The sequence below is a fragment of the Scleropages formosus genome, chromosome 9 (assembly GCF_900964775.1).
Source record: "Scleropages formosus chromosome 9, fSclFor1.1, whole genome shotgun sequence".
Classification (NCBI taxonomy): Eukaryota; Metazoa; Chordata; class Actinopteri; order Osteoglossiformes; family Osteoglossidae; genus Scleropages; species Scleropages formosus.
The window spans coordinates 26,920,986-27,165,093 of NC_041814.1; the positions used below are offsets into that span (position 1 = coordinate 26,920,986).

At 44.0% G+C, this 244,108-nt stretch overlaps 10 protein-coding genes and 2 non-coding genes across 19 annotated transcripts; 8 read left to right on the top strand and 4 right to left on the bottom strand.

The window, feature by feature from the left end:
• Positions 1-18,898: 18,898 nt before the first annotated feature.
• On the top strand, positions 18,899-18,971 carry trnar-ccg (transfer RNA arginine (anticodon CCG)). The gene has a single exon. It is a non-coding gene; the product is annotated as a tRNA-Arg (tRNA).
• A 6,078-nt stretch (positions 18,972-25,049) lies between these two features.
• Positions 25,050-31,860, bottom strand: adcyap1b (adenylate cyclase activating polypeptide 1b). Of its 3 annotated transcripts, XM_029254545.1 has the most exons (7): positions 31,488-31,860; positions 30,772-30,876; positions 29,418-29,552; positions 28,840-28,944; positions 28,013-28,147; positions 27,405-27,525; positions 25,050-25,171 (listed from the first exon to the last, which is right to left on the bottom strand). In XM_029254545.1, the coding sequence occupies exons 2-7, from the start codon at positions 30,873-30,875 to the stop codon at positions 25,163-25,165; spliced, it is 609 nt and encodes a 202-aa protein (XP_029110378.1). In that variant the 5' UTR covers position 30,876; positions 31,488-31,860; the 3' UTR covers positions 25,050-25,162. The 3 variants fall into 3 exon arrangements, with proteins under 3 accessions (XP_029110378.1, XP_029110379.1, XP_029110380.1); XM_029254546.1 differs by lacking the exon at positions 28,840-28,944; XM_029254547.1 differs by lacking the exons at positions 25,050-25,171; positions 27,405-27,525; positions 28,840-28,944 and having other exon boundaries at positions 27,532-28,147.
• Positions 31,861-41,393: 9,533 nt separating this feature from the next.
• yes1 (YES proto-oncogene 1, Src family tyrosine kinase) lies at positions 41,394-75,376 on the top strand. The gene is made up of 12 exons (XM_018756845.2): positions 41,394-42,043; positions 58,153-58,413; positions 61,856-61,955; positions 62,481-62,579; positions 65,015-65,118; positions 66,303-66,452; positions 67,209-67,364; positions 68,477-68,656; positions 69,904-69,980; positions 70,562-70,715; positions 71,952-72,083; positions 74,606-75,376. Exons 2-12 carry the CDS (start codon positions 58,161-58,163, stop codon positions 74,812-74,814), a joined length of 1,614 nt encoding a protein of 537 aa, XP_018612361.1. The 5' UTR covers positions 41,394-42,043; positions 58,153-58,160; the 3' UTR covers positions 74,815-75,376.
• Positions 75,377-77,728: 2,352 nt separating this feature from the next.
• enosf1 (enolase superfamily member 1) lies at positions 77,729-88,805 on the top strand. 4 transcript variants are annotated; one of them, XM_029254493.1, is made up of 16 exons: positions 77,737-78,158; positions 78,213-78,315; positions 79,547-79,662; positions 81,002-81,088; positions 82,653-82,679; positions 82,782-82,854; positions 82,977-83,015; positions 83,410-83,492; positions 84,801-84,835; positions 85,293-85,380; positions 85,922-86,056; positions 86,195-86,236; positions 86,919-87,048; positions 87,694-87,793; positions 88,058-88,139; positions 88,491-88,805. In XM_029254493.1, exons 1-16 carry the CDS (start codon positions 77,928-77,930, stop codon positions 88,596-88,598), a joined length of 1,479 nt encoding a protein of 492 aa, XP_029110326.1. In that variant the 5' UTR covers positions 77,737-77,927; the 3' UTR covers positions 88,599-88,805. The 4 variants fall into 4 exon arrangements, with proteins under 4 accessions (XP_029110325.1, XP_029110324.1, XP_029110326.1 ...); XM_029254490.1 differs by having other exon boundaries at positions 77,740-78,014; XM_029254491.1 differs by lacking the exon at positions 88,491-88,805 and having other exon boundaries at positions 77,733-78,014; positions 85,922-86,093; positions 88,058-88,138.
• Positions 88,806-89,947: 1,142 nt separating this feature from the next.
• Positions 89,948-96,932, bottom strand: tyms (thymidylate synthetase). Its single transcript, XM_018756817.2, has 7 exons — positions 96,017-96,932; positions 94,086-94,159; positions 93,631-93,805; positions 92,814-92,915; positions 92,418-92,593; positions 91,700-91,771; positions 89,948-90,265 (listed from the first exon to the last, which is right to left on the bottom strand). The coding sequence occupies exons 1-7, from the start codon at positions 96,237-96,239 to the stop codon at positions 90,128-90,130; spliced, it is 960 nt and encodes a 319-aa protein (XP_018612333.1). The 5' UTR covers positions 96,240-96,932; the 3' UTR covers positions 89,948-90,127.
• Positions 96,933-97,007: 75 nt separating this feature from the next.
• clul1 (clusterin-like 1 (retinal)) lies at positions 97,008-102,332 on the bottom strand. The gene is made up of 7 exons (XM_029254952.1): positions 101,987-102,332; positions 101,483-101,631; positions 100,586-100,756; positions 99,701-100,121; positions 99,181-99,309; positions 98,383-98,597; positions 97,008-97,564 (listed from the first exon to the last, which is right to left on the bottom strand). The coding sequence occupies exons 1-7, from the start codon at positions 102,087-102,089 to the stop codon at positions 97,382-97,384; spliced, it is 1,371 nt and encodes a 456-aa protein (XP_029110785.1). The 5' UTR covers positions 102,090-102,332; the 3' UTR covers positions 97,008-97,381.
• Positions 102,333-109,324: 6,992 nt separating this feature from the next.
• colec12 (collectin sub-family member 12) lies at positions 109,325-169,171 on the top strand. Of its 2 annotated transcripts, XM_018756864.2 has the most exons (11): positions 109,325-109,594; positions 109,701-109,845; positions 117,683-117,733; positions 151,843-151,965; positions 161,400-161,486; positions 162,132-163,175; positions 163,371-163,856; positions 164,117-164,256; positions 164,497-164,606; positions 164,997-165,142; positions 167,570-169,171. In XM_018756864.2, the coding sequence occupies exons 2-11, from the start codon at positions 109,839-109,841 to the stop codon at positions 167,587-167,589; spliced, it is 2,214 nt and encodes a 737-aa protein (XP_018612380.1). In that variant the 5' UTR covers positions 109,325-109,594; positions 109,701-109,838; the 3' UTR covers positions 167,590-169,171. The 2 variants fall into 2 exon arrangements, with proteins under 2 accessions (XP_018612380.1, XP_029110745.1); XM_029254912.1 differs by lacking the exons at positions 109,325-109,594; positions 109,701-109,845 and having other exon boundaries at positions 117,673-117,733.
• A 1,576-nt stretch (positions 169,172-170,747) lies between these two features.
• On the bottom strand, positions 170,748-185,268 carry hacd1 (3-hydroxyacyl-CoA dehydratase 1). The gene is made up of 7 exons (XM_029255000.1): positions 184,888-185,268; positions 178,258-178,375; positions 177,025-177,043; positions 176,813-176,901; positions 176,111-176,232; positions 172,468-172,646; positions 170,748-172,271 (listed from the first exon to the last, which is right to left on the bottom strand). The coding sequence occupies exons 1-7, from the start codon at positions 185,004-185,006 to the stop codon at positions 172,189-172,191; spliced, it is 729 nt and encodes a 242-aa protein (XP_029110833.1). The 5' UTR covers positions 185,007-185,268; the 3' UTR covers positions 170,748-172,188.
• trnar-ccg (transfer RNA arginine (anticodon CCG)) lies at positions 179,533-179,605 on the top strand. Its single transcript has one exon. It is a non-coding gene; the product is annotated as a tRNA-Arg (tRNA).
• A 2,853-nt stretch (positions 185,269-188,121) lies between the features above and the next one.
• Positions 188,122-204,821, top strand: stam (signal transducing adaptor molecule (SH3 domain and ITAM motif) 1). Its single transcript, XM_029255160.1, has 14 exons — positions 188,122-188,512; positions 193,000-193,084; positions 198,233-198,308; positions 198,608-198,703; positions 198,874-199,020; positions 199,217-199,307; positions 199,520-199,712; positions 199,938-200,032; positions 200,132-200,220; positions 200,328-200,415; positions 200,544-200,598; positions 200,837-200,981; positions 201,781-201,929; positions 202,092-204,821. Exons 1-14 carry the CDS (start codon positions 188,473-188,475, stop codon positions 202,315-202,317), a joined length of 1,575 nt encoding a protein of 524 aa, XP_029110993.1. The 5' UTR covers positions 188,122-188,472; the 3' UTR covers positions 202,318-204,821.
• A 1,406-nt stretch (positions 204,822-206,227) lies between these two features.
• On the top strand, positions 206,228-214,866 carry LOC108937046 (transmembrane protein 236-like). The gene is made up of 4 exons (XM_029255028.1): positions 206,228-206,499; positions 209,746-209,818; positions 212,336-212,459; positions 213,818-214,866. The coding sequence occupies exons 1-4, from the start codon at positions 206,228-206,230 to the stop codon at positions 214,531-214,533; spliced, it is 1,185 nt and encodes a 394-aa protein (XP_029110861.1). The 3' UTR covers positions 214,534-214,866.
• A 912-nt stretch (positions 214,867-215,778) lies between these two features.
• Positions 215,779-240,014, top strand: LOC108937096 (macrophage mannose receptor 1-like). Of its 2 annotated transcripts, none has more exons than XM_018756860.2 (30): positions 215,779-215,985; positions 217,948-218,349; positions 218,821-218,994; positions 219,238-219,393; positions 221,756-221,869; positions 222,333-222,476; positions 222,619-222,801; positions 222,971-223,128; positions 223,463-223,576; positions 223,916-224,031; positions 224,132-224,280; positions 224,502-224,701; positions 226,383-226,534; positions 226,803-226,884; positions 227,208-227,352; positions 229,359-229,397; positions 229,511-229,674; positions 229,999-230,063; positions 230,276-230,376; positions 231,129-231,271; positions 231,402-231,516; positions 231,734-231,921; positions 232,823-232,949; positions 233,691-233,923; positions 234,155-234,320; positions 234,682-234,834; positions 235,606-235,722; positions 237,711-237,878; positions 238,565-238,624; positions 238,737-240,014. In XM_018756860.2, exons 1-30 carry the CDS (start codon positions 215,916-215,918, stop codon positions 238,976-238,978), a joined length of 4,440 nt encoding a protein of 1,479 aa, XP_018612376.2. In that variant the 5' UTR covers positions 215,779-215,915; the 3' UTR covers positions 238,979-240,014. The 2 variants fall into 2 exon arrangements, with proteins under 2 accessions (XP_018612376.2, XP_029110941.1); XM_029255108.1 differs by having other exon boundaries at positions 237,711-237,848.
• Positions 240,015-244,108: the final 4,094 nt, after the last annotated feature.

Below are 244,108 nucleotides of genomic sequence, written 5' to 3' on the forward strand. Positions count from 1 at the left end.
TCGGGAACTTCTACAGAAGTAGCTCTATATACCGACAAATTAATAAATTGTTTCCACTGTATCTTTTATTTATCCACTTTTAAATTCATTCAGCTGTACATTTTCAGGTTGTACTTCGGGCTGCAGGTGGTGTAGTGGTTAAAGCTGCTGCTGATTTTTAGGTCCCAGGTTTGCATTCCAAAATCTGCTGTATTACGCTTGAGCAAGACTGCTGCAGGTTTGGCTGGGTCTCGCTCTCTGGCATGTCTGGGGTTCGAGCCATGCTTAGGTTGCCTTGCGATGGACTGGCGTCCCGTCCTGGGTGTTTCCCCTCCCCCTCCAGCCTTGTGCCCTGTGTTGCCAAGTTAGGCTTGCCACAACTCCGCTTGGGACAATCAGTTTCAGACTCTGTGTGTGTGTGTGTGTGTGTGTGTGTGTGTGTGTGAGTGAGACTTTTGGGAAAAGTTACTAAGTTAATGTAATTAGAGATGCCACTGGGGATCCAGCTGTTTTAATTTTTTAGATTTGAAGAATACCCTTCTCTTCCGCAATTATAACAAAAAACCTGTTACATGAAAAAAAATATTTACAAATATTAGTAGCCCTCTAATGAGAGACGTGTTGACGTGATGCTTATTACGAAGCTTGCAGGGGCCTAATATCACCCCACTGTGCATGTCATGAAACACTACCATTATGCATATTTCACTAAAATATGAACTCCATAGATTATTTCCACAGCCTTATACACACAACAGCATGTGCAAAACTATAACTGAAGAGTTAATAACGTCTACAGTCTGTTTTATGTCTTTACAAAAAAGGTTTGAAGTAATCAATCTTATATGCTGCAGAACATCTCGTATGAAATAGTAATTACTTCAAAGGTGTAAAATACTGGTATAGCTTGTTTCCATGGCAACTTGAGCATCAAATTGTTTAAGTATTGATAGATACCTTTCCTTACATGCTGCTCTCCTCAGGACAAATGCAACACAGCCAAATCAATGCCTTTCACTGGAGGTGGCGTTTCAGGAAACTATTACAAAAAAGCCATCACAACATACCTTTCACATTTTCCATGAGCAACATCCACATTGTTGACTGAAAGTTGACCCAGTGAAAGGGTCCAAACACTACATTCAGACAGCAGGGATTCTCACCTGTGTTGTATTCTATTAAGGCATGACTGATCAATAAAAAGTTATACAGCAATTATTGCAGTTACTTATTTTCTGGTCCTTTTTTGTGCTGTCCCGCCATTTCCCTACTCTAGATGAGTTGAATCCAAACATCGTCTTGGGGACCCCCAACCGTTCCATGTATTGGTTCTATTCTACCATCAGCACATCTGGTTCAGCTGATTAAGCCTTCCATTACAACAATGAATTGTGTTTTCGGTTGGATGGAAGTACACAGAAAGCTCCCCAACTAGACTTTTGGCTCTGATTTCTTTAAATTATTTGAACATGATATCATTTTTCTTAATAACTAAAGGACATTGCATTTATAAATAACTTAAATTGCATTTGCAAGCATGGTTTGGCATACACTTAAAGTATGTAGGTGACATGGGTACTGCATGCAGTCAAGCACTTTAAATAAGAGTATAGATCGATAGATAGATAGATAGATAGATTCCTTTTATTTTAATCCCCTCCATTTCTGAACAGGAGATGGTCCAGGACTGCTCTGCATCAGCCTACGAAAATTCAAAGAAATAAAGTTGCGATGAGATATAAAAAAAATCCACTCATTTATTCATAGCATTATTACATAAATGTGTGGGGTTAATATCCTTGGGAAGTCATTGCTATTCAGTGGATTTGAAGATCACGTTATCCATAACAACTTATTCAGTTTTTTGACCTCCCCTATCACACAGTAAGATACTGAATTGCAAAGTTCAGGTTAGGTCTTAAGGGTACAATATCTTTGCTGTTCCTGGGACCTTCTGGGAATAAGCCCACACTGCTGCTGGCCCATAGTCCTCCCCTGCATTAATCATTATTATTAGATGACAATAAGTTCACCAACTCACGTAATAGTTTGTGACAGCTCTAAAACTTTTGCTTCTTATGTATCATCTATCTGTCCTTAATTGAATCATTTTTCTTTCATCACCTACTTGTTTTTTTCACACTGAGTCAGATCATTTTTTTTTATCAAGTTTTCCACATGATTGCTTTCTTACATCTCTCCCTAAGGTCCAAGTTTCCAGCAGGAAAACATGAGCTATATAGCCAAAGCCTTAGTCACAGCAAGGGGGGAAATGAAACCTTATTAAATTAAAAATAACAAATATTGAGGTGGAAGGCAGATGCACCCGTTGCCGTGGTCAAAGAGCCTGCAATACGCTTGAAATTTGCCTTAACGCCACATCGGCGAGTTTAGGATGTCGACAAACAAACCATGGTGACAGGCTAAACATCCAAATAGTCCTTCTCGAGCGGAAAACAGCATGTGAAAAAAGGCCCAAAAAAACAAGAACAAGCCATGACAACTGAAAAGGTTAATCGATACGACTGGCGTGTGTCCTGCTGAGGGTATCGGCTTTACAACGTCGAGAAGAGTTCACGTGACCTGCGAGGGTGAACGCTGGAGCAGAGGGCCTCGGACATTCAGAAATTCTCATCGCTTGTATTTGCTTTGGCTCGGCTTGGATAGCCCTGCTGAGACAAGTAACATTGATTATAAGCAAAATCTAATTACCAAAAAAATCCGATTCCAGGCAACAATTTCCATCTTATTGCCGCTATTCCTGCAGCATCTCTATGGCCTGGGCTGTAGTTAGACATATTTCCCTGCCCTGAGTCATTCTTTATGAATAAATTCTACTTCTGGGGGGCATGATGTGTCAATTTATTCATTTGTATTTCCACTGATGTCTTGCACTGCATTGAATCCCCATACTGGCAATGGAGGTGAATGAGAAAAACTATTTGTTTCCAGGATAGACCCTTCCAGGACAAACAGTGATTGATAAAGAATAAATATATAAAAGAATCAGTCAATGAATGCATACATACATATGTATATCCACAAGAGGTTTTAAAGAAAATAATTAAGAAATACACACACACACTCTGAAACCGCTTGTTCCGAACAGGGGTCACAGCGAGCCGGAGCCTATCCCAGCAACACAGGGCATAAGGCTGGAGGGGAAGGGGACGCACCCAGGACGGGACGCCAGTCTGTCACAAAGCACCCCAAGCGGGACTCAAACTCCAGAGCCACCGGAGAGCAGGACCTGGCCAAACCCGCTGCACCACTGCACCCCCCAATTAATAGATATATTATATATACATACACACACACACACACATTTTCAGAACCGCTTGTCCCATACAGGGTCGCGGGGAACCGGAGCCTACCCGGTAACACAGGGCATAAGGCCGGAGGGGGAGGGAACACACCCAGGACAGGACGCCAGTCCATCACAAGGCACCCCAAGCGGGACTCAAACCCCAGACCCACCGGAGAGCAGGACCCAGTCCAACCCACTGCGCCACCGCACCCTCAAGAGATATATATATATATAAAATCTAAATTTTAAAAAATAATGTAATATATGCAGACCTGTTTTTATCTGAATAAAATAAAATTTTGTATGTATGTGTATATATATATATGTATATGTACTATTTTTTGGCATGTTAAGATTAAGTGTTACCTCCTTTGGACTCTCAGGTTGCGAGTTCAAATCCCACCTCCTGCTCTAATACCCTTGAGCAAGGTACAGTAAAAATTACCAAGCTATATGAATGAGTGAATTGTTGCAAGTAGCTTCACATTGTGAGTTGATTTGGAGAACAGCATCTTCTAAACTGAGATTATCCACTGAATTTTGAGGTTTATGAACTTTTGGCTAGTCATCGAAAAGAGCCTATATGACTGAATATCCTGCCTTTTGGAAAAAAATTAAAATTTGACATTAATTGCTTTGTCTCCCTAAGATCGCTGGCAGCTGTGAGACAGAAGGATGAACAGACATCGCCAGAACGTTACGAAACATTTGTCGCATAACCGCCACTGTTATACCTATAATCCCTAAATCCCATACTCTTGTAAATGCTACGGCGTTACAGATGAGGTTGTGCTAAGGTATTCCTTCCGTGGCACTGTAGTATCTTAAATTACCGTAGTGTCTTCCTTCATCGCTTTGGTGCGTGTTTTCCACACCGTTGAAATTCGCCTTCTGCCGCAGGCTCCGACTGAGCATCTACGGTTGCGTCTTCTTCGAGCGTGGTCTCCCGTTCCCACACGTGGTGCGAGCCCGAGAATAGCAGCATGTTAAAAGAAGTAACTGCACTGGGTTCAAAGGAAGCATCGGCGCAGCGCGGCGCAGGTTGGCCAGATCGCCTTCGAATCCACATACAAATGGTTGTCGGGTCCATGCGTCCGACCATTGGCAGGAGAAGGTAGGCACTCAGGGTGTGGATGAAAGACAGAGCAGAGGTCTTGTTTTTTATGGAAGACTCCTGTCCCGGCCTTGTATGTGCACCCTGGTGGACAATGATGCTCCGAGACCTTTGGAAGGACCGACTGCCTGGGGTTCGGTGCGTGTGTGCATGTACTGCCAAATCGCCACAGCATGTTTGATCCCGTTCTTTCCGAGACACTTCAGCTTCCTGCCAGCCGAGGGACGCCTCCTTGCGCTCTGTAGCTCACCGCTCCCGAAATAATAGAAACGTCTCCCTTGACTGCCCCCAATTCCCCAGCGGGGAATCCTAAAGCCTGCAAACATGGCCTCGGGCAGGGTTCTTCCGTTCCAGAGGGAAAACCCCAGACATACAAGAGGGGGTGCATTTGGCTCCTCCCCTTTGGCAGAGCAGATACCCCGGCGGGGAGCACACTTGTCAGGGGCCTAACGAATCGTGCTAATCGTGCGCCCTTCATCTGGGGATGACAAAGTAGCAATACAGCATCCCGTTGACATGGCAACCTCTCCCTTGGGCCATGAAGAAACATTCTGTTCATCTATAGTTAACACATACTGTATGTTTTTTTTCAAGGTGTTCTGCGACATCTTTTAGAAGTTATTCAACGGCAGTCGCAGCTTGCAAGCATTCATTACAACCTACGGTTTCTTGCCGTTATACATTGTTCTTTGCCGCAGGCAGGAAGAACGAGCCGAAGATTTTTACCAATTCCTGACAACAAGTCTACTCAAGCTTGCAAAAACGTGGCCCGTCTTGAGTTCCTGGAAAATTGTTTTTGGTTGCGTATCCAGGTCCTTATCCTTACGCTGCTGTCAGTGCTGATGTCAGCGCTGATGTCTCTTTTCAAACTTCAGTCGATTTGTTTTGCAGCATGTGCTCGTACGACACTTAGCTTTGTGATGAGACGTAGTCGTCCGTTGAACAGAACGAACAGTCCTCAGAGGGGTTTGAAGTCAAATGAATCTGCGCTTCTCACTGGCTGTGCAGTAATAAATAACAAGCAAAAGCGGGACACCTCTGGGATTGCAGGACATTAGTGTCCTCCAGGTCTAGACACTGTAACGTCCCCAGTTAATGACTGCGTTAACCATGTTCCAACTCTGGCTGACCATGAGAAATCATAAGACATAAGACCACCAAAAAATGCTTCCCTAATGCCTTCATTCCCAAGAAATGTGTATGGCAAAATTATTTTGACTACCTCAGCTTTGTGCCACCGTAATGAGGCGCAGCTGTTAAGTCAGCGAATGATACAATTGCAGTTAGCAAATAAGTCACACGGGATAAGATGGTGCCGGAAACATAGAGGGATGTTTTTTTTTTTTTTATCTAAAAGAATCAACTCAGGCATTTCTACAAATGTCTAGCAGTCATATAATTCTGACAGGAGCCTGCTACTTTCATAACGCTGACTAATCCATCATAGGATCATTTGTATTTTCATAATGAGCACTGCAACGTCAGAAAGATTTTCTCCCCGCACTGCATTAAGAAGTCATCTCCACGCCACCTGGGCCCCTGTCTGAAAGGTTCCAACATTAATGTCTTAGAAAGCAGAAGGCGATCTGCGGCCGTGGGTGATTTTCTGCGGCTGCCAGGCTGTAACTTAATGCCTCGCTAATTTAATTTGCCTCCTGTTGCAATTTTGTCAGATCGCAGCCCGCGGCAGCCTGCTGTGGAACGCCGCCGCAGGTAGTTATCCATACCAAGATTATCCCGGAAACCTTTAAACCGCTGCATACCCACAGACGGAAATGTCACGGCTACTGCAACTGCATACTGACCAAAAAGTTATTGATGAATGAATTTACTATAGAGAACAAGACTGAGAAGCAGAAAGCTGCAGATCACATTTACTTAACAGACACTTCTCTAGGAAACAACTTTCAATGAACTCTGTGTAGTGTTACCAGCCCACACACCTCATTTACCATGGTGACTTACACTGCTGGATACACTACTTACACTGGGTCACTCATCCTTACATCAGTGGAACACACACACACATTGTCTCTGAGACTCACACACTATGTGGAACCTGAACAGCAGCTCTTTGGACTGTGGGAGGAAACCAGAGCACCCAGAGGAAACCCACACAGACACAGGGAGAACATGCTAACTCCACACAGACTGAGCAGGGACTGAAGTCACATCCACTTGCACACTGTGAGACAGCAGCGCTGCTCGTTGTGCCACTGTGCGACCCAGCTTAATATAGATGTAACAACTGAGGGACCTGGGGAATGTGTCCCCTCCATGTTCCTGCAAGCTTTATGTTTTCCCTGCAATGTGTGTGTAACTCCATTATTTTTGGGTCTCCCAGCACCTAAGTTATTACATTCAGATTTACATATACATCTCCATTTTTTTCATTTCGCAGACACCTTTTTCAGAAGTGATGACGTACAACTCAATGAACAAAAACGCATTTCACAGCAGACACAGTTATAGATACAGATACGCAATTATCAAAGCAGTTAGTTAGTTAGATACCGACATTTCTTTACGTTTTTCACGATACCTGAATACAGAACTGAGAGGAAACAGAGAGGTGCAGAAAGAGAATAAGTTTCCGAAGCTACCAGATCAAGCAAAGTGAGTAAGGAGATGGGTTTTGATATTCCAAAAACATGTTTTAGGGGAAGAAGAGCTGTGGCAGGTGGTGTAGTGGTTAGAGCCACTCCCTCACACCTGAAGATTCTAGGTTTGAAGCCCACCTCCTGTTGTGGTGTCTTTCACTAAGAGACTTACTTTTCAATGTGCCTAAAAAATTTCCGCACTGTATAAATAGGTAAGTCATTGTAAGTATCGGACCCTTGTCAGTCACCCTGGAAAAAACTGCCTTAAAAAAATAATGAACTTTTTACAAGCTGCAGCTGTGGCCTCGGTGGACGATCCTCCCGCCGGATCTCAGACCTACATCATTGCACCTACACATTGCCTTTAGCTGGAGATATTTAAACTCACTTCTCCTTCTCCTTGGGTCTCTTTCTCCCCACTGTACTGACTGGAACAATGAATCCTCCCTGTGTCCCCCGCCCACCCCGTGCTTCTGGGACCCCTCGGCAGCTCTAGTTAGCAGGCTGGAAACGGGTCCCATCTGTTCGGGGGTCTCCAGGGGTGCGGGATTAACCAGTGACACCCAGAGCTCATTAATGACGAGAGCTGACAGAACACGCCCCGGATCGGCGCGTTCCACCAGCTGCTCCCCATCTCCTCCCCTTTTATTTTTGGTGGGGGGGCCGGGGGGCAAAGGAGCGCATCTGGTCAGAGTGTGCCAAACAAAGGCAGGCCTCCTCAGAGGGAAGGGGAAAAAATGTCATTTTGTATGATTATGTCATATTAGGCGTGAGGATGCTGGTCGTCATGGAGACGGTGATGATCTTGAAACAACATTCAGATGGTTTGCTGCTTTTCATTGCTGTTAGTGTTGGCTGCTTTCTTTTGGCAGGAGTGACTGTTGATGCCTTACTGTAAAAAAGATATTCAAGGTCTAGAAAACATACAGTGTGGAGCAAATGGACCTGTTCCAAGTCTGGCAGAAATTGCTGACAAAGAAATACTGAGGACGTTTAGCCTTCTTAAATATCCTCCAAACGAAATTGACAAGGGTCCGATTGAAGTATTTATAATCTCTGGAGGAATTTGGAAAGCAGATCACACACAGGGTCCGAGTTCTACGATCACAAGGTGGAGAAGCACAGCAATTTATTTGGTTAAAACACAAGGGGAAAAAACCCAAAAGCCCCAGTTCTGCACCTACAGCCATAAAAACTATTTCCTTATACAACCGGGAAGAGAAAGAAGAAGCACAATGAAAACTATTTCAGTAGTTAAGATGTGGCCTCCACCTTTCAGAAGGGAACCAAAGTGGGATGCATCGAATTGTTTGACAGTTTCTTTCGAAGGCCAGGCTGGATGCTAATTACCCTCAGACAGAGCGGTAAGTGCAGTCCCAGGACACTTCAGTTACCTGTCAGACAGACAGCTGAGGGAACATCAGCACATGTAGCCTTGCATTGTGACGGTGTTGTGTTTGTCTCTCCTCTTCCTTTTGCCAATTCGTTCACATTTAAGGAGCTGTTGTTTTTGGGACATCTGAGATTTGCTACTGAGTTACTGAGATTACCTGTGGACTCGACCCCCTGGAACTCCAGACTAGAGTTACATTTATTCATTTATTCATTTAGCAGACGCTTTTCCCCAAAGCAGTGTTCAATGATTATTGACTAGAGGATAACTGATGCCCTTGTCCAAAGTGTTTTACAATGCAAGAGACATTACACTGCACCCCCTACAAGCAGAACAATGGAGCAAATAGGAACAACCAATTAATTCTAGCAAGAAAAAAAAAATCTAAAGGAAGTGCTTCTGCTCTCAGCCAGTCAAACAAAGCAAGTCAAAAAAGGGGCAATTTCTGCCAAACTTGGAACAAGTCCATTTGCTCCACACTGTACATTTTCCAGACCTTGAACATCTATTTTTTTTACAGCGGGGCATCAACAGCTACTCCTGCCAAAAGAAAGCAGCCAACACTAAGAGCAATGAAAAGCAGCAAACCATCTGAAAGTAGTTTCATTGATTCCTTTTCAAGAAAACTCTGTAAACCAACCAACAACCACTTGTTCTGAGTGGGGTCGCAGCAAGCCAGTGCCTATCCTGGAAAGACAGGTTGCAAGGCTTAAGGGGTAGGGGACAAATCCTGGCTGGGACACAAGTCAATCACAAGGCGCCTGGAGCAGGACTCGCAGCCCAGCACTGCCACACAGCAGGCAAAGCCAAAGCCGCTGTGCCACCACACCCCCCTACGCTGTGCAGTAATGCACCACAAAGATGATGGAGTGAACGTGAACTTATAAGAAAGGGGTCTGAGTGAGATTGCACTGTCGGGATCCTAGGCCATTGGATGTCTTTCTCAGCATCAGGTTGACAGTGAGCAACAATGTCAGGGTGGAGAGCTTGGCTGGAGGTAAAAAGAAGTTCCACACAGAGCAATTCTTCAAGAAACCAGGGCAGGGAATCCAAGTAGTGGGATGAGCTGAGCGATGCTCAGCAGAAGAATGGGGAGCATTCCTTTCGTACATCTTACACAAGGGCTGCGTACGCTATGACAGCTGTGGTTCGGGGCCCATCACTTAGGCCGACCCAGAGAAGGAGATGGCATGGTAAGCAGTCAATAGCACACTGCTTACTAAGGATGCTGCTCATTCTGTGTCCTTCGTGGACTCTGGACTGCAGAAGTAAACACCACGATGAATCAGAGCAGCTTGTCAAATTTGTTCTATATTGCTATGGATGGCTTGAGGTCTGATGGAGTCATGGAGAATCAATCGATATGTACATTCATTCATAAGTGCTGCTTGGGAAAACCTGTACTTCGACCTTCTCCAACCTTGCGTCGGCCTGGATGTAAGAAGGAAAAGCCTTTGTTTGATTTCGGTTCCAAAGATGTGCCTTTGAGGTAGGTATCTTATTTGGCGGCACCCCGGTTTTTCGATTAGCGGGCACATATTTGCCGAGGGACTCGGTAACTTTGTTTATGAGCCTTGTGAATCTTGCAAAAGCTGAGGTTAATTAAAAATCCAATGTGAATCATGACGTGCATGCCAATACCGAAGGGTGCAAAATAAGAAAAAAAAACTTGCATTAGAAAGGAGAAAGAAGGAAGAGTTATTTCTAAAATAATATGAAACAGATCATCTTTGATCAATCAGCTTGCCCCCCCCCCCCCGCCACCACAAAGTGAAATCTTCAGGAGTTCTTCCATCCTCCCACATCCATTTTATTATTATCATTCATTTTATTCCACCGCAGAGGCCCAAATGTACAGAAAACTTTTGAGATAACTTTCCAGTTTCTTGGTTTTTCGCATCATACAGTATAGGATTTATGAAAATAATGCAGTAATGCCCTCTACCTCATCTTCATTTGCCCCCGTCTTTAATACCTGCTGGCCCATTCCAGTGTAGACTATTGTTACTGGTCATCATCTTGTCGTCTTAATGCCGCTTTGACAATACGAAGCAGCAGCCAGGTGACAGGAGCTTTCCCATCATCCCTTGCTGCTTCACATGTTTGTATTTTAAGTCTGTTTGCTAGTTGATTGTAAATGTCAAGTTTATAGTGTTTGTGATTATATTAGGCTGCACTCAGTGGATGGGATGTCTCGTACTGTAGATTTTCTTGTGCCAACCCTGCATGTCTGTGCTATTTACATTTATTCATTTAGCGGACACTTTCTTTTCCCCCAGCAGAGGTTAGAATGTTAATCTACCTGCAATTATTTACCAATTTATACAGCTGGGTAAAATTACCAGAGCAGTTTAGGGCAAGTACCTTACTCAAGGGTACAACACTTGTGTCCTTCAGGTCCAAAGGCATCACTTCTAACCACAACCCTACAAGCTGTCCCAGGTGTAAATGCTATAATATTTTAGACATTTGTAAACCTTTTGATAGTTCCAGAAGCAGTTTCGGTCTTGCATCTTGGTAAGACTATACTAGGAAAGGCTCTTTTATCACATATTCTGTACTTTATCCTCTAGGTGTGTAATTTTCCCTGTCCTGATATGGCACTATGTTGCATAAATATTCAGCCTTCAAAGTTAGTGCAACATTTCAGTGACAAATAAGTACCAGTGCAGCCAAAACAGCTGCTCAGTTGTAAGACAGAGCATTCATTGCTGTATAATTAAATCCAAATTAATTGTTTTGATTTTATTATGTTCCAGTGCTTCTTTGGATCTTGTCGAAGTGCGGTTAATATGTCTGAGGTTACTCACCATGGCATGATTGATTCTCATTTTGTAGTTATGCCCTCAAAATATACAAAGTGCAATGCCAAAATTCTCCAAAAAACTTTCTTGGTTATTTCCATAGAAGCAGTGTCCAAAAAATCCAAAAAGCCCAGAAAGCAATGAGGCTCAGTGCAGGTTTATTGCACCAGCTGAACATTTATGCATAGCTGGACTTGCCAAGGGCTGGAGGACAAGGAGATGTTTCTAAACCTGGAGCAGTTGGATCATGCACTTCGCACTTCACAGTTTGTCACGAACTGACCGCAAGTGACTCAAACCCAGCTGGTCATGCTGTTGAAATCTGCGTGCATGTATGTGTGAGCACGACTCTCCTGTCCGCGTGCCTTTGTCTCTCTGTTTGTGTACCTTCTGCATTTTGCTACCCGTTCACATTCTCTCAGGGGACGGGCTCTGCAAACCCAGCTTGTGGGGGATCTTCTTCCACCGGTGGTACGTGCGACTCGATCTGTTTGCTTTAGGCGTTAACCCGTCACCGCTGGGTTTCGCTAACTACACTGTTCCGTGCTTCATCTCCAGCTCGTTCCCCCTGGCTGGTTTCTGCCGAGCGAGCAGATGTTCAGTCTAGCGGCTTCTAACAAGTCGGATGGGGCCAGTGACAGCACCCACCTCTTCAAAACTGCTGCCACCTCATGGAGGACCCGGAGTTCACCTCAAGGCCACCTGAGAACCGAAGAAGTGAAAGCTCAGGGTTTTCACACCGTGCTTTCCAGTATCTCAGTTATCTAATTTAACCCTTTCAGATGTTTCTTTGGATTTTTCTGGAATGCTTCTTGAGAATGGCAAAGCGAGGGCCGAAGTGAAGGGTAATGGGTGCTCCCATTCCCAGCTTACCTTGCCGCCTCACTTCCCTGTTTGTTTTTACACGTTGTGAGGCCTTAACCCGGTGCCCTGCTCTCCCTATCCACTGTAATGCCATGATGATCTCCATCTTCCCATCTTTCATCCCACTTCCAATCTAGATCCGTCTTCTTTCTTCATCCAGAGCTCCACCAGCAAAAGGCTACTGAAGCTTTCCAGCATCTAGAGGCCATGAGGTGTCAGTTCACACTCATAATGCACTTTCTGGCAAGAAATAAAGCATGAGCGAAGTCCTTCTCGTTCATTAACGCGGCTCCGCACTCCCTTCTATTATTTATAGGGATATTCGTGCATCTTTGTAACTGGTTAAGTTGACTTTTAGCTCGGCATGGGGGCACTGAGCAAGAGCGGATTGAAGTCACTGTTGTTCCACCATGCAGGCAGACAAAATGTGGATGTCTGGGCCCCTTTTCCATCGCTCTCAGAGGCGTTCTGAAATAGGAGGGGGGCTTTATTTAAAGAGTGATAAGAATAGGCACAGTCAAGCATGTGCGGAGCTGCTATTTTTCCGTGCAGAAAAAGGTGCAAATTGGTTTCACGTGGGCGTGGGTGGCATTCTAGCTTCCAGCGTAATTCACGTGCTCCTCCATTCATTACCCAGAAGTAGAGATGCGTGTGGGCTGAAGGAGTCGGGACCTTTGGAAAATGCGGCTCCGGAGGTCACGTCCGTGGGCCACCGAGGGTCAACAGGAGGTACGAACAGTTTGGGAACGATCGTCAAATTTGGAGGCAGAAGTAACTCATCATCTATCACTTGGCCCCACCTATTACCTCGCCGGGATGGTAGGAGTCTGTCTCCTGAGGTTGCATATATTATCACCGCCTACACACTCAGTCGTGACACCGTGTCTTTTCTGCTCGTTTTTGTTCGGCGCTGCCGATCCCTGTAGGAAACATGGCAGGGCTGAATGCAATGAAATCCACTTCACCTCCCTGATAACATTGTGCCCAGTCACTGATATCGATTCAATAAATGGGATCAGCTCTAATCTCTTCTGCAGCGTTTTAGCGCTTTTTGTGAATGGCTTCTTAGCAGAGCGCTCTGCCATTCTGACGCACTGTAACAGATAAGCGGCCAGGCTCGTCTGCTGGCTCGTAATAGCCGAGCCCATTTCCAGCGGGTTAGAATGTCCCCAGGAGCCGGACATGACTTTATCACTGTCCCTTGCCATTGTGGCATTTCGGTGCACTTAAGCACAATGCATTCTTTCATTCAGTGCCATTATCTCATTAAGTAAAGTGCATGAATGTGTGTGGTCATGTGGGGCGGAATGGGACGTGGGGAGGAGCGAGGGTGGGGAATTGTCTAATAAGGGTTTCTATTGGTTTCCTTGGTGTAGTGGGTGGAAATAGATGCCATTTCTGCTCAGAAATAGCTTCTCTTATGGAACCGGCGATTCAAAGCACACATTTTTACTTTTTCTCCCCTCCGCATATCCAAAGATAGAAACTCACCGCAGTACGGAAGGCCTGTTTTTTTTCTTTCCGTCAATCTGTTCACCTCACAGAAATACCCTAAAACACGAAAGCCAGGCACAACACGGAAATATGTCAAGACAAGTTTACGGCAGGCCCGAACGCATCCAAACTGTGAAAACTAACATATGATGAAAAAGCATCGACGTTAACAAGGACTGTCTTCCGTGCCACCTGCCAAGCTGCTTTCAAACAAAAACAGTTCTTAATATGGCAGAATAATTTATCTTTAATATGAAATGCACCCTAAATTATTTATTTGCCTAAATCTTAGGTCCGTGCCTGTCTGTTGAAGCCGTTATATAGGGCACAACAGTAGTCCGTGAGAGTGAATCAGTAGACATTAATAGAAATATAGTTATGTAAATAATGAACAGTCTTACAGCGTGAATCTTATTAGTCGTGTTTTCTTATAAACCTATTTTAAACAATGTATTAGATACGCATTATACGATATGAATTATGCATTATACAGCTTGAATTCTATATTTAAAAGTATTTGACATAACATCTATTTCTGGCCTGCAGGTGGTGTAGTGGTTAGTGTCAATCTGAAGGTCCCTGGTTTGAATCCCTGCTGCGGAGGAAAACCCAGGAGTTACTGTGATGTTCTGTACGAGCTCAGATATTATACTGTCAATAAAAAGAACTTCAAAATTCACAAATTAATATCTGCATTTTTTTATGCTTTGGAATCATCTTTGGCCTTGAAACTCCAAGCCTCCTGCTAATATTTCACATATTTTTCGTCCACCTGTCCAGCTATTACAATATTCCTGTTTCTTATTTATTACTCCTTATTATTCCTTAGTTTTTTATTGCTGATATCATCTTCAAATTTTAATTTAAAGTATGCACACCCTTTCTGGGTTCCCTGCACACGTCTTGATATCAATGTCTCATTAATTGTGCAACATAATTCAACTCAATTATTTAAAAGCTCATTAAAACCAGGGAAATGAAATAATGTGAAGGCTGCATTACAAACAGGGGAAACATAATTCCGCATTTTTTTAAAAACAGCCTTACAAAGGCGTAATTCTCATTTTTTAATCCCATTAAATAAGCGCAAACTCAATCAAAAGGACCAGTTAATGAGATACAGAATCAGTGACCCTGAGAGTAATTATTGGACAACCATATGCTTGTCCAGCAGCCTAGAAAAAGTCTTTGTTTTTTGAATCAGGGGTTTCCCCATCTGGATCAGAATCTTTAGCCAAATAATGTGGTGTTTAAAAACTGACATATATACATAAAACACGGAATAAATTAAAAGAACAAGTGGGGGAAAGGCCTCTTTTTTCCCTTGTGAATAAACAGTGGAATTATTTATCACCCCCCAGATTTTCCTTGTCAGCGGTGCGGTGACTTGGGACGGCCCCGAATATTTCCGAATGAAACAGGAACATATTCCACGACAATGTCTGAGCTGTCAAGCGGAACAAAGTGGGAGACGGAGGGGGGGGTGCGGGGTGGTAATCTGGGAAGTGGTGTGACTGGTACCCTCTCCTCCCAGGGGAAGCCAGTCCTCCAGCGGGGGCAGAGGGACCCAGATGGTCGCCCTCAATGACTGACACGCCGGGGATGACTCCAATGCGCTGACGGGGGTCTCCAGAGGGAAGGGGGAGAGACAGGACGGGGTGGGGGAACCACCCACCAAGTAAGGCACGCTTCCTTTGTCCTCTATGGCACATTTGATGAAGAGGGAGGTCAGAATGGCTGGCAGTGTGAGAAAAGCCCTCAGTTCCAGTCTCCTATTCAAGGCCCAACCTGGGCCAACCTGTACAAGATGGGTACATTGGGGAGGGGGGTGGAGCCACAGGACAGGTGAGCTGACTTCTTCCTCTCCATTTACAGTACATTTACACGCATTCGTTTATTTACATTTACATTTATTAATTTAGCAGACGCTTTTCTCCAAAGCGATGTACATCTCATAGAAAATACAATTTGTACATTAGCTTGGGAGAAAGAGACATAGCTGCAGATGTGTGACTCTTAAGTACAGTTAGTTTGTTTCCGTCACCATGTGAACCAACGTTCATCACACAAGTAGCTCCACAAAACTTTACCGGAATATCGCCGATTCCTAATCACCTTTCTATTTTTTTTTTTTTTCTTGAGATACATATAAACATTTACGTTACATTGTAGGAGTGGCTCTTTAAAGGACTGATCCGAGCATGATGATGAACATTTATACCTTACATGAACTTAAGAGATCATGGGCGAAGTGAGTCTGGAAGAGACGAGTCTTAAGACCCTTTTTTTAATCTGACTCTTTTCTCCAAAGTGACTTACAATGTTAATCTATCTACAATTATTTATCCATTCCTATAGCTGGGTAATTTTTACTGGACCACTTTAGGGTAAGTACCTTGCTCAAGGGTACTACAGCCGGAGGGAGGCTGCAGTTCCCTCCTTTGGACTGAGTGAAAGTGTCCTAAATATCGTTAAAAGCGTCAACTACAAGACGAATGGAAGGGATTGTGGGAAGCACCTCATCTCCTTGGCCAATGGTTAAGGACAGGGCAGTAATGTCAAGTTATGTTCACATCATTATTAATCATTATTTATCTGACACTTTTCTCCTGCAGTCTTTCAGTTGTTAGATATGTTCCAAGCTGCTGACGACTTCTCACCCATAACAAACATTTATATTCCTGGAGAGTTGGTGACTGTTTCTGGCTCTCAATGTATACGTGTGTCAGAGAATGACCCACTCGCGTGTGATTGCTCTGTTGTATAAATGGGTATTTTAGGTTAGTATGGCATATGTAAAGGTGGCATGGTGGTGCAGCAAGTTTGACCGGGTCCTGCTCTCTGTAGGGTCTGGGGTTCGAGTCCTTATTTGGGGTGCCTTGTGATGGATGGGTGTCTTGTCCTTGGTGTGTCCCAGCCTTGTGCCCTGTGTTGCCAGGTTAGGCTCTGCTTTGCTCTGACCCCACTTGGGACAAGTGGCTTCAGACTGTGTGTGTGTGGTATATGTAACATTGTAAGTATACCCACCACCCCAAAATCATGGATGGTGCATTAATTATTCTCATGAAGGAGCTACCGGGAGTTTTACCTGTTTATGGAGGGCAGAACTTCAGCAGATGAAGTTGGTTTGAGAGAACACCCACGGGAGGTAAATTTTAAACACACACAAACATTGTCGTGTGGGAAATATTACCTAGTAACAGAAGCGGAAGTAGTTTCAAACAGTGTGTTTTTCTTAGGGAGCGCAGAACAGGAAATAAAGTGCTGATTGAGGCGAGAGTCCCTGAGGCCAGAATTTCTTCCAGAGAAAAAAAAAATCCATACTGTAGTTATATTACTTTATATGACTTTATATGAAATCATATAAAGCAACGGATCACATAGTCATCCCCCGAGATGCGAGCATTTGGTTTACAAGAACTCAGGGTTACATTTAATACCCTTACTTCAATTTGCCGAGCGTTGCTTCACATTTCCAAGGATCGAATTTGGATTTCCCCCGAATCCTGATATATCTGAGCTGCGTGAGATCAGAGGCACCAAAGAGTCTCCTTCAGAATTCAGGTTCAACTCATAACGTGTTATCTTCTCAACGTCCATTAGCCCTTGTCTACTAGTTCCACCTGTTATAATCTCAACAACCATGGTCTCATTTGGGCGATAAAAACCATAGCTTGTGTGGTGAGTGTGAATTCATTTGAGTTGTTTCCATTAATTTCTGTCAGTCTCTTGTCTGTTTTTTAATTATTAAAGGTTGGATTAATACATGAAAACAAATATTATAGGTATGTATGTTTTGTTTGTGAATATTTAAGTGTTCGGTACATTTTAAACGGATTTTGTGATATTTTCAATATAAATGGGTGTCGCTTTGTGGGCTCAGGACTGCATAACAATATTTGCCATTTAAGCAAATGGAAATTATGTATTTAAGTTGACTATTCACCTTATGATGGGTTTTTTAGGAGCAAATTACCTTTGTAAGGTGAGGAAAGAGTGTGTGAAACTTATGTGACTTCAAGGTAATGGGAAAAGAGGGAAGGGAGAGCCGTGGAATTATATGTTCAGCCATACTAAAAAAAAATGTTTTCACTAGTCTGGATCAAAAGTTATAAAAGTCAGAAATGCTGTACACTGAAATCTCAGGAGGGCAACTGCCATCATACTCAACCTGAAATACTTTGGTAAATATTCAACTGTATAATATTATAAGGTGCGTGAGCCACAGTCTGCAGGAAGCGAGTACAAAATGATGCATTTTTCACATCCATCATAGATCTGATGAACATGTGGGTGTGTCAAACTGTTTCGAAAGCAGAGCTTCAAGCGGGTTAAGTTCATCAAGACACAACTTTCTGCTGCAACATCATTTTGAACTTGAAATGCTTCTGCGAGTGCTTTCTATCGAGCGAGGACTTTTCTCCAAAGTATTGTAGAACGTTGAGCTGCTTATAATGATTGTCCCTTTTATATAGCTGCCTTTTTATATAACTTTTATCATATGAAGAGAGGGTAAGTACCTTGCTCAAGGGTGCTACAACTGGAGGAAGGATTCAAAAGCGGGTCCTTCAAATGCAAGGCAGCAGCTCTGACCATCACACCACCTGCTGTTATAGCATTCATTGGATCCTTTTTTCATTTTTACCTCTGCTCCTTTGGAACATGGTTTGAGAGCGCCCTATGAAAAGTCCTATTTGAAAGACGTAAAAAGTGAAAATTATGAGCTATAACAAGAAGGTCCCACAAAAACACAGCTCCCGGTGACAGGACCTGGCTGCCTGGCCATCAGAGTGGGGGGTGGGAGGGGGCGACAAAATCTCCTGCCTGCACAGATGCTCCGACGCCAGACACCTTTAATGATGTGTGGAGGGGCTTTCCTGTGGGTCACCTGACATCTGGGTAATGAGAACATGATTCAGGCCCGGGGTGGAGGCAGGTCCCTGCCCTGACCGCAATGACGTTGTGCTTTAATTGGACTGGGCTGAGACATTTCGCTCAGACATCCTCATCGCTCCTCAGGTCAAAGGAGCACTCCGAGGTGACGCACTCATCGGACGCAGACTCACACCTGCGTGTGCTCACCTGACAACCGTGTCCACTAACCAACATGCAGCAGATAAACAGATCTCCTTCATATACTGGGACCCTTTGAATCCCTTGGCTGCATTCAAACCTCCATATCAGTTTATGAAAATATAAACAGTACATATTTTTCACACAGTTCATGAGATGTATACAGTTTAATTTTGTGCAAAAGCACTTTTTATCCTGTAACCTGGTAAATGTACATCAAGAAGTGAAGTGTTTGAGGCGTCTTTCATAGAATCAGGAAGCAGTCAGACAGGCCCAGTGGCCTAATGGATAAGGCATCAGCCTCCGGAGCTGGGGATTGTGGGTTCGAGTCCCACCTGGGTCAGACTTGAGTTCTGGTTGCAGCTTTTACACTTAAGGAGGTGTGATATGTAACATAAACCATTTAGGTTGTGTAGTGGTCTGGATCATTGTACTTTACAGGTTCCTGGTTTAAAGCCCATTCCTTATTCAGGTGCCTACCTTGAATGAATACAGTAAATAAACCCCATTTTGTCAACTGGTAAGTCTCTTTACTCCACATTGCATGTAAGTTTCATCTAATTAGTAAATATAACAAAAAAAATTAAAAAAAGAAACATTTTTGGAGGGTCAGGTGGTTGGGATTCTCCCCCATTCATTGCTCAGGTGAACAGCTACAGGTCTGTGGACAGAACTGGGTGAAAACGACTCTGGTCCAAGCATGTTATCCAGTGGAGAAGTGGATCGTCCGAGCACAAAGAGAAGAGCGCACGGCTCAGAGTATTCACATCAGTGGAAGTTGGTGGGTATGATGTGCCACTGTCTTGGAGGCCTAAGAACTGGGTAATTGGCTACCACAGGATGACACAGAAAGGGATAAAACACAGTAAAAATAATAAGCAGAGTGTCTGACTGATTTCTGCGAACCTTAAACAAACACACGGCCCAAAGGCCAGAGTACGTTGGCTCTCTGGGCCACTCGACTGCAGATGTCTATTTAGGGGCTGTCCGGGGCACAGGAGGAAGCACCCTGCTGGCACAACTCTGACTCATGGTCCAGCTGCTCACCTGCATCATCTCCACCTGGCACCTCGAGGAGACGCATGATCTCGGGGAGCAAAACAGCCACTCGCCGTGCCAGGCTGAGGTCGGGGCAGGACAGCAGGGCCACAAAGGGAAAGGAGAAGGAATAGCATAAGTTAACAAAGGATACCTCCCTGAAAACGGAATTCTATTCTGTCCACTCCAGAGGACATGTAGTTTTAAATTTATCGCCCAGACTGTCCAAGATACAGTGCTGGCTCCAAATGCACCTTAGGGTTGGAAATGTATCCAGATCCTTCTTTGCTGAGAGTCAGGAGGATATAAAAAGGCGGGACGGAATATCAGAGAAAAGCCGAAGAAGGGAAGAGGGAAGAAATGGAAGGATAGGGTACGAGGGTGAAGGAGATGAGTGGAAAGTGAAACAAAAGGTCAGAGGAAAACAGAGCAACGAGAAGAGGCTTTAAAAAAGATGGGAAAGGAGAAAAGAAAAAGCAGGAAAGTGAATGGGTATGAGTGGAGAGAAAGGATCCTTCAAAGGACCAGTAGCTCATACCTTACCAGTGATAGCAAAGGGAAAAACGGGAAAGGGGTGGGAACTGATGAAACGGGAGAGAAGACCAGTCCGACCCCAGAAGCATTTGTCACTGGAGCCTCCTGTATCCATCACAACCAGTTAAACGGAGCGGTGGCGGCAGTGAAAGTGACATCCCAGTGAAATATGGTCAGAGTGTTCGTCCAGAACCTGAGGATGTCCACTGCGGTGCTGGCCCTTCTTGCATCCGCACCAGTTGCCAGGCAACGCCCCCCCGATTAGGTTACCTGGATGAAGGGGGGACGCGGCCCGGGCCAGCGAGATGAGATCACAGCCATTGATCATGGGCTTTTCCGCTCTGCTGTCACGCCACAGCGTGGAACCAGAGCTATGGCCGGGAAATGAAAGCCTTCAAGGTCACAAGGGTGGGCCGGGGGGGCCGGGGTACCGGGCACTCGTCGGACCTCTTTTAAAAGTGACACCTCGAGCGCTTGTGTCAGATCAGGTCTCAGGTCTCAGGTCTGCTCCACCCACTCAGTATCACTACAAAGGCCGCATCTGATGAACTGGCCGCAGGCAGGAACTTGAGGAGCAAATCCAAAATTCTGGTGGGGTTGCTTCCACCAGAACCTTCAGAGCCTGTAAATGTGCTCGCAAGAAGCAACAAGGGAAAAAAAATCAGTCCGAATTTCACCCTAAACAGATGCAACAGTGTGTGTTTTGAAGGGGTATGACCCCAGGGGGTCGTTACGCCTGGGAAAGGTTATGCCCCCGTGGCCTTGCATTTGAGCTCATTAACTGTAATCCCGGCTGACGTGCATTAAAAGGTTTCCTCGGTGCCACGGGATGAGGCGCTGTGTCGTGTTGCCTTTGAACCCTTCTGCCCGCCGCGGCTCCGTCCATCTGATCTCCCCGGGAGCTCCGTCGGCTCGTCCAACAGAGGCCATGGAGCAGCCGCTGATTAGCAACACCGGCGCCACAGATGCCAAGCAAATACTCGCTGTTGAGGGCCAGAGCAGAAACTGACATAAAAAATATTAAGTCCAGACAAACACCAAACAGCGAGCACTGGAAACAGTGCCTATGAGTTCAGGCAAACAGAAAATATCAGACTTGTGAGCTCAGACATGAAGTTTTCCACTGGCGCTATCAAGTAAAGAATTGTGAATGAGCTACTTGCAAGAATTTACTCATCTGAACTCATGGTTCAAACCCCATGATCAAGGACACTGGGATACAGACTCGGACGCTTTGATTACAAACCACTAACCACCTACACAGGTGAGTAGAAACAAACGCTAAGCCCCCTGAAAAGTAACACAAAGAAATAAGAGACATTATAAATGATATACAATGAAGTTGAGTTTTTACCAGCGAAAATATCACATGGAACAATGAGTATGAGAAGAGCACTCACTTGCACCATGAGGGGAGGAGGAGCTCAAGCAAATACTTGATTCGCTCCAGACAAACACTGGACCCACTTCGACTGAGTGGCGGCAATAGTGGGTGGCCGAGTCCCGTCAAACACAAACCCACCAAATCCCTCGCATTGAAGCCGCTAAACACAATGCAGCGGTTTCTAGACAGAAAGAGTGAACCCAGTGCCTGACAGCGCTGGTATCTCCAGGTGGCTCCAGACAAAAACAGTAAACTCTTGTTCCTGATGCCAGCGGTGGCTCCAGACAAAACAGTAAATCCTGGCTGCTGACAGTACTATGGTGGTCCTACTGCATCCGCTGAGGGTAAGTACTTACATGAAAGGCTGGGTTTCAAACCAGAAACCGTCACTAATCAATATGCTCCCCACTGACTGTGACATTTTTCCTCTTTGCAAACACACTTGTTGAACAGGTGAAATCATTGTCACGCCGAACACGTGCCGCTCGGTTTCTACCACAAAGCGCAGTTCACGTGAGGTGCGCTACCCGTTGGGGGGAAGAGCGGAGAAGAGTAGCTAAGTGGCTCAGCAAGAGGAGCGTGGACCCGGGGCCAACCGAGTTCCAAAACTACACCCTTCTCGGCAGCCTTAGTTACAGGTGGGATGGAACATCCATCACACTGGCTGGAGCTGAAATGCGGGTATCCTTAGAAACGGCTGCCGTGGAGACACGACATTCATAGAGCTTCTGTGTGAGTTTGTGGCTGGCAGGTGACCGATGGAACGAGCCAGCGGAGGAGCCCGTGGGGGGCCGTGGGAGATGTTTGCTGAGGGACGGAGTGGCTGGTTCGCTATGCGATGTAGACCTCCACCGCAAAGAGACACAACAGACACCCAAGCTGAGGCGTCGCTGCTGGCGAGCAAATCGCCTTCGGCATTAGAGGAGCCGGAGATTTCAGTTGCACCGACGTTAACCTTGCATGAGCAAGCGTGGTGTCAGAGGTGCACGGAGCCCATTAGAAGTGTACTTTTGCTCGCTTCCAGTCTCGGTTACTGACCGCAGGCGACCGACCGTCTTTCCCGACGCGTCCACTGGCCCGTCCAGCGAGAGCACACACTTTGCTATCGCACGCTCGCCATTGAATGCCGAAGTTCTAGGTCTTTTCCGATCTTTCGAACTTTCATGTGATCGACTACAACCTTGGGTGATATAAAATTTGCACAGAAGAGGTTTCTTTTAAAAAAATTTCTTAATATTTTCAGCTATTAGGAACACTTTATAGTGCTCTCTATGAACCGCAGTGTTTTAAAACATGGTGTTTATGAGGATGTTGTATTATATGTATCTGTGCATTTTCTACATTTCTGATACATTTTTCTTTGGAGATAATTATTGTAAGCAGCTTAACACTGTAAGTCACTTTGGAGAAGAGCATCGGCTAAAGAAATGTAAGTGTAAATGTATAAATAATATACACTAGCTGTGTTACCTTTGCCAGACTCTTCAAATAACATATCAGAAGTGATATTTATGGGTATTTAAAAGCATTGCGGCAGATAAGGACTTGTATCGCTTTGGCTTTTTTTTTTTCTGGATGAGGTCAGCACACAAAATTGTCCATCCAGCAACTGAAAATTGAAATATTGCACTAATAATAAAAACATGGTTCATTTCGTGTGCAAGTCAGCACCGAACAAGGCGTCTAGCGCACCGGCGTTCGAGGAACACAGCCTTGGGAGGAAGGACTTGGAAACGAAACAGCAAAAACACTTCACGTTTGACTTTATTCCCAAATTTTGAAAAACTCAACACCTGTTTGTTTTTGTGACACTGGAGACAGGCGGTTGTTTCTAACCATCAAAGCCAAGGAGGCAAGACGTACAAGCTGTAGAAGATGTACAAGGCCATGAAGCACAGTGGGGACATACACAGAAAGGAGGAGCGGCACACAGCAACGCAGCCAACAGCGGACCGCCACGAGCATTTGCGATTACACTTTAAAAGACGTTAAACCCAAATTAAAATTTCAGCAGGTAATCACATTTTGCGCCGTGAATGAGAAGTGTAGACAGCACTTGAAACAAAACCGAAAAAAACAAACGGCGGCTTAAATTTAGAAGGAGAAAAGTATGAAAACGACGTGTGGCCGAGACGGAATTAATCCAGCGTAGCGTGGGGCGTCACGACGATCATCTATCGCGGCGTCGAAGCCGCGCTTCGCAGTACTGCACGTTTCTCGCCAAGCGTTTTATTCGAGGAGCACAGGTGCGAGTCGACGGCGCGCCGCCCCGGGGGCCCCGGCGTGAGCTCGCGTGTCCGTCTCCGCGGTGACTCAGCGAAGACTCTCTCCCGGAGGTTGCTGGGATACACCACCAGCAGCGCTCATGTGACACCAAGCAAAAACCTCGAACGGGCTCCTTATTCGGGCCCCTGTGTAGCCGGGAGCCCATTTATGGCGGCGTCACGTCCATCTATAACAAGCGTGACGCTGAGGTGCTGGAAAAGCAGCAGGAAGAAAACGCTTGAGCGTCCGGGGCTTCCTTAGAGCGTCCGTTTCATATTAGATATAGTTACGATTTATTTTCTTCTTCACTTTATTTTATGTAAAAGGTGCAGTGGTATTTCAGTGGGAGTGTATTTAGAGGCTATTTCAGAACTCGTATGGACTGACTGAGCGTGCGGTGGCGTATCCACGCTTTCCGAAGCCGGATGGTCGGCACCAAACCCTGCTGATGCCTCAAGATGAATGGGAAGACCTGCAACAACCGAGCAGAAGTTTCCAGAACCGACTAGTGTCCTTCAAAGCTCTGGGCAGGTTGAGCAGCATCTCCTGGGGCGAGTCCTGCAGCACAAGCCAGAGAGAGGCAACCTACCCTCACCCCCACCCTCAAGCCCCCTTAGACCGCCTACCGACTGGAAACCGGTCAAGGTCAAAGGTCGCCGGATGTGTCGACCGCACCGGGTACCCCCGTACGGGCAACGCAACTTCGGCGCCCTTGGTGGAAGCATCTATGGTAGCTTGGGGTTTTCAAAGATTAGACGAAATTGTGTTGTTTACAAAAATTTATTCATACAAATCTTACAACACCTTTTTTTTTAGACATTTCTCAACGTTTACCCCTGTGGGGTGCTGTGTGTAATTATAACGAGGTTAATGGCTAGTATTAATTTTCCACACAATAAATATATATGTATATATCTATATTTTTTTAAGTTTAATCTTCACGTTTTGTAAGGCTTTTGGAGCGTTCAAAAAATGACACACATTAGGCTTTAAGGAGAGGGTACCATGATGCTTGCAATTAGCTCACAAAATGTCTAGTCTACTTGTCATAAACAGATGCAAAATAAAAGGAATCATAATAATAATAATAATAATAATTGAAGAAGAGAAGCGTTCTCTACACCTACTCCTGGTACTAGGGATCCAATGAGACGTTTTAGCGCAGCACACAAAAATTAAGAAGGACAAAAGAACCAAGGATTGGAATGTAAGCTGGGGGTTTGCAGCATTGTAGGGCCACTAAATTGCCATCTGTGGCTGGTGGCGATTTTAAAGTCGAAGCAAGGCACCGAAGCCGCATGCTGCCTCCTGCGTCACAAAGCCTGGGGGAGAATGCAGAATTAAAGAAAGATTGATTTCATGTACAGAGGACTCAGAGGCACAGATCGAATCACTTTCAGCTCCCAGTGCTTACAACCCAAAGGCTCAACTGGTGACTGTGTGTGAACGCCCCGCTTCCTTCGCAAGGTGAGTTCTTTTTTTCATTCATTTAAATGTCTCCCTCTGGAAGACGTCACCTTTCAACAAGAGTTAGGGGTGGCGGTCATGTCTCAGAGCTGGTCTGCGTCTCGGTTTTGCGAAGACCTAACCCGACACGCTCTGTTCCTCCCTCCTCTTTAGCATTAGCAGTGGTTAAAGATCACTTTTCTTTGTTCCCCGAATGTCCAAGCACTGGATTATTAGGACGGGTCAAGAGGATTTGTTTAGGCATTCAGGCTCGATGAACCTGAACTTTGTCAAGGGGGGGGGTGTGTGTGTAAGGGGGGGGGGGGGGGGGGGGGGGTGTCTTAGAAAGAGGCAAGCATGGTAATGAGGTGTAACCACCCCCTCGCCTGGGCCTACCCTTTCACTGACATAGTCAGGCTTCTCCCAGAAGCCCCCCTCCAGCCCGCCCTGGCTTTTTCTGCCTCCCGGCTGATATAGCGCAGTTCACATACAGCAGCCTGCTCTCTCTCTCTCTCTCTCTCTCTCTCTCTCTCTCACACTCAACCTCATATACTCCAAAGCACCCAAACACTGCATATTCTCTACACCCTTTGGACTAATTTACAAAATACAAATGTGCATATATTCGAGAAGCAGTTTAAAAAAAAAAAAAAAAAAAAAACAAAACAAACAAACAAAAAAAAAAAAGAACAGCATAGACAATGAGGATGCAGCCCTTTTGGGCGTGGCTTTCAGGAAGCCTCCATCATCTATGAATGAAACCTCTTTTAAGATGATGCTAGAGCTCCAGCATTCTAAAAAGAAATATATATATATGTATATATTGTTAAAGAAATCAATGGAATAAGCATCTCTGAACTTCCAGGCATCACCTTTGCATTGAAACATAGAACATAGTATAATTTACATCTATTGAGTATAACTATGTAAAAACATCATCCCATGTGAAAGACATTCCTTCAATCTGCCCAACAGTGGAACCCTCAACTTTTTTTCCTGATCTACCTGCATGCCCACCTGTGGATAGGGGATTTAAGTCACATTTAACATTGAGTCATAAAGTGGTCAAAACAGCACAAAGGAACATACATTTACCACAGTAAACAGAGAGAAATACAGCATCAGAATCAGTGAGCAAAGAACGTGAGAGTGTTTTAGGCTGCACGTATTCAAAGGCTATCACAATTACTTTAATAATCCGCTCTAGCTTTACATTTGCTTCACATGACAATAAATTGAGGCACAATAAAGAGACCAGGAGGATTGAACACAAAGAAAAGGTGCTAAAACTGGTGAAATCTGTGAGATTTTTTCTTTTATGGTAAAATAACAAAATAATACAACTCAAACTGAGCCAAATAAAAAGTACCATGTGTCTTTTCTTTTTTTAATAACTTTCTTCCGTGCTCTTGACAAGAAGAGAGAAAGGACACGTTGCTCGAAGCTTCCTGCCGTACTCGGAGTCGTGCGAAATCGACCATGGCACTTTTTATGTGGAGTGACATGAAAACCCTAAGATGCTCTCAAGGTTTTGCTTAAGCTTCCTTGAAAAGAAAAAGAGCACTAGAGAGGAACACATGATACTTTGTGCGAGGTTTAGGCACTGAATCTCACTCTTCCTCTTAGGAGGAGTGGTCAGTGAACAGCCACCCCGGAAGGAGCTGAATTTTGCTAAATTCCCTACGGTTTGGCAAGTTTCCCTCACAGGAATATGCGTTATGGGAGAGCTTGCAAGGCATGTCCGAAAAGAGATTTTTTTTTTTTTTGAATTTCTGCTACCAGCTGTTCCAGCGGCATGGATCCATGATACTAATGTCTTTAAAATGACCTCAGAGTCGCTATATCAACATAGCCCATGACTGAAAAAGAAAGATACCAAAGAGGATCTGACCATACATATACATACACACATACATATACATACAAATATGTATGCATGTATTTCTATGTATTTTGTCAGGAAACAGAAAACACAGAATCAGGAAAGAAGGAGATCGGACTGTATATTCGGAGTGGGAAATAACAGGGTATAGCTGAGGTGAGGAGAGAGGGAGGGACAGCAGGGCCCCCCCACGAATAGGCTTCGGGAAAAGGAGCCTCGGAACTCACCGGAAATTCGGGAGAGAACTGTTTCAGCCAGTCTCCCAAAATAGCCTCAAACTCATCCCCATCCGGGAGGGCATCAAAGTCTATGTCTTGTAGAATATGGTGAAAATTAAAGTCTTCAGGGCTGTTGTAAATAAAAACACTAGGCTCTTAATTTCAGTTATAAAAAATAAAGGTAACATTCAGTTCATTGATTGTCTTTTTAACTCTATTTATTTCATGTATAGTTATATATGTATATACTTATATATTCAAAAGACAGGTTTCAGGTGCATACTGACCATGTGCACATTGATTTTTAACTCTTCCTCTTTTATTACAGGGCTAAATAAATATATAGCTATAGGTAAACTAATTGGTCCACAAAGTAGATCTGTGTGGTCTCAAGTGCTTTTGTACAAAAGAAAAACAATATTATTATCAAAATATTCATTTTAATGGCTTTACTTCATACATAAATACATGTTTAGAGAACACAGGAGCGATCCACTGATTGTTCAGATATCTCAAAATGACTTGATCTCAGGGCTGTACACAGAGGACAGTTTGGTGTTTGTCAACGCTACAAATAGGATAGCCGGCGTCCTTTGTTTCTAAATCTCTGTCTATACCTTTTCCCCAGGACAGCCGCCAGATATTTCTTGACAGCCATTTGCTTTCGGTAGCGGCTGTAGCTGTCTGTGAAGATCCCATCAGAATGCCTTTTGGACAAAGGCTCCGAGTCATCTTCCATATTGCTGCCACCACTGCAAAGCAGAACAAAACGAGGGTGTTGTCCAACTGCGTGAGACAGTGCCCCTTACCAGGGGACTGCAGATGAAGCAGCCTGCTTTATATTTGCTGCTAAAGACATCCCACTCACAGTTATTAAAATACCACATGGAGCACATCTTAACTTTTCATATAATTACGCAGAAATTATTTTTATTTCCTCTGGCCGCAGGGATACCTGCAGTTATGGCATATTTATCTTTGACCCCAGAGATGGTAAGAATATAAATTATTCATACTGAAAATGAAATGTATTCATCCACGTGGATTCCAGGCAAGTGTTTCTTAAAGGTACAACAGCAGTGTTGGAATATTGGCAGCTCTTTAACCAAAAAAGAAAAACCTCAAAAGCAGAGTTCGGCACAAATTTGGATTTCACAGCCTCACTGCAATAAATACTATTCGTTTTCTGGCCATCAGGACTGGGTTAACCGTCCACATGTAAAACATACATTAAAAAAAATCACACGTGCGCACACACACACAAAACATTATGTGGTTTGTGAACTGTGGGGAGGGAAAGGGAAAGCAAAAGAACACAGATGAAATGCTGTCAAATATTTAAAATGAAATAAAAGAAAAAAAAAAAGCAAATAAGTGGATAAATAAATAAACAAATAAATGGCGACCAAAACCATACAATGGACTTAAAAGGAAATCTCCTTACCCTACACGCTTTGCCATCAGAGAGTGCAGATATTTCCTGGCTGATAACTGACCCAGCACCTTCCTGTAGGCTTTATTAAATATCCCATCTGCATGCCTCTCCGTTCTGGGACAATAAGATGCCAAACACATAGATCATCAGTCACCCAGCGGAGAGGCAACATCTCAAAGTCAAAACCTGCCATTTAGGGGCCCGAACAGAGGCGCCACACTCAGTTCCTTGTCCTATCACGTTGATGGACTTGATTATTTGTGATACAGAGAAATATATATTTACTCCTCAGTGGGGCGAATATTTGTTTTCTGTACCAGAACCCAAAAAAGAATCAATCAATCATTCATTCATTCAATCAATCAATCAATTAGGAATGAGGAAGGGGGGAGATTTAGTGTCTGACTCCAGCAAAAAAAAAAAAAAAAAACAAAAGAAATGAGTCAAGGACAGAACATTTAGACGAAAAAAAAAAGGAAAACATTTAAAAGACATAAGAACAGAAAAGGAAAAGGTTGACGAGAAAATAATATCCCACTAATGAAATGTCCAGAGTGGAGAGCAGGAGGATGAAGGGAGAGAATCACCTCTTCTCGGGGGGGTAGTACAAAGTGTACAGGTCATCAGTGAGGGTGGGGAGGCTCCGCACAGAGATCTGATCAGCATCAAAAGACACGTCGGGTAAAGAATTCCCGTCCTCGTCATAAACCTCATTCTCAAGTCTGCAACGAGAAACACATGTTAATATCTGCGCCTTTTGCCGCCCTTTTCATTATTACCCTCATTATGTTTATTATACAAGCTTTCACCGCGGAGACGCAACATTGTGGACAGCAGGGTGGAAAACTAAGGTGCGAAAATTATTCGGGAGGAATAAAAAGGGTTTGGAAATTGAATGGAAAATAGTGGAAAATATTTGACAGGACAGCATCGTCTGTCCTTCTTCAACTGGTACTGATTGAACGAACGCAAGGTGGAGAATAAAACCCGAACGAAACGTGATTTAAAAACACGTTTTTTTAAATTTGGGGGGTATAGGAAATGACGCTTTTCTTGGAGTCTTTGGCCTTTTACGACGTAAATCAGATGGTTTGGTTAAAGAAAAAAAAAAGTGATTCCATTTGCGTTGTCATATAGCAACACAGAGATATGTATATATTATCGAAAATGGGCACAGTATAATAAACTAAATTGACACCCGCTCTTAACATTGAAAAAGAAAATGCTCGTTTGTTTCGTTATTATTTTTTTTTAAACTGTTTTAATTCATCTGCGCGAAGTACAACGGAATTTTTGTACCCAAACGAATTCCAGCCCGTGACGACGGTATATATGATTAAAAATTAATGTAATTCGAAGGAAACACGCGCAGCCTCGAGAAGCGCCGTTCCTATCATTAATCTCGCAGATTTATAATATTTCGCGTTCGGTAAAACAGAGCAGCGTCCCGATCGCGACACACCCCTCTCGCGCTGCCCTCAAATTCCCACAAAGCGCCTATTTCCCGTGTTTTCGCGCATCCCTTTGTTACGTGTGCGCGTGCACTCCTTACCGCGGTACACAGCTTTCATTCGTACGCTAATAAATATCGGCTCGAGCAAAAGTATCCACCCGATCTTCTGCAACACAGATTTTCTTAACAACTCTGCGGTAATAGAGACAGGAAAAAAACTGCAGCGCACGTGCCACGCAGCCGACATGAAAGGAGAACCGCGAAGGCGAACAAAATGAACCGCTCAGTCAGTGCAGCGAACATTTTCACTGTTTCCCCACCAGCATTTGCACACTTTCTCTTTTGTGACTCTTAAATGCGATTCTGTTCGTTGAAAGGAACTCGGTACTTTTAAATAAATAAATAAATAAATAGATAAATTACGCAAAGGCGTCGATCGCGGTTTCGGCGCGTGCACGGCGGGTACGGGTACGGGTACGGGTACGTACCTAACGCTGGGGTAACTAAGTCCGATGGGAGAGGCGTGCACGCTGCAGTGCGTTACGATTCCGTAGATGAGCAGTGCTATAGTGGCTTTACTGCACAGAGCCATTCTGAGGAGGAAACACAGCAAAGTTACAGCTCTCACACAGCAGCAGGTGCGCGGCTTCCCCTTCTGACCCAAACAGTAACTAATAAAAATAATTCTCATCATAATAATGATCATCATAATCATAAAATGTTAAGAAGAATAATCTGCTGCAACGCAGCAAAAGGCGGACAGCGAAACAGTATCTTGTCCCGAGTAGCATTGATTTAATGTACAGTTGCTACAATATATCAGAAATATTCATTTATTTCCCCCCGAAGGAAACTTTTTAAAAGAATGCATGCAGTAGGTGCAGGAGCATCCGTTTGGGTCTAAAGTGCAAAATGAAAACCCAAAGGAATGCATATAATAATAATAATAATAATAATAATAATAATAATAATAATAATAATAATAATGAACAAAAATGACACAGATTCCTGCACTTCTTTGCGCTCTTTTTCTGGTTAATTTCTTTCTTTCTTTCTTTCTTTCTTTCTTTCTTTCTTTCTTTCTTTCCGAAATCCTCCAAAAAAAGCTCTCCGGACCGGAGTGTCGTCCTCGGACTGTCCCCCCTGTGCCCGTGCCACGGGTCTCGCGCCCTGCGGCGGCCACGCGGGTGGCTCGGTCACGTACCTAGCGCGGGACGCGGCGTGGAAAGCGGACGCGGCTGCGGGCGCGGTGACGGCGAGCGCGGATCTCGACCCACGGCACTTCACTTCACTTCACTTCTCCTCCTCCGAAAGTGTCCAGCCCTCCACGCGCTGCTTCTCTTGTCTCGCGCTAATTTTATCGTTCCTTATTTATTTATTTATTTCTTTGAAAATTTATAAGCAACGCGCACCGGTCGGGTTTCTGCTCAGTCGAAGTGTAAACATTTGCCTACATATCATCTCTCTCGAGCGAAACTTTTTTCGTCCCGCGATCTCATTCCCCCCGTCCGGATTTTTATGCGCGGCTCGCGTGGCTTTCGCCTTTTTCATGAGGCGCGAGGAGGATGCCGCCGACGTCATCGAGCCTTCCTCCCCAGCAGAGCACTTTTGCATCCTCATCGGCGACCTGCCCGCCTGCTGCCACGAACCTTCAGCGCGTGTTTAGATTAGAGAGAGAGAAAGAGAGGGGTGGGGGGGGGAGCCATTAATGCGTGTTAAATTAATTTTCGGACAAAGGATGTCAATGTTTGTCTATGTGTCACGCACCGCCACCACGAGACCGTCCTGCGTGGGCAGGTCCGCTCTTATCTCGCTCATTCACTTCGAACCACGCTCATTTAAACATGATATTCCATTTCAGTGTGGCGATAATAATAATAATAAGAAGAAGAAGAAGAAGAAGAAGAAGAAGAAGAATGTTAAATGAATGGACACTGGTGCGGGACAGTGGGAGGAGGACGAAGAGGGGGGGTTAACAATAGACTGGGGGGATTTCGGTCTTAAATGTGGTAAAATCCCAAGGCACCGAACTTCCCTGAAGACTTGAAATAAAAAATAAGAGAAAGAAAACCGGAGTGGAGTAGGGAAGTCAGGAATGAGTCGTAAAATTATTTAATTTTTACATGGGATAGCTGGAACTCGAAGTGCACCTTCGCCACAAAGCAGAAACATATGACTGTCATATTTTTACTGTCCCTCAGCTTCAACCACACTGTTCCCTGGTATATAAATCAAACCTCGACCACTCATCAAAATCAGCGTTTTCCTGCAATTTCTTCCTACAATTCCGCCAAACTGCCGTCACGGTGTCACGAATACAAACATTTTAAATTTAATTTTTACATCTCTTCTCCTTTAAACAAGTAATTATTAATAAATCTCTTTGACATTCATTAAGTTTAATTGTATGATTCTAAGTCACGTCGCCACTATTTCTGTCTCCCGCACTTTAAAGCTTTTGATTTATGTAACTCAATGAAATTAAATTATTACTGGAAAAAAAGACCAGTAATAATACTGTAGATATTATTAAATGGAATATACGGATATTCATAGAAGTTTGGAGATATTTTATTCATTTATAGGTATGTGTTACATACATAGAAAACAGATACATTTATATATATATATATAAATGTATATAGATGTGTGTATATATACATATACGTATATACACATATATACATACACACAGAAAAAAATTTAAAAATTATATATATATATATATATATATATATATATATATATATATATATATACATATATTTATATATGTGTGTATGTATATTTTTATATATATATATATATATATATATATATAGATAAATTTTTTATTTTTTTTCCTTGGGTGATTCACACCAGTCCGTTCTGACGTCATGTGACGAACAGCAAAACTTTTCTCTTTTTTTTTCTCTTTTTTTCTGATTGGAAAATGACGCAGGGGTCCGTTCTTACATAAAGCTGCTTTCCGAAGGGCTGAGCAAAGACTGCCATCAAGTGGATGTTGCCTGGGGTTTGTGTTCGTGTGCGCGCTGCGTGCGTGCGTGCGTGCGTGTGTGTGTGAGTGTGTGTGTGTGCGCGCGTGCGTGCGTGTCTGCGCGCGCGTCACATATTACACACTTTGACCTAAGCGCGGAACGAAACCGACCGACTGCGCTCACCTGCGTCTTTTTACGTGGAACTGGAAGTTCGCTCGCAGACACCGGCAGTAAACTTTTTGGAAAGAAGATAAAATTTCAATTATGATTATATTATATTGAGTATAGCAATGATGATAATAATTAATAACTAAAATAAATAGTTTTAAATAACTAATATATTATATATGTACATACGATTTATATCTCTATATTATATTATATAAATCGTACGGTGGGCTTTCACAGTGAAACTAATGAGTTAGTTCAGCGTTTCTTTCTGCTAGAGAACCATGTTTTATCCAAATTTCCGATAAAGATTAACATTAAAAAGGAGACCTTCTCAATGTAAAACTAAATCCCTTGCTACGTTCCACGAACGAGTTTTTTCCTAATTAAACGACATCCGCGCGTTTCCATTCAATCATATATTTCAGAGAAGAAAGCGCTTCAAGGACCGTAACTTTTAAAAATCACAATAAAATCTCGATTGTTGATAGAGTGCCATTTTCTCATTTCTTGAACACACATTGAAAAAAAGCAATCAGATATTTCTTCAGTAATGAAATCACGTTTATATTGCCGGCCTGCTTTATTCACACGAGCCCACATTTGCCTGTATCTAGGACATATTTACCGTATTTAATACACATTGTTTACACTTGTATGACTCCTTTATTGGAGGTGTAAAACCTAACCGAGGCAGAACTCGTTCCTTCTCATTTATGATCATTTATGATCCCCCCCCAAGCACATCCCAAAACCCCATCTGTTTAGCAGCAAAACCCTCGCAATATCCATAATGACTACATATAATATCATACAATATAATATCCGGCTCTCTGCCCTGTCTGATCTTTTCTGTTGTCCTTCTAATCAGTGGAAAAAATGGAATTGATGTATACATAAAACATACTATATTAATACCGTCTTCCGCTACACAGCTCTTCATATTGCTTTATGGCAGGGATCTAACTTTGATTTAAAGTGTATGCAAAGGGGGGGGGGGGGGGGGGGCATATAACACAGGCACCCAGCAGCTGTCTCACAGGAGCAATTAAAGCCTGTGTTCGAAAAAGTACCTTGGACATGTCCACATGGTCCTTGATGTAGAAACCTGAACTTTATTCTAGAAGACAGGCCTTTGTGACCACATAGACATTCTAGAATGTTCTATTCACCACTTCGTGTGCATAGCCTTGCGGGGTTTGTCCATAATCCCTGTGATGTGATGTGAGTCTATCCATGTTGCTGCTCATCCTCTTCTTTTGTTTTTTTTTTTTTTTTTTTAGTCTTGCAGTCATCTCCGTCTTTTCAAGAGAATCCAGTCTTCTCATGGTGTGTCCAAAGTTTGATAACCTTCACCTCGCCATTTGTGCTTCTCCTGAGGTTCTGGCCTGACTCGATCTACCACCGATTTGTTCATTTTCCTCTCTGTCCACAGTGTCCTCAAGTCACTTCTAGCAGCACAGTCCAAAGTAGTCCATGTGTTCTTGTTCTGCACCTTCAGCATCCAGCTTCTACATCCATACTGTGTCAATATACACTGATTTACCAGCCAGTACTTTTCAACCATGTAGGGGGGTAAGGTGGCACAGCGGGCTTGGCTAGGTTCTGATCTCTGGATGGTCTGGGGTTTGAGTCCCACCTGGGGTGGCCTGCAGCAGGCTGACATCCTGTCCTGGGTGCGTCCGCCCCCCTCCAGCCTTACGTCCTGTGTTGCCGGGTTAGGCTCTGGCTTGCCATGACCCTACTTGGGACAAGCGGTTTCAGACTGTGTGTGTGTGTGTGTGTGTGTGTGTGTGTACAACCTTGCACTAAGTCCAAACCCGACTTTCATACCCTGTCCTCCTCATGGTGCAACACAAGGATGGCTCAAGTCTCCTTCTAAGGATATTTAATGTTTTAAATACTCATAAAGTCACATGGGTTCAAATGAGGACAAATGTTCAATCTTATTGTTATACTCTGCTCATTACCTTTTTCACTCTCAAAAATATATTGTATTTTCCAGTAGTTACTCTCTGTACAAGGGGGTGCAGCGGCGCAGTGGGTTGGACCGGGTCCTGCTTTCCGGTGGGTCTGGGGTTTGAGTCCCGCTTCGGGTGCCTTGTGACGGACTGGTGTCCTATCCTGGGTGTGTCCCCTCCCCCTCCGGCCTTACGCCCTGAGTTGCCGGGTTAGGCTCCGGTTCCCTGCGACCCCGTATGGGACAAGCGGTTCAGAGAATGTGTGTGTGTGTGTACTGTCTGTACACCTGTCTTTGTTTATCTGTCTCTTTGTCTAAAAGTATCACCAAGACATCTAGGATTTGCACACACACACACATTGACTGAAACCGCTTCTCCCAAGCGGGGTCACAGCGAACCGGAGCCTAACCCGGCAACACAGGGCACAAGGCTGGAGGGGGAGGGGACGCACCCAGGACTGGACGCCAGTCCATCACAAGGCACCCCAGCAGGACTCAAACCCCAGACCCACCAGAGAGCAGGCACAGGCCAAGCCCGCTGCACCACCACACCCCGCTCTAGGATTTCCAGGCTGCTGTAAAACTTTCTTACTGTCAAATGATACCTTTTGTAGAAACTCCAGAGTATAAAACAATTTAAGATTAACTCTTTTATATTGGAGGGGGGCGCGGTGGCGCAGTGGCGCAGTGGGTTGGACCATGTCCTGCTCTCTGGTGGGTCTGGGGTTTGAGTCCCGCTTGGGGTGCCTTGCGACGGACTGGCGTCCCGTTCTGGGTGTGTCCCCTCCCCCTCCGGCCCTACGCTCTGTGTTACCGGGTAGGCTCCGGTTCCCCCGTGACCCCGTATGGGACAAGCGGTTCTGAAAATGTGTGTGTGTGTGTGTGTGTGTGTGTGTGTGTGTGTGTGTGTATTTTATATTGGGGGAGCACAGTGGCATGACAGCACAGCTGCGCAGGGGGTTTAGCCTGTGCCTGCTTTCGGGTGGGTCTGGGGTTCGAGTCCCACTTGGGGTGCCTTGTGACGGACTGGCACCGTCATAGGTGCGTCCCTTACGCCCTCTGTTTCCAGGTTAGGCTCCGGTTCGCCACGACCCTGCTTGGGACAAGCGGTTTCAGTGTGTGTGTATTTTATATTGGTTCTCCTTTACCTTTTTTACAGTGCAGTTCCAAACACATGTTAAATTACTCTGAATTTTGAATTTTATATTGTTGTTGTTATTTATTTTGAAAATCACAGAAATCATGTTATGAATTTGAAAAATTGAATTGGTTCAGGATTTCAGTGCCTCAGCATAAACTATTATTTTTGTATTTCCAAAGCTGTTTGTTGCGTGGTTGTAACCTTTGTCCTTCCAAATATATTATTTTAATGTTAGTATTTGATCACTCATCTGACACCTTTGTCCAAGGACACTTTCAGTGTGAGATTCGATTTTATATTCTTAGTTTCTTCAGGCGGTATTTTTATCATCCCAGTTCAGGCTAAGTACCTTAAATCAAGGGTAGAGCAACAGGAGGTAGGATTCGAACCCGGGTGCTTCGACTGCAAGGCAAGGACTAGCATACTCCAAACCGACCTAGGTGGGACTTGAACCAACAAGCCCCAAGTTGAACCAGAGAGGTCTTAGGCTACTGGATAATTTACCCTTAAATAGCCACGTTAATTAATCCCACTCTGATACAAAATACATTTACATCAGAAAATGGAATGTGAAAAAATGGAAATATCCTACATTTTTTTCTTAAAAATATACGCCTGTCTCCCCAAGAGTATTTTGGGTAATTTTTTCATATTTACACATAGTCCAAAATACATTTTGAAATGATTGCTATGGAAGACATAGTTCCAGATTTATCTTTAGTCGTAGTGAAGAACATGAGAATCACTGCTCTTCATTAACGCTTTGGTGAGTCATTCCATTAAACGCAGAGCTCTGCTTGTCATCGGTGATGTCGGCCAAGCTCTACATCATCAGCTACCTGGAACGGGGTGAACGGTAAGACGGGAAAGACACAGAAAACACAACAAACATGCAGCAGAGACAGCAAGTACACAACAAAGACAGGAAACACACAGAGTACGCAGCAAAACGGCAAACGGCAGAGATGACAAACACACAACAAAGAGAAATTTATTAGTTTTATTATTGAAGAAGCAGAAAGAAGTGTTTAAAGTGCATGAAAAGAACTTGATATATTAGTTCATTCAGGTCTGTATTCCATTCACGACGAGAGCTGCAGTCTGTGATGGTGTGTGTGTATCCTGAATCCCAAATGAGGCCAAGACTAACACACTAGTGTAATACTGTGTGTGTGTGAACTGTGTTCACACTAATATTTATAGAGACATTATTAATAAAGGAATAGTGGATGGTAACGGAGGTAACACACACTGTGCATCTTACATACAGGTGCAATGTTGTGTGTACATTTGGAATGTGGACCTCCTGTGTAAGGCAGTAAAGCTGAGTGATGTACCCCAGTTGGCCCTGCTGGGTGTACACGTAACACACAAAAAAAGCCAATCTCTGTCACACGCACACGAGAAGTCTGCAAGAGGAACAATCCTGCTAAACAAAAAGTATTAATGTTTACTTCTTACATGGAATGTGCTTCAAAAAGCCTTAATAGGAGTCATTCAGCATCAGCAATTTTCCTGAAAGGACCTCCAAGTGAATTTTGCAAAAGGCATAAGATGAAAAACAGGACAGTAAGTGAAACAAGACATAAGAAATAAGGTTCAAGGTGTAACATTTGTTACATCACTGGAGTTTATTAAACTGTGGGAGAAACATCTATTAGGTAATCAAATAATGCAGTAATAAAAAAATCCAAACAGTTTTCAAAATATTATGTAAGTGTGGACAAACACACACACACACACATTTTCAGAACCGCTTGTCCCATACGGGGTCACGGGGAACCGGAGCCTACGCGGCAACACAGGGCGTAAGGCCGGAGGGGGAAGGGGACACACCCAGGACGGGACGTCAGTCCGCCGCAAGGCACCCCAAGCGGGACTCGAACCCCAGACCCACTAGAGAGCAGGACCCGGTCCAACCCACTGCGCCACCACACCCCCTTGTGGACAAACAAATGACATGAATTAACAAAATATTTTGACAGTATGATAACCCCTTGTATTGTGCTACCAGAAAAAAATCGTCACACTCAACTTACACACACACAGACACACACACACACACACATACTTTCCGAACTGCTTGTCTCATATGGGGTCGCGGGGAACCAGAGCCTAACCCAGCAACTCAGGGCGTAAGGCTTGAGGGGGAGGGGACACACCCAGGACGGAACGCCAGTCCGTCGCAAGGCACCGCAAGTGGGACTCAAACCCCAGACCCACTGGAGAGCAAGACCCAGTCCAACCCACTGCGCCACTGCGCCCCCCTCTACACTTAACTCATGTTTTGGAAAATATTATGTGAAACATACAGTAAACTGCACCAGGGATGCTGCAAATATTGATCCTTGAGGCTCTAAAGGCAGATTTCTTTGATTCACTGATTGATGCATAATAACGACATATTCACTGTTGTTGTTGTTGTTGTTGTTGTTGTTGTTGTTGTTGTTGTTGTTGTTGTTGTTGTTGTTGTTGTTGTTGTTGTTGTTTTGGGGCAACTGGTAGCTCAGTGGTTGAAGCTGCTGTCTTTGGACAGAAAGGTTGCAGGTTTGACTCTCACCTCCAGCTGTAGTACCCTTGAGCAAGGATTGCTACAGTAAAAATTACCCAGCTGTATAAATGGGTAATTTTAAGTAGCTCAACACTGTAAGTTGCTCTGGAGAAAAGCATCAGCTAAATGAATAAATGTAAAGTATTATTATTAATAATAATATTCAACATCATCACCAGGACTCAGAGAGGTTAGAGTTTAAATTGCTTCTCCTGTGTTGTGTTTACACTATTTTTACAGTAGGTGGCAGCTCCTGACTATCACTGTGATCTTTCTGGAAGCTTGTACTCTGATTTCCACCTTTAAATCCTCTTCCTCTAATTATCAGGTCAAAAACTAATTAATTACTGTATATATCACCATGCTTTCAATATGTCCACTCAAGGGAGGCATTAAACCTTTCTCCAGAATTGATGAGTAGGCTGTTGTCTAATAGGATTTGAAACTAATGCACCAAAATTCTTCATCTAGGTAGGTCCTCATAACATGATATCGCCGTCAAGAAGTTCAAAAGGAATATGTGGGTGTTTTGCAGATAAATCCTAATCAGTGCCGTGGAATGCAGTAGTTTTCATCTCAACATTGTTTGCTGTCATGGCATCCTTATCTGCTCAGCATCTCCTCTCCTTTCCCTGCTCACGGTGTCCTGGTGGAGACGACTGTCAACAAACTCTCCCGCATGTCCAGGTCCAGCTTCTCCAGAATTCTGCAGGTCAAAGACAAACTTTCCCACATTTAAATTTACATTTATTCATTTTGCATGTGCTTTCCTCCAAAGGGACGTACAACTCATAATTAAAAAATGTGCATCCACAAAAGATGGAGGTGCAGACACAGTTCTCAAAGTTCAGCCACTTAGTCCAATAGCACTTCTTAAAAAGCACACATCACACGAGTAGCTGCGTACGGAGTTGATAGGGATCTTTTTTACAGGTATTGCAGTAAAGGTTGATGGAGCAGATAGGAAATCAGGAGAGGAATGGGACTAAAAGAGATGTGCTTTATTTTCTTGAATTCTGAGTGGGATTCAGTAGTTCCGAGGGGCAGAGGGTGATCATTACCCCCACATTGGAGCGGCTAGAGGTGGAGGCGCATAGCAGTGTGGTTGGAGTATAGTGAGTATTCAGGTCCTGTAGACATCAGGGAGCAGATCCGTTGACGGTCCCGTAGGTCGTAATCACAGCGCTGAACTTGATTCGAGCAGCTACAGGAAACAAGTGCAGAGAGACAAGGAAGGGAGATACATAGGAACACTTTGGTAGGAAAAACAGAACTCATGCAGCAACATATTGTATTTCATACATTCCTTATGGAACCGAGTTCACTTTACATGTACTTAGCTGTTAAATGTGGTAACCAAAGGTTTTTTCTTTTGTCGGTCTGCCGCCTCAAAAGGTTGGGTGCAAAAATTATTTTAACTGTCTATTTTTCATAAAGAAAATTGTGTGTTTTTAATAAACAGTTCAAGTAAAAAGTTTGAGTACACCTAGGCAACCTGGACAGCATCTGTATGGGAGGAACTGGACAGAAGAGTGATTGTTCTCTGGTGGCTCTGCAATATCTGGACACTGTAAATCTCCTTGTACAAAAAGATCAGATAAATTGTTATTTTCCTTGTTATCTAAATGGTTGTAACAGGAGTAGCCAGTATATAATAATAATAATAATAAGAAGAAGAAGAAGAAGACATATTCTGAAATAAAAACATTTAAAATTTATAGCTGCATTTTCATCACTTTTCTATTTTGTAAAATGTGTTTGTTGCATACCCTGCCTCACACCCTATGTGTCCAGCATAGGCTCTGGACACTGTGACAAGCAGTTTTTGATCACTGAGGGACAGAAGTGGTACAGTTTTATAACAGCTGTGTCGTATGTTTTTTTTTATAGTGTCTAACCTGTTAATAAGTGCAAAGAAATATGCGTTGCTTAGCTTTTATTGATTGTAACTTAGTGAAAAAGTGACTTTAGAGTTACGAACAAACCGAGTTTCAAACATACTTCGATGTCAACTATGCTCGTTAATAATAATAATAAAAATAATAATAATAATAATAACAATAACAACGGCGTAAAGTATCTTTCTCTCTCTCTTTCTTATAGGTGGCGATATGCTGTGCTCTTGGGACCTGCATTTTTCAGTGCTGTGGACTTAAATCCGTGTTTTGAAACCACAACACAGCACCCGAGGCAGCGTGACCGCGCATTGACTCGTGTCCGGTCGAGCTCTAGTCGCTCACTCCTCTGTTTATTATTATCGTTATTATTACTTTGTCGAGGTTCCCTTCAGTGAAACTAGAGGGCAGCAAATCATTTTACAACATAAACGCGAGAAATTGCTTTAATGAGCGGCGGAGCGCAGTTTTAACACGTCTGGAACGTCTCTCGCCGTGATTTACTTTTTATTATTTATTAGTTGCGATTTATTTAATTTTTTTTTTTGCAGGGACCCGAAAGCTGGAGAGCGGGGTGGCCGCTCCACCTGCGAGCTGCTATCGCTTCTCCTGCCCCCGTCTCCAGCTGTTCTTTCCCCCTGGAAGGCAGGAAGGCGGGCGGCCATGTTGTCGGACGGCTCCTAAGTTCGGGGGCGAGGACGCGCACGGGGTGGACGCGCACAGGAACTGGGAGTCATTTTCGCCTTTTGTTGTGCGGGCTCAGCTTTTCTCCCCCATGCCGGGCTATTGTTAGTGGCGCTCTTATTTCGTTGACATTTTTGTTTCCATTGTGTAGCCCGCCCCGGGCCGGTGCTCTTCATCGGCCCACTTTGTGCGCCCCGGCGCGGTGTTTTGTTCTACCGGACTTCGCCGACATGGCAGAGACTGTGATTCCAAGTTGGAAATAACGACCGCGGCGCCACCAGCTTACCGAGGCCGAGAAGTAGTACCGCCGCGTGAGGGGAGAGAGAGCAGCAGGCGCGCAGGAGGGAGCGGCGCGTGCAGCTGAGGACGGGGGTCTTCCACAGGTAAAGTTGACACAGTTACAACAGTAATATAAATTGTGATTGTTATTTTCCTAATTGGAGAGTGCTTTACTGCGGATTGTAAAATCGTAAAAGTGTGGAACTGTTGGGGTTCGGAGGGCCTGTGCGCGGAGCCCGAATCGGGGGCGCGTGCGGTGTTGTAACGCCGTAGCGGTTTGAAAACGTCTTTCGCGTGCGCTCTCTTAAGTCGCGAGGTTGCTCGCGGACGTCCCACAGCACGCGCCTGGGTGGCCGTTCCCGAGAGGATCGCCTCGTTTAGCTCGAATGCTATTATCTTGGCGTAACATTTACGCTGAGGAATTTTTTTTTTTTTTTTTTTAAAAAACCGTCAACTTACTGTTTACGGCAATAAGTAAGTTATTAAAGGCGATAATTGCCACATATTGAGGCTTATTCCTTCGAGGCACGCGCTAAGGGGCTGCAAGCTTCCCGCGCTGCTGCTCGGTGCGCTCCTCGTGCCGTGGGGAAGCAGCTGTTCGGGGAGCCTTTCATCTCCTGGAAAAAAAAAATGTACCTCCTCCACCAAAAAGCGATGAAGCTGAAGGACCTCGAATCTTTTGCTCTTATTTCGGTGTGAATTACCCAAACATTTCAAAATGTCACCCTGGTTGGTCTCATTTCCGACATTTCCATTTTAAATTTAGTTTACTTTTGAGACATCTCCTAACATGATGATTATCTGTTTCTACGGTTCTCCTTCAACTTCTCGTCCGATTTTTTTAGGTGACACCCCCCCACCCCAATTCCTCTAAGAAGTTCTGTGAGTTTGGGCCACAGAACTCCACACGGGACCTGAGCCAAACATGCTCTATAAGACAAGAAGCCTGCTTGTTCATCACGTTTCCTCATTCAGTTCAATTCCTCATGTTTGTCCCATCTTCTCCGAGTTCAGGCGCATCAGGCTTGACGAAGAGGTCAGATCTGCAGTGTCTTTCCTGTGAAGAACGCAGGAGAGTTTTAAGATTCCAGAGGGCTGTAAATAATTTGCTTTGGCTTTTCTTTGTCCACTACCAGAATAAGGTGTGAGATGTCAGTGCCTAAATGGCAGTGCTTGCTCCTTAGATGTTCAGGTGGCCGTCAACAGTAGATGCTGGGTAAGGTATGAGAAGAGCGTGCCGGGAAAGTAAACGCCCAAGGCATGGCTGATATGTCACGGTGGCTTGAAGCTTTATGGGTTTCCTTCTTCCTCTCATAGCTGTGAGATGAAGGGAAACCCTACCCTGTAGAAGTGATTGTAGCGGTTGAGTAAACTAAGAAAGTCAGCAGGGGTTCCAGGAAGAGGTTCCATTTAATGGATGTAGGTCGAGAGATCTCACTAAGACTTAAGGTTGAGTAAGATGGCTTGTCTTCGTTTTCGTCTAGTATTTGGTGTTAGTTTATAGAAATGTTTGAATGAAGGAGCTTTCTCTCATGACTTTCTCTAACAGTTACATTTTTAAATGTAGAAAGTGACCCCCTCACTGACATGCATTGATCATCCACTACTTATCACATAACTTGGTCCAAGGACTAGTGAGCAGTTCACAATTCAAATCCTCAGCGATGCTTCTACCAGTGTCATTTTGTAACTTCCTTTTTAGTTGTGCTATTTGGGACATGGATGTGGTTTATTTACACCTTTTATACCTAGTAGAAGGAAAGTGAGGACAATACGTGGGCAGTACCACCCTTCTTTGTCAGTGTTATTAGAAACTCTAAAGCCTTGGTCCAGTGTTTTAAGGCTTTATAGTAACATGGACCTTAAGGTGTTCTACGTGGTTCAGGTCTACTGGCTCCCACGTTTGTCCTTGAGTTTCTGGTTTATCAACTGTCCTTGCAGCCAACAGGTTGTGCTTCTGGAATCCTGCTAAGGTGGATGTTAAGTTGTAACATGGAGAAAGACTCTTAATGTAAGTGAGCTTTTGCAAGTCATTTGAATGAATGTGCCTGATAAGCAAGTCAGGTGAAATTGTGCAACTGGTTGACTGCAGGTGGGAGGAATCAGAATGGAGGCAGGAAACATGATTCATGCAGCCATTTATTGCATACAGGTTTAGATTTTAAGATATGCCTAAATAATGACACACCTGAAAATTAATGAAATCTTTTTAATTTGTTTTATTTAGATCTGTCGCAGGTGCTTTTTATGAAGTCTCCAGGACAGCGTGTTTGTACTGTTGTCTGTTCAGCATACCGTAAGTCAGATTTGTCCTTGCATCTGAACTGGCAACCGTTTGTTCCCTAACGAGTCTACCATTTGGTACCAGATTGGAGGTGTTTGCATTTGGCTCGGCCACCTTGCTTGAGTCCTAACTTTTCAAAAGGTTTTAACAGGGACAAGGAGAAAAGGATCCAGATATTTATACCGTGACTCGAACGACCACGTGGTCTCCTGCTTTCGGTGTACCGCCACGTTCTACAGGGCACGCTGCAGGAGGGAGAAACGTTGAGGCTTGCCCTTAAGCAGACTTGTTCAGTAAACTGATGCAACTTCAGGCTGTGCCAGAGCAGAGGAGTGACCTGGTGATGTTCCAGCACTGTGTGTGGGTGGCACATTGAGTGTGGGAGGGACTTTGCCGTTGTGCCCTACAGCATTGTACTTAACCTGAAGTAATTTACTACAATTTGACAGCAGTATGATTTAAATATGAAAATAAAGTATAAATAAAACTTACAGCAGTGTGAAAAGAGACACATTGGTGTCAGCTTGTTCTGCAAAGTTAAGACATTTTCCTATTTGTCTTCAGAGGGGTGTCTGCGACCCCCTTGGGTTGGTACATGGGCCAGCTTGCCAGCTGTGTGCATGTGTGTCTGGGACGTTATCTGCACGTCAATGGATGACGGCAGTGGTTAAGCTACGTGTCCTGTGCAATGATGCTTCCTCTGGTGCGCTAATCCTGCCGTAGTGAGAGGACGCTAACAGCTTGGCGATTAGCACTGCCAGAGTCTGTGGGGGCTGGGCCAGCTCCAGCTTTTTGTGAGGGCTTCTAATACTGTCGATGGTTTCAAAATGCCCCGTCGATGGTCCCCGCTCTTCTTAGGCTGTTTTTTTGTTACAGCAGCTCGAAAACGTACGATTAAAATACAAAATCAGGAACCTGGTTTGGAAAAGATGCGGGGCCGATGGATGTGGGTATCTGTTAGTGAAGGTTCAAGCAAGGATATGATGTTGGAATTAGATGTAAATGTTTCCAGAGCGAAAATGTATGGTTTATTAGTCCATTGAATATCTTGAAGAGAGCTGAACCAAGAAAAGCAGTGAAGGAGGGTGTTGACTACTTATATATAATTTATTAGGGGCAGCTGGGACCGTAGTCTTTAGCGTGATTATAGTATATTATACTACTTGTAGTTATACCTGTACAGGACCTGTAGTCAATGCAGGGAGCAAAACTGGGAGTAATATTACTATTTTTCTTGAGTCGTTGACAGTCTCGGATGCTGCATTTTCGACTAGTTAAAGGAGGGAGGTGGTGCAGGGTTAAATGAGACAAGGGAACTGAACTCTGATTTTTGTGTGTAGATCTTTCTCATAAGGTGGTACGAAATGGACACTGAAGCCAGGTTGAATGCCTTATGGTTTATTTCTGTAGGCTGCATCCACCTTTTTGTTTTATTACAGGTTTTTATGACTTAATACATCTTTTGGCACAAATATGCAACCTTAGCATGCAGTCAAGTTTTGTTGATGAACTCAAGAAAAAGGGAGAATGTCTGTCCCTCTGGTGTTTGACTCTCAGGTTTCAAAGGCAACATGTCTTTTGTGTCCTGGGTCAATGTGTAATGTGTCACGTAGCCAGTGTAGAACCTTCATCTTTCTCTTTCCCTTTTTCTAGCTTTGGGTAGCTCCGGCAGGCGGTTCCCCAAAGTCCATGGGATGGGGAGACCACTGATGGCATGGGTTTGTTACACCTTTTGTTTTGTGATGAATGTGGGTATTTTTGGAGATATCCTGCCATTTTTTTTGGTCTTTCGCTAAAGAAAAAAAGGACTGCTTGTCAAAACTTGAAATTCCAGGTTTTTCACTGCTTTTCTTTAAGTTCAGATTTATTGTTCCATTATGTACTCTGAGTTTTCCGAGTCTTTTTAGATTAAAATCATTTTTCACTTCTAATTCATGTTGTATTTTTTGTAAAATTAGTTTTGTTTTTGGTTTCTGGAAATGTTGGTTGTGCAAAGTGTGGAACATCTGTGTAAATAAAGGGATATGTCGAGTAAGGGTCTTTTCCTTTTGTTCAAATGTAGATATTAAACGCATTCAAGTTCAACTTTAATCGGCACATGCGAAATTGAAACCATTTATGAGCCTCAAACTTGTGAGCCTGAACACTAAAAATGGCAATGACACAAGTTATTACATTGACTTTGCTGTTCTTCATTCAGTCATTGTGCTTTTTTAAATATATAACTTTAATTTGGTTACAGGTGGTTGTACAGTTGGAACTCGTACACTAACTTGGGCTAATTGATCTTCCCACAAAGAACTTTCTTTATAATTCACCAGACAGTGGCACTTAGTTCTGATGAGAAACATAAATGTGAAGTGTTGGAATTCTGTTGCACCAAGTTTGTGATCTGGCTGATATTTAAGTAGGTACCTTTTATCAATCCATATTTTCTTTTGTCGAAATGATGAATGAAAGGCATTTTAAATTTTCCTTCAACGCTCCAAAAAATCAGTAAATTACTGTTAATTTTCAGGAAATTGAAACCATGAGAGGGGCTTTCCTGATCCAGAAAAGAAACCTGCAGTTTTTACTCATTCAGTTTTTGTAGCTGGGAGGTTGCGAGAGGGGTTAAATATATATTCCTCTACATGCTCACAAAATTCTAAGAACTGGGTTAAGCACACAGAAAAAAAATCAGTTTTCTGTACTAATAAAAGCGTTTGTTTCCCTGTAAAGTTAAAGTTCACTTCTTTATGGTTTGGTTTTGCCATGTTTTGTTTTTCCTGGATGAGTGGAGTTTCTTCCTTCCTCACTGAAACAGACATGCTCAGTGGAAAAAGAACAGCGGGTGGGGGGTGTGCACAGGCTTATTTCCATGTATGCTGTGAAGGGGTGAACCTTGGCAGCAGTTCATGTAGTATCCCAGAAAGCTCTTTTTTTTTTTCTTTTTTTTTTTGTGCAGAGCAACGATATTCATTTTTGTCATTTATGTTTCCTGTGTTGGGAAGGAAACTCGGAAGTAGCATGGGTGAATGTGGATGAGGCAGCTGTTAAGTCATACATATCTAACAAACTTGTTTTTCACTGCCATTTTTACTGATTTATTGATTTAGGTAGCTAATTTTCCCTGTCTGGCTTAGAGTAGTACTTTGGTTGGGGGGGAGATAGCTTCTCTCAATGATTTATCTACTTATACAGTACTGTATTTTTGAGCAACTTTAGAGTGCATACCTTCATCAAGGATATTACAGCAGGAGATTCTGAACCCGAGTCTTTCAATTGCAAAGTGGACAGGTACACCACCTGCTGCTCCATGTACATGCAGCTGATTTTAAGTATTTGTTTGCTTACCTTTCACAAAGGAGAAATGACAGGATCACTTTTGAGACTTCAAACCAACAGCCTTTCTTGTCATGTGCTTAACTTTCACCATTGTTGTTCTGGTTGCTACTTCTGCATGAACAAGACCAGCTTTGGTATTTGGTGAGTCCATGAAAAAGAGCAGAGAGGTAAAGTATAAAGTGCCTACTTGTTATCTGATGGACTCAGATTTGATGGTATCTTTACCCATGCCAACTATTAGATCTAGGTACACCTCATGAACTTGTCCAAGTCTTGTCTTTGTTGTACAGATGTCCCTCAATTTACAAACTTGTTCACAGTTTTGGTATACCAGCTCTTGACTTTTGATAACCCATTTTTCATTTCCAGAACAAAAAATCAGTGTAGGGAAATTTTATCTGAACTGCTACATAAATAAAAATTTTAAAAAATTTGAGAGTGAAGCGGAAGTGCAGTAATATACTGTAGTTGGCACTAGTGTACCATCAGCATTTTCCTGTTGGTTTCCTGTCTCATTTACTTTGTATTGATGCTTTGTGTTTGTGCAGTGGCAGTGCAAGAATGACTGCCAAGCTTCGTCCAGCCAGCACAACTCAAAATGAACTGTTCTTCTTTGGGAGAGTATAGTATCGGTTCACTGCTTATTTTAAGCAGTTTCTTTTAAACGTGAATTTCATTACTGAATGTTTGTTGTTGTCTGCTGGATGTAAGGAATGTAGAATTCGTTTCCAAAATCTGCACCTTAAAAAGATGCACATTAATAACCCCAAGTGTGTGTTTGTTAGGTAATTTAAGTATTCTGTAACGTGCTGACATAAGTTTATAGTTAAGTGTTTTAGTGACATTTTGGGGGAAATTGGTTTGGAATTTTCAGATTTGAACACATTGACTGGGAAAACATTACTTATCCCATTTAAAGTAGGGAAATAGGCCTTTGGTATAAAATGTTGGTATCCAGACCGTTTTCAGGAACAGATTAATTTCATAAATTGAGGGATTGCTGTATTTTGGTATTTTATATTTTTGTTTGATCAGTTTCAGTGCCTTTTCACTGTTAGTCTCCATTTAGCTTATTCTCTTTTTTGTCTACTTGAATTGGTTTTTCATTGCAAAAAGATATGATTTGTGATGTCATTTTCCAGTGCAGTACTTTGGGCAGGTCTTCACTTGAAATAAGAAGTGGTGAAGTTAGCCAGAAAGTGGTGGAGACAAGTCACTGCAAGCACTGACATTTTTACAGGGAGAAAATACACAATTGAATATACTAATGGATTGCTCGCTGAAGAAAGTGTAATGAAAATTTAGTTCACATACATCTTTGGAGCTCCATTACTGGACTGTAGGTTGAGCCAGATGAAGAGGTTCCAGGGAGTCATTGCCTCGGAGATCCATTTTATTTATTCATAACTTTTTATTGTTTATGACAAGAAAGCACACTTTTAATTTTGTCAGAATACATTTAGCTGGAAACTATTTGTTTTGTCCAAATCTAATCTACTATGTAGTCTTGAACTCATGTAGGAGAATACAAGGGAAGTGGTAGCCGAAACCTTCCAGTTGAAAGGCTCAGATTCAAATCCCACTAGGGCTGTAATGCCCTTGGCCAAAGTACTTACCCTGAATTGCTACAGTAAAATTTGTCCAGCTGTATAAATGGGTAAAGGACCTGGTGTAGTAGCGTCACCTTTGGAAGGACCCCAATGAACTCATTCAGTTTACCCCTCTCTTCCTGAAATGTTAGTGCTTACCCTGAATTGCTTCAGCAAAAATTACCCTTCTTTACAAGTGGGCAAGTCACTCCAATGCATTTAAAATTCTAAGGTGCTTTGTAGAAAAGCTTCAGCCAAAAAGTAGACACCCGGTATCATAGTGGTTCCAGCTCCCACGTGTGCACTCAGAGGTCGTAGGTTTGAGTCCCACCTCCTTCTCCAGCACCCTTGTTCAAGGTACTCAACCCTGAATTGCTTCATTAAAACATTACTTAGCTGTATAAGTTTGTGAATAGTTGTAAGTAACCGAAAGCTGCGTCAGCTAAATTATGAAAAGTAAATTATAGCTTACTGTGTTAACCAAACTTGCCTTTGACAAAGGTATAGAGAAGTGAATAAATTTAAATAACACTAAAATCCTAAAAAGCTGTGTTCTCAGCATTACATTATGGTCAGCCTGAAGTGGGGTGTTGGGTGGGATCAAATCCGAGGCCGTAGCTCCGATGTGTCCGGCTCCGCTGTGCGCCGTTCTGTGCCGCTCTGCGCCGCTAGGCCTTGCGTTTAGGTGGGAGAACCAGCTCCCAAGCGCAAAGGTCACAGCGCCATCGTAGTGGAGGAAGTGCAGAAGGTAAGTTCCAGTTCCTTTTGTTCCTAGGGTGTGTCAGGTCAAGGGTCATCCGGGATGCGTCTTTGTGCCTTTGGCAGAGAGGGAGAAACTCCACTTGGGGAATGTCACCGGCGCAGGCTTCGGCCTCTGTTGCCTCGATGCTAATCCGTTTCCTTGGAGCAGACGGAAATTGGGCCGGTGCCTGTTGTTGTGCCATAAAACAATGGCGAAAGTACACCGGAGCCTGGGCGTGTTGCTTCTGTTTACCCACGAGTCCCTGTGCGTTCAACACAACTGAAGTCAGGCACAGAGAGAGGAAGTCCCACTGTTTGCTTAAAGGCAAAATCCTTCGGCTAAATTGCGTCTGCAAAGCTCCTGCTGGATTTTGCCTCTTTGTAAAGTACCATAATGGGATGCAACTGATCATAGCCTGGATGGGAGCTCGGACCCCGTGCAGCGATCCAGACGCGATCCCAACTCTCAGGGTGACCTCTGTGCTGTGAGGCTGTGCTCTGGAATGAGTAGTAGAGCTGGGGATTGAGTTTAGCATTTACATTACTACTTTCAGCTGTCGCTTTTCCCCAAAGCTACTTACAATTATTTATCCATTTATACAGCTGGGTAATTTTTACTGGAGCAATTTAGGGTAAGTACCTTGCTCATGGGTACTATAGCTGGAGGTGAGACTCAAACCTGCAACTTTTGGGTCTAAAGGCAACAGCTCTAAGCACTGTGCTATGCTGTCGCTATATAGTATTTATATATAAGTTCTTCACTGTTCATTTCAGCTTTTCCCTTCACATTTAGTACCAGTAAGCTTGATTGGGTTTACGCAGTTTAATTAAATTCTGCTGCCTATTTTTTTTGCGTTGTAATAAACCAGATTATATTTGTAAAAAGCCTTTAATATTTGCGTGCCGTTTGAGACCATCTGTTTCAAGATGTCGAGTGTCTGTTAATTAGCTGACCCAGTAAAAATTAGGGGTAAAACGCATTTCCTGCCGTACAGCAGTGATGAAGCCTTAAAGCAGAAGGCTTCCTTGTCTTTTCAAAGCTTCTCCCTTAGGCAGTCCATTGTTTGCACTTTGTGTGCAAACAGAGCTGCATGGAAACTTTTTTTTAAAGTGTAGATGCTGATAAGTTGGACACATCCCACAGATAGACTTGATCTGGGCAAATGTGTAGGTATCGCTCCTCCCCTTTTTTATGGAGGAGTCCGTGTTGTGCTGTGAAATCTGTATACCTTTAGCTGGGTAACTTCTTTTTTCTGTTTTTTTTTTTTTAATTAATCTGACCATTTAGGTATGTTGTTCAAGAGCAGGGATTTGAATCCAGATTTTTTGATTGCAAGGGCAGATTATGAAATGGGACAGCTGGTAGCACAGTGGTTAGAGCCGCTGCCTTTGGACCCAAAGGTTGCAGGTTTGAATCCTACCTCCAGCTGTAATACTCTTGAGCAAGGTACTTACCCTAAATCATTCCAGTAAAATTACTCAGCTGTATAAATAACTGTCAAGTACCTTAACATTGTAAGTCGCTTTGGAGAAAAGTATCAGCTAAGCGAATAAATGTAAATGAAATACTCGTATATTAAGACATTAAGGGTATATTTGAAAACGATCCTTGAGGCTTTATCTTAATCCTTCTTGGCATTCCTCCGAGTATTGTATAAAATAACAGCTGCACAGTAAACCGGTCTACCTTACTGGGACCTGGAAGCTGGAGTTGCTTTAGGGATTTCCAGCGTCTCCCTGTTGTCTTGTCCGGCCTTGATCTCAAACTGCCCTCAGCGATTTCACTCCAATGCGACATCAGAACCTGATGGAAGGATCTAAGTGGTACTTCGGCAGGCCTTACAGCAGCACTATGTTCCACATACTTGTGCTGTCATCATGGTTACTTGGCTCTGCTCGCTTACCACATCGCTGACAGGGGCTGCGCTACGAGTGCGGCTGCTTTGGCAGGGTGGGAATTTCTTAGCGCACGTGTGTATGTCAGTAAAGGGGAATTTAAACTGACGTGTTTTGGCTCACGTCGTCGAAATGCACTCCCTTGACCGCACGGTGAATTACCGTTTCTTAGCTGGCGTGATTTTTGCGATATGTAGATTCTGCTTGCTCATACATAATCAGTGTGCCTGTGTGTGTCTGTTGGGGAGAGTTGGTTTTTTTTTTTTTTTTTTTTCCCCCCCTCCAGGTCCTCGGAGCAAAGCGTATCATTATGCCATCTGCAAGCTGATGCCTTGCATTTGGAATGTCGTGGGCGAAGGACTCTTCCAGCACTTTTACCATCTGACATGTGCCAAACGTTCGTCTGTCGCTACCGGAAGGGACATTGCTCACATACCCATGTCAGCTCCTCTTTGGCTACTGCCATTCGACAGTCAACGTGACAACTTGTTCCACAGCACCTCTGCAAAGGGTGCTGCGACTTCAGAGTCCGTGACGGGGACTCCGTGCGGGGAAGCGTGACCCAGTTTGGTGTAGGGAAATCCTGCGAGGCGCTGAGGGAAGAGTGATGGCCGCAGTACGTTGTACCTCTGGCTCAGGCTGCTGCAGGTTGTGAGTCTTTGCTGCCAGATCACCATCGCTTTATAATAACAGAAAAGAGCAGAACAGATTTTGTATGCAAAACAGACCTTCATATATCCATCCATCTGTTGGCAGTAATGCCACACCTCCCTTATTCAGGGCTGCCGTGCTCCAGAGGCCATTCTAGAAGTCCAGTGTGAGGCAGGGTAGATCCTGGACACGCCACGCATTTCATCGCAGAGCCGTCACTCACTCATCCACATTCGGTAATTTGGAGACGCCGGTTAACGCAAAACGTGTCGTCGGGTTGTGGGAGGAAACCGGAGCATCTGGTTTGAGATGCTCATTCGTAGTAAAGTACCTTCCTCCCTGGCAGCCGGTACGCGCATAGCGGTTGTTGCTGGGTTTTTGCAGTCCTACGGGGTTTTTGGTGGTCCATGAGGTGCCCCTCTCCAATGAGTGTTGTAGCGAGGGGCACGTGGGTAAGTCCAGTGACATTTGGCTTCCTCCGCTTGACCCATGCGGGCCTTCCTCTGCAAGTCATGGGGTGGGGATTTGCACGGGCCTTTCTGTCTAGGGAGAGGATTACGATATCCCTTGCTTGACCTCTGGGATCGGAACCGCATACCTTCGGAGGCTTCGCTCGATAGGCGTCGCGCTGCAGGCTCTCGAGTGGTGAGGAGCAGCGTGGGACTAAACGCGGTGCTGAGCGCAGGGGCAGAGGAAAGGGGTGTTACGGAAGATTGGCCGGCACGGTTTGCGGTTTTCTGCGGAGCATTACCCACAGCCTGAGAGATTAGAGCCGGTGTTGACGGTTTTTGGGACGGAGGCCAACGAAGAGCTGTTGTGATGAAAATTGCGCTCTATCAATATGGTCCATATCTGCTCTTTAGCAGGCCCATGCAGTGCCGTCGCCCTCCTCCCTCGTGTCTCCCGGTGCAGTCGCTCGTCTCTTGGCACAGCAAGCGCAAACCCGCCGCTCACAGTTCCGAATTTTCTAATCGCTGGAACTGCGGCTCTGGCACCGCTCCCGTTGCGCCGCCGCCGCCGTTCTGGGTTTTTGTTCTCCGCGGATGCTCTTCCGAGAAGGGAGAGCAAGTTCTGGCGCTCTGGCCTTCTCCCCCTCCTCCAGCTAAGTACCGAGTATAAAAACTGAGTTTGTCTCAATTTTTAAAAGGTAAAATACGCTCGCTTCTCAAATTAAGGACATGGAAGAAGTCATAACTCATTTGTTACTCTTAATTTTTGCCACGATTATAATCAGTAAAAGCTTAAAACAGGTGTTCCTCGGTTCATTTGCTGGTTATATTTTCTAAATCTTGGATATACGCATGTTCAGTTAAACATATAGACTCTTTACTTTTCTATTAACGTTCGGTTACTGTCAGACTGGTTTAAAGTGACTGAGAATGAAAATGTTTTCTCGTCAGACTCCTGTTCGATCCAAATTGTTGACCGATTCGCTCCATAAACACATGCGTAAATTCTCATTTCCCGACTGATCACCGAAACTCGCCAAGCCCAAGACACAAGCTGTAAGCACAGTAAATAAGTGGAATTACCGCAGTCCCGCACTATTGGTTGTGTACTTTACTGGCACCAGTTGACCGGGTACATAAATACAGGTGCCATCCACAGCTTTAAAATAGTTTGTTAAAATGTAATAAAGTGGAATATGTTTGTATCGACGACACAATGTTCATAACTTTAACGGAGCTTCATTCAAAGATTGTGTGTTAAAATCCAAGAAGCCTTGGTACTTTATTACCGTTTAGCGTTTAGAAGGGTGTGTGTACAAGGTATATTTGTATGTGTAATGCTTCTTTAGGGTTGATGGTACTTGTAACATTGAAAAAGCAGATGGTAACACACACACACACACACACACACACACACACACACACAAACCCTAAGGCTCCAGAGAAGGGTGCAGGCCTTTCCGCTGTCTTCGATTGTGTGCTCCAGGAGAACAGGTGTGTGTGTGTGTGGGTGGGTGGGACTGGCTGGGCAGAGCGAAAAAGGAAAATCAATCCGGTTTCCTGCCTGCTGTTCATCCAGATGTTTGGGGGAATGATTCAGGGGTTGGGGCGAAGCTGGATCCGTGCCATCGGGGGCAACGACAGTCCGTCTGCATCTCATCAATGAGCTGCTTGCTCGGTTTGCACCGCAGCCCCAAGTGCCTCTTTGGCTGCTACCTCACTGTATGTGTGAACGGCTGCTGGGAGCGGTAGGCCTCCATGTCCGTCCTGTCCCCCCCCCCCCCCAATGCGGGAGCCTAGGGAGAGGTATGAGAACGTAACAGTAATAATACAGGTGTCCCTCAATTTTACTGTTTACCCTCTAATTTTTTTAAAAAAAGTGGTAGGGTTTTAACATCGGTATTAATTTCGATCTACGTTGAAATTAAATTGAATTTCATATGACATAAAAAAAAAAAAAGACCTTTTCTCTGCTGCATCTTTCAGTTGGGGGTAAAGTAACATGAATGTGTTTTCACTTATTTTATGTTTTTTTTTTTACCCTGATCTTTCAACTCCGTCTTAGTGTTGTCAGATGCTTGACTTGCATAGAGCTGCTTTCAGGTGATTTATGGACGGGTGGAGAAGCCGTTGACGTCGTCTCGCTCGCATCTCAGAGGCCACTGTCTTTCTCGAGCTTTAATTTTAATCCTTTTTTTTTTTTTTTTTTTTAATTGAAACGACAAGGCAGCTTGCCGTCAAACAGCTTTTGTTCAGCATCCTTCAGATGACCAAGGCCAACGTAGCAATGGAAGCACCGCACCCCTCCTCACCTTCTCCGAAATTACATCCAAACACTTGCATGACCCCCCCCCCCTTTGCCCATCAGAGGGACAGACAGGGCTTGAATGAGCTCAGCCTCCTGCCTCATTAGTGCCATTATCCCCTCTGAAGAGGATTACATCAGTCACCCCCCCCCGGTGCCGGCATTTACTGTAAGTGGGGCAACCCCCTGGCTCACTGTGTGTGTGTGTGTGTGTGTGTGTGTGTGTGTGTGTGTGTGAGAGGGAAGGATAAGAGCCTTTTCTCCACGCTACACTGCTCTCGCATAGGTGACTAGTGCCATTGAGGCCCTCTTTGTTCCCACCGCTCTCCTGCACATTCAAGGCTCAACTCTGGGGTCAAACAAGGTCAAGTCTGGACCGGCAAGGTCTGCTCATTACACTTAAGTGAAATCGTCTTTACACCCACATTTCCCTTGTAAGACACAAGAGGAAGTTATTACATTCTCACACACACACACACAAATCAGAGTTTCTTCCGATGTGTACGTCTACTTTCTGAGTAACTTTAAGCTTTAATAATTAATCAGCCTCATCTTTAATGATTTGCCATTTGAAAAGCCTTCACAGCTTACACACATGAAATACATTGCATCTCATCCTGACACGTCTGGTCTGTTTAGTAACAAGAATGTGGTTAAAGGTTTTGCGAAGAACAGGATGTGGGTTTGGTTGGTGATGACTGGAGCTGTCTAGAAGAGGCATCGCAGTACCTTTAAATCAGTGCTTGATTTGATGCGTTTCGCTTCCTCCGTGTACCAGTGTCCTTACCCGACACTTTCAAGTTGGTTTCCGCTCTTCTTCCTCATCTCAAGCCAAGTCGGCATGAGAACATTGAAATAACTGCAACTTGTGTTCTGTAGGGGGCGGCGCATCGGGTTGGACTGGTGCCTCCCCGCTTCAGATGTGCGTTTTGATCTGGCTCGGAGTCTGCGTGTTCTCTTCACGTTCGCATGAATTTTCTCCATGCGCTCTGGTTTCCTCCCACAGTCTTAACAGTTGTGTTTCAGGTGGATCTGTGACTTTCATACACACATTAAGGTGCAATTTAATGAGGGAACAATTGCGTTGCACAGACATGTTCAGTTCAGACTGTGGTCCTGTGCCCACCATCCACAGTGTACCCTCCCTCACACCCATGTTTCCAGGCTGTACTCCAGACCACCATGACCCTGCACTGAACAAGCTGCTACTAATAAATGATCTTTCAGTCCCATATTAGACCATTTAGTCGTTACATCAGTCTTAAGGGTGAGAATCTCCTGAGGTGTTCCATAAGGAAACTGACAGGTCGAGGGAGCTGTTGCCATGACGTTCCCTAGTCTGTATGTAATTCTCTCCTCCCATCAGTTTCTCTCCTGTTCCCTGTGTTTTAGCCCATCTTAATGTTGGGAGTCAGATGGGCATCACCATGCCAACACATGAATTGCAACCGTCCGGCAAGAGCCAGGGGCCCCTCGTTGACCTCTCACCTCCTCTCGGCTGACATTCTTTAAAACGCAGAAAGGGAGAGAAAGACGTTCGGCGTCAGTAGGGCAGCGCACCCGTGGTGCTTAGGTCCACCGCTTGCAAAGTGAAACTTCTCAGTTTCAATCTCACTCCGCTCTAGTGCCCTTTAGCGAGGTACTTACTGTGAATTAGTCCGGTAAAATGACCATGCTCAACACACCCCCCCCCCAGACATACATCCTGAGTAGCTCTTTGAAAGGAGGGCTGTAGAGAAGCAGAACTGCCCTCACCCTTCTGCTGATGGAAGAATTCGATTCTGTTTGACGGGGACGTGTTTATCTTTTGATGCGCTCACCCTGACGTCAAGCGTTTGAACAGTGCCCGATGCAGAACTCGACGCAAACATCTCCACTGAAGTCTGATCTGACTTCAAACCCACCAGTACCCATCAGCCTCCGTCCGCAGCTACTGTGTGGTCAGCAAAGCTCACTGGGTTCGAAGGTCAGTCAGACATCCTGTGTTGGACCGGATGACAGATTATTTTCCAACATGCTCATAACACTCTTAACCCCCCCCCCCCCCCCCCCCCGGTCTTAACCTCATTCCTTGTTCCCTTAGAAGCACATCCATAATGTCTTGCGAAGGACCTGATCACCTTCAGAAATGGGTTGTTGTTTCGCAATGCAGCGAGAGGCTGTTCCTCATCATAGCTCACAGTCTTCAACATCACATGTCCGTGTACAAGTGGGGATTAAATACAGTTCATCTGAGATTTCCCATGAGCCTTCACTGGAGAGCATGCCTTTATGGAGTTTTTTTTCCCCCCTCCTCCCTCAAATCTTGGTTAAACCGCTGCTTTAATATGCGGGAAACACCATAATTCAGATTGACCGAGATACTTGTGGTTCCTTTCGGGAGGTATGACCTTACATATAGTCTGAAGCTGCACGGTTCACCATGGAAACCTCTGCTTTGGTTCACCGTTGACTCGTGTGCCGCCTTTACGCAGCTTGTGACGTCCTCTTGTTAGCGCCGGGAAAATATGGAAGTCATTGGCAGGCAGCAATTTTCTCAAAGTGCCCAGCGGGTTCAAAGAAATTAGGTTTTTTCGTCTTTAAACTGCACACATGCTGCTTAAATATCACAGAATAGAAGGGTGAATCGTGTTCAGCTGCACGTTTTCTTCAGCAGGTAGTTCCAAAGCACCGGCTCGGACTGTAAACTAGAATCTGAGGATGTAGGTGAATCTCGACGTCTTGAAAGGAGAGAAGCTTGGTTTTGTGCTGAGGGGGGGCAAACGAAGGAGCTGAAAGCGAACTGGCGAGTGCGGTTTCCCGTGATCACCGTGGGTGACTTTGTACCGTTTTCCGTGTGGTTGGTTGCTTTTGCCGTCCACCGTCGCGCCAGATGCCCATCCGGTCCAGCCCTTCAGCGGTTGTTCTGGCCAAAGGTCTTGGCGCCACTCCAGGGCCGTATGATGCGATTGTTTCTGTCGATCTTCCTCAGACGCGAAGATGGGCTGCATCAAGAGCAAGGAGGACAAGGGGCCGGCGATGAAGTACAGACCAGAGAACACGGCGGACTCGGTGAGCGGCCACGTGGGCCACTATGGACCCGAGCCCACGCAGCTGGACCCGACTCCAGCAGTGGGCTACAACAGCCACTCGGTCACGCCCTTCGGGGGCTCCTCCATCATAGCACCTTTCGGCGGGGCATCATCCTCCTTTTCCGCATCGGCGACCAGCACGTTCCCAGGCTCCGTCTCAGGTGGGTGGTGGTACGCCGTACGTCAGAATCGAGCTTGATTTCCAGCCCCTAAACTCCACAGCCAGCACCGATCGTGCTTCTCGCAACGGGTGCCTGTTTTTTCCCCCTCTTAAACCTTATGCACCTTTCTGTTCTCCACCAGAAATCCACACACATCCAGTGTGTTGTAGTGTTAAAGCACTTTAATATTTGGTTAATACATGTTTTTTTCCTTAAATTCTAGAAATTGAGTGCTTAAGTGCTTAATTACATCCTCTTCAAGTACTTGACACATTGAAAGATTATTTTTTTTGTTACTTAGTACCTTGAGTGACTTGCTGTGTTTGACTCATTCATACAGCTGAGTATTTTACTGCAGCAATTCAGGGTAAGTACTTTGCTTGAGCTGTAGAAGGGAATGGGGCTCAAATCGGCAACCTTCAGGTTAGAACACCGTTTATTTAATTCCCGCACTGCGTTACCTACTGCCCTGCGGTTTACAACAATAGATCTTTAAATAAAGGGTTTTTTTTTTGGCTTGAATTGCTCTTCCTTTTGAGAAGAGCATAAAAATTGAGTTGTCGGAAGTAGGCATTTAATTTTGAACCTCTTATGCTGGATAGACAATTTGATGCGCTGACAAGCTACCGAAGTGTGAAAAATAGGTGCCATCAACATTTGTCTTTGCTTAGTCATTTATTGTGTCTTGCTTTGCTTAAAAATGTTTATCTTTTACTTCTTTTAGATGTTTTATTGTAATTTCAGGTGAGGTCCCTGGGTCTGAAGTCCCCGGGCTTTGTCTTGGGGTTTGTCCTGCGCACGAGCCGTTAGTTCCTCATACATGGCTGGAATGACCTCTGTACCAATGACTTCTAGATCTAGTTGCTGCTTCAGAAAGGATATTTGTATTTGTTCATTTAGCTGGTGCTTTTTTCCAAAGCAGTTTACACTGTTAAGCTCCTTACAATTATTTATTCATTTATACAGTTGGGTACTTTTACTGGAGCAGTTTGGGGTAAGTACTTTGATCAGGGGTACTACAGCTGGACGTGGGACTCGAACATGCGACCTTTGTGTCCAAAGGCAGCAGCTCTGATCACTACCACTTGCCAGTATGTGGGTTGTCTCCATCTCCTGTGTCCCGTTCCACACTCCAGCTGCTCCTGTCCTGGTCCTGCTGTCCCAGAGCAACCATACAGTTACTCTCCCTACAGTTCGAGAACTGCTGGAACTGTGCTGAAAGAGTCAAGCATGGGACAGCTGGTAGCGTAGTGGTTAGAGCCGCTGCCTTTGGACCCGAAGGTCACACACACAGACCGAACCCGCTTGTCCCAAGCGGGGTTGCGGCGACTCTGTGCATAACCCGGCAACACAGGGCACGAGGCTGGAGGGGGTGGGGACACACCCGGGACGGGATACCAGTCCGTCGCAAGGCACCCCAAGCAGGACTCAAACCCCCAGGCCCACCAGAGAGCAGGACCCGGCCAAACTGCTGTGCCGCCACGCCCCTCCCAGGACTCAAAGGTCGCAGGTTTGAATCTCAGCTCCAGCTATAGTAAGGTACTTACCCTGAAATTGCCTAGCTTTATAAATGGGTAAATAGTTGTAAATAAATTAACATCGGAAGTCACTTTGGAGAAGAAGCATCAGCTGAATGAATAAATGTGAAATGTCAAACCGGAGACGTCATTGAAAGAGTGTCAGCTGTGGTGTGGTTTTTTTTTTTTTTTTGGGGGGGGGCTTCCAGAGCAGTACTGTCATGGCGCCAGGATGACGGGGCCCCACGGTCCACGTGCAGTTTGTCCACCAGCGAAAGAGTCAAGCAGCTGCTACTCAAGCGATCCGAGGCCACGTAGCGCGTGGCTGTGGAATGGCCAGACTCGGTTGTCCCATGTGTCACGCAGCTGTCATCCCGCTGCATGCCCCCCTCCTCCAGCGGTCCCCCTGAAGTGCTCTCGAGTGCCGTGACGCTGAGCATAGTACTCTCTGGCGTTCAGCTTGTATGAATTGGCACGTTCAGTGCTGTGTGTCGGAGCCATTGAGTTCGCTTCCTTATTACTGGACAACTCTGAATCCATTTCATGCAATAACTTAAGAGGTTTGAGGCTTTTTGTGGCCCTCCGCGTCACAGCGGAATTGTTCTGGGATGTTTTCCTGCGCTGCTGGCTTGAAAAATGTTCTCCAACTTGGGCTGCTTTCAGAGGCACTTCAGGGTTTTTTTTTTTTTTTTTTTTTTTTTCTCCTCCCCCCATCTCTCCCCCTCTAAAAAAAAAATCCTCCCAGCATTCCCTGGGGCTTGCAGCATCCCCTTTCATGCTCTACCAAAGTGCAATCACACACTTATCGCTGCAAAGAGAATTTTTTAGCAAAACCGACCTCAATGATGGGTTGTTGCTGGCAGTAAGTGATGTTTAAACACATCAGAGCAAATTTGGAGCAGCAAGATAGAAGGGACACCTGGTAGCGTAGTAGTTGGAGCTGCTGCCTACATATAGTAAGCTGCACCAGGGATTCTGTAAATATTGATCCTTGAGGCTCTAAAAGGCAGATTTCTTTGATTCACTGATTGATGTGTAATAATGGCATATTTGCTGCTGGTGCTGTTATTTTTGGGCAACTGGTAATGTAGTAGTTGAAGCTGCTGTCTTTGAACCCAGAGGTTTCAGGTTTGATTCCTACCTTTGACTGTTAGTACCCTTGAGCAAGGTACTTACTCTAAATTGTTCCAGTGAAATTAACCAGCTGTATAAATGGATAAATAATTGTAAGTTGCTTTGGAGAAACTGAACAGCTAAATGAACAAATGTTATATGTTGAAAACCTCATGTGTGATGTCCGGAGCGGAGTGTACGTTACAAAACTTTCGCTGGGAGTTATGGCATCATTTCTACATGGGGGGGTCACCAGTCCAGTTTGGATCTGATTTGTCACCCTATTGCTTTGGTGTGATCCTCTCATGTCATGTTTCACATCAATACAGCACCAAAAAACTCTGGAGGAGGAGGAATGTTCAAGCAGCCAGTTGCCCTGTGTAGCTTAGCCTCCGTTTGCGATCTGTTTGCTGAAGCCACCATATGGACTGACTGCATCCATTCATTACTGCTAATTACAGGCCCCTTGAAATCGATTAAGCCACTCCGTTGAATTTGCCTCACGTTAAAGTCAAGCGCTGGAGGGGAGCCCGGCAGACCAAACGACCCACGTTGACGCCATCCGAAAGCCGTAAAGCTCCATCGCAAATAGGCCTGACCCACCCCTGCCCGGACCTGCCCGTAGTTTGATTTCTCATGTTTGGTTCCTCTTTTCTACCAAGTTCTACTTTTCACTGCCTGTTTGTAACAGCAGGGAAGAATTAATTGATGATAACAATGTGTGCTTCCTGAAACCAGATCGCTCGTATCACTCTCACTTTGGTTATGCGACAGCAGGAGCTCTGACCTCTTCGTTTACTGCCCTTTTTTAGGTGGGGTTACGTTTTTCGTGGCCTTGTATGACTATGAAGCCAGAACATCTGATGACCTCTCGTTCAAAAAAGGGGACAGGTTTCAGATCATTAACAACACGTAAGTCTTCCTGCAATCCCTAATCCCTCTGCTGTGCCCCCCCTTTTCTCATTACAGGGGCTTGGAGCACCAAGCTCGTCTTAAGGAGACAGGGGTCTTAGCAGCATGGGTGGGCTGATCTCTGGGAATTAAATGTTCAGACCGAGCACCTTTTATTAATTGTACTTTGTTCAGATTTTTTTCACAAACCCTTGTTTCCCCAGGATCATCTCCCCCCCCCTTTTTGGCTGATTAGTCTATCCCATAATTAATAGTCAGCACTATTCATCGATGCTTTCCCAAAATATTTCCCGTAGTATCACTTGGGTTGGTTGTTTTTGTTATAAATGAGGCAATGACAGCAAAGGAACATGGTTGGAGTGTTCACGTGCTTCAGGTAGATGAGCTGGAAACGCGCAGATAAATGCTCACTGTCAAATTAAGTTTGACAGCAATTTTCTGGACACCCCATTTCTGCAAGGTTCCACTCAGATTCGGTCCAGCCCAAACTGGAGTTCACCAAGGGCTCTCTCTGTCTTCTTGCAGGGAGGGGGACTGGTGGGAAGCTCGTTCCATCAACACGGGGAAGAAAGGATACATTCCCAGCAACTACGTGGCCCCCGCGGACTCGATTCAGGCTGAGGAGTATGGCCAGTTTCTGTTGCCTGCACTTATCCCCCCGCAGTTTGGAGAGCATCACCAATTCATTATACACATCCACATGCACACTTTCTGAAAAGATCTTGACATTCTGTTCTCTCGGTGTGGATTCTGTCCATTTTCGCTCCAGTTTGCTGCTGTCGCTCACATGGAAGACATGAAGATCCTCCTCTTTGCTCTTGCCAATCTGTTATAGCTTCTGTTGGTCTGACATAATATACGGATTTCTTCCCTTCTACTGCGTACAAGGGGGAGATCCCTGATCTCTCCTTGATTGCGGTTCCTCAAACATAAAGAGGATAAGAACAGATACTTACATAAAGAAGAGTAGTAATGTAGTTATGCCGTTTTTGACCCTCTTTGCATTAATGTCCCGTCCTGGGTGTTGTCCCTCCCCCCTTCAGCCTTATACCCTGTGTTGCCGGGTTAGGCTCCGAGTTGCCACGACCCCGCTTGGGACAAGCGGTTTCAGCCAGTGTGTGTGTGCATTAATGTGAGATTTTGAAGCAACACATCTAAGAAGGTAAAGAATGATCCCAAAGAAAAAGTGCCCCGGTTTCTAGCATTGTACTTGTACAATGTAGCCATCTGCTCAATAAACAAGCATCATGTTGCTCTGAGTAAACAAAAGTGCAGCAGAAAAATGGCATTAGATACAGACTTGAATATTAAATTGACTTGTTTGTTCAGTACCACCGTTTTGTTTCTAAACACCATTCATGAAGGTGTATATAGAAGTGAGTTGGACAGGAAATGTATACATAGTCATAGCGGAAGGTGCTAGACTAATTTATGTTGCTATTAGGGAGAGAAGTGTATCCAAAAGGTGTATTTTGAGACCCCTTTTGAATTCTGATAGGGATTCAGCAGTTCTGAAGAACAGAGGGAATTCTTTCCTCCGGACTGCAGCAAAAATTGAAAACCCAACTTTCGACATCGTGCCACTTCTGAGTGCGACAGTAACTTTCCTTTTGTTATTCTTGTTCCCTAAATGTGTGTCTGGGCTTCGTGGAGACCACACATTCCCAAATTTTGGGAGTTTTAAAAAAAAAAAAAAAAGGTTCGGTTTCTGACGTGAATTTTAATGAGTGTAGAGGACAGCTTTTGTGCTTCTGAGTACAAAAATGTGTCTTTTGTAGAGGAACATGCTAGAATGCCCAGCCTCTTACCCTGTATGGCTTGTGTGCAATGTAATTGCTGTTTATTGTAACACACGACAAGGCTGCTGCACAAACATCGCTTTAGTGATCTGAGTTAAGTGAACTTACACGGGCCAGGCTGATGTCCACCATCTGTGCATTCATCTCTCTCCGACTAGCCCTTTCCCCACATGCGACGCTCTGGGTCGTTGCATGGATTAAAACACAGAGAGGAAACGTCCAAACATCCACATGTATTACATCAGTAAATAGCGATCAGACTTGTTTGTGCCTTAAATTGTTGTGTTTTTTTTCTTTTATAGCTGTAGCAAAATAGTCCTTTTATGAAGGCTCGCCATCGGTTTGTGTACTCCCCACCCCGTATCCCGAAAAGTGGCGTGAAAGATGAGCGATTACTTGGCTGGTTAGTTGGTTGAAGGGACACAGCATTCGCTTTGTTTGCCAGAGTACTGTACAGAGTGGCAACAGGTAATTCCAAATCGGACCCGTTTTCGTTTATTTCATTGGCCATCCATATTTGCAAGTGATCATCGCATGGAGCGAACTTGGACAGATGTTGCTGGTGTCTCTGAGACTGACTGCAGACTGACGCAGAATTGCTCAAAATTACATTTAGATGGGTAGCTGGAGTCTTGCGGCTGAACAGAGCCCCGCTTTACTGTCGTCTACGTTTATTCATTTAGGAGGGCGACTTTCAGTGAATACAGTAGTCGTATTGAGTGCACACCTTCTCACCCAGGGTCATGTACAATGCTGTATGTACTTTTATATTTACATTTATTTATTTAGCAGATGCTTTTTTCAAAAGTGACTTCCAGTGAACTCTATGTAGTGTTACCAGCCCACACACCTTATTCACCAAGGTCACTTACACTGCTAGATACACTACTTACACTGGGTCACTCATCATACTATGGTACACTGCATATCCTCATTTGCACACCAGTGAAACACTCTCTCACACACACACATCCACGCAGACACGGGAAAACATGCAAACCCCACACAGACTAACTGGCGATCGAACCCACGTCCTCTCACTCGCCGCGCTATCATGGCATCCCTGTCACACTCATAATTTTTAACACCCTTCGACATTATTCATAAAAAAAAAATTTTTGCGCGCAGCGGTTTGCATCGATATGGTTAGTACTTGGTACTAAGTGACGTAGAACACAACTGTGACTAATACTATGGATTAATATTAATATCTCTGTGCAAATTATCTTACTGTTTGTTTTTTTTGTTTCCTCTCACCAGATGGTACTTTGGTAAAATGGGACGCAAGGATGCTGAGCGGCTTCTCCTGAACCCCGGGAACCATCGAGGCACCTACCTGGTTCGAGAAAGTGAAACTACTAAGGGTGAGGCCCACCTGCTCCCCTCCACTGTGTTTTCACCACGCAAAACGACTGTAAACGGAGATCTGAACTGAGAAATAGGAGCAGTCTCAAAATGCGGGCTGATAGGGAAGCCACAGTAATTGTGAGCACATGGGGGTTCTTTTTTAAAAAGAAATGTTTCTCAAAGCCTCAAGGACACCGTTGTTATGACAACAGTTATCGTCCACGTTTCCCAGCCCTCTGTCCTATTTCCGTTCTTTCAAAGCATAAGTGAGAGCGCTTTGCTCACTGTGACGTGTCCTGTCAGCACCGCGTATAAAGTCCAGTCTCGTGTTTAATTGGGGTCGGATGGCGTGACTGTAACTTTGGAATGGCCTGAGCTCTTTGGCCTGTGAACCCTCTCGTCGGTTACCGAGCAACACGCATACGGGCTGAGCTCCGAGGGACGACTTCCACACGACTGTTGTTGGATCGGTTTTCCTTCTGTTCCCCCATTTCCTGTTTGCTTGATAACACATTTTAATTTACATTTATTCATTTAGTTGATGCGTTTTGCCAAAGCAACTTACAGTATGAGACTACTAACAATTATTTACCCATTTATACAACTGGGCTGTTTTTAACTAGATCAGTTTAGGGTAAGTGCCTTGCTCAAGGGTACTACAGCTTGAGGGGGATTTGAACCGATGACCTTTGGGTCCAAAGGCAGCAGCTCTCACCATCGTGCTATCTGCTGGCTCTGTGTTAAATGTAGCGGTAGCAGGTTGAAGCTGTCACCTCGCAATAGAAGGGGCCAGGTTTGAACGAGCGACCCTGTTGTCAAACCTTTAATCAAGGTACCTTACCCTGAATTTGTACAGTAAGAATTACTCAGATGGATGATCAGTAAATCACTAAGTATCTTGGTGTACAAACCTAACGTAGTAAAATGCCTTGGAGAAATGCAGCAGCTGAATAATAGTTAACAATAAAAACGGTATATTGGATAAGAACCGGCGTGGTAGAGCAGTTGCGGTTTCCTTCGAGCTCCGCTTCGATGCTTCCCTTCTTTAAGGCTTACTGGTGCAACACTGTTCGGCGCAAGGCCCCGCAGGCAATCCCCGACGGCACCGGCGCCGTCATCTGTGATTCCAGCCCCCTCCCCAATCCCGTCCACCTGCTGCCGCACCTGTTCCTCAGCTCTGTGAACCCCCCCCCTCCCACAGGCGCCTACTCCCTGTCTATCCGGGACTGGGACGACGCAAAGGGAGACAATGTGAAGCACTACAAAATTCGGAAACTTGACAACGGCGGCTATTACATCACGACGCGGGCGCAGTTTGAGACGCTGCAGAAGCTGGTGAAACACTACACAGGTATGTGCTCCGTTATTTAACCACCCACACACCCCACCCACCCGAAGCTGAATGCTGCTTTTTGATCTCTTCCTAGTGGAAAAGTCTAGCTTTAACCCCTCACCCCCCAATCAACAACTCCTCTCAGCCTCCTTCCTAGAGACTGCCTTATTAAAAATGTTAAGTGGCCCTCCAGCTCTCACCGGAGCCAGTCCCAAGGCGGACTCCCCCCCCCCCCCCCAGTTTGTTGACCCAGGAACACATTCCTCAGTTACCTGTAATGACTTCCTCAGAAGCTGCTGTTTCACCTGGAGCTGCAGCAAGATCTTTGGGAGCTGTGTGGCATTTCCTGGCTCGGGGGGGAACGTAAGACACTGACAGCACAAATGAAATAGAACTGTGGTTAAGGACCCGAACTGGCCAGACCCCAAGGAAGGGGTTCTGCTCTCATACTGTAAGGTACACTTATGGTACATGATATACATTGTATAAATGGTGGATTAAAGGCAAAAATCGCTGTGGCGAAATGTGCTTGCGAAGCCACAACATTAATATTGGCAGCACTAAATATGGGTTTCCTTCCCCTGCCAGCGCATGCTGTGACTTTGTGACCATCCCGAAGGGAAGGTTTTCCTGCCAACGCTGATATGAATGAACGAGCCATCACGGCGACTCGGTTGCTTGACCCAGATTCCTCGATTTCAGTTGGAGAGCTCCTAATGTCGGAAGAAGGGGCTTCTGCGCCAAAGTGAATGCCCTCCTGTTTCTCTCGAGCAGAGCATGCCGATGGCCTGTGCTACCGGCTCACTGCCGTGTGCCCCACTGTGAAGCCGCAGACGCAGGGCCTGGCCAAGGACGCCTGGGAGATCCCGCGCGAGTCCCTGCGCCTGGAGGTGAAGCTCGGTCAAGGCTGCTTCGGAGAGGTCTGGATGGGTAAGCGGGCCACCTATCGCAAGTCCTGGCTTGCCTGGTTTCGCACCAGGGCTCCTCTGGTATCCCTCTTGTGTTTCGCTACCATTTGCCAGGGGCGGGAGTGCACTATTTCATTGGAGGTTACACGAGATCTATGTAAAGTCCCATTATCCCCATTATCGAGGGGGCATCTGTAGCATAGTAGTTAGAGCTGCTGCCTTTCGACCCAAAGGTTGCGGGTTCAGATCCCGCCTCCAACTGTAGTACCCCTGAGCAAGGTAAGCCTAAGTTGCTCCATTAAATCTACCCAGTTGTATAAATGGGTAAATAACTGAGTACTCTCATGTTGTAAATCACTTTGGAGAAAGTGTCATTGAAAAAAATAAATGTAAATCTATGCGATGTAATCTCTTGCTGAAGTGGATGCCTTGGCAGAGAAGCATGAGATGAGATGTGTGATACCAGTGTGATAGTTTCCTTTTTACAAGCAAATCTGACTTTATCAGAACTTCATCTTCTGACATTTACTGTTTTTTTTAATTTTCCATATGATTTAAAATGACTGGAAATTAAAAAAAAAAAAAAAAATTGTCTCGGTGCTAGTTGTTGAACAATTTATCCCATAACGTTCCTCATGTTCTAGAACCGGACAGGAGCTGTAAACACTGTGGAAGTGGGTTGAATTAAGGCAGCGCCAAACTCCCAGTTCTGTTTGGGTGCTCTTTATTGCCCCCTTCAGTACACACACACACATTATTAGAACCGCTTGTCCCTTACGGGGTCACGGGGAACCGGAGCCTACCCGGCAACACAGGGCGTAAGGCCAGAGGGGGAAGGGGACACACCCAGGACGGGACGCCAGTCCGCCGCAAGGCACCCCAAGCAGGACTTGAACCCCAGACCCACCGGAGAGCAGGACTGCAGTCCAACCCACTGCGCCACCGCACCCCCCGCCCCCTTCAGTAAATGAACACAAATCATGTTCATTCCAACAGAAATTTTGGGAAATACAGGACAAGAAAATACAATTACAAATAAGTAAATTTGTTTGCGTCTTCAAGATCAGTGAGTTGACTATACGGTCTTACTAGCATTCTGATGTCTGAAGGAATCCCCCCCTTTCCGCATCACAGGCACCTGGAACGGGACCACCAAGGTGGCCATCAAGACGCTGAAGCCAGGCACCATGTCGCCTGAAGCCTTCCTGCAAGAGGCGCAGATCATGAAAAAGCTTCGCCACGACAAGCTGGTGCCGCTGTATGCCGTGGTGTCCGAGGAGCCCATCTACATCGTCACGGAGTACATGGCCAAAGGTCAGGGTCGCAACCCCGCCTACCTCGAGTGCATCGCCAAGGGTAGAACGGTGCGACTTTACTGGCGGAAACTGAACGAAATCTACACACTTGAAAGTGCAGTGTTACGCATCGCGCGAAAAGTAATTTTAGAGGAATGCTGTTGCTCCTCAACCTTTATACATTGTGTCTTTTGTCAAAATCCAATTATTTTACTTTTGCTGACTTAAATCCAGTCGCGGCCGGTCTTTGCCAGCCCATTGATTCCGGGCAGGAAATGCCCACAGCCTTAATATTTGCTTTTGAAACAGTTTTTTTTTTTTTTTAAAAAGCACAACTCATTCCATGAGGGTTTTAAGAAACGCCACACACTGTACTGCACGTTTGAGGATGCATATATGCCACCTCCGCTGTGAAGGTTACTTAGGTATTGTTATAAAATGTAAAATTCACACTTTAATTCATATGTATTCCCTGAATTCAAAAATGGAAGTACCCCTGAATACCTACAGATTTACCCCACAAATGCCTCCCTTACAGCACATGTGAGCCCCATGTGCAGTTGCTTCGAAGCAACAAAAATGCGTCTTGACGGAGAACTTTGTTTCCTGCCTGACCACTTTTGAAAATGTGCTTTTGCCCTTTTTTAATTAAACATTTCAGTTTAATTAAAATGCTGTACACTTGAGAAGTTGCTGAATCCCAAGTGTTCCTGTAGAATTTTTTTCTGGCCCTAAAGGAGGAAATTTTAATTGGGTAACGATGAATTTTTAATGCTCAAGCAGTCTCCTCGCGACAAGTGTGTGGATGTGCGTGCGTGTGCTCGTGCGCATGTCAGTGGGCGCATTTGTGTGGCTGTGGGTCTGGGAGTTTGTGTAGTGGGAACGTAGGATTTCATCAAGCGCTTGCACATTGCCCAACCTCTGGCGGAGATGTCCTCATCATAGCTGCTTGTCGCTTGCCAGCGGCTGGCGGGAGCGTCTCGACACAACATGCGACGCTCCCCCAGCCTCGGCAGCCTCGGCAGCCTCATGCTTCCATGCGACTTTGTGTGTGACATCCGCAGACGGACAAAGGGAGACTCTCATTGCCGCGTGTCCCCGACGGGAGTTGCACTGGTGTCACCTGAGACCAGGCTGCGGAAACCATGGGCTCTTAGCTGTTGTCACAGGCTTCAGTTAACGAGCACCGCTTGGGATATTTATCTGAACCCCACTCCTAACGGTCCGCTCACACTGCTTCTGACTGCCTCCCTTTATTTTTTCTAGGAAGTTTGTTGGATTTCCTGAAGGAAGGAGACGGCAAGTTCCTAAAACTGCCCCAGCTTGTTGATATGGCTGCTCAGGTGAGAAAAGACGGCCCGTCGAGCGGTGCGGGTGGCACAGCGAGTAGTCTTGCAGTCTCACAACGCATGGGTGGTGCGAGAGGATATGGGTTCAGTCCCCGCTCGGTCTTTGAGTTTACATGTTCTTGTATCTGTGTGGGTTTTCTCCGGGTGCTCTGGTTTCCTCCCGCAGTCCAAAGACGTACCGTTCAGGTGGATTCGTGACTAAGTCACCTGTAGTTTGCGAGTGACAGAGACAGTGTGTGTCACTGGTGTACGGAGTGACTCGTTGTAAGTAGTTGTAACTAACCAGCAGTGTAAGTCACCTTACTACTCAGAGTTCGTTGGGAGTCGCTTTGGAGAACGTCTGCTAAATGAATAAATGTAAATCGTGCTTTGAATCTGTCTGGCTGTGAAATCAGCCCAGTGACCGTTTTACCACATTGTACAGATGCAGAAAACCTTTTAGGTGAAGTCGTGGCGCTCGGATTTGCCACGTGATAAGCACGTGCTTTAAAGACCAGTCTTTATGGTGGAAACCTCAGACCGTGTGTGTTTTCCCGGCCCATTTAAGGACACGTCCCCGTTTCTATCATTTTCAGATAGCGGATGGAATGGCCTTCATCGAGCGCATGAACTACATCCACAGAGACCTGCGGGCAGCCAACATCCTCGTCGGCGACAACCTGGTGTGCAAGATTGCCGACTTCGGCCTGGCCCGCCTCATAGAGGACAATGAATACACCGCGAGACAAGGCGAGTCGGCCGGTGTCAGCGCGTGACAGGTGGAACCTGGATGGAATCGGCAGCGATTTCTTCTTCTTACGTAGATCCGTGAGCAGGAGGAGGACTGGACCGAGGCCTTTGGCCCTGTTAGCTCCACATTGTCTCCATCGATAGATTTGTACGGTGACGCTGTGCACAGAAAGTGTATAACTGGACCGCAGGGGAACGCTTTCCTTGCTGGAGTAAAAAAAAAATATATATATATAATTCCAATGTTACGTTTGAGTACAGAAAAGGAAACAAAATTCAGTTCTGATGTAACAAGTATTTTAATTGCACAGTTTTCCTGTGGATAATTTGGATACGACAAAAAGAATTAATAGAGGAGCCCTGTATGGCTTTACTGGTACCATTTGGGAATAACGGAGTCTCGTACACAAAATGCAATTTCTGAAGATTTTGAGGCAATTAAATTTAATTGTAGCGTAGTACATCCAGTGATAAGAGAGTAAAGAAGTGCTTTAGCGGTCCAAATGGTTATCGGAAAAGAGATGACTCTAGAACAGAAGAGGGAAGTTATAAAGGCCTTTGAAAGAGAGTCTTTGTTTTACATGCATTATTTATATGCAGTAGATTGTGGGCCAGCCCAAAGGTTGCAGGTTTGATCCCCACCTCAGGCTGTAGTACCCTTGAGCAAGGTACTTACCCTAAATTGCTCCAGTAAAATTACTCAGCTGTGTAAATGGGTGAATAACTGTGAATATCTTAACATTGTAAGTCGCTTTGGGAAAAAAGCATCAGCTACATGTAGATGGATTTTTGTTGGTTTTGTATCATTTTATAACTTTAGGTGTACTGTCAGTTTTTTTGTTGGTGCTGAATCCTCTTTTATATGGGCTCTGCCCCGACTCCTTGTTTTCTTTTGATTCTTGTTTTATATTTTTGTTAGTGTTGGACAGGAAGACGACAGTGTCATAATGGCAGAACCGACCGTATTTGACACGACAAAGGAATTAGCCATTGAGTTGCTGCAGGGAGACGGGAGAAAACGAGAAACCGTTTACGTCATTAAGAGCTGTAATCTGAAGCTTCGCAAACTGTGCTCTCAAGGGAAAGGAATAGAGGATCGACTGGGACAAGTAGTGGTTCTGCAGCCGCGGTGGCGCAGTCAGGATATTCAGGCTCTCTAGCGACACCTAGCGAGGTCAGATGGTAGGACACGCGCTTCGCTAAACACGCCACGTTTGTCCCCTCTGCCGCACACAGGAGCCAAGTTCCCCATCAAGTGGACGGCACCCGAAGCCGCCCTGTACGGCCGCTTCACCATCAAATCGGACGTGTGGTCCTTTGGCATCCTGTTGACGGAGCTGGTCACCAAGGGCCGGGTGCCCTATCCAGGTGAGTGTGGGTGGGGTCGGGAGCAGAGTTTTTTTTTTTTAATCTTACGGTCAGGGGCGGAGTTACAGAGGGGAAGGTGGGACAAAGGAAATAATGGCACGTCTCTCTTTGGCAGCCAGCCTGCTGCCTGTAGTGGAGGAAGTACTGCCCTGACGGTGGGGAGGTGGTGTTGGATCTGTACATTACAAACTTGGCATGTGGTCATCGTGGTTTGTTTATTGCCCCATCGCCCTGAGTTCGCGGTGAGGCTGAGTCATAGCGTGTACTTTGAGACGATAGACCGGTGCGAGTCATACCTTGAGGAGTGTGTGGAGCATCACGCGTTCTATTTTTTGCACACGGTACATCACTGTCAATCTCCTTCAGTTTAATTCCTTAACCGATATTTATGTTAAGGGCCATTATTGTGTTCATCACCCTTTTATTTATTTTAAAAAACAACTTAACACCAGTATCCCTTACATAAAAATAACCAAAGTGATGGGAAATGTTTGGGATAGTTGTCCACTCGCGCACGCACACACACACACAGCAGCTCCAGTCCTGTGACGCCATTTACAACGTGAGAGAATCTGATCTCTCCAACCCCAGGAGGATACAAGGAAGGATGTGGTTATTCCATTGTCTCACTCTCACGCCTCATTTCCTTAACTTATTTATTTATACGTACATACATACTGTCATCTTTCTGCAGTGTTTGTTACAAAGGGGCTGTTTTACTTTTAAACGGACAGTCAGTATTTCATGTACAGTGTTTGAGAAAAGCTCTCGCTAAAGAGAGCTCTACACACTGGTAATGTAGTAATTAGTAATGTACTCCTGTAGTTGAACTGGACGTCTTTTTTTAATTTTAACTCTTTCATTTAGCTGTTTTTTCTCTAGATCAGCTTGTGACGTTAAGTTGCTCACAGTGGTTTATGCAGTTAGGATTTCCCTTTTTTTTTTAAAAAAAAAAAAAAAAAAACTCCCAGCTCAGCTTAAGGTACTTTAAGGTACTGGAGCTGGAGTGTGATCTGAACCAGTCCTCATTGTGAAATGGCAGTTCTTCCACCTGCGGCACTTCGGTGTAAATCCGAAGTTTTTGTCTTCTTGCCAAAATGTTAAAAGTTATATGTGCTTGGCACAGCTGGTAGTGTAGTGGTTAGAGCTGCTGCCTTTGGACCTCAAGGTTGCAGGTTTGAATCCCACCTCCAGCTGCAGTACTCTTGAGGAAAGGTACTTACCCTAAACTACTCCAGTAAAAGTACCTGGCTGTATAAATGGGTAAATAACTTAGCAAGTTGCTTTGGAGAAAAGTGTGAGAGAAATATGATATTGTCACCAGTGCTAAAGGACTGATGTGTGTGGTTTTGCGAAGGATACTTCTGTACCTTTAGATGAAATCTAACATGATGACATTATCTTAACGGCTCCTCTGTCAGGAGCGGGAAGGGATGTAGGTGGAAGCCGAAATCGGAATACTCGCCTAAGGCAGTCCAAAGAGCAGTGAACTCCAAACGCTGACAGCTCACAGGACCGAGGTTCAAAACCGCTGACGTTTTTAGTTGGCGTCGTGCTTCTCGAAACAAAGCCCATTAATGTGGATGGCTTAATGGCATGGAAGCTGCATGTTATTGGAAACCCGGTTACCATGGTTGCCCACTTGCCTTTGAGCTTCCAGGGTGAGGGTTTGGTGGACGGATTTTTAAATGACCCAGCAACTGCGCTGTAGAAATGTCATTGCCGTATGTGACTCCGCCCATCTCGGTGCTCTGACACAGGCTTGACTTTGTCCCGAACCCCCCGCCTTGTTTATTTTTAATGATCGAAAACCAGCTGACGTTTTGGCGAACACAATGTCAGTCAGACCAAAAGGAGTTCCATAACTGCTCGTTTTTCCTGCTGCTTTAAATGTATAGCAGCTCATGCTTATTGTTTAAAAAAAAAAGGGATTCTGTGAATTTATTGCTCCATACAGGACTCTTTGTTCAGCAGACGTCAGTGCAAGCAACCACTGCACCATGTTGTGGAGTAGCCCTTGCGGGTCAGCGGGTCAACTGGTAACACAGTGGTTAAAGCTACTGCCTTCGGACCAAAATGTTGCTGGTTCAATTCCCACCTCCAGCTTCTGTACCCTTGATCAATGTACTTGTGCTCCAGTAAAATTACCCAGCTGTATAAATGGGGAAATAACTGTAGGTAGCTTAACATTGCAAATGGCTTTGGAGAAGAGCATCAGCTAAATATGTAAATGTAGATCCTTTGAGATCTTTGTCATTAAATAGGGAGGGTTCAGAACATTTAGCAGTGCTGAGTTGGCCATGAAGGTAAACTAAGATGCGCATAAAGTTACTCTTAAAGAGAAAAGCCGTGCTCTTTGAAACAAACGTCGGTGCCGTTAGTGCTCGCTGTCAAATCCACAGAAGCTCAGGCTCCTCACCTTGCAGCTAATGATGTTCAACTGCCGCTCCGCACCATTGTCCGGTGCCAGGGATCTTGTGTGTAACCCCCACCCCCCCCCATCCTTGCTCTCTCACCGGCAGGCATGGTGAACCGCGAGGTGCTGGAGCAGGTGGAGCGGGGTTACCGCATGCCCTGCCCCCAGGGTTGCCCCGAGTCGCTCCACGAGATGATGAAGCAAATGTGGAAGAAGGACCCAGATGAGCGGCCTACCTTCGAGTACATCCAGTCCTTCCTGGAGGATTACTTCACGGCCACGGAGCCGCAGTACCAGCCGGGAGACAACTTGTAGAGCCACGACCCCCGCTGCGTGCCGTCCCGCCGCCTCCTCGCCTCGCCCCGGGCCGTTCAGGAAAGGCGCGCTCTGAGAGACGAACAGGGACAGGGGCGCAGCGGCCGGACAACCCGAGAGCGTCAAGCCACAAGTCGTGGGCTGTGAAAAGGCAAACTGGAAACTTGACTGGTGCACAAACCACTGCTCTTTTTTCATTTCATAGACCTTTCGATTTCATTAGTTTAATTTTCAGTTTAATTTCCCAGTTATATGTGTCATGTCGCTAATCCCGGACACATCGCCAACGGTTATTTCAAGTAGACGTTCTTCGTTCGATGGACAATTTTATTATTTTTTTTCCTTTTTGTTTTTACCTTGGCTCAACTGTACATTTCAAAGTGACCAATTTTAGTGTATAATGTTTAAATCCTGTAAAATCACGAACGTGTTGCTCCGTACTGTGAACTGACCGAGAGGGCAGCTGCGTGAAGCTGTTCAGAATGCGCATTAAGATGCTGATTAAGTAAAAGGTGCAGCGAGGAACTGGGGAAGAGAGAATAAAAGCAGTGCTTTTGGCACACATGCCTTCTGCCGGCAGGTCCATTTCCTCTGCCCTTTGTGTGCGAGACAGATCTGGTCAGCAGACATTGCCATGTGGACTAGTTCCTCCCTTTGTGTGAATGTATAAACGCAGAGCCGCGTTCCGATTAGACCGTCGACCCCGTCGCGAATCTTCAAAATCTTCAAAACGTCGACAGGATCATTTGTGTGACACTACAGGATCGTTCCAGAAGTTTCCGTAGTCCGGTGAGGGTCGCCCTTCCTCGTCCTTTATGCCAAATGTCGGGTGGACGCATCTCTGATCTACCACTTGAAGCAAGGGCTTCACCTCAATGGCTGATCTGGCCAAAGTTTGTGTGTGTGCATTTAATTTTGCAAATGTTCATTTGCAAAGACTTGTCCCACATTTCATTTTTTTTTTTAACTATAGGTTTGTTAAATCTATATACAATCTGTAAGTCGGGCAGGATATTGAATAGTGCTTAAAAACCTGGATTTGTAAACCTGAATGTTGCAGGTTTGAGTCCTGAGAGAGAGACTCTGCTGTTCGACTCTTAATCAATGAAATATCCTGTAGCAATGGAGAAAAAGTGCAAGGATAAAGGAACGAGTGAGATGAAACGGAAGAAAAATGAGCCGAAGGAATTCCAGGGGACATGCGCTGCAGCGATGTGATGGGAGGGCTAATGGTGCGACCGTGGGTTCGAGCGACAGGCTGTTCGATCAGGCAGTGTCACGCATATCCTACAAGTTCATTTTTAAGCTTTGCATTTTTAATGTGTGGAATTTTCATAATGTTCCAGTAATTTTACACGACGTGGGGTCCGCCATCGATGGCGTGCTGCGAGCTGCAACCTTTTCCCAAGAAATCATACCTGTTCTCATCCACATGTCAGCAGGTTTCTGTGTTCGTCTTTCTTTTTCCACTCAAACCCTCAGACAAGTGATGTGTTTTCTGAGTGTCCTGCTCCCTTCAGTCGGGGCACGGATTTTTACAAGGGCTTTGTACAGTTATGAAAACCTTTTTTTTTTTTTTTTTTTTTCTCCCCCCCTCCTCTTTTCTAAGGAAAAGTTTTAAATAAGAGGGCACAAAACTATGGGTTTCAATGACTGGTAAGAGTAATAATAAAAGGTTATTGCAATGTTTCATTTACTAACCTGAAAAAATTGTACAGTGGGGAAAACAAAATAAAACATTTCATGCTTTTACCTTGTTGGGTAGCATTTTTAATACTATAAAGCTTTAATTTGTTAAATCCACAGCAGACTTTCCTCCTCCTATTGGTAATTGTAGTTACTTTTCTATGAGCAAAACCTGTAAAAAAAAAAAAGAATTTCCCTGATGAACTGTAAATATTTTCTCTATTCATTATTTTGCAGCAAATAATTCATTACTACTCTGTTGAAACAAGTGAGAAGCATCACAATCTTGTGAATACAAAGGAATCCATCCTCAGTTACATGGGTGCGGTGGCGCAGCGGGTTTGACCGGGTCCTGCTCTCTGGTGGGTCTGGGGTTCGAGTCGCGCTTGGGGTGCCTTGCGATGGATTGGCGTCCCATCCTGTGTGTGTGTGTCCGTCTGTCTGTCTGTCCGTCCGTCCCCCAGCCTTGCGTTGCTGGGTTAGGCTCCGGCTCCCCGCACGGGACAAAGGGTTTCAGACAATGTGTGTGTGGTAAAAGTTATTGTATTGTGTGGGGAAGGTTGTGTGTATATACACACCTACTAATCTTGTGCTCACCTGCAGTGTATTGTTCAGGAATACCTGGTGTCTTGTTAAACATGGAGTAATTTTTTGGGGGGGAAGGAAGGTTTGTCTCCGATAATTGTCAAGAATGTGGGTACGGAGTAATGTGAGGCTTGTTGGTTTGAGTCCCCCACTCTCGCTGCCGCTGTTCCCCTTGTGAAGGTACTTAACCCTGAATTGATACAGTAGGAATAACCAGCTCTGTAAATAACGGTCACTTGGTTAAATGCTGTGATTTTTCCACTACTGCTAATCACCTATTCTAAGGCAGGGTCACAGTGCTCTGGAGCCTATCCTGGATCCATAAGGTGGGACGGCGGTCCATCACAGGGCAATTTCTTTCTCTCTCTCTCTCACACACACACACACACACACACACACACACACACACACACACACACACACACACACTCACTCACACTCTCTCACACTCTCTCTCTAAGGCCAACTTGGAGTGACCAACCCATGGAAAAGCACGTCTTTGCACTGTGGGAGGAAACCCACGCGAGCACAAGGAGAACATGTAGACCCCACGCACACTGAGCTGGATTTCGACCCACGTCCGAATCCACCGGCCTCTACCTGCTCTAATTCCATAGACTGGATCGCAATCCGTACCCTGAGGTACCACGGTCCAGCTGGCAGCGCGCTGCCCTCACGCGGAGGCCACGCGCGCGCGCTCGAGGGGCGGACGACCCCGGCCAATCGCGGCGAGCAGGAGGCGGCGCAGAAACGGCGAAGAACGAGGAGGAGCAGCGGAAGCGCGAACGGGCGGCGGCGGCGCGAGGACTAGTGCGTCTCGCGGCTCCCCGACGCAAGCCGACATGGCGGGGGCGACCACGATCGTGCAGCTGCGCGTGAGCGACGTGAGGTTCCCCACGTCGCTGGAGCAGCACGGCTCGGACGCGATGGTGAGCGCGCGTCTTCCGCTCGCTTTTCAACCGGAGCTTCCCGCGATTTACTTGTTCTGCGAGGCCGCGCTCGATCCGCTTACGCTTAGTGTGCAGATCGCATCCACTTGTTCTACGGATCCACACTTTGCACGCGATCCGCTTGTTCTGCAGATCCACACTTTGCGTTGCGCTGCGATCACGTGACTCGCCGTGTAGCACACAGAGCCGGACTACTCCGTGGCTTATGTGGTCATCGAGACGGACGGGGGGCACGAGGGCTATGGACTGACCTTCACCCTGGGCAAAGGCACAGAAGTAGGTAAGAACTCCGTGAGTCTCCGGTGCTCCTTTCATGTCATGTGAACAAAAGGCAGCTGGGGTACACTATATACACAATTCATGTGTACTCTCTGGCGCCCTCTGCTGGTATTAATCCCCCCCAACTTACTTTTGAAATAAAGAATAAAGTAGCATTTAAAACACATCGAACACCGGAGAACCCAAATGGAACATTTCCTATGAAAAATCCTATTAAACTCATTAAAAGCGAGATACTGAAGGGGAAGGAAACCAAAGTGTCACATTTCTGTCATAAGTGTCACATGCCCACAGTTGTACCACAGGTCACAGAGACATTCAGCTGATCATCACAATATATTGTGGCGTGCAGCGCCATAGGTTTGGATGGGGCGAAGAAGGACGCGGAGGCAGCCTTCGTAACAAACGATTTATTCGAACACCGGCACAAGGGAAATGATGCTCTCGGTCCGAGGACCCCGTATCCTCCAGGACCTGCGCTTACAGCCCGCCTTCCTAGCCTACCTAGGGCCTCCAGGCTCTCTCTATAAAACACTGGCGGCCACAGTTAACTCACCATTTCTTCCTGAAGTGCCCCCAGTGGTTACACTCACATTTAACATTATTTCCCATAATGCAACTATTTACATTAAGCACACACTCCCTCCTAAAACAATAACGTGGGGTCGTTACAATATGAACGCATCCGGTAGCCTGCAGCTCAGGATCTGTCCGCTCCTTTATCATCGTTTCAAAACGTCGACCGACCGATGGACCGGTCGTACATAATTTAAATTAATCAAAACACTTCAGTACAGTGTAAAAAGCTATTAAATATCAAAAATTTTAAGATCCTCTCGAAATCAGGCTCTTTTCCTCCCCATCTGCCCCATTGGATGCTCTGGTTTCCTCCCACACTCCAAAGATGTGTGTTTCAGGTGAACTGGTGACTCTCAGCTGCCCTGGGGGAGGGGGTATAAATGAGTGTATATGTGTGTGATTCCATTTGTCATTCCTCACATGTAGATGATGACAAAAGTGCCCACTATCCTTTTTCTCCTTTTTGTAATGTGGCAGTAAAGTAACGCAGTGTGTCCTTACAGCTTCCGTTTCTTTGCTTGGGATTGCAAAAAAAAAAAAACAAACAGGCTCCACTTTAACCAGGTTTAGAGTTTGTTTTCTTTGTGCTCCCCGCACTGCCCACATTACATTGCAAAAATTATGAGTGTTTCTGCTTTGAACTCCCGCTGCAGTTGTGTGTGCGGTCGAGGCCCTGTCCGCGTTCGTGGTCGGCAGGACCCTGCAGGAGATCGTGGGCGATTTCCGCGCCTTCTACCGCCTCCTGACCAGCGACGGACAGATGAGATGGGTGAGAGCCGCACTCCTCCCGCAGCGCGTGGCCGGAAGGGGATGGACGCCCTAGCCCTTCCTGCCCTTTGCTCATTAGAAAATGTGGTGATGGATAGCAGGTGGCACAGTGGTTGGGGGGGTCACCTTGTGTTCTGAAAGCTTCTGCTTCATATTTGTGCTCCTGCTCTTTTATTATATACATTTTTACATTTACATGTGTTCATTTAGCAGGCACTTATTTCCATACAACATATAGCTCGGTGAAAGAGTTGTCGTCATTATTATTATTGTTATTATTAGTAGTAATATTATTATTAGTAATATTAGTATTATCTGTAGTATGTGTCCTGCCTTCCGTTGTAGTACCAGTGATCAAGGTACTAGATATCATGACAAGTTGCAACCAGTAAAAATGGGTAAATCACTGTAAAATTATCTGCCAGTTTAGAAAGTAAAAAGTTAATAATATTGTGAGCTGTACAGTGAGTAAAAAAATTGAGTTGCAGCCAGAAAGGTGTCAGTTCAAGTCCCTAGATGGGAGCTGCTGTTATGTGGGGCAGCTGGTAGTAAAGCAGTTAGAGGTTTCAGCTGCTGTCTTTGGACCCCAAGGTCGCAGGTTCAAATCCCACCTACAGCTGTAGTACCCTTGAGCAAGGTACTTACTGTAAAAATTGCTCCAGTAACATTACCCAGCTGTATAAATGTGTAAATAATCATAAGTAGCTTAATGTTGTGGAGAAAAATAATAATAAATGAATAAATATATTTGCAGCTCAGTCAAAGTGGGTCAGTAAAATATGTAGATGTGTATGAAAGTGTTTAAAAGCTGTGTCTCGTAAAGCTATTTAACTTTGAATAAAAAAAATTGTATTTATGTATTTGTTCATTTAGCTGACCCAATTCTTCAAAGGCATTTACATGGTTTGGTTTGTATACTAAGCACTGATTTACCCATTTAGACAGCTGGGTGATTTAACTGGAGCAATTCAGGGTAAGCACCTTGGTCAAGGGTACCACAGCGGTAGGCGTGACACAAACCAACATCGTTTGATTGCACGGCGACAAGTACAACCACCTGCTGCCCCATATAAAATGGTAATTATTATTAAAAATAATAGTTTTGGTTAATGTTATTTGACCCAGGACGAAGCGGCTGGGATTTGGACGTTCTTTTTATAAAGCGTTGGTTATAGGTTCTTTGCCGCGTGGATTAAAGAGAGAATGTTAGCAGATCTCCTGAACCCGGGTGAAGACCTCTTGGGTTCAGATGAGTTCCAGCGTCCACTGGGACAGGGCAGACCCTTCGGCGGAGTGGACCCGTGTTGGGCTGATCTGTGCTGCGATGTCCCCTTGGACAGATAGGTCCCGAGAAGGGCGTCATCCAGCTGGCGACGGCCGCCGTCCTCAACGCCGTCTGGGATCTCTGGGCCAGGGTGGAGGGCAAGGTAAGTCTCATCCATCACGTGACCCTTTCCTGCACGCATTCCCCAGGCCTGACGCTGCTGGGACAAAGGTTCTCCTGCATGTAGATGTCAAATGTCAAAACGATGTGCAGAAAAAGAGTCCGAAGTCCAGAGGGTTGGACATTTCGTTCTTCAGCCCTTGCTGCTTCTTTATGTATTCATCAGCCGCTATGGGCTTAAACAAACAAATGTGAATATCTGGTCCGTGTGCGTTGCGTTCGTTCGTTTTTTGATTAGAAATTGAAAAACAAAATGTGAATTCCGATGCCTTCGTTAGTTTTTTGTTTTCAAAATGTAAAACAAATGACGAATTAGCTATGTTTAAAAAGCGTTTTTTTGCTCAAAATGTAAAATATTTCAAATGTGCCTCATTTGTAGTTTCGTGCCGTCCTGTTTTCTGACTTTGAGTTATTTCGTTTCGTGGTATTCTTGAACAACCCGGGCGTAAAGTAATTGAAACGGCGCGTAATTCCATCGTTGGCTTCGTCGAACATGCTGCCTTCGCTCTGAGTTATTTGTAAATCAATATGGATCACTAGGTGCTTTTCAAAAGCAGCAAGAGAGTGACAGTAAGAGAGGATTACGTGTCCACCGAGGAAATCGGCAGGATTTTTCGGGTGCTACTTAAGAATCTTATTAGTAATTAAGCGCAGCAGTTAAAAGCAACGTGAAGTTCTAGGTTAAGCTACTTGTCAGATGGGAAATATAGTGCACTTTAGGGCATTCATCATATTTGGTATTGTGAGATTTTGATTTCTACACTTCGTACGATTAAACGAAAAGAGAAAATGAATAAACGAGTCCTTTTCGTTTGTGTTTGTGCTCAGAAGCTATAAAAAGCCAATTTTCTCATTTTCCTGCTTTCGATATTAAATGGAAAATCGAATGAAGGCAATGTACGCGGACCATATTTGTTACATCTCTAAAGCAACTTACAGTGTAAAGCTAATGTAAGAAACAATTGTAACTTAAATGGAATCAAGAGGGAAACATGCTGTAAAGAAAACAACGTTTCTGTAATTAAAATGCAAATCGCCGATAGATTCGCTGAATCGGTACGAAACGCGGTGCGTTGCACCCGGTCGATGTTATCGTACAGCAGATGGAGTTGTCGTCGTCAGACGTTACAGCCAAAACTCGAGACCCAAAAATATTATAAGGTTAACGGAATGGTCATCGTAAATCCGGCTCATCGTAATTCTGTACGTTTTAAGTTCAGAACTAGCTGTGAATTGTTCTGTTTTATTCTTATGCTTAAAAGTATTTTATATTTTTATATTATGCTTTTTGGGGGGCGCAGTGGGTTGGGCCGGGTCCTGCTCTCCGGTGGGTCTGGGGTTCGAGTCCCGCTCGGGGTGCCTTGCGACGGACTGGCGTCCCGTCCTGGGTGTGTCCCCTCCCCCTCCGGCCTTACGCCTTGTGTTGCCGGGTTCGGCTCCGGTTCCCTGCGACCCCGTATGGGACAAGCGGTTCAGATGATGATGTGATGCATTATGCTTTTTGCAAATGCGTCACTGTTTTGCTTCTGTCTTTCCATTGTCTTCAGCCGCTTTGGAAGCTGCTCGTGGACATGGTGAGTGAGTCCGCTGAATGTCGCCACGTTCAGATGTCTGCCTTTTTTTCTTACGCCACCAGGGCAGCCGTACAAACCTTCACGGGTGTCTCCTCTTGCCAGGAACCGAGGAAGCTTGTATCGTGCATCGACTTCAGATACATCACGGACGCCCTGACGGAGGAGGAGGCCCTGGGTGGGTGTTTCTCCAGCCACGTCATCGCCCGTTTCTCCTCGTTCGCTTCCTTGTGCGTGACTCCCTCGCTTCGCAGTCCTTCATGTCAAGATCATCATCTCTGCCTTTTGATGTCCCCCTAGATATTCTTGTGAAGGCTCAGGAGGGCAAATGCCAGAGAGGTATGTAAGCATGCAAGAAGCATGTAAGCACTTGTGACCATGAACGTACTTGCGCAGTAGTGTTGAGGTTGCATCTCATACTTTTGAGTGGTAGAGTTCTTGCTTTGTTTACTCCTGCTTATTTTTCCTCACCACTTTTTGCAGTTTGACTGTAATGGCTACGTTAACTGCTCCAGTTCACTACCTCTGATGAATTATTAAATGTTAAAGTAAGATGTACTGCTAAGATTTTTCAGTTTGCTGTTTTTCTGACCCTCTTGTACTTGGACTGGACTTGCACACATTGCACGGCACTTAGACGTGCCTTTCTCATATCGCCCGTGCCCTGATTTGAATGAATCTGGATAATGTAATTGAGAATCTCATGTGGGATGTCTCTTCCGTTGAACCTTAGAGGAGGAAATGCTGAGGGACGGCTACCCTGCCTACACAACGTCCTGCGCTTGGATTGGCTACTCGGACCAGCAGCTCAAGGAGGTTTCTGTCACACTCTTACACCCGTTTCCCTACATTACACATAACCAACCCCCGTTTTCAAGGATTTCAAGAGGTTCCAGCAGAACATTTAATTTCAACTTCACTTTAACTCTCCAGTTAGCTACAATACCAGTGAAAAGTTTTGAGTACACTTTGTGGAGACTGGTTTTTCCCAGGTCATCAGTTTCCATTGCCTCTCACTTTCCTTCTTCTCCAGATAGTTCTTGCACAACTCTGAGTTGTGTTTCAGGTTGGTGTCATGGTGAGGAATGAAGGCCTGGCCAACTACCCGTAACCCTGATGGCACATCATGTGTCTGAAGTATGTGTGCTGTAGTCATGCTGATTGAGATCCCCAAAGATGACCAATTGCATTGCCAGCAAAGTAGCCCCACAGCATCACACTGCCACCGCCATGCGGGACAGTGGGAACCACTCATGCGGTCACCCTGTCTGAGTCTTACAAACACTCGCTGCTTGGATCCAGATATTTCACGTTTTGATTCACTGGTCCGTAAGACCAACATTATTCCGTAAACATCCAGTTTTTTTTTTTTTTGCTATTGCCAATCTGAGTTAAAGCGGCTGTACTCAGATTTTTTACTATTAGTGTACTTCAGTAGAAAGTTAAATAGCTTAGGTTGAGTGAAAACCAGTGTACCCGCTGATCTTCAAGGATCATATTTTTCTAGGTCCTTGGAGGGTCAGTGTAAGCATAAATTTTCACTCTGCCTGACTCTCGATTTACTTCTCTTAGCTTTCTCTCCTCCTCTTGAGTATTTGAAGATACCTAGAAAACATGCACAAACTGAGAACGTCCAGCTCTGGAGACCTCTGCTGAAAGAAGGGAACACCAACGGCCAAACAACCATTCTCTTGGGGCGCTGGAAATGTTTCTGTCCTTTTTTCCTACTCCAAACCATAATTATTAATTTCACTTAATCTACTATAGGAAATTACTGCAGTTTCTGGTGTTTGGACCAGGAATGCACACCTCTGCTTCTTGAGGTCTCCGGGGTGTGCTGGTCTTCGCTGAGCCTCGGCTCCTAATTGCTGTATGATGGTACTTGACTGGATGTATGTCACCAGACCTGGTGTTTCAGGTGTCACCGAGACACATGAAAATGTCAACTCTTAAACACCCAATATTGTGGCCCTTGATAACGAGCAGTCCAGCTTTAGAAGATGTTCTGTGAACACCAGGTTATATGGAGGTGTAGCCAGGAGCAGTTGCTGCTCATTCTTGTCGTGAAGTTTATTTTCCCAGCTTGTGCCTGAAGGTGACTTTTGTGTTCCTCTGCCTCCGTAGCTCTGCACCAAGGCGCTCAGCCACGACTGGACCAGGTGAGAGCATCTTGTTCTTTCCTATCTTCCCAGTTCATATCCTGGTATCGAACTCATCTGGCATTTTAGAATGAACGTCCCGAACGCATCGCGTTCCTGCTGCAGTGCGGCAACGTCGACCAATTGGCACGTGACACCCGCCCATCAGAGGGGCGTGTTTGCCGCCTCCTAGTAATTACTTTCTGCTGCTCAGTGCGGAGGAAAGTTACAATTTTGCACTTACTGCATTTAAGCCCCATAAATCGTGGTCGATTAGTGTCTCTCTGCCAAATGAATGTACATGGAGCTGTGAGGGTGGGGGTGTAATTAATAAAGAGAGTCACCCAGTTTCTTCCCACCCTACTCCTAGTGTAGGCGCCCTGGCCCCGGTGGTTAAAGTGTCACCTCTTCTGAGAGACGTGTTGAGGACATTACGGGCCGTGACGGTGGGGGTTACAGTGCCTGTTCCTCTCTGCAGGTTTAAGGTGAAGGTGGGGGCCGATCTACAGGACGACGTTCGCCGCTGCAGGCTTGTTCGACAGATGATTGGACCCGACAACACCCTGGTACGGATTTCCCACGGGTCCCCTTTGCTCGCATCCCCCTCCTCGATTGGCTTCTAAATTAATCAATTTAAATATAACACAATGTAACTTAGTGTTGAGCTATTGATGATTTAACCATTTATACAGATGGGCAATTTTTACCATGTCAGTTCAAGGTAAGTACCTTGACAAAGTACTACGGTAAGAGGTGGGATTCAAACCTGAGTCCTTTGCATCCTTTGAGTCGAGGTGGCGGCTCTGACCACTACGCCACCTGCTGATCAGACCGTTGTCTCAGGGTGCGGACAGCAAAAGTCCAGACTAAAGAAAGGAGGCAGATGCAGGTGGTTGAGATGCACGGAAACTTCTGCTGTACCTTCTGTTGCAGTCAGTCACCGTACTTACCCCGAATTGCTACGGTAAAAATTGCCCAGGTGTATAAATGAGTAAATTGGTGTAAGTACAGTTGCTCAGCACTATAGATGACTTTGGAGAGAAGTGTCAGATAAATGAATTAATGCAAAGGATCCTTTCTTGGGCTCTCATCTCCCATCTGTTCCAGATGATTGATGCCAACCAGAGGTGGGATGTTCAGGAAGCCATAACCTGGGTGTCCCACCTGGCAGAGTTCAAACCGCTGTGGATCGAGGAGCCCACGTCCCCAGACGACATCCTCGGTCACGCCGTCATCTCCAAGGTGTGGCCCGGCAGGGTGGAGGAGGGCCTGGATCTGGGTACGGGTCATACATTAAGGAGCCCAGCATGTCATCCCCAGAGTTCAGGGTTTGAGCTGTTTGTGTGTGTGTGTGTGTGTGTGTGTGTGTGTGTGTTCCAGGCCCTGGCACCGTTGGGCATCGGTGTGGCCACCGGGGAGCAGGTGAGTCACATGACACGGAACCTCTCACATGGGTGGAGCAGCAGTCAAGGGGCTGATCTGAGCTCTCTAGGGGTACAAATGAGCTTATGTGCCACAGTCAGGAAATATTCAGCTGTGTGAATAAGCAGCCTCGTAAATATAATAGTGTGTAACAGCAGGGGGTGTAGTGGTTAGAGCTGCATGCTGCAGCCAAAGGACCTGAGTTCAAATCCCTGCTCCAGTACCCTTGAGCAAAATGCTCATCCTGAATTTATACAGTAAAATTTACCATGCTGTATCAATGGTAAATCTCTATAAGTAGCTTAGTGTACAACCTCACATCCGAAGTCACTTGGGAGAAGGGTGTCAGATAAATGATGCTGCTTCTTCTTCTTATTATTATTATTATTATTAATAATAATAGTAATGATAATAATGATGATGATACTTGCTGCATGTCAGTGGTGTATCTGTACCATGGGGAGAGGGGGTGTTTCATGTAGGTTAGCTGCAAAATTCCAACCCAGTGAAAAAAATTCTGTGCATATTAGTGTTATGCAGCTCTATTCTCACTCATTATAATTCAGCATGAATAATTATACATCAGATGTATGCATTGAGTAACTAATCTTTGCGTACTGGTGAATGAGACCATATGCGGTACGGTGTCCCCGACCTTTGACCTCCCGACCCCCTCACCCAGTGCCACAACCGCGTGATGTTCAAGCAGCTGCTGCAGGCCTCCGCACTGCAGTTCGTGCAGATCGACAGCTGTCGCCTGGGCAGCGTCAACGAGAACCTGGCCGTGATTCTGATGGCCTGCAAATTCCATGGTGAGCGATGCCCCCCCCCCCCCTCCCCCATTCACTCTCGGGCTTCCAGCTCCGTTTTAACACCCCGCCGAAGAAGAGGAGGCTCGGCGCGGCACTGAAATCTATAAGACGCCATCAATGAGTCAATCAATTACTCAGTGAGTTCCTTAAAGGTTTCTGGATTATGACCAACTGCTCTGTGTATTTCCCATAAAACTTTAACGGTGGCGATGCCTCCGAGCGAGATTTGAAGTGGTCCTGCACATGTTTGGAAAACTTTGATTTAAAATAGTGCCAATGTACGGTTGAAGTATTATTTACACAGAATCCGTGTCTTTGCGTTTCAGAACAGTGACTGACGTACAGCACGCCTGATTATTGGGAAAAATGGCTCATGCGAGGGGCAAAAATCCATCTCCATTGAGCCAAAGGCTTTGGCGCAAGCTAAAGCGCCTCTGTTTTCCTATATCGTTACTGTATCCGATTTTCATCGTGCGGGACGTGTTCTGCGGGGCGCCTTTACGGCCACGTGACTGTTTATTATATTTTACTGTTGAAGTCTAAGCTATGTGCATCGTCTGAGGGGGGAATCCCAGCTCATCGCACCAACCCGTGAACTCGTACCATGGTAACGTGGTTGAGAGTGCGGTAACGTTCTCCCGCCAGTGCCCGTGTGCCCCCATGCCGGCGGCGTCGGGCTCTGCGAGCTGGTCCGGCACCTGATCCTCTTTGACTACATCTCTGTGTCGGCCAGCCTCCAGAACAGGTGAGTGTCCGGGTGTAGGGTAGGGTCACACCTCGGGTAATACACTTCACCACGAGGCAAAAAAAAACAAAACAAAAAACAGGTGAGTGTCCGGGTGTAGGACGTGATCCTACACTCGGACACACACCTGTTATTTATTTATTTATTTATTTATTTAAAAAAAAAAAAAACACTTTTCATGGGCTCCATTTCTCACCTGTGGTTTACCTGTGTCGCACGGCTCACGCCTTATAGTAGGATATTACCAGGCTGACCTTTCCGCAGGATGTGCGAGTACGTGGACCATCTCCACGAGCACTTCAAAAGCCCCGTCGTGATCCGCAACGCCTGCTACGTGCCGCCCAAGGTGAGATATCGAACCGGACCAGGCCCTTTTCCGTCATTTTGAATGCCTTCACGTGTCCATGTAGTTTGGACTGGCGCTGTAGTTCCATTGAGTGAGACGGTGAACCCAGATTATTCACCAAAATGATCCAACTGTGTAGATTTTTTTTTTTTAATTTAAAAGTTGTCATCTAAGTACAATGGGATAAATTAATCTAAGCAACTAAATGAATTAACGGTGTTGGTGTATCTATGCTGCTGTAGCCTGGTGCAGTTTCCTTGGGGATCAGTAAAATTTTCTCGATTTATATGATGAAGGCTCCTAACAAAGAACTCGTTTAATTGCGTCGAACGTTGTGTTTGTGTCCAACAGGACCCTGGATACTCCACGGAGATGCGGGAGGAATCTGTGAGAAGATACCAATACCCTCAGGGTGAGGTGTGGCAAACCCTCCAGGCCACCAGGGGGCACCGGACCTGAGCCGAACCCATAAAGTGTCTCCAGGCTGCTGAGCCATTCGGAATATTAACTTTATCGACTTTAATCACTGATCCTCTTCTTAAATATAATTACGAGAAATGCTTCTTTTTATTCGCTGTCGCATTTTAAGTTAGCTGACAGAATTGTACATTTACTCATTTAGCTGACATTCTTCTCCAAAGCAGCTTACAATGTTAGCATTATTACAAGCTTACAGTTATTTACCCATTTATACAGCTGGGTAATTTTACTGGAACAATTTAGGGTACCTAACTTGCTCAAGGGTACTACAGCCAGAGGTGGGGCTCAAACCTGTGACCTTTGGGTCCAAAGGCAGCCACTATAACCACTACGCTACCAGCTGTCCCAGTCCTGGCTGTACACCTGTGTCGCATCACACAATGAATTCGTTCCACGAAATTGTCCAGTTAAAAAAATTACTGATGGAACAGGATTGAATGAATTCTTTTTATGAACAAAAACTAGTTGACACATGAAAAATGTCTCCTAAAATTAATTAGAAAACCAAACATAAAAGGTATTTTTCTGATTGGGGAACACATGGCCATTCCCAGACCTTCACCTTGTCCCTCCTTCCTTGGAACTCGCAGGACCCAGGTTCGAATGCCTCCCCCTGCGGGAGTGCCCTTGATCAAGGTACTTACCTTGAACAGACAGTCAAAATTACACAGCTCTGTAAATGATTGGCGGTATAGAAAAGTGTCGGCTAAATGAATTAATATAATAAAAATGATTCTACTCTTTCAGTTGTGCCATTAGACTGACAGTCAGTGGTTGTGATTGGCTGGAATTGTCAGTGTTATAAGACCTCATTCTTCCATGTTGCCTTATATCAGTAGATAAACTGCTTCATTACAATCTCATTTTAAATGTTTCATGAGTATTTATTCCATGTGGGGGGCGTGGTGGGTTCAGCCGGTGCCTGCTGTGTCGGGTCTGGGGTTCAAGTCCTGCTTGGGGTGCCTTGTGATGGACTGGCGTCCCGTCCTGGGTGTGTCCCTTCCCCCTTCTGCCTTGCACCCTCTGTTGCTGGGTTAGGCTCCAGTTTGCCCCGACCCCACTTGGGACAAGCAGTTGTGGACAATGGATGGATGTTTATTCCATGTTTACTTTGTTGCTGTTGTGTTGAATGACTGCGCAGAACTAAACGCCAACTGGGGAGGGGAGTCGTGCTTTTCAGAATTATCTAGGTATGGGCTCGAGTGCATGAGTGTGTGCTTGTATGGCACGTTTCACTTTTTTAGGATCATCCAAAGCACCTTTATGGTGGTAGAATAATGGGCAAAATATACTGATTGTATAAGTATGAAAAAATGTATATGTAGACGTATTTTCACAGGCTGTTATTGCAGTTTCTCACTGTACAGGATCCTGTTATGTGAGGGGTGGGTGTAATTTATTACTTCCACAAGTCATACTTTTCTATTATTCTATTTTATTACAAATGAAAAATACACATACAGGACTATTTACATATTTTTTCTGGGGGGAAAAAAAAAAAAAAAACTTCAGACAGCCATCTGCATTTTAATGGTAGGGTGAGGGTTGTAGTCGCAGATTTCGAAGTCTTCGGCACGGAAATCATCGACGCGCTCGACCTTGCGCAGGATCCGCAGTTTGGGGAAAGGTCGCGGCTCCCTCTCCAGCTGGAAGGCAACACAGAAGAATAGTGTTAAGAGCATCAGTGTCAACACCAGCGTGTTGCCAGTTCGAGACCCAGAGCAGAGGGAACAGCAGCTGAGGATTTGCTTTCATAAACAGAGAGCTTAATAAAGCAGCAAGACTGTATGCAGTGAAAGTGGGTTATCATGAAAACAAAGTAAATAATGAAACGTTGACAAAGGGGAGGCCCTTAAATACTTTGCTTCCAGAGCTGATTCCTCACAGCTGAGGGACACAGTTACAGCCTCTGTGATCAAGCAGAAAAAAACCAGTTCGGTGAACGTGTCTGAAATTGCATCATAGTTTCATTATGGAAATGTCTGACGAAACTTTTTGGTCAGGTCACAAATTCTTTAAATAAAATTAACTGATTTAAACTCAGTGTGAAATATTTTGTGTGGAAGAAAATACACTTATACTATACTACGAAAATCGTATGACTGAATACCGTACAATAGGGGCGCGGTGGCGCAGCGGGTTTGGCCGGGTCTTGCTTTCTGGCAGGTCTGGGGTTCGAGTCCTGCTTAGGGTGCCTTGCGACATACTGGCATTCTGTCCTGGGTGTGTCCCCTCCCCCTCCAGGTTTATGCCCTGTGTTGCCGGGTTGGGCTCTGGCTCGCTGCGACCCCGCTTGGGACAAGCAGCTTCAGCCCATGTGTGTGTGTAAATACTGTACAAACCCATTGTTTACCTGTTGCCGTAAGTACTATTTTTCCACTCTTTTACTTATTTGAGCAGATATTACTTTAAGAACTGCACAGACACCTCATTTTACAAACTGCAAAATTGTGGACTTTTGAAGGCAAACTTTTTTTCATTTTATTTCCATTTTCTTTGTTTTCTGAAATGTTTGCCTACAGAGGAGTGAATTTAGCATAGGTTTACTCAGTGAGCCAATAGATGGCAGTTAAGCACAAAAACGGGAGCATGGAACCACTTTCATTCAACTCACTTCCACAGTGTTTACAGCTACAGACTGGTGTTCATGAGTGTCATTGATCAATGACAACATAAGGAACACTGAATATGTTTTTGGGATGGATGGGTTAACAGCTAGCATTGATATTACTCAGTATTTGGATGCAACTTTTTTGGTCATTTTAAAAGTGTTTTGATTTTAAGAAATTAAAAACAAAGTCTCACTGAAGAAATGCAATAAAGTAGTTTTACTTAATGTCAGATTTTCACATAACCTAACCTGTAAAACTGAAAACTTATTAAAGCATCTTGTATCGATTGTAATTTAGATGTAAGAGGGACTTTAGGGTTACGAACAAAACCAGTTACAGACTTCCAGTGCTAATTGTATTCGTAACCTGAGGAGCCGATAGATGTTTGTAGTTGGGGTTCTTCCGTAAGACCGATTCCTCACCCAATAACACTTAAGAGAGGCAGGCACCTCCGGGTCAGCTACCTACCTGCACCTTGAGGGCCTCAATGTGGTTGACATAGATGTGGGCGTCACCCAGAGTGTGCACAAACTCGCCGGGCTGAAACAAAGTAGCGCCGCATGGGTGAGTAGCTTGGAAAGCACTACGGATTTCCTAAAATCAAAACTCCACCTACAGCCGTTCTGAGGTCCTGAACTCGATTTCCCCGCTGCTTAACGGTTATATTTGCATATTATGTACTCATTCCTGGAATCAGCTGCACTCTTAAGTTGTACTGAGTCCGCCCGTTCCATTTGGAATCCATGGGTCCGAGATTAAAAATTAATGCCTTGTATGAACTGACATTTATTCATTTAGCTGACGCTTTTTATCAAAACGACTTACATGTTAAGGTTACAATTATCTACCCATTTATAAAGCTGGGTAATTTTACTGGAGCAATTTAGGATAAGTACCTTGCTCAAGGGTACTACAGTTGGAGATCGAAACCGGTGACCTTTGGATCCCAAGGCAGTAGTTCTAACCACTACGCTACCAGCTGTCCCTGATGCACTTCTGGAGAAAAAAAAAAATTTTGAGGATATAAACTAGTAAGAATTAAAACAGTTATTAGAATAAGAAGAACAATTAGAATAAGAATTTAGAGGTCATAAACTAATAAGAACTGGACCACCTCTCTGTTCACCCACTCATCAGAGAGCATGGTTTTTGGAGAACACACTGAGACCATCTTGGCTGCTCATACCTTCAGCCCTGCAATGTGGGCAATCATGTAGGTGAGCAGGGCGTAGCTGGCGATGTTGAAGGGTACGCCGAGGCCCATGTCTGCCGACCGCTGGTACAGCTGGCAGGACAGCTCCCCGTCGCTCACGTAGAACTGGCACAGAGCGTGGCAGGGGGGCAAAGCCATCAGGGGAAGGTCTGCGGATGGAGCAACATGGAGAGCAAGGGCACAAAAACACACTCAGAGTCTTCTCGCTGTTTCAGTTGTGTTTCCACCAACTGGAACCCAAAACCTTCTGGCCACAAATGCACAACCGCTAAGAGAATCAGACCAGCGTTGCACGTGCCATAACTACGTGTCACTAACACAAGGGCATGGCCTGATCGGGGACCCGGCTTCTGAGATGGCAGCCGATACCTTTTGGGTTCCAGGCACACATGATAATCCTGCGGTCATTCGGGTTTGACTTTATGGTGTCGATGACGTTCTGTAGCTGATCCACTCCTTGTCCCGAGTAATCTGCCAGGAGAGAGCAGAGGACTCTGGTCAAAGGGCTCATCTTAAGCGGAAGTTTGACTGAGAGCACCGATGGCTGATGGTTTCCCGAACCTGCACGCTGACGTGCATCTGATAATGCGTTACATTTCCACTTCAGAAATATGAACATTTTCAGATCTCAACATGGAACTTGAGGAGGACATTTATAGGTTGTGCTGGAGTGTTCCAGTGAATACAGTCATCGCCCAGTTACTGTCAGGGTTGGGGAACAAAGCTTGGCACGTAACCACAGGTCAAATACCTATGCAATTGGGTTAAATGCCCCTTATGAGATCATATTCAAACATTTGGGGAAACGATAGTAAATAGCTACTTTAGTTTAAGTGCTGAAATAACATTACAAATAAGCACCAGGGTTTCAAAATTAATGAAAACCTTAGTGAACATGGTCTACAAATGATACTAGTGTAAAAGTATGTCATCATTGACAGCATATGATGTTAACAGGGCAGTGACTGTAAATAAATATCCATGTTAATTGACAAGAAAAGACATGCTTTTCCTCCTATTTTCATCCATAACAACTTTTCCCCCTATTTCAAAGTTTTCTTACTGGAGGATTCTTCCTGAGAGTCGAACCAGAAACCTTCCGTTTGCAATCTATAATCTTCAGTTTTTGCAAACCACACCGGAAAAAGGAAATGGGGAGCAGACAGAGGACTCCTGGAGAATTTACCTGTGTGCATGTCTTTGTATTCTGCTCCAAAGTGGCGCCACTGGAAACCGTAGACAGGCCCCAGGTCACCCTCCTCTCTGGACGTGAACCCATTCTTGTCCAGGAATTCACGAGACCCATTGGCATCCCAGATCTTGACGCCCTTCTCAGAAAGCTCCTTGGCATTGGTGGAGCCCTGCCGAAGCAACAGGAGAGGTGGTCAGTTGTCTCCACAGCCAAATGTTATTAAAGACACCTTTTTCGGGGGTCAGCCAAGGTAAGCATCTGACTGAGAATCATCAATATGCTGAGCTACAATCAGTATATATGAGCAAATTATACATTTCAGGTATGAAAGGTAACTGAAAATCATGTATTTACAACAAAATTTATGACAAAACTAGTATATATTAGCCTTGTAAACTGACCTTGTAAGTACAGTATAAGTGTTATATTCATTACTGTCATCATCTTACCTTGATAAACCAGAGCAGCTCCTCCAAGATGCCTTTCCAGAAGACTCGTTTCGTAGTCAGGAGGGGAAACTGATCTGCAAAGAACCAGCCAATTTTCTTTTGTTCAAAATTAACTGAATAGTATTTTTTTTTTTTTTTTTTTTGCTACTGGCCAGGAAATCCATACATGCTGCCAAAGACAGAACTAGTACTTTACACTGACTATGTGCCAAAAATTTTCCAATTTTTTCATTTATGAATACCTTTTTTTCACTTGCCTGTTTTCTAAAATTTCTGTCCGTTGCAGAGTAAATGCAACCTGTGTTCACCCACCAAGGTGATAAATGGCAGTAAAGAGTTCTCCCAAATAGGAGTTGGCGAGCACCTAATTCAACTCGCCTCCACAGTGTTTACAGCTCCTGTCTGGTGTTCCTGAGTGTTGGTGATCAATAACAAGATGAGGAATGTCATACAAGGGATGAGTTGTTCACAGCAGCAGGCAGTGAGTAGCAGTTTGTGGAGATATTTTGATTTTCAGCAATTTAAAATCAGTTCTCATTTTCATGCAGTTGAAAATTAATAAAAATGTTAAAAATAAAGTCCACAAGTGTTTTCAGTTATTATACCTATATCCATGACTTTTACAGGACCTCACCTAGGAATATACAGGAGATATATGTTACTGACTTGATTGTGACTTAGTGTTAAAATGACTGTTTATTTCTAAACAAAAAGAGTTCCAAACAGACTTCAAGGTCCAATTGTTATTATTAAGTTAAGGAGCAAATGTTCTAGTGGTGCAGAAAAGAAAAAAACTAAAGATTTAGAAATTAAAGTGGAAAATAAAAGTTCAGCATCAAAAACTAATACTGTCATCTATTATTATTATTCTTACTATTATTTAAACATGAATAACGTGTGAAATTAGCAAACAAACAAAGCCCCACCAACAGCTGATAGCATAGTGCTTAAAACTGCTGCATTTGCGCCAAAAGTTGTTAGTTCAAATCCCACCTCCAGCTGTAGTACCCTGGATCAAGGTACTTACCCTAAATTTCTCCAGTAAAATTACCCAGCTGTATAACTGGGTAAATAGTTCTAAGTAGTCTAAAACTGTAAGTCATGTTTGGAAGAAAGCTCAGCATGATGAATAAATATAAATGTTGAAGGGGGGTGGGAATTTCGATCAAAAGTGAAATAAGCAGTGTGGCATAAAAACAGGAAATAAAGCTACACTGTGTATTATTATGCATTAGTAGTATTTTGCCATTATTCTTGTGCAAAATTTGTGAAAAACATAAATCAGTAGAACGCAGCAAACACATGATGTATGTTTTAATTTTTCTGTAATTTTATTTACAGAGCACTTTTCTCTGTGACGCACAGAGCTGAATAAGGATCTGGAGACATAATACAAATAAAAGGTTGGCTGTACTGTACATTAATATATATATATATATATATATATATATATATATATATACACACACACATACACACATCGCTATAAATAAAAAAAAAAAAAAAAAAAAAATCAACTGGGGGTCCAGCGGCTACCCACCCGTCCTTTAGTCAATTGTTTACTTATCTTTACTATTGTTTACATAGTTTCAAAGACATTGTTTACATATCTCACAGTCGAACGGAACTCCGCCCTAAAGGCCCATCGCTACAGTATTTCCTTTAGTGTCGTCACTTCCGGTCAACTGGAGCGGAAACTAAAGCGACACAGAGGAGCATAGCGGGAGCTCGACACAGAACCCCAGAGCTGCATAACACAGCGGAAGTAAACGCAACAGTCCAAGAGACTGAAATTAGCTACTGACATTCTCGGACATCGTGAAAAAGCTTAATAGCTCAGCTGTGTTGCTCATAAAATCATCATGCATTTGATTTAATACACCTTGTGGTAACGGTGTCCAGCAGTAGCCTGCGTGCTGCCGGGGACTCACCTCGGAGGCTGTACCTGGCTTGTAGGCCGAACACCGACACTGTCCCGGTGCCGGTTCGGTCCTCCCGGCGAGCCCCGTGCTGCAGAATGCGCGCCACCGCATCCAAGTAGCCGCGCTCGTCGCAGAACTGGGAGAGCGCGCAGCTCTGTGCCCGCGCGTCCTCGGCGGTCTTCTTCGGCGTGCATGTCTCGTCCGCGTGGTGGATTTCAGAAGTAGCGGGCATTGCGTTTTTATGGATCCTAAGCAGTGTTTAAGCTGCTAAGAAGTATCGGCTCGGCGACGACTGGCTCCGACGCCTGCCCGCTGCAAATTGCACGGGCTGAGCTTGAGAAGCGCACGACTTCCACCGCCGTCCTCGCGCTCTGTGAGGTGTGCGCCAATGAGGAGTCGGGGAAGGCGCGCGCACGCGCTCGAGCGCTTCCCGCGCTGTTTCGTTTGAAATTAGTGGACGTGCGGCGTGTGGCGTTTTTGCGCCAAAAAAGGGGCACTTGGCGCCAAGTGGGCAAATCGTGAAACGCATGAAACTTTACCATGCGCGAATATATATGTATATATGTGTGTGTGTGTATATTTTATATGTATATGTATGTATAGAAAACACAAACCTGACGACACGTGCACAGAGAACGAAATGTCCAGAGGTTCAGACTTGAGTCATAGTTTATTGACAGTGTTGTTGTTCCACAGCAGATGCTGTCAGTGTCAGCGTTCAGGAACTAACAAATTCTTTGTTTTGCGAATACACATTCACATGACAAAAGCAGGACTTTTAAGTACTGGATGTTTGATTTTCTCTTTCACATTTAAGTCTGTAGGTGAACAACACAGGACACAAAGGTAAATATTCCACTTATTTTTTGTGACACCTTTCTGTAAAGCAACACACACTGTTAAGCTACTTAATTATTTACTCATTTATACAGCTGGGTAATTGTACTTTATGATTTCAGGGTAAGTACCTTGATCAAGGGTACAGGTGGTGGGGCTTTAACCTGGGTCCTTCGAGCCCGCAGCAGCTCTAACCACTACGCCACCTGCTGCAGGGATTTAATGATTTCTAAGCAGGTATTTAAGTCTGTACAGTGGGCTTCCGACCTGCGAAGCTGGTCTGGTGTGTCACTTTGCCCCAGCAAGGTTTCTCATGCCAGATCATTCCTGTAAGAACAATATAGATCAGAAAGAACCTCTCGCGGCTCTCGGGTTTCATAAAGAACAACAACAATTTAAACTTGTGACAATGATTTCACCGAAGGTCAACGAGGTCATCAGCAGGACCGCTGAGCCTGTGGTTAAATGGGGGCAGTTTGTTCAACACAGTAAAACTCACGCAGCCAGCTCATCTAGGAGGCTTCTGACACACCCATCTCACCTTGCCATCTGCTTGTACAAGCCCAGAGCCTCCTGGGCCACGTACTGAATGAATGCAGGGTCCTGAACTTCAAGCTCTGCGGGGACGCTCAGGGTGAACGTGGGAGAGTTCAGGACGTTGAGCTCCACCGTGGTGTCCGCCACAGGGCTTCCGTCTCCTTCCTCTTTGTGTGGCACCACCTATGGAATAAGGACAATCACTGTAATTCCCTGAAGTCCTCATCTCATATCATCTTTACCTTCATCACCTAAACATCTGGGTACAGTAGAGGTTACATTCCAGTACACTATTATACTATTAGTATATTGCTATTATTACAGTCTCATGTTATACTCCATTAAGTAAGGGTAAACTGGAAACCTCTCTCTGACATCTCAGAGTTGATATTATCATCTAATTTAAACAAGAAATTTGTCTTGAGAACGACTACTATGCAATTACATAAAAGGGTAGCTGACATAAAATGTACAACCCATCAGGAGTGCTATGCTCTTCCACATCTGGCTGCTTAGTGGGCCCACTTACAAATGGCCTAAAACTGATGACCTATAGACTGATGGTTTTGTTACCAACATGGTAGAATGAGCTCCCTCTGTCCCTCAGAGCTGCCGAATCCGTTACGGAATTCAAGAAGGGTCTCCAAACCAATGTCTACTAGGCTTGTATCCCTTCCAAACTCCTGGCAGCTTTAAAATTTAGCTCTTCACCTTCTGTTCCATTTACGCATTTTGCTGTTCATATGTTATGTTTGTAGGTAGATGGTTAAAAGCAAACTCTACTTTAATAATCTGTCATTTGTGCCTAAGCCCTCTCGCTTTCTGAATTCACTTTTATTTAGTCTGAGCAGCGTGTTGGTTTGGATAAATGCATAAGGGAAAACGCAGTGTATCCTGTAGGCCCTTAGGCCTGGATGTGCCAACCACTATAAAAAAGCTGAGGTGTCACTTTGAATCCCATGCAGCGGAAAGATATTAGGGCAGGAGGAAAATGTTCTTACAGCAGCGATGCTGAAGATGCCCTTAGTGTCCGTGCTGTTGTTGACCAGCTGAGCCACCCAGCTGAACCTGGAGGCCATGTCGCTGAGCCAGGTGATGGTATCATCCGTGTGGTGCTGGACGATCTGCAGAACCTCCTCGTACTGCTGCCGCGACACGTTCAGCAGCTGGGAGACCTCGGTGAGCTCCATGTACAGCTCCCTCACGTTGGGGCACTCTGCCATGGACCAAGGGGTGGCGCTGTTTTAGTGAGAATGTACACTACAGCCTCCGGGAAACAACTGGTTTGAATGAGTTTGGCAGTGCTCAAGGTTAGCTATTCTTCATAAAATATTGTGCATTTCTTCTACTTAAATTTAAAAAAAAATGTATTTGGTCCATCTTTGTTGTTAACCATTTGTCCAAGCTAGGCTTTTGGTATATTACTATTTTTATATTTTATTTAATACATTTGGTTTATTATTATTATTATTATTATTATTATTATTATTAGTATAGCTATACTTTTATTTATAATAAATATAAAACATATACTAATATAAATGAAATAATAATGATTGCATAATAATAACGGTCATAATCATAATAATACTACTATTATTAGTACTTCTAAAACACTGGGACTTCTGCAGTGGATTTTCTTTTGTTGCTTCTGTCAACATATCTTGTTAAAGCTGGATAAAAGCATGTAAACATGACTCAGGTTATCAGGCAGTGTAATATTTGTGCATGCATGGTGCAATGCTGCATATAACAAGGATATTTCTGAACGTGCTTTAGTCGCCCCTCTGCGCTCCTACCTTGGGATAGCGCCCCCTGGCAGGACTCACACTGACCCTGCAGCTGCCAGCATTCGGACGTCTGTCTGCGCAGGTTCTTGCAGAGCTGCCTGTCCTGGGACGGAACCCAGCGAGGGAACAGTTCTCTTTCTGGAGGAGGAAGTGCCCTGTTACCATGTTGGCAAATCAGGATGTATGGGGATTCCTTAATCGTTACCCTGATAGCTGAGTCTACAGGGGGTTCCAGTCCCACCTCCTTTTAAGGGTCTGATTGAATCCAACGGCTGTCTAGTTGGACAGATTTAGACTTCTTCCTCACTACTAAGGTTGATGGTTAGTTATGGAAAGCCCGGGCATTTAGTGGCCTCCCAAGATTCAAATTTGGCTTTTGAAGTGACATCTGAAAGTTTGAGAATGATTTCCAAATCAAGATTGCATGAAATTATGCAGAATTGTGTTGAAATTAGGCTTAGTGTGACACAGAAAACATCAACGTGGTACAAAAGCGAAGGATTAAATGCTTTATGGGAAAACGGAGCACCTGTCTTTCGGCCAGACTCCATGTCAGAAGGTTCCTGAGGGTCATCGAAGGCCTCTGTGATCACAGAGCTGAATTCTTCAATTACGCTCCTGCCAAAGTCAAAGAAGGAGTCCAGCACATCATCCAGCCTGATGCCCTGGAAGAAGCCCGTCTCCCGGACCTCCCAGTCCACGGATAAGGGTTTCGGTTTTGGTTCAGAGATGAAAGCAGCCTGGAAGGCCTGGTCGAACTCTTGGTGCATCCTGGAGACCAGAGCGACACCTTTGTCGTAGAGGGACAGAACCTTGTTCCGCAGCCTCGAGAAGGAGTCCTCCACCAGCTCCACGTCCACGTCTGTGCCCTCGGCGCTCTCGCTGTAGACCAGGTCCTCGCTGTCCGAAGACTGGAACTGGGAGGACATCTTACGGAAGAACTCCTCCACCTGAGAGTAGGCGAAAGCTAAGAATTGGAGCCATGATATGGCCAAGGACCCACAAAATGCTAAATGACGTTTTATACAAGTTTGAGGAGATGCAGATACTGACAGATGCCGCTAACTGGCCTTCATAAAAGAGTCCACATTTTGGACGTGTTGACACGTATCTTGACCAAGGGTAATGTAGTAAATGGGATTTGAACCGACAACCTCCAGTACAAGATGCACTGGTTCTGACCACCACTTGCTTTGCTACACTAAATCTGTTTTTATATAGTCCTCTTTTCAGCAAGTATATCATTCAGCATATGAAGTATACATTTGCAGATATTAAAAATGTGTATGGAAGATTTTAGAATGTTAACTCTTTTTTAGATAGACGGAGACTGGATGCATGAAGAAAAAAGAGTAATCAAAGCTCTGTACAGCCCAGCAGAGAGTGGAGGAGGTGGGCGGCAGCCTGTCCTAACCTTGGAGGAGAAGGAGGAGAAGCCGCGGCGGCAGGTGGAGGTGTAGAACGTCTTGCACGCGTCCTCCAGGCACGGCCGACACTCCTCCCAGGAAGCCTGCAGGGAGCCCCGGCACTGTTGCTCCGCCTCCCCCAGCTTCTGCTCCACCTCCTTTGCCAACTGCTCCGCCCCCTGAGGGGAAAGAGGGCGGAGAGCAGTTTAGAACATGCCCCCTTCGTCTTCATGACTGCTGATACAATGTGTCCAGGCCTTTCAGGTCAACTTGACATATGTTTAATTGACCAGTTATTGCTTTTTTGTCATGCAGTTTTTTTTACTGTTTGAGTAACTGTATTCTTACTATGTTAAATTATTCTTAAAATAATTCTCAAAACAGGAAAATATCAAACTTTTATTAATCACACTAAAATAACATGGCAATCTTGTAGTTCCAGTTGTTTAGGGAATGTGTTTTTACCCTCTCAGGAAGGGAACTTTCTGATTAATATTTATTTATTGTGACACAATGTCATGTCCTGTTTTTTGGCATTATTATTATGAGAATGTGGTGGTGCAGTGGGTTGGACCAGGTCCTTCTCTCTGGTGGGTCTGGGGTTTGAGTCCCGCTTGGGGTGCCTTGCGATGGACTGGCGTCCTGTCCTGGGTGTGTCCCCCTTATGCCCTGAGTTGCTGGGTGTGTGTGTGTGTGTGTGTGTGTGTGTGTGTGTGTGTGTGTGTGTGTGTGTGTGTGTTATGAGAATATTATTACCCTGATCTAGGATAGATGGTTATAATGTTGAAAAGCTTGTCAGGACATTGTGTGAGTGTTGCAATGACATGATGAGATGTTGGTTTGAACTGAGCGGTTGGAAGACCGAAGGTGATTCAGAACTACAGGCGTCGCGTGGCTTTACTGACCTTCTTCTTCTCTCTGCTGTGCTTCAAGGAGTTCATGAGGTGCTCGTGCTTCTCCTCATTCCTCTCCATCACCTCCTTCATCCTCTTCACCCCAAAGAGCGCGCTCTTCATCTCTTCATCCACATACTTCTCCCCATCCTGGGACAGCTCTGAGACAAGGGATGGGGGAACATTGGGATGGGGTCAATAGGGATGTCACTGTCCTCTTTCACAGCCTCCTTTGCAAGTGGAAATGTTTAGATCAAAACCTGCTGCAGCCTTACAGGAGTTCTCAACAGGTTCTTGTGAAATTTTCCTGCTAATCCTGAAAGTGGGGAAAGGATGCTGAGCGTTGGACAGATCACAAGGTGACTTTTGGGTTTGGATTACAGTAACATGGGAATGTAATAGAGGTACGGTCACTGTGGCTGGTGAGCAGGGTTAAGGTTTTGGTGGGGAAGGGGTGTTCTTTCATCAAAAGCTCAAAAATGTGTATGTAGTTGAGGGTTAAGGATCCCAACTCACTCCTGAGGGTCTCCTCAGAAAGCCCCCTCTTCACGGTGCTGGCAGAGCATCGCAGGATGCCGAGAGTTGAAAGGAGAACCATAAAGACCAGCAAGGCTCTCATTTCTGCCGGTGCTCAGTGACGGCCACCAAGCAAATGCCCTGGAACGTGAAATCAGCATTAGATGGTCAAAGTCCCGCAAGGAATATTGGGATACTTCTTAATTAATGTATTTCACAGTGACATACATCACACAGTCTTCTTATATTAAAGGCCGAAAATTGCAAAAGCTCTCATTGGATGATAAGATTTAGCATATACTCCTTTTATCAGTGTTTCACAGTTCAGGATATAATAATATTTTTTGCCCCTAAACGTTAGAGGAAAACATAGTAATGTAATTTGCTTTAAAAACTCGAGGAGGGTGAGTTTCAAGGATGTGATCACATTGTTTATAACAGCTGCTTGCAATGTGTGTGTGTGGCTCGTGTCATTAAGGTATTTCCTCTGACATATTGGCTGTTTTGAAACGCGGCCAAGCCTCCGGTTTGCCTCTCCGTCCTTATCTAATTCATCCTTTGCGGCTAAGGAGATTTGAACTTGACTAATGACGGAAGACACCAGAACTCGGAGCGTTCCAGATCGACTAGCCAAGACCAGCAGAGAGCACCAGATCTCCAAAAGCGGCTGAGGGCCTTAGGAATGCAGCTGTTAGGACCCACAGGGATTGTTCATTTATTCTACTTAAAATTCTCTTGCGTTGCACGCAAGCCTCAAAAATTCTCTATCAATGTAAGTCACCTTGGACAAAAGCATCAGGTAAATAAAGAGTAATAATAAAAGTAACAATAATCTTCATTATAGCTTTTCTTAGCAATAATATAGCAATAAATGCACATTGCTAATAATTTATTTAATATGGTGTTCTGTAAATGCATACCTATGGGGAATGTACCCTCTACAAGTAACCTTTACTGGCCCAAAGTTATAGAAAGTACATTTTTAAATGATATCATTTAAGTTATTGTAAATTAATTTTATTTATATCACTTTATATAAACTTATTGTCTGTTTTTCGCAAAAGAATTCTCAGAATGAATATATCAGTTCTCAGCAATATATATGAAAACAGATAATATGCTCACCTCCAAAAAATTACATTTAAAGATGCCCATAAGGGCCAATTTATCGCATGTTACACATTCTTGACATGTTGTAACATTTCAATTACAATTCTTTAACCAAGAGTCCTTATGTTACTTTTTAAACAACATATTTTGGAATATTACTGTTTGTTGATGCACAAAATGTTTCTTTACATACACATTAGTGTTCATATACTATTTAAATTATTCCTATGGACATGTTTATTCGTGTATTTGCAAATTTTCGTTCCCTCAGTGAACATTCTGCATATGAAACTGAAAATGCAGTTCTGTTCACAGTAAATGTTACTTTGGATAAGAGCCTTTGGCACAGAAACTTTACTCTGAAAGTACTCTGCATTTTGTTACTATATTGGTAAGTGGTGATGAGCTAAAGCCACGTCTTGGCCTCTGTGTGTGACTTGCACCCCCGTCCAAGTCCACACGTCCGACACGCCGGCGTGACAAGACAGCTCGGATTCCGGGTTCGAGCTCCGGGTCAAAACAAGGGGCCCCTGCGGTCGTCGCGGACTCGGAACCGGGCACCGCCGGCGGCCGTTACGGCATGCGTGTCATACAAGTCCGCATCCCACACGTGTCCCGCATACGTAAACGGGTCTAAACGAAACGAGGACGTCTCTCTCCAGACCGTCTCCTCCCCACTGCCCATTCAGCAGGTCATCCCTCTGTACACTGGAGCACCAGACTCTATTAATCATCACTTTAACTGGGCCAATGTCGTTAAAACATAACCTTGCATTAGAATAAAGAAAGGAATATAGTCTGCATCTTAGACTCTCGGTTGGATTACTGTCTTCCGATGACTTTTAAGAGACATAACCAATTGCGGATGGATTACAGTTATAAGTCAGAGGTAATATACCGGTCTTCGTACGGCACATTCCAGCTACTGCACTACTGTCTATGCTACAGACACGGGGTTGCCGTTGAGGTCAGCGCTACTTTCTGATGACCAAACACCAGAAGCTTACGGAAGAATATGAATATATCCACCGTTTTTACCGTACCTGAAGATCTCCAAAGACCTGCCTCCCTTCGCCGTGTGGATTATCGCAAACAGCGGCGAAGACGATCTATGTGCCTATTTATACGCGGCCGCTTAGCCGAGATCCTATTAGTGTAATTAGAGAGATGGAACAGAGTAATCCAGAAAACAACGCTTTGGAGCAAGAGCCGGCCCTGTTGTTGTGCGTCTGAAGTAAACAAAATGGGAAATCTCCGTCTGATCTTTATTGACAGGTCCATGAAATGTTGGTCTTTGACAAGGAGTCTGACCAGGGCTCTCCGTCTCATCGTTCTTGCTGCTTTCAGGCAGCTGCCCCTGGGGTTAATTTTACCACCCGCTGACTTCAATACACCTACCCCTAATCCCACATCCCATTTAGGGAATTTCTTAAAATGTAATACTTATGTAAACCGTGTTTTTTTTTATACAGCTCAGAGGTGCCCTCTGAGTACAAGCAAGTCCACATTGTCCTATCTCAGATGATGTTTTAAATATGAAACCGGTGCCAACAGCCCCCAGTAGTTCATTTGAAATATAGCTGCACCACACAGGAAATACTGCATACGTGTGGAAAATATTGCCAATTGATTGAATATAAATTGCATTATATAAAACACATGTTCGTATAACTGTATGTGCTTGAATGTGTTATAATATACAGGTATAATCTGTTTGATTGCCTGTAAATTAATTGTTTATTAAGAGTATGTGCTAGAAAGTGCTGTAAGAAATATTTAATTGCATGTAAATTTCTTCATATTATGAAAAAGTGAGTAAACCCCAGACTGGTGTACCCTTGACTAGCCCTGTGCTTCCAGAATAGACTCTGGACCACCGGAACCCTGACTTGGACAAGCGGTTCACAAAAGTGAGAGAGTTTATTGTTTCAATGTAAAATTACTTGAGTTTCCATTTAAAATAATTCCTGGGAATCTCAATATGATTAAAAGTATCAAAAATTTAAATATTCTTAAACTAAATGGAAAATCGGTCTGATCAACACGTATAAGGAGCTGCATTAGCTTTACTTCTTTAACCTTTGATAACTCAACAGTAATATTTTGCTGTTGTGCTCTGTACCTGATGCTCCCTCTGTAAAAACTGTAATTGGGTGACAAATGATTCATTTTTTTCTGCTAGGAAAAATGAACATTTGATCTGTATAATAATGCATATGAATTCCGGTGGACTCCTTGGACAACGATACTTAATCACACTTTTGAAATACTGCATTTTTTCCCTTGCTTTATGTAGATGTATTTCAAAAGTGGAACAGGTAGTGCAGTAGTTAGAGTTGTTCGGAACTGAAGGTTGCTGGTGTGAATCCCACCTCCTGCTGGGGGGGGCACACACACCCAGGATGGGATGCCAGTCCATCGCAAGGCACCCCAAGCGCGACTTAAACCCCAGACCCACCGGACAGCAGGACCCGGTCCAACCCACTGCGCCACCGCACCCCCTGCTTGATGAAGGTTCTTACCCTAAATTGCTCCAGTCAAAACTACCGAGCTGTAAAAATGGGTAAATAATTACAGGTGGCATAATGCTGTAAATCTTTTTGGACAAAAGTCTCCATTAAATAAAACAAAGTAAATGGTTCAGTGACTCAGTACGGAGAGTGAATGAATTAAACTCAATATTCAGCTACACATGAGCGTGATCTACAGTGCAAGAAATCCCTTACGGATCCTCATCCCTCGTAGTACTTGTTGAGATTTTGCGTTAACTGGAATATTTTGGACTACTTCCTGAGGTCTCTTTCTCCCCGATGTCCTGCACAGAAGCGACTCCTCCTCACTTAGCAAGAGACCCGGCACCATGCGCACCCTAACGGTGCCCTCATTACAGGAGCGCTCCGGGGCCGCGCGCTCGGGCTGCGTCACAGCCGCGTCCGTCCGGGTCACTGGAAATGTGAGAGACGCTGGCACCGGGCATCAGGACATGTCCTGCTCTTTTAATCACCCTTCCGTAGCCTTGCCAGCCAGGGGCTTTCGACTGCCTCGCTGCTCTAATCTGATGCCAAAGAAATGCTCAGCTACATGTGGTCCTTTGAATCACCACTTTTTCTAAAGGGGATTAAAATGCTTAGCAGCTTGTTAGAGACGTTCTGCTGAACAGCTGACTGAAGCTGATTGTTTGCCTAACAGCTTCGAGACGCTCTCTCTGGCAGACTGATTTGTGCAGAATTTACCATTTGTACTTCATTGATACACCATCTGGCTGCTCATGATGGATGCACTCAGTAACGGCTCACCAGGGATACACTCTCTTGACAGATCACTATAGATACATTAACTGGTTATTTACCATGGATTCACTGACTGGTCGTCGTAGATAAGACGCACTGGCAGCTCAACGTTGATATATTATCTGCGAGGTGGTTGAAAGCGCACTGGTCAGTGACTCAGCAGACATTTGACTGGCAGTTTACCACAAATTCACTGTATTGCAGCTCAATGAAAATAACAATTTAAGCTTTTTAAAAAATCTGAATTCTGCCACATACGTTCAGCACTGATTCCAGCCTATAAAACAGTCAAAGGGTTTGACCGCTTCCGACATTCCAACAAAACTCGTCCATTTCCGGCCGCTTGGTGGTTCCGTTCATGAAGGCTCCAAAATGAAAAGTCCGCCGGTTCTCAGTTTTGGCCCCGACGTGGTAGAATGAATATCCTCTGTACCTCGGAGCTGCTGAATCCCTCCCAGCACACAAGAATGGTTTCAAAACCCATCTGTTTCAAACCCACTTCTCTCCTGAGCTATTAACAGCTTTATAATTCAGCTTGTCAGCATCTTATCATCACCTTCATATTGTGCTGTTCGCATCATTAGCTACTCATAAATGTGCCAGGAAAGGGTGGCATCTAACAAACCAGCTGTACTTTGTTTAATTGTGCGCGTGTACTCAAGCTCTTGGTTTGTTCAGGATTCCTCTCTAGTTTAATCTATGTTGTATGCTGGTTTGGAGAAAGGCATCTGCCCAATACAGAAACGTGGATATGAATAACTGTTAGATATATACCTACAATATCTTACTACTTAACCTCTCTTTTCCTTCCTGTCATGTTGTCTTAGGATGTGTGTGCAGGGGAGGCTGTTATACAAAGTTCTCCTTCAGTTTCTAATTTGTAACATAGACCCCCATTAATATGTACCCTCCACTGAAAGCTCTGACCCTGCAAATGGGGTCGTGACCCTTAAATTAGAAGCAGCGACAGCCATGTGCCAGAGATTACCCGGGACCCAGCTGCTCCGTGCGATTCCAGGGCGACCCTTGTCATCGACGCCTCGTAGTGGCCTTCAGCTCCGGTTACATCAGGCAACAGGAGCAGCACTGGTGTGGATGGCGGTAAGAGGGAAAAGTGATGCAATGAATTCCCTCACAGGGCCTCCGAACCTCACACCCACCCAAGGGCGAAATAAAGAAAGCCTTGAAAGGTGAACCAGGTGTAAAGCACCTTATGGAGGGAAATATAGACGTTGGGAAATAGATTATTTATTTCTTTTAGATGACCTTAAAGCCACAGGGATTTCAAACCATTTGACACTGGAGACTTATTCACCATCCCTTGTCCTTTCTTCTGAATCTCAGTTGCTTGGTTAGGGCTGAAGGGTGGTCGACACACACCCGGTCTTCTATGATTTGAATGGCAAATTAATACTGCGCTTCATTTAGTGCAAGGCTGGTCTAACGGACATGCAGTATGACTTTGTGTTCTGAGGGTGCAGTGGAAGGTATACCCTTGAAAAATTACGAACTCACAATATTTGGGCCCATGGTTTAATTCCCACCTGGCCTGCATTCTGTGAGGAGTTTGCAAACTTGGCCCTTATTCCTGATGCTCTGGTTTCCTCTCACTCTAAAGCATGTCTGTGCATGTAAGTCCTGAGTTCGTTGGTTCCTCCCTTGTGCCTGATATTGACAGGATAAGATTATTTTCAGCTCCTCGTGGTCCTATACTGGAGAATATGAGATAAGAAATGGATGAATGAATAATTCAATGCATGTTAAGGAAATATTTGTATTATTAAGATGGAGCAAAGTCAGATGAACTGGAACATTTTATTTGTATTCTGAAGCTGTGTTTTCTCAATGATGCAGTTCAGGAAAAAGAGAAATACCACTGAAAAAACCCCAGGATTATTATTTAGGCACTACATTTGCTCTGTAATCAATATCTGAATATTAGTGATGCTTTCTTTTAATAATCATTAATTTGTCCATTGTTAAGGATTTGTCCATTGTTAAGGATGGCATATTGGTGCAGATTAAGAAAATGTTCTTTGCATTAACAAAACTAATGAAGTGTTGACAGAAGTCAAAGTTTCTGTGTGTGAAGAAGAAATGTGTACATGAAAAAGAGAGTTGTACACAAGGACAGATTTTATTGTATTGGTGCTTTTGACATCTTCATGAACCCAACCATGGTTATAAAAACTTTTCTGTATTTTTTTTTTTTTTTTTTTTTTTGTGAAATTGGTAAGATTTATTTTCATAATCATGTTCAGCAGTTAGTGAGGTGTTCAGGACTGTTGCCTTGGAATGTGAAAAGCCCTGATTTCATTCCAACCTCCTGCTGTAACACCCATAAGCAGGGTACTTATTCTGAATCAATACAGTGCTGTACTAATAGAAAAGAAAATCATTGTAAAGTTAATAAACGGTGTAAGTCACATTGAAAGGAGGAGTGAAATAAATGTTCATAGTTTTACTATTTAACACTGAACAAAGTTTAAATGGAACTAGAGAGGAAAGCGTTTGGTACAGAAGCCACACAGACATGTAAATTAGATTTTTTTGTTTTTCTGGTGGTGAAACTGCTTTCATCTTTTATGATTCAAAAATGCTGTGAACAACTAAACACCTAAAAGAAGAAATGCTGCTTCCAAAGAGTATGCCTTTGACATGGGGATATAGGAAACAAAACAAACATTTCACTGTGTATTTCAAAGATCTGCAATGTAGATTGAATGCAGAGATGTTAAGAAATGCATTCCTCATATTTTAGATATTTTCACATAAAGATTTTTCTTTAGTGAGAGGTGGACGGTGTTGATCCCCCCCCCCCAGTGCCGAAGCTCCTGATGAAACCCAGATTGTCCTCCACCCCAAAGGAGGAGGAGGACTTCATGCAGCCCACAATCCAACCCCTCCTCCGGCCCCCATCCCTGGACGTCCTGGTCTTTGAGCTCACAGATTCTTCACCTTCTCGTCTTTAAGAACCCGGGACGAGGGGTGGGGGGGATCAAACAGATGTGGAGAAACACGTGGTGCTGCAGACCCCTGACTCCCTCTCCTGTTTGACATTTTTGTGGTTTTCTGATCGTAGCCAGTGCAGGGAAGGCGTGACATCAAGAGCTCAAGATCTTTGTTTTCCACCACGGGCTTGGTGAGCTGCAGAAGACCGGAGATACTGTCACCCAAAGGTCCGACAATTTAAAGACAACCAAGAAAGGTTTGTGCACGCATTTTCTGAGATTTTTGTGGAAGGGTCAGTTTGTGGAAGGATGCTCCCGATGAAGATCTGACCCACGGAGGTCGTCTTCGTCTTCTCCTTCCAGTCCTTGGAAGTTCTCAGCTCCACCTGGTCCACCTTCTCCGCTCTCCACCGGTTTTGCTCCAAGGGAGCTCCCCTGAGCAAATGTCGAACGAATTATAAACGAACGTAAAGGAACCTCACAGAAGCTCAAGCGGACACCATGAAAGGTGAGTCCTTAAAAAAAAGTTCTTAAAGATTCTCAAGGAATTTCTCAGCACGACTTGGGTCTCCATTCCCAGTTTTATTTCCAACCGAATCCCTTTTTTAAACACTTTTATTAACCAGCTCTTTACTTGGGAACATCTGGATGCCATTAAAGTGTCGGTGAAAGCTGGAGGTGCCGTGAAACGATCCGGTATCTTCTCTCCGTGTGGGTCCAGCACACTTGTCCATCCAAAGTACTTTATTTACTTAAAGATGTGCCTTGTGTTACATGTTTCTCTTACCATCAAAGTGGGGATTTTCAACTGTGTACTTTGAGCTTCAGCAATCCACTTTTACCTTTCTTAAGCATCTTAATTTTCACGACTAATTTAATAAGATATGAAATAGCCCGGGTTATTCTGTGATTTTGCATCCATTATTAGAAAAGTCGCAACTATCCATAATGGATAGTTGCGACTTTTGTAATAATGGATGGACAGACTCTGTGGTGTACCCATGTCCACCCCGCTATTATTCATCGGTAAAAGTTTTCATCGATCAAAAATAATGCTAAAAACATGTCTTATAAGTAGTGCAGTGGGGCTGCTGTGTTTTTCTGGTACATTCCTGAACATTTAAGCGTCTTAACATTATTTTTAACATCTGCTAATTGTGCGCAACATCGTTTGAAAGCAAATGCAGTGAAGTTTTTTTTTTTTTTTCAAACTTGTATTAAAGCATTTTGGATTAAAGCAACGAAAGAGTTCTATTCTGCAGGACTCCGAAAACCGCATCTGGACGAGTTTTATTTGCTTGTTATAACCGTGTTTTTCGGGGCATTTTGGCTCCCGGCACTGTCTGCTGGGGAGGGAATGAGTCACTGTTATATAAGCTACACAGCAAACACACTTACTGTACTCTGGTGTGCTGCTCAGTAAACCAGGCACTTGTCAAAGTTTCCCAGATCCTCTGTCCGATTCGCCCCGATGAGTAAAACGGGTGAGAAACGCAGTAAAACGTTGGTTGTAAGAACGCGTTGAGTGCTACGCGTTCCGACGCTTTACGCGCTACTCTGATTTACGCGCAAACGGAGCTCTTCTCGGGACGGCTTAGATCACACACGGGGTTCTTTCGGATCTTGTGCAGTATTGTACCTTTGTAGTACTGTATTCTGCCTTTATTCTTATTGCTATCTGGATCATCAGTGCTTCCGCAAAGCCATGTCTTCACACTTTTCTCGTTCCAAAAAGCACCAGGACAGCTGGGTAAATCAGTGCGGCTTTTCTGGTCTCCTGTGGGCTTCCCTTGGTTCTGCTTCTCTTTACAGAGTTTCACAGTTGAAACAGCCAGATCATCATTGGCTCGACCATTGTAAATGAAACTGAATCGTGTTAATATTAATGTTTTGCTGGTTGCGAAGAGGGACGCGGTGGCGCAGTGGGTTGGACCGGGTCATTCTCTCGGGTGGGTCTGGGGTTCGAGTCCCACTTGGGGTGCCTTGCGACGGGCTGGCGTCCCGTCCTCGGTGTGTCCCCTCCCCCTACGTCCTGTGTTGCCGGGTAGGCTCCGCGACCCCGCATGGAATAAGTGGTTCAGAAAGTGTGTGTGTGTGTGGTTGCGAAGGCTTTTCAATTGGCACTCGCCAGAAAATCAAAAATACTACTTAATTAAAGTTGTATAATATTAGCCTGACATTGTAATATTACGTTCAAGAACCTTTATTTGTCGCACTGCTGTCTTGTAATGTTCCCTTGCCATGTAGGACACATATCCGTTGCTGGAAGTGTTTTGCCTGTTTGTTGTTATCAAAACTGCTTTATTTGTATCCAAATAAAGTCTCATTTTTATTTTTTATTTTTTATTTTATGTTATGGGTCCATAATAGGCAGTATTTTTATTTCCTCTGCTTTCACTGGTCTTGTTGCTGGTAATGCAGAGCTTTGATTTCTAAAAGAACATTTGTGTTTAATAGTTCCTGATGAACCGTCTTGGGGTCCGAAAACAGACAAGTACAAAACGTGCCACATGGATCGACTTGATGAAATGGGTTGAAAGATGTCATCACTTCCCCCGCAAGACCTGCAATGATTATTTAGAGAACTCAGGGGTACATTAAGGCAGGTTAATGAAGGATCAGGTGACGGCTGTGGCTTAGCCACACCACAGTCTTAGCCCCCCCTTTCTCCCCATACATTCACCACCCCCACTGCCCAAGACAACATACCAGTCCTGTCTCACATCTGCAAGCCATTATCAGCGATGCCTCCTCCTGTCTCTCCACCAGATCCCCAGCACTGTGTAATTAAGGTTTACGATCAGCCCCTCCGAGAAGCTCGGTCCATGCGGTTTGACGGCAGATGCGTCCAATTTCGATGCAGAGGCTTCTCACAGGTTAGCAATTAGTCTGGAAGATGCGTCTGCTGACTCAGCTTTCAGAGTTGTGTGTGTGTGTGTGTGTGTCTGTGTGTGTGTGTGTGTGTGTGTGTGAGTGTGTCCGTGTGAGTGTGGGACGGCGGGGTGTTCTTCAAAAGGCACCACTAACGTGCCTGTACCTTTACCTCCCACCAACACAGGGCGCTCTTTAAATGACTTGATCTTCCTAAATCAAGTGGGTGGACAACAAACCTCTCCTGAGACTTCCAGCCAATTCATCTGTTTGATCTATTCCACCACCACCACACCTGGTTCAGTTCATCAAGAAATCATCAATCCCTTGATTAGCACAGTAATGAATCGTGCTTTTGGCAGGACGGAACAAACATATGGAACGGCTGAGATCCCCAGGGAGCGATTTAGGAACCAGCTGAGTAGGATAGCATGTAGGCCAGATTGCTCTCATGCCTCCTAGCAGGTACCTTGATTGTCCTCAGGCTTTTGGGCCTCCAAGGACACTGGTTACTCTGGAGCCAGACTCATGTGAAGACAGCCAGTCCATCTTTTGGGACGGTGTGGCTGCATGCGGCTTCCCTGTGTTTATCTCTGGAGACCAGCAGGAACGGGTTCAAACTTTGATAAGTGTATGTTTCTGGCAGCACAGAAGCACCATGTTATCACTTTAATGAATGTTCTGCTGTAGTGCTGCATTTTGTGGTGGCTCCATAATACAGACAGCACAATACACCAGTAGAGACCAGCCTCTTTTCTGTTTGAAACACTCTTATGATAAATAGCCACCGTTAACATAAAGGCGAGCATATGTTTCTATCGAACAAGGTGCAGTCCCAAGGCATAAAATTAACTCATTTTTAGAAACATTTTTTCTTTGGTTGGGCCGTGAGGTGAGATTTTGGACTGAATCCACGCTGAAACTTTTTCCAGGTTTTTCACTGAAAGAAGCAATTACATCACAAACATTGGATCACTGCCTCAAAGTTATGTTGTTTTTATGCATTCGACTGGAATTTAAAGCAGTAACAACGGTTTGAAAAACTTCTTTTCTCAGAAATCCAAAAAAAAAAGTGTAATAAACTGTTTCAGGCCCAGTTCTCCAAGTCTTTCTTAAAGAAAACCCATAGCCTCTATAAAGGGAATAGAGTGGAAATGACCTTCTCATGCAAGAAACTTTGCTCAAGAGCAGTGCTTGTTATGAAAGTCAAATCCAACATGCACTTTCAGACCTCCAAAGCCAGTAAAAGCTGTTACAGTTCACTGCAATCTGTGAAACATTAAGATAAATTAACTATCAGAAGTCCAAAGGTTCTCAGCTCTGGCTCCAATGTGGAAGAATGATCTTCCTCTGTCACTCAAAACAGCCAAATTCAATTCAATTTATTTTTGTAGAGCGCTCTTCTCATGCAGTGACACAGAGCACTTGAACACAGGCATATGGCAAAGAAACAAATACATCAGACAAAGAAGACAGTTGACTACAGACTAGTGTAATACATTATTGTACTGGCCATGGAGGAAAGTAACAAAAAGACCTCTGGTTGTCCAAGTGCCAGTGGCTGCCCCCCGCCCCCCCCCCCCAGCATTCTAGATTAAATAACACTTCTAAGTCAGTTTACAGGTAACAACGGCATCGTTGCTGTATGGTAGCTTGATTTCCCAATTCAAGGTACGTCTCGTCCATCATGGCGGTTGCTCATCATCTTCAGTCAGTATGGGCCGGCCTCCTCAAATCTTATTGTAGGGAAACAATGCTCAATAAGAAGAAATTGTTAGTAATTTATAACTTAAAGAAATACATTAACATTAAATAATAGGGTGGCACAACAAGTAGCACTGCTGTCTCACAGTGCCTGGGTGGTGCGAGGCGATGTGGGTTTGATCCCCACTTTGTGTGGAGTTTGCATGTTCTCCCTGTGTCAGTGTGAGTTTCCTCTGTGTGCTCTGGTTTCCTCCCACAGTCCAAAGACATGCTGTTCAGGTTCACCTGTAGTGTGTGAGTGACAGAGAGAGTGTGTTCCACTGATGTATGGATGAGTGACTCAGTGTAAGTAGTGTATCTAGCTGTGTAAGTCACCTTGGTGAATAAGGTGTGTGGGCTGATAACACTACAGAGTTCATTGGAAGGTGCTTTGGAGAAAAGCATCTGCTAAATAAATGTAAGCTTATTACAAAGGTGGATATCCTTCTCAGCATTCAAGCAAGGTCTCAAAATGCATCTTTTTTGCACCCTTTTCTCTTCCAATGTCCTTCCTGCATCAAAAACTTGTGCTATGTTTATTATCTGTTAAAAAAAAAAAAGTACTTCACACCAATTCTATATGCAACTACTTGTGTAATGTATGTGGGATTGACAGTGGTATTGCGCTGACTGCGCTTAAAGAATCAAATATCTGCATTGCATCGGTCTGTTGATGAAAGGGATTTTTTTGTTTTCTCTGAGTTGAACTTTACAGAGAAGCATCTGCTAAATGAATAAATGTGAATGTAAACTACAAAACCATTGCGGATTTCCTTATCCTCCGTGTTAATGAAAAAGTCTTGATTTCAATGTTAAAAATTAGTAATTTTGAATTCCAGGTTGAAAAGGCTGAAGCACAGCACTGGTCCAAAGTCTGAGTGCACCTGCTTGAAAGCAGACTTACCTATCCTAAAGAACATAGAAACTGGATCTTTGTAAGTTGAAACTGGTCTTATGAACAACATTTTAGATGTTTTCATCCTACTGGTGAGTGTTTTTAAGATGCAGAGAGGATAAGCTCATGAGTTGTGTCTATGTGCTTCCCAATGTCCAGCATGGCGGTGGCAGTGTGATGCTGTGGGGATGCCTTGCTGGTCACAGAGTAAGTGATCTTTTCCAAATCAGTGGTGATCTCAGCCAGCATGGTTATCACAGCATATTTCAGAGGCAAGCCTGTCCATCAGGGTCTTGGAGAGTTGAGTAGTCCTTCACTCTCCTGCAAGACAATGGCTCAAAACAGCAAAGAAGAAAAAATAAGGACATATTATTATTGTTGTTGTTTTTTGCATACACATATAGTATGTACAAGTGTAGGGTAACTTATACCTTTGAGCTGTCCGTTTTATTTCTGCTTAGCAAACAGTCAGTCAGTCAGTCATCTTCAGAGCCGCTTGTCCCATATGGGGGTGCGGGGAACCGGAGCCTACCCGGCAACACAGGGCGTAAGGCCGGAGGGGACACACCCAGGACGGGACGCCAGTCCGTCGCAAGGTACCCCAAGCGGGACTCGAACCCCAGACCCACCGGACAGCAGGACTGGGGTCCAACCCACTGCGCCACTGCACCACCGCACCCCTTCTTGCTTAGCAAACATATGCATAGTAATATCACAAAATCCAAGGTGATGGTTTTTGCCATGAAAAGCATACAAAAACTGCAGAAAAATCACCCTGCTCTGTATTAGTGTTGGAATTTTACTTCTGAAATCAGTTTCACATGGGACTCTGCATGTACGCAACGCTTTTCTGCTCCAAAGTCACTGAAAGATTTCCAAAAATGACAGAGTAGAGGAAAACAAAAACATTTAACAATGATTTACTTTTAGTCGTGTGATGTATTTCTGCTGCAAAGCATGAAGTTGTTGCAGATTTACCATGTCAGATGTATTATCAAATGAGTCACACGTATGGAAAATTGTTGAAAAAAAAACAGTGGATAAGTACTACATTAGCTTGTGTGTATGCAAGTGTAAGCGTCATCAGTGCTCCTGCAGAAAAGAAGGCTGTTCTGGAAAAGAAAGATGTTCCTAATAATTTTGGTCTCCGCTTTCAGTCATTCAGAATCTATTAATGTGGAGCAGGTTGTGCAGTGAGAGACATTACATACAGTAATACACAGAGACACAATTTGGTAATAACATTACGTTTACATGTATCCATATGCAGATGGAAGAAACACAGAAATCAGAATATACAAAAGTCATTGTGCCATTTTACTGGTACACATCACTTGAGTAGATTCCTATAGAAGTGATATTCAGATATCCAATGTACAGAAAATAGCAACTGAGAGAATGATTAATGAAACTGGTTGGAGGTTGGGAAAGAAATGGGTCTGAAAGAGATGAGTTGAGATGCTTCTTGAAAACTAGGAGGAATTCAGCAGCTCTGAGGGACAGGGGAGAGTTCATTCCCATGCACTTGGGCTGAAGCAAATGGGCGTTCAATTTTGGACCCCTCCAGAGTGGGAGCACCAAACGACCAGTTGAGGGAATAGGGAATGTTCAGGTGCTGTAGATGTTGTGGTGTTAATCTTTTGACTGTCTTGTATCCTGTAACTGGAGTATAAACTCAACTATAACTGACCGATGAGTAAACTATAAACCTATGAGTATTTCCCTGACAGGGTTTTGGCAGTTCTTTTGCCACTAAACCACATACAGTGGGTGTGTGTGATGTCATGCTGTAAGGAATCTGTGTCACTTCCAAAGTGGACTCTTTGTTTAGTTATTTGAATTTGTTTTGAAATTAAATTGTGGATGTTTTAGCCTGTAATAAAACAGAACCTTAATTACAAAATGAAGCTTGTTGATGTTCAGTCCCACTGTGTGCTTCCTTTGTGGCGTTTGGGTGTCTGTGGGGTGGGGTATGGGTTGAATATGCAGGGGCATTTGTCTTTTCCCATCCTTGGATTAGCAAATCTCTTTTTTCCTCATTTTGGTCATGCCACCTCACTGGTAGATCCACCTTGGGGTCCATCATGATGGGTTTCCGATTTGGTCTTCCCCACCACTTCTGTCCCCTGAGCTTTGGACACATTGGAGACAACGTTGATTTATTATTCCGCTTGATCATGAGGTAGTAAACATCTGAAATCCCCCTTGTCCTTTCCCATGAGCCCCTGGACCACATGAAAGTGTCCCTGTTGGAGTACTAGTGAGGCAAGGGACCGATTTAGGAAAACCCCATGGGGAGGCTATTCCAGGAATGGACAGAAGGAGACAAGGGTTTGTGAAAATTTATTGTGTTTAAGCATCATGAATATGCTCTTTGTGTGTGTATCTGTTTATGTGTGTAACTCATCTGGTGTTGAATCAACTTATAGTCTCAACTTGGGAGCCTTGGATTTAAAGAAAGCAATTGTCTAGCCATCATCAAGATTATACTGTAAAATGTACTAAATAGACCTTAGCTAATTAATGGCTTTGCTGGAATATTCCGTGAATTAGCCAGACCACCCTATTTTCACATTGCTGGTTATAGCTCAGTTTGTTTTCACAGCAGAACCACTGTCCCATTTAAAAGTAGAATGATGGCTATATTTGACTTTGTTAGTGTTTGAAAAATTGACTTTGGCACAATTTGTCTAAGTAGCAGGAAACATTCTGTCCAGTCTGTATTAATGGTATGACTATTTCAGTCCAGCCTCTAGTAGATCTCCAACCATCAGTCCTATCTTGCCAAAATGTTTCTTGATTGTACTAACAAGCCCTTTTCTGGTAATGCCCACAGACGATTTTGCCGATGAGGAGGAGGTGCAGACCTTCGGGTACAAGAGATTTGGTGAGTACCATTTCATCACCCAACATCTCACCATCTTTCACATCAAATGAAAGTGATGGCAGGAAGTGGAAGAAGATTCCTCTACATTTCAGAGGTACCTTTCCAGTGGGAATGCTGGGGTTAAGGGCTGTGGAATATCTGTACTTTGGGTTGGAGGTGTATGGACTCCACCTGACTGGCCAGGCTCCACAGCATTTCTGGGTGTCTCAGCTTGCAGAGAGGTATGCCCTTCATTTTTGAGGAGGGTTAAGATTGATGTGCCTATAATAACGGGGTATGGTGCTCTGCTTGTGGTTTGGGATGGTGTTTAAAACCCACAGAGATACAGGTGCTTTTGAAATGGACATTAAGATTTGGGAGAGATAAATCATTGCCACTTGTTATGGGGTCTTGACTTTCAGTCTTTCTCCATCTGTTTCATGTTTTCTGGATGGTTAAGAGAACATTTTAATGCAGCACTTTAGACTTGGGGCAAGCAAGGTTATGCTTAATCTAATAAGTACATAAGGCAAACAGAGGGCAGAAATGAATCCACTGCTGTTCCCGAGTTTCTGCTGACACAATATGGTTCAGAATTGTTGTTTGGGAAAAATTACTGGTCACAAGGATTGCATTGCAGTGTGAGGGGCTGGCGTCCCATCCAGGGTTTACCCTGCCTCATACGCTATGCTTTTGGGATAAGCTCTGAACCATTGTAACCCTGCACTGGCAAGCGGTTATGGATGGATGGATGGATGGATGGGTGGATGGAAGGATTGTGTTGAAAAATAAAGCTGAGATCACATCTAGCCAGACTTGTGATGCTTAAAGATATCAAAGTTTGATTATATAAAATAGGCAACGATTGAAATATGCTTCAATTTCAGAATGGGATATTGAACCAGGGACAGCTGATAGTGTAGTGGTAAGAGCGGTGACCTTTAGACCCAAAGGTTGCAGGTCTGATTTTTTCTTCCGGCTGTAGTACTCTTGAGCAAGGTACTTACCTTAAGCTGATGGGTAAAAATTACCCACTTGTATAAATGGGTAAATAATTGTAAGTGGCTTTGGAGAAAAGTGCCAGCTAGATGAATAAATGTAAATGAATAGCTGCTGAGTTAAATGCTATTAATTTGGGATATATTTTAATGAAAAAAAATTGTGGTGAAGAGAAATAATGACAAAGTCGAGGGCATAAGCATTTAATTTATGCCTTTGAAATTTAACAGAATGCAAATAAAAATAAATTGAAAGAAAAAAGAAAACTGAGAGGAGACATTCAGCATACAGGAACATCTGCTCAAATTATGGTCAGCCCGCGGTCAAAGCTTTCTTGTGGATGGGATCTGTCTCGTCCATCCACCCCAAACACCCTCCCAGAGATTTTTACTCTTTGGAAGGGTTTAAACATGGCCATTTGGCTTCAAGCACTCAAGCTGGAGGGTTGGGTGGGCTTTAGCAGTAGTGAAATGGTTCACGAGGTCCCCCTTTGGCTGTTTCTGGAAGGAGGCATCTCAGTGACTCATCGTGTGCTGTGAGGTCTGGCAGGACAGCTGTCCAGGAGCCAGGAGAACAAGGATGGGGGCTGTATTATTTATGTAATCTCCAGTGGAGACTGACAGAACTCTCCTCCAGACTGCGCTAAAACCAAATTCCTCCTCATAAAATGGTGAAAGTGCAGGAATCCTCCTGTTTACTGTCCGCCCAAAGTTTGATTTCCGGCCACGAAGCAGCTCAGGAGTCCAGACGACTCGACCAGCGCTAGCGAACCAGGGGACGCGTGGGAGTGAAGCGGCCCGTCTTTAGGCGTGTTCCACAACACCGTCCGTTGATGAAAGAAACTGGCGTCCGCTACGCTGTCCTGTTCGCCACCTCCAGCGACTGACCGGAACGGAACAAAGACAAGTCTGAGAAAGGGAGGAACCCACATATGGTGGCACTTAAATATTTAGCTTGGCAGGCTAACGTGTGGGTTTCTCAGCCGACCCCCCTCCCGTGACCGCACAAAGGGTTCATGTAAAATAACAGAGTGAAACGAGGGCGAGATAAAGTGCAGGCGCTTTTCTAGTGCAGCGCGAGGCCAACTGTACAGCCCTTCGCTACGACTCTCATAGCTTGACCCGGTCGTACGAAATCTGATCTGTTTTCTGCAGATTGGGAAGTTTTCATATGCTACACGGGAAAAAAAAACCACGCATTTAGCCTCCCTACACACCTGTGTGTGGCAGTAGCTCGACTCCGGCCTACTTCAGCTAGGAGAAACCCTTCAACGTCAACGAAAGTACAAACTGCAAGCTCTATCTCCGAGTACAAATTCTGTCCCGTGAACAGTTTCAAAGAGATTTTGAGCGTGTTTTGCCCGCGCGGCATTTGCAGTTGTTTACTTTCAACCAAAAGTGGTGAAGCCCTTCTAGACAAAACAGTGTGTAATTATGACGCTCCCTCTGAAATGGATTTTCCGCGTGCACGGACAGCTAGCATCCATTATAGATCGGGAGATTGGTTGGACGCCGTCCATTCAGTGCACGTTTGTTTTTGTGGTTTTAAAACTTGCTTTATTATTCCAGCTTTCTGCAGACGTTTCATTAGCTAATCAGTGGGCCCCACGTAAGATGTTAGCTTAGGGTAAACGGATGAACGCAAAGCCTGTTGCTCCGCTACGAGTCATCTGTAGGCTGAGTTTGGAGACCACCCACATGGTTTGAACTTATCATGTATGTGTCAGACCGCAAGTGTCAAGGTCACAAAGGATTTCTTTTGCGAGGAACCTTGGGAAGTGGAGAACATAAGAAATCTTCCTGAGGGTGGATGGCTTTGTCACGCTTAAAATATTCTTTGCTTCGTTCGAACCTCCAGTAACAGTCAAAAGTTTGAGCTCGCTTGCTGTGAACTGGTTTTTGTACGAGGCGTTTGGTTTACAGGTTTGAGCAGGAAGTCAGCCAGCATGTCTTGCTACTTAATACGTATTGCTGCTACACTACAAAACGGTTTACAGTTTACAGCCCATGTCCTGTGTACTTATTTTCCTGTGTATCTACTGTTCTGTTCTGTATATTTATTGTCCTGCACTTGTCTCACACTGTTGTGTATTTGCACTTTATGTAGTCTTGAGTACTGTCCTGTGTTGCACCGTGGTCCCGGAGAAACGACATTTCGTTCCACTGTGTACAAGCTATATAGAGGAATAATAAGACTTGACTTGACTTGGCTCAACAAGTCTTCTGCCACACTTACCAGAGATGTAGAACACTTGTGGGCTGCTTTCGCCTTCACTCATCAGTTCACTTTGTCCCATACAGGTGTTACCCAAGTGTGTTTAGAATTTTTAATGGTACTGTATGTGTCATAAATTCATTCATTTAAAAATGAAACAACAGGAATGATTTCTTGCTCTGGATGTGTTTAGTGCCAGTGACTGTAGCCAGGGGTGGAGCTCCCCAACATCCAGGAGTCCCCCATTGTACATCTACCCCAGTCTTTTCTATGCTCTTCTTTGGCGGCGTCGAAAAAATTTTCTTTCGACCCCCCAGAACCGATCAGCCGCAGGAGATCCATACAAAACACCGAGACACGTTAAGACTTTTCATGACAACATCGGCTGATGGGAGAACTCCGAACAGCCGGATGTTTCCCCGATCGGTTTGCGTTGCCTCCTTTTATTTGCAAGCTCATACATAGGTCATCATGAGGCGTGACAACACTTTTGAAACTTCCCTTGTGTCCAATGCAAAAGCAATCTACTCCGAACAAAAGAAGTGCGTGGAGATGCATCCTAAAGGTCAACAAAATTTCTTTGCACCTTGTTCCTCTACCAACATTTTCCATTGCGTTAAACAGAGCATGAAGCCAAGGCACAACATACATTTTCTGAACATATCACTTGAACATATTAACTACTTGAACAAACAATTTTTTCACACCACAGTGGCAACCATCCAAAGCTGTGAAAGTGGCTCAAAGGGGTGCATGTTGAGTAATTTAATCACACATCCACCTTAAGACCTTCTGCCCACTTTTCCCTTTCTCTAGTCTAGGTGTGGTTATACAGGCTGGGTTACGATTGTTACGGATGAAGCCGCAAAGTGGCTCCTTGCGAATGCTGGGCGGGATGAAATAGGAATAGGAATATGAACAGCATGGTAACAGCACAAGAATGAACCACAGGTTTGACTACAGTCATGATGGGAGTAAAATTCTGGTGTGTGGTTTCCATCAACGGAAGACTGAAGTATCTTCTGTCTTTTTTCACCTTGACTCTACTGGAAAGCTCAACGCAATGAGCAGTCATGCAAAATGTGAAGCTGGGGGTCCAGACAAAACGCCCCCTGGTATGCAAGAAAATTTGAGGTATTGTGTCTCTAGCTGAAAAAAGAGCTGAAGCTCATCGAATCTAGATATAGAGCCTGGTTGTGTTTTTAAGGTAGACTGGACTGGAGACTCTGGACTCCGGCCACATTAAATCTCACCGTACCCTGCAGTGCCACGATAAGGCTTGTACTGCTGAGAGCTTCCAGATATTTCTGGAGCTTTCCCCTAAGTCCCGTAAAGTAATGTTGAGTCATTTTGGCAGTAATTACATAAATTTGGCTAAATGTATAAAAAATTTTGCTAGAATCGCCGATGGAGTCACACAATGTGTGGTTAATGGATGGTGTGTCTAAATGTTTAAGTAATTCTGTTCTTGTTCTTCCTACCCTCTCCATTGTGCTTCCAGAATTTGATATGTGCTGATATGACTCCCTGACATGTTTTGACATGAAAGCGATATGTTATCTAGAAGGAGTACTGCAGATGTGGGCCAACAGTGAGAGTGGGTTGAGTCTCTTATTGGAATCACTGACTCACTTAGGGGAAATTGCCTTGGTTTGGCTCTGAGGGATGTCACCTGGTTGAACTCCAAATTGTCTCACACCTTTTGCATGGCCCGGAGTCCGTCAAAAAATCAGAATTACCAAAATGTGAACTCTGTTGGCTCCACTCAACAGTGCTGTGGAACATATTAGCGTGAATTCTGGATTCTTTCCTGAAAAATCCATCTCTGGAACATGCGTTTGGTCTCTTTACAGGGTCCACACTCAGAACTTTGTGTGTGTGTGTGTTTGTGTGTGCCGGGGTCGGTCGAGGAAAGTCCAGGTTGTCCGGGACCAATTTGGAAAGGCAGAGGGGTGAATGGGAGCAGTGGGGACTGAGTCACATGGTTTTCCCATCATCCTCGCTGCCAGATGCAAAGGAAAGCAGCCCTCAGCCCTGTCGTCCTACAGGCTTCCGTGTATTTATTTTTGTTACGGGAGCTGAACGAGAGGCTCTCATAAAAAGGTGGAATTAAAAAAAGTGTCTGCTTGTACAGAAGCTCTGTGGTTTCTGTAAGGTACATTATGTCCACCAGAGTAGGATGTTGATCCAAGGTAATACACCCATCTCAGAGACCAGGGTTCCAATCGCTGAGCTGGATGCTGTTCTTTCCCCTCAGTGTGCAGGAAGAAACCACCAAAATGAACTAATGCCTCGTGTGTCTCATGTACTACATAAGCTTCTACCACATGGGAGAGAGCATATGGCTCTCTTCACCTGGAAAAAAGAAAAGTACGTTTAGATATATGTGAAAGGAAACATCAAAATATGTGCAAGGATTTTAGGATATTGTTTCAAAACGCATAATCTTTGATATAGCCTTTGTTAAAATTCATAGCACATTTTGGGCACTGGGTCAAGTATTTATCCATATAGAGGCAGTTAGTAGTGCAGTGGTTACAGTTGCTATCTTGAACTCAACAAACCTGGGTTCAAATTCTACCTCCTGCCATAGTACCTGTGATTAAGGTATTTACCTTAATTTACATTAAAAATCACCCAACTGAATAAATGGGAAAATATCTGCAAGTAGTTTAACATTGTAAGATGCTTTAGAGAAAAGCAGCAGCTAAATAAATGGAGATTTACAACTATCATTTCTTTGCACTACGTACTGATTTCGTACACTGTAGTGCTACATGCAACTTGTAAACCTAATAAACAGAATTACTGTTAGCCATTATACTTTCGAGTGTTTTTTTAAGACACAACTAAATTATATTCCTATTATTATATTATATGTTGACTTTTATGTTTCAACATGTGCTACTTCTTCTCAGAACGGAGTTGTTTTTTTGTTCCTCCAACATCTGGGCCTGAGAATCCAGGCATCCCGGGGACGGCATAAAACCCAAAGTGTGCTGATCCGTTTCCTGGGCTTGTTATGGTTTCTCTGCTGTGGTTCCGTGCCCGAGCCCAGCTGTGTCAGCAGAACCCGCAGTTGAGTCCAATGGCCGCCGCAGGCGGGAGGCGGGGAATGTGTTCTCGAATCTGCCCCCCACCCTCTCCCACACCACCCCCCCACCTCCTTTTCCCATTGGCACCGGTACGTGTCTGGCATAAGTGAACCACGGTCAGTGAAATTCGAGAAAAAGAACGTGTGCTTCTCTGCAAAACCCACGGAACTTCCTAGGGGACTTGGACCACTGTTCTTGTAGTGCTCCTATGCGATGCCCACCCCTCGGTCCCGCCGTGGGGCATAATGTACACAAGCAGTCAGCCCATTGACCTCACAATACAGTGGAGCACTGCCGGGGGGGGTGTCCCTCCACATTTTGATTTACAACATCGGCTCGACAAATAAATTAAGCTATTAACGTGAGGGCCTAGCGTGACGGGGTCATGACAGCGATGGGGGTCATGGATAGCTGTTACTGTGAAGGCCTGTCAAACCCGTGGTTTTCATTTAATTTCTCATGCGCTTCCTGTTAAAGTGTGGCTGGAAAGTGCTTACTCCGCACCCCTTCGCAGCGGCACACGTTCAGCTTGGCATGACGAGGGGCTGGAGCCCCCCCAACTGGACCGGTTCCTCCTGGAAGCTCTGCCGGTTTCCCCCGGGCTTAGCGCTCTCGCATCTCGGACAGGAGTGGATCCTGGTTCGAGCTACCGAATAGAGCTGTGGTGTTGGAGAGCGATGCTACATTATCACTATAATGCTACACTATTTGATTTCTTAGCAGACATTTTCATCCACAGTGACTTATGCAGTTTATGGTTTTCCATGTTCACCCTTTAATAATAAGGATCTGGGTATGACAGATTCTAGGCTGCACTTTTTCATCTATCTATCTATCTATCTATCTATCTATCTATCTATACCTGATGTTTTTTGTCCACAGCAACCTAAAAAGTTAGGTTTTTACACTAAGCTACCTACAATTATTTACCCATGTATACAGCTGGCAGGTTTCACTGTATAAATTCAGACTAAATACCAAAGGCACAAGTCCAGGGATATGAACCTGTGTCTTTTGGTTGCAAAGCACTAACTCTAACCACTTGACCCTGTATCCAAACTGCACTTGATGTCCCAGGTGCTTCCAGCCCCAGTTGTGAGATATACCAACTCCTTCTTCTACTCATGAAGATTAAGCAAGAGCAATTTACCCTCATTTGGTCACTTCCTCGCAGGTGGACGGTGCAGGTGCTGGAGATTATCCTTCGTTTTTTCTGAAGCCTGTTGCTGTGATGCATGTTGTTGCATTGCACAGTATGGGGACCGAGGAGTTGGCATCGCACAGGAACAGTACAAGAACAGTGGTCCAAATCGTCCAGGAAGTTCCGTGGGTTTTGCAGAGAAGTACACGTTCTTTTTCTCGAATTTCGCTGACCGTGGCTCACTTATGCCAGACATTTTACGTATATTGTACCGGAGCGGCACGGTGGCGCATCGAGTAGCGCTGCTGTCTCACAGCACCTGGGTGGTGCAAGAGAGTGTGGCTTTGATCCCCACTCAGTCTGTATAGAGTTTGCATGTTCTCCCTTCTCTGTGTCTGTGTGGCCTTGCTCTGGTTTCCTCCCACAGTCCAAAGACATGCGGTTCAGGTTCACCTGTAGTGTGTGAGTGACAGAGAGCGTGTGTTCCACTGGATGAGTGAACCCAGTGTAAGTAGTGTATCTAGCAGTGTAAGTCACCGCGGTGAGTAAGGAGTGTGGGCTGATAACACTACAGAGTTCATCGGAGAACGGCATCTGATAAACGGAAATGTAGAATGATATACTGTGGTCATATCTAGGGGTCTTGGCTCTTCCCAGCATTACTACCAGTTACCAAGAGCACAGAGAAGGATGGGGCACAGTTTTTACAGGGAAGAGGGAGGAATGCTGCTCCCATTGTCATCCTTCCCAGGACTATGTTTGTTGTTCTGTATCAAGCGCCATCAAATCCCCTGATAACGTTACAGCTCTGAGGGCTACGGCCGTACCCTTGGTTAAGGGCCGTGCATGAGGGTGTCTGCTGTAGAAATCAATGTCAAACAGCAGAGGTATCACGACAAGAAAAATGAACTAATTTCTTTCTGAGGGCCGTGGTATCAGTTCAGACAAGACAGGAATGAAAGGCAGCGGCTAGTGGTACGCTGGTCCTCTCTGAACTCAAGCTGCCTATCTGTAGCTGTTGCTCCAGGAGACATAAATGCTGTTTTATTGTGAGTTTATTCCTGTGGGCCAGACTATTTGCTTGATCAGCTGGGTAGCTGGTAACATAATGGTTAAAGCTACTGCCTTTTGCTCTAAAGGACAGAGGTTTGATCCCCCTCTGGATGTAAAACCCTTGAGCAAGGTACTTAGCCTAAACTGCTCCAGCTGAATTACTCAGATGTATAAATGGGTGAATAATCTTAACATTATAAGCTGCTTTGGGGAAACATGTCAGCTAAATGGATAAATGTAATGTAAATGTGATTGTGTCAAAACAAACTCAGTAAACTCAAACTTCGTATTTTTTCTCTGTGTCCTACTGACAGAGTAGTTACAATTATTCATACCAACCACTGTGCAGAAAAACAGATTTATATACTAAAAAAAACACACTCATTTTGATATTGATTCACTCTGCCAGATTTAGAGTAGCCAAACACACTACTGATATGAAAGTACTGTTATTAAAAAAAATGAAGGTGCTCATCCAAAAATTGAGTAAAAGTAAAAAGTATCAGGACTAGTCAGATTTACTATAAATTTAGGAAATTGCGGAGAGATGGGAAAATTTGTTAAATTACTATACATGGCAAACAAGCTCAGAGAATTAGTACTCAAACATGTTTTTATTAAAGGTGAAAACTGGTCAGAGCAAGTTTCTGAGTGCAGCCTTTTTAGTAAAGGGAAATATACATAATAGACATTTTACCCAAACAAAACGTACAAACCTTAGCCAACTAAAAATATTATATCTGTGCAGTGCCATTGCTCAGCATCACACTCTCCTTGTGCAATTAGTAAATGAACCAATAAATCAATTAATGTTTCTAAGAAAATATTTCCAAATGGGGGGGAGGGGGGGCGCAGTGGGTTGGACCGGGTCCTGCTCTTCAGTGGGTCTGGGGTTCAAGTCCCGCTTGGGGTGCCTTGCAATGGACTGGCGTCCTGGCCTGGGTGTGTCCCCTCCCCCTCCGGCCTTATGCCCTGTGTTACCGGGTAGGCTCCGGTTCCCCGCGACCCCATATGGGACGAGCGGTTCTGAAAATGTGTGTGTGTGTGTATTTCCAAATGTTCCAAAACTTAGTTCCATAATTTGCCATTTAAATCATTATAATTTTTAGTTATTTTAACTTTCTATTAACATACTATGAAAATATAAAGTTCCATTGTTCATGTCCATACTCTCAAATTAATACAATATTTTCAACTCACCAAATAAGACAGTTAAATTATTAAGACCTACTTAATTTTTAAAATTAAACTCTCAAAATGTGGAAAAAAACCTTACTGTTAATGTATTAAATTCTGCAGTGTAGGAGATGTAATCAGATTTTTTTTTTAATAAGCACACAAGGTAGGACAGTTTGCATGCTACATGGTAAATTGTGCTTATGAGAAAGGTGAAGTGTGCCAGAAGTGTGTGGCTTCATTGTTTCCCTCCTGATTTAAAAAAAAATAGTTTTTGATGGCTGCTCCCAGGCTCTAAATTAGACATATTTAAACTGTTTTTTCTGAGTCCATTTCTGTAGCCCATGCCAATCAAGGTGGGACAAAAGTCAACACTTAACTCTGATTGGTGTCACTGCGAGAGAACTATAGCCAATGAAATCGACTCAAAAAGTCACCTGACCGAAGAGATGTCACTGGTTCTCGTGAAAGTGACTGTCGTTGAATGTTGATGATGGCCAAAAAATCCAAAAATCCCCAGAAGTCATCACAGTTCACAGTAATAGTGACTTGGTTAATTATGAGGAAAGAAAGCGGAACAAGAACTGGGGAAAACTCAGAAATAACAAAGAGAGGGTGACAAAAATGTAACAGAGTTAAGGTACCTTTTTCTATACACAAATACTTCAGTTAGAGCAAAAAAAACTGCTGACGCCAAATGTGAATGTACAATTTCTCCGAAAGTTTGCTTAAGTAACAGAGTACATATACCTCCTTACTACCAACCATTTCTGGGAAATTTGCAAAGCAGCATTGTCAGCAGTTTCCTCCTGACACACCAGATTTAGTGAAATGACTGCCGTGTGTGTCATTGACAGGCCAGCATGTGCCTGAATCTGGTGTGTGTGAAGGGAGTGGCAGTGTGTTAAGGGTATCAACCTTGGAGAAACACATCCAGGTCTGGACCAGCTCCGCAATTCTGCTGAAGCTTGGGATGAAGGGATGCAGGGATCAAGCGTGAACATCCTTCATAGGCAGGCTCACGCTACCTGGTAGTCACATGTGGGTAGTCCACCTGCGGGCCTTTTCACCCCACCCCAGAGCAGCGGGCTTGAGAAACACTTACTGAACAGGCCCATAGGGGCCAGACCACAGACCACAGCCTTGGCAAACTGTAAGGTAAAACTGCACAACCGGAGACTAATCCTGACAGCTTTGAGAAAGCCAAAGAGTTTGAAGTCTATGAAAACCCAGCTGCTCGTCCCCTGTTCTGGGATCAGTTGGATGCACTGCCAAGGTGTTTCATTACAAAGGGAAGCACTACAACTGCCAGTTACTCTTGGCCAAGGAGAACAAAGGCAGCCGGATCAATGTGTCCAAAGGGTCCAACTGGTAGTCATGATGATATGTCTAACTGTTAGAACACGCAGAAAAACTTGGTAACAGATATGGCTACAGATGGCAGGATGTTGGATATTATTTTATATCTTATGTATTATGTAACAAAATTCACATATTACAGTTTTACACGGTAACTGAGCGTTTTGCGGCAGTCTTACGTTCACCTGTTGCAATAGGTTAGCAGGTGGTGTAGTGATTAGGGCAGTTGTCAATGGTCTCAGGGTATTAGGTCCCAGGTTTGAGTCCCAGTTTCTGCTATATCACCCCTGTAATACACACACACACACACATTTTCAGAACCGTTTGTCCCATACGGGGTCACGGGGAACCGGAGCCTACCCGGTAACACAGGGCGTAAGGCCGGAGGGGGAGGGGACACACCCAGGACAGGACGCCAGTCCGTCGCAAGGCACCCCAAGCGGGACTCGAACCCCAGACCCACCGGAGAGTAGGACTGCGGTCCAACCCACTGCGCCACCGCACCCCCGCTCCCCTGTAATACACTTACCCTGAATTGATACAGTAAAAATAACCCAGCTGTATCAATGGGTACATAGCTGTAAGCAGCTTGTCATGCAAATCTAATATTGGAAGGTGCCTTCGGGAAAAGTGTGAGCTAATTGAATAAATAATAGTAATCAGGAAGTCTCCTGCCTCGGTAGATGGCGTGGGACAGTCGATATTCAGATTTACCTGTGCTGAAACCGCTCGTGAATATTTTCTGTGTGGTCTCATTAGGTGACTCGCTTTGGATTATTTATTTGGTGACATCTATTTTGTCATGAAAACAGTGTAAAAGAAAAAAATGCGTAAAGACACCTACTGCTATTTGCAGAATTGCTTGACCTATTTAAAGTCCTCTTTAAAAAATTTCATTGGAACCTCCGAACTAGAGCGCCGGCTTAGGAGCAGTTGCTCCCGCCTTTTTTTACTGTAACGTTTGTGGAAAAAAATGAAAAATTGTAAGCATCCATTAATTGTCTTTAATTTTGCACGTATCTGTTTTTCTTATTTAATTTTTCTGTGAAACAAATTGTTGATCTATGCAATAAAAGTATATATCTATTTAGTCTCTTAACAAACTTTGCCTAGTTTTTGATCTGTTTTCAGCTATTAGTTTGGTATGATATGGTGTAGTGTAGTATAGTATGTTCCGTACGTAATGATGACATACGTTAACATAAAGAATTACATAAAAATTGTTTTTTTTTTTTTTGAATTTATAATTTCATTTTTATGTATTCAGTTTTTTTTGGCCTATTTCAAAGTCAGTGATCTGTATATCTGTATCTAAAATAATTGTTGTCATGTATATGTACCTTCATTAATTTAGAGATAGATGTCTAAGGGGTATCGGACTGATTCTTGCCTAACCCTAACCCTAACCCTAATGCTGGCCCTGTCAGGATGTGTTGCTGTGTAGCTCCTTTCCGTTACTGCTCACTCTTATTTCGTGCTGTAGTTTCAAATATGATTTGTATTTCTTGGATATTTAACTCATTTCTGGTATGATGTGGTATGAGATCCAACCATTGGTTCACCTCTTGAGCAGAAGGACAGCAGAAGGTGGACGTTGGTCTGAAAATTAGACTTTCGTGGTCAGCAGGTAGTGGGCTCACACTTTGATACTTTTTTAAATCATGGTTGATAACCGCTGCCTTAAAACGGCACTTACTTTGTCTAATCCGTTACGGAACTGCACTCATGGAAAAGGTGCAGAACTGAAATTTTCTGTGGATAAGAACATCTAACAGGCAGCTATCACATATGCTGACCTAGACGGTCATCAGGTTCATTCCAGACAGCTGTGTGTCAGAAGTGAATGGGTATCACTGGAAGAAATATTTTCAGATTTTAAAAAAAAAAAATGTGCAAAATGACTTGAGATGATTGAGAGCTTTGTTTTCTATGGTTTATGCAGCTTCTTTTTGCCAAGGAAAAAGAGTTTGGGTCTGTGAGCCCCTTGGAAACCATCACTTGATTTGATCTTGGCAGATTTTCAAAGCAAACCAAGGTTTGGCTCTGGGAGAAAGTGTAAGAGCAGAGCTCAGGTTGCATACCAAAGCACCGCACCTGAGGGAGCTGCATTTGAACAGCATACCGTACCATGTTTGCTGTTTTCAAATACTGGGACGCCCTTGAGACATGAGCTCCAGGATTCCCAGACAGTGAGGCGTGACCGAGATACGTGCATCCACTTTTTTCTGGGGTTTTCATTCATTAACAATCTAGGAGAGTACGTAAGTAAACTTACACATACCTGACATTTCTTTTTAAATGAAATCAGTTTATATGTTCTCCCTAAAAAACTTTAGACGGAATTTAAAGGGTATAACTTACAAAAAAAGTTCTTGAACTTAGACAAGAAAAGGTATCAGTGAATGTACTAAATTTGGAAATGGCGATTTTATTGTTTTTCTTCAATTTCAAATGCAGCTCTTTTGCAAGCATCAACTTTTTTTATTTTTATCAACTTAAGTCTTAAAAAGCTGACTGGGGTGTTTCATGAGCATCGCTGCCAAAGTGCAGCATCTGTTGATGGTTAGGTCATATTTTCATCCTTGTCAGGGATCCTGCGTTGCCATGACACAGCTAGCACCCGCTGAAGATCAAAGAGAACCAGGCGAGGCTCTATTTATGATTTTTATTGTTGCATAGATAAACCCACGGATGTTTAGTGAGTTAAGAAAAAACAAGTTAATTGGAAATTGAAATCTGAACCAGGAGGTTTTTGAGAACTCCCATACAATGGGCCGGCAACATCACCTTTGCCAGCAAGGAGCGCAAGCTTTCCAGCATCCAGCTGTCCTGGCCTGAAATCACACATGTTACTGATGAAGCGGGACTTTAAAAAAGAAAATCTCCCATTAAAATGCAAACTAAATCTCTACTCATTCTGGGCCTCAAGCATTAATGAGAGAAATTGACTCTTCATGCAGCCAAAAACAACCCAACGCTTCCTGGACCATGGAAGAAAGAGTGGAGGTGGAATGAAAAGAAATGTATTTCATCCAAGTCCCAGTGAAAGCCTCCATCACACATCTGTCTTTTGCTCCTTCCTCGGCCAAATCGGAGGCACTTTGATTTGTGGCCTTCTGGTGTGATGTTTGTCTTTGTTTGGTTTGATATGAAACAATTTGCAGTAAGGCCTTTGCAGTACCACAGTAAGTCGTTGTGTGGAAGCAGCGATCAGAAGCAAGGCTTGCATTTGAAAACAGCGTCTTCCTCATCACCTCGTGTAGCTGGATGGTTGTTTTCGCCAAAACCTTTGAGTAGTGAGCAATGCGCAAGGCCTGTTTTCAAGGACATGGTCACAGCTGGAGAACATACCCGAAGGCAACACAGGCACTCTTACGGTTTTATAATTTGCATTGTTTAGTTGCCTAGCAGTCGCTTTATCCTATGCTCTCGATTTTGCTGAAGTTTACTGAAGCGGTTCCAGTTAATCGGCTTGGTTTCCTAGTGTACGTATCACGGTACGTTTGGACCAACTGCATGACCCTCCCTGACACCTGAGCCTACTGCAGATGCTCCTCTACTTACGATTGTTTGACTTACGACTTTTCGAAGTTATGATGGCACGATAGCGATACACATTCGGTAAAATCCGTACTTTGAGAAATCGTAAGTACGATCCGTTCGACTTCCGATTTTTTGAAGTTATGATGGTACGATCTGTTCGCGCACTTCCGGTATGTGGTACGATACTCTCTTCCGATGCTGGGTGATGGCAGCGAGCTGTAGCATCCACTCAACCACGCTCGCAGTTTCTGCAGTAATCACGCCGACGAGTATAAACAACCAATACTGTGTTGAAAGCGTTTTTTTAATTTTGTCTTTTCACATCCCATCATGTCTACTAAACGCCCATGTGTGTCTCCTGCTTAAATTTGCCCAGCTGTAGGCTATGGTAAGTGTTCTGAGCATGTTTAAGATAGGCTAAGAGAGGCCATGATGTTCGGTAGGTGCGGTGCCCTATTCTTTTTTGACTTACGATTTTTCCACTTATGATGGGTTTATCGGAACGTAACCCTGTCGTTAGTCAAGGAGCATCTCTACTTTCCTGGCAAAGATTCAGAGCCTGAGCCAATATGTTCTGCATTGCTCGGAGATGTACAATTCCTAACACTGTTGAACCAGAAAACGCAGCCCAACTCTAGGTTTAGGGGAGAGGAGACCTCCACCCCCGCTTGGCAGGTCAAGTCAGGTCCTACGTCTTGCCCCAACCACAGTGAGACCAGTCCAACTCTGTGGTGGCTGAAAACATCTGGACCCCACACAGACCCGGGTCCACTGCATAAGCAGTTCCTCAGCAACAACTGCCAGGCTGGAAAAGGCACTTGATGTGTTTTAAGCTTCCTTCGTGGAAAAAATTAATCTTGCGAGCAATCTGCCTACAGCACCCAAAAACATCCATAAGACCATTTTAGTCTATTAACTGGGTACGGAATCCAGTGTAATGCAACCACGCTTTTATGCTCTTTCGAAGGCTGCGAAACCCTCATTTGCACATAGCCACTGAATCGATTTTGTTCATATGACAAGGTTCTGTTTCTGATTGCTTTTTCCAGTCAGCAGGATTGCGTTTGCGGGAATGGCAGCGCCATGTGTTTGACATTAGGGTGAATCTTCCGGAGGCGCCCTGCTCAAAAGGGGCGGAGTTATACCACATCATCTGAAAGCACGTACCTCTGTGGTCTGGCTCGTGTCTGCTGGTGGAATTGGCAGGGGTGATCGCTGCCTCCTGTGGTCACCGGCTCCCCCACACTTCTAGCTCCACCACGCCAGCCCACCCACAACGATAGATGCTTTTGTCAATGCTTGCCTAGCCCCGTGCTCAGGCTCGTGTGCCTGGTCTTGTCTCCTGCTTCCATACGTTAAGGCTGGCAGGTGCCCAGGAAATGAACACCATGTGCTTTCGTGTTATAGCCTCCTTCGGGCGATTTGTTTTGTTTCCCTCTCAAAACAGTAGTGGTTTTGCTCATTTCAATGTCCGTGTGGAGTTGTACTGCTGGCTGTAATGTTGCTTAAATTTGGAGACCTTCCAGGGTCTCAAACAGAAGTTGTCTCACAGATGAGGCTTGAGGGGCCCGGTTCTCCTGAGAACTTATTAGTTTTTGTGTCAGAAGTGACCAAAATGGCACCGAGTAAGGCAGAAGAGTCTATTTGATAGATGGCAATGGATCACCATCTGCACTCAGAAACTGAGCTTTCACATGGAAATCAACATCCTCTCTTAATTAGAAACATTGGTCTGTTCGTATCAAATGCCTAAAGTGCAGCTTTAAAAAGCTGGGTGGCCGCGGGCATCCCAAGTTGCACCGAGGTCTACATGGCTCTGGAGGGAGGATACCCAATCCAGTCTGTCCGCTGGCCATACGCTTATCCTCGCATAGCATGATGTGTGAGGCCTACAGCCAGCAGTGTTGGAATTTGTGGAAACTCCAGAAACTTCCTCTGTCTAAAGCACGTCCAGGCCAATGTTTTGCTTTATGGGCAATGTGGGAATTTCGTAGAAGTGGGGCGGTGGGAATGAGTTCCTCCATAGTCTTCAGGATAGACACAGAATGCACAGGTGAGTCAGAAGCCAGGGGTCATGACAGAATATGAAGGATGAAACAATGTGGTTAAAGCCACCGCTGTTGGTCAGATCTTATGCCCTGAGTTTGACCTGCTGTTAGTAGTGAGGGGTGACCTTATGGCTTATTGCGTGGTTAACGTGAGGCCTGAAACCCAATCCATACCAAGCAAAAAGACTTTGCTTGTAAAACCAAAGCTCAGCTGATATCGATGTCAACTTTCATGGCAGTTAAACAACCTGATGGGACGCTTGAAGCTCCCAGCTTCAAGTCCCACAATAAATAATATTTTTTTTTTTCAGTATGTGGTCAGACCTGAACCAACCTGAACAGAGTTTGTAATCCTACAAATCATGCAATCTATGATTTATAAAATTTAGTAATATGCCAAGAGTACAACTGCGGGGATCTTCCATTTGGTCAAAAGTTTAACGATTAAGCTACCTACTACCCAGCTGTTATCCAGCTGTGTAAATGGATGATGTGTGAAAATTCATGCTATTTCACTCACTCGGGACGTGATTCATGAAAAAATGACAGCTTCAGAACTGTCTCCAAGAATTCTCAAAAAAATATGTCCAGTCACGGCAGGTCCACTTGGCCAGTCCGCAGCAAAACCTGGACAGCTCACTGTAGGATTTTCATACAACTGTGGTAGAAGCTCCTATAAATTAGTCTTTTCTGTTTGACACTGATGTTCAGCTCTTTCCAGCCACCTACTTTGTCATTTTTCCCTTTGAGCTCTTCAGATTGGACTTCCTGGAAAGATGGGGGATTCTACTAAGCATTTTCTGACTGTCAGGATCAAGATTGCAGGCGCTGATGCTTCGTGGCATAAACTTTGTTGCATAATTTCAGTTGTTCATTATGAAGTTGGTCTTCCTGGGCAGAAATAAGCACCATACTACCTGACATTGTCCTGCTCTTACTTGCTTAACAGGCTTTATGCGATCCCATGGTGCAGCCTCTCTTTTTTTGCATGTAAAAAGCTGGTAAATGACAGAGCAAAGTGAGTATTTGTTTCTGTGGATGAGTAGCAGTCCCTTGGATCCATTTAAGCCGAACCACATGGTTTCCGCTAAGGTGAAATTACAATTGGCAGAGGCTGAGATGTGGGCGTTCATGGATGGCTCCTCGGAGTACAAATGGCCGCGGTCATCCCGGAGGATATTGAACACTGGAAAAAGAACAGAGGTGTTTCTGGCATGACCCCGTCGCAAGTCTGCCATGTCCAAGTGCTCGATAATTCAGTCACTGGAACATGTGGACCCCAGGCCCCATTGAGGAAGTAACGGCGGCTTTGGAGAATCACACGTGTTCCTGCTTTGATGGGGAGCGACCTCACTCTCAACGTGCCGCTCCGTCACACGGCGCACAGGGGAGTTCATTTCCAGAGCTCCGTAAAAATGGGGGTTTATGACCTTCACGTTGTTGTTTATGGTGTAATAGAACGTGAACGTGAACGTGAGCCGCCGATGACGGCAAATCGGCTCGTGCGAAAGGTCCCCAGATACGAAAACAATTCCTGTTGGGAGGAGCAAGAGCAGGACAGACCTGCAATTGAAAAAAATAAAAAAAGGTTGCAAAAGAATGCCAAAGAATGCAAACCTTCAAACTTTTGCGGGCAGGATTTCACCAGCAGGAGCTCACACGAGCAAGTCTGCTAATGCAAGACTGATCTGGACATTATCACTGTTGTCCTTATTTGGGGTTCATCAAAAGCCTTCCTTGGAGAACATCGCGGTTCTGCGCAACATATTTCAACGAAACGTGTTTCCGTGATTTGTGCGTGTTTGTCTTTATGTGTCCATGTGTTTATCTGTCCATGTTTAAATGTGGAAGGAAATACACACAGTATGTACGTTCACGCAGTATGTGTAAGTGTGTGTTTTTCTGGACTTTTGTGCATGTCAGCAGTAAACTGTGCACACGAAGAGTGAGCTGGGCCAGGAATTAGACGGCAGTGTATATTTTTCCAGCTGCGCATATTTGTGCCTGAGAGATGACAAAAAAACAAATCTGTTTTGTTTTTTTCTTCTGTAGCTTCTTTTTTAAAATCAGAGCTTTATTTATGTTGTTTGACCCACACCATCCATGTGGTGTGTTTGTGGGTGTGTGCGTTTGGGATCGGTGGATTGCGGCATCGTGCATTTTTATTGTCATTTTAAATGTGTAATTGTTTGAACTCTGATGGGGTGAGAACTGTAAAACTCCTGGTGAGTGTCGAGAACAATAGTCCACCTATTTCAACAACGTTAAACGAAGTATCAAACGTCCAGCACTTCACTGGCCCATTGACTCGTGGTTATGAAAGTTGAGAGTTAAAAAAAAAAAAAAAAAAAAAAAAAAAAAAAAGCATATTTCTGCAGCCAAACTTGGAGCACTTTCAAAGAGTTGTCTTACCGGAAATCTGCTTGGAGTATTTCACAATACGCTTGCAAAATTATTCAAACCAATTTTATGTCTTCCACTGAAAATCATTGTAATCTTTTTTAACGGAAATTTGTTTAGTAAGCTCACCAGTCACGTCATGCTATGAAAGGATATGAAAAATTAATATAAGCATTTTGTGGTCCAGTCAGTGTGACAAATATAAGTAGAATAACAGACAAGGAAATATTTAAACATAGTATTATTTTCTTTAGCCTGATCTCAGAGGAAAACAAACTGTGTATGAAGTTTCAAGGCTTCAAAACTTAAACTGTTTCTGATTCCACTGTGCATTTTTCTGTAAATGTGAAAATGGTGAATATGTGTATTGAAGATGCGTGTTGGGATCAGTGCTTTACAAAACTTAATCAAGTTAAACCGAATTGACTGAAATCAAACGACACAAGATCAGGAGCATATACACACAATTTATCATAAGTCAAAAATCAGCGCAAATATTTATAGATTCTAGGTTCTCATGGCTATCAAACCTGGCCAGGACAGCTGGTAATGTGGTAGTTAGAGCTGCCACCTTTGCACCCAATGGTCGCAGGTTTGAATCTCCCCTCTGCCTGTGGTCCCTGTGAGCTGTACTTACCCTAAATTGCTCCAGAAAGACATTACCCGGCTGTATGAATTGGTAATTGAAAGTAGCTTAACATTCTGAGTCACTTTGGAGAAAAGCATCAGCTAAATCCTGTGCTGGTCATTGACTGGTCTCAAATCTACTGAGGTTCTGCACTGTCACCAGAGTATGTTTGAGACAATGGGCTTTTGGCACTATGTAAGAACCAAATACACTGAATGGAGCTGTCCACTCACAGGTTGGTGTTCGAGGGTCAGGAAACCTGTGTTGTTAAATCTCGGGCAATGGGCAAGCAAATACTGGACAAAGAAAACTTCCAATAATTTCAAATTTTAGGAACACGTAATCGTAGTTTCCTGGCCAACATATAGACTCCACTTAACCTTTCATGGTCAGTGAAACGCTGCCATGTCTTCAGCCTGTTGTAAAACTTTGTCCCCTGTCCATGTTCTTCTTTCAGTTTGGATGAGATCTCATGGCATTTCTCATGACTCAAGCTTCATGCCCAGCTACTTCATAGCCTTTGATCACCTTGTCACAAGGACCAGCGGTCCTGGATAAAGAACAGCCAATTTGCCAAAGTTGTTGCTGTAAACTTCCATCATCATACCTGAAGTAGACCAGGATGTAGTTGAAAACATCCGTTTACACCCCCGCTGCCATCTGACATAATCTATTTCTCCTCTGCTAATAAGGTTGCATCATTCAGAAGGTCCATCTGAGGTTAGCTCAGGTGACTCAATCGGATGATGTGCCCCTTTTGGTTCTGCTGAATGCATTCTCAAAACAGAGAGCACCCTTGGAAGAATATTCCTTGTCAAAACCATGGAGTCATCGGTGCCCTTAACCTCTAAGTGCCCTTTGTCGGCTCCCATTCTTCAAAACTGTTTGAACAGACAGATGTCACAGTAGCTATTGTGAAGGATCTTCCGATAGATATTGTGACAGCAGAGAATGGCAGGATTGGGGGCCACTGTGAAAAGGCCAGGTTGCTCCCAGTTTCCAGATTGTCTAGTTGAGCGTGTTTCTCCGCCTTCTGAGCACCCCCGAAATTTTTGTTGACCCAGGTTTTTTGAAGGAACACAGGCTGATTGTTTAACAACTGAGAAGTGGAGCTATTTCATCCATGAAAGTCCTCTGCTGGTGGTGGCGCCATAGGGGGTTGGGGTGAATAGGGGGTGGTGGGTGCCGTCTAAGTAGGGGCCCGGGGAGGGGTAGCTTTATGCGGCGGCAGCCCACATGAAAACTGTTCATCATTATTTATTTACTCTGGCAATTGGGCGAGCAAACAGGATCGGATAGCGACTGATGTGGGCAGGCAAGCATTTTGGAGGGAAAGTCATCAAAGGAAGGGTAGCGCAGGGACACCTTTCTCAATGTAAAGTGGCACCCACCCAACCCCCGAGCCAATGTGCAAGCAGTGTTTTCTCCCACGATTCCTTTATCTACGGGATCAGGGGACTGCTGCAGCCTGAAAAGCCTGTAAGAAGACACCAGCCCCTCTCTGCGCCAACTGCTTAACGAAAACATAAAACTCAAGAAAAAGGGAAGTGAAGAACTGAATGATTTATAGCCACTGACACAATTTAGTTTTTCCCTCTTTCTGAGAAATAGGAATATCTTTGTTCTGTAGATTGTATTTAATATAATTCATTGTGATTCTCAATTATTTCTCAGGACATTTGAGAAGCTGACTTTTGCAATTTAGGCTCCGCCTATAACTTGATGTTCTTCAGCTCCTTGCAACGTTGCAGGAGCCAAGAGGTCATAACCAACAAAACGGGAGTATCGGAAGACAAAGTTGCTTACGTGTGGGTGTGGATTTCAAAATCAAGATGTTAGCAGCCAGTGGCAGTGTAACAACCACTCAGGGGCTGTCCAGCAATGGACAGGAAAGGTTTAGCCGGAATTTTCTGGCTCCCCACTTATGCCACATCCACACTGTCTTTCCGCCACTTTGCCTAAAGAAGCTACACATGACTGCTGATCCACGAGTCCTTTAAGGCCATTGTGAGCTTCACACCTTTTCTCAATTAAACTCCTAATAAAAAAGAAATCACAGAGTGCTTAAAGTATATTTACAAAACAATGGTTGCAACACAAGAATCTTTATTGTTCTGTTTGCTCAGAGTGTGTTTATTTAAGCAGTAATCACTGCCCTGGGGCTTGGCTTGGGTGAGCCTCTGGGATTGTTTGTTTTTTCACCCACTACTGATGCTAGACCCTCAGTGCCACATTCTCCTTCATATTTATTCATTTAGCTGATACTTTTCTCTAAAGCAACTTACAATGTTGAGACTACAATTATTCACCCATTTCCACAGCTGGGTAATTTTACGGGAGCAATTAGGGTAAATACCTTGCTCAAGGATACTGTACCCAGGGGTTGGATCAAACCTGCTACCTTTGGATCTAAAGGCATTAGCTGTAACCACTACACTACCAGATGTCCTTCAAAAAGTAGTACCCTTCCCATTCTATATGAGGGGGAAAAGCAGGGAAAGAAAGCCTACACATGTACCTGTAATGGTGTCTATCATTCTTTAAGTCTGTTGCTGCCATGTAAATTTGGAGCCAGGCGGCTTAGCTGCTGCTTATTATTTCTCAGCAGAAGACTCTTCGGCAGGGGATGGAGTGAGTAGTTTTTTTTATGCTGATGATTTATCATGCAGACAGCTTCAAGGTGAATGTTCAGTGAGAGGGAGGGAATGTCAGCGACAGTGAACCTAGAAGTGCTCTGCATATGACAAAGTTTTGCATGTTAGCAGAGCAAAAGCAGTGTTGCACTGACAGGCCTCACACTCTAGTTGCGGAGTATTGCAAATACTCATGGTTTAATATCAGGTACATCTTATGATCTCCAATAGCACCGGTCCAGCTTTTACCCTGAGTCTCTCTAAGCTGGTGTGCTACAAGGCTCAGCGCTGGGCCCCCTGCTTTTCTCCAGCTATACTGTTTGCTTTGACTCTGTCACTAGCCTCTATCACCCTTCTCTTCTGACTGCTATGCAGATAAATCAGAGCTCCTTTTCTCTTTTCCCTCATCTGACACATGTTCCCTCCCATTACAGCATGTCTTCATGTCTCCACGACCCAGATGTTCAATCACCATTTACAGCTCAGTCTTTCTAATATTGTGTTCCTCCATCTCCGGCTGCTTAAGATCAAGATTCTATAGGTTCCTGGTTTTTGTCCAGATGTAGTGGAATAAACTCCCTCTCTCCCTCCGAACTGCTGAATCTCTTCTAGCATTCAAGAATAGTTAATCCCATTGCTTTCAGATCCATTTCTCCCTAAGGAGCTGCATACATTTATACCAGTCCCTCTCCAAGAATTACCTGTGTGTTTGCTATGCTTATCTAATTTTCAAAGGTGGCTACTTGAGTGGTGTACCGTACCATGAAAAATGGCATAATAGTGCAACACCAAGACTCCTACAGAAACAAGCTAACACTTACTCTGACTCCTTGAACAAGACCCAAGGGTTCCACTAATAACCACGGTCAGTGCAGTGCTAGAATCTAGTACAAGCAGGACCATGCATACTCCATCAAACCTCTTGCTTTCTGCTGAAACCTTCCCATTAACTGAGCTGTGCAGATGTTTCCATGCTACTGTACCATGCTAGGAACCCCAGATAAACTATTTTTGTACTAATATTAGCATTCTGACATCCAGAAAGGGAGCTTGGTGGCGCAGCGGGCGTGGCTGGGTCCTGCTCTCAGGCTGGTCTGGGGTTTGAGTCCTGCTTGGGGTGCCTTGTGATGTACTGGTGTCCTGTCCTGGGTATGTCCCCTCCCCCTCCAGCCTTGCACCCTGTGTTGCCGGGTTAGGCTCCGACTCGCCACAACTCAGCTTGGGACAAGCGGTTTCAGACAGACATCCAGAAAAAAGATGGCTAAGTGATACGGCCTCAGTTAAACCGCAAAGCAGCACAGATGTTTTCTGCCCAGCTAAACATCCCTAATCCTCCCTCAACAGCTTCAATAGCTATACTCTGTTAGCAGAGTGGACCATGAAGTTTTGTTGGGATGGACAAATAAGTAAACCCATGCCCTGCACTGACATCTCTACACTTACATATGAAAATGAAGGGCACACACATGGAAGCTAAAAGATGTTCCAACAGTTAATGTTCAGCTGGTGTTTTTCTGAAAATAACAGAAATATGGGCTCCTTTGGTTTATTGTCAGGGGTGTGGTGGTGCAATGGGTTGGACCAGGTCCTGCTCTCCGGTGGGTCTGGGGTTTAAGTCCCGCTTAGGGTGCCTTGCGACAGACTGGCGTCCTGTCCTGGGTGTGTCCCCTCCCCCTCCAGCCTTACGCCCTGTGTTGCTGGGTTAGGCTCCGGCTCCCCGTGACCCCGTATGGGACAAGCGGTTCGAATGGTGTGTGTGTGTGTGTGTGTGTGTGTGTGGGGTTTATTGTCCAAGGCTATTATTCCACAGAGCAAAGCAATGCTACGGAGAGGTAATTTACAGGAACATTCTTTTCCTTCCAGTTGTTTGACTGAGTTAAAATTTCAGATGTTTCTGCTCTACTTTGGCATGTGTGATAATGTATCAAATGTTCCTATAAAAACCTTGATATTTTTAAGACCTTGATTCTTAAGTAACCAGGGCCAGATGTACCAAGACAGCCGTTTGAAAGCAGAGTCAACCCACAAAGCACATCCTGCTGCCATTGTGGAAAGCTAGTAGAAGAGGAAGGTGGCCACTTGACCAAAACTGTTGCCCCATTTCATGAGAAAAAATAAAATCTCAGGAGACATTGGGATGCGGTGTGTGTTGACTCAGGAACCATCTGCTGCACATGAAGAGCCACGCCTGCCATGGACCCTGTTCAAGGCATGTTTTCGATATAAAATGAACAAATTAAATAGGTGAAACAACAGTACTCTGCTCAGAAAGTCTCACCTGGGCCAGCTTGAAACACCCTCCAGGTCCAAGGTTTCCATTTCCAGGTCCACAACACAAAGAAAGAGATTTTGGCTCCTCTGACTATACTCAGCTCCAAGGAAAAGGCAGCAGATTTGGCAGACCCTTGTTCCAAAACACTTGTTTGCCATCATATATTCTGACCTGGGATTTTCAGCGGTTGCACGGTTACCACAGTAGACCCACCGCAACGGTGTATGTTATTTCTGCTGAGGTACAACTTTGCATCAAAGCTGATTCCCACTGAAAAGTAACAAATTCCAAGTTAAAACAAAGTTTTCCGGCTCTGTTTATGGAACTGAGAAGGCGGGAAAAGCTTTCGGGCTTCAGTCCTATAAGAAATGTGGAGTTTTGTGAAAAACAAAATTACGGGAGAGAAAAACTCAACCCAGCCCCTGTCTACACCCACTTGACAATCATAAAACGAGTATAAAATCCCCAACAAGCTTTCGCACTTCTGTTTACTCCGTTTCCAGGAATGCATTGCCACCCCCTCTCCGCCTCTCCCCTGTCCAATGGCATCCCAAACTGGCGGCTCAACAACCTCACTTCAAAGCAGGTGTGAGCCCTCCAGAAGACTCTATGCCAAGATACATGACCATATTTGAATACTTCCAGCTCCTGAAAGTGTTCTACAGCACACACATCATTTAAGCCACTTATCTGAAAGTGTGAATACATCTCGCTGTGAGTGACAGGAGTGTGTGCCACCAGCGGGTTTCCAAGCAATTGCTTTGGAAACAAGAACATGTATTATGTTGCTTGATTCTTCAGAGAAAATTGAAACCACTTTTAAAACCACTGCCTATGAAGGGCGATGACACATTTTCATTTCTTGAGAATGTTTATTGGAGCATTTCTGAGTTCTGTAATTGTAAGCAGCCAGTGTTTTCTGTTCGCTTGTTTTTAACTGTTGCGGTCTCAGTATCTTGGATGTTGGCTGTTGTGTGGTTTCGGTCTGAATAGCTGAACTTCAGGTCACTCTCCTTGACCTCATGGAAGACAGAAACCCGCTCTGTTTGGAAAACCTGGCATCCTGTGAGATACTGAAAAAAAAATCATTACAATGCATTTCATAGTTGTATCCAAAACATTGTGTTTTCCTCTCTTGGGAATGGAAAGTAACCACTAGTTGCTTGACGTCATGCTATGTTTTTTTTTTTTTTCTTTCTGCTTGTGAGCTTGTGCAGCAGATGCCTGTGTATTGTGGAACATAGTCGACCGAAAGATCAGCAGAAGAGCATAGAATATCAGTAAAATGTCTGAGTACACATGCTAGAAGCAAGTTTTTATCTTCCAGAAATTTGGTTAACACCTCTGATGAGGAAATGTGGTGCCATGTCTCCTCAGCTCCTCTGTAGCAGTTCCCAGAGATGTAGGACACTTGTGTATTGCTTTTCTTTCACCTTTCTGGTTCATCCCATACAAGCATTGCCCAAGTTACCCAGGTAGACTCACACTTTCGACTGAACACTAAAGAGCAAAGAGCAGTGTCTTATACTCAACTGTAACCCAGTGGATTCATTTTGAATGGAGGAACCCAGGTGTAAACAGACAGAATGCGCTTCAGGAGTCCCACAGGCCTAAAGTCTCCCTTGAAACAGCAGGGCTGAGAAGATTCAGCTGTTCCTCATCTCACAGACAAATCCTGTGTCTCTTTCACAATTTGGAATCAATCACAACAGGCTATTATGACGAGAAGAGCATAAAAGTCTTCAATTTGCAGAAGGCATGTGGGCTGGTGGTGAAAGAAGACCAAAAGAAAGGCTGGTGTTTTGGGACCTGTGGGTAGACCTGTGTCTGGAGGAGAAGGAAGAGGGTGTAAAGATGGGAAGGATATGACCCAGGAGTTTTGGCACATACTCTATGAAGTTTCCTTAAAGAGAAACACCAGCTCATGAGGCCTGGACTCCTGTGCTGTGTCGCTGATGGTGTCTTTCGGCATTTCCTCATTGGATCTCTTGAACTCCTTGAAAATCCACTTGGCTGAAAGCGTATCTGTGAATTCTTGTATCGCCGTGCTCTGTATTGTGTTCACGTTCCATTTAGCCATTTATTGCAACCAGAATGCTGCTGGCTGCAGCTCTACATGCAGAACCTGGAGAAGTTGCTCAACCTGAGTTTCCTCTGTGAATATCCAGCTGTATAAATGGATGAAAGTGTTTCATTTTTGAACTCATTGACTGGAATTTGACCTTCTTGTCAAAACTTCAGTTTCTTAACCACCTGCTGCCCATGCCATGAGCAAAAATTCCAGTCCACCCATATGGACGCACCCCTCCTTTTCCCCGTACACCCAACAGAATGATCCCGGATATGTCCTGTAGACAAACAAACAGTCCGGCCGTGACTTCAGGCCGCCAGCTCGATGGGAGGCAAAGGCACAGATGTGGCCAGAGAGTCTAACTAATCCTGCTTCCGATGAGTGGACCTCCACTCCCCAGGAATGCATCTGTTGGGTGCACAAGGATGGATGAGGGACAACAATGGACAGGGGGTATTTAGAGCAAGATTGTGTTGTAGCAACTGTTGTCTTGTGCTCTCTGTTGCACCATGTGTGATCTCCGAAGTTTTTGCAATATCTGACCATGAACAGCTGCCTGCCGAGTGGTGTTCAGCAACCAGACCAATGATAAGAAGCTTTAAGATGGAAAAGGAGAACAAGAACAAGAAAACCGCCCTGTTCTCTTGAGCAAGATGTCTTAATTTGTTAAAAAATATCCACTTGCAAGATGTTTTACTTCCTTAAAAATATGCACTTGTGTTTGAGTAACCATACATTGGATTTCTATTTCAGTCATGTTGGATAAAAGCATTTGCTAAGCAAATAAAACAAGGAAGAACATGATATTATGAATTCATATCTCTTTGTTCTGCAGGCCAGAGCTTTGAAATGGACATAATTCAGGTTTCATCAGATTTTCTGGCCCTCATCAGGCTTATTATCTTCTCACTTCAAGTGTACCAACTGAGATTTCGACCTGCCATTATTATTGGCAAAATGCAATTTTTTTTTCCAAGCATACTATTTTTGCAGGCCTGGGCTTCATTAAGTGTTCCTAGAGGCCACCATTGACTCTTTTAAATTGGCCACTAATAGATGTGGTTTTGGTGTCTGGACATGAGCTTTGAATTTTGTGAATGAGTCAGTTCTCTGTTGAGACTCCAAGGGAAAACAGATGTAGCTGTGGTACACCTACAGTACATGCACAGGTGTATCTTTTCCCCTCTAGCTCTACCTGTTTCACCTGACGCACTCCAAAGAGACATTTTGTCTATTGAGGTTCTCCAGCATGTATCTGAAGACACCCTTCTCATGCCCTCTCATCTGTACATTAGAGATATTCTTTATCTATTCCCCATACTCATGTATGGTGAAACACTTCAAAAGCTTGTATAGCCTAACACACAGCACAAAAACCACAAAGCCAAAAAAAAAGCCATTTTTGCCATTGTTTTTCCAAGATACAATTTCCTATGTGATGAAATTAAGTTCAGCACAAGAAATTACGTTCTTGTTACGGTTATGACCTTCAGGCTTTGGGCTTGTGGTTTTTTAGCTGGGACATTAGGGCTCCTTGTTTTATTGATCCCTCTCATTTTTCCCAAGGAAAACAGAGTAGTTTTTGTGGGGTATATCAGGTACGTGTTTTCACACAAGCCCTTAACTCAACATTATGTTGCTGCTGGGAAAATATGAGGGATCAGCAAAGAGTAACTTCACAAAACCCAATGACTGCAATTCACTTTGTTTTTGCAGGTCATGGGGAGTTTAGAGTCAGATTGTGCTGAGGAGGAATGTACGTTGTGGAACCGAAGTGCATGAGTCACCCCAAACAGACAAAAAGTAGGCACCGGCACAAACGAACCGATCCCAGAGCAGTACGCTCAAGCATGGACTTATTTCTCGAAAATCTGATCATTCAGGATGGCTGAGCATCCAGAATCCGTGAGGGGATTAAGGTGGGAGTGTTGTCAACAGGGGGGGCGCAGTGGCGCAGTGGGTTGGCCTGGGTCCTGCTCTCTGATGGGTCTGGGGTTCGAGTCCCGCTTGGGGTGCCTTGTGACGGACTGGCATCCTGTCCTCGGTGTGTCCCCTCCCCCTCCGGCCCTACGCCCTGTGTTACCGGGTAAACTCCGGTTCCCCGCGACCCCGTATGGGACAAGCGGTTCCGAAAATGTGTGTGTTGTCAACAGTGCCCTCTTTGATGGCGTGAAATAGACACTTTTGCATACACTTTTTCTCTGCATTTGCATCGTCGTGATGATTTCCATTGATCATAGATATGGCATCGTGTGTGCGGATGAGTTTTTTTCCAAAGCCTTTCAGGTACACAGAAAAGGCCGTTTTTGCTCTTCGACTTCCTGAGTTCAAATGAAAAACAGCTGTCTAACCGGCAGCATTTGTACATCATAATCCAACAGGGAAACAACCTGGGGGAAGATCGGTGACTGGCGTGCTGGGCTCCATTATCTGGTCCCAAGCTGAGAGTAGATGCCACCAGCTGTACAAATGTGAATGACCACTTTGTTTCAAAGGCAGAGCTTTCTTTTCTGGCATAGATAACACGTAAGTGTTCTGCGCCTAAAGAACCATGCGCTCTGGAGGAACTGCAACAGAACTCTCATACTGATCTTCTTAGTGTATATTGTGTGTCGCTTAGTTTTCAACATGATGGTACATTTGTGTCGACCTCTTGAGTTAGTGCTCAGTGAATTGGTTCCACTCATCATGTTTATTACAAAGTTAATTTCCTAAATTTGTGTTGAACATTTTGTTGATCTTCCACTCAACACGTTTATTACATTGTGTCAATTTCCTGAACAAACTTTAACACATTTGTACTTTTGCTGATCTTCTGAGATATGGCTCTAAACTAACATGTGTGCCTTATCCTTCAAATGCTTCCTGAACACTTACTTATTTAGCAGGCACTTTTCTCCAAAGCAACTTCCAATGAACTCTGTGTAGTATTATCAGCCCACACACCTTATTCACCAGGGTAATTTACACTGCTAGATACACTACTTACACTGGGTCACTCATCCAGTGGAACACACGCTCTCTGTCACTCACACACTACAGGTGAACCTGAACCGCATGTCTTTGGACTGTGGGAGGAAACCAGAGCAAGGCCACACAGACACAGAGAAGGGAGAACATGCAAACTCTATACAGACTGAGTGGGGATCAAAGCCACACTCTCTTGCACCACCCAGGCACTGTGAGACAGCAGAGCTACGCGCTGTGCCACCCCGTGGTGTCAAAGAAAAAAAGGTTTTGTACACTTTCTTTGATCTCATGAGTCCACCTAGATATGTTGTTTTGCTTGTGATGAGTTAGTCTGAGTTAGTGCTCAGTGCATTTTTGTACTAGTGGCGATTGGTCTGCCTTCAGCTTTTGCACCAGAAACACATGGTCTCTGCTATACAGTTGCCCACTATCACACATCATTTATGACCATGTCTTTATATAAAACTGTTTAACCCCACAGATGACCTCCTTTAGATGCTGTTTCACTTATCTGTAGACCTATGCGTTGCATATCAGCATCATGAGGCAGTGACCCACTGGTCCACATCTTCCACTGCAAAAAATAATTTAAAGGACACATTGAAATAGTGCTGTGGAGAAGGAATAAAATACACCTGTCTTTTCATTTCGCTACAGAAATCTTAACCATCTGCCACCACTGAAGCATTTGGCCATTCAGTATCAAAGGGTCTCATTCAGTACAGCGTTTCATTGCTCACATCTCTGGTGTAGCACTTATCCAGAACTGTCAGGCCTCAACTTTTCCGTATTTTTATTTGTTCCCAGCATTCCATTCTAGTATGTATTGATTTAGCAGATGCATTTATTCTAAGTTGCTTCTAACTATCTCACAGGAGTTATTTTCCCATTTTTTTTCCCCCATAAGTTTGTACAGCTGAATAACTACTGAAAACATTGGGTTAAAGCAATAACACTTCCTGCTGCTCCTGCGAAGTGAGCACACAGCCTTTGGTCCTGCTCCACCTGGACCCGAGGATTGTGGCTCAGACTTTTCTCCAGCCACGTTTCCTTTCTCCTGATCACATTTAACCACAGCAACAGCATTTGTAAATTTGCATAAATCAGGTTTTTTTTTTTTTTTTTGGTATCCATGTTGGCGGTTTGGACCAAAGGACTAATTCTTCGGGTACACATGAGCACAGTAAATTACCCGAATCAGTTCAGTGAGATGTGCAGATTAAGTTTTGTGCTTCATTTTTTATTTGGTTTGGTAGAGAAGTCTTTATCAAGCAAATGAGTAGTAATTTTTGCGGCGATGGAGGGAATGGTGTTAACGTATGCCTGGTTCACCGGACTGGGTTCCAGAACCACACGTGGTGCTGTCTTGACATCGGGTTTGGTGGTCCCAACCTCAAAGATGACAACGTGCAATTTTCATGCTCAGATGAGGTCATGTAATACTGACAGTTTGAGGCTGGCTCTGTGCAGCAGGAGGAACATGTGAACATGTGGTTTGTTACTGTTATAACATTTCCTCAGCAGATGCTTTTGTACACAGCGTCTTACACACAACTGTTTATTTATCAAAGCAGCTCAGATGGAGTACATCCTTCTAGGGTACAACAGTAGCTCCCCCCCAGGGATTCGACTAACTACTGCAGAAGACACAAATTATGTGGAGTACGGCACCCTGGGCTAGGGAGAAACTGCATGTATGTTTTCTTGGTTAATAAGAATATGTGGGTCAATAGGTCACATATCCTGTCCTTGGCTGCATGCAGCTTTGCACTTTGTAGACATATGAGAAACATGCCAGACTGAAGATGAGAAATCACGTTTTTGTCTCCTTGGCCACGGGCGAATTCCGCTCCAATGCAACACGGCTCTGCTGGAGGTTATCAGCTACCAGGCAGCATTCCATGATACCCACTCCTGGAAAAAAGATGGAGTTGAGGGGCTGGTTTTTACTGGAGGGCCCAGGTTGTTTTTCCTAGATGTATGTTGCCATCACTGGGGGGGAGGGAGCTGGGGATGAAAGTTTATGGCACTGCTCCACTGGTGCTGGAACAAGCTCTTGGTCACTCTTTATCGGCAACAAATTAGGGCCCCCAGGGAGTCAGAAGAGACAGAAAATTAGATGTTGAAAGGGCATCCTGGAAGTCCTGTTGTTTGTGGATGTCTTCGAGACCATGTGCAGGAGAAGCTGGAGCTTTGCTTGTTGGATGACCTCAGGATCACCTGGCTTGAGGTCTGATGACTTAGTTCCGGGTGACTTTCGGCAAACTGATTCCAAACATGCTGCACCTTGCACGCATTGCAGTGGTTACAGGCTTAATTTGTTTACATGGCTCAGAATTTATGGACCAAATTCAGGTGATCACAACAACCAACCACTTTCAATAACTGCCTGTCCTCAGCGGAGTCACAGCAAGCCAGAGCCTATCCCAGAGACATTGGGCACAAGGCTGAAGGGTTGGGGGGGACACCAGTCTGTCACAGAGCCACAACTACTCACCCAGTCACACAGGTGGGAAAAGGTACCGGAGCAGTTGAAGGGCAAGCACCTTGCTCAAGGGCACTACACTCAGAGGGGGGGACCGAACCGGCAACCTTCAGAGCCAAAGGCAACCGCTTCAACCACGACACTACCAGCAGCCCCCTTGTGACCACAACAGCTAAGCACAATATAAATATACATAAGTACATGCTATATTAGCTATAATGCAAGACGATATCCTCTACTGCTGGCGCCCAAGATCTAAGTTCCACACAGTCGGTCATCCTTGATCATCCGAAGCAGCTTGTAGCCTGTAGTTGTAGACCTCAGTTAAGACGTTCGTGATGAGAGAAGCCGAAACGCTCACATCAGCCGGAGGTTAAATTTGCGGTTTTGAGTCGCATGGGAGTTTTACACAATTGTTTGTTGTCCGTTTTACGCAGCTGTCTACAAAATGCAGAGTTCTCATGAACCTCATGTTATTTCTCAACAACTCAAAATAGGTTTGAACACATTGTGACGCACACGACATGTCTGAAAGCAGTTCTGATGTGTTTTTAAAAGAATTTCACATTTTAGAAATAGATTTCTTTTTTCTGGGACAGAATTATTTTAGTGTACGTATTTTTTTTTTGTGCTTTAAAACCAGTTTGGTGCATCTCAGAAACACTGGAGTACATTTTCTGTTTTGTTGTTGTTGCTTTGTTCTGTAATTTCAAGTTTTTTTTCAGGGATTTAAAATTTCCCAGCAATGTGTTTGGAAAGTAGCCGTACTGTAAATCACAAATGTTTTAAACAGGGTTTTTCACATGTAAGTGGGTGGTAAGTTCATGATGTGAAGACCATAAAAAGTGCCATGTTTACATAAGACACAAAAATGATGCATCTGCTAAAACATGATACAGCTTTCATGTTTCCTGTTGTCCTTCCGATACCGGTCGAAATACAGTTGACCCTCGAACCACACGGGTTTGAACTGCACGGGTCCGCTTATATGCAGATTTTTTTCAATAAATATATTGGAAAGTTTTTTGAAGATTTGTGACAATTTGAAAAAACTCACAAACGAACTGTGCAGCCTAGAAATATCGAAAAAATTAAGGAAAAGTTAGGTATGTCATGAACGCATAAAATATACGTAGATACTAGTCTATTTTATCATTTACTAACATAAAATACACACATAATAAGTATAATATCTACAGTGGTTTGTATCATATAAGACAATATTGATGTAGGTACTGACAGACTATGTAAATTAAAGGTATCGCGAAATGCACTACAGTAATGTCTTTTCTCTTCTATATGATTTTCTTAACATTTTCTTTTCTCTGCCTTACTTTTGTAAGAATACAATTTATAATACATACAGTATAACATACAAAATCTGTGTTATTCAACTTTATGTTTATATTATCAGTAAGGCTTCCAGTCAACAGTAGGCTATTAGTAGTTAAGTTTTTGGGGAGTGGAAAGTGATACGTGAATTTTTGACTGCGCGGGGGTTCGGCGCCCCAAACCCCCACGTTGTTCAAGGGTCAACTGTGTTATGATTTCTTTGATCTTGATCCTAAAATTTGAAGAGTCATCAGGATCAAAACAGCTATTGTTACAAACTAAAAAGCAGCGTAAAACAAGCCCTGCTGGTGGTTGAGCTGGATCAAGTCTTGAAAGGAACCTGACTTTCTACCCTTGAAAACTGATGTTAACCAATTTTGTTTTCATAACTATTCACCACCTTGTAAATGTGGTCCCAACTCAAGTCAGTGCTCATAATCATTACCCTTTCATAACTTGTACAACCATACAAGAGCAGAGGTCACTCTTAACACGTAAACTGTGAGGTCTATATCCTTGACCTACTCTTAGAAAGCCTGCCGTCCCAAATTTCCGTCCTTATAAGATGATGATTTAAAACACTCGTAGGGCTTCCTGCCTCCATGCAAGATCCCAACAGAAGGGTAGAGCGAGGCCTAAAAGCAAGCTGTATTTCTCCAGTGTTGGATCTTGGGAAACCAGACTAACTCTGCTCTGTTTGTCCCAATAAAGGAATCCAGGAAGGCACCCAGTGCACCAAGTGCAAGAACGAATGGGCGCTGAAGACTGCCATTGTGCTGCTGTACGTGCTGTGCGCCTTGCTCACCATCGCCGTGGCTGTCCTTGGCTACAAAGGTATGGATAATGCGATGTTCCTCATACATCTTGCACTCGGATTAACGCTAAGGGCCCTTAAAGTCATTAGTGTGCAAATGCCGGTAGCTCTCCAAGAGTACGCTTTTGAAAAGATGAGACGGCTCCATGTTCACACTCCTTTGGTTCTCCTTGGGCTGCATGCCTGTGAAGTAAAAATGCAGTGACACCCGGGAGAAAATTAATGGACACAGTTAATTTTTGTGCAATAAAAAAATAAATGGGGGCAGCAAATGATAAATTGCATAGAACTTCCACCTTCCACTTGAAGGACCTAGGTTCAGACCCTACCTCCTGTAGTACCCTTGTTCAAGGTACTGACCAAAAAATTGCTCCATTAAAAGGTTGTCCAGCTGTATAAGTGGGTAAATCGCTGTAAGTAGCTTAACAGTGTAAGCCACTTTGAAAAAAGTATAAAACTTAAATATAAGTTCAGTACTTCAATGCAATCTTATATGTGAACAGTAAAATTTTAAATTCTGTCCTAAACTCTGTGTTCATGTTCACCTCATAGTGTTAACAGGGTAAATACAGGTTGACAAACTCTGAAACATCACATGTAACCAGTTTACTTTCACAATAAAAGTAAGCAACGGTACTCAGTCATGGGAGAAAATCTCCAAATAACATTTAATTAGCTTGTTTTTGCAATGAAAAGTGTTTTATCTTAATTATTTGTTCAACATTTTTGTAGTCCATGTACCTGAAAGTAATGCTTCGGTACTGGAAACTGCTCAGAGTCACAGAGGAGTTGATTTCCCAGACCGCTGCATTACTAAACAAGTTGAAAATGTTCCAGCATCCAATAAACAGTAGAACTATGACTGTAACTCGTTGCAGATAATCTCCAGAATGAGTCCTTTCTATGTGTAGGTAAATTGTTTTCCCATAAATATTTCTGAGGAGACACAAAACACATTTGCAGACAGACAGTACATTTGTAACACCTGTGACCTAGTGTGTTGGAAAACGGTCTGTTCCCCATCCCAGATGCAAACAGAGACCTGCGGCCAGTTTCGTTACTCATCCGTCACTCGTAGGATCAGGCCAAGTTTATGCAAACAGCAGAGGGTTCAAGTACTACGGGACAGTTTTCGAGAAAAGTTCAATGTGCGATAATGAAGCAGAACTGAAACGTGAGATGGGCTCATATACCGTGGAAGTGAATGGAAAAGTGCTCGTCGTTCATACTGTACCACCGCGACCAAAACAGAAAGTTGCAGCGTGTTCTAAAAAGCTGAGATTTGTGCCAGCAACTTCCCATTGTCCTGTGAAGGAGAGTGCAGCTATAGCTAGAACCCCCACCATTCTGAGGACGCCCAGGCGACGATTTGCAGCAACGTGTCCTTCCAAAGTATCCATGTGAGAGAACATGTACTCATTCAAAAGTAAATAAAGTGAGTACTCATTGTGTGGGATGTATTCGTTCAGCTATGTCCTCTTTGTATACCTTGAGTTCTGTGTAGGAGTAAAAGCATCTGCCAGATGCAAAAATGTAAAAGTAAATCGTTACTTACTTATTCAAAAAGTGTTTATCAGATCACTATGTTGTTCTGTACAAATTAAGACATGTTGCACATCTCTATAGGTACATATAGTAGTCCTAACAGCCCCAGTAAATCATTATGTTGTGCAAGGAAGATTTCTTCTCATGGACTCTCCTGTCTTTGGGCTCATTAGAATATGAATAGATCTCAGTAGCCAGAGATGGCAGTCCCCTGGCACCCAGTGTAAGTAAAGATCAATTTATAAATTTCAAATATACCAAATTTCAAATATTCTGATTTTTAAATTTATTTTTAATTGTGTTTTTTTTCACTTCCCATATTCAAAATGTTATTTTATTGGCACAGCAAACGTAGCCCGTGTTTATCCTCCAAGCTGATGGATGGCAGTAAAGAACACCCAAATGGAATAAGAATATGAGAGCAGAGTTCAACTCAGTTCTACAATGTTTGAGTCACGTCCATGCCCGCATCACAATCGACAGCACCTGACACCAATTAAGCACCAGATTCCAATCAGTACATGTACCCTTAAAGGACCCTCCTCAGCTCCCATTCCCTTGCGGAAACTCGCTGAGTCAACCGTCCCGTCTGCGATATGTCCTGTTCTTCCTCGTCCCTTGCTTCCTGTCTCCGTTCCCCGGCTTCCGACCCTTCGCCTCGTCCCCTGACTCCGTCCATGGATCCTCGGTCTCACTTTGACCGCCGATCGACCGACTCTTCGCTCGTCCCTGACACCGAGAACTTGCCTGATCCCTTGGTCCCTGACGACCGATCCTGCACTTGGGTCCAGCCGCCCCCGCATCTCCGTCTCCGCGTGACAGATTGCAGCTCATGTCTGGTGTTCTGTGTTGTTTTTGGTCAATAAAAAGATGACAAACGTGTCGCTTGTTCATGGGATGAATTGGTCAACAATCAGCACTGACTGGGGTAGTTCTAAACTTTTTTCAGTTGCTTTAATTTAGTTCTAATTTCAATTTGCATCAATCTTGACATTATTTGAAGAAAAAGTCTTACAAGGTATTTTTTATTATAGCTATGTTCAAATTTTATACAAAATTTACATAAATAATACAAAACTTTTACTGATTGTGACTTAGCTACCTTGTGATGGACTGGCGTTCCATCCAGGGTGTACCCCCTTCAGTTTTGCGCACGGTGATTCTAGGATAGGCTCTGGACTGCCGCAACCCTGATCAGGACAAGCGGTTAGTGAGAATGAATGAATGAATAAATGAATGAATGAATTGTAAAAGTGCCTTTGGATTTATGAACATTAATTCTAAAGAGAATTCAGGTTACAGCTGTGTTTGGACAGAACCAGGAGGAACCAGGGTACGTGTATTATGTGATATTAAGAAAACGAGCTAACTGACAGCTACTGAGCCCACAAAAGACACATTAAAGTGGCCCTACGATGAAGGTTGCTGTAGTCAGTATGATTGATATGAGTTCGCTAGCAGAGAGCCAGCACTGTTCTATAACTAGTGAGTCTGAGTGAGGGGTACGGGGCTCGTTGGGATTTAACGTCATCGCCAAGGGTTACAGACTCCTTCCACTGGGCCCAGTGCCCGATACCATTCCGATGCACCATGCAGCTGTACTCTGCGCTGAAACGAGTTAGTTTTGTCGGCGATGAAAAGGAATGCTATGCCTCTTTGTGGGGAGGTTATCGTGAGTGTGATAAATGTCTTTGCGTTTCCCCCGGAAACCGCTTTTCTGGGTAAATTGCTCCCTGAACAGCGATTATGGGTAGCTAGCTAGGAAGCTGCAGCCATCCATCAAGCCTCTCCGGTGCAGGCCTCAGGTGGACCGGCACGCAAGGCCTTCATAGTGCCCGAAAAAGACCTGATGGAAAGCACTTACACGAAGGCATTGCAATGAGGCTTGACATTTTAGTGCCTGCTAAAACCGAAATTTAGTGAGCGTTTCAATTCGGAAGCGCTCCTTACCTGAGCAATCATAATATTGGTTTAAGTCGTCCAGAGTGTAAAGTATGAAAGAGATGTTGGCTCCAAACAGCCGCTGAAGTGCTCCGTTAGTATTTGTTTTCCAGCGCGTCCCTTCAACAGAGGTTATCCCGAAATACTTTACCGCATGTTTACATTTATATCCAGCTGATGCGTCTCAGAGGCCGAACATTGTTTAGCGGTCCTAATTTTTCGCTCCGGCAGCCAACTCAGCCTGCGGTTTCATGGACGGAGGAAGTGTTTTGAAACGTTGCCTCCCAAGCAACGGCAATAAAAAGTCTGATGTGCCTTCCGCTATTAATCACTCACTCGCTGCTTAAGATAATAGTCAAAACGGGATTGTTAATAAGCCACACGTAGTGCTCGGTTGCTAAGAACGCATGCGGTGTTTGTTTCGAAAAAATAATATGCTGAAAGTTACCTTTGCAAAGCTGTGCTTCCCTTGTGTAGTTATTAAGTGACCCCGCGGAATTGCGCCAGTGCTGCGAGAACACGGCCGGGCTAATTAGAGGAGGTATAAATAGCCGTGGAAATTCTGAACAACTACACAGATGTGAAATCCCTCGAACTGCTCCACAAACTTAAAAAAAAGAAAACATTATTGCGTTATTGCTCAATTCCTGCCCTCAAAAGAAAACAACTTGAAATGATATTCAGACCTCTGCTTCTACTTCATTCGTACCCGGACTTTCGCCGTTAGGGTACCTGCCATCTCAGTCGTCTTTTCCGAGTCCCACCATCTCAGGGTCTCCAGTGTCTTTTAGTGTCTTATCCATACCGGTGGAAATTGACCCAGTGGAGAGATCCTTTGTGCTTTTCTAGAACCTTCTACAACATGCAGTGTCACAGTAATCTGCACAAGTAAATGAAATAAAAAAGACAAAAGTCTTGTGAATGTCTGGAGTGGGATAAAGGTAAATTAAAAACAGTGAATACACTCCACCTTCCAACACCTCCCTGCTCAACCCTTGTGAACAGCCCCCATAATCCCCCCTCCCCCTTCTATCAACACTCACACCTTCAGGAATGCGGCTTGCAGCTCCCCTCCAACCTGAAAAAGCTCACGGTTTGAACTTCCTTGGACTTGACCGCATGTCCTGAGGTCCTGGATCTCCGACTGCCTGGAAGGGCAAGCCGTTTAAAACACTTGAAAACTTTCCTGCTGCGCACAGAGCCACGTCCTCATGGCGTCTCCTTTTGCTTTCTCAGTTCTCCTTTCCCTTGCAGTTCCTCTCGCTCGTGCGTCCGACAAACCGGCGATGTGGTGGGCACTCTGCGTTTTTAGACGGGGGGTCTGTAGCTTGCTGTATGTAGCTGTACTACGAGACCGCGGAGGTGCTGTGTGGCTCTAATGCGGACCGGACGAGGAACGGGTCAAAGGCGCCTCTAGCTGAGTCCCATCATGCGGATTTTACAGAGTGGGTGGAGTCTGTTACCCCGGCAACTGCAGGTGGGCCCCCCATACACAGATGTATTTGGAGTGCACTTCCCTGATTGGAGACCTGTGACCAGTTAACCTGTCCCGCTTAGAGCTGATTTTCAAGAGCGATTCTGTGAATTGTCACCCGAGAGCAATCCAGCACCACAGCTCCATCAGTGGTTCTCAAAGCGATAATGTGAGAGATCCTTTCAGTCGTTCAATAGAAAGTCCACTGAGCATTTCCCTACTGTTAAGTAATGTCCATGTGGTCCTCTGAACACTCTAATATTTATATTTCCAGCCATCCCCCCATTTGAGCCACATGGCCCCTAACACTGTGCCGTGTAGATGAGGATATTTCCACAGCCTTCGCTGTTTGGTTTTTCTCGGGTTCGAACCCTGTTTGTTTTCCTTCAGAGTGAACCGGGACTTAACTTTGGGTATGAGTCACCTGAACCAGTACAACTACGGACAGGCCCATACTGTTGGAAGGGGCCAGGTCAGGGGACGTAGACCTCAAGCTGTGACCTCGTGACCTTAGCCGCCCCCTAGGAAGCACTTTGGAAATTTCTTTCCCCGTTTCCTTCTCCTGCATTGGCTGTTAATGTGTGTTCTTGAGCGTAAACACCGGCGAAGGGAAAATAAACAGCGGCATCGAGGCTGCGTGCGCCGACAGGAAGGCATGATGGACCCACAGCTTGAGACCAGCTGATGGGTTGGGCAGGGAGGGGGGTCACATGACCACCTGCATTTGAGAAACGCCTCAACCGGTCTGACGGTTCTTGCATCCAACTTTTGTTTAGGTGAAGCACAAGACAACACTGCATGCCAAACAGAGCGAGAAAGTGGAAATCCGCTGGTAGCCTTGTTTGGCAGCGTGGCCTTCAGAAGATCCACGTTTTCGGAACGCAGAGTTTCGCTCGCAGCGCATGTGGATCGCCCTCGGGCTCAGCGTTCCCCTCTTCAAAGACCGCACCTAAAAATAATTTCGCAAGTGTTCTTCGTTTTCAGCGCCGGTTTTCCTCTTCCTCACACTGGAATGTGTGGTTCCTGGTGGAAATGAAAGATCAGGAAGTGACCTCTTACCCTTAAACCCCTGTCCCCCGGAAAAAAAAGTTTAAAGTATTTTCCCTGGAGAATTGTGCTTTAACATCTTGTGTGCGGTGTATGAAGACATGAACACGGTCCTTCAGCTAATACCGTACATCCCACTCACTGGAATATGGGCTAAACCCAACAGACAAGCCTGACACTTAACTGACATTTACATTATAGTATCGATATTGTGTTCTGTACCGTTTTTATGTTTAGCACAATAATATAGATCTACATACTGGCTCCCCAACTTCTCCTCAGCTGTGAGCAGAAGTTCATAATTTGTCTTGTTTGCAACACCAAAGACGCCCACCACTTGGTCACAATCAGTTTAATTGGCTACTTTACATGAAATGTAAATATGTACATGTATGTACATATTTTGTCTTGTATGCTCTTGCAACCAAAGTGAACGTCCTTCTGGGATTCATTCATTCATTCATTCAAAATACAAACATCCCTCAAATTGTTTACACATGAGGTTCTGTAAAAGTCTCAGTTATAGCTATAACCAAAAAAAAAAACTCACACATGTGTCTCAGGCTCTCCAGCAAGCCCTGTACAGCGGCCTAGCAATTAAAAATTGGCTCAAGGAGAGACGAATAGGGGCACGTTCTCTTAGATGGACCGGCAACTGGCCCCTGAGGTCCACTCGTGTGTCAATCTGCATTCCATGACGTGTGTTCAGTGTCGCAACAAAATCGTTAATTCCTGCAAAGAATTACCCAGCTGTACCCTTGGCTAATTATTGTCTGTTTCAATTAGTTTTTTCAGGATAGTCTTCATTAATTCATTTGCATGTGGAATGTTGTTATTTTCCAAAAGCCTCTAGTTTGTGAAAGGCCTATAAATAAGTTTATTCTCTCTCCCTACCCCTGATTGGCCGGAATGTGTGGACATAAAAGCGGGGATGGTTCTTACAAGGAGTGTACAAAGAGCCAAAACATGCCAGTTTTGTTGGTGTTATTATAGGTCTGAATTTATTTGTTTTCAAAAAAAAAATATGCATGGCCATGGTATGGTCTCCTGGCTACACTCACATACACACACACACACAAACACAAACAAGCTTACAAGCTGGAGAGACACACTGCTGAGGACAGGCGTTGGGTCAAAGTTGATGGCCCCCAGGTCAGCCCCCCTTTGAGTTCCTGGCTGCGTGTTTCAAAATGTGGTCCCCCCCCTGCCCCCCACAACACCCCCTGCTGAGTGGAGCCACAGGCTAGACCACTCAGGCCCACCCACCATAAGAGACCTGCCAGAGCCAGTGGGGCGCATCCTGCTTCCTGCAAGCCGAGATGGGGGTCTGTCGAGAGGAGTGTGTTTAATCTCAGTCAGTCCCTGGGCAACATTCCTGCCATGAGGACACAATCGAAGTGACCTTGAACAAACAATAAAGAAACAAGAGACAATGAGAACTTTATCCTTTGCGTCCCCAGGTTAAGGAAAGCAGCTCATGGGATGAATTCCCATGCCAATGCTATGGTGGTATTGTCAAAGAGGCAGTCCATACTTTAATAAAAGACACACCGAGTAAAACCACAAATGTACTGCAGTGTGAAGATGAGGGCAAAAGAAGAAATCCTTGTGCTTTCCTCTTTAGGTCCTCTGCTATCTGCAAATGGACTTCCTGTTCTTTCATTGATGGACTTATGGTTCTTTCTTGACAGACTTTTTGTTCTTCCTCTTGAATGACTTCCTGATGCTTGTAGAGATGGTCTCCTGGTTCTTTATTGATGGAATTCCAGGACTTTCTAGAGGTTGATGTTAGAGGCTGATGTTTTGACTTCCTGATGTTTCTACAGATGGTCTCCTGGTTCTTTTATTGATGGAATTCCAGGACTTTCCAGAGGCTGACTTTTTGTTCTTTCTTCTGATTGACTTCCTCATCTTTCAGGAGATGGACTTCTTGGACATGGAGGCACTGATGATTGGCGCCATGTAATTACGCTCACAGAATTACAGGCATGAATTTTGGTTCACTCTTTGTTAACAATGATCAAAGTGACCTCTTCAGTGGTTCAGGAATGACTCATTCTCAGTTAAGGAAGGGAAAAACATACTTGTCTCCTATCCAAATGGTATTGTTTACACGCATGCTGTTGCGAGTAAATAACTGTAACTTTACTTTTTTTTAAACAGTAAGCCCCGAGCCTTCCTCGTACTGGCTATAATTCGTTAATCACGGGTATCTTATCTTTTAATTTTCATATTTTGTTTAATTCTTTTACGTAGCTTGTAAATATGTCTCCTAGCATTGTGAACCCCCATAGGACCAGTTCCTCTCAATTACAGTACTACAGACAATTCCAGGACTCGGAGCGTAAACATTTAAAAAGAAAGAAGTGTATCCAAACAACAGAACAGATGGTGGTTCTGCGTGCAAACAGATGCGGCGAGGAAGCGTGAACCACCCAGCATCTGGTATTCGGCGTGCCCTCTGAGGGATTTCTCATATTAGAACCTACCTTTGTCGCTGTCCAGATGAGATCATTTTATACTAGACAAAGTGTTTGCCCTTTCACATGCTTGTGTTTGAGGTCCAGCCTGGCAGACCTGTCCTCCCTGTGACTTCACCAGGGATGATCCATGCACCCAGGGACAAGCTAATAAAGACAAAGTGATCCTTCTACACTCCCCTATGTTTCTGATTTGAGGGGGCTGTTCACTAGGTGACACCTCGAACTTTCTAGTGTCTTCACACTGTCAGGTAACAGCTTTGTGTGTATTCCAGTGCTCTTGCTTAAGAGAGGGACCCGGTTGTTATGGACTCAAGTGAGGATGCTCCCCCCATATAACAGCTGGCTGCTGGACCCCCAGAATCCCAAAGCACATTCCAAAGGAAATGAACGGCTCCATCTCTTCTGGGGGCACGGGTGTGAAGACCCTCTCGGACATGGGACGTGGCGTCTGCCTTGCGCCAGGGTGCCTTTCATCTCCATGTTTGCAGAAGACCCCCCCCCCCCCCAAACCCACTCCTGGCCTGGTCCACTTCCTGTCTCAAAGCATCCTTTCTTTATTGTCTCCCAACTCCCCCACCTGGTGTGTCGCTTCAACTATTTACTCCCCAAACCCCAAGGAACCTGACCCCAAACGGGTGGGTGGCCATGAATTAAACAGAGGTTGAGGCCACAGAGGTCGCGTCACGGTAAATCAAAGCTGCTTTCACAAACGAGGTTCCCGATTGGCACTCGGATTCAAACTCCTGTGCTCCTGCGCTGTTGGCTATTGTCACCAGACATGGTTGAAATGTAGCACCCTTTTTTTTTGCACTTTGTCCAACGCACAACGGTCATGAACTCACTGAGATTTATCATGGGCTCTCAAACCCTACAACAAGTGCTCTCCTCACTACACCCCATTCTGTACCACCTTTTTGAAGATCTGGGACTTTTTACCATAACCATCTTCTTTTCTGTTTTCCAGTGGTCCAAAAAGTGGACACAGTGACTGAGGGCATGGAGAGCTATAGGGGAAAGATGACGGCAGTGGAGACGGACCTGAAGAAGCTTGGTGAGTTTTATTTAGTGGTCATTTGCTTCTGCCGCACAGCTCTCCACGTGGTTTAACTTTAATCCTTAAATGATACTCTCCTCGGTCAGCAGAGGATGAGTAAATAAACACATATTACCACTTAAACCTTTCTAAACAGTGTCTTTATCTTACAGACTGGTGCAGGGAATTTTGTTACATATGAGAAGCCATTGGGACCAATATAGACTTCGGTCACTAAATACACAAACTTTAGAATTTTGACTTCTTTTCACGCAGTTCAGTTTTTTTTTTTCTCCAGATGTGAAACTGAGATGATATGTTGATCCAAGGAAAAAGAAGCAGAACTTTGCCAAAGCCTTTGCTTTTAAACAGTTGCAACTTTTTTGCTAGTCCGTTATTCTTGTCTCCTTAGCAGTTTTACGAAGTTATACACTTCAGCAGGCGCTGAAACAATTTATTTTCGCACCAGTTTAAAGAGAACAACAGCTCGATCTCTCTTGGCATTAAAACCTTCAGTGTTCTTAGCACACAGATGTATTACCTGAATCTCTATGTCACGTGATAAACATTTAATTGGTTTTATTCTTTATCAGTATGGCCCTCATCGTAGGCCTCAATATGGGCCATTAAATTTTCTGGTATTTCCATTTGTTCTCTGCTCAGATAATGAAGCTGGGGAGAAGTCAGAGAACACCACCAGCGAGATCTTGGCTTTCAAGTCACACTTCCAGAGACTGCAGAAGCAGTTAAGCGACACCGCTGCCCGGGCCACCAGCAATAAGATGGCACTCGACAAGCTTCAGGATGCAGGCGAGGACATGCAGAGCAGCCACAGCTCCTTGCAGGAGGTGCTGGACAGCAACTCGGACATGATTCGTAACGTCAACCAGACCCTGCTCACCTACAGCACCTACATCAGTGGACTGCAGGACGACACGGCGCGGCTGCAGACCGACCTGCACACTCAGGCCCGGGACCGGAGCCAGACGCTGGTTGCCATTGGCAGCCTTAACCTGACACAGGCCCAGCAGCGGACACTGATCGGTGCCCTGCAGAAGTCCGTGGATGATGCCAGCCAGGCCATCCAGAAGCTCAAGAATGATTTCCAAGTGCTGCAACAGACAGCACGGCAGACGCAAGCCGATGCTGACTGGCTCAAGGCAAAGGTACAAGGCTTACAGGCACTGGCTGCCAACAATTCAGTACTAGCTAAGACCAACAATGAGTCACTGGAGGACATGAGTTCCCAGTTGGCCACCCTTGCTGGACAGGTGCAGAATTCCTCAGTGACTATGGAAAGCCATGACCAGAGCTTGCGGGAGCTCATGGACCAGCAGCGGGATCATGATAATGCCACATCAGCCAAGTTCGGCAGCTTTGAGGCACGCCTAGATAGTGCTGAAGAGAGCATTGACCACATTACCGGCAATGTCAGCTTCACCACACAGTTGCTGGGTGCCATAAATGGTAATCTCAATGACCTGCGGACCTGCTCAGAGATGGTGGGGCGTCACTCCGACTACCTTCTTGGCCTCAACAGCACGGTAGCAGATGTCCGGGCCGACACCACCGCATTGCGCACCCAGCAGGACGAACTGTCCGCTCGTCTGGAAAAGGAAGTAACCAGTTTATCCATTGTCATGGAAGAGATGAAGCTGGTGGACAGCAAGCACTCTCAGCTCATCACCAACTTCACCATTCTGCAAGGTGAGGAAGCATGAACGGGTTCATGAAGAAAACTCACGCTCAACCTCAGGTTTGGAATTAGGGTTGGAAAAGCAGCTAGACTACTTTTTTATTTTTTCCCAGTACTATGCTTCTTTCTGCCCAATAGGTGGGTGAATGTGGGTGTGGTTCTGTTGGTATTCTGGGTTTCATTCGCGTACCTTTTGTACATGTTAGGTCCACCAGGTCCTCGTGGTCCAAGAGGAGACAGAGGGCCCCAGGGTCCAGTGGGCCCATCTGGCCAAAAGGGGGAGAAAGGAGACACAGGCAGCCCGGGCCTGCAGGGTTCCCGAGGAGAGAAGGGCGTCTCCGGACCCCCAGGTGTGCCAGGCTTTAAGGGTCAGCCTGGCTCTAGGGGAAGCCCAGGGCCTAAAGGCTCCCGAGGATCTGGAGGAAGAGCTGGACCTCCAGGGACCAAGGGTGAGCCTGGTCCAGCTGGGCTCCCAGGAAGAGATGGACAGGTGGGTCCCCAAGGTCCACCAGGGCCACCCGGAGTACGAGGACCACCTGGAGTTCCCGGAGAGCAAGGACCGAGGGGACCAATAGGACCAATCGGACAGCCAGGACCACCCGGACTGCCTGGAGTCCCTGGCAGGCCAGCTTCCCCGGTGGTCCCGGGGTCCCTCCAGAGCGAAGTCTCACAGCCCACTAGTAAACCCCTTGGTAAGATGTCTTGGGTTCTTAAACTCTTGTCCTCTCGTTGAGTTCAAAGGGGAAAGGGAACTTTTATCTTCTGCCCAAGCAAAAAGGTTTCATCAGGACTTTGACAAAAACATGTCTCATTTTACTGTTTTACTGTATTGTGGTTGATAGTGTCTTGATGAAAACCCCAGAAAACATGAATACTGAAACCACAAACATGAAAGAAAACCTTGTAAAGCTGGTGAAGTGGTGAAAAATACAACACTGGTTTCATTTTGCAGCAGGGTGTCCTCCACAGTGGCTCAAGTTCAAAGGTAAATGCTACCTGTTCTCCAGCGATACCCGTCCTTTCAACGAGGCGAAGATCGCCTGCGCCGAAAAACATTCCTCAATGGTCATCATCAACAGTACGGAAGAACAGGTAAGCTCATCCGAGGAGTGGCCGTGTAAAAGCTCTGCACTGAGGTCCAGGATGGCTGTTTATGAGGAACAGTGAAACCTGTGAATTTTCTTAGTCACCACTTCTTGCATACTGCTGGCCATTGTTTCACCTCTTCGACTTATTCTACTCCTCAAACCTTCTGAGGTGCCTGCAAGTGTCCTTGTCACTATAGCATCTATATCTAGAACTTTCTTCCTTTGTGTTTCCTCTCTCTTCCAGCAATGGGTACAAAAGCAGATAGTGGATAAAGGTTATTTCTGGCTTGGCCTGACAGACATGGAGGAGGAAAATGTTTGGCGCTGGGTGGACGGGTCACTGCCTACTTTCACGTGAGTGTTGGCGGTACACCAAGGTATTTTTATGAAGTGCCTCATCCCCCCACTCTTTGAGTTAAACACTGTGCCCATAAAACAAAGTAGCAGTGGATTTATTTGACCGACTGCACGAGCGAAACAATGTAGCGCCAGCCCAGCTGCAAAGAATAAAACACACTGACATTTATTTGCATAAGGTGCACAGTATGAATTAGGAGCTTTAAAAATAAATAAGAAAAAATCAATGAGATCCCAAAGATGCTGGAACTGTCTTAAAAAAGATAAATTCCAACACGATCGAATCATATTTCAGGAACTTTTTGCACAGCTGCGCACGCAGGGATGTTCTTCTCGCATGTGCATGCTGTGTTGCATCTTTGAGTGCCCCCTGCTGTACGGTTTCAGGAACTGGAAGCCTGGCCAACCAGACAACTGGACACATGGGCACGAGAAGGGCGAGGACTGCGCGGGCCTGATCCATGAAGGGCTCTGGAATGACTTCTTCTGCGTCGAACACAATGGCTTCATCTGCCAGAAGGACGTCGACGGTTGTGAGCATCGCCCTTTTTTAATACAGTCAGCGTAGTGTAGCCGTCAGGGCCGTCGCCTGCAAAGCTGAAGACCAGTTCCCTGTTTCTGCTGAACTCCCCTTGGTTAAAGTACTTACTTTGAATTTCTCCAGTAAGAATAGTTGGCTGTACGCTTGTACCTCAAGTTCCAATGCAATTGGGATCGGAAGTCAGTTCGTAACTCGGAATTGTTTGTAAGTCCATTCGCTATGTCAGAATCAGAATCAGAATCAGAATGAGCTTTATTGCCAAGTATGTTTACACATACAAGGAATTTGTTTTGGTGACAAAAACCTCCACAGCGCAGACAGAATGGCAGTGACAAGACACAGATAATAAAAAATAGATTGCGTGAATAAAAGATTAAAAATATATATATGTATATAAAATATAAGGGAGACCATATACAGAATAGGCACGAGAAATTACATGTATGTAGAGGTATGTCCAAGGGAATGTAGGTAAGAGATATGGTGTGATAAATAGATATAATTACAAATAGCGTTGTTTACTGCACCAGTTTACTCTCTAAGGGGGCATTTAGCTGTTCGTGAGGTAGATGGCCTGAGGAAAGAAACTTTTCTTGCCATCAATAATATGATATAATTAAGCACTTAATAATAGTGCTTAATTCTTGGATTTATTTATTCACTTATTGGGTACAGACAAAGTCAATATCAGATAAAGTTAAAATGACTGAAAAATTCCCTGTTAAACTTTGTTCATTGTATTTTAATCATCGGCTCATATAGTTCAGGGTCTCAGTATCCCTCTATACTGGAAAAATTGGTCATGAAAAAAATGAACGCTAGTTTATTTTATTATTTTTTGTTAACATGAAGCAACATTAAAGTTAGGTCTACTAGTAAAAAACTGAAATTTAAAAAAACAAAAAAAACTTTTCACCACAATGGTCTATTCCAGGGGGGTGCGGTGGCGCAGTGGGTTGGACCGCAGTCCTGCTCTCCGGTGGGTCTGGGGTTCAAGTCCCGCTTGGGGTGCCTTGTGATGGGCTGGCGTCCCATCCTGGGTGTGTCCCCTTCCTCCTCCAGCCTTACGCCCTGTGTTGCCGGGTAGGCTCCGGTTCCCTGTGACCCCGTAAGGGACGAGCGGTTCTGAAAATGTGTGTGTGTGTGTGTGGTCTATTCCAACTGCTGTGTTGTGCGAGATGGTGTTACGTTCCTTCATCGGGTGCAACAAAAGAATCAAACAGTGGAGTAACAGTAGGGTGAGTTACAGTGTAATGGGGGACCACATGGGGAGAATGTATTAAAAAGTGTTTTACCGTAAATGCTGACTGCGTATCTCATGGTAAACCTCGCAAAACTGGCCACGAGGAAGCAAGCGATGTATGACATAAACATGTTTGTCAACATCTGGTTAATTTGTTTGCTGTCAAAAGAGTGTAACGGCAGAAACATACCTGTTAATTCAGTGGGTAGTTCCTCTGATGAGGGATAATAAATGAAATACTTGCAGACTGTGTGTGATCCATGAAGCTGTCTGCTCCCCCTCCTTTCTCCGTCCACAGCTTCAGTTTCTGTCCTGTCTGAGCGCATTTTACTGCTCCTAATGACGAAAACAATTACAAACCGTGATCAATCTGCAGCAGAAAATGTAGAACAGAGACCTTAGAAGAAAATGCATTTAAAAATAAATGGAAAAAGACCTGGAAACAGATGTATAAAAATGTATAAAATGTACAAATGTATAAAAGGCTAAATAATTCTGAGTAGCTTGTTCAAGTAAAAGCCTAAGTGTCAGTTGTGTTTGAAGTATGAGCTAAATAAACATAACATTATAATTTCAGAATGCATTCATACTGAATATGTACAGAATAAATACACACTGTAGATGGGTATCATTTACGAAATCAAAAAATTACGAATTAAAAAAATTGTTAAATTGTGAAAATAGCATGCATCCATCTCTAATAGATCACTCTAGTGGAAGTATAGCTATATTAAATTATACAATTGATACTTGTTCTATATTGATTAATGTTACTTACTCATTTTAGCTGATACTTTTTTCCTGGACAACATATAATGTGAGCTTGGCACATTGAGTTACTTTCAGCAATTTACCCGTTTATAAAGTGGGGTATTCTTACCGTATCAATGCAGAGTAAGTACTCTGATCAGGAGAGCTACGGCAGAAATGGGGATTTGAACCCAGGCTAAGTGATTTTAAAGGCGAGGGTACTAACCGCTATGAAACATACTGTTTCATACCCTTATGGCTGAGATTGCCGAACCAAGCGAGCATGTGATTCAAATGGAATAGATGCATCTTGGAAGTCCATTAACAATCACCCTGGTGGAGGTGATGACTGAAGATGCTCATTGTTACTGTCAAGGTTCCAAGGATGCAGGGATGAGCCTTTATTGTGTCTGTGTGTTTCTGCAGTGCAAGCCCCAGGATTATAGCGACTGCGGAGGTGGACAACAACACACTGAGATGCTTCTACGAGGTTCAGACAGTACTGCTGAATGCTCTGCAGGCCTTGAACAATCTCTGAAGCCTTGCAACGCTAGAGACACCTCCGTGGCATCGCGGCGTTGGCGCTGACGAGCGACACCGTCGGCGACGACAGACTAAACCCTACCTAAAAGGCTGGGCTCATCTTGAAAACACACCTTGGCCCATCCGTCGTCTTACATTGGACACTGCCCTTCCCTGCGGCTTTCGAGGCGCAAAACAAATGTACGGAGATATTTAGTTAAAAATTAAATTTAAGGAATTTATGTAGATTTTTTTTTTTTTTTTAAATTTTATAGTTCTTCTGTGTTTGTCCATGTGTTAGTGTTTATAATGGAATTCCACCCATAAATATAGTCCATGCTTTAACCATTTTCCAGAATATATATTTTCATACAGAAGGTTATTAAAATAGTACAATGGCTTTTTTTTTTTTTTTCCCCCCCAATTCCAAATCAACAAGAGAAAGGACTTGATTGAATGTCTTTTTAAAAAGTGACAGTGTTCTGGAAGTTTAACTACCATCTAGAAATGCTGTGCTGTTGTGCGCTCCTTGAGGACTGACGTTAACCCTCAAGCATCATCTGGCTATATATAGCTACATTATATTCATGAATTTAAATAAAATGCAAATATATATGTAGACATTATAACGAGAAGTGCATTTGATTTTAATAAACAAAATTGTGTAAGTTTACATTTTCTACACTATTTTTGTATGTAAAAGATTTTTAATAATATCTATGATTGTGGAACATGTATAATTTTATGAATTGTGTTGGATGAGCTGTATGCCATTGACCTCTTATGTAGACAATCACACCAAGTGTTTCATTCTGTAATACTCAGGGAAATGTTTATTTCCTGTTTAGGTATCTATTCTCCAAATTGCCATTCCTTCATGTTGATTATGCTTAGTAGGGGCCTTGCAGTTTGTAAGCCACCTCAGCCATCCACCGTGCCATTAGGCGGCCAAATAAACACATGTAAGCTATCGATCACGAAGCCGTAATTTATTTCGTCTCTCCTGCTCCTGTCGTATATGTGAAGCAGAGATGAGGAACATGGAGCGAACAAGGTGGATCATTAGTATCGAGTCTAATCATTCATATCATGCGATTCATAAGGTACATTAAGCATTAAATTATGCGAAAAAACGACATGAACGCAAAAAAAAAAACCCCACAAAATTAGTATTCAAATATTTGCTCAAACATTATCATATATGAACATTTGTCACAGCACTTCCCTGGGTGCAGCTTTTTTTAGTAGTGTGAAATAGATAATTCACCACAATGAAGTGATATAATAAAGTTATCCTCCAAAAACACAATATCTGTGCAATGCCGTTGTTCAAGATCACACTCTTTCATTTACATGTGCAATTAACATATTAATCAACACGTAAAAGAACGCTTTTAGCACCCCTTTGCAAACCTTTCTGAAATCACTTCTAAAATTAGACGTTCACCGGCAAATCTTCAGCAGAAGTTACAAACAAATAAAAAATTCCTGAGATCAATAATGCTTTGAGTGTATTTTAATAAAATGTCATAACTTAACATGTATAAGTTTTAACACTTTTTTTCCCAAATATTAACTTATTAATAATGCCAGTACAGTCCATGTGCTTTATTTAATTATTTAATTAAAGCAAACTTGATTTTTTTATTTCACCAGAGCTCTGCCATCACTTACCATTCTGGTGAATGAACTAGGCTGTCAATTAAAATGCAACACTAAACTATAATTGGTCACGCATGGAGAAATGCTTTATGGTATTAACAAAGTGCTCATAAATTATGTGAGTGCTGCATGATATGGAAGTATGTGACGTTCAAGGACTATGGGAAAGTCAGTGCTATAACAGTTTGAGATACTGAGCTGGACCCTGAAAGAGGTTGATTCAAATCCCATCACTTCTATATTGCCTGAAAATACTCGTTTTATAAATGGACAGCATGTCTTTAGACTGTGGGCGGAAACCAGAGCACCTGGCTCTGGTTTCCGCCCACAGTCTAAAGACAGCATAGGTGTCAGCATACAGGTTGTTTACTCAGACTATATTAGAGGCCATGTATTATCACCCACAGCCAAACGGTGCCAATGAAATCCACACAAGTCAGTGAAGCGTAGATGTTGTCTCATTGTAAACTTACATCTGACAACGGCTCGTGCAACCCACAGGAAACATCGGCTAACATGGTTTACAAAAGTTAAATTGTCAAATGCAAAAAAAAAAACCTCAAGGCTGGCATGTAACAGCAGAAATATTTTCTTTTTAAAAAACGTAATTCAGTAACAGGAAAAAAGTATTTGCCAAAACTACTCTGAACACGAAAACATTCACCTGAAAATTACCAAAGTACGAATAATGAAGTGAATGTATCTGTGTAACTCATGAGTGTGGTGGCACAGCAAGTAGCACTTCTGTCTCACAGTGCTTGGGTGGTGTGAGAGAATGTGGGTTTGATCCCAACTCAGTCTGTGTGGAGTTTGCATGTTCTCCTCATGTCTGTGTGGGTTTCCTCTGGGTGCTCTGGTTTCCACCCACAGTCCAAAGACATGCTGTTCAGGTTCCCCCATTGTGCGTGCGTGCGTGCGTGTGTGCGTGCTTGTTTTCCACTGATGTATGTATGGATGAGTGACCCAGTGTGAGTAGTGTATCTAGCAGTGTAAGTCACTGTGGTGAACAAGGTGTGTGGGCTCATAACACTACATAGAGTTCATTGGAAGTTGCTTTGGAGAAAAGTGTCTGCTGAATAAATGTACCCACCTCTGCTGTTCTCTGCAGTGGTACAGAACATGTTCCAGGCTACACCACAAGTCCCTTCTTTTCTGGTGTGCACAAAATTGCTTCTTTTTTGAATTTGGTATTGAAGAGTGTGAAAGTAAGTTTGCAGCTCAGTATTATACTGCACAAACAACACACAAATTGCAGAGTACATGATTTCAAATGTTCTTTTTTTTTTTTTTCCAGATTTTCTACATGTACCACGGTATTCTTCTTGCCAACATTATAACTATTATTGGAAAGAAAATGGGATGATTCATAGCTCATTGTCAAGTATAACAACTAAAAGCACAGTTTTTGAAATTCATTTTTATTGTTTTCTCTTTTCATTCCCAAGCCCTGATGCAAAATAAATGGTTGGCTCATTTAAACACACTTGCAACCACCTTCCAGTGCATTTAGCCAGTCTTCACATTGGATACGCAACTCTTCATGGTCAAAAAAAGAAAAAAAAAAGATTCCCGCAGCTGCGTGTCGAGCTGCAAGGGAAATTGTAAATTATCTTACAGAGTAGCACCTTTCACATAGAGAGAGGGCATCCTGCACCAAATTCAGATTAATCCTGAACACCAAAAGTTGACAAACAAATGAACAAAGCAGCATACTGTACACAGTAAGATTTCATTTACATAACATTTCCTCCTGTTAGAGGAACCTTGAGGATAAATCACTGCCTGTTACTGTGTGTGGCTCTGTATGTTGGGAAATTGGGAGACTGGGATTCAGGAATTATATAGGTGACCTACATCTATTCCTGGCTGACAGAAATACCCGAGGAGGCTGGCCGTACCGTGGTATAATAAGACTATTCCACTATAATAACTCTGGATAGGAACTAATTAACAAATGTATATTTCCAGCTGCCTCATACAACAGCTGAGAAACATTTTAACATGTGTGAGCATAAATAAATCACTGTTTTCACGCAGCACTTAATTCATATATGCATAACCGCATTTAAGGGGCACAATCTTTCGATGACTGGCTGGACTCATGCGGACCATGAGTTCAGTAAACATTTCTAATAAGGGAAGCAAATACGTAAGTAAAGAAAAAGCAGCAAAAGTCAGTAACAAGAGTGTACCCATTCATGTGTAATTCCACCACAATATGCAGTTACTGCTGGTGTAGACCAACCTTGAAATTTTTGAAAAAAAATATAGAAAATCACATTATGGATTTAATAAGGTATATAAAATATCTATTTAATGAAGAAAACACTGCACCAACTACGGCACAGTGCACTTTCAAGTAGAGAAAATGAAATATTTTAATATGGTTAACAAGCCAGGCCAAGTACGGATCAGGCGTGTTTCTTTTTTCCTTTCTTTCGATTATGACGCTTTCTTTTGCATGACAAAGGAAAATACGGGGCGCTGCACTCCAATGCGAATGCATTTCATTATTTGGTTTTATTTATTTTTTTTTTTTGTTTGCTTCATTATGCCATTTTACTCTTGGAAAACAAATGGGGGAAAGAAATAAATGTCATGGATGCTTATTCATTCGGCTCTCCTTCTCTCTAACTCTCTTCTCATACTAACGCACAGTATTTGTGTGTACTGGGGTCTGTCTGAATTTTTCGGTGTTCAGAAGAAGACAAAAAAACAAAATCAAATTAAAAAACGAAGTGTGTGGGTCATTTCGGGCACAGCTGTTCATTCCAGCTCTGACACTACTCCCTGGGCTCCTCAGCAGGGGTTGGGTGGCGGCGGTGGCAGCGAGCGCCGTCGGCCGTACGGTTCTTGCGAGGCTAATCATCCTTCTCCACAATCACCTCCCCGTGGAGCACCCTTCTCCTCTGACGAAGCATGTGGAAGTACAGCTGTGGGAACACTGTCAGAGGAAAGGCAACACATTCCTGTTAAGGACCAGGAGCAACTGATGGGCATCTCTTTAACAACCTGCCTTTTCCCATATCGTCTAAAAACGTCTAATGCGCAACTTCGAAGGTGACGGTCTGCACTTTCAACGGCACTGTGTACCAGCTGAGAAAAACCCATTCACCACGAAAAAAAGCCAAAAACCTTACGTGGGATGTAAGAGAGCATGATGATGATGAGGAAGATGTAGTAGTCAAAAGAGACGTTGTATTTGTTGGGGAGCCGCAGAGAGAACATTCCGGACCTCTGTACGTATGGCAGCGCGCTGTAAATGGTCATGAGTTCACCTATCACGCCCAGCGGGTACATCACAATGAACATGTTGTATCTGACAGGGACAAAGGGAAACGAGAGAGGTCACATTCGACCGTTTACATTATTTCCAGCGCCAGTCAAAGGTTTGAGTACAGTGAATAGAAACCAGTATTTTGCATAATTCATGTAAAACTGCCCTTCACTCTTCTTACTATATTGTTCTTCTGGAACTCTCGAGGTGTGTTTTGGCCTGGTATCTTGCTTGAAGAAGGTAGACCTGCCCAGATATGATGGAAAGGCCTGCCTCTAAAGTATACCATGACGGCTATTTCAGCTGAGATCATCATGGACTTGGTCAAGACAAGAAATTCTTGTTGTTTGGACCAAAACTTCAAATTTTGACTCATCGGTCCATAACACCAACTTCCACACCTCAAAAGTCCTTTTTCTGTGTTTTCTACTCTAAGCAAGCCTGGTTTCAAGTAGATGCCTTCAACCTTTTGACTGCTGCTGTACTTGGCAACAAATTTATACATATCCAGTAAACCAACGCACCGCATGTCAAGTCTTACAGCAGTAACTTGGGTTCATGGTGCTTAGATGCCAAAAAGCAGCTCCACTGTTTGGGACTTGAACTAGCAACCTTTTGGATAGAGGCCCACATTGATAGCCACTTGCCACCACTACTACCCTCTGATGCCCTTACTTAAATAAAACCAATACCACCACCCTCCCCCCTCCCTCTCTCACCTTGGACCCTTCAGACTGGAGCCTCAAGGACCTTTCTGTCATTATACTTTCTACCAGATGTTCACTAGTGGCTATAATGGAGCAACATGGCAGCTTCACTGACCTGGCAAAATCACCTGGCCTTCCACATGTCACACAAGAGCAGCAGGTTGCAGAATGGCTACACTCCTGATTTCTGTCACCAAAAGGCTGCTAGTTCAGCTCCCAGGAGCACTTATGCTGATGAGATTAACAGAGCGCGTAGAAACAGACATTTGGAGCAAAAAACAACACGTGGCAACATGCTGGCTCACCAGTATTTTACACTTTTTATACACAAGAGCAACAATAAACTCGAACTTGGTATATTTCAAATATCACATATAAGTAAGCGTATGACAGGATTTTTTTTTTTTTTTTCCCAAAAGATCTAATGCACTTCTTTACATGGCCCAAAAAGCACAAATTTATGGACAAATATACATATAACAGATGTCCACTACCATGACTACCCTTGATAATCAAAAATACAACCCTGAATTTGTGTATATGTGAACACGAGGTGGCATTTTTGTGGCTTACAGAATGTGCCGGGAGGTCAATGGTACCTCCTTATAGACACATACTATACCTTATACTCAGTCTCTATCATTTCACATCAGTAATGAAATAAAAAGCGATCTGAGTGGAAAAAAAAGACCCTCATCAAGCCAGCAGGTTCTCTATATTTAGGGATGCAGGGATTTACGAATCTAGAATTTGTTGAAGAGCACGGCAGAGGGCTGGGGGAACCGTCTCGGCGGATGTGGGAGAAGCATTCCATGCCCAAAACGGAGAGGCTTTAAAATGAGAGCAGCTGAACATGAAACTCCCACTGGGGCTGGTTGCATCTTCCTTGCTTAAAGAAGCCTGCTTGAATCTCCAAGGAGCCGGCGGGCCACGAGATCTCAGAACAGCCGGGAGAGCACAGACGTAACCAGCCAGGTTGCATTTACTAAATGTTACTCTTTAAGGTGCTTATGCCTTGTTGGACATAATGGACACAGCGACTCCACTGTACCATTAGCCACCTGCCTCTTTTCGCTATGCGGGCTGCAGGTTTCATCAGGCGGTGTAGCAGTTACGAGGAGAGTGCTGCTGGCTCAAATCCCTGTAGGTGCCCAGATGAGCACAGACATCCCTGCGAGCAAGTCAAGGTGGGGGGGGGGGGGGGGGAGCGCCAACCATCTAACCCATCAAAGTGAACATGGGGAGGTCATGCTCTTTGGACCACCTGATCTCTGTAATCCTTTACGATCAGTACTCGGTCCAAGCTCTCCAGTGAGACCGGTCCCAAAAGCAGTCAAACCCCGATCTGTGTGCTGAAGGTCAGTTTAAAAGTGATCGTGATGACTCAACCAGGGTAAGTGCCATTGAACTGAATTCCGCTCACGGTGACTAGCGACCACTAACGCGGGTTTCAGGGTAAGTGAGGGTACGGAAGCGGTTCCCCACTGCCTCCTCCCACGTATGTCTTCAGATTGCAAACACAGCTAGAGCAGGTAAACGCTACACCCCTTAAGCCAGATTCAAACCTACAGCCGAACGCTGAGCTCAGGGAGGCACCGCCCTTACCTGCTGTGCCACCAAATATTTCCATAAAGACGCTTATTTCATACGCACCCTTGACTGAAATTAAAATGTTTTAAAAAAGGTTTTACATACAGGAATGATGTTCAAAACAAAGGGCTTGAAGAAAAAAGCGACAAAGTTAAGGACAGCTATCAAATGCAGTTCATTCTATTGAGTAATAAAAGTGAAGCGAACCCAAACGGAGTGTTGCGACAGTCATCCAAAGACACGTTCGAACAAGAAGCGGCAAATACACGCATGCTTGCAAACACAAAGGCATGGGGAGCAGCATGGGGAGCAGCATGGGGCAGAGCATCTTCTGCTAGTGTCACAAGTACCACCTGCACATATAAAGTCTAACTGGTTTTAAGAAGACCGGGGATATTGGCTGAGTCAGTCAAAAATGAGTAGCTTTCATATTTCCATTTATTTATTTAGCAGACGCTTTTCTCTAAAGCGACTTCCGATGAACTCTATCTAGTGTTACCAGCCCACACACCTTATTCACCGCGGTAACTTACACTGCTAGATACACTACTTACATTGGGTCACTCATCCATACATCAGTGGAACACACACACTCTCTGAGGGAACCTGAACAGTCTTCGGACTGTGGGAGGAAACCAGAGCTCCCGGAGGAAACCCACGCAGACACGGGGAGAACATGCAAACTCCTCACACACTGGGCGGGGGTCAAACCCAGATCCTCTCGCACCACCCGGGCGCTGTGAGACAGTGCTGCATGATATACCTTGTTCACATGTGTATTTAAACAAATATTCAGAACAATCCAAGCAACAAAAATCCAACGTGACTCCTTTACGGTTTAATACGGTTAGTTCACCGATGTCCCAAACGCTGGCTAAAACTAAAACACCCTCATGCAGACAACGTGCTGGCGGCAAGCAAAGCAACCGAGGCAGCATTTTTGGAAAAACGAGAGCGCCGCAGTGTCCCGACACTCGCCAACCGGTTCTTAAATAAACTTCCCGCAAAGAAAACCCCAAATCGTGTTAACTAGGCAACCGGCGCGAGAATTAGGTGACAAACATGCCTGCTAGTTAAACAGCACTGCAACTAGTCAATGAAGACGTCAACTAGCCAAGCAGCACTCCGACTAGCCACCGAGGACGGCGACCAGCCAACGAGCACAACGCACAAAGCAGCGCCTCCCCGTTGCTCCCCATTCATCTACACCTGGCCCATTTGATGAAATACGGCAGGTGGTTGATCAGGCTGAATGTATAGAAGGAATATCTGGTAATCTCTGTCACCGTCCACACGACCAGGAAAAGGACAACACTCTCTTCATTCTGGATCTACCAAGTTAGACAGCAGGAAAAAAAAAAATTAAAAAAAAATCACATTTGTACACAGTCTCCGACAGTTTCCGACATGTTCGGTGCTGGAAGAAAGAGCGACGCCCACGATTCCAAATTACCTTCCTAGTATACTTTTTTTTTCTTTAATGAGATCCATATAAACATTTACGTTACATTACAGGAATAGCTGCATAAAGGTTTATCTGGGCATGATCTTAAAGTTATGGTGCATGAACATTTACACCTTACATGAACTTAAGAGATGATGGGCGAAGGGAGTCTGGAAGAGGTGAGTTTTCAGACCCTTTTTAAATGTGGACAGAGATTCAGCAGTTCTGAGTGAGAGGGGGAGGTCGTTCCACCACAACGGAGGCGGAACTGAGGTTTACCTTTCGTGCGCGGGACCATCAAGCAGTCAGAAGAAGAAGAGCGAAGACTGTTTAAAACGTATTTGTGTTGAAAGACTAACTTGACCTCGCCGAGATGATTTAAATCTCGACGTAACGCACGGAGTGTAAAAACTGCTTTCAGTATAGAGAGCGAGCAGGAAAGGTTAAGGAAAGTGGGAAAAAGTCACCTGTCTGATGCTGTTAGTGACGAACCAAACCATGAAAATTCTGGAAGACACTTGGACCCCGGTGACGATCACAGAGGTGCGCACCAGTCCTTGAACGAAAAGGGACACAACTTATCAACCCTTCTTAAAAGGCAAAACGTGTAAAGGCGAAAATACAAATGTAAATAGTGAGAGTTAAAAAAAAAAAAAAAAAAAGCATGCGGGAAACATACCGACTGCACAATGAACGACCTGAAAAATAAGGCATAAAATCAGATTAGAAAAATCAGTACATCAGTTCTGCATGGATTTCGTTAAAGGGCTCCATTATACTGGTATCATCAAAGGTGAGTTTGGAAAAACCACAAGAAAAACCTGCCAATTTTTTTTTTTTTTTTAAACTAACATTTATCTACGACAGTTTCCTCCAAAGCAACTTATAAATGAGAGAGTTAATATGATCTACCCATTCATACAGCTGGGTAATCCTACCAGAGCAATTTTACAATAAGTACCTTGCTTAATGGTACTACAGTTGGCGATCGAACCCGCAACCTTTGGAGCTAAAGGCAGTAGTAATAACAGCGACACTACCAGCTGCCCCTGAAATACACGCTTGATACATATATCTCCTTAAAACCGCCAACATCCGGTATTTACTGTCGGAAGCTTTTTTACTGCCTTGTCTTAACACACCGCTAACCAAATTTCCACAAGATTAAAACCCACGTGTCCCCATCCATAGTTCACATGTATCCATTTTCACACTGTACATACTGTACAATTCACTGCTCGTAAACTTTGTAGCTCTTCTGCGCTTGCTGTGCTGTGTACCTCTCTCCAACATCGTACAACTCGCCCTTTTCTGGAAACTTCTACATTTTTACTTCCTTGTTTCTTGTTTTATGAAGCTTGGGAATTTTTAAGCTGGTTCCGACAACAGAGAACCATCGAAGATCACGTGTTTCCATCCCTGTTTTTCTTTTTGAATTTTTTTCCCCCAACTCGTTCAAAATTCACATACAATAGATCGTTTTCTTGGCCACCATCTGACGTACCAACAGCTACCGGTCCCACTCACGATGGCCGCACGACACAATCGCCGCGATCATCTGCAAGCCCTAATCCAGGGATCCGTGCCTCCGTTCATCAGCGACCAAAGTCCAAGTCAAAGTTCACGATACATCCTAATGAGCCGTAGTTCACGCCCGAGACGGGAGTTCGGGTCTCGGTTAAACTGCAGAACAGCGTAAAGAACAACTGAGTGCTAGAGCTCAGCTTAAACCAGCATCTCTTGTGGCTCTCCAGCTGGAGTCAGAGAAATCCATCATCCGACAGAGTTACTGTACCCTGAAGATACCAGGGTGCTGGTGGTGGGGCAGACTGGGTAGATGGAACCCCGCCCCCCTCCCACCATCGACGCTGCAAGGCACCGGAACCACAGCCAGCCGGGTGCTCTCACTTACCTCGAGCAATGCAAATGTCTGGAAGAACTTCAGCGTCTTAGATATGTTTCTGTAGAGACCCTTGTGTGTCCCCCTCTGTATGTAAAACTTGGCCATCGCCACTGCCAGCACCAGCCACCTGCGTGTGGAACAAAGAAGACACATCATTCATATTTTTACGTTCCTTTATATTTATCCGATCTTTTCTCCGAAGGAGCTCGCGATTATTCAACCGTGCAATTTTTTCAAAGTGACTCAGGGTAACTGCATCACTCGAGGGTATTACAGCTGGAAGTGGGATTCAACCCTGTGATCTAAAGGTCCAAAAGCAGTAGCTCTAACCACAATGTTACCAGCTCCATGGTAACACATCTGCAGCTTCAAGGTGGGGTGGATTGTACTGATGGGAACCATACACACTCATCCCATACAGGGAGCCAGAGCCTAAGACCAGAAGGAGAGGGGACACACCCAGGATGGGACACCAGTCCATCACAAGGCACCCCAAGCAGGACTTGAACCCCAGACCCACCAGAGAGTAGGAACCAGTCCAACCCACTGTGCCACTGCACCACCACGCTCCCATTCTGATGGGAACCAGTAACTCTAAATTTCTCCGTGTGTGAGGGAATGAGTGCGTGCGATTGCATTGGGATGGACTAGTGTCCCATCTAGGCTGTAACCTGCCTTACGATCTATGCTTCCGGGAGCGTATCGGGATCACTGCAACCTTGCACTGGAAAAGCGGTCGCTAATAAATGAAACATAGATTATACTTCCTTCTGAAAATGATGGGAACTTTAATGTTTTTAAGGGAAGCTATTTGCATTTTTTTCTACCATCTGGATCTTCGTCCAGCGTGCGTCAGCAATACATACGGTACGAGTGTAACTGGAACCTGAAACCTCCCATACACAGCGGGTTCTCTGAGGGTGCAGGTTGCCAGAGTAAAACAAGCAGAAATATTCTGGTTACTCACATTTGTTTTCATAAAAGTGATCCACCTCGGTGAAAGACGCCCCGCGCGTAAACACGGCTTTAACGAGAGAAGAATTAAATTACCACTGACGCGCCGGTGATACATCATTCGACAAGAAACGCTGTGCTCCAGCCAGACTGCTTCGTTCCTCCACCTCTGCACACGTGGTGGTGCCATGTACAAGAGGTCCAAAACCTAAAGGGACAAAGGTTTTCGGTTCTGGCTTCAAAGTGGCGCAAAGACCCCCACCCCCCCAAACTCAGAACTGCTGAAACCTTCCCAAAATTAAAGAAGGTCTCAAAAACTTTTTCCAAGCAGACCCAGTGGCCTAATGGATAAGGCATCAGCCTCCGGAGCTGGGAACTGTGGGTTCGAGCCCCACCTGGGTTGATGTGGCAATTGAGAACTTTCACATGCTGACACTGGAAAAATATGTACTCTAAAAGGTCCAGGGGAGGTAGTGACTTAAGGTGTCACCTGGCAATCGGAGGCCCTTAGTCCTGTATTTATTCACTTAGCAGACACTTTTCTCCAAAGCGTCTTACAATGGATACTGTGTAGTGTTATTAACCCACACACCTTATTCACCGCGGTGACTTACACTGCTAGATACACAACTCATCCATACATCAGCGGAACACACTCTCTCTGTCACTCACACATGGGCACCATAGTGGTTCAGACCCAAAAGTTGCAGGTTTGAACCTTACCTTCGCCTATTGAGCAATGCCCTAACTCAAAATTACCCAGTTTGGTAAGGAGATTAATGTTGTAAGTCACTTTGCAGAAATGCATCAGCTAAATAAATGTAGAACGTACAACTTCTAGAATCACTTCTCTCCTGATCCCCCGTGTGCTGAATGAACAGGTACTATTTACCATCTTTCTTAAGCAAGCTCTATATGCAGCTACTCATGTAACGTACACTGATTTATATCAATGTGACACACTGACTGTACTCTAGAATAACGTGTCTTCATCCGGATCTTTCCATCCGTTGATGCGATGCGGTCTTTGTGTTTTTCTCCCCGAGATATGCGTTGCTTTGGAGAAAAGTGTCTGCAAAACGAATAAATGCAAATGCACACAATGCGATGAAGAACGAACCAAATCAAAGCTCATCGCGCACAACTTCAGACAACACTGAACTGCTGCGCTAATAATCGCAGACAAACGATTTCCAGGCGCAAACGCAAGTCGGTTCTCATCCGTTGCGGGAACAGCCGACCGATGCGCCTGGGAGACGGCGCGTCCCTCGTCTCGGTCCCTCGTACGTCGGCGATTGACCCGAGACCGCTGCCGCCTGCGTATACGAAGTGGCACGCGTGGGGCTCGCATTCCCGCATGCTCTCGGTGGGGCACGGCCACATTTGTTTTTGTTGGTCCACACGTGTGCCCAACATTTGCTTTCATTTAGCCGCCATCGCAGATGCAGCTTCGAGCGCTAATTGCCGCAGCTGTTTTTAGCTGAAGCCGCAAGGAGGCTTACGATACCCTGCATCCGCCAAATTCCTGCCAGGGCCGGGAAATTAGAGCCAGTTGCTCTTAAACTGAGCACGGTGTTAGTCGTCGATAGATGACGATGACGCTCGCGGGAATAAAATCAAACAGCTTCTGAGGGGTATCTGAAAAGATGGAATACATAATATCTTCTGAGGAACAGCCAGACAGTGTGGGTCTCGTCGGCTGCAGGACGACCTACTCTTAACCAAAGTTCCTAATTCATTTACGAAGGATGTGTCAAAGTCAACTTTATTGTCATTCCGCCTATAGGTGAGTTACACATACAGGAGAACGGAATTTCGTTTCTCTTCGAACCTCTGTGCCACATATCATGGCTAGTGCTACAAGTTTCGGCAATTTGTGCCACAGTAGCTCTTCTGCGGGATCGGACCAGTCGGGCTAGCCTTCGCTCCCCACGCGCGTCGATGAGCTTTGGGCGCCCATGACCCTGTCACCACTTCACCGGTATTCACTTTACCTGTCAGTGGTTGTAATGTTTTGGCTGATCGGTGTATTGTGTAGTGTGTTACAAAGATGAGTGCGAATACAGCACGGTGCAATACACAGGCCAGAGTCTTATAACAATACACACACACACACACACACACACACACACACACACACACACACACACACTTTCTGAACCGCTTGTCCCATACGGGGTCACGGGGAACCAGAGCCTAACCCGGCAACACAGGGAGTAAGGCTGGAGGGGGAGGGGACACACTCAGGATGGGATGTCAGTCCGTCGCAAGGCACCCCAAGCAGGACTCGAACCCCAGACCCACAGGAGAGCAGGACCCGGTCCAACCCACTGCACCACTGCGCCCCCACAATATACACAATACTAAAAAAAAAAAAAAAAAATTACATATAATATACAATCACAAAGAAACCTATACAGGGCATGTAATTTACACTTTGCATGTTGTATTTACACTAAGTGGAGGATGACTGTGGAGCACTGTTCATCACCTACTTCACCTGTGAGGTTTAAGACTCTCTAGGGACTGGTGGGAGGGGCTTGACGCACTGTCGGAGCTTGGAAGCATGAAACTTGTCATATTCTGAAGAACTGTGGGTTCCACCTCACAATACGGAGAGGTATGGCAATGGTGGTCATTATATGATGAACTTAGCATGCAATATGTAACTCGTAGTCAAACAGTCGCATTCCTCGAGGAATTTGTGTTTTCACAAAAATGGAGAACGTCACATTGCCTCACATTGTCAGTCTTCTTCAGAGGCTCAAAGGGTGCTTTCTCTAGCTTTTGCTACACTCTAAAGGCACTGAGTCAACAAAGTATTGACATGGTAAACTCAGTTCAGAATTAGAGAACAGCCTCCTACACTCTGACCTTTTGAAACCCTTAAACATGCGGTTTACAATGAGTTATCTGTATTCCTTCCCCACGATTACTTTTACTTGTCTGGATCTGAGATCTACTATTCCACGAAGACTGTCCCCCTCAAGGTATCTCAAGCTCTCCAGTCTGCACGAGCTGCCTCCCTCTCATCAGTTGTCATTCTTCTCAACCTCTCTACAGCATGACCAAATCAACTGCATCCTTCTTAATTCACTAAAAGATCTTGGAATCAAAGGATCATCGTTGAGATGGTTTGAATCTCAATTATCAAGCAGATCTTACTGGGTGGTTTGGCATGGCTCTGTCTGACCCCCAGTCTCTCTCAAAAGGTGTTCCACAAGGCTTAGTGTTGGGACCCTTATTCTTTTCCATCTACAACACTTCCCTTGACTTGTTCATTGTGTCTCATGGATTCTCCTACCACTGCTATGCAGAAGACATTCATCACTTCTGTTATTTTACTCCCAAAGTGAACTTATCACTTTTTTTGTACTGCAGCATGTCTCTTTGACATCTCTACCTGGGTATCTGATTACCTGGTCCACCTCAGTGTCTTTAACACAAATATCCTCCATCTCCCTGATTATCTTTCCAACAATCAAGAGCTCTCTATCAAAGAGGACAGCTTGCTCATCTCAACAACTTTATCAATCAAAAGCTTGGGAATAATAACTAACATGTCTCAGGTTCTTTCAAACATTGGAGCCATAGCACAATGTTGCAGAGCAATTCTTTTTAACATTTGTAGAATCCATCTGTACCTCACACCACACTCCACCCAGCTCCCGGTCCAGGCTAGACTGATCTTCTACCTTTTACACTCATTACTCATTACCGACTTCCTCTGGTGGCTCAAACCAAGTTCAGAACTCTGGTTACAGTCTACCGGGATTATCACTCCAGTACCTTCAAGATCCAATTGATCTCTTCACACCTCCAAGAACTCTCTGCTCCTCCACCTCTGGCCAGTTGATGGTTCCACTAACAATGGATCCAAAATCAAAGTCCTGCCAGTTCTCTGTTTTGGCCTCAGTGTAATGGAACAAGCTCCTTTGGTCCCTCGCAGCTAATGAATCCCTTCCAACATTCAAGAAGGGTAACAAAATCAATATATTTCAGATCCATTTCGTTCCTGATCTCCTGACAGTTACTTAAATGAGTCCAACACCATCTGCTATGATTATACTGTACATTCATTTGTCTTTTGAGTAGCAACTTGAGGGATGTAAATCGGCAACATGGTAGTACCACACACACAAGTTGTGTTCTAAGCATGTGTCTGTTTCATAATCTCTTCACCTGTTGCTGAATAACACAATTATCCACTCTTAGTATGTCACTTTCAGATAAGTGTCTGCAAAATGCATAAATAAAAATGTTAAAAATTAATGAGTAAAATGTAAAGAAATATCTTACAACGCAACAAGAGGCTAAAAAGAAAAGCAAATGTTTAGCAGAGGAGAAAAAGTTGAGACTAAAGGAACACAGAATAATGTGATATCCCCTACAAAAAAGTGCACGGTACAAGTAATGTCAGTCCAGGTGATTTAAGACTGTATTTTGTCACCATAATTTTGAGCTAAATACCCCTTAGAAATGAGGAAACGGTGAACTTGGAGCAATAAGAGATTATTGTGTTATTGGTTTGTGGCTAAATGTTTTTCAGTTGATCCCAGTCACCATGGCAGGAAGTTCAGGAATATCATTTAAATGACAGAGATTTGCAAGTTGAATATTCCTGGGCCATCAGACACCTTCGTGGATTTGGAGGGCGGCTGTGCAATGTGTGTCACTAATCCCAGCAACTGGCCTTGGTACCCTGTTTACCCAGGAAAATTGCTTAGTTTATAGACACAGAGGAATTTCAATTGCAAAAAAAGGTGAATTAAACAGGCATTTGCAGTAAAACTTCCAACGTCCTTTTGATTTAAAGATTTAAACTGAACTCTGCCTGATTTGGCAAACGTGACACCAGTGCTGCTGGTGTGTCCCAAAATGTTCACTGTCGTGTATTTAAGTGAAGGCAAATGAAAACAAATTAAATTTGGGCAGTCAGAGCTGAATTTTCAAATTCATCATTCAAATAAACTCATCAGGTTCGACTTTTTACTTTTTATTAAAGGTTTATTATTAACGCTGAAAATGTGGGTAACACTAACAGCAAAACTTTGCAGTGTGCCATTTTTCTCCGTCCCGCTTTTTTCAGGATCTTAAAATATATCCGCGCGGGCGCGCGCGCACGAGCCATGCGCGACAAGCATGCGGACGCGCGCAGCCGGCGCTTCAAAGCACGCAACTCGCCTTTGAACAGTAACAGCGTAACACTGTAACCATGGAACTGTAAGGCTGCCGCGCTGCGCTTCAGAGCAGCGTGGGAAAAATGTGCCGCTCGAGCACTTTGGCCGTGGGCTCCAGGAGCACACGGCGCGCGCCGGCTATACTTAACTACGTAACTCTGGGTGGGAGGGTGGCAGCTCGCGAGCGAGCGTGACGCGCGCTCCGCACCAGCGACCGTATTTGGACAGGAGGGACCCGCTGGGGGAATGGAGGGGGGGGGGCGGGCGGACACAGAGCCTGCGATATAGATAGATAATATTAAAAAGCACAAAATAAAACTCTCACGCGCGCACTTTCGGACTCTTTACCCGCCGGATTTTTGGCAATGTTTATTTGTTTATTTGTGACACGCGCGCCCACGCACAGATCCCCCCCGCGGGGGGGAATGGTGGCGGGGTGCTCGCTCTTGAGCTGTGGAAATAAAATCTTTTTTCTTTTTTTTTTTCTTTTTTTTTTTTTACGTACCCGGCCGTCATGGTGATGTTGTAAAAGGTGAGCCATGCGGTGGCGAGGGCGCTTCTGATTCGCTTCTTGTTGTTGTTCTCCTTCTCGTCGAGCGAGCCGTCCTCCTCGCCGGACGCCATGGTACCGGGGACAGACAGAGAGTGGGGGGACAGAGTCACTGGGACGGACGCGAGCCGATAGCTCAGAGCCGCAGGCTCGTCCACGCGGCCAGCCGCACGCGACCGCTTCTCGCGGGACGTCTGCTGCTAAGTGGTGCGGCGGCGAGAGGCGCGCGGCGCGGCGCGCACAAGGGACGCTGCGCTAACCGGCTATGATCGCCTCGCGCTCGCGTCGCCCTTTAACTCAGTAATATTCTTTTATTACTGACATTATTCACTTTCCGTCCACGTGTGACACTCGGAGTTCACGTGACAGGACACGTTCATTTGTTACCGCTCCGCAATTGGTTACTCCATAGTGTCGTTAGCTGAAACCATTGGAAGTATTTCTTTTTTTTTTTTTGTGGCATTATAGTAAACGGTGCAATCGTTTTCTTTTTTTTTGTCAATCGTTAAGCACTGTATGGATGTACAATACATATGTTATTTTTGTACTGTAAATTTTAATTCTAACTTTTATCATTTTGTTTTTTTGTGCTGCTTGCCACACAACAGATTTCATTGTGTATTATACCTAAAGTATATTAATCTTAAATTCATAAATCATATCACTTTTTGGCACATGACGAAAGGCTCCAGCAAGGCACTCTACTACTGCATTCTAGACCTGAAGTATTTCCATTAACCAGTGCTGCATCATGCTGAAGAAAAAAAAATGCTGTTCATAAGTGCATGTTTTTTATTATTTCGTTTCTTCTGCATTATTCAAAACTAGTTTCTACAAATATGCTATTTTTTTTCCAGTCTAGAAAGGAGAGGTGTTTTTCTTTGAATTGTTTAGCGTTAGCACGACAAAATAATACTCTTCATAAATTTTACAGTATAGATGTAAAGATGTACAAACAATGCCCATAAGAAATTATACATATTAAAATTATATATCATGTTTTCTGACATATAGTGCATTGCTAATAAAAGGGGGCAGCACTGAATTAATGCCCATTTATCACTTGTAACTGGATGTTTGAGGTCAACAGTGCTGTAGTGAAAGACATGAACTGTGACAGGGACAAGGTTGTGGGGTCACTTCCCAGGATGGGCTCTGCTTATATGCCTTTGAGTGGATACATTTACATTTATTCATTTAGCGGACACTTTTCTCCAAAGCGACGTACATCTTATAGAAAATAAAATGTGTTCATTACATTAGGAGAGAGACATAGTTGCAGACGTGTGATTCTTAAGTGCAGTTAGTTTGTTTCTTTCCACCATATGAACCAACGTACATCACATGAGTAGCTGCATAAAACTTTATCAGAATATCGATGATATACACAACTAAAAATATGTAGCTGCGTGAAACACTAAGTATATCACATTTAAAAAACTAAGTATATCATAGATGTGTTCATAAAAAAAAAAAAATCAATACTCTGAATGATATCATGTCTACACATCATTGCAATGGGCAGTATCCTGGGCCACTGGCCCATTGCCTGGACTGATGGTCTCGCCTGACTGAGGCTTCTTAACCATTAATGTTGAAGATGTACAGAGAGAGCTCAATACCACTCAGTCATTAGGAGGTCACAGCCCTGACACTGAGGACTCATTATAGACCCAGCAGAAATGAGCTCCACTGTCAGTACTTGGACCAGCAAAGCTGGACCAGGTTGTCACAGAAGCTTCTCCTCAGTTTAACCAGGATGGCATGCAGAGGGTGAGATTCACTGTCCATGATGGACAGGAGCTTCTTTAGAGTCCTTCCTTGAGAGAATCAAGTCTTGGGACCAGGACTGAACCAGAACTCTGGAATTAACTTCTTCATTCTTCTGGGCTTGTGCAGAAATGCTGTTACACCCCACATGCTGCAGCAGAAAAGAGTGCACCTGTCTGGTAGAACAACTGCAAATGTGATCTGCAAATTCCAAAAGACCAGAATCTCCCCAGGAAGTAAAGGTGACTCTCTCTTTTCCTGCACAGCCCACAGTACAATCACACTCATCATTAAAAACATTTAGTAAATTTCACAAAGCTGTAAATAATCTTAGCGATTTTAAACTGTTCTCTGCCATCTGACTGCAGGTGAAATCAGTTATTGTCATTTTGTATGGAGGTCTTTGGATTTACCATCGGTGGTCTCAAAATATTGTTTTTTATATTAAATACTGGTAAGGAATTACTGGATTATTTAGATCCATAGGCTTAAGAAGGATGGGGGCTCCAATGTCCCTCAATATTGAAGCGAGCCTATTGCCCTCTCCAAAAAAAAATTGTTTATAACTCTATTGAAATCTGTGGCTCATAATTTTGGTCCCCTAGTACCTGTGGCAAATTGTTACATCCATGGCATGGTGATAAATAATTTTATTCACAAATATATGTAAACAATTGACTTATAATTTATTATTCATTATTTTTGCTACAGGAGGTGTGGTGGCGCAGTGGTGCAGTGGGTTGGACCACAGTCCTGCTCTCTGGTGGGTGTGGGGTTCGAGTCCCGCTTGGGGTGCCTTGTGATGGACTGGCGTCCTGTCCTGGGTGTGTCCCCTCCCCCTCCGGCCTTACGCCCTGTGTTGCCGGGTAGGCTCTGGTTCCCTGTGACCCCGTATGGGACAAGTGGTTCTGAAAGTGTGTGTGTGTGTGTGTGTGTGTGTGTGTGTGTGTGTGTGTGTGTATTTTTGCTACTTCTTGTGCGCAGAGCTAAATCAGTTAGTAGTAAAAACATTCAAATTATAATGTTTTTTCAATTAAGGTATTTGAAATAAGGTCACTGACAGACAGTGACCATCCTTAGAAACATCATCCGGAGAAGCTCAAAATGTTACACTTTAAGATAATTTTTTAACGACCAAACCTAGTATTTAAGATTCAGCTATTATTCATTCATATTGCTGTGTAATATATTTTTTAAAAAAAAACAAACAGATTGATACCCTCATTTCATATTTTTAAAGCTTGTCGATGTTATTTGATGAAAAAGACGTGATTCCATACAAGAATGTGTTCCAAGACGGGGATTGAGACACATCCGAAGTTTTATTAGGAATAAAACTCACTGGGATACGGGGCGCGCGGTCACCTGATCCGGTCACCTGACCCGCTAGCGGCTCGTGACACAATGAGGCTTAAAACAACGGCGCGTGGACGCGGTGTCGCAATACCGACGAAGGAGGAACATATGCGCGGTGCCCGGTAAAATACGACATAACCCAAAATTAGGCGGCGCGAAGACACAGAAAGCGCGTTTAAGCCGCTGCGGGTATAGTTTACCAGGCGCGAGAGGGGCACCCCCGTTTCCCAGCGTGCCTTGCGTCTCCCGCAAGGAGCGTCTGAGCGGCGAGCGCATCTCCCTTTCTCTTCGTCTCCTTTAAGAACAAAACATTTAGCCGTGTTTGTCTCGTGCTGCTCGTCTGCTGGTTCCGAGCTCGCGAGGAAGCACGAGGAGAGCCACCACGCGGACAGGGACCGGGCGGTCAGCGCTGAAATGCCTCTGTTTGCGTCCAACCCGTTCGACCAGGATGTGGGTGAGCGCAGCCGCCGCGCCGCGCCGGCTTTTGTGTTTATGATCTCCTCGAGTCCTGCCTCCGCCGCTCCGCTCCGTTTCTCCTCCTGAGTCCTGTGCTGCAGCTCTCGCGTGTCCGCTAGTCTAGAACCAGAACGACCAGAACAAACTGCAGGCTGCTCTTTGTTGGGGTGGATCTCATACATGATCTGTAGCGCGTCTGCAGAGTCTGGTCCGGTGTGTGTGTGTGTGTGTGAGAGAGACGGCTGTGAAGTCAAGTGTATTAAAAACAGCGATTTGCGCCCATCATGATCAGGCCCTCGGCGAGCTCCTCTAATAAGGATAAATCACTGCTCGATTGTGGTGAATCACAGTGTGACGCTAACAGATCGGCGTTAGTAAACAGGTGTCCTGTTCAGTCTCACATTTGCGGTCAGAAGCGTTACATTTAACGGTTACTGCTACATTGTTGCAACTGACCGCTACATTTGTAGTCAATCAGTTACGCGAAGGGTCCAGAGTTACATTCATTCTAATACATAAATGTAACACTGTAAAAGATACATGTTACACTGTAGCAAACAAGTGTTCTGTTGTCAAATGTCAGTATTATACTACATTTTACACGATTTATTTAGTTAGCAGATGCTTCTCCAAAAAGTGACTTCCAGTGAACTCTAGTGTTACCAGCCCACACACCTTATTCACCGCGGTGACTTACGCTGCTAGATATACACTCCTTACATTGGGTCATTCATCCATACATGAGCAAAACATGCTTTTTCTACTAGTAACCAGTTGTTACACTCTAACAGATGTGTGCAGTGTTACAATGCAACACTTTATTGCTACATCAATCAAATGGAACCATTGTTATATTTGAAGTCGCTTACAATGTAACAGATTAATAACACACACACACACATTTTCAGGACCGCTTGTCCCATATGGGGTCGCGGGGAACCGGAGCCTACCCGGTAACACAGGGCGTAAGGCCGGAGGGGGGAGGGGACACACCCAGGACAGGATGCCAGTCTGTCGCAAGGCACCCCAAGCGGGACTCGAACCCCAGACCCACCGGAGAGCAGGACTGTGGTCCAACCCACTGTGCCACCGCACCCCCATATTAATAATAATAATAATAATGATGATGATGATGATATCAGCATTACGCTGTAGTAATGAGGTGTTGCATTGTCATCAGTTACATGGGAACATGTTACGTTGCACTAAGTTGGTATAATGTGGTAACAGGTCCATGCCACCACTGTGTTACTTGGTAACAGACAAGCATTACATTGTAGTAAAACAGTGTTGAATTGTAGCAGAGGAGTGTTACATTGTCCTAAATCACTTTTGTACAGTAACTGGTCAGTGTTACTTTGTAGATGAGTATTACATGGTAACTGGGCTGTTGCCTTTGTTCACGTCTGGTTACCCAGCAGAACAAAAAGGCTGAATTTATGTAGTGACGCTGCGCTTGTTTTCACAGCCGCAACGGCCCTTTGAGTTTTTAAAATTATCATTCAGTCGGGAATTATGAACTTTACCAGCCAGCTTTCCCTCCTCTCCGTTTTCCAGTGAGATTAACTGGTCAGTTTGCTTAAAGAACTTTAATCCTGCCTTCGTTGAATGCATTTATTGTGCAAATTATATCCACTGAGACTTGGCTGGGCATTTATAGATGTAATCAGCCTCGCGCTTCTGCTAATAATGTTTGCATTTTTGTGTTTTGGAAATGTACTGTCATTTCTATAGCATCCCCTCAAACTGTATGCTGGTTCTGCGAATTACAACCAATAAAACACTCAACACTGTCAGAGCAGTGAAACATACTGGTTGTGGGATGTTCCTAGACCAAAGATAGTTCAATGATAGCTTTGTGTGGGGTGGGGGAATAAGTGCCTTTAAGGGAATTCATCTCATAAATGGGTGTGTAGTGAGTGTGGCTATTCATACTTGCCCAGTTATACATAGAGATGAAATCAGTGAAGAACACACACACAGTTTGCTTCCTGTCATGACCTGAATCAATGATGTCATTCCATCACTTAGTATTATGCTTAGCAAATGCTTTCATACAAGGGGGACCCAGCTTGAATCTTTCTGTTTGTACAGAATATATTTCTGGGGCAGTTCAGATTAATTATCTTTGTCATGGGTACAAAAGCTGTTTCCCTCCTAGAACTTGAATCAGCAACTTTTGCTACAAATTTAGACCTTAATAGCCTCTACTATTTTTGAGCCCAAGTGACACTTCTATTCAAGGAACTGTACTAATTTATCGTTTTATAACTACTGGATATTTTGCTGGTTAAGTTCATTAGTAAAGCGGCAGCTCCCCTGCTAGGAAATGAACATGAAATGTTTTTTTTTTTTTTTTTGGTACAGACATGCGTCGCTTAACAATGGGGGTACGTTCTGAGAAATGTGTCGTTAGGCGATTTCGTGATTGTGCGAATATCAGGGTGAACTTAGCGAAACCTAGATGGTATAGCTTCCATCATAGCGTACTTATACAAACCTAGACGGTATAGCCTTGATCGTTGAGTGTACTTAGACAAACCTAGATGGTGTAACGTTGAAGCAGTCAAGAGATGTGCTAAACACGGGATTTATGAAACTGCTGCTGGTGTAACACAGCATACTGTTTTACAGTAAACTTTTTATAAATAGAGTACACTGTAAAATGATACAAAGTATAGTAAATAAAGCAGTAACATAATGTACTGTACATAATTGTATGTGCTGTACTTTTATACCACTGGCAGTACAGTAGGTTTGTTTACAGCAGCACCACCACAAGCACATAACACATTGTGTTACGACGACTGCGACGTCGCTAATTGATGATTTTTCAGCTCCGTTATCTTATGGGACCACCGTCGTATGTGCAGCCAGGCATTAATCAGCACATGGCTGTATCTGTCTTGAGGAGCTCTGATTGTTCCAGTTGAAACACAGGACAGGTTACCCCAAACTCCCTAGGTTGCAGCGCTCCCCCACATATTCATGGTTTTTTTTTTTTTTAGTGGAAGACATGGCTTTGTAAACTCTTCTGATGCTTTTCCTTTTGACTCTTGAAATGATTGTGCTCTTCATTGACGTTTGGGTGTCACCTGCCCTGCCGTTGTATCCCTCGGTATCGTTGTTCTAGAGACTTGCTGGGGAGGAGGGGTCATACGATCAAAGGCTCTCTATGAGTACAGCTGATCTCAACTGCGGGCTCAGCACGTCTGATGTGCTCTTGCCGACTCTTGGATATGTTCCCCTTCCATTAAGCACCATGGTTAGCAACATCTTCACATGTTTACTCTGCTTCTTTCACAATGGACCCATGTCACGTACTGGTTATGGGCTTTGACTCGTAGCCGAGATTAGCAGTTATACTCACAGGTGCAGCCTGGTGTTTTAAAGTTGGAAAAGATATTTAGCTCAGGCTGCTTTGTAAGTGGTGCTCATGGTGCTTTGTAAGTATTTCGTTTAGCTAAATCAATCAATTTTTAGCTAATTGAAAATAGCTTCCGATAAGTGCATAAAAGCATTAAACAACTAAAATAAATGCCACGCTTGCATTTGAATGTGGCCGCCAGTATGCTGTTAGTCTTGCTATGTGCAAATGATATTTTTCTTGAGCGGCATTCACGTGTCTACTCACTGCAAATGGATGTGATTAAGAATACTGTAGAATAAAATTAAGATGTAAAGTGCGGTTAAGAATATTGAGATGGCAGAATGTGGCATCAGTTACTTTGAAATAATTGCTGATTTTTGGGTTTTTCGCAAAACATATGGGGGTTGAGAATAGTCATGTGCCGCTTGACGACTGACCGCCTATATGGCGGTGGTCCCATAACATTATAATGGAGCTGAAAAATTCTTATGACGGCTACGACGTCGCTAGTCGATAATGTCGTAGCGCAATGTGTTACGTGTTCGTGGTGGTGCTGCTATAAACAAACCTACTGCGCTGCCAGTTGTATAAAAGTATAGCACGTCCAATTATATACAGTACCTAAAACCTGATAATAAAAACCTACTGTTTGTTACTGCTTTATGTATTTACTAGCTTCTACTTTTTATCGTTATTTTACAGTGTACTCTTTCTACTTATAAAAAGTTTACTGTAAAACAGCATGCTGTCTTACTCCGGCAGCAGCATCATAAATCTTGTGTTTACAGCGTTTCTTGACTGCATCGAGGCTATACCATCTAGGTTTGTGTAAGTACACTCTGTGATTGAGGCTGTACAATCCAGGTGTGTATAATTACACTACATTCTGTGATCGAGGCTATCCCATCTAGGTTTCTGTAAGTACACTCTGATGTTCGCATGATGACGAAATGTCCTAATGATGCATTTCTCAGAATGCGTCCCTGTCATTAAGCAGCGCATGTCTGTAGATGGAATTTGTGATGTTTGCTTTGCTCATATGATGTCAGCGGAGAAATAAATTTCACCATGACGGTCCACTTTCCTGTGCTCTAAAACGTATTTTTGCTCCACAGAAAAAGCTACCAGTGAGATGAACACAGCCGAGGACTGGGGCCTCATATTGGACATCTGTGACAAAGTGGGACAGTCGCGTACAGGGTACGTTGGCCTTGTGTAACATCGCAGTACCTTGAAATATTTATGGCATCGGTAAAAGCTGCATGGGAATTTTTGCAGGTGATGAGACCTATTCCGGGTAGGTCTAAAATGTTTTCCGCTATTGGATCACAGCATTTTCCTCATTCCATGGGCTGGTGGCTCAAATGTGTGTGTATTTTTTTTGGTTACGTTTTTGATATTTACTTTACATTTATATTTTATTTATGCTGTTTTTCCTCATGTCTTAGTGTTATCTTACCTACAATGACTCATTTATCCTGTAGCGTAATTTTTACTGGAGTGATTCAGTGAAAATACCTGAACATGTACTTTATATGTTTAAAAAACCTTATTTAAGTTTTTCCTCTATGGGATACATACACGCACAGCTCAAGCTGCTGGTAGTGGTTACAGCTACTGCCTTTTAACCTAAAGGTCACAGGTTCGATTCCCATTTCCGTCTGTAGTACCCTTGAGCAAGGTACCCTAAATTACTCCATTAAAATTACCCAGCTGTATGAATGGGTAAATAACTTTAGATGCCTTTCTGCAAGGTGACTTACATTCTTAAGCTGTCATCTACACAAATTAGTATAAATGTGATGCAAAATTTAAAATTTTCATACACAGGACACTAAAGAACTTTGGGGGGGGGGGAAACATTAATGCTGGAAATGATTTTTGGGGAGGGCATTGATAGAAGTTGAGAGCAAAGATTATGTCACATACCAACCCTTGAAATTGCTTGTTTCAAATCCCTCACATTTTTACTATGGTAGTGCCTTTAGTGATGGTAGTTCCCTTGAGTTTCTCCAATATAAGACCCTCGTTTTTTTGAACGCTTCAGTCACTATATGACATTAGTGAGAACTGTCTGCTAAACAGTGAATTGACTCTTTCTGCTATGACCTGTTATGTCTGGAGTGGGTTGGAATGAAAACTGCACTCTGAAGTTGGTAACCTTTAGGTAGAGCTTCCTGGACATGTGACTGTCCAGGTTTTGGTCGCTCCAGCTCTGCTACTTTAGATCTGTCGCTCAATCAGTCAAGAGCTGAGGAAAGACAAAAAGTGTTTCCATTGGTTCATGTGGTTTGTTGACCCTCAGTCACCCGTAAGGTGTGTGTGTGTGTGTGTGTGTGTGTGTGTGTGTGTGTGTGTGTGTGTGTGTGAGGCATGAGTGTGTGTCATTTCCCTTTGACGGACTGACGGATCCGTCCAGGACGAACCCAGCCTCACACCTCTTGCTTCTGCAATAGGCTCTGGACCATGCTGACCCTGAACTGGACAGGCAGTTGTTAATAATTGATGGACTGATATTTCCTTCTGCCCTTGACAAATGGAGCTGCTGATACCTGGGTTTGCTTGTGTCTGGTTGATTTGTAAGGCACAGACATGACGCCCAGGGCGTCCCATCCTCTCTGGAGAGACCACATTTCGGTTGTCTTGTACTGCACTGCGGTGTATGGTGTCTGAAGCATTCACTACATACTAGGGTCCTCCGCCTACGACATACGACTTATGGGCGCCTGAACTTCCAGCAGCCACCACATTAACCTCAGCGTATCGCTTTCAAGTCGTGAAATTTGGTCACGACGCCTATAACGCTGAGCGCTCCACCTGCCGTACGGAAACATCGGTTGGCGGTGCTGCAGCAGGGCACCGATATTCCTTATTGTTTGGGTGTCGAGCGGCCGCTGCGTTCCGTTGACAGAATTGTAGTTTGTGATCCTCTATGTTACTTTGTATTTGGGTTGACCAGCAAGCGTAGACTTGAGCGTTCTGGTGGTGCTGAAAAGAAAAAGTGAAAGGCAATAGATTTAGAAATGAAAGTGAAAGTAGTAGCGCTGCAGAAACATAATACAGGTGGTCAACGATTTATGATGGGATTGCGTTCCGCTAAACCCGTTGCGAGTCGAAAATGCATTTAATACGTCTAATACACACCTCTGCGTGATAGACTGGGAGGTGCGGATCACTGCCGCTGTCCAGCATCGTGAGCGAGCATCGCACCGCATATCCCTTGTCTGGGGGAAAAAAAATCAAAATTCAAAATTCGAAGTACAGTTTCTACTGAATGTCTATCAGCAGCTCACCATCGTAAAGTCGAAAAAATCGTAAGTCAAACCATCGTAAATCCGGATCAAGCCACCTGTACTCTACAGTAATATTATTCTTTATAGGTATTATTTTAATGCAAATGATGTGAAATTAGTGAAAAGTCCTTTAATACAGCGTGTATTTTAAGCGTAATTGTTTACATCTCTTATGGTTCATGTAATACAGCATAAGGGTCTTCGATTTACGGCGAGGTCGTTGGAACGGAGCCCTGACGTAAGTCGGGTATTATCTGTACTAATTTATTTTATGGCAGGCTGTTGATGATGATGATGATGATGATTAAGGTTATTGACATGCAGTTCTGTCTTCTTAAGTCATATAAGAGCGATTGTTTAGAACTGGTTTAGATGGCAAATAAGCTATTTTAATTTGAAGGGAGATCAGGAGGGGAGGTCCCAGCTGGCACATCCCAGCACCGTCCCATGGGAGGCACGTCCAGGGAGAGGTTTGTGGAACCTCAGAAGGTTTCTTCTGGAGCTGAAACATCGGCTGCCGTTTCCCTCCTCTTTTCGTTCTGTTTTTATTTACTCTAAAACGATTTCTGCGGCTTCATGTCTTGATCATGTCAGGAACGGTGAAATTTTCTTTCGTGATGCTTAACTGCGGTATTTGGGGATGTGGTGGAGGGTTGATGTCCCTGTGTTCTTCACAATCACTAGTGAAGGTTGGTTAGCAGCAGGAGGTGGAAATGCTGCTTGCTGTAGAAGATGGAAGGTTCAACCAGCGGTGAGCAGAAAGGCAAAGTGCAAGTGTGGTCATTTACATGTATGCTCCAGAGAGTGCAGAATCATGGCCTAATCTACTGGTCAGACTCTTCGAACCCTTGACCACCACCAAACCGGGAAGTGATGCCTGACCTGCGGAGAAAGTCCCATTTTGACTTTTCAGAAGAAACGCTGCGATGTTTGCAAAGCTTCTCAAGCTTTGCAGCAACAGGGTGTCTCCTAGAGCTGGAATTGAGACTTCTGTAGTCAACATACCACCAAGGTGGTGAGGAGTTAAGTTGATTGGGGGGGTAGCAGTTAGAGCAACCACTCCTACCATAGTACCCATGCTCAAGGTACTAACCCTGAATTAATACACTAAAAACTCTCCAGCTGGGTAAATTGAAGTTGCTTTGGAGAAAAGCAGCAGCTAAATAAATGAATATTCAATTCTCCAGGTTATAAAAATTCGTAGGGAAGCTTTTTCACCTCGTTTACCCTGCAGAAGTCAGTTCCCCCATCTGGTATGGTTGTGGCAGCGAAACTCGTAGTGGTTAGCGCTACTGCCTTTAGACCCAAAGGTCACAGGCTCAATCCCCACCTCTGGCTCTAGTACCCTTGAGCAAGGTACTTACCCTAAACTGCTCCAATAAAATTACCCAGCTGTATAAATGGGTAAATAATTGTAAGATTGTAATTATTATTACAGCATAAGTCGCTTTGGAGAAAAGCGATTGGTAAATGTAGTGCTTTTCTTCTCCGGGGAGCCGATTTAGACGTAGCGTCAACGTTTCGTTTTCTTCCGTACGCTAGTATACCGTCAACAAACACCTTGTCCTCTTGGTTTAAAGAGGTTCCGTTGCCGTGGGCGGCGAATCGGCCCGAGTTCGCGGGAATCCCAGAGGAAGGCCGGGCTACCATGCTTTGCGCTCCATCGGCGTCGCGCCCTGCGAAAGAGCAGCCGGCGAGAAGTCGGCCCCCTGTAGTAAGGGGGCGGAACGAGAAACTGCAGCGCTGCGCCTTCTAAAATTAGCAGCCATCCGCCGCACTAGGGTACGAGCTAGTGTAAATCGAAGACTACCCCCAAATATAGAGCAGGCCACCTACTGCTGCTGCTCTGGTTACACACAGTCACACACGCGTCTCTGCAGAGGAATGATGGCTTTACAGTGTGTGTGGTTTGGAGGGAGATGTTCCAGGGTGGGGAAAAAATAAGACTTTTTAGAGGATATGTTTAATGATCCAAAATGCCTTTTTAAAGTATTGGCTCTTTAAATGGTGAACTTGTAGGAGCAGTTTAATGTGCTCTGGTTTAAGCTTTGTTTCTCTGTCATCTATTGCGTTGAAGAAATTTAATATGAAGTCCTCACGGTGTTATGTAGGCAGATGTGGGTGTGTGTTCACCTGGACCTCACGTTGGACACCTGGACCTTATTCACCTCTGCCGCTCTGCGTGGTTCAGGCCACGTGGGGGTAGCCGGCCATTGCCTTCAGGTTCTCCTGTGGTTCTGGTCTTAATTTCAAGTATTGACTCAACCCACTGAAAAACATGCCCCAGTTTTGTTTTTAGCACTTTAGACGTCTCGCCGTTGTATTTGTTTGGTGAAAGGTTTTGGATTGCGCTGCCGTGTGGACTTTGCTTCAGTGAACTTAAATGACCCGCGAGCTCAGACAAATATTACTGATCGTTTCTTTTTTTGCCTTTCTTCGCTCATTCAGACTTGTAGTTTACTACATTATTTACATTACATCTATTTATTGAGCAGACACTTTTCTCTAAAGCGACTTCCAATGAACTCTATGTAGTGTTATGAGCCCACACACCTTATTCACCACGGTGACTTACACTGCTAGATACACTACTTACACCAGGTCACTCATCCATACATCAGTGGAACACACACACACAACCTCTCTCTGTCCCTCACACGCTACGGGTGAACCTGAACAGCGTGTCTTTGGAGTGTGGGAGGAAACCAGAGCACCCGGAGGAAACCCATGCAGACGCTGGGAGAACATGCAAACTCCCCACAGACTGAGCGGGGATCGAACCCACATCCCCTCTCACTGAAACCTTACTTAATTTAAATGACAATTGAAGCCGTGAGATATCAGTTTTCCATTGCGTATGTAAAAAGATCTCGTTCACTTCCACAATGTAACTTGTATAACTTATCAAGCTGCGAAGTTGACCCAGTTTTAGATTAGTGTGTTTATGCAGGCTTTTGCTGTGCAATTCTGTTTTGTGTATTGAGCTAAAAAAAAAAAAAAAAAAGGCAATCTTTATATTGTGATGAATAATTTGGGTGTTTCTCATGTGTTGCAGGCCTAAGGAATGCCTTCGCTCTGTGATGAGAAGAGTCAATCACAAGGACCCTCACGTTGCTATGCAAGCGCTGACAGTGAGTGAGCAGCCGCCGAGAACCGTGTCTAAGCGACGGGCACACAAAGCGTAGCCTTTAAAAATGTACTTTTACAGAGGAAAGACGTGAGACTGTGGTGCTCGTAGTTGAAATTTGGGTCAATATCTCAACAGATGAATCCTGTGTACCGTGGTGTGGTGTGGTGCGTGATGGTTATGCAATTTGACAAGTACAGAAAAGTGACGAATTGTTAATTTTTTTTGTAAACTTTTTTCTTTAAACACTTTTTGATGCCCTGTTAATTGTGAACAACCCCCCAACCCCGTTGCTTTTCCTAGCTGCTTGGAGCATGCGTCTCAAACTGCGGTAAAATTTTCCACCTAGAAGTTTGTTCCAGAGACTTTGCAAGTGAAGTCAGCAATGTCTTAAACAAGGTATGAATTATTCCTCATTTCTTCGCCACATTTGGGTTTTTTTTTCCCCCCCCCAGTGCTTTAGTGCAAAACAGCTCGATACTTTTTTCCTCTCTGAAGGTGCAGCATCATTATAAAAATGTAAGTGGTGTTTTTGAATGGTAAAAACCGTAGTATCGTATTATTCCAAGGGTCACCCCAAAGTATGCGAGAAGCTGAAGGCCCTCATGGTGGAGTGGGCGGAGGAGTTCCGGAATGATCCGCAGCTCAGCCTGATCTCGGCCATGATCAAGAACCTGAAGGAGCAGGGTGTCTCGTTCCCCACTGTAGGGTCACAGGTGCGAGTGTGTGTGTCTGTGTGTGTCTCTTTATGGGATGTGTGAGAGGAAATATTTGTGGAAACATATGACAAGTTTTCCTTTTCTTTTTTTGCATCAGTTGATTTATCCGTCCATCAACCCATCCATCTGCGTTTATTATAATGAGTAAATGTTAGAATTATGTGCTGTGTGTTTTTTTTCGTTTTGTTTTTAGGCAGCGGAACAAGCTAAAGCAAGTCCTGCATTAGTGGCTAAAGACCCCTCCACAACTGCGAACAAGAAAGAGGAGGAGGACTTGGCCAAAGGTAATAAATTTACATTCATTCATTTAGCTGACGCTTTTCTCCACAGCGACTTACCATGTTAATGAAAATGAGCTTCTTTCATCAAAAAAACATACTAGATGGTATAGTTTTGAATCGCGGTGTCTGGTGAATGTTTGAGCTGCTCTAGAGCAGGTGCTGATGTCGCTAGTGTGTGTGTTTGTGTGGTGAATCCCCTTCCTCACATCCTCCAGCCATTGAGTTGTCCTTGAAAGAACAGCGGCAACCCCAGGCCCCCATCTCAAGCCTGTACCCCAGCACCTCCAGCTTGATCTCCAACCATAAAGTGGAGGGTCGTAAGGTCAGAGCCATCTATGACTTTGAGGCCGCCGAGGACAACGAGCTGACGTTCAAGTCTGGGGAGATCATCACCGTCCTGGACGACAGGTAGAAACACAAGTTTGGAGGACCTCGGTGCCACGGTGCACGTGTTTGTGCTCTATGGTCAAATACTATTCCATTTTTGGGGCCCATCGATCGGAAAAATGTGCTCCTAGAAGGAAAACAAGTTCACAAGGCCTTTTGGGAAAACACAATATCATCAGTATGAGGATCTGTAGAGCCTCGCATGAGTGCGACCGAGGATATAATGATGGTGATCGCTTTTTATAGTGACCCTAACTGGTGGAAGGGGGAGACATATCAAGGGGTTGGTCTGTTCCCTTCAAACTTTGTAACGGCAGACCTCACCGCGGAGCCCGAGATGAGTGAGTACAGGCTCTGCTTCATGACCCCATCTTCCGCTTTTTAATTGCCCACCTTTCAGTTGTCACCTCTCGGCATGATCCCCCTCCTTTCCTCCGCAGTAAAAACGGACAAGAAAACGGTGCAGTTTAGCGACGAGGTTCAGGTCGAGACCATTGAACCTGAGCCTGAACCCGTGTATATCGATGAGGTGAGGAGGGGAAAAAGTAGGACTGGAAGAAGCTTGTTCAGTGTAGCCTGATATTCCCAATGGGTCCTTGAACCTAAACCCTTTGTAATGTTGGGTCTTGCTTTCAGGAGAAAATTGACCAGTTGTTGCAGATGATCCAGAGTGCTGACCCCACAGATAATCAACCCGATGCCCCTGACCTCTTGCAGCTTGAAGGTAGGCCAGCCCATCGAGGAGCACTTCTCCTACGTTCAGCACTAAGCAGCGGCATTTGAACCCGCAACCTTCAGACTGTCAGGTTCATAGTGAAACACCCTTCTCTCTGTGTTGTTTCTTGTTGCAAGGAGCCTGTACTCAGATGGGCCCCCTTATTGATCTCAAGCTTGAAGATATTGACAGGTACAAAATTCCTGCAGAAATGAGTAGTAAAGTTAAAATTGTTTGCTAGTTATTTCTTTCCAAAAACCTGTAGTTTACTTTTTATGATAAAAGAAGTTTGTCATGCTTTAAAGATAAGAGCGTGTAATACATGGTTTATTTTGACATGGAGCTGCAGTGTTTTATCTGGTTATCATTTGTCATAATGGTGTAAGACTGCTCTTAAAGACAGGGAGCCTATTGTGGCCTTTTGTCCCAGGAGGCACTCGGAGCTTTCAGAGCTGAACGTGAAGGTGATGGAAGCACTCTCCCTGTACGCCAAGTTGATGAACGAGGACCCAGTCTATGCCATGTATGCCAAGCCACAAAGCCAGCAGTACTACGTTCCCTCAGGATCGCCGCAGGTGGGCTGCAGTGGTGGCAGCGGTGGGATGGGTGCTGGGACTCCACCCACAGCTTCACTTCAAACAAAGCTTTATTTTGTTTGCCTTGAACACTGGAACTTTTACACCCATCAGCTCTCGGTTTTACCTTAGACAAACAAATTTTTATTTAGTCTCTTTGGAATAAATGCATTTGCTGATCAAGGGAATGAGGGTAATTCACATTCTGTGGTTTCCAAGAGTTCTAAGCAGCCTTCTGGAAGTGCTAGTTGTATTATTTATTTGAAACGTGTTAATATGCATTGGGTCGCTATTCACATATGCAGGGAACCTTTTGTTATGTGTCATAATATTTTCCACATAATCTTTTGTTTAATAAGAGACGGTAAATAGGGCGGATACTTGGACATGAGCTGCGATGGTTACGCGTAAATGAACTGGACTTGAGGATACGCTTATGAGCCATTGAACATCTTTGTGTGTTTAATGTGTGATGTGATATGGATATCGTGATTTTTTTTTTTTCCCCTCTTTCAAGCATTATATCAATACTTTGACTTTCATGCTGTATCTGTTGTGAGCATATTACCATTGAGCAGCTAATATGTATTCTTAACTGTTACCAAGTGGCTTTTTCCCAAATTGTATCGCATGTATACTACAGCTTAGATGGTATGTGTACGGATACTTAGCTGAGTTAATCATCTTTAAAGATTCAAGAACAGAATTTGAATCTTTTGGTTTTAATTTTTTTTTTTGTGGCTTTTTATGATCGTATTATTTCTGTTCTGCTCACTTTTGTGTGTGTGTATGTTTCCAGGTGTATCCAGGACAGTCACAGAGCACTGTGTATGCAGCAGGAGGAGGTGCACAGGGATATGCTGTGCCCCCCGAGCAGCTGCCCTCCCTCACTCAGCCAGGCCTCCCGCTGAGCTCTGGCCCCGCACTAGCTGGTCAGCCAGCGCCCAGGTTAGTGACACTTGTCCCTTTGCAATCACACAAAGACAAGCACACATAAGGACATAGTCTGTCTTGATGCCCACTCATTGTATCTATGCCATCATGTCCCCTGAGATCTCCACTCTACATTTTGACAGCAGCATGGATGTCTCCGTTTGTTCTCTCCTGCAGCATGATGGGGACTGCTGGTCCCACCGGTGCTTACATGGCCCATCCTGGTGTGTACACCGCCTCACCCGCCGCTGCCGGAGCCCCCGGCGAGCCCCCGTCGTACGAGGCCTCGATCAACGGACCGGTGGGCACGGCCCAGGCGCCCGGCTATTCCGGGAACCCCCAAACCCTACCCCAGGCTGCAGATGGCCAGCAGCCGCTGTACTCCCAGAAGGCCCTGCTTTAGGACTTTCCGGGACCCCCTCCGTGGTTATGCAGTTTGGATCATCAGACCTCCACCTCCCAAGTTGCATTTGTCGGGGGAGAGCTGCATGGGGGGCTGCGGCCTACAGAAGTGGAACTGCAGGATCGGAAGTGAACGCTACCTGACTGGTGTGAACTGGAGAAAGGGGTTACATGTTCGTTTGTTCCGTTTTCCATGAGGATCACTATTTAGTGGAAGACATCTGACAACACTAGAATATTGTAGTACGTAACTGCTGCAAGATTTTAGGAGATTCTACTAAAGACTCAATGCCAGTGTGGCTAAATGAAAAAGTAAAAAAAAGAAATGTACATTTTTCAGAGATGGGGTCTTGGTTTGTTTTTGGTCTTCGGCTGGTGAATCTGGCCTGCCTGCCTCCATGATCACATTAGCATCTCTTTAAGCAGTGTTGATTTATTTCAGTGACTTTGTACAAGAAATAGGTATCTTGTTTTTGTAGTGCATTTTAATTTATAATTTCATTGTTTTTACTATTATAAAATTGTTTTTAATACACAGCAGTGAGAAAGTTGTTTTAGGGGAAAAATAATATTCCTCTTAATTTACTTTTTAAATTGAAGCTCTGCGAACACCTTACAATTGCATTTTTTTTGCAAACCGGTAATTTCACTTAACTCCAGTGTTCGATGTGGTGTGGGAAGGATGTGATGAGTTCGACAAACGTTTACCAAAATCTGGCACTACCGCCTAGTCCGTGATTTATCTTTATCTTTGAACACTACAAGGGGACCAGGGATTGTCAGTCTTGCACCTTTGTTCATCCTGTAGGGGATGACTCTGGTTTCTGTAATTGGTTCATCTTAACATAAAGACCCCCCCCCCCCCCGACCCCGCTACCCATTTTTTGTGTTTTGGAGGTGAACGTATTCCCGTTTCGCGAAGGGTTACGGTCTGGCCCTGTGCTTCGTGAAACACCCAAGGAGAACCGTCCGGAGAAGTGAGAGTTGACGTATGAAATTCATTGCGTCGGACCTCCTGCGTAACTGGGAGAGAGTAGCTATTTAACGAATTTTTTTTCCCCCCCCTGCATCTTTACTCTCTAACAACACTTACTTGGGCATGTTGATACCTCAGACCATTTTCACTTATGACCGTTGACAAAAAGGCACAGTTGGCTTGTAATAATGGGTTGAGTACAATTTCTATCCAACAGTGATAAAATCTCCCAGTAATTAAATATCTAGCAAATGCATTTTTGTGGTTTTCATTTGTGGATGATTTTATTTATAAATTTTAGGAAGGAAAATGCAGTTTCTGATTTGATACAAGATGCCACTGACAAGAACAGGCTGAAAAGTTGGCGAAGCTTTTTAACCAGGAAAACTTTTGTAAAGGGGTATAAGGGGCAGACTGTCCACCTTCGGTTGCACTCTAGCCATCTCTTGTTTTTGCATTCTCTCATGACAAAGGTACAAGGAGATATGAGAGACCTTAACACTGGCAAGAAATGGGTTTTTTTTGTTTGACGTTTATTTTAAGCTTTGTTTTAGTGCCAAAGTTAATTGCACTGTAAAACCACTTCTAGGTGCATTTGTGTAATTTCAAAAAGTTTTCATGGAAAAATTTACAATTAATAGTGGATGTGGCTGGAAAATAGTGCGAGGTGTCAGCAGGCCCAAATAAGGCTTTTGAAGTGTGTAGATGTGTGGGCAAGAAAGTCTTCTCTAAGCTCAAGTCGTTCAAGCACAAAACGCACAAGTCCTCTGCCTGTTTCGTTTCGTATTCCGACCACAAAAAGTGCTGGCAAAATGTATGCGAGTGCTTCATAGAGTCCCAGGGAGGCAGATGAGGCGAGCTGCTCGTGCTCCACTAAGACCATCAGAACTAGAACTTGCCAGAATATACGATGTCCATGTCTGGAGCCTTATGTTTTGGAGTAGTTGTTGAGTAAGGACATGGCCAGTGGTCCTTAACATTGAGGCCAGTTTCATACAGCTGCCTGTTTGCATGCTTTATTTGCACCTTTTTATCAAACTTTCTCAGCAACACCTAGGCAAAGCTAAATGCAAACGGACCCGGGACGGTGCCCTGAGTCACGTTTCCCGTGTCGCGTTGCGCAATTAAACACTACTGTAACTGAAGCTCCAGCACTTTCTTTATCAATTTTTACTGTGTTAAGGGAAAGCTGCACGCTGTCAAGCAACACTACTAAACTGGCGTGAGATGAAGGTGTGAAGGAGTCCGTGAAGGATGATTGGGTCAATACACGCGTGAGGTGTACATGAGGTGGCTGCATCTTCATACCCAGCCCAGCACCTCCGTGGTTTTATTCCATACTTGGCTCGTTTGCAACAGCGGATCAATCAGTTAACCACAGTCTTTTGAAGGATACCTTTATGACATGAAGCTCAGTGTGTTGTTCCTGTGAGAAGATAACCTTTTATTTGTAGCAACTCTTTGGCATTACTATATGTTTAATTCCTGATGGCTGATGAGGGGTTTTTTTTTTTTTTTTTTTTTTTTTTTTTTTTTTTTTTTTTTTTGGACCAACTTACAATACATGTATTTCCAAAAACAGATGTGTGTCTCATTGGAGACCTATTTTGCATGTCAGTACTTTGTTCCAAAGTGTACCGGTTTGTGGACAGTACTATACAAAAACGGATATCAGAAATCACCAGACTCCATTTGGACATTCAAGCCTCTTTCCTTTTAGTGTACATGTGATATTTATACAGTAAATAATGTAATTTCTCCCATCCAAAAATTGACAGTATGCATTTAGTCATTTATTTTGTATGATAATCTATATACAAACAGAAGTAAACTGATTATAGAAGGCTGATAATCTTGCACTATGTTTCTCTAGTAACAAGAACCCAATCAGAAAACATTGGTAGATAATTCCAGTTGTTGATCATTACTTGCCTGAACCATCTATTGGGCTTTTAACAAAATAAATAACATATGCACACGGAACAGCGAGCAGTTTGCCTTTTTTCTCTGAAGTTGTGTTTGTGAAATGAAGAAAAATTTTATATAACTTTTCCTCCTGTTGGAATACCACTAGATGGCAATGTCTACTGACTGCGGTGATACCCTATAGAACATGCTCTGCTACACCTGCTTTTCAGTGTTATGGGTTACGGGCACTTTCCTCCGTGTCATGTTCTCGAAAATATTTCTGAACTGTCGGGGTCATAGGGATTCAAAGTCCAACAAAGTAATCTCTTTTGGCTCTGTAGCCCCATTTATTGGAGTAACGTATCTGACCGCTGCAACACGATATCCATGCAAATGATGTGTTAGTATAATGAAGTTCAGATAAAGGACTGAAAAGCGTGTTAATTCTTACTTAAAAGGCCGCTTTATTTTTTTTGTCTTCTCATGCTTCATATTATTTGATTTCTGTTTTAACTCAATGCATCAACCATTCAGTAGCATCTATTAGTTTTTCGTTAGTAGTAATAGTAATACTAATAATAATCCAGCCATTAATATAAACGCCTCCCCTTTGGCCCTCTGGTCAGTGTAATTTTCAAAACCATTATTACTCAGTTTATTTTGGGTGTTGGATGGAAAGGGGAGCATGTCCACTCCAAGAGAAAAGCAGGACTCTGTTTCCGCTGCGTGAGTGCGCCAAACGGCGGTCGGGCACAGCAGGCACAGCAACATCACCTGGTGCCGCGAACGTACACACAATGCCTAGTGCAGTGTAAGCACTAGAGCGTGCACAGCTCGGGCCTCAGTCTGCCGTGTGGAAAATGCTAGTGGACGCACACAAAGCTTCGAGGCCTACGCTGTGAGGGAAAGGGGATTGCTTCATAGAGACGGAGCTGCTTATTTTCTTTTCTTTTTCTCCTTTTTCCCCCTCCTCTCCCTCCCCGGATTTTTTGCCTTTTCGTGCCAGGGAGGGGGTTTGGCTGGAAAGATGGGGTCGGGAAAAAATATAAAGTTTGCCCTGTGTGAGGTGCTGCAGTTTGCAGGGCTAGGGGTGCCCATCTTCGTGGTGATGCAGAGGTTTGCCTCCATCATGTGGCGGATCCGGCATGCCGCCACCCCCCCTGGGGACGCCAACACCGCCTACTGGCTGATTGTGGCCTCCTCCGTAGCCTACGTGACCACTGTAGCGCTATTGGTCTGGGTGCCCATGAAGTACATGATCTTCAAGAAGAGGAAGTTTTTAACAGGCAGGAAGAAGTGGTGAGTGAAAGATGTGGTGTGGGGCTGGACACTGGATGCTGGGCCATGGGGGGGTGGGAATTCCTCATGTAATGGGCAGTATAAATTAGTATTTGTACTGTTTGGGTTCGTTTCAGCCACGGTTCTGTAGACCTTATCCCGGAGTGTGTGGACACTTGCGGTGGTGGTCACCAGGTACATTTAAAAGAGGAAAATGTTTCGTGCCCTGACATCTAGCCACATGGAGTATGTTAAAATACCTGTCACCTGTCACAGTGCTTATAGTGAGTGTGTTGAAACCACCACCTGGATAAAAGGAATCATGAACTTTTTTGACTCTTATGAAGGTCTGCAGCGCCTGAGTTGATGGTGCCATAAAAGGTGAAATCACATTTATTAGGACCACCTTTGGTGATAATCTTACCTCGACCTCCTCATCTCATTGCACAACTCAATATCCGCAGTACAGTTTTCTGTAGTCTCTCCTGCATCTTGTTATCCAGCATTCAGTTTATATACTGAGCCACTTAGAATTATTTATCTATTTTTACAGCATAGTAATTTTCACTGTATTAATTCTCGGTAAGAACTTTGCTCAAGGATATAAAAATTGAAAGGTCACAGTGCTGCTATATTAGCACAAACTGGCCTTTCGAAGTAACTGTTTTACTGAGCTTGTAGGGAAATGTGTATAGATCACGGGATGATAATCTGTTTAACCCATGGAGGGACTGAACCCATGATCTCCAGCTGCCGATGGCTTATCTATGAGGCCACTGGGTCTTGTGGTGGACCTATGTTTCTCTTCAGCTTTGCCACCCATAGGGTGTACACTGTATGGTGTGAAACTATCAAGCTGTTGAAAGAGGATGTGAAAGTTGCACATTGTCTATTTTACTTGTTAGAAATAAGTAATGACAATTTTCTTTAAGAGTTATCTATAATGTATAATGGGGACAGCTTGTACTGTAGTGGTCTGTAGTACCCTCAACAAGGTACTTACCCTAAATTGCTCCAGTACAAATACCCAGCTGTATAAATGGGGAAATAATTGTAAAGTTGCTTAACATTATAAGTCACTTTGGAGAGAATTGTTAGCTAAATGAATAAATGTACAGTACTGTAAAAATATAAGTTCCTTCATGAACACTGTTACAGCAAGAGCAGAGATTTGAACTGAGGGACTTAATTCTGGCAGGCAGAGGCCCTAACCGCTGAACTCCTGGTTGCACTGATGACAGTTTTGCATGAGTTTGGTATTAAGGTCTCATATGATGAAATTCCATAAATACAACTACAGAACATTCAACTAACTAGTCCTGTCACTGCTGTCTCTGAGCAGTAGATGGTACCAGTACACTACAGACATGCGTCACTTAACGACGGGGATACGTTCCGAGTAATGCGTTGTTAGGTGATTTCGTTGTTGAGCAAACTTTATAGAGTGTACTTATAGAAACCTAGACAGTATAGCCTCGATCATTGAGTGTACTTAAACACACCTAGATGGTATAGCCTTGATCATAGTGTATGTATACAAACCTAGATGGTATAGCCTCGATGCAGTCAAGAGATGCGGTAAACATGAGATTTATGACGCTGCTGTCAGCGTAACACAGCATATTGTTTTACAGTAAACTTTTTTCTTTATAATTAGAAACTACACTGTAAAATAACGGTAAAGTACAGTATAGTAAATCCATAAACCAGTAGCATAGGTGTTTATCAAGTATTATGTTCTGTACATAATTGTATGTGCTATACTTTTATACGACTGGCAGCACAGTAGGTTTGTTTACAGCAGCACCACTACGAACACGTGAGTAACACGTTGGGCTACAATGTTATGACGACTATAACGTCACTAATGGATAAAAATTATTGAGCTCCATTATCTTATGGGACTACCGTTGTATATGTGATCGGTCGTTAAGCGGCCCATGATTGTACTATGATTTGGACATGTGCATCAGCGGGCTTTTTCTGAAATTAATGCTCGGTCATCAATTCTGCAGTTTTACATGTTAAAAAAAAGTTTTAAAAATTTGCATTACAATGTACAGGCTGAACTTAACAAACACAACTTAAAACACCTTTACTTAATTTAAATCCAAGGTTTAAAAACCAGATGTGCCAAGTTAAAATTTTATGTGTATGTTAAAATATTTTGTGTGATACAACAGGAAAAACTGCAATCTTTTTAAAAAAGTTCAGACTATTTGCTGGATATGCTGATTTTGGTTTGAACTGAGTCTATATTTGTGAAATCTGTTAGCGACGTAATTTTTGTACCAAATCGTGATTGAAGGAATGCTATGATTTAATACACAAATCAATTATTAAACACTGAAGCTGAAATCAGAAGCAGGGCTGTGGAGTCGGTACACAAAGCTTTGATTCCAACTCCGCAGCACTTCCCAAACGTTGCACATTATTTTGGGGATCGACTTATCCGGCGAATACAGGCCAAAACATCTATTACACCTCTAATTTTTGGGGATCAATACGCCAGATTGACTACACCGACATATACGGTACATTTAGTCGGAGTCGGTACATTTTTTTTCTGACCCTGGTAACCCAAGAATTGCTTCTGACTCCCACTCCACAGTATTGATCAGAAGGTGGTTATAGCTACTGGGTTTGTAAAGGACAGCCTTTATGCCCTTAAGGAAAAATCCTCAGTCTGAATTGTTAAACATCTGGCTGCTGCTCCCTGATCGTCTGGAGGACATTGTGGCTTAGTGTACAAACAGCAGTGAATATAAGCAAATAATTCAGTATGTTTGGTGAACAGGAATATAAAATATATTAAAAAAACTTCTCTCCAAAGCTGAATAATCAGTGCTGAAATTTAAGTTTTTTTTTTTTAAATGAATTTTATTTTTAATTTAATTTTTATTTTGTAATTCATTTATTTATTTATTTATTTTTTTATTTCCAATGACTGGCTAACGAAAAATCATACAAACTTCGACTTCTTGGAAGCTGCCTTCTTTCTTTCCATCGTTGCCCCCTTCTGAAGCTGAGTGTTGAGACAGCATGCTCTTGTCGAGGCCGAAACCGTGCTGTTGACAACTCTCCGCTCTACCCATAGGTGCCACCAAACTCTGGAGTTTGGACGCTAATGATTCAACAGATGGTCGGCTGATGCATTGAGGCAGTAAAAAGACTTACTGGCATGAAGTTAACAGCCTGCAGAAGAAATGAAAAATAAATCACAGTGTGGGATGACCTGCTCATTGTCCTGTTTGCCCTGTGTTTCAGGAGACCCGTCGCACTGGCCTATGTGATCCTGTCCACACTTCCCTGCTTCGCCATTCTCATCGTGAGCTCTGAGGTACCAGAACAGGCAGCTGCTCTATTTCATTTTTTTTTTTCTGCTTCCGTTCCAGTAAAAACAATGTTTTGTGACCTAGTCTCCCCCTCTTAGCGGCACCCTCCTTGACCTTTTACATCAGCAGGCACTGAGAACCTCTGGAACAGCTCTTCTGTCGGCTCACCGATCAAATTTATTCTTTGAATTTTATTATGCCACTTCAGTCAGTCGTTTAGTTATTTTTACCAGAATGTTCATCTGCTTCAACTCTTCACGTATCACTTAATTTCTTATTTTATTTTCCCCGAGCCTTATTTGTCAGTACCGTGCAACAAGTATGAGTGTGAAGTGTTCTAGGATTTTATTAATGACTGTGAAGATCTTTTGGATTTTCGAGCATTTTTCTGCTATTCTTTTGTTGGTTAGTCATTCTGGACTTTTTCTTGAAGGTATATTAGTAGGTTGATTAGAAGAAAATTGTCCAAAGCCAGTTCAGTTTTAGTACTTTTTTGAGCCGTTACAAGAGGTAGGACAAGGCAGGTAAAACTGCAGACAGGTCCATTGGGTCAAGTTACATCAACATTCCCCAAACCACCATCTGCTTCATATTTTGCTTGTACATTAGGTATTAAGTATTCAGGGACAGTTGGTAGCGTAGTGGTTACAGCTACTGCCTTTGGATCCAAAGGTTGTAGGTTCAATTCCCCCCTCGGGGTATAATACCGTTGAGCTAAGTACTTACCCTAAATTGATCTAGTAAAATTACCCAGCTGTATAAATGGGTAAATTATTGTAAATAGCTTGACATTGTAAGTTGCTTTGGAGAAATGTGTCAGCTAAATATATTAAATTTTTTGTGCTTTCTGTGAATTGATTCGACGAGTCCAACTATTCATTTATTTTTTTAATAGATAGATAAGGTACTCTGTCGTCATTGTATGCAATACTATACAATGAAATTTTGTGTGGCAGCCCTCAGGGCAACAGCAGCAGAAAAAGAACACTTGAATGAATATTAGATTAAAAAGATTTAGGTTTAGGTCTTAAAAGTGAATAAATATGAAAAATTGTTTCCTGACAAAAGGGACAACAAAAGCAGTTGTACCCTTTGCGAAAGCATAAATGGTTCAGGAACTAAAGCAGATGTTTAGGGTCAGGGTTCAGGTTCAGCTGCGGAGCAGGACTCCGGGGCTGTGTGACTAACAGCACACGCCTTCTCTCAGGTTGTGCAGTCCTGGGCCGGTTACAGTTACGATTTCAGTTTCGGGCTGAGGGTCTCGAAGCCATTCCTGTGGTTGCAGGGCATTGCTGGGTTCCCCTTCCCATCCACACGGCTGCAGACGTAAGAGAGGAGAGTGTCAGGGGAGCTTGTTCATGACAAAGTGTTTACCCTGGTCTCAGAATTTAAAATAATTTGAAAACAGTTCCTGTCAAAGCTGAGAAGATTAATGTAAATTTATTCATGTATTCAGCAAATATATTTGCTGAAATCATGTCATACTTCATGTCATTGTTAATGTCTAAATATATTGTGGGTATTATTTTCAGCATTGTACAATGAAATACACTTTGACATACAAATCAGAGCATGTTTTATATTGTGTGTGAACTTTGACGTGGCAAGAAGTGGGTTATTATCTATTGTATAATCGACGCCTTTCTCCAAGGTGGCCTACAGTGATCAACCCGTTTACCTATGGTTGGGTAATTATTACTGGGGCAATTCAGGGTAAATTGTTTGATCAGTGGTACTGTGACAGGTCAGGGATTCGAATCTATCTCGTTTCACTGCTGGGGAACTCCTCTAACTGCTACACGCTAGTTTGTATTGTAGAGTATTGTATGGCATATTTTGGATATTTTGGACTTCAAGTTTTTTGCAAGTTTTTATTATTTTTTCAGTTGCATTACTTATCGTTAATATTTACATCTTGGACCCTGGAGTCCATTTCTGGTCAAACCCTTACTGGTATATGACTTTGACCGCAGTCTGCTGTGACTAACTTATAAAGAGCATTTAGCTCATGTGATCCAGAAATGTATGATAGGTGATGTTCCTAACAGCACAAGGTACTGTGCAAAGAGAGAAATGTTTGCAATAGAGGCACAGGATGCAAAGTTTTAGTTTCCATAAGGAAAAGACAATGCGAGTCATCTGATGGGGTCCCAGTCGTCCCCGTCCCCTCATGCCCTTTCCTTTCCTCGGTAACATTCCAAAGACACCATATTCCACAAACCTCTTTTCTCCCTTAACTGTTGCGATGCGGTAAAGCTCATTATCTGGCAACGCAGGGTACGAGGACCACCAGACAGTTATCTGGTCCTGAGAAGATAGCATGGGGTTGACCCTCTGGCATGGACATCCTTTTAGGAAACGAACCAGGCGACTGACTCAACATACTTGAGTGTGTGTGTTTGTGTGTGTTTTTGTGCAAAAATCATTGCATTTTCACTTTTTAAATACATGAGTGCTTCACGTGCGTCTGCATCAGGTGACATTCAGTGTCAACTGTCCTCGTGCTCCTCCTGGTCCTCCAGGTGCAAATCAGCAACAGACTGCAGTATGACACCTTTGCGGAGCTCCCAGTCTCATTAGTGCTCTTCTCCCTGATCTTCATGGACATCATCGAGAGGATCCGCCACTGCCGCCTCACTGGCCAAGGTAAGGAGGCGCTCTTCAGCTTTGTCATTGTGTTGTCAGCCCCGTTCCTCTTTGTACCCTTGTGTATGTTGCTCCTTGATCCACCAGAGCTCTTAGTTTAAACTGTCTTGATTGAGCTGTTGAGGAAAACATTCAATTCAAATCATATTAAACTCACAATGACTTTTTCATGTCGGTGAGACACAACTGCTGTTAAGAAAAAAACCTGTTAAAGTAAAAATCTTAGAAACGTATTGCAGGTGCTTTTAGGCAAAATAAATCTATTGACATGGGCATGTCTGAAACAAACCAGAAAAAACTACATTGAAACTAAATGTACGAATTAATCTGGTTTAATAATTTATTAATAACTAGAAAGAAATAAATCAATGTATATGTAATTGACAGAATGGTGGAGCAGCGGGTGGCACAGCCACCTCACAGAGCTCGAACAGCTCGAACTGTTCGAACACAAGTTCGAATCCGTCTGTCTATGTGGAGTTTGCATGTTCTCCCTGTGTCTGCTTGGGTTTCCTATGGGTGCTCTCGTTTCCTCACACGGTGCAAAGACATTTAGTTTGGTGAACTGGGGATCCAAAATTGTCCGTAGGGTGTGTGTATGTGGCTTCCCTGCGATTGGCTGGCATTCTGTATAGTGTGTACAACCCCCAGCCGTGCACCCAGTCATTCCGGGACCCCCCCCCCCCCCCCCCCGAACATGACCGAGCCAAGCAAAAGTTAGTGAGTGTATGTATTTGGGCCTAGTAAGTATAGTGTTAATTTAATAATATTTTCATACATTTTTCGAAATGACAAAGAAACACCAATTTATTTACTTCTCATATTAATGTAACAGGTGTTCAAAATGTGAGCATTACAAATTATAGCAAGTCCTCAGCTGATACGTTTAGTTTCAGATGAACGGAATTGTGCCACTTAGTCAATGAGCAGCTCAGTCAAGGCTGAGTGGTTACAAGCTCAGTTACACACAAGTGACCGTCAGGACCGGAACCGGGGTTGACACCCACCCTCCAAGGCTGCCCTCCATTGAAACCCTCGGCCCAAAGCCGACGAATGCCCTTCTCCCGACTGGGACGTTGTCCAGAGGCAGCATCTTGGTGGGGAATCGCACGCGGTTCGGTATTCCTAGAAGTGTACGCACAGAGAGAAGAGTGCTGAACTTCCGTTTCTGAACAAACATCTGCTTCTTTGCAAGTTTCACATCAGCACTAATTCCAAAGCTTCCTTTTTACAGCACATTCCCTTGAAAGGCAGCTCTTCCTGTGCAGAGGTCCACCGCACTCTTTCAGAGAAGTGCCTTGTGCAACTCGCCTGCTTAACCGCTCCTGCCCCCATTCTCTTCCTTTGGCTTTTGGCAGCGAACCAGCTGGACAGAGATGCGGACATCCCTTCTTCTGTGCTGACCAACGTGCAGCCCGTGGGACCTGTGGCACCGGCAGCTGCCACCGCGAGCCAGGTAGTCATTGACCGGCCACAGAACGGTTCAAGCGCCGGCTCAGCTCCCGGGCCTGGCACTGGCTCCGGCTCCAGACCCGAGGCCAACGGGGCCGTGCCGGGATTTCCGGGGCGTCAGGGCGTACAGCCCGGTAGTCAGTTGGCTGGACAGCTCCCCGGACAGCTGGCCGCACAGTTGGCTGGACAGTTGGGCGTCAACTCCGCCTCGAGGAGTCTCCCGACCTACACCCTCCCGCGACCCCTTCGCTTCCTGTGCGCCAGCGACGCCAGGGCCGACGTCTTCGTGGACGGCTTCGTGTTCTGGTTTGACACCGTGGAGATGGTTCGGGCAGCGAGCCACCCTGGAGTGTACTACTCAGGCTGGGTGTTCCCTATCTACATATTTAGCTATCTGTCCGTGCTCAGGGTCATCGTCATGCCTGGCAGCCCGCTGCTGCCCACGCTGGGGGTCGCCTTGCAAGACCTTCCCTTCCTCTTCGTCCGCATCGCCTTGATCGCCATCTTCGGCTTCGTCACGCCCCTGCTCTACCTGTTCAAGAACCTGCTGGTGTCTCTGGCCTTCATATACTTCAACTTCATGACCAAGCTGAGGGTATTCAACACGGAGAGGATGTTTTAAAGATGCAATAGGAGGAGTCTGCCGGTGAGAGACGGTCTAGATGTAGACGGCAAAGATTGCAGTAGCAAATGACAAATGTGTGTAGTGTTCCCGTAAAGATGAATTTACAGCCGGTGTCTACACGTTGTCTCCTCGTAAATCTGATTTTCCTTTCTGTTCATAGTTGTTTTTACTTTTTTTTATGCCCCCATCCAGCTCCCCCTGCCTCCTAATAAGAGCACATTGGCATTGTAGGTACTTCTAATGTTAATTGCTACTGACTTAAGAGGTCGGGATAGTTTCTCCATTACCACAGCATGCAGTGAATGTGGATGATAAGAACTCCCTGCCGTTAATCACCCTGGATTTTATATTCTCTAGGTTAACAAATATTCCGGAAAAAGGAGTTAATACAAGTTACGAAAAATTGTATTGTAAAATAATAATAAAAATATTTAAAGTGTAATTTTTTTTTTTTTTTTTTTGTCATTACCTCATTAACTATGATTCACTGTCATACCTCCAACTCTCAGGCCCTGGGAATCAGGGGGATATTTTGATCAAGATTTATTCAACTTTTACACTGTTAGAGTTTATACTGGTGTTCTGTCCAAGTGATGGCAGTCATCGAACCTCCTGGGGGTACTGTGGCTACTATGCGGGAGCGTGTCTCACCCAAATGGTCCAATCGATAACTTCTTGTGACTTCCTCGGGCAGGAAGCAGGACATCCTCTGTACGGGTGTCATCCTTGCCCTCCGGAAGCGTCTCCGCCGAACGTTCGAAGGTCCTCTTTAGAGGAAAAGATCAACAGAGAGTATTACCAACCAATGGAAACAAAGGTCTAACAGAAAGATGTGCAAACATATTTGATACCGCACTACTCCCTTACACTTCCATATTTGGTACCGTCTTTGTCTCTATTACAATATTTGATACCATACTATTCCATATTTGATACCATACTACTCCATTGCAGTGTTTGATACCATCCCGTTGATGGTTTAGTTAAAGCCATTTGAACAAGGCTGCCAAACTCCAGCTGCTGCGATAAGTAGTCTTGCGCTCCAGCGCATCACAATATTTTCGCAGTCGCTTCATTGAAAAACAAGGAAACAAAATGAGGAAACGAGCAACGGCAATCCCCACTTCGCACTTCCCAGGCAAACACTGCTATGACACCCCCCCACCACCACCAAACGCCCACCCCACTCTATTCCACATTATTTTCAAAAATATTTCTTACATCATGCCATTAGGTGTTTTAAAGGGGGCCTCTTTGTGCGAATCTTTCACACGGAACACGCATCTGGTGCAGTTCATCCTGGTCTGAGACCTAAGTGTGTGTCAGTTTTTTTTTTCCACATTTTCATTCAGATTTGCAAGGAAAACTGCACATTAATTATGATGACAAGGACTTCACTCGCTGTCTTTTTTTTCTTCGTTCACACATTTTGCTTCAGTTTTCAGACAGGTGAGTTTTCTATTTCTCCTATATCGCATATCCATGTGAAACCGTGTCAACCTCATGATAAATATGTACAGGAGATTGCAGTTATGCTTACTACAGTAGTCACATTGTACATAATTATACTTTCATCAAGAGATCACCAGCTGGTCACCCTTGCAGGTTACTAACATTGCTTAAACACAGAGAGTAAATTTTCAAATATTTTCCTCTGTAACTAGATCGCCGTTAACTGCCATTCATGCTTATTTCCATTTTGCTTGAACTAGAAACTTTTACCGTGACCCAGTCTTCAAAAAAAACAGGATATTATAATATGTAGGAAATATGCTTTACAAAACAAATAAAAATAAAATGTGTAAGGGCAGTATGATGGTGCAGCGGGTACCATAGCTCGCAGCCTCACAGCTCCTGAGTCGTTAAACTGCGGGTTCGTTTCCGGCTCAGAGTGTGTGGCGTCAGGGTGTTCTTCTCATGCTTTGGGTGCTCTGGTTTTCCCCACACGCTCCATAGATATGTTTCTCAGGTAAGCTGGTTACTCTAAATTGCCCTGTTGGTGTGTGTGTGTGATTGCACTGCAATGGACTGAAATCCCTCGTTAGAATGTATTCTGCCTCAAACCCATATATCTAGGATGGACTCTGGACCACCGAGACTCTGCATTTAACATGCCGCTATTGATGATGGATTAACATAGCACTTGCAGCAATTAGATTTCTTGATAAAAACCAGATTTGTGTGCAGTTTGTAAGTATCGGGGTGTTATTTTGTTGTACTCAGTATCAGCAGTATATAATTTTATTAAGGATACAGAACACAGGCTTTCCTCATATGTGGTGTTCTCTGGGTCTTTGCTCTCTCTAAAAAAGCTCCAGTAAAGCTTATAAAAACATTTGAAAAGTTTCAAAATCTTGCTCAAATTCCTTTACGACAGCCAAGTTGCACAATTAGGTTGTTTTTATTTTCTGCATAACAGCTTAAGGTGGGGCGCACCAGGCAGAGTGCCCAGGAGATGAATGCAGGGCCGTTTACAGCCAACGTGAACAGAAAAAGTAAAAACAGCCACTCTGGCAAATGACGGGCGGCACGGTGGCACAGCGAGTAGCGCTGCTGTCTCAGAGCGCCTGGGTGGTGCAAGAGAATGTGGGTTTGATCCCTGCTCAGCCTGTGTAGAGTTTACATGTTCTCCTCGTGTCTGCATGGGTTTCCTCTGGGTGCTCTGGTTTCCTCCCACACTCCAAAGACATGCTGTTCAGGTTCCCCGTAGTGTGTAAGTGACACAGAGAGAGTGTGTTCCATGGATGAGTGACCCAGTGTAAGTAGTGTATCAAGTAGTGTAAGTCTCCTTGGTGAATAAGGTGTGTGGGCTGGTAACGCTACATAGTATCCATGATTGTAAGTCGCTTTCTGGAAAAGTATCTTTAAGTGAATAAACGTAAATGAAGAATGGAAAAATTTAAAAGAACAATAAAAGGAACTGAAACACAAAGAGAAGAACGAGCACTTTTTAGGAACCAGTAAATGTACTGACTCAGCTGGTCACTCCGCTTGCCTTCTCAGAACAGCTGGTCCCTGTAACTTCATGAGGTCAGAGTTAAAGGCAGCTGGACGTCACCGATTCAGAGTTTGTACCGGACTTCATTCGTAGTTGTGTCCTCTGTGTCTTTTCAAAATGTACTACGCTGGACAAGAGCATCTGCTAAGGAAGTGCAAGAATTGTGTGTCTTATGAATGACTTTAGTGATTTTGCATAAAATCAATGCTCAGTTCAGCGTACATTCCTTGTTCAAGGAAAATACAGCAAGAGGGGGTGTTCAAACCCAAGTCCTTTGACTTTAAGGTGTCAGGCCCAACCAGGAAATTGCCTGCTCCCCCTGTATAGTTGTATTATTCTCTGTAAGAGATAATCAGATTGTTAGAGGAAAATTAACTAACCATCCCTTTGTCCTGTTTCTATGGGCTCTACAGACAGCAGCTCCTTCCTGATCTACAACGTGGAGCATAATGAGTGCGTAACAGTCCGCACTGCCGATGCTGTTGAGGCAGAGCCTTGTGACCCCAGCAAGGAAGAGCAGCGCTTCCGCTGGGTGTCGGAGAAGCGTTTGCTCAGCATCTCTCACAAGCTTTGCTTGGGTGCGCAGAGCGTGAAAGACTGGGTCAAGGTGCTGCTGTTCCCCTGCGATGAAAAGAGCGAGGTGCAGCACTGGGAGTGTAAGAACGACACCCTGTTCGGCCTGCAGGGCGTAGAGCTCCACCTCAACTATGGGAACTTCGATGAGAAGAACATCATGGTTTATCAAGGTTCAGGCTCCTTTAGCCGCTGGCAGATTTACGGCACCCAGGAGAACCTCTGCTCTCACGGCTACCAAGGTATAGATGTGATGTTCACACATCACCTGGAGCTCTGCTACTGCTTTCCTGGAAGTCCAGGTCCTTCTCCATTATGCTTGTAATTATGATACCTGATGTGTTGAAATTATTTTAAACTTAGCTTAGGGGAGGAGCGCTTCCTTCAGTCTCCCTATCCAAATTATCTGTCCATATGCATCTAAGCAAAAACAAGGTTGCACAATTATTACATTACTGTATAGCTGGGTAAAGGCTGTTTATGGGAATTTGGATGAAAGTTCTTGCTAATAAAAGATGTCATTGGAATTGCTTAAAATACCCAGTGTGCGATCATTAGTTCCGTATACTCTCAACGACCAGCTCATCAGTCATCTCAGGTGAACCGACACAATCATTCGCTGTCAGTTAAGGTGGAGAAATCACATCGTAGGGTTAGATGCTTCACTAGAATGACAGAATCTCATTGTCTCCCCCGCCCCCACTTCTGTAAAGAGATTTTCACCACAGGTGGAAATGGGTTTGGAGCTCCCTGCCAGTTCCCATTTAAATATGCAGATGAGTGGTACGCCGAATGCACCGTGAAAGGAAGATCGGACGGCCAGCTCTGGTGTGCCACTGTAACAGATTACAATACAGACAGCAAGTGGGGCTTCTGTGCAGCGAAATGTGAGTAATTATAATGGATCAACGCAAAGCTTGTGTGCAGTCTTAAATTTTGGGGAAGAAGGGAACTGGACATAAGCCCGATCGCATCTCGCCCAGAAGGATCCACCCTCTATCGGTATCCAGCTATTCTTCTATTTATTATTGTGAGATGCATGAATCAATGCGAGAATAATAAAGGTTAGTGTAAATACAATCCATTTCCCTCCTCATCTGCCATTATGGTATTTCTTGCTCTCTCTGCAGCCGGCAGGGACTGGGACAAAGGTCCAGTGACAGGGGTCCTCTACCAGTGGAACGTTCAGGCCGCACTTACGTGGCACCAGGCCCGCAAGAGCTGCCAGCAGCAGGGTGCTGACCTTTTGAGCATCGTGGAGCTGCATGAGCAAACCTACATCTCAGGTAGTACTGCAACTCTATAGACGGTCCCCAGCTTTTGATGGGGTTACGTTCCGATAAACTCATCGTAAGTCGAAAATGCATTTAATACGCCTAACCTATTGAATACCGTTGGGTTTTTATCCTTTAAGATGGTCGAGATCATCGACTGTGAAAGTCCAAGTTCACGTGCGATGGCCATTACGGGCTTGCTGCTTTCATGCTGAGCAACTATGCTGAGTTTCTCCTCAAGAGTAATTGCCTTCCTCTTCTTCTTCTCACCAGTAGCAGGAGACACAGATGGGTGTTTTGTAGACATAATGGATGCACAAAACACAACATAGATATAGGGGGGTATCCAAAAAAATGCTGACAACACAGAATACTGTACAGTATTGGTTGTCTACACCAGCGACCACGTGGCAGACTGGGAGATGCGGATCACTGCTGCTACTCAGCTGCCCAGCATCGCAAGAGAGTATCATACCGTATATTGCTTGCCGGGGAAAAAAAAAATCAAAATTTCAAGTACGGTTTTTGCTGAATGCGTATCGCTATCGCACCGTTGTAAAGTCGAAAAATCGTAAGTCGGACCATCGTAAATTGGGGATTGTCCATATAAGTGGGAGGGTGGGGGATGTGCCTTCTGGTTGTACACCTCGACTTGCTGCTTCTCCCATTTAAAAAGCTGAACGACAGGGCTTCCCATCACTGCTAGTGCTGAACCTCTGATGACCAGTACAGAATAGACTTTAGAGTCGAAGCCCAAGCTCTTTCACGTGCTCATGTTGTTCCGGAGTCTTGCACCAGTGGCCGAGTTTCAAGTTTCACGAAGTTTCAAGTTTATTAACAATAGAGACTTACACAACAGATACAGACAGTAGACAATAAATCAGAATCCAATTTATTTGGCCAAGTATGCACACACATACAAGGAATTTGGTTTCAGTTCACAATGGCTCATAGCGTAGAGTTGACAAGACAAACGTACACATATAAACGTAAGTGAATGCATACAACCAGTGCAAAGATGCGTTGACAGTACTGGAGAATAAGAGAAAATAGCGAGGGATGGAATAAGTAAGGAAAAAGTATTGTGCAGAAAAAAAGGAACTAACAAACCATCAACTATTCATGGACATAACAGCATGGGGAAAGAAACTTTTTTTTTTTTTTTTTTTAATTTTTTTTTTAGGTCTTCTTTCTAAATGAAGACAATAGAGAAGACAGTATAATATAGTCAATGACTATATAACATTGATGCATTGTATGCAATATTCGAGACAATGTGCAGTTGTCAGAAAAAGTGTGGGGGTGTGTTCAGAAGCTTTGTGGGTCGTGGGTAGAAGCTGTCCTTGAATCTTGCGGTGCGAGTGCTCATTGTTCTGTACCTCTTGCCTGAGGGAAGACAAGAGGAAAATGACTGTGCGGGATGGCTGAGGTCTTTGGTGATGGTATTGGCTCTTCTTAGGTAACAGGTATTGCGTGGACTAATATTGTATTGAAGGAAGTTGAGTTCTGATGATACTCTGACTTGATCGCAACATCATCTGTAGCTCTTTGCTGTCCCAAGTTGAACAGGTGGCGTACCAGCACGTAGAGCCAGCCAGTGAGGATTATTTAAAAAAAAAAAAGTATTTATTTATTAAATTATCACTGTTTCACTAAGGGAGGGTTTACATCTGTTAAGATACTGTGGCACGTAGCGCCGTGGGTTTGGATGGGGCGAAGAAGGATGCAGAGGCAGCGTTCATCTCGAACGTTTTATTGAACACCGGCACCAGGGAAATAATGCTCTCGGTCAGAGAACTCCGTTTCCTCCAGGACCTGCGCCTCAAGCCAGCCTTTCCAGCCTGCTTAATGCCCCCAGGCTCTCTCTTCTTTTCCTCCTTGGCAGACGCAATCACCCCCCATATTCCCCGCACGTCACCAACCGTCAGCCAATCACAACAAACACATTTCCCGCTAAAACACAGTAACGCGGGTCGTTACAATGCTGTCACATGTGTGGTCACCTGTCCCTGCTTGAACATCCAGAGGCAGTTCCCAAACACGGTGGTCCGATGCTTAGCATCTACCGATAATTCATACAATGGGAACTAGAGGTCAAATGGGGCAGCTGACAGCAGAGTTGGTAGTGCTAGTGCCTTCAGGTCTGAAGGTTATAGGTTTGAATCCCACCTACTGCTGTAGTAACCTTGAACAAGGCACCTAACCTAAAGTTGCTCCAGTAAAAATTACCCAGCTCTATATGTAAGTATTTTAACATTGTTAGTTAATTTGCAGAAAAGTATCAGCTAAATGTCAATAGAGTAACACACACATCTGCTTTGAGCAAAAAAAAGCTGTGTAAGTGTAATGAAGCTTCTCTATGTGTTTTCTAAAGGGCTAATGGGGAGTTTGGGAGCTTCGTTATGGATTGGACTGAACAGCCTGGATTTTGAGAGTGGATGGCAGTGGAGTAACGGCAGTCCTTTCCGCTATTTGAACTGGGCCCCAGGTGAGTGTCTTGAGGTACCAGGACTGTCCAACGCAAGGTTTGTGCAAAGATATAAGGTATAATAGTACATTTTGACAACTAAGGTTTTTCAAAGTCAAACTCAACATTATTGCCAGTCCACCTATAAGTGAGTTACACATACAAGGGAACGACATTTTGTTTCTCTTCGACCTCTGTCCCACGTAGGACATATTGTGCAAGACAGTGCAAATACAGGAGAGTACGATATACAGGCCAGAGTCTCGTGACAATATATATAATATACACAGACAACATAAATAATACTAAAAAGATTTAAACATAATATACATGACTAAGAAAACTATAGAGGACATTTAATTTACACTGTAGCACTAGAGACAATAAAACACATCAAAGTTCCTGGCAATAAAGCGTGATCTAGTCAAAATTATTTTCTCATCATCAGCAGGTCCATAACGACATCTCTATATGTCATTCACAGGCCAGCCTTCCTCTGAGCCCGGTCTCTACTGTGCCGTCCTGAACTCGGCCAAAGCTTCCAAGTGGGAGACACACGCCTGCTCCAAGAAGCTGGGGTACATATGCCGCAAAGAAAACTCCACAAGGCTTGCTCCCTTCACTCCAGGTAGAAATCGTCAAACCTTGACAGCTATGATGTAAAGCTTTTCCATTGTTACAGATACACAAGAATTGGACTGACTCATGGTGGGTCCTTTAATTCATATAGTCCTCCTTATCTCCATTGCTGACTTTATGGTCCTTGGCAGGGAACAATCAGCCAAGCTTCTGTCCCTCTCACTGGGTGCAGTACGCGGGGAATTGCTACTACCTGGAGCGGACGAAGAAGATATGGCAGGACGCTCTGTCTGCATGCCACAAGGAGGGGGGCGACTTGGCCAGCATCCACAACATTGAAGAGCAAAGCTTCATTATCTCACAGCTGGACTATCGTGAGTTGACCCCTGTTTGCTCTACCACGGTGTGCTAATTACTCTACCATGTATATCAAGCTCCCATCCTACAATATATGTGTTGTACTGGCCCACTTTTGCTATTCTTGTCCAGTGTAAATCCTGTGTAAATAATGTCATGTGCTGAGTAGATGTTGACTGACTTTAGAGCCAAGGGATGAACTGTGGATTGGGTTGAACGACCAAAGGAGGTTGATGCTGTTTGAGTGGAGCGACCGCTCGCCTGTTACATTCACCAAGTGGCAGGTGGATGAGCCCAGCCAGGACTCCAACACACAGGAGGACTGTGTCCTCATCCAAGGAGAGGTGAGGTGACCTTGACCATATGGCTCCAGAGCAACTGGTGGAGTTTGGGGTAAAAAGCTTTTCTGAATGGGAAAGAAACACATTACATAGGTAATATGTTATAACATGTACAAAATAGAAGAAAACAGTGAAGGAAAAATATTTTAAAGGTTTGTTTAAATCAGTTTTAGCTATATGCTAACAAAATTGCACATACAGTAAATAATCCCTAATTGTACATAGTGAAAGTGGCTTTTAGTAACTAATTCAGTTTGTGGAGTTATGCTGAAAAAGAAAAAATATACAATGATTACGGTGATGAACTCCTGTAACACATGCAAACAATTCCTCCAAGGAAGGGAAGTGGGCAGACCACCGTTGTGAGAAAGAATTTGGATATATCTGTAAGAAAAAGGCCTCCTCCAAGCCATCTGGTACCCCGGAGGTCATATCCCCTGGCTGCAAGGCTGTGAGTTGAACAACTGTGGCTGATTTCACCCTGTAAAAACACTATCAAATTATTTACATCACAAATTATTTATATTTACATGTACATTTATTTACAGTACAAATTTTAATTGTCCTATGGAGTTCGGTTAGGGAGAGGTAGTCTGACAAAACCAGACATACCGTGTCAGGTCTTATTCCATTATTGTGTTTATCTGAATTAACTTATATCATATTGATCTTACATTTGTAATTAATCATTCCAGCAATTTTATAACCCAGTCTGAAACCTCTACTTAAATTTGACATTTATAGATTTTTTTTTTTTTCCAAATTTCAAATATTCCAATTTCTCTCAAAGGGCTGGACGAGATTTGGCTCCTACTGCTATTACGTTGGATCAGAAGCAAAAACATTCGATGAGGCAAAACAGACGTGCCAGAGCAGTAGCTCCTACTTGGTTGATGTCACCAGTAGGTAAATGTGCCATAACCACTCTGTGTCTGAGCCATCAAACAGAGGATTTCCTTGGTTTTTGCTTAGTCCTACCTTTTCCCCTTCTTGGTATGCTTGGTAGATATGAGAACGCCTTCCTCATCAGCTTGGTGGGGTTGAGGCCAGAGAAGTACTTCTGGATAGGGCTGTCAAACACAGAAGAACGTGAAAACTTTGTATGGACCAACACCAAAAATGTGAGGTTCACTCACTTCAACATCGGCATGCCAGGTATGTTGTCTTATTCTTATTCTCATGTTATTAACTAATAAGTCTAAAACCACAGTAATTTTCTTGAGGTGTTCAGAAACTTGAACTCTGAAACCCAGCTGGGAAATATAACTACACAAATCTGAATACACAAACATGTATCACATGTATGGATTTCTATGCGGCTGAAATTTCATATTATGTCCATATTTTTCTCTCACGCTCCCTGTAAATGAAAAAAGACAGAAAACAAGGCTGTGTTGCCATGACAACCGGGGTGTTTGCTGGGCTTTGGGATGTCGTCAGTTGTAACAACAGTGAGAAGTACATATGCAAGCACATGGCTGAAGGGGTGGTGTCCACCTTGGCACCACCTACCACACCACCCCTCTCCTGTTCACCAGGATGGACACCCCTGGGAAACCGGAACTTCTGCTATAAGGTAGAAAACAAACCGAAAGGCAGAAAAATATAATTTTTCAACACATTCATAAACTCAGCATATTACAGTTTTTCACACAACAAAATGTCTCATACACCCCTTAAAGAAACTTCAGAGGCCCACATAAGAGTCTGTAGACCCCAAGTTCATGTACACACATATACAGCAATCCCTTGATTTACAAAATTAATCTATTCCTGAAAACGATCTAAGTTTTAGATACTGAAAGCCAGTTTTCCATTATTTTAAATCGGAACAATAATAATGCATTAACACTTAATCAGGTTATTAATGGGTAAGTTTTTAGGAAGTACAGTTTGGAAAGTAACTGTGGTGTTCTTACATCCAGTAGGCAGTAGTAAACATTCAAAAATGAAATTTTTGTTAGAAAGCAAGTGTAGACAATTTAAAATAAGCAATCAAGGAAATTTACTGTACTGAGCTCTATGCTTACTGAGTGAAGAGAACAGTTAATTGTGAATTGTAGTAGAAGGAGGAGGCTTGGCAGTCATTCTTTCACAAACACATCATCTTCTAAATGTTTTTTTGGGGCACATTTCAGACATATTTCATGACACTGAATTTTTGTTCCGGAAATCAAAAAATTAATTGTCGAAAGCCGAGAGCCATTAAACAAAAATTTTGGAGAGTCAGTAAATTAAGGTATGCCTGTATATGAAATATTTTTTCTTCCAATGTATAAATATACACATCTAATTATCTAGTTATTTATATCTAAGGAACAGCATGAATATTACTGCAGGGTTGTTTTCCTCCCTTCATTCTGGTGTAACCCTATAGATGGACTGGACTGTGTTCTCAAGATCTTAATTTTAATCATGGAGCTTTTGGCTGATTGAGCCCTTCAACTTAATCTATGCAGAAACAAAACAGTCTCTAAATACACAGTATTTATGTTTAATTCAGTAAAACTTAAAGCCTTTTGCTCCTGCAAAACTGTAGTGTATGTTTCATTAATTTGTTCCAGTTCTCACAGATGAAATTGCCTGCTTTTCTCTAGTCTCATTTAAATTTTTACATCCTGCAGTCCTAAGATGTGTCTTTCAGGTTAAACTGGTGAATCTAAATTGCTCATAATGTGTGACTTTGTATGTATCTGTGTCTCACTTCCCTACCCCCTCCAGCATAGACTTTGCCTTACAGTCTATGCATAATCAATATGAAATAATGAATAATTATAATAGGTGGTTATCAATAATAAACAATGAAATATTTTTGCAGCCCTTACAATAGGGCAATAAATTTCTAAGCAGAACAAACAAGCAAGATCTGGTGTGAACTCTTCTCCATCCATCTTTTCTCATTTTGTGCACGAGTACACGAGTAACAGTAACTCCTGCTGTTGTACTCTTGAGCAAGGTACTTATCCTAGATTGCTCTGGTAAAATTATCTGACTTTATAAATAATTGTGAATAGCTTAATAGGTGTGTATATATACTGTATATGTTAACACAACTAAAAAAATAACTCTGTCATCACTTCAGATGCATTCAATCAAACAAAATTAATTAAGAGCTATAAATAAAAACATCATACCCAGCAGTATGTCAGGACCAGGGGTGGAGAACTCTTATATCATGGCTATATGGTTTATTCACTTCCTAAGAAACCTCCAGGAGCATGAGGAAACAATAATTTTTTTGTTCTCTTGTGCTCAAGATCTACAGGATGTCCATAGATGACAGAAAGACATGGTTTGAGGCCAAAGACTTCTGCAGGGCCATTGGAGGCGACCTTGTCAGTATCCATGGCGACCTTGAAATTGACAACAGCAAGATCGTGCCAGAGTGGAACAGTAGAAGTGTGTTTAGGTAGCTGTATTTCATTTAAGTGGTCTTGTCATTGAAGTAACGGGCTGGTTTTCCAAGAGGCTTCACGTTGAAATCGCTGGGTGGTGAATCATTGTTGTAGAATTTTAACAGAAGACTTAACTTGTATTTAAAGACTATGCATGTTATTTCTGGAACATCGTCTGTAATTAATGCAGTTTTTTTGCAAATGCAATCATCAGCAGACATTGAAGCCCCACTATATGAAAATCGTAATAATCACTTTTATATGTATATTATCTTTGTGAAGGCCTTTAATTATAGAGAATGCCTGGATCGGCATCCACACCCTCAACCCAGATACTGGATTTGTTTGGACTGACGGATCTCCGGTGGGTATCATTTCCTCTGTGACCCCAACGGAAAGTTTCAGGTCCCTCTGATGGGACCTGTGCATAAGGCCTTGTCCACGAATGTTTCGAAAACACTTTTTCTGTGATATCTCATACATTTACACTTTTTACAAACTACTTTTCATATGCAAAAAGTGCATCTCAAAATCCTTAAGCGGACTTAGCGATAGAAAAGTGAAAAATGTTACATGAAAAACTGCATGTAAAGACATAAGAGAAATTTGAAGAATAAGGGGAAAAATGCAAATGACAAATGCTGCCTGTTGATTTCCATCAAAGTAGTAATCTGCATAATTTTTCAGGTCTCCTACGAAAACTGGGATTCTGGGGAGCCCAACAATTACAACGGTGCTGAGTTCTGTGGCGAGATGAATCTTCACTTTAGGATGAAGTGGAACGACCACGACTGCGAACACTATAACAACTGGATATGTCAGATCCAAAAAGGTATCGACTCATACCAGATGTACTGCAGGATTCATTTTTTTATTTAAAAAAAAAAAAAAATATAAGTACAGGTGGTCCATGACTTACGATGGGGTTCCGTTCCACGAAATTCATCATAAGTCGAAAATATCGTAACTCAAAAAAGGAAATTAATACACCTAACCTATTGAACATCATTTCTTGTTATTATTTAAGATGGTCGAGATCATCGATTGCGAAAGTCTAAATTCACGTGCGATGGCCATTATGGGCTTGCCACCTTCATGCTGGACAATTATCTTGAGTTTCTCCTCAATAGTAGTTGCCTTCCTCTTCTTCTTCCCACCAGTAGCAGGAAACACAGATGGATATTTCTGTGACATTATGGATATAGAAAACAAAATGTAGATACGGGGGGATATTTGTACAGCGACCTTGTCTGTACAGGATCACTGCTGCTGCCCAGCATCACGAGAGAATATCGCACTGCGTATCGCTTGCTTGGGGAAGAAAAAATCAAAATTCAAAATTCGAAGTGCAGTTTCTACGAAATGTCTATCGCCAGCTCACCACTTTTAAAGTCGAAAAATCGCAAGTCGAACCGTCGTAAATCAAAGAGCATCTGTATTTAGTTTGCTTGGAATTCATCTTTTTTCAGACAATTTCAGACAAGGTTCTTTAGAATCTCAATGACAAGACAAAAAAAGCTTGAAAAAGGCTTTCTCGCCGTTTTTGCCAAATTTCACCAGGAATTATCCATCACAGATGCGCACACACAACCGCAACGGACACGCATCCTTGCTGAAGTTCATGCGCCCGCTTGTCTCCTCCGTGCGCTCTGTGTGCTCCAATCTGGCCTCCCAGCACATCGCCTCTGTTCTGTCGATTTTCTGTCACTAGATACGTGGGCTCTCTGGATTCCAGAACTCTCTAAATAAAATTTACAGTAATAAGCAAAAGGAAGGGATAGTTAAGAATAATAGCATGTGAATTATAGAATCACACCAGTTAAGTAAAAGTAAATCGTAACAATAATAACACAAAGTAAGTAACAGAATTGAAAAAAGTAAAGAGCCTATGTTTTATCCGCTGAGATGTATAGTATGCGAACGGGTTCAGTGACACAGCAGGTAGTGGGAGTTCAAATCCAGCTGCAGGCTCTCTCTGCGCAGGGTTTGTGTGCTCTGTGTGTGGGTTTCCTCGACGTATTCCGCATTCCTCCCACACCGAACTCGGGTCCGGAGGTGCCTGTACGCTTCTCGGAGCACGGGTGTCAGTGTGAGTGTGTGCTGTGATTAAGATCTGTCCCTGTACCTTCCAGGATTTTCTCTGGCTCACTCCCCTATGCTTTGAGGAATGTTCCAGATCACAGCATTTCTGACTGGATAAGTGGTTCCTGAAAATGAGTGACTGACAGAAGGATTCGGTCTCAATCATGGCTATATGTAATTTGAACTGGAAACTGAGAGATGGTTGCACTCATTTCTGTACAGGGTGTGGGATCCTACCACAAGGGTCAGACCAGTACATGGATGGGTTTCTATTCTGAGTCTGGATCAGAGGCCAACTGGGTGGTCTTCTTATCAATATGGTGACACAGCGAGTAACACTGCTGTCTCACAGCGCCTGGGGGGTGCGAGAGGTCATGGGTTCGATCCTCACTCAGTCTGTGTGGAGTCTACATGTTCTCCCCATGTCTGCGTGAGTTTCCTCTGGGTGCTCTGGTTTCCTCCTGCAGTCCAAAGAGCTACTTTTCAGGTTCACCCATCATGTGTGAATGACAGATAGAGTGTGTTCCACTGATGTATGGATGAGTGACCCAGTGTAAGTAGTGTATCTAGCAGTGTAAGTCACCTTGGTGAATAAGGTAGGTGGGCTGGTAACACTACATAGAGTTCATTGGAAGTCACTTTGGATAAAAGTGTCTGCTGAATAAATAAATGTAATGTAAATATACCTGCTTATACTAGAGAAAGCTTCAGGTATTGTTTGCCGCTTTTTCATCCACCCTGTTTTCGAACCCACAGGTGTAACTCCCCTACCTCCTCCAAATGCTACACTGCCTGGTAAGTTACTCTTTTTCTCCCTGGCAACCTGTGCAAAAACCCTTTCAGATTTACACCACACATTCAGTCTCCATACATGTGATGTTCTTCAAAAGTCACTTCTTCTTTCACAGAATACAATACAACTGAGGATGGCTGGATTGAATACAATGGCTCTCAATATTACATCAACAAAATGAACCTACCCATGGAGGGTGCCAGGGCCTTCTGCAGGAAGAACTCTGGTGACCTTGTGGTCATTACTGGGGACAGAGAAAGGAGGTTCCTATGGAAACGGGTAAACAATAATGCAGATCATCCATTTTTGAAGCAATTAAGTGTGATTAAATCTTCTGTTGTTGCTATCCATATGCACAATTATCATGAGTTGAAGCCATATGCATAGGTGGAACTCCATAGACATCGTCATGAGTTGAGTTGTGGGAGAACCAGGAAGAAACTGTTGATATTTGAGTTTGTGAGTGTCTGTTGAGTTTATGATACAGGCCGGGACAGTTTTGTTTGAACGCTATTAGGTAATCTGTTTGGGGACCCGGAAATGTAGCGTGCCACCAGCATTTGAGGTTTGTCACAGATGCTGATGTGTGTTTCCGTATTTCAGATATCCCGAAGTAATGAGGGACAGTACTACATCGGCCTGACTGTGGACCTGGATAAGTCTTTTCAGTAAGGAAAGACAATTGCTTTGCAAATATGAAAGTGACATCTAATACAGGATTGAGTGTTAGTCATCACCACTAGCTGTCCTCAGCATAGTTGATATTTATATATATGTATACACATATATACACATATATACACACATACATACACAAACACAAGCTGACATTCCCCACTGAATAAAAATACCCTATGTGGTTTTCCCTGTATTTTGCCAGGTGGGTGGACGGGACTCCTGTTTCATATGTGGCATGGGAGAGAAATGAGCCAAACTTCTCCAACAATGATGAGAACTGCGTGACTATGCTCAAGGGCACCGGTGAGTGGGGGGGGGGGGGGTGAGATCATTTTGTCAACAGTGGAGTGACAAGGGTGAGTGGCAACAAGAGGAACGTACTTTTCTTTTTGTTCAAAGTGCACTTAAGATTTTTCCTTATTACCCTATTACAGAATATATGTAGTTTTAAAAGCACACATGGTTTTACGCCTTGTCTTATGCCTTGTCCAGAGACACTTACAGGGTTAGGTTAATTCAGTACAAAAATTTATTAGATAACCATCAGCTGATGACAGTCCGAAATGAACTCTTGTGCTGCAGCTAACACCACGTAAACTGGAGCAGGAATGATAAATGATTTAATAGGGCAATACATATTTCCTATAGTTCTCCTAAAAGGGTAACACAACACATAAAGTTAATACAAAGTGACAGAAGAAGGAATGTGCACAATGAACAATGACTGATGTTTGCTACTTGTACTCATCTGAAATAAGCCATTTGGCAGCTGAAGAAAGGAAAAAAAACAAAAATACTCCCAGGATAAGGAACTTGGAGAAAAGACAAATGTCTGCAGGGTCGATGTGCAATGCATATACTGCATTTTAGCACCTGTTATTTCTCCTCTCACCTAACAGCAGTCAACAAGCAAGGAAAGTCAGAATCTGTAGCTTGTTGTTCATAGTTATCCACTGAGGGATTTCATTCACTGGTTCATGTCATGGTAGCCACTCATGTCTCTTCGCAACTTATGATTCCTGGTAGAGCTCATCTTGGGTCATGTGCCCCTGTAGGGTTCTGGAACGACATCAACTGTGGTGCTACACTGCCATCAATCTGTAAGAGAAGCCCAGAACCCCCTATCAATTCAACAATTGCCCCCACGATGCTCCCTGAAGGCGGGTGCCCTTCGGACTGGATACTCTTCCAGCACAAAGTAACAAAGCCCAAAATCTCATTACATAATGTATTCTGCCTTGGGAAAGTAATACGGTAGTGGTTATGGACAGTGTTCACAAAGTAACCTTTTGAACGTTTCTATGAATTTTACACGATTATTTTTACAGTGTTACAGAATATATGGGGCCAACCAGTCAGACTTGAAGCCTTGGAAGGAGGCTAGGAATCACTGTATCAGCCTGGGAGGAAACCTGGTGTCTATTCTCAGTGAGAAGGAACAAGGTGGGCAATAAACATCCCATATCAACAAACCATTGTCAAAATTTTGCTGTTGTTTATCATTTATGTATTTTCAAGAGCACAAATGGCAGATAATTACGTTCCTAAAATTGGATAATATTTACACTTGGGTTTTTGCCATTTGTCTTGTACATGATCTAAGGCATGAGTGGAACATATTTCCTTTTATTACCTTCTTCCTCGTTTTCCCTTTCTTTAGCCTTCCTGACTGCCCAGATGCTTGGGATGTCTACTGACATGTGGATTGGCCTGAATGACATCTCCTCCACCGCGAACTTTGTGTGGACTGAGGGGAAGAGCTTGTATTACACCAACTGGGCCAAAGGTCAACCCATGCCTTTACCACCCAGGAAACACCTTTTTTCTATGACAGAGATGCATATTGAGGTGGGTGATGGGTCCCACTGGGAGTGGTATTAGGTTTTAAGAAAAAGCACTTAATTTCATCACTGACATGTACCGTAGATCACACAAGTAATACAGACAACCCTCTACTTGCGTAAATTTGGCTTGCGTAAATCCAGATATATGTTAAAAAATTCCAGTCATACATATTATTTATGGGTAGCGCTTATGCAAAGCATCTGAAATACGTTAAGCTCAAGTCGGCATAGCCAGACAAGGTAAGAAACTGCATCTTCCCAGTTCCTGCGTGTTTTGAGCCGTCCACACATCTCCTCTCGTTAGTGTAGTGATTTTTTTTCCATATTTTTTACCCTTTTCATTATGCCTGGTGGTAAACGTGCACTTGAAGGAAAACGAGAAGCGTCTCGCAAGTGTACAGCAATCAATTTGGAGATGAAATTGAAAATGATGAGGAAGTATGAAGGTGGACAGTGATTATTGTCTATAGCACAGGAACCAGGTTTAGCTGTATCGACTATAAATACGATAGTGAAGGATGCTGAACATATTAAGAAGCCCGTGAAAGGAACAGCTAGCATGAAAACTACAGTAATAACCAAGAAACGTCAAGGTGCAATAACAGAGATGGAAAAATTATTAATGTTATTATGTTGAATGGTGGGGGAGGAGGGGGAGTCTGACATACGTAACTTTGGACTTACCTAAGGGGTTGAAGAATGGTCTATTCGCGTAAGTCGAGGGGTGTCTGTACGTATGCCAGTATCTACACTTCTGTGTGGTTTACAGCAGAGTGCCATTTCAGCCATTGCACACTTGAACTCTTCATGTAAAAAGAGGTGGAAAACTATTATCTCTGAGTTAATGTGGTTGGCTTCATGGTTGTATGTCAGCTGGAAAGATGAACATGTTTTTTGCTTCTTAGTTCAACTTCCACTTACTCAACCAGTATCACTGTGTGGTGATGCTAATCAGCTCCTCCATCATAACTGGGTTATGGAAGATGGAGGATTGCACACTGGCCCGGGGCTTCATCTGCAAGAAGAACATTGGTGAGGATTCCCTGCATCGCTCACCCCTTTTAACCATTGCTTTGTTATGCATTTTTGTTGTTTGTTAATCATGCATAATGTGGTCTGAAGAGGAGACGAGGGGCCCAAAAGGGCAGTTTACAAACACCAGAGACACCATGTCTTAAAAATGAGTATCTTTATTACAATTAAGTTAGCAAAAAATGGGGATACTAAGGGACTAAATCTTCTAGAGAAAAAGCAACTGATGACTGAGCAAAAAAGAATAAGGATCACTCTACAATGAAAGTAGACACTGTCAAACTTCAGCATCCCTCAGTCATCAGAACCAGCTTCCTTTTGTATATTGTCATTGATTGTTTTTCAGTCTGGGGCAGCTGGTCCTCATGAATTGGAAAGAGTATTGCATTGGCTGGACATACAAATTATCAGTTAAACCAGGTGTTGGTTTTTGCCATGCTTTCAGATTCTGCAAACTGTTTATTCTGCACATATTTATTATTTATTGTTTACTATGCATACGTATTCATTTTTGTTGCAGAGAAGCACTAGAAGAAAAATGTCTTGCACATTTGTTTGTGCTTCAAATGGAATATGGTGACCGGTAGAATGAATGGGTGATGATACAAAGATTTGTTGCTGTTTCAGTTAACTGTTTTCAGCCAACCCTTATACAAACATCATCTTGTCAACTCTCTCGGCCTTTTCAGTTCTTTTTTCTCAAGTAGAGACTCTCATACTACTTTTAATTCTCTGGTCTAGATCCCCAGATAAATCCTCCAGCTGCTACAGAACTCCCTGAGACATACCAGAGTCTGGGAAACAGCTCCTTCAAGGTGGTGTCCCAGAAGATGAACTGGGATGAGGCCAGAATGCAATGCAAGGCAGACAACGCAGAGCTGGCGAGCATCATGGACCCTATCGCACAGGCTTTCGTCATGCTACGCCTTCAGAACTACAAGGAGCCCCTATGGATTGGCCTCAACAGCAACATGGTACCGTGAACCTCCAGGGTCAAACTCGCAGACAAGCCCTCATTCAAATTCAAGATTTTGCCAGATGAATTTTGGAACTGTTTGGAGATTTCAGTTTTTCCTGATGTCTCAGTACTGATATGTTGTAAAATATTCTAAACAGACAAATGTAAGAAAAGCATGGGTTTTGCAATGGACATACATATTCTTCTAATGAGCATGCCGCTTGCTTCACGTATTTTTCGCATTTAGACTAGTGGATACTTCCATTGGACTGATAATTGGCGGCTGCGCTACTCCAACTGGGCACCTGGGGAGCCCAAAAGCAACCTTGCGTGTGTGTACATTGACGTTGATGGGAAATGGAAAACTACCTCTTGCGACGAGATCCATTACTCTTTGTGTAAACGTTCAACTGGTAAGACATTGGGCAAGTCATACTTTCCAAAAGCAGGCGTTGAAACTGTTCCAATGAATTTGGCTCAAGGTCTACTGTCATTCACTTGTTGATGAGTCTGATAATGAATTTATACTAGGATGGATCACTTTTGCAGAGCTGTGCTACATTGAAGGTCACTTCCCTTTTTTCATCTATGTGTATTAAAATCTCTCACCGCTAGAGGTGCTCAAGTTCTTGTACTCATTTGATCTTTTTTCCCAACTGTATTTCACTTCAGAACATGAAGACCTTTTGACTCCTTTGAACATACATTCAATATCACATGTAGTTTGAAACTCCTTTAAAGAACCAGATGATCTGAGTAGTCCTCTCCTTACAGATGTTGCTCCCACGGATCCTCCTCAGCTCCCAGGACACTGCCCCGAGTCAACAGCAAGGGCTACTTGGGTGCCATTCAGAGGCCACTGCTACGCTATCATGTCCTCCGTGTTTCTCATGTGGGCACATGCTTCCACGGACTGCATGCGAAGGGGTACAGGGTGCCGTCACTGTGCCCATTTAGTGTATACTGCTTGGGCTCACCACTCACTTTGAGTTCACAGCATGATCTCTGATGTTAGAAACAGCTTCCAAATCTTAAGAATGTCTGAACAATCAGTGCATCCCATCATATGTTCCTGCTGCTTATTAAAGCTGTTAAATGCAATATTATTTGCTGCAAGTAAAATTTTATGGCGCCTGATTTGCTAAAAGAAGTAAATATTTTATAGTCATAGCAAATAATTCAACAGCAGTCTGACTGGTATCTCTAAGATATGAACTCATATCTATTCCGATTGTCCCAAATTTCCACATCCATGCCTTGCTTTCTATCCTAAGCCACTCTTCCCCATCTATTAATATAATATACTGTATATTATAGAATTGTACCAAAAAATAGTATATGGTACTGCTTTGTATTTACAGGGTTTTATTTTATTATACTTTACATATTCTCGGTTTTATTGCATATTGTGCTATTGGTGTATACTTACTGGCTTGTAATGCACTACAGTCTTATATTTTACTCCTTTCAGGGAAGGAGTAAGTTTTAGGGGAGTACTGAATGTAGCTGAAATAATAATAATAATAATAATAATAATAATAATAATAAAGATTTGTTTCTTGAAGTTAAGGGCTGTATTACTTGCCATACATGCTTTACTCCAAGTGATTCTTGCATTTCTATTAAAAACTTCACGTAAAACCAAATGAAGTTAATGGTAGTTGGTTATTAATGATAGTTTCCATAATTCTTCAACAGGGGGTTCATTGCTCAGCATCGAGGATCCTGTGGAGGCTAAGTTCATACAGCAAAACTTAGAGATGTTGCAAGATACTTCAGAGTCCTTCTGGGTCGGCTTGTACAAAACTCACAAAGGTAACACACCTATTCTGAGATCACTGTGGTCTCTCCAGTGGTACATTCTAACTTTACTATGGTTATTTGACATTTACCTGGTCCAGTGAATAACATTCTGTGACATATAAGCAGCAGGGAGAGATCTGGCAGCAGAAGCACTTTCAGAATTGAAATACATGAGCTTTTAAAAGCCCTCTGTGTGACCTCTGTATTGAAACAGCAGTGTACGTTCTTCAAAAAGCTGTACCAGCGAACTAGATCTCTACACCATTTTGACATCTGCCACAGGACCAACACATTAGAAACTGTTCCCAAAATGCGCATATTTAAACTCAAAAAGATCCGGCATAGTTCTGATACTGTACTTACTAAGTTAATGTGAGGGAAGTGAAACTGTAAGATATGTAACTGTCATTGTACTATTATATTCCATAAAGTTGACTCAGTATATAAAGCATTCAGACAGGGTCAGTAGGTCCAGTTACTGTTTAATATATTGAAGATGAGGTTCCAATGGACATAAAGTCAGCAGAACTGAATGGCTGAAGAAAGCACGTACGTATGTTGCTTAGTCTGTGAAATTCCAGTTCCTGCTGTGACATGTTGATGGCAAAGTGGTAAATTTGTGTAGAAAAACTAACTGATGGACCCATCCTGCTTGGTATCTATGGTAGAGACTGGTGGTGGTGGTGGTGGCGGTATAATGGTACCGGGAATGTTTTCTTAGCACATGTTAGGTATTTTAGTCCCAAATAGACATTGTTTAAGTACCAAAAGATTGTTGCTGACCAAGTATTGCCAGTCTTGCCTTTCTCAGACTGCTACTTCCAGCAGGAAAATGTGTCATGTCGTCTTAGGATTGTTCCGTAAACATGACAGTGCCTTAACCCCAAGGGCCTGCATGGCCCCCACCTCTCAAGCCAAAAGAGTGAATTTTGGTTTAGGCAGAATGTGATAGCAGAATGAAAGTTCCAGCACAAAAAAATTGCAGAAACGAAAGCTGTCCAACCAGCATGGACCAAGACCAAAGACCAGCTGCCTTAAATGTCCATGGTGATTGTTCTTCAGGCATCAGCAGCTGGTTGGAATTGTGCAGGCTTCACTGGGTGGTGCCAGGGTGGTGCACATTCCTAAAACACCATCTGATGAAGAGCTTTGGGTGCAGATGCACCGACTCCAGTGCGTTACTGCACGTCCACTTCACTTCCACAACTTAAATTTTTTTTAAAACACATTTTCGGTTTAATTTAGTTTCTTTTTTTGTTCTGTAAAGCGAAACTTGATTGGTGTATGGTTACTCTGTGAATGACTGGCATCCCATCCAGGGTGTACCCTATCTTATGGCCTTCGCTTTTCAAATAGGCTCCAGACACTGTCACCTTGCACGGTCACTGATAATGGATTCTGTTTGTTAATAATGGATTAATAATAATATTTTATTTATTGTGGGGCATGGTGTCACAGTGGGTTCAGCCAATGTCCGCTGTGTGGCAGGTCTGGGGTTTGAACCTCACTTGGAGTGCCTTGTGGCAGGCTGGCATCCCATCAGTCTGTCCTCTCCCCCTTTGGTCTTGTGCCCTGATGTTGCTGGGTAGGGGTCCAGCTTGCCGCCACCCCACTCGGGACAGGCGGTTGTTGACGATGGATGGATGGATATGTGAATGCCAGGGCAAGGGGACACAACCTGGATGCGATGCCAATCTGCCGCAAGGCACCTCAAGTGGGGCTTGAACCTCAGACCTGCCACACAGGAGGTGTAGGCCAAACCCACCGCACTACTGCAACCCCCCTTGAATGGATGTATATTGTATTTTATTATTGTTCATAATGGATTCTGTTCTTTTGATTCTGTTTCAAAGTTCATTCTGTTACGTTTTCTTTTCATACATCATTCTGCGATCTGTGTTATTCCACACAATGAGTACAGCAGGTTCGCTCTGTAGATCTTTTTCACGTTTCTGCTGACATTCACTTGCACTCACACTCTACACACACTTTCATCACAGGTGAGTGGTTGTGGATTGACAAAGCTGTGGTTGACTACACCAACTGGCTGTCTGGGACATCCTCGTCCCCACCGGATGAGAACTGTGTTGAGATCTTGTCTGACACAGCAAAGTGGAAGGAGTCCGACTGCAATATTGGTAAGCCCTACATCTGCAAGATGGCCAAAAGTAAGTAAAACAGCTCAGTTTTTTTTCCCTCGTTAAAATTGGACATTTTTTCACATTGCATTTTAGGCTAAACGTGTACACTACAATATTTGATTTACACTGTACAATTAACATTGATGATAAGTAATTTCATTGAGCAGCATTTCATGTGAACAGCAGATTACCCAGGACATTTATCATTAGCAAATCAAATATGATTATATAAATCTGCCTACATTATTAATGAATTTGTCACTCTGCAGCAGAAATAGTTAAGATTATTTGCTTCAGCTCACCATCAGCTGAACTTGGGAACTTAACACGAAGCACAACTCAGATAGGTTTCAAACTGAGTAGCTCCCATAGACTATCCAGTGGTAGACGTTCCTGGATAAAGCATCAGCAAAGCAACAAAAGTACTGTAAAGATAATTCGGCAAGTTTCCCAACACGGCTCTATGACTAGCGAGTATCAAAAGTGGGAGAATGAGTGACTAATACTGCGAGTGCACAATGGACATGATCGACGATATACCTTTGCATGTTTTTATGAGGTTTTTATGTTGTGTTTAGAGCTGTACTTTGTTTCATCAATTTGCAAATGAAAATCAGTTCAGTGTCAATAGCCAAGTTTGTATTTGTGGCATTGCTTTCAGCATGCAGAGAACTTGAAGACAGTAAAACTGTGATTTGTTATTACTTCCTCAGTTGCTGTTACAGATCCACCTACAGATCCACCTACAGATCCACCTCCTACAGAATCAAGGCGTAAGTTTGCTTTTCATTGCCTTCAACTCGAATAGCTCATGTCAGATTTGTTGATAACTGATCATGCAGTGTCTGCTGTAATGCAAACACTGACCACTTCTGCACATTTCAGCATATACTGTGCATGAGCCCCAGAAGAGCTCCTTGGGCATCGCCGTTGCCGTGGTGATCCTGATCTTGGTCGTGGTGGGGCTCACCGGCTTCTACATCTACAAGAAGAAGCAGAGACCAGTGCACAGACAGCGCAACTTAGAGACCACTCTGTACTTCAACTCGAACCCCTCCCAGCCCATCTCTGACTCCGAGGGCCTGGTGGCCAACATAGAGCAGGACGAGCAAGGATCCATGATCTGAAGTACCTTGGGCTCACTAACAATCCAAATTCCTTAGCTTGCTTTTTACTGTAAAATTGGTAAATTTTCGAATACCACACCAAACTCTGTTTGTAGAGAATTCTACATTCTGTGGCATTATATTTACCTTTGTAGACACATTGTTGCGTTGCAATCAATGATTTATTGTTTACACAAAAGTAACAGATAAGGAGAAACTGTAAATAATCAACAATGCATCTTTTCGAGACCTAGAAAATACAGAACAACTGTATCTGATGCTAACATTTTTCACAAGCCGTACTTCTGAATCTAAGGGTCAGCCTAAGCCTTGGCACGGTAGATTATATTCGTTTTCTCCATCTAAAGGAAAATAATCAGTAATACTGCCCCAGTCGTACAAACATATTTCCTCAAAAACACTGAAATAATTTAATCGGGTACCTAAAGGAACAGCTAATTGCTTCAAAAGGACTATGAATGGGAAATCCAGATGCCTAGTGAATATTACATTTTAAATACTATGTGTGATAGTACAACTATTTTTTTTGTTATAAGTCCAAGGGCGTCTTTATCACAGCAGCACCGACCAACGTTCGGAGCCGGAGACGGTCGATGTTGTGAATCAGTTGTTGCATTGATTTTATTTACCACCAGAGTGCAGTCATAGCTACAAACATTTCAGCTGCCGAAATACTTAGAAAGGGACTGTTATGTCATCAGGAAGAGTATCTCTACACCTCCATGTATGCTGTTCTGTACAAAGGGCAGACAACTGCTAAAACTGTGAGGATGGAAAAAAACGTAACCACTAACCAATCGGGATGGAAGTAGTACCTTTAGCCGGTTCGTGTTCCAGATGAAAAGAGCAGAATATTGCACAGCCCCTTTTATTGGTCATCATATCAAATCGTTTAGATTTTTCCAGATTTATGAAGAGGATGTATAGTGTTGACTTTGCAATGATTTGCCTGTTTATACAGCTGGGTCATTTTTACAGTATCACTTAAGGGTAAATACTTTGCTCAAGGCTTCTGCACCAGGAGTGAGCATTCAGACTTGGGGGGGGGGGGGGGAATAAAACATTGATGTCATTCATTTACCATGTGGCTGAAACACTTGTCCAAAGCAATAACCCAGTTTATACAGCACATTATTTATAATTTAGTAGTTTAGGGGTAAAAGCAGTAAGGTATGATGGCATTTGAACCAACAGCCTTTAGGTGAAAATTTATTATCCCTAACTGTTACACTGTCCCATAATGATGAAACTCACCCACAAAGTAACACAACTGGGTAATGAACACATACAAAAGTCTAGACATTTCACATACTTAAAATCCCAAGAAAGGTAAAACTTAGTTCTGGTTTGGGGGGGGGGGGGGGGAGTCTAATTAATGTTACCTAAGTTAACAGTGTTTTTACAAATTACTGCAATATTTTTTAAGCTGGATAAGCCAGACGTGCCCAGACTGCTGATTCCAATGGGATGCTGTGGTGTGCTGTAAAAAAAGAACAGGATTAAACTGGACAAAAAAAAAAAAAAAAAAACTTGGCAGCTTTACTATAAAATTAGGACAATATGTTCACGGTATTCGGTCCTCACATTTAACATTAAAACAATTAAAATGGCAAATATTTTCTCAAAATTAGCACGTGTTGTAATATTACCTTTAGTGCCTTTGTTAATAAAGGAAAACAGACAACATGTTACTTACTACATGATCAGTGTAGTTTGTTAGTATGTGGTACACAGTTCGAACACGAGTACTGCAGATGTTTCCTCATGTCGCTGCCTGCCTCTTGGAGATCTCTGCCTGGGTGTCTGATCACCACCCACAACTCAGACTCTCCAAAACAGAGATCCTTCACCTCCCGGCTGTCCCGTCTTCCTGTCGAGAACTCTGTATTAAACTGGATAACTCACTCATTTCTACCTTCCTCACTGGCTAAGAGCCTGGGAGTGATGATTGACCCAAGTCTGTCTTTCTCTCAGCACATCGAAGCCAGAAACTGGTCCTGCAGATACATCCTGCATAACATCCGCAGGATCTGGGTTGGGAAACTTGCTATATTATCTCACAACAGATTCTACACAACTCCTGATCCAAGCTACTGCAGGCTACTGCAAGACTACTGCAGATCTCTCCTGTCTGGCCTTCTGCCCTCTGCCTTCAAACCTCTGCAGCTGATGCAGAATGCTGCTGCATAAGTTGTGTTAAGAGCTACAGAAGCGTTCCCATGTATCCCCACTCCTTGTCTAGCTGCCTTCCTGTAGCTGCCTGGAACAAATTCAGCCTTGGTTACGAGAACCAAGGTTATGAAAACCATCAACCGATCTGCTCCTCGATATCTACGAGACTTGATCACTCACTACACCCTAACCAAACTGCTATGCTCCTCCATCTCTGTAGGCTTAGAGGTTCCACTCCCAAGAAGTTCAAAATCAAAAGCTTCAAGGTTCTGATTCTGGCTACATTGTGGTGGAATGCGCTCCCGCTTTCACTCAGTGCTGCTGAATCCCTCTTTACGTTCGAGAAGAGTCTCAGAACACACTTCTTTTGGGCTAATTTCTCCCCTGATCTCCTGTGTGCTCAAAAAAGGTATACAATGTTGTCAGTTTAAAAAAAGCTACATGCTACTCATTCTGCTTTGTACGGTAGTATAAGACTGAACTAAGAATCAGACATCTGCCTCCAGATCTCTCTATCTAATGATGTCTTTTGAATGTACAGTTTTCTGAGATGTTTGCCATTTTGGAGCAAAGTGTAAAACTGATTATTTGTTTTCAGGAGAGATATTTAAAACATTAAGTGAGGGGAATTTTTTTTTTTTTTTTAAATCGTAATGTATTCAAATTAACTTGAATAAAAGTTAAAAGCAGCAGAAAGTATCCATGGCAAAAATGACACTGAAAAGTGCAATTTCTCCAGGAATTTACTTGCAACCGATGGGGTAAATATAACTTGTCAATACCCACCTCTGCTCAGAGGGCAGTAGGTGAGCCCCAGCATTCCTTCTAGTTATTTCTGGAATAGTGGGTGTTGCTTGACTATATTACAGCGACTGGCCATTTCCCATCAATTCAATCTCTCGAACCTCCATCACTGAATCACAGCTGCAAATACAGCTACGCAGTTGAGTCATATAACGTTGAATACCAATTACCAGCATGTGTTGGCTCTGAACAAGGTCTGACGAACTCCACTTCAACATCCCGCTGTCGAAAGCGACATGAGAGCCATAAAAGAGCAAAAAATCAGTGCTTACATTTAAGGTGCATTATTCAAAAATTGAAATTATTTCCGAGAGGAACGGTAATGATACTTACAATAACATCAGACATTATTACAGAACTGAATTAGCAACTCAGCCTCCAAAATACATGTTTTGAGTTTCCCAGACTTGGTGCTGATTGGATTGTTCTTCAGAACTACAAAACCTGGATCTCAAAGCAGTTTGAAAAGGAATGCGATTGAAATTATTTGTTGCCATTGTTGCTTTTCTCATTTTCAGACAACTTTGTTTTACCATCATCTCACGTTGACTTTTACCAGCTGATGAGAAATGCCAAATAATGAAAAATAAAACTGAACCCAAATGTAAAAGAAGGTGAACTTTAATCAACACCATGGCTGATGACTCATGGGGCCAAGCCCATTGTCTCTTTTCTCCATATTCAGTCTCACTATAGTAGTTTATGTGGTGAGGAAATATGTTTTTCCTTAATGTGGAAAAGCAGCAGGTGATGTAGTGTGCAGGCCTGTTGCTTTTATGTCATAGAACCAAGGTTTGAATCCACCTCCTGCCCTTGAACCCCTATCTAAAGTACAGACCCATAACATATTCCATCTCTTAAGCTGTAAGTTATTAACTTTACTAATAATTGTGAGTATCTTATATTACAAATCTGATATGTAATTTGCGTTGGATTAAAAAAAAAAAAAGCCTTTTGGAGACTTAATTTATTTGTATTTATTTCACCAGTCTGCCTAACAATGTCTAGTTTTATTGGCACAACAGAATTACCGAAAAAATATGTAGATGTTTTTCCATGTATTAAAACTGTATTATTAAGGTGTTTTATGAACAGCACAGTTACAGCAACGTACAGGTAGACACAGCATATTGAAAAACTGAAAATATCCCCTGCATGGAGCTTACAAGGTTACAATGTATGACCATGCCGTGCTTTCTGATAACTTCCAGAAGTTTGTCCAGACCTTCCAGAATTCCTTGAATTGTGATGCAGATTTAATATCAAATATCACTTCTTCCAAATGTAAGGAACGCAAACGCTTTAGTCGTCCTCATATTTACATAGCATTGAAATGCTCTTATTTGACAAATGCATCACAGGAATCAGTATCATAACATCATCCAAAAGACAAATCTGGGCTGTGATTGAACAAGAAAACAGATTCATTTGGACATAGGAGACAAATCAGAATTTTTGTTGAAGGATTTTTTTAATGGTGGCGTGTACCCCAGTCCAGTAAACGTGTACCTTTTCACATTCCCAGAATAAATGAATGAACGTGTCTGGTGAAGCTTTGCATTTAAACACGGCTGAGACGTCCCTGCAAGCATCCTTTCTGCGAAGACGCAATGCAGTGAGGTCGATTCTGCGAACGAGCTTCAAGTTTTGCTCCCGAATGCTAAAGGAGGAGCTGGCAGGGAAGCCTTTGGCACATATAGATGACCATTCTTGATCTCTAGGAACCACGTCCAAGTCCTGTTCCCATCTGCAGTCTGCTCCATTTTTATGGGGCTGAAATACAATGTTGCATCATGAAATATTTATGTACAGTCCACATGGGGTAAATCAATTTTTTTTTTTTTTTACAAGGTTGAAAATTACTGTCGATTTTTTGGAAAATGTATGAAACTTACCCAATGCCTCTTTAGACAACTGTTTGCGGAGTGTTGGGGGAGATCTGGGTTGAGAGAAACAGAAGACCAATATGATTGTCCATTGGAGATACCCAAGTATGTCTTACTGTCTCTCGAAATTAGATGGGTGTTGAGTACCACAAAATTTTCAAATAAAGATGGAATCTTATGGAACCTCTGAATGAGAGGCAGAGATTTTAATATTAAGAAGCAGAAAGCTGAAAACCAGCAAATTTCTCCTGGTTAGGACATATGTGAG

What these genes read in the sequence shown, in the direction of transcription:
- tyms (XM_018756817.2), bottom strand. Translation starts at nt 96,239, where the DNA reads ATGCCCGCTACTTCTGAAATCCACCACGCGGACGAGACATGCACGCCG. An exon ending in GTGTGCCTGGAACCCAAAAG is followed by an intron (nt 92,594 to 92,813) that starts GTATCGGCTGCC and finishes CTCCATCCGCAG; the next exon opens with ACCTTCCCCTGATGGCTTTG. An exon ending in CCCACATTGCAGGGCTGAAG is followed by an intron (nt 91,772 to 92,417) that starts GTATGAGCAGCC and finishes ACTTTGTTTCAG; the next exon opens with CCCGGCGAGTTTGTGCACAC.
- yes1 (XM_018756845.2), top strand. Translation starts at nt 58,161, where the DNA reads ATGGGCTGCATCAAGAGCAAGGAGGACAAGGGGCCGGCGATGAAGTAC. An exon ending in TTTCAGATCATTAACAACAC is followed by an intron (nt 61,956 to 62,480) that starts GTAAGTCTTCCT and finishes GTCTTCTTGCAG; the next exon opens with GGAGGGGGACTGGTGGGAAG. An exon ending in CACGGAGTACATGGCCAAAG is followed by an intron (nt 68,657 to 69,903) that starts GTCAGGGTCGCA and finishes TATTTTTTCTAG; the next exon opens with GAAGTTTGTTGGATTTCCTG.
- LOC108937096 (XM_018756860.2), top strand. Translation starts at nt 215,916, where the DNA reads ATGATGACAAGGACTTCACTCGCTGTCTTTTTTTTCTTCGTTCACACA. An exon ending in TCCAAATGCTACACTGCCTG is followed by an intron (nt 229,398 to 229,510) that starts GTAAGTTACTCT and finishes CTTCTTTCACAG; the next exon opens with AATACAATACAACTGAGGAT. An exon ending in GACTATGCTCAAGGGCACCG is followed by an intron (nt 230,377 to 231,128) that starts GTGAGTGGGGGG and finishes GTGCCCCTGTAG; the next exon opens with GGTTCTGGAACGACATCAAC.
- stam (XM_029255160.1), top strand. Translation starts at nt 188,473, where the DNA reads ATGCCTCTGTTTGCGTCCAACCCGTTCGACCAGGATGTGG. An exon ending in GTGGGACAGTCGCGTACAGG is followed by an intron (nt 193,085 to 198,232) that starts GTACGTTGGCCT and finishes CATGTGTTGCAG; the next exon opens with GCCTAAGGAATGCCTTCGCT. An exon ending in TCCCCACTGTAGGGTCACAG is followed by an intron (nt 199,021 to 199,216) that starts GTGCGAGTGTGT and finishes TTTTGTTTTTAG; the next exon opens with GCAGCGGAACAAGCTAAAGC.
- adcyap1b (XM_029254545.1), bottom strand. Translation starts at nt 30,875, where the DNA reads ATGGCTCTGTGCAGTAAAGCCACTATAGCACTGCTCATCTACGGAATC. An exon ending in TACTACCCCCCCGAGAAGAG is followed by an intron (nt 28,945 to 29,417) that starts GTGATTCTCTCC and finishes TTATTGTCCCAG; the next exon opens with AACGGAGAGGCATGCAGATG. An exon ending in GCGGCTGTCCTGGGGAAAAG is followed by an intron (nt 27,526 to 28,012) that starts GTATAGACAGAG and finishes TATTTACAACAG; the next exon opens with CCCTGAAGACTTTAATTTTC.
- enosf1 (XM_029254493.1), top strand. Translation starts at nt 77,928, where the DNA reads ATGGCGGGGGCGACCACGATCGTGCAGCTGCGCGTGAGCGACGTGAGG. An exon ending in GTGTGGCCACCGGGGAGCAG is followed by an intron (nt 86,237 to 86,918) that starts GTGAGTCACATG and finishes CCCCTCACCCAG; the next exon opens with TGCCACAACCGCGTGATGTT. An exon ending in TCGGCCAGCCTCCAGAACAG is followed by an intron (nt 87,794 to 88,057) that starts GTGAGTGTCCGG and finishes ACCTTTCCGCAG; the next exon opens with GATGTGCGAGTACGTGGACC.
- colec12 (XM_029254912.1), top strand. Translation starts at nt 117,673, where the DNA reads ATGCCCACAGACGATTTTGCCGATGAGGAGGAGGTGCAGACCTTCGGG. An exon ending in GGCTGTCCTTGGCTACAAAG is followed by an intron (nt 151,966 to 161,399) that starts GTATGGATAATG and finishes TCTGTTTTCCAG; the next exon opens with TGGTCCAAAAAGTGGACACA. An exon ending in TCAACAGTACGGAAGAACAG is followed by an intron (nt 164,257 to 164,496) that starts GTAAGCTCATCC and finishes TCTCTCTTCCAG; the next exon opens with CAATGGGTACAAAAGCAGAT.
- LOC108937046 (XM_029255028.1), top strand. Translation starts at nt 206,228, where the DNA reads ATGGGGTCGGGAAAAAATATAAAGTTTGCCCTGTGTGAGGTGCTGCAG. An exon ending in TTAACAGGCAGGAAGAAGTG is followed by an intron (nt 206,500 to 209,745) that starts GTGAGTGAAAGA and finishes CCTGTGTTTCAG; the next exon opens with GAGACCCGTCGCACTGGCCT. An exon ending in TTCTCATCGTGAGCTCTGAG is followed by an intron (nt 209,819 to 212,335) that starts GTACCAGAACAG and finishes CTGGTCCTCCAG; the next exon opens with GTGCAAATCAGCAACAGACT.
- clul1 (XM_029254952.1), bottom strand. Translation starts at nt 102,089, where the DNA reads ATGAGAGCCTTGCTGGTCTTTATGGTTCTCCTTTCAACTCTCGGCATC. An exon ending in ACAGCAGAGAGAAGAAGAAG is followed by an intron (nt 100,757 to 101,482) that starts GTCAGTAAAGCC and finishes CTTTCCCCTCAG; the next exon opens with GGGGCGGAGCAGTTGGCAAA. An exon ending in GCATCTTCAGCATCGCTGCT is followed by an intron (nt 97,565 to 98,382) that starts GTAAGAACATTT and finishes CTTATTCCATAG; the next exon opens with GTGGTGCCACACAAAGAGGA.
- hacd1 (XM_029255000.1), bottom strand. Translation starts at nt 185,006, where the DNA reads ATGGCGTCCGGCGAGGAGGACGGCTCGCTCGACGAGAAGGAGAACAAC. An exon ending in AACATCACCATGACGGCCGG is followed by an intron (nt 178,376 to 184,887) that starts GTACGTAAAAAA and finishes TTCCACACGCAG; the next exon opens with GTGGCTGGTGCTGGCAGTGG. An exon ending in TCACTAACAGCATCAGACAG is followed by an intron (nt 176,233 to 176,812) that starts GTGACTTTTTCC and finishes CTAACTTGGTAG; the next exon opens with ATCCAGAATGAAGAGAGTGT.